The sequence below is a fragment of the Chamaea fasciata genome, unplaced genomic scaffold (assembly GCF_029207755.1).
Source record: "Chamaea fasciata isolate MVZ Bird 193981 ecotype frontalis unplaced genomic scaffold, bChaFas1.0.hap1 SCAF_3, whole genome shotgun sequence".
In the NCBI taxonomy this organism is placed as follows: Eukaryota; Metazoa; Chordata; class Aves; order Passeriformes; family Sylviidae; genus Chamaea; species Chamaea fasciata.
This window is the reverse complement of record NW_027094088.1, coordinates 98,772,747-99,061,104: the sequence shown is the minus strand read 5'-3', so window position 1 is coordinate 99,061,104 and position 288,358 is coordinate 98,772,747. Positions and strand designations below refer to the sequence as shown.

At 40.5% G+C, this 288,358-nt stretch overlaps 6 protein-coding genes and 1 long non-coding RNA gene across 14 annotated transcripts; 3 read left to right on the top strand and 4 right to left on the bottom strand.

Annotated features, from left to right (window-relative positions):
* Window positions 1-54,815: 54,815 nt before the first annotated feature.
* On the top strand, window positions 54,816-76,465 carry YWHAQ (tyrosine 3-monooxygenase/tryptophan 5-monooxygenase activation protein theta). The gene is made up of 6 exons (XM_066179908.1): window positions 54,816-54,929; window positions 55,934-56,318; window positions 71,263-71,386; window positions 73,757-73,920; window positions 74,291-74,386; window positions 75,394-76,465. Exons 2-6 carry the CDS (start codon window positions 56,025-56,027, stop codon window positions 75,451-75,453), a joined length of 738 nt encoding a protein of 245 aa, XP_066036005.1. The 5' UTR covers window positions 54,816-54,929; window positions 55,934-56,024; the 3' UTR covers window positions 75,454-76,465.
* A 23,070-nt stretch (window positions 76,466-99,535) lies between these two features.
* Window positions 99,536-132,887, top strand: ADAM17 (ADAM metallopeptidase domain 17). The gene is made up of 19 exons (XM_066179902.1): window positions 99,536-99,731; window positions 111,913-112,045; window positions 113,516-113,649; window positions 114,547-114,635; window positions 116,588-116,756; window positions 117,305-117,435; window positions 119,134-119,223; window positions 120,344-120,457; window positions 120,991-121,135; window positions 121,672-121,760; window positions 123,648-123,800; window positions 124,557-124,756; window positions 125,817-125,920; window positions 126,596-126,730; window positions 127,663-127,793; window positions 128,783-128,861; window positions 130,021-130,109; window positions 130,738-130,794; window positions 132,403-132,887. The coding sequence occupies exons 1-19, from the start codon at window positions 99,635-99,637 to the stop codon at window positions 132,751-132,753; spliced, it is 2,490 nt and encodes an 829-aa protein (XP_066035999.1). The 5' UTR covers window positions 99,536-99,634; the 3' UTR covers window positions 132,754-132,887.
* LOC136287302 (uncharacterized) lies at window positions 121,746-132,380 on the bottom strand. Its single transcript, XR_010720138.1, has 3 exons — window positions 131,664-132,380; window positions 123,538-123,634; window positions 121,746-123,167 (listed from the first exon to the last, which is right to left on the bottom strand). It is a non-coding gene; the product is annotated as an uncharacterized lncRNA (long non-coding RNA).
* Window positions 132,888-136,022: 3,135 nt separating the features above from the next.
* IAH1 (isoamyl acetate hydrolyzing esterase 1 (putative)) lies at window positions 136,023-141,863 on the bottom strand. Its single transcript, XM_066179904.1, has 6 exons — window positions 141,649-141,863; window positions 140,507-140,559; window positions 139,908-140,056; window positions 138,888-139,049; window positions 137,047-137,165; window positions 136,023-136,356 (listed from the first exon to the last, which is right to left on the bottom strand). The coding sequence occupies exons 1-6, from the start codon at window positions 141,727-141,729 to the stop codon at window positions 136,189-136,191; spliced, it is 732 nt and encodes a 243-aa protein (XP_066036001.1). The 5' UTR covers window positions 141,730-141,863; the 3' UTR covers window positions 136,023-136,188.
* Window positions 141,864-142,625: 762 nt separating this feature from the next.
* CPSF3 (cleavage and polyadenylation specific factor 3) lies at window positions 142,626-160,919 on the bottom strand. Its single transcript, XM_066179903.1, has 18 exons — window positions 160,834-160,919; window positions 160,309-160,372; window positions 159,806-159,903; window positions 158,722-158,850; window positions 157,788-157,965; window positions 156,101-156,190; window positions 154,961-155,111; window positions 152,552-152,727; window positions 151,869-152,027; window positions 151,000-151,146; window positions 149,871-150,023; window positions 149,358-149,466; window positions 148,539-148,637; window positions 147,354-147,448; window positions 146,728-146,815; window positions 145,729-145,798; window positions 145,050-145,146; window positions 142,626-143,056 (listed from the first exon to the last, which is right to left on the bottom strand). The coding sequence occupies exons 1-18, from the start codon at window positions 160,902-160,904 to the stop codon at window positions 142,955-142,957; spliced, it is 2,076 nt and encodes a 691-aa protein (XP_066036000.1). The 5' UTR covers window positions 160,905-160,919; the 3' UTR covers window positions 142,626-142,954.
* Window positions 160,920-160,961: 42 nt separating this feature from the next.
* ITGB1BP1 (integrin subunit beta 1 binding protein 1) lies at window positions 160,962-169,818 on the top strand. 3 transcript variants are annotated; one of them, XM_066179906.1, is made up of 7 exons: window positions 160,962-161,003; window positions 162,348-162,445; window positions 163,360-163,438; window positions 164,061-164,197; window positions 165,345-165,437; window positions 168,281-168,430; window positions 169,160-169,818. In XM_066179906.1, exons 2-7 carry the CDS (start codon window positions 162,374-162,376, stop codon window positions 169,229-169,231), a joined length of 603 nt encoding a protein of 200 aa, XP_066036003.1. In that variant the 5' UTR covers window positions 160,962-161,003; window positions 162,348-162,373; the 3' UTR covers window positions 169,232-169,818. The 3 variants fall into 3 exon arrangements, with proteins under 3 accessions (XP_066036003.1, XP_066036002.1, XP_066036004.1); XM_066179905.1 differs by having other exon boundaries at window positions 162,345-162,445; XM_066179907.1 differs by lacking the exons at window positions 160,962-161,003; window positions 162,348-162,445; window positions 163,360-163,438 and having other exon boundaries at window positions 164,110-164,197; window positions 165,373-165,437.
* An 18-nt stretch (window positions 169,819-169,836) lies between these two features.
* Window positions 169,837-254,767, bottom strand: ASAP2 (ArfGAP with SH3 domain, ankyrin repeat and PH domain 2). Of its 6 annotated transcripts, XM_066179897.1 has the most exons (28): window positions 254,476-254,766; window positions 235,673-235,745; window positions 231,614-231,759; window positions 222,888-222,962; window positions 221,260-221,309; window positions 212,220-212,349; window positions 210,037-210,122; window positions 208,597-208,672; window positions 208,015-208,101; window positions 202,595-202,698; window positions 202,415-202,484; window positions 197,316-197,403; window positions 195,502-195,550; window positions 195,227-195,393; window positions 193,750-193,883; window positions 192,924-193,018; window positions 191,105-191,294; window positions 190,622-190,707; window positions 190,312-190,427; window positions 189,784-189,851; window positions 188,082-188,195; window positions 184,784-185,039; window positions 182,188-182,349; window positions 181,151-181,319; window positions 179,759-179,826; window positions 177,982-178,091; window positions 174,101-174,223; window positions 169,837-172,445 (listed from the first exon to the last, which is right to left on the bottom strand). In XM_066179897.1, the coding sequence occupies exons 1-28, from the start codon at window positions 254,599-254,601 to the stop codon at window positions 172,371-172,373; spliced, it is 3,093 nt and encodes a 1,030-aa protein (XP_066035994.1). In that variant the 5' UTR covers window positions 254,602-254,766; the 3' UTR covers window positions 169,837-172,370. The 6 variants fall into 6 exon arrangements, with proteins under 6 accessions (XP_066035994.1, XP_066035998.1, XP_066035992.1 ...); XM_066179901.1 differs by lacking the exon at window positions 182,188-182,349 and having other exon boundaries at window positions 169,838-172,445; window positions 254,476-254,765; XM_066179895.1 differs by lacking the exon at window positions 169,837-172,445 and having other exon boundaries at window positions 173,582-174,223; window positions 254,476-254,767.
* Between the last annotated feature and the right edge of the window lie 33,591 nt (window positions 254,768-288,358).

The window sequence follows — 288,358 nt, the reverse complement described above, 5'->3', positions numbered from 1 at the left end:
CATTTGCAAGTCCTGGTGTTTCCCTGATTTTAGCAGAATAACATTTTCTGCTTATTAAGAGTTCATCTTCTTGCTCCAGCTGTAAAAATACTGGGGAAAAACGCTAAATTGCAGGTAAATATGCTGCTGTGCTGGGGAATGGCTTTGTATCAGATGTAATTGAGACAAACACTCTGAAAAGCCAGGAGGCTGAAAATTTGTCTTTTATTCAGTCTGGTAAACGAGGGTTGCTGAATAAAATTAGGGAAAATTAGAGCTGATTCATGGGCTATATGCTGGCTAGAAGGGAAGTGAATGCACACTGAATACATTTTATAATAAGTAGTTCAACGAAGTCTAATATCAGAATTGTTCATGCCATGGTGGTGTGCCTTTATTCTTTCTCTGCTTTTCAGATATCACTTGAAGTACTAAGTTCTTCTCCTAATCTCTCCAGATAATACACCTGGCTCATATTAACACATCTGCTAAATTTCCACTGTGACCAATCCCACATATGCAGAACCCTGTGTGTCTTATGGTTACACAACATTGGGATTACACGCTTCCAAAAACCATTTTTCAAACCTGCAATTTGAAGTGATGGTTTTAGCCATTATTCTCTGTCTGAGATAGTTGGTGGCCTGTGCTCTCCTGATGAGTGGAGAGAAAACCTACTCAAAACTAGAACTTCTGTAGGGAAAGAAAATTAAATCCTCTTTAAGAAACTTCAGAGAGAGCTTAATGGATGAGGGAAACACTGTGGATGTGGTTTACCTGGACATTATTAAAACGTTGGATGCCGTTTCCTACTGCATTCTCCTGGAGAAACTGGCTGCTCACGGCTTGGACTGCTATGCTCTCCCCTAGGTAAAACACTGGCTGGATGACCAGGCCCAGAGGGTGGTGATGGATGCAGTTACTCCAACTGCTGGCTGGTTGCAAGTACTGTTCCAGGCTTGTGTTGAAGCCAGTCTTGCTTTATATCTTTATCAATAATCTGGACAAGGGGATTGAGGGCACCTTCAGTCACTTAGCAGGTGACACCAATTTGGGTGGGAGTGTGGATCTGCTGGAGGATAGGAAGGCTCTCTGATGCTCACCAGAAATCTGTGAGAGTTGTCTGGGTTAAATGCAGCAATAAACCACTTGGCAATAATGGCAAAGTTTAGATAAAAATGGCAAAAATTATCAAAATGGCAACTTAAGATAAATTTGTCCAATAGCCTTCGAGACAAAGTTTCATAGCACCTTCTTTCGTTTTCAATATGAAAGGCCTATTCTGTCTTCTGCTAGCAACACTGCATGCAACTGGACTATGAAAGTCAAAGGAAGATGTTTACCAGGACTGAGATGAACAATGGGCCACATCAGAGCAGAGCTCAGCCTGCTCCCCATCAGCTCCATCATAGGTGTGCACACACTCCCATGCCCCAGGCAAGGGCTGGCGTCATGAGACACGAGTGCAAAGTAAGCAGTGCAGCCACCTCCTGGAGGACATTAAGTCCCCAAGGGTTGTCTTGTGCTCCCCACCAAAATAACCTTGCTGTGATTCTTGGCTGTCTCATATGACAGAAGTTTGCATCATGGCCTTTTTGTCATTGTGGCTGTCCTCCTCTTTCAGCTGCATTTATTTTTCAGGGTATCAAAGCTCAGAAGAGCGTATGGAACTGAAAGTCCCCAGGAATATCACAACAGATCACAGCTGTCAGTGCATGAGTGAGGTTTTAAGGCAGGCATACCCGAATGGAGATGTCCACTCTGTAAACCATCCTTACCCAGAATTTTTGTCTCAGAATGTGGCCTCACCCCTTTCAGACTTATTTGCCAGGTATTCCTGGGAAAGGGTTGTGCTGTTGTGACATGCCTGGAAAATCCCACATTTGCTCACATAAGGAAATCAATCACTAAAGTATGTAAACTGACCCCATGCTATAAGTGATTTTACAGAATGTGTAACTGGTTTCTTTGGAGAAGCAGCACAGCAGATTCTTTACTTGATCTTCCCACTCTGTACCTTAAAATTTTTTGATTATGTTTTTGTTGTTTTTTAGTTGTGGGGCTTTTGGTTTTTTTTTTTTTTAATTTGGTTTGTTGTTTTTAATTTGTCTGTTTGTTTGTTTGTTTGGGTTTTTTTCAAGTTGTTGGTTGGTTTTTTGTGGTTTGTTTTGTTTTGTTTTGTTTTGTTTGGTTGGTGGCTAGGTGGGTTGGTGGGTTTTTTATCTTTTTCTTTTATTTTACAGGGATTTTAAACTGTAAAGCTCTTTCACAGTATAACAGGTTCAGAATATCCTGAGTTGGAAGAGACCCATAGGGATCACTGAGTCCAGCTCCTGGCCCTGCACAGGATAACCCTAAGAATTAAGCCACGTGCATGCGAGCATTGTCCAAATGCTTCTTGAACTCTGCCAGGCTGTTGATGTGACCACTGCCCTGGGGAGCCTGTTCCAGTGCCCAAACACCCTCTGGGGGAAGGACCTTTTCCTAATATCCAACCTAAACCTGCCTTGACACAGTTTCAGACTGTTCCCTCAGGTTCTGTCCCTGGTCACCACAGAGAAGAGATCAGTGGCTGTCTTTCCTCTTCCCCTCTTGAAGAAGTAGTAACTGCAGTGAGGCCTCCAATCAGTCTCCTCCTCTCCAGGTTGAACAGACCAAATGACCTCAGACACTCATCATACAGCCTCCCCTCAAGGCCCTTTACCATCTTTCTTACTCACCTTTGGACACATTTAATAGTTTAATGTCCTTCTTACACTGTGGCGCCCAAAACAGCCCCCAGCACTCGAGGTGAGGCTGCCCCAGAGCAGAGCAGAGCAGAGCAGGACAATCCCCTCCCCTGCCCGGCTGGCCACGCTGTGCCTGATGCCCCCAGGACAGGGCTGGCCCTCCTGGCTGCCAGGGCACTGCTGGCTCATGTTCAGCTTGCCATCAGCCAGGAGCCCCAGGTCCCTTTCCATGGCACTGCTTTCCAGCCTCTCATTCCCCAGTCTGTCTGTACATCCAGGGTTGCCCCATCCCAGGTATAGAATCCAGCACTTGTATCTGTTACTCTTCATATAGTTGGTCATTGTCTAGCCCCCTAAATTTTCAAGGTCTCTCTGCAGGGCCTGCCTGCCTTTGAGGGAGTCAACAGCTCTTCCTAATTTAGTATCACCAGCATAACAGCCCAGACAAACTTCCCAATAAGGGCTTTCAAACTTCTCGGGCAATATCCTTTATAGACAGGTTCTTTTTATTTTTCCTCATTTGACTTCAGCAGTTTGAGAACAGTTGGCTTTAACCTCCCAGTAAAAGCCAAGAGCTTTGTGTCCTCAGCCCGAGCAGACTACCTTTTTGCCACAGAAAGATCTATGACTGATCTGTTGCATTCCCTGTTTGCTGCCTGAGAATAATTTGACCCTACCTGTGCACTCTGGCCTACAACATCCACGTCCTGAGAGCTTATGGGTGGAGGCTACCTTAATATCCACAGACATCTAGGTAATTTTTGCATGAAGATCCCAATTTAGGTTGTCCTCAAAAATGCAAAGTGTAAATTTGATGAAATGTCACAGGCTTAAATCAGTATAAAGCTACTGAAATCAATGAGGTTATTTGGATTCACAGCATGAGGGCTGGCTCCATCCCTGCTCTGACTACAAAACTTCCCAGTTCAAGCAATGGTGTTTCTTTGATTTTACTGTTTAAGAGCCAATTTTATTTAATATATAAAGGATTTACCTTGGCATGAAAAGAAGAAGGGACACAATGACATTTGTGAAGAGGCAGTGCTGCACAGTGTAAGGACAGACTGTCCTATGGCAATCCAAAGTAGACCAGGCTCTGGGGATGACTGGGAGGGAAAGCTTGGCCAATGTGAAGAAAATAAGTTTAATTTAGCCTAGTAAATTGGGGAAAAGTGGAGATGCTAGTGATCTCCATTAGTGAAGCAAACATTAGGGATAAGGATGATGATTATGCTTAGGGATGACACAGCTGGTGTCACCAGTTGCTCTGCCAGAGCAAATGGGTTGCTGTGCTCAGGAATGGCTTCAGTCTGAAAATGAAATAGTGACTCTGGCCTGTTAGAGGAGGCAGGGTCTGAACAGGCTCCCTGAGGAAGCAGGGTGACAAAAAACACCTATGAGCTTGAAGATGGAATTGAATTTGACTGTGAGAGGCTGGGAGGGAGATGGTGAGTGACGGTGAGGACCCTGCCCATTCTCAGCATCTCACATGCTCCCTTGCACCCACTGTCAGGGTCTGCTCTGCCCATGGGGTGCTCACAGCCCTTTCCATGCAGTGTTCATCTCTGCTATCAAATGTGAGTCTCTTCTGGGATTGGTTTGGCATTGAAACGTTCACCAAACAGCCACTGGGCTGCCCCGAGGAACCACATCTTGAGGCATGCCGCACACACTGGGTTCAGAGTAGCAGCACTGGAGTGAGTGGCTGGGTTGCGATGCCAGTGCCCTGCATCTTCCAGTTCCTACAAATTCACTTCTTTGCTCATTTATCTAGACCCACATTGACATAGCTTTTTTCATGAACCATCTTTTTTTTTTTTTTTTTTTTTTTTTGTCTAGGTGTACTGTCTTTTCATCTACTAATATTATTAGCTTAAAAAAGCCTGAAGATATGTATTAATGACCTGTGCATCTAGCTAAGTTAGTAACAATACATTAGGTTTTGGGGTTTTTTTTTTTTCTGTCTTTAAATGAGAAAAGCTTCCTGTCAGGCCCTCTTAAAGCACAGAGAAGATAAGCATAACAAAATTTCAATCAATGTCAAGAAAACAAGCCAATAGATAATGCAGTCCACAAAGAGGTCCTGGGGAGAGAGGCACACCTATCTTTTTGGTCAGGTAGAGCTTGTGTTTCAACATTAAACTCTTACTTACATCAAAACTGACACTTGTTTCCACTGAAGTCATTAGTAGCTGTACTCAGTTGATAAATATGTTATTAAAATGGAGTGCTAATAGAATAATCTGCAGCAAAGCTCAAAACACACAGATTTCACTCAACAAATGCTTGGAAATATTTAGTGTGTGTTTTTCTCAACTGCTTCTAAAATTTGGATGTGTTATGAAGCATATTTACACTTACTATGATGGCAGCGTCATTTGATAGATTCTTTCTCTGCATGGGCATTTGCTATAGCCTGGGCAATGCCTGTGATGAGGGATCATTAGATGATCAATAACTGCCCATAAGCAACTACACAATGTAAAAGCAGCAGGTTGGGCTGAACAGACTAGTGTTGGTCTGATAAATGAGGTGTCTCTGCCGTGTTCCTACTAACAGTACTAATGAACACTACATGGTAAAGGAGAAAAAGAACTTATTTCAGCCAGTGTTTTAAGTATAAAAGCAGGTGGGATTGCTTTGAATTTGGTCCTGATGTAGAAAATCTGGCTTGTTACTGAAAACAAATGACCAGAGAGATGCTGAATGGTACAGTGATGCTCCTGGTGTATCACTCTGATATGAGCCAGGATCAGGAGGAATATTGAGAAAGCCTGGAGTAGACTCTGTTTTCTTCTGAGTCTAATTATTTATAGTCAGCTGAAACAGAAGCTCTTCCTGCCCCTTATGCCTTCCTTCACCATAGTACATGTCCCATGTACCATAGTACATGGGACAAATCAGGTTCAAGTCTGGCCAAAAATGTCATGGCCTTGGCTCATGTATCCTGCCATTTGTATGAGCTGTACCGCACTGCTCATCTGCACATGAAGCTGTTTTTTTCCTGGGACTTCCTCCTGGGTCCTGGGAAGATGCTGGAAGGAGGCTGGCATGTACCTTGGTCCCTGGGAGGAGGCTGGCCAGCCAGCTCCCTGCAGGCCAGCAGATGCGTGAGGGGTTTAGGCATCTTGCAGGCAAGACAGGCACTACTTTTTCTTGTCTGAAGATTTTCTTCCTTTCTCTCTCTCTTCCTGAGACAGACAAAAGTATGTAAAATGCCAGGACCTGTTCTCTGCAGGGGGGATCATTTCTGTCTCACTTCTGTTCCAGACTCCCATGTAAGTGGCAGTCATGGGTATTACTAGACTTCACTTCACAGAAGGCAATTTAACTGCCTACTTTTGAATGTGAAGATCTTGTCATCCTGTTCTACAAAGAGCCTATATTTAAAAGCAATCTTTTTTCTCCAGTTAACAAGCACACCAAATAGTTTAGATTTTGCTTTAAACATGCTAGGCATTAAGTATTCAGGATAGTGTTTCTGTTATGGCCAGCACTACTTACACAGTCACAGAGGATGAGGAAGCTCTTCAGTAGCAGTCTGTATGCCACTGCAGGAACACTGAAGAACAGAAGCTTGTTATCAGCATTATCTAAACAGTAACACAGTGCAGAATATCCTGAGCTTGGTATAATCAGCCTGAAGACAAGAGAGTGATTAGTGAGAGCAACAAGAGCATGAACACTAATGTGTATAAATCAACCTCAGCCCTTGAAATATATAAGGAAACAGTACATAAATTGGACATAAATTCCGCCTTGGTGTCTCTTTGAAGTGGCTCTGGAACAAGAGAAGAATGTGGCCAGGGTATTTTCCAAAGGCCAGGCTAGTATGGACTCTTAGCAAGAATACAGACACAGACCTGGTAGCATTCAGTGCAGATGAGAAACCCGCTACTTTAACAAAGAGAAAGAAGTTGCAGATGAAACCAAACATCTTCCTCAAGTGGACGATGACAGGGCAGTGGTGTGTGCCTGTTTTCTGCACTGTTATTTTTGGACACAGCAGCCCTTCTCCCCTGGAACTGACTCACCTCTACAGGAAAGCCTCTTCCCGCCCCAGGCGGTTGTCTGTGTTTTCCTTCCATGGCTTCTGATTTCCTTCTAAGGGTTTGCACCAAACCTCACAGACAAACAGTTTTAGAGCATGACCACTATGACTGTTTACAAGGAGAGGACCTGGGCCAAAGAAAACAATAAATGCTTAAACTCTATCCCGTTAATCAGATCTCAAAGCATGATTACACTGAATCTTGTAAACCCCAGCAAGTAATTCCTCTTATCCTCACTTTGTGTACTTGGACAGTCAGGCACAGACAATTCAAGTTACTTTCCCCAAATTCATGCTGTGTAGCAGGACCAGGAATAGATTTTAGATCTAGACATTTGTAGGTAGCCCAGACTGGTAGGGATGAGTTTTCAGTCAATATCAGCTCAGAAGCTGCTGTGAGATGTCCCCTCTCAGGGTCTTCACTTAGATTGTACCCAGAGATGAAGCAGGGCAGGAACACTCTGAGCACAAATGAGTGTAGTGGTTTGAGAGCAAACCAAATGAGAGGCTCCAAGTCAGAGATACAATTTAATAGGAAAAAAAGGAAAGAAAGTAAAATAAAATAGATGCAATAATACAAAAGACCACTGACAGAGTCAGAATACAACCTGAGCGGAGTGATGGAAGCAGTCCAGATGAGGTGGTCTTCCTGAAGCAGTGATCCTGTAGAAAGGTCTGGTAGCTCGGGTCCTCTGGGAATCCAGTGGGTAAGCGCCCCTCTAGTGTTCAGAGTCTCAGCTTACATCCAGGCTGGAATGCTTGGTTCCTCCCTCTGGGCAGAGCATCTCACAATGGGATTGTGAGTCATGTGATAAGGCCTGATGGGCCCATTAACAGGAGGTAGTCCAGGAGGGGGTTATCTGTGAGCTGTATAGCAAAGGTGCTGATGGGCCCATTAACAGAAGATAAGCCAGAGTGGAGGAGGCAGGGAGCACTGCCTCACCTGGTTTCAACAGTTCATGAAGATGGTGATAGAATATACTTCAACCCAGGACAATGAGACACAAAACTTTCTCTCAGTAACACTGCAGTTACTCTCTCTACAATAAGAAATTGTCCTTTCATGTAGAAAATGAATCCCAGTGATTTAGGAAGCACGCACACACCAGGTTTCATAGCCTGACAGGAATGGTCACCCTACAACATTCAGAAGCTCCAAGGACCTTTAGCAGAAGATTCTTGTGGTGAATCTTTCCTTCAAATTCCCAAATAAATCAGTCTTAAAAAAATGGGCTGCAGAAAACAAAAAAGCTAGAATCTTAATAATCACTTTAAGTCTTTTAAAAATAAAGGGAGGGTGAAAGTGCCTCATTAGAGCTGAGTAGTCAGGTGGACCAGCACATGCCCAGGGGTGGGCAAAACCTGCTGGGAACGGGAGATGAGGTGATGCTCTTTCCTGGATTTTTGGGTTGTTTTGTGGGAGGAGTTTTTTTGTCTCTTTGCCTTCCCCTTATGCATCCTCTCAGATGACATGTGAACATTCATATCTTGCAAAAGTTTACAAAACCACCTTTTGATAAAATTTTCATTTTAGCAGATCCATCTGCCTCAGCCCTGAAAACACTGCAGCATCCAAGAGGAAAGCCAAATGCTCAGCATCCTTCCTCCCTGAGCTGCACCATCAGGTCTCAGCTGACTGTGACCAGAAAAGCCTTCCCTATTTGATCAGAAACCATGACATCAATGAAAACAACAATTTCCTGACTAAAATTCAGATACAAAATCTGCATGGAGATGAAGTCTTGAAGGGTCATATTATTCTCTGGGGTGATCACGTTTCCCTGCCCACTCTTTCTCATCTGAAGATTTTAATGGCTTTAATATGTAAGTGTTTGGAGCAGTCACAGTTTGTATCTGTGTTTTAGAATAAATAGGAAGTGAGAAGACTTGAGCAGCAGTAAGGTTGCCATAGCAATTGTTTGTTGAAGAAGAGAAATTGCGACAACAAAACCCTGGAAAACATGTCAGTGTGACTCTGCCCTTTGCATCAGGCCCGTCTAGACTTCGGAAAGGACAGATTGCAGGGGAGAAGGGAGCTCTTGTGGCCCCTCTGCTGCTGTTCAACAGGAGTTTGGGGAACCTGCCTGAGGGCACAGCTGAGGCAGTGAACCCATGGGCTGAGTAGGAAGCTTTGTTGAGTGACACACGCCCGAACTTTGCAGACGCGGTAAATCACGCATGACTTGTCAAGTGATCCCATCATTGTATCAGCGCAAGTGCTCACTTATAAATCATAGATGAATCATAAGGCATTAGTTTGACTCTTTAAACCATGGAGTATCAATCATGTGATTTGTCTCAGATTTCAGTCTGCAATCACTTTGAAAACAAGCTGATCTCTGGTGTAGGAAGGTTATCTGCAGGGTGCTCTTCTGCTACTCAGCTGAACATTGATGGGCCACTAATCAGACAAGTAGATAAATGGAAAATAAATCCATGTGCAATTTGGGGAATTTGCTTTAACTTACATGAGAATATATCTGAGAACCAAACACCACTTGTACCACTGTTATCTGAGCAATGCAGTGATAAATTGCCAGCATTTGTAGGGAGTTTTTCCTTGTGGCTTTACATTTGATGTTTTATATATTTCATTTGCTTACCCCTGGCACCAGCCTTTAATGGCTGGCTTGCACTATTACTCTCATCTTACAAAGGAAGGGACAAGGACAGAATGTAAATGGGAGCCAAGGTGAGATAGACACAGCAGAGCTGGAAATTGTTCTTGTTTCCAGGCTCCATTTGACGCAGACCCTGCCTAATAGTGTAAACTCATGGTTCTGCTGCCATTACAGCAGATGCTGCTGCCACCTCCTAGATGCAAGGGTCACACCATGTCTGAGCATCAGCATTTCAGTGACAATATTCAGAGACACCCATGGGACATTTATATTCGCATGTCAACATCACTGGCCCAGGAAATAATGTTTGCATAAATAGTTTTAAAATGCTGTCTGGAATATCTTAGCCACTATAGGACACCCTTCTCTAAATACAACAGCAAAGTGACCCCTGTGCCTTAGGAAGAGGGAGGGGGAGGCAGAGCAGTATTTCAGCAGTCACCAAAAAACCAGCAGCCAGCCACACTGGGCATCAAACAGCACTTGCAGAGTGCCTGCACCCTTCTCACCCACAGGACAACAGCTCAGTCTAGAACAGTGCTTCTCAAGTAAGGATTTAAAAGTTAACTTCATGACCATGTCTGTATTATACTACAGTGACACACAGATGCTTCACAAATACTCACAAAATACACATGGATGATGGCATATCCGGACCAGGCCTGGTTACCTTACTGGGTACAGCTGGCCCAAAATGATCTTTTGTCTTGAAATAATTACCATTGTTTTGTCAGACAGAGACAGTTCTGTTTTGGAGGAGGAAGGTGGACCAGAAAGCATCCCAAGGTTTCTTCCAGCTCTGTTTTCTTGTGGACCTTATTCTGGTTAAAATCAAATCCATAGCATCATATTTGAACTATTAGAGCTTATGAAGCAGAACAAACTGCTCAGATACTTCTTCAGTGCAGGGAATAGCCAGAGATCCAGTGGTGTGACATATTCATCAAAAGCTGTGGAAGAACACCAGAACTGCTCTCCTACATAAATCAATGAGCCATGTAAAATAGAAGCCCATGTCCAGCAGTCAGTTAGGCCAAAGTCAGAGGGAGGTGCAAAGTAGCACTTGGTGTAAAATTGTTGTCAGCATATCATACAGTGTTGACCATGGGTTAATACCATTTGCTTTCAGAAAAACAAGGCAGCTGTAGGATGATTCATGCCCACCTGCCCTGTGGCTTTACACAGAACATAACGTCCTCAGAACTGGCTGGTGTAGGTAATTTACTGAGCAAATTTTTCATTCACATAGACCTCCTTGCTCTTTAAAATAAAAAACACCTTGTCATAAAGAAATGAAAATCTGGGACCTTTTACATATTCCCAAGGTAGTTTCCAAGGCAGGATATGAAAAACTAGGGCTGCACTTAAACACCTGCATTATCAGAATGCTTGTGTTAGAGAGGGAGTAGTCACCTTGCCCGAAGAAAAGACAGGTGAAACTTTTGAGGTGGCAATTCACTTCATCTGCGTGGACCAGCTCATGAGGGAACCACTTCATGCCAGTGAGGGCTTATCCCCAGCTCCTTCCCCCAGGCTGCTGCATGGCACAGTGTCTGTTGTGTTCCTGGCACAGAAAAACCATCCAGCCACTCAACAGTTCAGCCACACAAATCTTCATGGTTTCCAGGTGTGCCAAGATGTGAAGGTGAACCCTGCATGTTTGCCACCATTTGGAACCAAACACCTCTTAACCTGCAGAGCACATTTCTGCACAGCCCTGCTTCTGCAGCTTCAAAACATTACGTATGCTTGGCATCTTGCTACCTTGACACTGAAATACTGTCGTCAGGGAAAGCTACCTCCCTTGAATAATGTACTGAATGCCAAGGAACATGAACAGTCCTACAGGACTACAGGAAATTTAGTTTGCTTTAAGCAAACTCAGCTACCAAATCCAATTTTGTTTGCTGTAAGACATTTTTGATAAAAAATATTTATATAAAGTTATCCTTTGGAGGGTTTGAACTGCAGGTTTGGCTTTCTTACTGATTCTGCTTCAACACTCAAATGAAAGCTCTTTATTTCCCTACATTCCTTTTTTTTAGCTTGGTCAAAGATCACTGCACTTGCCTGACAGCAGAGCACATCTTCTAAAGGCCGAGTAAGAGCCCATGGGTGCTGTCTGTCTGTCAGCACTTGCACTGAGGTCCCTGGTTTCAGAGATGTAAATACTGACTTGATATCAGCCGAGCACCATTTCTAAAGCAGTTTCCAAATCCTCCATGCTAAGGAGCTATTACTGTCTTAGGAAAGGCTTCAGCAAGCAGAGACAGGTCTGCCCATAGATCAGTTCCTTCCTCTTGTATTACTGCAGATATTTACCTGAAAATAAGATGCTTTGTTCATTAAATAGCATCTATTGCTTGATGCATTCCCCCCTCTAAAATCCAGGTTTATTTTAGTCTTGGTATCATAGGCTTCCTGCTGCAGAATTAACAGGATCAGAAAAAATACCTAATATTTTGGGCCTCTTATGTAGAGCAAGCCAAGAGTGGGGAGAAGCATAAGTTTATACTGTCTCAGCAGGGCTATTTTCTACTGTAAAGCTTTTGGATTTGTCAGCATTAGATTATGAAATTACTTTAATTTCTTATCATCCCTCCTTCAAGGTAACACATCCACAGGAATTCTTGAAAATTGATTTTTTCCCTACCCCTGACAGAAGGACTATCAGTATCCAATACAAACTCCTGGCCATGCCCAGCCCTCTCCCGGGTAGTGACCATGCAGCACCAGGGAGAGAAAGTAGGACAAAATCTGTGCAACATATGGTCTGTGAGGCGACTCCCCTGTTCCCGCAGCTGCTGAGGGGGCAGGGGAGCTGCGTGGCTGCTCCAGAGGCCATGAGGAGCAGCCAAGTAGCCCCTGAGGCTGTGGGGAGCCCAGATCAGCTCTTGGCCAGGGACAATGTGCACAGCACTGGGCTGGCAGAGTGGCACATAGGTACTGCTGGGAGCGGCCAAGCTGCCTCCCTTTGGTTCTGCACAGCCCGAGGGCAGCTCAGTGGGAAGCTGGATGTGGTCTTGGCTGAAGGGTGATGGAGAGTGGCTTTGGCAACGGTGGGGGCCAGGGGCATGAAGACCTCCACGGCTGCAAATTCAGTGTCAAGTTAGAGATGTGGGAGGTGTTGCATTGTAGGAGTCTTAAGGCATTATAGATGGCAGAGGTAAGGAATGAGGAGAGCCCCTGGATCTTATGGAGAAGAGGAAAGCGAAATTGAGGGTTAAATATTGTGGGTACAGGGAGTTGTGGCCACCAGTGATGTTTGATGGCCTCTAAAATCCAATGTGCCCGTGAGAGCTGGTCTGCCCAGGGCTGTCTTTCCAGGCTTCAGGAACCCAGCTTCACCTCAGGAAGCACCTTCACCGTTTGCATTTGTAAACACCAGACCCACTGAACAGTGGGGTGTGGATCTGAAATGTCTGCACAGGTCTCTTGAGTCCTGGTCAGGTAGAGCAGCATTTATGCTTTACATTTTTTCTGTTTCTTTAATGAGTGAGTTTTGTATTCCTTAAAATTGCTGGCAGAATCTTCCAAATGGGGCTGGGTATCACCCAGCCACATCACCTCAAGTTCCCACTTCACCACAGAGTATAATTAAAAGTCAAACCCTTCTCTTTCTGATGAGCTTCTTGTGAGACATTCTGGTTAAGAGTTTGTAATCTTAAACTCCTTTGACCGGGTCTACAGAAGGAAAGTGGTGGTGACTGATTTCTGTAGCATCTCCTGGAGCTTTGGCTGTGTTTGGCTTCAGGCACAGATGAGCTCTAGAGCAGACAGACCTTGAATCCAGCAAGGCACACACAGTGGCACAGGCCACCAGATCACCCAGAGCAGAGGAATTATGTTACCTGTTGCACAACAGCCTCAGAGTACCTAAGAAATAACCCAATACTCACTACAGGAGCAAAAATTCTACAGATTATCACTGAATGCAACACTTGTTATTTATTGCATTATTATATTATATAAAATAATATTATTATCTTTACAGGAAAAAAACACCACAACCACTTTTTCTTAGCAATGATTGCTTTTTTCTGTGCTCATTATAAAATTTCTTATATCAGAGTGGGATGCTGGGTGGAGCTTAAAGTGTTGAACAGACAAATAGGATTTCATAAGAAAGTATGATTCATTATCACCACTAGATAACAGAATTACCTATTCAAAGACTTCTGAACTATTCAGTATTCTCTGAAGGTGAGGTTTTACATTCATTAACAAGAAGTATTTGCATGAGACAGCTTCTCCACATTCTCAAGAGGGCATAAAGGCACTACAGTGTGTGTCAGCCTGTGTAAAGAAAATTAGGCACATTAAGAAAAAATTAAAGGACTTAACCTCTTCAGTTTTGGCTTCAAAGGAAAGCATAGTGTAAACTTGCTCTTCTTTCTGCTGCCACTAGAATGTCCCCAGGGGGCTTGTACCCACACTCGGGCTTTGGGGATGAGGGTGGTCCTGGGTGGATGCATGCTCTTCACTCAGCCCCAGGCAGCCATGAAGAACTAAAAAACAGGAGCCTTGGTGGTTTAAGAGCTGCTGGTACTGTGAGTTGGTGTTGCTTCACATCATCACTGGCTCATGGCAGCAAGGCACAGGCCCAGGTGGCACTGCCACTTTCCTCTGCACTTCTGGAAGCTCTTCCAAATTATCCACAGCAGACCCATAAACCAACAACGCCTCCAACCTATCCTGATGAAATTTTCTCCTTCTCATTACAAAAGATATGTGCTATGCAGCACTGCCAGCACTGGGAACAGCAGTGTCCCAGCAATTTGCAGGCATCTGGCCCTTTGTTGGTCAAAAACATATTCAGGAACCAGCCTGCAGGAGTGTAATGTATGTTCAAATCTTATGTCAGGTACCATTAGATTAGGATAAGTTTTCAAGAAGAGCCCAAACAAGCACATGCAAACACCTCATGGTCAACTCTTTTTGTTGAGATGATTCCAAATCTTTCATACACTTTTCTCTCTCATTCCACAGAGGTCTTTTGCTGTAGGGAGCATAGGCAGTGTAAGGCATGAGTAACACCCCACACTGCTGACACAGCTGAGTTCTTCTGTGCAGAGCAGACAAGGTGCATTTGGTCTCACGCTCACTAACTCTGAATAAGTCTGCAAGCTTGTCTCCTCCTAAGCCTCCTGAGAAGGAAGGGCCTTGCTTGAGTAAATCACCATCAAAAGACAGAAAAAAAAAAAAAAAAAAAAAAAAAAAAAAAAAAAAAAAAAAAAAAAAAAGGTAAGAATAGGCAGGCAGTGTTTTTGGACAAGGGAGATTACCAGAGAATCCCACAGGAATCTCTTCCAGAGTTTAGATCGTATGAACCATATGGATCATATGATAACACCTTCATAAATGATTTGAAAGAGTGAGGAACAAAGATTGATGATGATATGAACTGATTCCAAGCAGCAAAACTGAAAGCTGACTGTATACAATTGTAGCACAACTTTGCAATAAACGGCTGGATGATAAAAAGCCAGATGAAATGCGATATTGATAAATGTGGAATAATGCATATTGGAAAGACAACTTTATCTCCATGCACGCAGTGATGGGCTCTGACTGACTTGCTACCACTCAGGAAAGAGATCTTAGAGAATTTTGTTAAACTAACAACTCAAAGCTCAGGATCAGTTTGGAAAAGCTAAGATTAATACTACTATTAGGAAATTACAAAAAGAATTTGAGAGAAAAACAAAAAAATATTGCAAGGATTGTATTGCCTGCATCTTAGCACATATCTCTACAGTGAGCATTAGCATCTCTTCCCAAAGCAATGTAGTAGCAGCAGGAAAAGCACAAAGATGTGAAGCAAGGGTGATACAAGATGTGAAAAAGCACAAAGATGTGAAGCAAGAGAAGAACTTGACAGAGATAAGAAATCTTCGACCTAAGGATAGAGAACCATGAGGAATACATGTTAGGGTTTATAAAACCTCGAGGCACATAGGGTAGATTAAGAGGGAATAATGATTCAACTTCTCACACTACTACTATATTACTACTACTACTACTACTACTTCTACTACAACTACTACTACTACTACTACTACTACTACTAAGCTAGGAAACCTCTGCTAAAATGTTCTAGTGGCAGATTCAAAACCAAGAGGTGCATACAGTGTGTTGTTACACTGGAGAGCTCACTGAGACATGACATTGGTGGATGTCACAACTGTACGTATTCAAACAGTGAATGGAAATAGTTGATGGAAGACAGAATATATCAAGTATTATTAATCACAAAGGTATGACACTCTCCTTAGGAGTTCCTTGGCAGAGCCTACTGGTGAAGTTCTCCTACAGCTTTGTCACTTTTGTGCACGTTTCTAAACATCCACTATCAGTCACCTTATGTTTCATGGGCACTAGCTTCCTCACAGTTTTAAATATCATTCTGCAGTCCCATCAGAGGTGTGAGGATGCAGCAATGAAACCTAGTAGAAGTGTTAGTCAAGCTCACAGGGGACTAAGTGACACCAGGGTGTGCTAACACAGGTCACAGAAAGAACAGGTGCTTCTTGAAAAAGAGAATTTCTATGGCAACGGTGAAAAATTATTATATTCTTGTTTTTCTTCAGATCTTTAGATCTGCAATAGCCTATGACTTGCACAATGTTTATCTCTCTTTCTGAACATGGGCAGACAACCTGCTGGCCATCCAACCATCCACTTTCAGCAGTGTGGCTTTGGTCCTAATGCTTTCTGGCTGGCAGGGATCTTAACAAAAAAGTTGGGAGCACATGATGTTTGTAGTGTGCTTAATGAAGGAGAGAATTAAACTAACAAAATAATACAAGAAAGAATAGTATAGGTTATTAATTGTGAAGATAATAACAAGACAAGATTTGTTTCTTATCCACTGGGGAAAAATAGGTCTTTTTTGGTATTTGAGCTTGTACTTGAACATGTAAAGAATTTTGCAGCTTTCTCCTCTGTATTCCTTCTCACATCTGGCCAAATTGCCCCATGCCATCCTCTGTGCACTTAGGGGTAACCAGTAAAATCTTTACTGAGGGCTCCTGTGCAAGACCTTTTTATAGGCTTCCTAAATATCACGACAGCCAGATTGGTGCAAAAGTGAGCTACAAGACCCAGCTCCTAGGCTGAGTCTCAGCCAACCCTTCCACTTGCCAGGGCTTCTCAGCAGAGTGTACAACACAAATCTCTACATGGCAAAGGCAGTGAACCTCTGGACCTCTCAGGGTCTGGGAAAAAAAATAGGCAGCCTCTACTTTCTGCAGGTACATTTCATCCTCACCACGGGTGTGCTGAGCATCTGCTAGAAGATTAAGGTAGTTGTCAGTACAGACACTTCACACAGAAATGAGAGACATTCCTTATTCCAAAATTCTGCTGCCTCATCTGAGAATGGGTGAGCAGGTGTTTGACATGATTTTGGAGCATCTGCAGTGTGTGAATGCAAGCTATGTATTAAGTAAGGTTATTAATTTTAAATTGATCAGCTTAGTGCAGCTCTGAACAGAAACATGTCGAATTTGGCTGCTGATCTGGGGGGGAGGCTGAGCTCAGAGGAATGCTGGCTAGATGAAGGAGACAAAATAAGAGGTACTTGCAACAAGTTTGAGAAATATTGATTTGGATGGACTGTACTGACAGTAAAACCAGTGCGAGCAGGGTCTGATCTGATGTGCTGGTGAGGGGCTGTGCAGTGTCCCCAAGGATACTCCCCTGTCCAATGGGTGCTCGAGCCAGCACTGTACCTCTACACGGGCACAGCTGAAATGCCCTTTAAATGTCAGTGAACAAAGTAAAGAAGACATCAAACAGGTATTTACCCTGCCCTATTTTATGCCTTCTGTGGCAACAAAATACAATATTATAAAATGCAGGAAATTTATATAGAAAATTAAGTATCTAGAAGAAAAGGCCATAGGTAGCAGGACAGTTGACAAGGAAAGACAGGATGTCCACTTTGCTGGTACTATCTGTTGGATAAACCTTGTCTTCCTGAGCAGGTTGTGAAGCCTAGGAGAGGGCTGTTGTGGCAGTAAATTCAAAACTAGAAGGATAGCACCTGTCAGCAGCTGAAGGATGGTGATTTGGGGTATTAGACAAAAAAGTAAAAAGCTGCTGAGGGACAAGAGTAGAAATGAAATTATGGAAGATAAGACCTGCCAGAGAGAATACTTAATTCTTTGAGGAGATTATGTGTTTGATTTATAACTGCAAAGACATAATAGAATTTCAGCGTTTCTTTCTGAGCACCATATTGGCATTCTGATTAGAAATTGTCAATATACAATATTAATAAAGCATTATGTGGATAAAGAAATGATGAAGAAACAGCTCAAAAACCTGTTTTCTTCATCAAACAGATTTGCTATCTATTGGATATTATAAAGACCAGTAGGATCTTGGTACCTCTCTAAAATTTTTATCCATTAATGCAACTCTAGAGAACACCAGTCAGCAAACAAATGTTCTCCTGACAGCTGGTAAGAGCAGACAGGGAGTGGGCCCAGCAATGGTCATGGCACCACTAAGGAATTGGTGGCAGCCAAGGGTGCTGCTGCTGGGGTGTGCACTGCTTTGTCAGAGCACTTCATTTCTCTGTTTTTTGAACTGCCAATGCTGTATATATGTCACTTTCTAATTTTTTTTTAACCTAATGAAGTTTCTGAGAAGCAAATCAGATTGTTATTGACACTGAGTCTACTGCAGGCCCTTCTTTGTCACAGTCAGTTTCTGAAATGAAGTTATAACAGTGCGGTAAAAAATACTTGATGTGACAGGCCTGGAAGATGAAATGGTTTGTTGATGTCAGTCTGTGCTAATGGAAGCTAAGCTGAATAGCTCAAGAGCAACAAATTATATAGATTTAGGGCACAGAACAATTTCAGCTACACCACCTTAATATCCTTTGTAATGAAAACAAATTGCTTTGTGCTATATAGAGTGATGCCAGTGGGAGACAGAAAGTTCAAAATAACACAAGGACATTGTTAGGTTCTCAACCTGCACAGTAGAAGCCTGACAGTGAAAAATGAGGAAGAAACTTCACTGGTTCCTTCCAGAAGAATTTAGTCCCCAAGACATAACCCTGAACCTTTGTTTAGATACTACACTAAGCCAAATATGAAGAAATATTCTTGTTTTATTCATAGCAGTAACTGCTGATCATTTAACTTCATCAAACTATCTATCAAACATCACTTAAATTTGCAACACCTCTGAAGCCTGGCCTGTGTCTCAAAGTTTTTAGCCGTTTAAACTACATATAATTGCAACAGAAGAAAAAACGACTCTAACATAAGTGGCTCTACCAAGGAGCTGTTAATTCAATTCAGTTTATTTAAACGGTGCAAAGCAACACTAGCACTCTGATAAGCAATCATTATTTCTATGCTGTGGCACCTCGGGCTCCCAAAAACACACCTGCATCACTCTGTACTGGGTGCTAGATGAATACACAAATCTGAAGCCAATATTTTTGTACTAGGCTTTTAATATCCAAAACATATTTGGAAAAGATCAAGTTTTTAATTGGCATGGAGTAACCATATCGTTGTTTCAAAGAAGAGGAAAACTCAGATCAGTTCAATACTTCTTTCTATTGCAAAAGTGGAAAAGGAGAAATTTATGTATTTCCACAGAAGAGACACCTTTACCCATAAAGACACTGGATTACTGAATCATGTAATCATATAATAAGGTCATATAATTAAGTCCTTTTCTACTTCCCAACATTGACAATGGAGAAACACTATCTTTTTTCTTTTGGAGATGATTACATTATCGTGCCATTCTTTTGTATTGTAACAGTGATTTTTCAGGAATAAATCTTCTCCTTTTCACATGTATGTTCATAAATGCCTCAAGGCTAGTCTTTAAATCTTAATAGTCTTACTAGATACAGACATATCTTTTGTACTGGGAAAAAATATTGGAATAAATTTGGACACCACTCTATCTGTGTAGTTACAATTGGCCACCGCCAAGACTGACTTTTGACCAGGCTGGTGAGCCAGGTGCAAGAGCTGTGGTGCTGTTCAATAGACAACAGAGATGTGAAAGAGTTCTGGGACTGCTCTGGTAAGTCTCAGCTGAGAATCAGGACAGTCACTGAGGCTTTGTTTTGCAATAAAAGAGAGCTATTATAGCCTTGGCAGGTATATATTGCTTGGATCATATCCCATTTCCATCTTTTGATGCTTAGATGACACACTAAGGACTTTGTTCACTTTCAACTAATGTTTCTACTAACTTTTTGCTAATGCATCCATCAGAAAAGCATCATAAATACTTCTAGAGACAGATATTAAATGTATGGCTTTCAGGAAATGTGTGCTTGGCCAAACTGAAATGCATGAAAGAACTGTCAGTCAGATGCACAGAAAGCAACAATCACATTGTATGAGCTGGGTGACTTTTTCTGCAGCATGAACAATGGATTATCTTGGGAGAATAAGCAAATTCTAGGAGGAAATGTGTTTAGTTAACCACTGGCAAAATAATTTGAACATCAAGTACATTTGTAGAAGATCAAAGTCTATTCAAGGATGACTAAAATGGACTAGTCTGATGAAGCACATGACCAGAGAAAAAATACTCTCTATTTTATGCTCCATCAAAATTATACAAGTTTCCAAATGGCCTCCATTCCTTTGCACACATTATTAGTGTTTTGGTTATTTGTGTACAGATGTACAGTCAACAAACCCATGAAGTATCTGTGTGAAGCTGTGTATCCCAGTGCAGCTAGTACCCAGATACCTTTCAACTCACTCCCATGCCAAAGTTAAATTTAAGCCTGAAACAGCCTTGGCAATGAACTATTTCCTTTCAAAAATTACTCTGCTGAGCAATGACTATTTTATTATTTGACAGCACATAGAGGAACTGTAGGCAAAACCTATGCTGCTGTTACAGAACCTGGAAGCTGAGAATCTCCCCAGTACAAGGAGGATGTTGACACTGCAGCAAATCCAGTGAGGGCCACAATGGTGATGAAGGGGCTGGAACATTCACCACGTGAGCAGAAGCTGAGAGGTGGGACTGTTCAGCCTGGGGAAGAGAGGGCTCAGCAGGATCCTTTCAATGTGTTTAACTACCTGATGGGAAGGGAGCAAAGAGCACACAGCCAGGCTCTTCTCCATGGCACCCAGGGACAGGACCAGAGGCATTAGGCACAGACCAAACCACAGGAAAATATGTTTAAACATAACCAAAAGACTCCTCTCATTGTAAGGCTGGTTGAACACCCAGGAACAGATTGTGAAGTCTCCAGCCTGGAGGATACTCAGAACCCAACTGGACACAGTCCTATGTGACCTGCTGTGGGTGACCCTAACCAAGCAGAGCTTGGACACATGGCTCTCAAGAGGTCCCTCCTGCTGGTACCACAGCATCCTTACCACACCTGAAGGCCAGGTAAAAAGTAGAAAATATTCTTGTACTTAGCAAAATTTTATTACTTAGTTTCATTCTCCTCCTCTACCTTGCTCTTCTCGTATCTTAAATTTATTTCTTGTGAGTCTTTCTGACCTCTGAACTGCAATTTTATGAGGCAGCTGGCTGAGTTTTGTTATGGTTGGACTGGATTATGGCTGGACAAGATTAGGGCTGGACTGTGTCTCTTGTGGTAAAGGCTATCCTGGTGCCAAGGACATCTCCTTTATTAAAGCAACTGTTGGTCTTCTGTCTTAAAAACCAAAAGAAGGTGAATAATAATAACGCAAACCTGGCATGCTAAAATCAACCAACACAATACTACAAATTTTGAACTTCACCTCTTAAATTCGTGAGGAAGAAACACTTTCATGTAGGACTGGAGAAGAGGAAAACCAGAAAAACCAGAAAAATAAAATAATAAGAATAATTTTTTTAAAACAATGGAGGGTTATGGTGTTTCTAATGGTACATTTATGCATATATATATGTATGTGTGTGTGTGTGTGCCATTTACAGTTCAGTTGTGTTATTAATAGCTTGTCTCATTTTGTGTGACAAGGATAGTATACTGAGGTAGGAAATACAAATGAAGGGGACATTCATAAAGATGACAGCAAGCACAGTAAATCCTCAGGATCCAAGCAGGGCAGGATACTCATAAACACACCACTGTCCCTGACAGCCCTTTGCAAGGGGTCTGTCACTGATGAGACAGCTCTTGGCCTGAGACACTATCCCACCTTTCCCGCACACACAGAGGATGGTAACTGGTTTGCTTGAATGGGAAAAACCAAAATTTTCATTAAATTTGGTACCTGGGCAGGCGGCCTGCTGCCTGCTGAAACCTGACATATGTGACTGGTGCAGCCTCCCAGGAGGCAGAGAGAGAGGAAATCCAGGGTAAGGAATAACTCATACTACAAGCAGAACAAGAGTAAAAAAAAAAAAAAGAAAAAAGATCACTTAGGTGCAAACCCGTGCTGGGTATAAGACAGATGGTTTTCCATGGCAAAGAACTATGATTTTTTTTTTTTTTTAACTATTGGCCAGAAATTGCACAAAATCATGTTATTTCTTTATTTACTTAGTCTTCAATTAAAAATACCAGTGAACCAAATCTGACAGAGTTTAAATTCAGTTTACCCCTGCCCTACCATTTCATCCATTGATGGGTTTAATTCCTTTTTGATCTTTGTTGTATAGAATTTTTATAAGGGCTGCTGACAGTTTCACTCTGCATCAGCTCCCAAGATTTTCCAGCAGCAAACCCACTTGGGCAGGAGTGCCAAGAGCAAGACTTGCTCCTCTTTCCCTTCCTGGCAGATGATGTCATGGTGATCACAATGACATCATCTGTGCACTGGGAGGGAAAAGCAATCCCGCACATCTCCAGCCAGGGGGAGCAGAAGGGGAAATAAAAGTTTCTGTGTGAGATGTGCTGCAGAGGCTGTGCCCCTCCTCAGCACAGCCACACTGTTCACCCTGGTGGGACACCAAGCCCTCTGCCAGGACACACTACCGGGAGGTGGTGATTGCATCCCTGCTCCCAATGGCACCAGATTCTTAACACAGGTTCACAGAAGGGTGAAGGCTGGAAGGGACCTCTGGGAGTCATCTGGTCCAAGACTGGATATCTGCCCGAGTGGAAATCCTATTTGTGTTATTTCATTCTTTCCAAACTGTGCAAAGTATGCTGAGACCCCCATGTCTAGCTTTGTTTATTAGATTCCTGGAAAAAATGGGCTATGAAATGAATTAATCTCTTTCTCTTACATTTTTTCAAAGTGCTGCCATGCACATTTTGAAGTAATGGCCTGGCATCATACTGAGCCAAGTTTCACTGAAGGTGAAGATCATCTGGGGACAAGGTGGTGACACAAGCCAGCTGGCAGCAGAGCTGTGCTTGGGGTGGATGCATGGAGTGTGAGAGGGGCTGGCCTGCTCTGTGTGATGGGATCTTCCACCCACCACAGCAGCGGTGCTGAGGGCTGTCACAGCCAGCCCAACCTCGCCTGAGATACTGAGGTAAAAACACGTAACATCAACCAAACAGAAGGCAGAAGGGAATAACCTACAGGAACTCAAACTCCAGGATGAGAAGACCAAGGCAGAAGATGTCATGGCCACGGGGCAAGGGACCAGCAGTGAGCAAGGCATGGCACTGCCAGGCTTGGAGGCTCCCACCTCCTCTCCTCTCAGCCACCAACCACAGCTGAACCAAGTAGGGAAGGGGCCAGGAAGCATCTCAGGGAGTTGATGGGATGTGACAGACGTGGTCTGGGAAAAAACCCAATGCATTAGGTAAGCCTTTATCTCAGGGCTGACTCTGAGATATTGGCAAATGTGAAGAGTTTGTATCACATAATTACTTCTAAAAACAGAAGTGGAGGAGGTTTTTTTCATGTAAGAAAGGTCTGGTTATGTGATCCAGCTGAATTTTTATTTAAAACCCTCTCCTCCAGATTTTGTCATAACATTTTCTCAAAGCAAACTGCCCAAGGACTGAATTAGAATAATCCAGAGTGTTAAATCTGTTAATTCACGAGGTTTTAATTTTCTCTTTGTTAAATTCAGTGAAAGTTCTTTTACAACACCCTAGAAGTGTTATTTAAGAGAAAAAGGGATTTTAGCAGTCAGAAACAGGACACAAGGTGTTGAGGTTTATGTATCAGTTTGTAAAGGATAAAGCAAAGAAAATCCACTGACTTCCACTAAACTAAAGCCATTTTACACCACCTGAGCATCTGCTCTTTCAGCTTCAGCTCACCTCCACTGCCAAATCTCTGTTGTGATAACGTCCTTCAACAGAGGACATCCATTAATGGAAACAATATGATTTTTCTTCCCTTTCCGATGTTCCAAAGATAATTACAACTTGAGAGTTTCAAGAAAGGTTGTCTTTGCTTTTGGTTTTGTACAAGGACATTATTTTGCAGTGTTGAACACAAGGTTTAATCACAGCTTGCATTACCTTAGTTGTCCTGAAACACAAGCACCAAGGGAATGCAGCCCTCTGAGCATCACTGTGCAGGCTCACACGTGTCCTGGCTTCCTTGGCCATCGTGGGGCAGAGCCACCTCCTCCAGGGTAGGTTTTGGAGGGCTCCCTGCTAACAGACCGGCTGTCCAGCCTCTCAGTCCAGCTCTCCATCCTCACACACATTTCATGGGCTCAGATAAGAAAGGAGAGGCAGACATCACATGCTCGTTGAGCAGATAAAATGACTGCAATGCTATAAGAGAGCCATGAGCCCACTGCCCCAGCTGGAGCATGGGAACCAATGGGGGAAGATGCAGAAGGAAGGGCTTTGCACTGCTGTAGATGAAACCATGGCCCTTCAGAAAGGCAGCACAGAGAATTTATTATTGTTTTATGAGTTCTGCCTGGAAGTCAGACCACATGTAAGGGTCCCTCTGGGGATTTACTCCATCATTCACACTCAACAGACTCCCAGAGCTGCAGCCTGCAGGTGACCCACCTTTGCTCATGGATGCATTTCACCAGAAGTCCCAGTGTCTGAGTAGAGGCAGGACTCAGTCATACTCACACCTGGCCTTCCTGTGCTAGTTCACAACTATTCATATGTCTTTTTTAAGTTATTGCCTTCAGAGTTGGGTGAAAGCTGGGCATCTAATGCTTGCTTTTAAGTGTGCAGCCTGTGGGAGACAACCCATCAGGGACTGAGAGTACCATAGAAGAAGTCTTCACATCTGGGGAGTGGAAGCATTGATCAGCTTTAGGTTTAATAAATTCCTTTTCAAGATAACAAGCTTTACCTTAGAAAGGGCAGCAGAGTGCATAGCAAGGACCTCAACATCCCAGCATGGTGCAGACAAGCCTCAGAGCCTGCAGAGCAACCACAGCAATCCCAGCACCTTCAGTCAATGTTAATCTTTCCAGACCACCATCTGTGCAATAAAGCTGGGGAGAGATGAAACTCTGAGGAGTCCCACACTCCTTCCAAGTAACTCAGTCTTACACTTGAGAGACAGTGATCCTGCTGGCCAGAGAGGAGGCAGGCTGCCAGCATTGCACGGAAAAGGAGTTTGCTGATCATTCCCTGAAGCAGAAGCAATAACTTCAGTCATCAGGGCTGTCTTTCAGCAGCACAGAACTCATGTTTGTGGCTGTTAGCAAGTCAGTTACAAGTAAACAAATTATGTTATTAAAAAATCTGTGTGAAAGAACATGCCTTGAAACCATGTGAAATGGCATGACTGTCCCTTTTTTCATTCTCAGACCTGCTGTGTGATGATTTCTGCCAAGGATGTCCATGTCCTTACCGTGGCATCCCTGGAGGACCAGCAGGCTCCCCTGCCTGCCTCAGCCCTCTGCACCATCACACTGCAGGCACCTGTCCCACCAGGGAAAGATGCCCACTCTTACCAGAGGTCTCCCAGTACAACCTAGCAGTTCCCAGATACAGGTGGGAAAGGGAAACAGGACCATGGTCCCCACCCAGAAAGAGACTGTTGGCAGCACAGTTTGAGTTGCTGATCTGGGCAGCAGCTCCAGCCCCGAATCAGGCGGTGGGGTTGAGACTGCCATCACAAAATGCTGCATTTTGCAAGCCTGGAATTTGGTCCACAACTCACCAAATGCAGAGGAAAAAGCTCTGCATTTCCTGACATTTGGGTTAGACTCTCCACCTTTAATATAATGTTCCCTTGGCTTACTTTTCTTTCCATTATTAAAAAAAACCAAAAAAACAAAAAACAAAAAACAAAAAACAACCCCAAAAAACCCCAAACAAACAAAAAAACAAACAAAACCCCCAAAAAACCCCAACACAAACACACAGTAAAAGAGCTGTTACTTGAACATAGATATATCCCTCTGAATCATTACTCTCTTGTATTGCAGGACACCTGGTCATATTAAGCAAAAGAATCTATTATCCACTACAAGTCAGATGTCCTAGATGTATTGGGAGTTACAAATGAGAGTCTGGCTAAAAACTAATTCAACTCAATGAGAAGTCCTTCAATTTAACACACAAATTGATTTGTTTTGGCTGATCAGTAGTGATAAAAATAGAAAAATATGCTTTGAAATAATTAAAGAAACATTTAACCGGAATAAAATGTTGACTGCATAGGCCTTCTGAATGAGAAGGATTTTCACTTCAGTTTTCTGAGAAGAGATTTGGAGCTGACAATGATGTGAACCAGTTTTCTAATGTAGGGGTTCTTGGCTGCTTACAGACAACAGAAGTCATGCTCCATTTGAGAGTAACTATGTGGCTTTAGAATGTGGCATTTAAAGTGATGCCATCGTTTTTTAAATGCCTTTACTTGCACATTGTGTTCAAATCCTTTTTCAGTATGCAATTCAATGCTCTAAAAACCTGAAAAATATATAGGAGAAAAAAATTGGAGGTCTTCGTTTCTGAAGTTCCTCTTCACTTATTCCCTTCCTGAATTGCTCAGAAACTGTAAGGATCTTGATAAATCCAGAAATATCCTCCTCTAAAGAGGGTTACAGTGTTTTGCACTACAATAAAGAACCTGAGACATTTTTGAGTGGTTCTTCATCCTTGTAAAAAGGGATGACTTCTTTGATCAGTACTTCTTGCTCTAAACTGAGGGGTAATTCAGAGTGATTAGTATGAGATGGAAATCAGTGGATTTTCTAAGAAAAAGGTGTTTAAACAAAATCCAGAAAGCTGAAATCAGGCCTTTTCAGGGTGGAAAGTCTGCATTGGGAACCAAAGCAACAAAGCTTTTGTTTTTTAAGTTCATGAACCAGAACAACTGGAGCACTCCTTGACAGGCATTTGCATCATTTCCATTGGAGAAGTTATCAGAAAATATTAATAAAAATAATTCAATAACATTTTGCAAGAGTAAGCATCAGTAATCTTTTTCAGTTTTTAGTAACTTTCTTTGTTTTTACACCCACAATGACAGCCATGTAACATATTCTTATGTTCAAGCAGAGTGTTGTGGGCTTTGCTGATGTATATGAACATCATTCATGTAGGGTCCATGGTATTATTATATTATAGTGGTCTGTGTGGTTTTGTGTACATTGAGGTTACATCAAGAACTCTTGTGTTTTTCAAATAGATTGAAAATGTTGCACATAACAAATCACTCAGACAATTCAAAACCCCAATGTTTTTATTGTGTTACAATTTCCAAGGGATGTTGCTATATGGAGTAAATGTTTAAGCCATCAATATTGCAGCAGGAGAATGAGCAACAGAGTTGGCACATGGGCTGATCATGGAACTGGGAAGAAGGGCAGAACTCCAGGGCAGTTCTCCTTGTGCCACCAACCTGAAGGGCCATACTCTGACCAGCTTCCAGCAGGGATTTCCTTCTATTAACTGTCACAGGGTGGGTACAATGCTGCCTTATCACAGTAACATTTTACACACAGGTGTAAAATGGACAGGTTGAGTTCACTATACCAAGTAAGAACATTTTCTATTTTTATTACCCAGTAAAGACAGTCTGAAGGTCAGCAGCATTTAACATTAACAAGTGCCTTGGGAAACCCTGGGATTCCTGTGCAGCGCAAGAGGAAAACATCATAGCCACTGAGAGCAAAGGGTACCATTCTTTGTCACCCCACCTATATTTTTCTAATTGTGCTCTGTAGGAACTTCCATGGACGGCAGGGAGAGGGAACACCGCAAACCTGAGATACTAATAGAAACACGTGTTTTTTTGCAAGGGTCATGGGGTAAAAGGGTCTTGCCTTCAGCCACCAGCCTCGGCTGAAGGGAAGTCCCAAGGAGATCGAGAGAGAGAGAGAGAGAGAGAGAGAGAGAGAGAGAGAGAGAGAGAGAGAGAGATAAGAGGTAAGAGCAAGGGGTGAGAGCAAGAGAGAGGGATATGAAGTAAAAGCAAAAAGGGAAGGGGCAAGAGAGCAAGAGAGACAGAGAGCAAAAAAGAGCTGGGGAGCTCGTTACAATACATTATATCTCCTTTTCTATTGAATATTCTACTTTACAGTGACCAACCGGCGCGAGATACAAAACCTACAAACTCTGCATACAGCCTATGAGATCTATTATATTACCATATCACTGTGTATTCTAAACTCTAAAGACTACTTTTTCTTATCTACCTTTTCCCTGATACTTTGCCGGGGCTACTCCCTCGAGCCCCTTTGTTTGCAAACTATCACCAACTAATCGCTGTCTTCCTGCCTGCCTTGACTACATCTCAAAGCTAACTTTGATTCTATTTCGCTCACAGGTTTAATATTTTCAATATTTCTTGTCAGGCAATCATATTTGTGGGCTTTCCTGTCTCACCTTTCCCAACGGTGCTCTCTATACATCTGTATAAATAGAACCACTGTGCAGTTAACATAGTCTCTGAATGAAATGTAAGCTCATTCTAGACACCTATACTAACAAGGAATAGGGATAACATTGGTGAATCTTCTAATGAAAGAAGAAAAGCTACAGAAAGATCCTAGACTGTGCCAAGAAAGTCTCTGTCAGTGTGAATGCAAGTGCTTTAATCTGCATGACAAAGGCCCCTCTCCCCTTCCGAGCTGCCACAGCATGGCACTGGCTATGCATTCCACGCAGTCTCCGTGCTAGAGTGTGGAAGGAGAGGCTGGACCCGTATGAGTACTGCCGCGAGTACGCCTTGCAAAACACAGAACATTAAATTCTCCCCAGAATACGTGCATCCACTACCTTCCCCCAGGCAGGGCAGGACTGCTCAGTGTTTCCTTTGCGCGGCAGTCAGACCCTTCGCTACACCAGAGATTTTGCAAGCCTGGCTCTAAAACACATTGCAGAGGTTCGATTACTCATTCACTATAAGATTCCGCATGGTAATAAGATGCCCGTGACTCGCAACTGCTGGGCTGCCGTTGACACAACAGAAATAAGAAATAAGGCAGAAAGAAAGGAAGGACTATGAATCACCAAAATCCACAGTAAAGCAGACTCCAGTCTGAAACACGGGTCGCCTGTTGATACTGCTTTGCGTGGGGAGAACCAGCGAGACCCCACTGGGACCTGCAGGGTAGGTGATTGACCCCACGGAGATCACCAGCCGGTGCCAGCCTCCAAACACGAGGCACTGCCCGGGAATGGTGCTGGGGCCAGGCCAGGGCAGCTCCCCAGATGGACAAGCACTCGAACCCATCAGCTCCACTACCTCCCCAGTGGGTGCTGGAGCTGTGGCAGGGCTCTCTGAACCAAGTGGATTTCTTGAATCGAGGATGTGTCACTTTTGACTCACACTCACACTTCTACTCCCCAGACACACTGATTCAGCTACCCTGGCTACTCGAGCCAGACTGCAAAAGCTCAGGCACTCCAGCGCCAAGCTCTGCTCTGAGCTGCACAGGGAAAGATAAAGTAACTCCAGTGAAGACAAAGTCTGACACAGAGTAAATAAGCAGACATTGGACTTTTTTCCTTTTACCACTGACTTCTCACATTTAGTTCTAGCCAAATCTCTCCCATGTTTTTGGCAGGATCCTCTCTCTCATCAGACAGCTTCTGATAAAGACAAGATGTATCTTGTTTAAAGCAGGATCCTACTAAAGACAGAACAGTTTGTTGCTGTTGTTGTTGTTTTTATTTTGATCAAGTAGCAACTTGGGTAAGGAAAGAAAACAACAGATTCAATTTTTTAAAATTTTTTGAAAACTTGCCTCTCAAATCTGTGCCCAAAATTTATGTGAGATATTGAACTACAGCAATTACCCATCTACTTGCTTGCTGTTACTTATAGTTCAGTAGGTCAGGACTGCAGAAATTTCTTATCACGGGGCACAGAGACTCTGTGCCAGATTCTGATCTCAACTGCACGTGCTGTAATTTACCTTATGTTCATATTGCACTAGAATAACTGAGATGGAAATGCGCTTCACTCTTCCCATCCTTTTGCCTTTGGAGTTGAAGCAAAGGGAAGCTTTACTTTGAAACGTAGGAGCAGTGAAATGATTAACAGAAGCTAAATAGGGCAGTTTCAGGCTGAAAAATGTATGATTCATAGCAACTTGTTCAGACATATTTCTAAGTCATATACATTATGGCAATTTAATTATGTAATGGAAGGGATCATGTACTGTTGCGTGCCCACAGTTCCCACTCGTTCGACTAAATGCAGATGGGCTTACACTACACAGAAAGTAACACACAAAAGAGAGGGAGAGAGAGAAAAGTGGTGCTGGAATTTAAGAAAAAAATATGTAGCAAAAATAATAACCAAATAGCAAGTTCTGAACACCACCAAGTATTCATTTGCTCAACTGTAGCAAAAGGCTGAGCAGGAGAGCATCCCAGCAATAAGCCAAGGCAATCTCAGCATAGGATTAATGCCATTAAATGGAGGGGAAATGTCACAGCATGCATAAGAAATCTGAAGACTTCAGACACACAAGTACCACTGGATGTGGGTGTTTTCGTTATACAGCTAGATGTAGAATTTCAAAGCCTTTCTAGCACACTTCTCCACCTAAATCAGAGGTTTAAAGGCTACTGAGTGTTGCCTCAGCTTCTTCAGACATTTGATAAAATCTAGCAGTGATTTCTGAATAGTGTGAGAAGGGTACAGGTATTTTGTAGACCACTCATGACCTCATCACTGCGTCTTCCATGAGCCCAGGACACCTCCTACTTCACTCAAAGATGTACTGTCTTCAAAAAACTCCTGGGTTGTTTATGTGCTGGAAGACTTAGGTCTCTGGGAACATGACTCCTCACAGATTGGTGTCATATTGATCTCTTTTGAAAGCAGTGGTGGCAAACAGCAGCTGAACATGAGGGATGCAATGTTGGCAGTGTTCACAAAGATAATTACTGTTCACAGTCATGGGAAATTTTTAAAGGTGAAATGGTCTTAAGTGTTCCAGAGGAGGTTTAGATTGGATATTAGTAAAAATTTCTTCATTGAAAGGATGGTCAAGCATTGGAACAGGCTGTTCAGGGAAGTGGGTGAGTCACCATCCTGGAAGGGATTTAAAAGATGTGACACTTGGGGACATGGTTTAGTGGAGGACTTGGCAGTGCTGTGTTAACATCTGATTTAAAGGTCTTTTCCAACCTAAACCATTCTATTACAGTGAAAAACTCATTCAGTCCCCCAAGGTGCCAAAAGTGACATCCCTCTTTTGGTTTACCTTCATATCACACAACAGCATGGGCAACATCTGTAACCACCAGTGCTAGGGGAAATGTATGAGAACTCGTGGCTGCAGATCTGTCACCACCAGCACCAGATTTGTGCAATAAGAGACAAAGCCCTGGTATGTATGAAATCTCAATGTGACACCAACATGTAATTGCTTTTATAGAGAATTAATAGGATCTGGTAATGCCAAGTTTGTGCTCCTGTTATAGCTTTATGCCTGCTTTTGTCAGCTTTGGGAGAGCACATAAGACTGATTAGCGATAAGGTTCCCAGTGTGCATTGTGGTCCCTGGACAGTGATGCCCCTGGTCCCACATTCCTGTTGCTGGGGCTCCATCCTGGCAGGGAGGATTGCTCCCAGCAAGAGGGGAAGAGGACTGGGAGTAACATAAAATACAAAGATATCTTTTAAAAGATACAATATATGATATGATATATGTACATTGAAAAAACAAATGGAAGTCAATGCTTTGGTGGACTGTCAGGCCAGCTGGGTATGCCCTCAGATGCATTCTCTCTGTGCCAGCACTAGCAGGGCTGTAAATACCCTGCTGCACTGGAGGAAAACCTGCCTGTTCCAAGTAAATGGCATTTGAGCCAGGAGCAACGTAATTAAAAAAATACATATTCAGGCACACAGTGTGAATGGCCTCTGAGCAAACAAAGCAGACACAGCCTCCAGCAAGCCTTGTTCCCGGAGATTTGACTGCTTCCCAACAGGAGGTGCAGGTGGAGAAGTAACCGACTCACTGGCCTGACACTTTGCTCTGACCACCCAGATGTGCAGGGGGACACAAAGGGACACAGAGGGAAGCCAAACGATGCAGAGCAATCCAGAGTGATGCAGAGGGATGCAGCCATAAGCAGAAGAAGGTAAGTGCTCACAGGAAAGAGACACAGCATGGGCTGGCCCCCAAGAGGATAGGGACATTCTGCAGTGTGACACCTGCAGCTGCCACTGGTCAAACTTGCACCTAGTGCGTGGTGGAAGCTTAAACCCCGGCAGTGGGCAGGAAGGAACTGTTGCACAGGGAAGAAAACCTTTACTTACTAATCCATGCCCCCATTAACCAGCAGAGCTGGGCTGTGGCATTTGCCTGCAGGATGTACAGTGAAGAAAGCATAAGGAAAGCCTGAAGAAAGGGGGTTAATCAATTTAGGGAATAGGAGCATGCAGTAGCCCCCTGCAGGAGTGAGGTCTGGGAGAAGGCACAACCCCCACGCTCTGCTGCACTGTCTCTGGATCACCACTCCTATGGGGGAGAGCAGCCACCGCCCAACACGTGGGGAAGCCAGCAGGAGCATTACCTCATCCCACGGGAGTGACTCAGAGCAGCAGTATCACCTCTGCATGCCAAGCACAACAGGTCAGTAAAATTAATTCAAAATATTGAGAAAACAGGTCTGGCACGAAAGAGAAAAGGAATGGCCACAAACTCTAGAGAAAGGCACATTATTGTACCTGCCTGTGCATCATCCATCCACGTAGCAAAACACAGAGGTGATCAACTTCCATCAGCTGTGATGCTCCTCCTTCTCTCCACGAAGCATATCCATGCTTCAGGTGTGCATTTTCCCTCTCCCTGCTGTGTGCTGTTACCAGTGAACACAGGGGCAAAGCAGCTCACCTGAGTTTGGAGCACAAAGGGATTTGGAGCACATACTCTTAGGGATTGGTAGAGCTGGTTGCACAGCGTTGAGCTAGTCCCTGAAAAATGGCAGCCAAAGAAAGAGCCCATATTGCACAAAAAATATTCATTGAGTTAACAGATCAGCTCACACAGCAAGACCTTTGGGCTCTGTTTGCAGAGTTATGGAGTATTAAGCTTGCTGGAGGCTGAGAAAGAGGGGTAAGTCTGATCACTGTAACCATTCTGGTCTGGATGTCAGCTGGAATAGCGTCTTCTTGTATGGGAAATGACTCTGTAGCCATCACATAGAAACGTGGAGCTGTTCTTCAAGAGTGATGCAAGAAAGACTCTTCAGCTTGCCTCACCATCTACAGCTTCAGGTGAAAGCAGCTGTTTCAGGAGAGAGACAAAATCCAAACCTGGTCCCACCCTGACTTTGTGTGTCAGCACCTCACTAAGCTGAGATTCACTGTTTCAAACCTGGGATCATCCCTGCACAGGCATCATATGTTGTCCTTCATCAAAGTAAGCAGAGGAGGATTTTGGTGCACTTGGAGGAAGCAGAATTTGGGTTTTAACACTTTGTTAACACATAGTAAGGCACTGGTCAAAATGGACTTAGTGACAGGATAATTTAACATACTTTTTGTTAAGAAATAATTACAGGTAAAAATACAGTTCTTCTGACCAGTGATGAGCAACACCTTATCAATGTTTTAAACATACCAGAACCCTAGGATGCAGGAGGCAGATTTCTGACCTCAGATTTTAGCTGTGGAATCTTCGTATAATGAAGTTGTGAGGCAGAAACTATTTGTTGGTCCATCTTTATTCACAATATTTTCAGTGGCTCTAAGAGACATTTTGCATTTCTTTGTAACCAAGGTTTTCAAAGGTTTGCATACACTAAAGCAAAACCACAGGATTTAATTTTCTTGATGGAATAAAACCAGGAACATGTATATTTAATAATCACATAAGGAGGACCATTTTATTTCAATTTGCCGTTAGACAGAATAAAAAGGCATCAACTTACCTGATATCCAGGCACTGCCAACAGTGGACTCTGTCCCCAGGGCAGGTCACCACCAATGGCAGCATAGTGCACAGCACGCTGCCAGCCAACAAGAATTTGCTTAAGAGCAGCCCTTCTGGCACCGAAACTGCTGATTATAATATTTGACAATATTGCATCTTTTTTCCAGTCTGATTGAGAAATGGAAGGGGGATCATTCTGGTTTTTGAGGTGTAGCAGGTCGTGACAAACAACCAGGAGAAATGTCCCTGGGGCTAAAAGCCAGTCCTTATTACCAGCCCAAGCTCAACCTTCATGCAGAGACTTGAGCAAGTTTCTGTGCATATGGTTGCATCCTGTTGGAGATGATAGAACTAACTAGTCTGATGGGGGAAGAGTTACAGAATTCACTCATTCTTTTAGACAAAAACCATTGCTTGATGCAGTGAACACAGGGCAGGGAACCAGACAAAGATAACTCCTAGAGAAATGCTCTGTGCTCTCTAGGCAAAAAACCCGTCTCACTCCAACCCTCTCCGATTTCTGCCATTAGCATCAGTAGGGCCAAGATATGATTTTTTTAACCAAGCACAAACAAACAAGGATGTAAAAGTGGGAACAATAATGTCTATGGGGCACTCTCCACTACTTTGAGGTCTCAGGGACAGGATTACACCACTGACTTCTGGCTTTGCCCAGCCCTGGTTGAAGCAGCAGAAAGCGCCTTCCTGTTAAAATGTCAGAAATCAGGTTTTCTGCTTGGGCGGCTCATTAGCAGCAGGCTCAAAACAGAAGTTTAAAAAGGCTGCAGGAAGTATTTACACTGCTTTGAATCTGACATTAACCACAGAAAAGGGGAATTACACCACTATAAAGAAAGGTGTGAATTTAATTAATCATGTTGGCAACTTCATTCCTCATGTGAGTATTTCTCTTCCAATATGAACCATGGGCATTTTCAACACAGCTGTTGTTTCTTAACATCAGAAGAGGTAGTTTAAACTAAGCTGAAAAGAAGTCACACTTTATCCTGTAATAAGAGGATACACAAGAGATTATATTTCATAACTGCAGCAATACAGCTATAATTACAGCAGTCTGACTTCCCATGCAGATGAGTCCTGACCCTGGTAGAATTATTGATTTGTGCTGCTTCCTTTAGGAGGCAAACAAGCCCACTGTGTCTGAATTATCCTCTCTGTACAGCCAAGAAAGAGGAGAACAATTTTTGGTAAAGAAGAAGAACAGAAATTTCTTTTGTGCACTTCTCACTTCACAACTTGCAGCAAAATAATTTTTTGCCAAACCACTTAATCTATAGGACTGTAATCCTCCCAAAATACCATTTGATTTATGAAAGAAAAGGAATACCAGAAACAGACTGCTTTTTATTTCTCATTTTTGCAGGTACTAATGCAGTCATTTTAGATACTAAACCATGGGAGAAGAGAGAACGTGTTCCTCCCTTTTCCCCCTGCAGCCAAAGGTTAGATGAGCTGGCACTGTAGGCTGAGTCTGCTTTCATGACATCTTCCCTGACAGCTCATTTTCAATCCCTGATTCAGCTGTCCCTGATCACAGGTACATTGCATCACACCTACAAGCTCACTGGCATTTCATCAGACTCCAAAGAGCAGACTCTATTCCTATGTACTATGCTCTGTATGTAAATAGCATAACATTAAGTCATATGCAAATATCTAAACACAGCCCACCATTAACTGCCATAGAAATCTATCAAATACAGGCATAATGAGGTGAAGGTATGAAACAGATTACTCCAAACGAGGATCTAACCCCAGATGCTTGTGAAGTTCAGCATTGCCTTTGTTTTGACCAGGAGTCATTCCACATGAAGGAGAGAGACCATATAACAACATTTAATTAGTTGCAAAAAAACCCAACCAAACAAACAAAAAAACAATGACCATGATATTAATAACACAACTTCTGAAAAATAGGGTCATGCTCAATATTTAAAGCCTGTGGGCTCTAGTCTTTTATCAGGCTGCTGATATAAACATCAACTTATGAACTAGTGTCACTACTCTTCTGATCAGGGTCATGGACAAGTAAATGTAATGACTAGGGCTGAGAAACATTTTGTCTTGGCAAAAGAAGATCATATTTTCCCACAACAGTTTTCACGTAAGCTATCAAAAGTAAGCACATGAAACCCAAAGTGCCTATTAAAACATTTCCCTCGATGAAATATTTAATACATTTGTTACTTAACAACATACATACTCCTTGTCTTCTTAAAAATTAAATGTTCTTTTCTGCACAATGAACAAAAATGTGAAAAGGCAAATGGTGAAGAATCTCAAAAAGTTTTATGAATTTTAGACACTCATTCAAGGTATTTAAGAACTCAGCTCCCACTTTCTGTGTAAGGTGGAAACGCCTGGCCAAAAACTGCAGCCTGGCATTTCAAGATGCTGTCTTTGGAGATCTTTTCTCCCTGCCCAGCCTTATACATTATTTGGAGCACACAGAACATCCTTGGCAGGCAAGGGGCAGCAGGACAAAACCTGGGCCAGCTGGGATGCCAATGAATCCTACTTCCACAGGCATTGTACAGGTTGCCCTCAACACAGATGGAGACCTGAGTACCAAATGACCATTACAAAGCCCTGCCCTAAAGCAGAAGCCACTGTTAAGGAGAGGTAAGATAATAGGTCAAAAGCTGAGAGGTTCCTTTCTCCTAAGTTGATCCTCTTAGGCATCTCCTGGAGAGGTTATTCCTCCTTTTCTTGTTTGAGGAGGTTGCACTCCTGAAAGGAAAGGGCTAGCTGCACCTGGGATGGTGCTGGGAAGGAGCACCAGCCCTGCAAACAGCTCTCTGTTGCTCAGGAGAACACACATTGTGAACAGAGGAGCTTTGGGGTCAGGCTGGGGCACAGAGCCCTGGATGTACTTGTTTTGCACACACAGTTGTGCCAGTGACACAAAGCAGGTCTGCAGCCTGAGCTGCCCTCCAGGAACCTCCCTCCGAGGCCTTCTCCAAGCAGAGCATCCACAGCAGAGGCAGGGATGACTCTGATGTGATTGCATTATTTCTGAACTGAAGATTAACAACGGTAAACAACAAATGAGAGTTTTGTCCCGTCATGACTACTGTGCCACAGACACTGTCCTCCTTCCTGGGCTCTCAGGAGGGATGCTCAGTGAGCAAAGGGACTTGTGTCCCTCTCCTGGGAGGGTTGCCAAGGCTCACACTAAGCTGTGACCAACTACACCTACTGTGGCTCTCTCAGAAAAAGGTTTGCTTTCCACCAGCCAAATGCTATGAATCTGCAGCTTCCCCCCTAGAAACCCCTTTATTCATCCCCAACAAAATTGAAGTGACAGGTGGCCAAGGTGTAATGCCTCAGCACACAGGTCTCCCAGCATATTCCCTTACCTACATGAATCCTCTCTGTTCCCAGGCCAAGCAAGTTGCATTTGCTCATCCTGGGGGTGTAGGAGCTTGCAGCCAGCTCCCTCAGTCTCCAGCTTCCCACTGACACACCCCTGCAGCCTCCAGCTCCCTCCCTTCCTACAGGGCTCCTATGCTCAGAGTTCAGCTTGCCCCCTCTCCCCAGCCTTCCCAAAGCAGCCTCCCAAAGACAGGGGCTGGAGTTTGGGGATCCCTCTTCATCCCTCTCAGTCTGGTTATCCATTTCTGTCCAGGGGAATGATTTTTATCCAAGCCATTGTCTTCCCTTTCCTGCCTGGTTTCTTTAGTTCCAGTACTGCCTCCTTTAAGTCTGCATTTCCAGTTAGCAACACAGAACCGAGCTGGGAAAGCAAACTGTAAGGGATAATCATTAAAAAAAACAAACAATAAACCTTATCAAACAAACCCAAACATATTTGGTGCTTTTCCCCCACGTTAAAAACTGCAGAAATTGATGTGCATAAAAACAGGAATCTCCTGCCGGGGTGCTGGAGCACAGCGGGGAGAGCAGCAGAGGCTCCAGTGGCAAACAGACAGGCAGACAGGCAGGCAGGGTGCTGGGGAAGTGCCTCCCCCGAGGTCTGGGCTTTCCTATGTTTTCCAAATAATCGGACATGTTGAAGGTTGAATCCCATAAACGGGTTAAGTCCAAACCTTAAGTCAGTTGGCTGCAGTGAGAATGAGTCGCAGGGTGTTTCACCTTCCCTCTGCTCCTCCCTCCCAGCAAACTGGCACACTGCTCAGGTTTTTCTCCGCAAACTGCCAAACCACTATTAAATCTTCGATTCCTGCCACTGGAGAGAGGAAACTATTTATAGAAAAAAAAAAATTGAATGAGTTTGCTGCCCCAGGTTCATGTTTGGTGACTTCAACAAGTTATATAAGGGCAGATTTCTCCACCTCTGGAGAATCTTTCTCAGGCTTTTACTGGTTTTTTCTTGTTGTTTTGCTCTTCTCTGCTAATCAGAGCTGGGCATCATACTGCTGGAGTATTTGGTACATTTTTAATGTTTTCTTTAGGTAAGAGTTCTGTGGCCTGGCCTGAGGATCTTGCTCAGAGCCTTGCTGCAACCAGTGGGATCCTGCAGCCTCCTGAAGTCAAGGTAGAATTCCCCAGTAGTATACTCACAAGCCTGATAGTGTGGTGATGATCATGGAAGGGATAGAAGATATTCCCTTCCTTCCCACTATTTAGCATTTATCAAAAGTTCTTAACAAAACAGATGTTGTAAAAAGCACTGCAACTTAACTTGAGCTATTGTTAACAAAAGACCCATCTTAAAAAATATTTCATGGCTTGCATAACAAATGCAGGGTATTATAGTTAAATATATACATTGAAACTGAAAAGTGAGCTGCCAGAAGCCTATGAATCATGAGTGCTCAGTACTTCTGAGGACATTAGCTGTCCTCAAAATTGAGATGCAGACAGTTACCTGATAAAATATTGACTTTTTCAGTAACACAACTCTGAATGTGAAGATCAACCTAAAGACACAATTTATAATCCAGAGGAACCTGCTGTCCCATTGAAAATAGCTCCTGCAGACTTCTGAGAACCCCTCACAAGATGATATCAGCCCCAGCTGCCAGCAAGAGCCAAAGTATTTTAAGTGCTCATGCAGCATTTCCATGAAGCACAGCTCTAGTTTGCAAGTGATGGGAAACAATCCACAATATAAACAGGGAAGTGTATCCCTATATCAGCACGCAGTGCTGCTCTCAGCTCATTAAGAAGAAGGATTACTTTTCTTATTTCAGGACACATCACAGCAATACATGACCTTTCGATTAGACAAGGGTTCTAGTGGAATCTTCAAAAGCAATGCAATGCATTTTACATCTCCATCTCCCAGAGCTGACATGCATTAACTGCTGCAGAGTTTTATAAAACAGCAGCCTAGGGATGGTTTTGACATCCCTGCCTACCTCAGGTCCATTTGGCACGATAGAAAGCAGTTTCTCAGGTCACATGGAAGGTGTGTCTTGTTTCCTCCGGTTAACGGAGACAGGGAAGTGCCCCCTGGGGACCATGTTTTAGTTGTAATATTTCCTTTGTTGTAAACAACAAGCTGTGCCCTAGAAAAGGACCTGCTAAAATGATCTGGAGAGTGAAATGTTCTTTTCTTGTAGCTTGGCTAGGCTCATCTTGGCTTGGCTTTACCACCAGGCATCAGCCAGTGCACCTGCGTAAGTGTCCAGCTCCCACAGCTTTTAATGATGCTTTTGAGTTAATTGACAGATAATTAATACGCTAAGCTGCAAGAAATCTGTTAATACCATCTCCTTTTTTTTTCATAACTGAGTTGGTTTTAACATTCAGGAACCTTAGATCTGTGGGTAAAAGCTGAACTTTTAAAGTGAGCTGAGCAGTGTTTCAGTCCTAAGGCACAATGAGTGCTTCAGGTTTCTTAATGATTTCAGGTAAAATGGTATGTTATAGAATTAAATATTGTGTAGGCATACACAAAAACCCCCAAAATGGACGAGGAACTGGCATTAAAGAAAAGCAAGATGTTGCATTAAGTGCAAAAGGAATGAAATTATTTGGAGTGTTGGAATATTACTTAGATGTTAATGTTCAGTTTTAACAAGCTCTTAAGTAGTGCTTGATTAGATTAGGTGAGATTAGGGATTAGCAGGGATTAGATCTATTTCACGAATCAGACAAAGCCTGAAAAACTTTATGAGAGAAATGTGGGCAGGAGGTTTTAGCAGCAAATAAGTGACATCCAGGCAGTGGAAGACGATGGGAGCAGGGGCTCTGTCCAACAGCCTCCCTCCAGTATCTACAGCTACTACGTGAGCAAAGCTTTCCTGGCTGCACAAGGGAAATGCTGCATTATGCTCCAAATGCTTCTTCCTTAGAAAGATCCTGATGTCCTCCCCAGCCTCTGTACCTCTGGAAAGGGCTGAGATGGAAGCACGGGCAGGACTCAATACAGCAGTAACCTCACACCTACAGGGGTACAGCCCCTGATACACCAAGTACAGGCATGATGACAAAGTGATAGGAGCTTCACAAAGGTACTGTGGGCAGGGCATCACTGTCTGTTGCCCAGGCATTGCTTGAAAACACACAGGACTCCAGGTAGGTTATGGCCTTGAAATTTTTTACATCCTCTCAGCAACTCACTGACACACCTGGGTCAGGCAGACACACTTCCACCATCGGACTTCAAGCTTTAATGGGGGCCCAGCATCTCTCAGGATGGAGAATGACAACAGAAGGAGAATTGTCAGGGTACTTTGTGGCAAGGGCAGCACAAATTAAAGTGCAAGTTCTGTTGCCATAATTATAATGTCCTTTACAGGCATGATGCACATCCTTGAAATGCTTTGACAGAGATCAGATTTCAGCTATAAAGTCCAGATTACTTTATGGCCCTAATTTTTCCATTCAATTAGGTTGATACCAAAAGCTGTGAAGCGCCTGTTTCACTTCACTTTCTTTGAGCAGGAAAAAAGCAACACTTCCATCTTTATTTTGTCTAACAACGGGATGCACTGTTGTGGCCATATTCCTCCTTTCAGCTCAGAAGCTGGCTTGAAGCAGGTCGGGGTGGTCTCTCAAGCCATCTTTCGCCAAGCATTACAAAGGAAGTGTCTGCTTTGGACAATGCTTCAAAGGACAAATGCTTGAAGAAAGCAAACATCATTCAGAGCAGATCCATCCTGGCAGATGTATACCTGCAATATCATAGGAACTAAGCTTCTCCCAAGTATTTGGCAGTGAAAGCTTGCAATCAAAATGGGGATGAGCTAATTACTGTACAAACAAGGCACACTGTCTTTAGTGTATCTTAACATGTCACATACTTCTGGAAGCGCGCTAGGAAGTGTTTGTCCAGATTTGGAGAAACATGAATGGTAAAATTCACACGGGAAGGTAGACAATATGCTGTCCTGAGTTCAGGGACCAATTCTACTGCTGTTCCTGACTTCTTCACCAAGGGAAGGGAACCGTTCCTCTCCCCAACCCTGAAAGGGAATAGAGTGGAACAGAGGGTATTTGTTCCCTTTCCTTGTGGAAAGAGATTCCTAATCCTTCAGTGGAAAGAGCAAGATGCTCCACAAGCCACACTCCCTATTCTCCTGCAGGTAAACATTCATACCTTGCCTCAAGCTGGTGGCTTTGCAGTAGGCTCGTGATCTGGTTGGTTATCCTTCAGACCCAACCCTGACTGTGAAAAAATGTGAAGAAAGTGGTGAAATGGAAAAGAAGTGATATCCTGCTGTAAGGGATGGACCCAGGAGAGTGATTTTTGTCTTTTCCTTTCCATGCCTGACTCCAGCTAGATGGGTGTCAGAATGACAGGAGTTATGTACAGTGCATATCACAAACTTGCTTTAACAGCATTGAGATGAACACTTAGTACACAATAAACAATGATAGCCATGTCCAGCTGGGAATGGCAATTCCTACTCCAGTGCACTCAGAGATGTGCTTCAGCCTAAGGACTGGTACAACCATGGAACTACAGCTAAAACACTACTACAGGAATGGAAAGGGCAACACTGCACAGTCAGGAGTCACAAGTTTTTCTACCTCCCTTTTGGCCTTCTGAAACAAGAGAGAGATCAATGCCACAGAAGGAAGAATGTCATCCTTGCCTTCTCCATAGATCCTCGTAGGAGAGCTTGTAGAATAAAGTTAACTAGGCTTGCTCCTGCAGTTCATGTTTTTTACTGCAAACTGTCAAAGATTTAAACACATTTTGCAGGCAGATTCAGTAACCTGTTGGAGGAGCCTAACCCTTTCAGGACAAGAGGAAGTGGATCCTTCTGAAAATATCCCATATTCTTCTACTGACATCCCAACATATTTTGCCAGATACCTGGGTTTTGCTGCAGCCATTACCTGCTTTCTTGCATTTTGGCAAAGAGCAAAGTGCTGGTCTTCAGTATTCTAGCTGGTGGCAAGCTGATTTACCACCACAATCCCATACTGAAGTCTGGAACTGATGACCTCTTGAGAAGCCTGCCTCTTGGCCAAATCCCTAGCAACTGCTTTGTGCAGGAAAAAAAGCAGATGAGTGATAGAGAGGGATAGTTAGGACCCTGGCTGTGACAAAAATAAATAAATAGAGCAAGACTTCAAGAATGGTACCAGGGTAACAGCTATTACAGTACATTGTTACCAAGACCTGACTGTGCCCTGGTTCTGAGTCCCAGCTGGAGCATCTCTCTACATTGTAGACTGGGGAAGGGACAATTCCAAAGGATGGAGCACTGGAAAAGGTTTTTCAGAAAAGCTGTGGATGCCTCATCCCTGAAAGTGTTCAAGGCCAGGATGGAAAGGGCTTTGATTAATCTGGTCTGGGGTAAGGTGTCCCATGGCACTATTCCTGATAAAGGCCACCATGTCATTGGTGTTCTTGGCCACCTGGGAACACTCTGGCCCATGTTCAGCTGCTTCCAACCAACACTCCCAGGTTCTATTCACTAGAGCAGCTTTCCAGCCGCTCTGCCTACAGCCTGTAGCACTGCATAGAGTTGTTGGGACCCAAGTGCAGGAACCAGCAGTTGATCTTGTTGACCCTCATACCACTGGCCTCAGCCCTTTGATCCAGCCTGTCTAGATCTGTCTGACGAGCCTTCCTGCCCTCCAGCAGATCCACGCTCCCACCCAATTGGGTGTCATCTTTGAACTGTCTGAGGGTGCACTCAATCCCCTTGTCTAGATTGTTGATGAAACTTGTTGCCTCCTCCTCCACTGAGCTGACCGCCCAGGTGATAGGGCATTATTACGTCAGTCAAAAAAATTTCACAGCTAAAGAAAAAACACAACAGTTGGAAGGTGAAGTTCTTTTATTCTAAAAGTGCTTACTGTAAACAGAGGAAGAAAACTTCTAGAGATGTCTTGCTGGCTTACAGCTTAACTGGTGCCCTCAGTTTTGAGCCAGCACAAATCATTATTATGAGGGAAATCGCTGAGGTCAGGCTACTCAGACAATTGCTACCCAGGGAAGCAATTCTGAGAGTTGCTGTAGGGAATTCTCTGCAGCTTTCCTGTAGTTTTGCAGTGTACTTCACACTGAACTGCTGGAATTAAATGAACTTATACCACAAGTAGTGCTGTCCCTTAGCATAAGGACTTTTCATTGACACATGGTGGTGCTCAGACTGGGAGGGAGTGTGCTTATGTCTAGTCTGAGCCCAGTGTTCTGGAGGAATAGGATGTATTTTCCTTCTCTGACCTTATCCTCATTTTTAAAATTCCAGTTTTGCCTGCTTGCAACAAGTTTGACAGGGAGATCCCTGAGGGCAGCTCTAAACATGCCCACTTACTAATTTGCCTCTCATGCACTTTGCTACCCCATACCAAAAGCAGCCATCAACCCTCCTAATGGAGACATACACAACCCTTGAAGCCCCTCTCAGCTAATAGCCTTCTACCCTCTGCTCTTTCTCTGGATACCTAGGAATCCATGCCATAATTAATAATAATTAATAATTAATAATAATTAATAAATTTCTCCTTGAGTTACCAGAAAAGCACTGCCTTTAGACAACTGCCTTTAGGCTCAAGGGACAAGGAAAAATTTGGAAAGATGAAATTTTTTGAAAGATGAAATCCTTGTAACTTCAGATTTGTTTAGGTCTGGACAGAGTCAGTGAGAAAGAGGATCTAAACCTGAGGAAAATGCTAAAGGATAACTGCACTGGGTTAATGTCTGTAAATTGGAAAGTAATTTCTTGGTTTTCTCCTTTGCATGTCCCCAGATCATAAGTGTAATAAAGAGAAGAGAGACAGAAGAATGTGGGGAAAGGGCTGATACCCTATAGCAAAACAGCTTTGGGGGATCCTGGAGGAGCAGATAACTTTTCTGAAGCCCATGGTTTTAATACTCCTAACCGCTTCTCAGATGCTTAGTAATGTGGTTTTGCTTAGTGTTCACTCCATGTGCTCCTGCTACTTGATTTAAAAATAAACCCACTGAAATTTTTTCTTTTCCACAGAAAGTGAAATTAATTCTGCACATAAAATAAGGTAAAAGGTACACATGGATCATGACAATAGTAGTCCATACACAAGAAGATATGCTTGACTGGTGGTATATATAAAGATGTATCTGTAGTTCACAAGTGGCTGTTTGAGCCATGCCAGGAGCACAATGCACTTCCGACCTGATGGCCCCAAGAACATACAGCATTTCTGTGAAGTTCCTCATCTGTCTATTCAGGGCTTTTGGCTTGTGTATCCTCTACCTTTTCCCACATCTGCACAATACTCTCCTACTCGTTTTCCCCTTACAGTCGCTGCAAGAGTATTTCTGTGCTACTTCCACCTCAACACCAGTGCTGTCCATTCAATCATGACTCATCCAAATCATATATTCATAGTCCTTATAAGGCTACCCAGGCCATAGGATAAAGAACTGTTTTGCTATCTGTGTGCAGGACAAAAAACTGAAATGAAGCAGCATCCTCTGAATAAGCAGAATAACTACAGAAGACATCAGGATTAGGCTGATTTGCTCCCATGAGGATCTGTGCTGTGTCCTTTGTTTATCTACAAAATGTACCCTGCACATCCAATTAAAACGTCTTCAAGCTTGGGACCTTGGAACTGATCTGATTTAATACTTTCATTAACAACCTTGGCACAAGAAAATTAAAACATGCTAATGAAACAAGAGCATATCACAAGATTCAAAGGCTGTGTCAGTGCAGAGGAAGATCAGAGTATTGCACAGGTAGGCTAAAAGTAAAACAGACAGACAAAAATTGAAGATTATGGAGTATAAAGTGATTTTTTAGGAATTAACACCAGAATTTCTGCTAAAAACTTAGAAGCCCATAACTTAGCAGCCAACTAGGAGCACCTTATATTTCTAGCTAAGCACAATCATCCCTTGCTAATGTGATGCAGGGCTGAAAACCCGAAGTTTGATGCCAAGAGGTATGAGTTATTTTCACCAGTAAAAAAGTTAATGTGCTAGTACCAAAAGTCTTATTGGGATCTTGCTGGGATATTCTAAGGAACTGGAAGTTGTTTTTGTTGAACAAAGACAAGTTCAGGTTTAAGAGGTACTGCTCAAGAGGCTGTTTTGATGGAGGGAATGAGGTAGATACAAAGGGACAAGCATTTAGGTTTAGGCTGCACCTGCACCAGCAGCATGAGTGAATTGTAAGGTAGGATTGCAGGATTTGAGGCAGATGTCGCCAACCAGACATGCTCCTGCCTTGAAATATGCACAGAATTTGTTCTCATGCTTCATGAACAGGCACAGAACCTTCCAACATACCCTGTACTGCCTTCCCCCAGCATACTTCTGCTGTTCATAATTAAAGGTAAACCTGAGAGGGGAGACAGGCCTGCAGGAACAACTCCCTCAGAAGCTGCCTTAGCAAAATGTGGAAAACTAATGTGGATCATCCTTGCCAAATTGGATTAGACATAGACATCTCCTTCCAACTAATGAAACACGTCTTTTTGTTCTGATTTCTCAGCTGGGGCTCCTACCCTGGTGTTTTGGTATTTGATCCCATTTTTCCCCATCTGCTTATATATTCTCTCCTCCCTCACCCCAACCCATTCCCTCTGCAAGTTGCCTATGTTTGTCTGAGGGATGAGAAGGAAATGTCTCACATCAGGCTCTTGTACTGCAACATGGGCATTAAGGAGCTCTCTTGCAATGAAGCAGCATCAATAATTCAGCAACATGAGAAGAGTGCAAAGCCCACAGCTGAGTTGGAGCCAGGCAATCATTTGGGAATGTAAAAGATGCCAGGACTAAGTATTCCTATGTTGAAGCTTTGGGAATATAACACAGCAAAGAAAGCAGAGTTTCCAGGAATTGTGGACTTCTACACCACCTCCTGCATGTTGACTGACCAGCTATGTACAGAAATACATCTCTCCAGTAATGACTAGAAAGACCTGTGGAAGGAAGAGGGGGAAAAAATGGAGCGTGCCTACATCGATCCCAGCACAATGGAGTCTGCAGGGCACAGGCTTAGCCACTCAGCAGAGGGCCCAACACACACCTAATTCCTCTGCCCACCCTTCACTGCCACACATAGTGTCAGCTGCCAGCCAGGGCAGTCTAGGGTGGTTTGACCCCAGATAACAATTGCTTGGCTCTGAGGCTGTAGGAAACAATCATCTGTGGGCTCCACTCCTTCAACACCTACAGGTTTCTTGGAACCACTCTGAGACTGATGCCATCACAGCTGCTCACAGCATATTTTTTATCCAAAGTGGTTCGAACTTCAAACTTCAAACACAGCTAAAGTCTACAGGAACAAGATTTGTTTGGCCACCTTCTCAGATGCATCAAGTTCTGCCATTGTCACTGATGCAAGCAAAAAGGTGGGAATACAGGTTTTACTTTTCACTCAGGCTAAATATAAACTGCAAGGTGCCTAAAGATGTAGGCTACTGCTCAACGTCTTGACTAATGGTCTGGAAAAGAGTGTGAACAGGGCAAATTTACAAGTGACACAATGTTATCTGACAGTCAAAACAAAACTCTGAAACAAGGTTGTGAAAAACCTTCATACAGACCTAACAAATGCTGGTTGAATGGACAACAGGAAACAGAGGAAATGCCACGTTAACCAGGTATAGTCTAGGCAAAATGATTTAAGTATTGATGTGGTCGGCAAAATAAGAACATTTGCACAATGTTCAGAGTCATTTCATAAAGCTGACAGAATAACAGGAAGAATCATACTGAGAAAAGTCCTGAAAGCATTAAACCACTGTCTAAATCAACTGTCTCACCTTGCAAGCAGTGTCCAGTACCAAGTCTCCCATCGCAGAGATATATGAGAAACATAAAGGGTCCACAGAGGTATAACTAACTCATTTACTCTGAACTTATTTTGAAATTCCACAGAAGAATTTCAAAAGTAAGGACAGAATAAATGAGAATGTACAAATCCTATGATGGGGTTACAATAAAAATCTTCAAGGAATTAGTTAAATACAAAAGATACACATTGGAAACAGACAGCATTTTTCTCTGATTTACACCAGACAAAAATCAGGCCTTATCCTTTTAAAGTGATTCAAAAGGAGCTTGTGCTTCGTAAAAGCAAACACTAAATGACTCTTGATGACAATCACCCTACTTATCACGCCCTGCAACGTTCCTTCAAACAAATTAAATGGCTGTGTGCCAAGAGTAACAATAAAACAATTGCATCAGAAATATGGAATATTCCTCTCCACCTGAAAAAAATCCAGGACCATGCCTGAATCTCCCTACTTCAAAGTGTATCTCTTGCTGCAGAAATGGCTTTATCTGCCAACACAGCCAACATCAGCATGTTACTGTGCTCTTTTTGGAGCTATATGTTGTAACCATAGCTCTTCACCTCAACAGAAAGCTCTGCTCTCTCATTCACAGTAGAACATGAAAATAGGGAAAGGGAGGTTGCATCTCTCATTTGATTTTTCCAGAAGGCAAAACCTTCCACTGGTAAGCTCAACCCACCAATGCACAAGGCAACACAACACTTAGACACTTCTTTCCCTAGTCTCAAGATTTTTTCCTTGCTTGTAGCTCCATGGATGCTCACCCTGTGTACCTGAAACTTCCTACAACATTAATGCAGGTAATTAAGTGATACAATTTGCATTACCACAGGCCATCATTAAGCAGCTTGCCTATAATGATGGCAGACAAGTATAAGTGATAAAATATTTCAGTAAAGCAGAGATACAGTATGTTAACAGCCAAAATTAATTCACTTACTAAAGATGTATGAATAGCCTGTTCTTGGCTTGTCAAAGGGCATTTCAGCCTAAAACATGTATGTATATATTCATATGCTATGCCCTTCTTCCACTAAAGAATTATTTTATTCTACATACAAATCACTATTAATAGTGCGCTTGATATATAATCACGAGTAGCGAGAAATTTAACATGTGTTTTTCATAGTCCTCGGACTTCTGATCTTTGTACACGAAAGACAGTGCTGAGTCCTCATTAAACTCATAACCAAGAACCTTGTCATTACAAACTGTATGGAAAAAATCAATACACGCACATCCTATTGCCACGTTGAGCTGATGGAAGAGCATGAACCCTTCAAAACCAAAATATCTCACCTTTGAACAAATTTCTGAGGGCCACTACACACTTATTTTCAGTCTGTAAAAATCAGATGAGGAAGGATAGTTATATTACATCTTCCCACAGGTATCTCAACCACTTGACTGCCTTCTTTGCATCTCTATCTTTTTTGTCCTCTCCCTCTCCTCACTTTATTCTTATGGCTGTTCTACACTGGGAATAGTCTGATAATCATAGTTTGTTGTTATTGCTCCCCTAGCATGCATATTTCCTGAATAAAAGTGGCTTTCTTTATAGAATGGAATTTCCATGTAAGGAAAACTTATAGTTTACAGGTATAACTTTTCACAATCCCTTTACCAGTCAGTTTATCTGTATAGATGAACACTTGACCTTCAGATTATCATCAGCCTTAATATTATATGACACAGAACAAAAAAGTACATTTAGATTATACAGAGAAATGACATTAGTACTTTCAGATCAAATGCTTGTCTATTTTTCAAACTGTTAATTGATACAGGAAGAGGTATTACTTCTCTGGACCAGCTTTGCCTGCTGGCATCCCTAGCCCATCACAAAACTAACAAGAGTGGCCTGCAGTGACTTTCTCAAATTATGCTCCCAACTACACCTCCAATGCCCCCTCTCCTGTCCCTGCTGTGTCACTTGGTTGACTGATGTCCCTTTTCCCATTTGAATAATATGCTCATATGGCAACTGAGGGGAAAGAGAAAGAGAGCAAAACCAAGAAGTGCAGAGGTCAAACACACACAGAGCCCTCCCTGAATTTGCTAAATCTTTATTAAACCTGAAGCCTTTCCAAGCACCAGTGCACCTTTATGCATTTTGGTCTTATTCCCTAGCACCCCTTTCTCTTTCAATACTTCTCACTCCCTAAGAGGCACACTAAATGTGTGCAGTGTTTGTGCTCTCTGACATCTCCATCTGGTTTTTGCCTTGCACATCCACCCTCACTACCTGCTTTCTCATTTGTCATGACCATTTGCCAAACAGCAGAAGAACCAAAAATCTATACAAATCTATTGCAAGACAGACATTTTCTGAAACCAGCAATCTCATAGCACTACAATAAACTGTAAATGGATGAGCAATTTCAATGGTCCACTCCCATAAACTGGGTAATTTTTCTTAGATAAAAGCAAGACATATAATTAGAAAAGGGAACTAGTTACTTGTAATGAAAGAATAATCAAATCACCATTAAAAGGACATCAGCTACATTTGTCTTAATTCTAGGAGCCCTCCTGTTCCCTCCAGATAGGAGGATAAAATTTACTTGACAATCTGAGTGACTTTTTCCAGTCATCTGTGTTCATGCAAGAGGGGACCTTTTATCAATCTTCATCAGAGCAAGTTGCATGTAACGGAACAAAAGCCATTAAAAGGCTATTTGCTTCATTTCCATAAAAAAAGCACACACCTCAACTTTGAGGGATACCATGAACTCCAGCTGGCTCCTGTCCTCCCACTCATAAGTCACACTCGTAAGACAGAGACACTGAAAATAAAAGCCCAAGGGAAATCTGCAAAAGCTTTATGTCCAGCTAGACCAGTGCAGGGTACTCCTGGAGAGGAATCCCCTATGGGACCCCACCACACCATGTGTCTCTTAGCAGTTGCAGCACGGTGAGGTCCCAGGGCTTAGGATCTACATCACAAGCGATTCACTGGACCTGCTTAGGACCAAAACAAAAAAACCCTGCATTTTAATGCCACCAGCACAAGAAAGGGAATGGTTCTGTGTAGCCAGCATCCTCCCTTAATGCCACCAGCACAAGAAAGGGAATGGTTCTGTGTAGCCAGCATCCTCCCTCCCTCCCAGGCCATCAGGAGAAAAGGAAAGTTCTCTGAGGAAGGGAGATGGCTCACCCAGGGGAGGTGACAGGCTTGACTCTGTTCCCCAGAGCCTATTGCACTCTCCAGTACCACATGCCACAGAAGGAAAGGATGCAGAGAAACCCCATCATGTTCAATAAGGTTATATATACTGCACCTCTCAAAAAGAGGCATGGAATCTAATATCAAATACTGAAACGGTAGGAGGGAAGAAAGAGTGCCAGACAAAGGCTGAAGCACTCCTATCAACCACGATCAGTAGCTGCCTCAGCATATCAGACTACAGCAGCATTTACCTTGCAGCAGATAGCAATATTAATCAATACCATCCTTTACAAGCAACAACCAAACTACTCCCAGCATGGAGGTACACTTATCCTGAAGTCACTTAAACCAGACAAATGGCACTCAGCAGCAAAACTGAGGTTCAGTACCACCCTCCCACGCTGACAGCTGCCTTCATAACCCAAGTATTCCTTGATCCCTCTTCTCCCAGCAGAAGAAAACTATTTGCATAAAACAGCACCCACCATTAGCTATACATTCATCAGCATCTTCAGAGGCTTGTCCTCTGTAGTAATTAGTTTATACCAGTAATGAGCAAGCCATGCAAGTATTTTCAAAAATTTAAGAAGTCCTGTGGCCTCCTCACAGCACAGTACCGGCACAATATGGAATCAGGCTAATGTTTAAAGAGTTTGATCCCACTGACTCACATTTACTTGTCACTTAACTGGACTCTGATGATACTTTAGCCTCTTACACAGGTGACTTTCTATTTTTAATGTAAGAGCACTCGTGCCACCCTCTAGCACCTTAAGACATGAGCAAAAAATACAAGGATAACAAGAGATCTTATCCTTTCCTTCCTAAGTCCCCCAACCAAGTGCAAGATAAATTTAAGTAAATTTAAGTTTTATCTAGACGAATCATAACCACTGGTTTAGTTCCTCTCCAAAGGCTTAAATACACATCAGTCTGTATGAACACAGAATGTTTTTCTTGTTTTAGCTAGAATGGTTTAGCTGTTTCTCACAGAGAAAATCAGAGGGAATTCCAGTTTTGTCCAGGATGACACACTTTATTACAATTTGATTATCAAAGAATTCCAACACCTGCAACCATCAGAGTGATGCCTTTAATCTCTTCAAGAAGTTGGCCAGATGGAAGTTTAGCCTTATGCTGGTTTCATGGAAAACTAACCAAACATGGAAAACAAGAAGAGAAAACTCGATTTTAATATGCTCAGCTGACATCTTAAAATTTGCCTGCAGAATTTTCTTGACTCCAGCTCTCATATAAGATTGCTAAATGTCTAGGCCTCCTATGCAAGTCTTCTTCTCTGCCCAGAAGTGTCAGTAAAAGCTGGAACAACAAAAGAAGGGCAGAGGGTAGAGATACAGAAAGAATGACAGCAGGAGAACAAGTGTACAGGCAGGAGCTGAGGAGAAGGCAGGAATCAGAAGGGGATGAGATGGAATAGTAGTGTAAATTAGGGAGCTGACAATAAGAAATAGATTAGAGGAGGAGTATGGGAGCAAAACAGAACAGTCCTTAACCACCAGAACACATAAAATAGGTTCTCTTGCCATTAAGTGAACAAACACAAGGCTAGTTGTAAAGAATTTCCATCCCACTCAAGGCAGAACACAAAATGAGGAAGTTTTTCTGCTGCTACCCATGACAGGACTATTTGGATAGTTCAGGAGCATGCTGCATATCCAAAGAGCTCACTCATACTGTTGTTCAGTGGTAGTCTGGGTAAACCCCACGACAGAAGTCTGCTTTTGGAGGTTCTTTGTGCATTCACCTTCATTCACAGTGCTATATGTTTGCTTTGTGAGATGCCACTTTGACCTGCCGTTCACCTGTTGCACAGACAGTAGGGAGGAAGCTGCTGCCTGTACCATCTCAATCTCCTTTGCTGTAGAAATAGAAAGTATGTGATGAAGGGGGCTGGTTCTGCTGGGAAAAAAAAAAAAAAAAACAAGAAGAGTCTCATAGAAAATAAGAGAGGCTCTAGAAAACTATCTTCTAACTCTGTTGTAAAGTTCACATGTAAGTCTGAGGAATTTGCATTATATATATTCCTTATTTTTCTCCCACATCCCAATTGAGTAATTTGTGGTGTGAGCTGCTAAGATGCTGAATATGAGTAGGTGCATCTGAAGTCAGTGGGAGGTGGACTTTCTGTACATGCAAAGTAGCATAAAGCACTTACCACCCTGGAAATGAAGGTCTAAAGGTATTTACCACTTGGGAAATTAGGGTCTTAAATTTCTTCATGTAGGTAACCAGAAGTGTTGATATGTTTAATTTCCTGCACAGAATACAAAATAATGCCAACCATTTCATAGTGTTGACAAGGGAAAAGTCATTGTCAGCAAGATTATAGCACTCCTGAAATTCTCTACAGGAAATCAGTTTTTTTAATTCAATAAAGGATAATGTTATGCAGTAAAGTGTACATTAAAGTATACATGGACTAAGCATGTATAAGAATATGGAATAAGCAATAAAAGAAACACAGAGTTGGAAAGCTTCAGGAGCTTACTCTCCTGCTATCCCAGGTAACTACATCACATAAGCACTTTTATAAACTCATCAGGTTCTGCTTTCTAAGTGGATGGGCTTCCTGTGCTCAGCACAGGGAAACTGTCTCATTACCTCATTGCTCTGAAAATTCCAATTCTTCTAATTCACAGTCTAAATTCATTAATGTCCATTTCACACACATTTGTCTTCCATTTAAACAATTCTACATCCATGCCATTTATTCTTCTTTAGAGAAAATCAAATCTCCTCTTAATATTCATTTTTCTAATCTAAACACAACAAATTCTTCAAGCCCTCTCTCAGAAAAGCTCCCCAAAGGACAACATTCCTACTCAGCAATAGGGTTCTTCTGGGAAAATAAGCTTATGGCTATGTGATTAAAATCAATACTGCTGGGCAGTCTCATGGCGTGTAAGCCCACAAGACCCAAGCCTGAAAAGCAAGGAGCACAGAGGGGATTTGAAGCCAGACACACACAGGCCACACAGCTGCTCTGCACACATACATCAGACTCTGCATCACGCGTGGAGTTCAGTCTGCATCCATCACACTGCTCTGTGCACACAAACTGCTCTGACCAGCACTTCCCAACTCTTAACTTGGTTCTGTATTTCTAATGCAGCCTCTCAATAGGTGGGAGAGAGACAGGAACTAAATGGTATGAAGGTAATTCTTAAGATCTTCCCCTTTTCTGAGGTGAATCAGTGAAGAAAGTAGTCTCAATTAGGTCAGCTGTCCTTCCTCAAATAAAACATACTCACCCGTGCCTTGTAGGTGAAATGGTTAGTTGATGGAGACATGGTGTTAAAAGGTTTTGTTACACAATTGGTCAATTTTGGTCTTTACTTCATGTAAATGAAGATAATTATTAGGAACTAATAAAAATGAGAACATATCCTACTTACAAGGAAGAATGAATGGGCATCATAAAACTGTAGTAAGTTACCAAGAAGTAACTTCTGGAGGAGATCCAGAGCTGTTTCTGAGTTTCAATAAATTTGAAAAGGTTGTTATCGATAGGTCTACTTTTTTTTTTTTTTTTTTAAATAAAGGAATGTTTTCCAAACTCAGTTGACAAAGAAAAGTGTCTTGTTCACAGCATAGCTCAAATTTCCACATACATAGTCCAAGTCCTAGTCCAAAACACACACCAGAGCTTTATGAGTCGAGACAGTAACATCCTGAGGCTGATTCAGAGAATTCATCATCCCATCTGGATGCTGAAGTTCCTCGGTGTGACTATTTGGTGACGCTGAAAGCAAAGGTGAGAAATCTCATCACTTCACGCACAGACCTGGTACTGCACAGACACTGGAGAACCTGACCTCGCCTGAGCCCTGATACACCAGATGCATTTGACCTGATTTTGTACGGCAAGACCAGCAACACAAACCGACCGTGTCCTTACCACATCCTCTGAGGCTCAGGCAGTGTGAGTGCACCCAAGTCATGCCTCCACTCAGCCAACGTTTTGGACCTACATATGGCCATAGGTGCCCCACCTTTATCCAGCCACGGGTGGGTAACACGCTACTGTTGTATGCCATAGCACGGTCTGACCTCCAGAGAATTAACGTGAAATCAAGAGCATGAAAACAAGCAAACATATTGATAGTTGCTTATGGGAAATGCTGCCTTTCTCCGCGTGGGGCTCCGGGAACACGAAACCCCGCAGTGCCCGTACTAGACCCCGCCGCCCCCCGGCAGCCGGCGGCGGCAGCACCCGGACTTCGTCCGGCCCGCTCGGGAAGGGCCGCACGGCCGCTCCCGGCCCTGCCCCGCCCGAACCGCCGCAGGGCCAACCGGGCAGGGCCGGGCTCGCCGCCCGCTCCCGCGGGAGCTCCCGCCCGCCGGCGCTGCGGGGAGCAGCGGCCCGAGGGCGCGGCCGCCCGCGGGCGGAACAGCAGCCGCCGTGGTGCGGGCGCGGGCACCGCCTCGCCCCCGTCGCTCCCGCCCCGCCGCCGGCACGGGCACCGCCTCGGTTGGACCCTCCCACAGGGAGCCCCGGGCCCCCTCCCGCCGCCTCCCCCCTCCCCGGTCCCCTTCCCGTTCCCGGTCCCGGGTGTCGGGCGGGGGGCAGCGGCGAGGGAGGGGGCGGATGGTGGTGGTGGGGGGGTGGGGGGGTTGTAGCGGCGTCACCATGGCGACAGTGACGTCACCCCACCCTGGATCTCATTGGAGGAAACCCCGTGGCCCCAGCCGCAGCCCACGGGCCCAGCCGAGCTCGCGCCCTGCCCGCGCTCGCCCCCGCGGCGGCGCGCTCCTCTCCGATTGGCCGGCGGTGCGCGGGGGGGCGGGGCCGGGCGCGCAGGCCGGGCCGCGATTGGCCGCGTGGGCGCGGGCCGCGCAGCGGGTCGGTGCGCGCGCCAACGCCCTTCAGCGCTGGCTCGGCCGAGACGGGAGCGGCTCTTTCTCTTCGCCACAGCCCCGAGCGCGGCACCGACCGGGTGCGGCCCGGCCCCACAGCCCGGCGGACCCAGGTGAGCGCGGGGCCGCGGCCGGCGGCGGGATGGTCCCCGCTCCGCTGCCTCCTCCCGCCGCGTCCTCCATTTTGTGATCGCGGCGTGGAGAGCTCGGCGGCCCCGGGGAGCGGGAGGTGCAGCCAGCGCCGCCATTTCGCACCCGCCGCCGCTTCCTCTTCCCGCCCCGTCGCCACGGGGACTCCGCCGGCCGCCCCCGCGGCCCCCGCCGTCCCAGGAGACGCGGCCGCCGAGCCCCAGACCGCACCCGCTGCCGAGTACCGGGAGCCGCGGGGCCCCTGCCGCGCCGAGGGGCGGATCGGCGTCGGCCGGGGCAGACGGGAGGCCCGGGTCCGCCGCGCCCCGCCGCGGGGAGGAGAAGCGCCCAGGGCCCCCGCCCCGGCCTCGCGGCCCCGGCCTCGCTTGCCCCCAGGGAGGCGGGTCCTGGAGGGGTTTAACCCCTGCCGTGTTCTCTGGGACCGAGCTCGTCTTGCTGCTTTTATTATGTGTTTTTTCCCGCCAGTCCCGGCATTCATGCCCGCCTGTCTCCGGCGTTCGCCCGCGGGGCTGGTAGCACACGGAGGCAGGGATTTGGGCGAGAGCCCCAGGCTGGGTGGTAACCAGGAATCCTTCCACGAGTCCCTGTTAGAGGGCATATTAATATGCTCACGTAGGGCACGAAAGAAAAGCGGCGTGATGACTTTTTTCTGATGGAAAACCAGCTATTTCCACTGCTTGGGTGGCAGGCTGCCGTCCCTTGGATAGCACCGACCCAGTGTGACTTCTTCGGCTGGGTTTCTAGGTCGTGGTTTCCCGAGGGCTGTACCCCTGGGACGAGTCCCTGTAGCCTTGCATAGAAGGGCAGGATGTTGCAGTCCGTCTCTCCAGGAGAAGCACCTGGAGATGGGGAAGGGAAGGCAAGGCTCACAGTAATTCTCCTTTTTTGCTGGGTTGCAATGGATGCCGTAGGATCGCGTTCAGTGGTGTTTATCCCGGCATCATGGTTACTGTCTTCTTTCTGTCAGGTTTTGAGGTGCATTCTCCTGTTGATAGTGTGACATCTCCAGCTCCTTCTGCTTCTGCTACTACACTGCTCTTGTCCCACTGCCAGCCACCATGGATAAGACCGAGTTGATCCAGAAAGCCAAGCTGGCTGAGCAAGCCGAGCGCTACGATGACATGGCCACCTGCATGAAGGCAGTAACGGAGCAGGGGGCCGAGCTGTCCAACGAGGAGCGCAACCTGCTCTCCGTGGCCTACAAGAACGTGGTGGGGGGGCGACGCTCGGCCTGGAGGGTCATCTCCAGCATCGAGCAGAAGACAGACACCAGTGACAAGAAGATGCAGCTTATCAAGGACTATCGGGAGAAGGTGGAGTCTGAGCTCAGGTCCATCTGCACCACGGTGCTGGTAAGTGGGGGCTTTTTTCCTGTATTTTGTTTAAGGTAAAAAAAAAAATGCAGTATTTAAGTGTGCTGCTATGCTGGGGGAAGGCATTGGGAACTTGGCTGGGACATATCATGTAGTGTGCTGGGGTAGGTGGAGTCAGTACAGTAACTTCTACAACCCTTATGTGGGTCACCACGATGAGGAGGATCAACTGCACTGTGCTATTGGCCCTGTATGTGTAGAGGTATTTGAGATATTCAGTTCTGAATGTGAGGTAGGTACGTTTTTGGGTGATGTAGATGCAGTATTTCACCAGGTAGTTGCAGAGATACAGAGAATTTAGCCTCTGTGCTGTGGTTAGTAAACTTATCTGTTCGTAAGATGAGCTGAAAATGTGAAAACCCCTTTATTCAGATCAGCTAATAACTTGCTAAAAACATTGAAACCACGTGTGCATTTTGTTTACTTCCTCATGAAGAAAAATATTCTCAAGGGGTCTTCAGGAGACATTTTGAGGAATGTTTTAACATTAGACTTTACAAACTTAGACATCTCTATTGAAGGTGGGAAAGAGGCGTGTAGAAATTGGCTTTGTTAGATGCAAGCTGACCTCTCAGGGTATCTTTGAGATGAATTTGCAGTAATTCTGGAGCAGTGTAAAAGCTAAGGTGTGAAAACCAGAATGACGCCCCAAGCATGCATCAAAGCCCAGAAGTACATTTCTGTGGAACCAGCAGAATTCCAGATGCTGTTGATTAGAAAACTGTAGTGGGAGCTCAAGAGATGTGTGCCAGCAGTGTGGAGGCTTCTGAACCCTGTTCTACACGATCAGGGAATTGTATCTGCAAGAAACTGCATGTGCATAATGCAGTAGTAATCCTGTAGCAGATAATCTTCAGTGGTTGATTTGCTTCTCTTAGTTATCTCTTTTTTTGGTGTCTAGTATTGCTAATGTGAGAACAGGAGGAAGCAAGTCTATAAGGAAATAGAGAACAATTTTGAGGTAAATTTATCCTACAGTGGTTTAGGAGATGTGGATTTAAAGGTGTCTGGTTTGGAAGTAACTGATTTTTCTTCTTGATTAAGTGTCTGGCTCACGTACAGGGAATGCTGCTTTGGATTGTGCTGAAAATACCTATATGCTTCCTTGTATACTGCCACCTAGGTTTGTTCTTTCTTTCTAAATCAAAGTGACTTATCTTTTCTTGAAAATAATTTTCATATTTATTACCTTTACGAATCAGTTGAGTTAATTCCCTAATGCATTTTAAAGCCCATGCCTTCCTCAAGAGCAAAATTGTTTCTCCAATTACATTGTGTTGAAATTGTGAAGCTTTCAGCATTGTGACAATGATGGGACTCCTGTAGAGTTCCTACTTCCTGTGACAAGAGTTTCACTAGAGCCCTGTGTGATGAGGTGCCAGCATTTGTCACCCTTCTTCTCTACTCAGTACCCTATCAGAACTGACATCTTGGGACCTCCATATAAAGCTCACTCTTCAGACTTCTTAATCTCCCTCTGTCCTTTTACCAAATCTAATGCCTTGGAGCAGGTGATGCATAAAATCTCATACTGGTTGTACCATTCTGACAAGGAGTTCGTGGTTCCATGGGGGGAGGCAGTGAACCACTTCACACAATGTCTCTGCTGAAGTTGTTCCATTGATCTGATGGTGGCCAGCAGGAATTCTGGTGGCTGTGCTAGCACAGACTTCTTCTGTAGGGAAAGCAAGCTCTTCCTGTGCTAGATGAGTTTTTCAATGCACTCCAGTCTTTCTCTGTTTTCAGCAATGGGCTGTTGGCAGCTCTCCCCTTCTGGCCGGGAGGGCTGCAGGAAGTAGTGAAGACCAAAACCTGCAGCTGAGCTTTTCCTGTCCTGTCCTGACCTGCAGAGATGTGCCTCCCGTTGGTTGGAGGAGATCTTGGCTGTCTACTGCAAGCCTGCTTTTTTTTTATTCTTGCTTTGAGGGCCATGTGCAGTTCTTTTCTGATTCCCTCCCTTTCCTTCTCCATCTACCACTCCTGTGATCCATGAGTCAGCATGTGAGAGGTTGGAATTCATTACAGAGGATGGGTTTCCTAAAGCTGAGCCACACAATGGTCTTGGCTCCTCCTTTGAATGATAATTTCTTCTGCACTAGTACTATGGTAATGCCTTGTAACTTTTTTCAGATGTCTTCAGCTGCACCTCAGAGATGCTTTTTTAATTCTAGGGAGGCAGCTAAACTGTAACAACTGCTGGCAAGTAGTATGGAAAGGTTGCTTGTCAGCTGGAGTATTTGGATTTAGCAAGGGTGGGTGTATTGGGTGGAGTGTGACTGCTGTTAGTCATACTACTAACAGTTTTTTCAAAAGTTTTTTTTTTTAACTACTGATATGGCATATTTCTAAGTCTTCATTTAGAAATACTTGTGCTTGCGTTAAAAATACTGCTATTTTTTTCTTTAAATGTCAGAAACTTGGAATCTGTAATTACTTTTTTCCTGCAAAGAATGCCCCAAGCCAGATAAGTCAGGCCACGTTTCAGGTCATGGTTTGAGAAAGAACTTTTAATTTAATCACCACTACAAAACAAACATTCAAAATTAGGTTGAAATATCTGTATATAGATACATACATAAAAATAAAGCTTTTACTGATTCTTTAACTGTCATTCTTTAACTGCTTATCTTGCAAGTAGTCATGATGTCAATGCTTTTTAACTGTTAATTTTGTGACTGGTCTTTCAGATGACAGTAGCGCTTTAAGGGAGAAATAGTTTGGCTGTCAAACAACTTCCCCAACTGTTTTATTTGAAAGATTGACTAGGAGGTTTTGCTGAACTCCCTGTATTGATTGACTAATTCTTTGGTAATGTAGAGAATTAATGTTGAATCATCCCTTATGACTCATGGTTAAAAACTTTTCTTGAAACTCTTTTCTCCTTGAATAAACAGGTTGGCAACTTAATTTTTCTCAAGATAAAGTTGAACTACGTTGTTTCATCTACTCTTGAGTACAAAGTTCATGTTGCTTTCTCTTGAACTGAGTGATTTCAAAACCAGTACCAGATAGTATAGAAGGGATGGATGCAGCAGCAACTTTCATGTAGTTAGTGAAATGCTGTGGGATACTTTGGAGATGGGATGTGCTGTATAAGATCTGCTTAATTCTGTGCACACTCCACTGTACAGTGACTTTAGGTTTTTTGAAGAGTTAACTTTTGAATTGGAACCTCTCTGGGGAAGCAGATGAAACTGGTGGGTGTTCTGAGAGCCTTGGTCCTTCTGCATGGCTGTAACTTGTGTTGCATTCAGCTCCTTTGTTCTTTAGAGAGCAGGAATGTGAAGGCTCAGAGGACAGCAGCCCTTCCTTGGGAGCGCTCTCCACTTGCAGCTTGAGGGCTTTTGTGTGTGTTTGCCTGTGCTCAGTGTCTGGGTCCTGATGTGTTGGAGCTCTTCTTGGAGTAATAGAGATGAGATTTGATAACGATTTTTCCACAGTTTAAATCTTGATGGAGATGCAAAATCATTAGGGCTTGAAAACAACTGTCTTGATGGTTACTTCCTGTGTGTCTAGCTGAAACGTTCACGTGTTTAAATTTTGTGTAGAAAAGTTACATACCTGAGGCTTTTCAGCTGTTTCCCAACATCTGTTTTCACAGTGTCCTCTGCAAATGTTTTTACATTGTTTTGTGTCAGGCCCATGTTGGCTTGTTTCTCTAGAAATGAGCACGAGGGCATTGTGGGCTTTGAGAAATGAAGGAGCAGTCACATTACTTGTGCTGTTGATTCTTTTTGCCACCCTGTTGGCAGTGCCTGCACTGAAATGGTTTTGAGCCATAAAGGTGTGTATTGTGTGTATTTTTACTGTCTTAAGGCTGATAGGATGCTTTCATCTTCTGAGAGATTGCTCTGTTAATTGTTGAAAGCATGTATTGGTGTGTTGCTCTTGCCAGCTCCCCTTTCCTTCCTTCCTTCCTCTCTCCCTCCCCCTCAAGGTTGCAATGTTGTTCCTACTGCTGCTTCACATAATTAAGAAACAATAAAAGCTAATAAAAATGAATAAAAAAAAATCTGTTCACTTCTGATTATTATCCATTTTGTAGATCTAGTTCTAAAGGTAGTCACTTAAAATGAGTAGAACAAAAATCCCCATGCTAGAAGGTAAATGTTTGGAGCAGTTTGTTTCAACTGCCCAAGTTCAGAGGTCCATTGAAAGTGAAGTTAGCATTTTCTTGCAGTAGTGAATAGATTCCTCATGTCAGCTGTAATATCTTATGTCTGATGATGGATGACTTTGACCATAGCCCTGTTTCTTCCCTAGTGTTACCTTTGGCCTGCTGAAAAGTGAAATCTTTGGGGTTTTTATTGCACATGCAGAAATTTGTCAGATTCAGCAGGTATCAGCCACATGCTGCTATATAAACAATTACCAAAGTTTCGTGTAGTGTGAATTCTTGTTCTCTGCGTTCTGTTGTCAGGGAGCAGACAGAGTTTGTACAGAAATACATGTGGTGTAGAGGTGAAACCCAGTAAAAGGGTATTACATACAGTCTTTTGGTACAGGGCACTGTGGAGGATGCAGTTTTATTTTGAAGGTCAGGCATGCTAATCACATAATATTGCATTTGGACTTCAGTTAGTTGTCCCAGTCCTGGTTGGGATAGTGCTCCAAGTATTATTTTTTAACCTTTTTTAAGTTAAAGCAACTGCTCTTCTTAAGTGACTGACTAAAAGAAAAGGCTGCTTCATGAAAGTCAGGTTGGAAATGTTACTTCTTTGCAAGTCCAGAATTGTGGAGTAAATGTGAATTGAACAGATAGTTTGGAATAAACATCTTTTTTTATGAGAAGTAATTTGTGGAGAAAGAGGTTTTTCCTTTGTATTCTTAGCACAACTTCTAGCAACCATCAGCACATTTGTGGTAAGAATTGTGGAACTTAATGCTGTAATTTTTTTAGTTTAGTATGCTTAAAACTTAGATGTGAACTTGGGTTAGTCATAGTTTTACACTCTCTTACCTTCTGTGTCATCTCTCAGTAGAATCTGCTGCTGGAATCCTCCCTCACTCTTGTGCAAAGAAAACTTAATCATTTCTGAGAAGGGACTGATCCTTGCAGAAACAAAGAATGTGCACCAAGGTTCTTGGACAGACTGTGAACTGTTAAAGAGTCTACCCAAAAACAGTTGAAGGAATTCTAATGGCAGCTGAAGCCTCCATCCCATGCAGTCATTGCTTGCTGCCCCCTCCCTCTACAGCTGAATGCTCTCTAGAATTATTAGAATTATTAAATTTCTTGGAGGATGCTTACTGCTTTGGTAGTCTTGAGAAAGTAGGATGTGCTCACTAGGTCAAACTGGACAACAAAAGCACAAATTCTGTTTTTCTGCTAATGCGGTGAAGCTTTTAACAGATTTTCTAAATCACTGTCACACTTATCTGCTAGGCAGTTGCCTCACAGGCATTTCTACTACCTTGGATACCAATGTGATAAGTGCCTTTTTGAAGTAAAACACAGAAGACCGTATGTAGGAGAAAGAGAGAACTTGATGAGGAAAGAACACACTTGAGTTGGAGGTTATTACACTTGATTTCTTTATCATAGCACAAATTGGGATTGTTTAGCACAGTATTAAAGGAGCAGATTGTGCCAGTTTCTGTACAGGCACTGCAGCTTGGTATTCTGGTTTCAGTAATGGGGAGTGCCTGATTTTCAGGGGGAGGTAGTGAGGAAAGCAGCAGAGGAAGGGCTGGTAAAAGTGCCTGGATATACTTTGTAAATTGGGTAGGTGAAGGTGCACACTTGACTAGTTAGTGTTTTCATATGGAGCTTTGTGCTCTTGGCCTTTGGGAATGAGGGTCCAGGTGCCCTCGATGTTACTTGTCCTTTCTTACTGCCAATAAAGTTAAAGCCAATTTTGTCACAAACGGGTAAGGTAAATAATGACTGTTTCTGCGCACTGCATTTGTGGCACTTAGTGTAGCTCCACCAAGGTTATTGGAGGCGTGCTTACAAGTTCCTCCTCACCCTTTCTGCACCCCAGGAAGCTGGAACCAACATCAGAACACTTCAGCTGTGCATACTGCTGATTTATGAGCTTGTCATTTGCTAATCCGTCCTGTGTATCTGAACATATAGTAGTGCCTGGTTTGTGTGAGCTGGGCACTTAGGCAGCAAAACAGTTTCAGTGCTGAGTTTCATTCACATCTTGTGGTCTGTGCACTCTGCCGAAGATCAGGTGTCAAGATCTAAGGACTGATTTTGCTTTTGCATTTCTCTAAATTTGTTAAAGTAATCAAGGGTTTGATTTACCAGTTTGTAATATTGATAAAGGTTTATTACTTGCTCTATTGCTCTTTATTCTCTCCTTTAATTTGTATCATCCATTCACTGAAGTAGTGAGGAGTAGTGTTCTGCTCTGAAAACAGAAGAATTTGCATTTGCTTTACTAATAACTTTTCTAAATACACCATATACACTCTTATCTGATTGGCAGCCACATCATTCCCAGATAAAATTTCTTCAGGAAGTTTTGTTCTGAAGTTGAATACATTTTGCAAAATTCTTGTAAGCAGAAATTTTCATAAAAGTAGGTAGCAGGGCCTTAGCAAAGTCATGGCTCACTTTCTGTGAGATGTTGTAACCAGGTTGTCTGAAATGTTGACTTCAGTTTTTCTGACCTAAGGTTAGATTTCATCGTTATAGGTTATCTCATTTGGGGAATAACAGATTACTGGCACACTCCTCATAGACTGAGTGAAATAATCTATTGCTGGATTTCCTTCAAGATAAAGTTGGATGATGCAAAAGGCTCTTCCAAGCTACACTGTGCAGTGAGAAAAAAGTGCATCTGTTTTCTTACCATTTTGAGTTTCAGTCATCCCAAGCCTCTGATCTCCCAAAGAGAGAGGAGAACTAAAGCAAGACAAAATGAGTCCTTTGCATAAGGGCAATGTACGTTAACACCACATAACTGTGTGCTGTTGTTCCTCTTGAGCACTGTTAGTCTGGATATACCTCAGTCAGGCATTTAATCTTACCTTTGGGCTGTTGTAGCTGCAGAGCACGGAAGTGTTTTTAAATGAAAATTCAGACTTCTTAGTCTGATTCTGTCATATTATGCAATGTGATGAATGGATGCTGAAAGAAACTTTTAGATGGCCAGGATTCTGAAGAGAAGGATTGGGTGTCTGAAATGTGTGCTTGCTAAGAGAAGAGCACTTGGAAGTATTTTGAGGAATCAGAAATATGTAAAACGCAGTCATGGAAGAATGTTAGAATCAATTTGAGATAAATATGTCAGATACCAAGGAATTTTTCCTGAAAGCTTTTGGCTGTGTTGTACAGCCACCGATTCATCAAAAATTTATAATTTTTGAAAAGAGGAATGACTTTTTTTTTTTTTTTAAATACTCATTTCTACATTTGATGGGGGGAAAATGGAAAACTTTAGGCTCTTCCATAAAAACATAAATAATTCTGTCTTTCACTGGATTGTTCATTTTGTCTGAAAATCTGTAGAAAGGAGAACTTGCATCTCCATACACTTCTAGTTCCTGGCTTACATAGTTCTCTGGGGACCACAGAACTTCCTAACTTGAGCAGAAGTATAAGCAGTGAGTGTAAATTCTAGACTAAATTAATCTCAAGCCCAGGTGGGAATAGTGTGGGCAGACGTGCTGCAGCTCAGGCTTCCAGTGCATTCGTTAAGTGGGATTCCAGATATTTCATTCAGGGCCAATCCTAAGGATTGGCTGCCAGTTTTTAAACTATAGAGACAAAGACATGGAAGCAAATGGAACAGATGAATTAGGTCACCCTCTCCGTTTTCATGTCAGGTACACTTGTCTCTGCTTTCAGCAGTGCTTTGTCAGGTCATCTTCAGGCCATGCCATTACTGGAGAGGTGCACACATATTTTCCTCAATACATAAACTGAAACACTGTTAGTCTGGAAAGGTCTGTATGAAAATCACTTCATGTTCTCCCAAAAGGAATTGATGCATATAACTTGAATCCTGAAGGATGAAGAGCTCAGTTGAGCTGAAATACACCGTTGCAAGTAAAGTGATCTTACTGTTGCAGCAGGGGACTCTCCCTTTCCTGTCAAGAAAACAACTAGTGAACGTTAAAAAAACCCTAGGTTTCAGTGACTCATACTGTGGACTTTGAAATGACTGATTATCCTTGAAATAGTCAAGAAGTCTTAAATACCAGTCTGCTAAATGATTAAAACAGGCAGTCATTTGTGAGTAGAAGCCTTATTGAAAGGTCTGAGCCCACACCAATCAACTCTGCTGTCAGAGTCTTTGGAATATTTGATGTGTTTAAATTCACATCTAAGTTACGTTAGGTGATTATGTTGATCTGAGCTGCCTCACCAACTTTAACTTTGCTTTTTGACTGCAGTTAGGGTGGAAACCATTTCTCTCTATGCTGCTTCTGGGTCTTTTTTTCTCAAATTGAGTCTGGATGGACCATCAGAAATACTTGAGACTGAATAATTTTCCCAAATATTTTGCATGCTGCAGCCCTGGCTGAATGTATGTCTCCTCACACACTTCATGGTGTTTCTGTGAGATGCAAGCTGCTCATCTAGATGGGACTCTGATGTTGAATGTGTGTTTCAGGGTGGTGAGTTAACTTGCTGGAAGAAGTATTGACATGCACTATGTGCTTGTGCATAATTTTTAAGGAACCTTGTCTCAAAATAGATTTATTTTGAAACCGTTTTTTCACTTGCAGGTGATTTTTTAGTTCAGTGGGGTTTGGCCAATGAGTGTGTGGTACAACATTGACATCAGTCACTTGCTGTTAGCCAGGTGACGTCTGTTCTCCTGGTGAGCTCCTTAATAAACAAACCAAAAAACCCAAAAGCACCTAAACCTCAAAACAGAGAACATTCAGTGTCAGTTCAGAAAACGAAGAAACATCTAGGAAACAACAATAAAACTCAGTCTAATTCCTGTAAAACCTGTGAAAAGTTGGTTCTCTGTAGAATGACAGCACCTCCTCTGCTGGCAGGTCTGAGAACACTTGAACAGCTAAGAACTGCTGAGCAGAAGTTCAACCTGGTTTCTTTTTTCTTTTTCTTCTTTCTTTTTTTCCATACAATTGAACATTTTCCATTATGTGGTGAGGAGGAATATAATTTTTTGATGTTATAAGCATTGATATTTATGAGTTTGTTCTTCTGTCAAAAAAATTACTACCATAGGGTATTTTTTTTTTCTCTAGATGCTTTTTGTGTCATGGGAGTTCAAGCCAGGTGAAGGACATTGTTTTAAATTAATAAAGTCTGCAAATACCATTTATTTGTCACAAACTGGTAGGATGCTCACTTTTAAAAATAGCCTTTTAAATTACATTCCCAGAAGATAGAGATAGTGCTGAAATAAGGTATTTTAAACAACTTGAAGTAAGATAAATGGGCTTAAGGTGCCAAGGGTATTGCTGAAACAGCCTGACTTGAAAAATCAAACTTTATCTAACATGAACTTCATTCAGGAAATTCTGTGCCAGCCATTTAGAACATTGACCCTCCTCCTTGCTAAATACCATGCAGCAGCTTAACTGATGGGACAGACTTCTGGAGAGCATTGCTGTTTGTGATGGTTGCTCTTACATTGACTTTTTTCCTTCTAGTGGAGCAAAATCATGATAAAAATTATAAACTGTACTCAGTGAGAAATGCTAATGACAATGTAGATCAGTCTTTTCATAGCATAACATTAAATAACTTGGTGCTGGTGATGTGACCCAAACATGTCATAGGTGTTGACTTCTGAGTGATGGTGACATGGTAAATGTTTTGGGTTACTTGAGTTTACCACATGGAGAACTTCTGTAGGTACCTCCTGTCACATGGCGCATGCTGTCTTTTCAAAGTGTGCTTTGAGAATTGGCCTCAAACTATTTGTGATGAGTAGATAATCTCTGGAGCTGACCTGGTTCATATTCATCCTCTGCTCTTGAATGGTTAGTGGTGAAGAATATATCCCCTAGCTAGTGGTACTGCAATATATGAGGAGACTAACATTCATGTATTTGTTACTCTTACTGAAGTCCAGTTCTAAATGGCACAACAAAGGTCAGTTTGGTATTTAAGATGGGGTTTTTTTCCAAATTCATCTTTGCTGTTGAGATTTTTATGGCTGGATATGTGGGAAGAGAGAACAGCACAGATCAGACTGCAGTGGTATTTTTCTGTCACTTGAACCTACCCTGTAGTTAAACAGCATAGCAAGTATTCAGTGTACACTGTGGTTGAACTTAATGTCTTAATCAGTCTTGCCTTTTAAAACAGGCCTAGATGGGGAAAGAGTGGTGGGACTTTCTGCTTTGATGTCAGCTTTTTCAGTGAGCTGTTGCCCCGAAAAGTGGTAACAAAAAGCATATGCGGAGTGGGACTGGAACGTGAATTGCAGGGGAGGTGTGCCAGTGAGGTGAGGTTGGCAGGATACACATGCCACAAATAATTATTAAGGAGCTCTGTCTTCAGGGAGCTGCTTTGTGTCAGACCTACCTTCAAGTAAAGAATGGCTGACATTCCTTCAGGGCTTGCTTTTCATAGAGCTGAAAAGATGGGAAGTGATGAGAGCAGATATCCTGACTTAGTATTTCTGGCTCAGGTTAATTGCAGTGGTCAGTGGGCACCACGTGTTCGACCCTTGAACCTACTTAAACAGAGGGGAAAAGAGTCTGGGAGGATACTTACATAGCTGGGAAAGAACAAGAGTAGAATGGAGAAGGATCCAAAAAGGCAATTGAAATGTAACTTTCATTTGGCGTGTAGAGGAATATGTTTGCCAATGGAGAGAGAAAGGAAAAAAAAAAAAATAGCTTTCAGGGAGATACATCTAGCTGTCAGGCTCCCAGCCTGCTCCCAATGGCTTCTTCAGGCAGCTGCAGACCTCTTCCAGGGAGCGTTAGCCTTTGGTTGTTGGCATCTCTGCAATAAATAAGCCTCTCTGTAGGAGGGGAAAAGAATATCATATATGAGAATACGATGCTGTTAGGATGACAGGAGTGTTAGCACACTGCAAAGGTAGAAAGAAATTGAAATGGATGAGCAGCATTTAGGCAAAATGGAGTGGGAAATCTTGTCACGCTCTAGGAGTAGCAGCACTGCTTGAGTGCAATATGTCAGGGTGGGGGAGGCAGCAGCTACCAACCACACTGTTACACTGCAAAGCTATTGTAATGCAGCTGCAGTGGGACACAAAGGGTCTGGGCTGAGGTTTGAGCTTTGATTCCTGCATCTCCATACTGCTCCTGCTTCTGAGAGTCACCCCCCATCAGGGCAGATCAGCAGCTGAAATGTTGTGTGGCTTTCATGGAGCTTCTGAGGCATGTTTCATGTTGCAGAGCACATAATTGCTGGTTTTTCAAGGCTTGGTTCAGGTGGTGATGGCAAGAGCTGCAGTTCTTAAGTGATGGTGGGAGCTGTATTTTAATGCACAAAAGGGATGGGCACATTCACTGTATGTGAGCATGGATGGCAGTCTACTGTATTGCCTTACTTCATCCCAGAATCATACCTCTGGCCATACTTGTCTCTCCCTAGGTAAAATCACAAAAACTTGTGGCTCCCTGTGACTGCTTCATTGCTTTGCCTGCCAGTAGTCATTTTACTAAATATCAGCTGATGTTTAAAATAAGGATTCCTGACTAATTTCTGTCTGCTGGAAAGGTAAAAAAGTTCAGGTGGGGAAAGATGAGAAAACAGATGCAGGAAATCGTGAGATTTGACTCACAACAGTGTAAATAATTTGGCTTACTGTGCTGTCTCCTCTCACTACCCCACCAATATTTTGTCTGTGAGAGGGAGGGTAAAATGCCTTCCAAGAAATGATGATATCCTAAGATGAATGGCTCATGAAGTACACCAAATACATTTTTGATTTGAAAGATTAACATGTGGCCTGATAAATAATCAGCTCCACTCAGAGTCTGTGTGGATTCTGTTCTAACCTATGTGATTGATAAATGAGATCTTGTTCCATTTAAGGCTGTAAAAACCCAAAAGTGAATATGTAAACTCTGGAGTGAGGATGTTCCACCCTAGCTGAAGGCAAAGGCACAGGTCTCTTCCCTTCCTTACTTGTGTTATGTAAGCATTAGGAGGCCCTCAAGGTGGAGTGGGAGCTGCTGGGCTACTCAGCTTCTCCACCTGAGAAGTGCCTAGGAAATAACCCACTCTTTGCTGTCTGAACAACTGCAGCTCATTTTCAGCGTCACTTTTGCTTTCAGCTTCTCAGAAGTTTGGGCAGACCCACTGATTATCTGATCTGTGTAATGAAAGCAGCGTTTTAAGGATGCACTGACACACAGGCCACAGTGCAGCTTACTTGTGGTAGGGCTGGCATGGAGAAATCCTTTCATGTTCCTGGAAGAAGTGTGTGGACTACCCCATCTGGGGGGAAGGAAAAGTGGGCACTGATGCTCTAGGGAATGTGGCTTTCAGATTTGACTTAAATCAGCCTTGCTAAAGCTTTCCTGTTCTCTAGTGTGCATTGGATTCCAGGGGTTAAGTATTCTTCAGCCAGAATCAAGCCATATCAGCTCTAGTGCTAAAGCTGCCTCCAAAGACAGAATTTTGTAATAAAATGAGTAATACTTTTGGTGTACTAAATATACAGTAAAATTCTATGTTTTGGAAAGCATAAAAGAAAAATGCCTGATTATTCCCTTGTTGATACAGTCATAACATCTTGAAAGTTTTATTTTAGCATTTAAAAGATGAATCAAAAATATGGTTTTGTGAAATACCTGGTTTAAAATGTCATACAGTATCTTCACTGCTTGTCTGGTTAGTGCTCCTTAGACTATGGCACAGTTAGCCCAAGCATGTGGATAAGTCACATTTCTGCCACTTAATGCAGTCCCAGCTGTAGGATGGCTGTTAGAGGCTGGTGGTAACACTTCAAACGTTATAGATTTATGGAACCTTTCTAAACCACAGGTGTGTTATGTGTCATGTTTCGTCGTTCTGGGCAGTTTCTTGTAAAATAAAGCTCAGATGTTAGACTTGAGGTTACTACGTTGTTGTCTCTGAGGCTCTGAAGCTGGTTTGTGTAGTGTTGCAGTTTTATGGCTGATGTGGACTTTGTCACATGAGAAAAGCAGCAGGAAAACATCGAGCCAAAATGTGAAGTTTTTTTGTTTGCAGAAATCTGTAGTGTGGGAATAACTCACTCTAATATGGAATGATTCATGCACAATAACACTATTAATATGGTGTTGTATTACCCATCTGCCTCCTACCTTTTAACTCTTGTTTTGAAACAGACCTAAGGTTTTGCTGCTTTTTCCGTAAGACCAGTGAGCTGTACTGTTCTATATGTTTGCTCAAGCCCCTGCATACCTGACTGTGTTAAACTGTTACGCAGATTCCTCACTTAGGCCTTTGCCAAATAGCCAGTGTCTAGGCTTTGTCAGTGTTTTGTTGCCCTACAGAAACTCCTAAAAATGTCTGTCTCTGATTGGGTAGGTGCAAGGGTATGTCAGGAAGGTATATCTTACCTTCCTGCTGTTTTCTCTAAGGTGGTATCGAGGGCAGGTGTGACTGTACTTCCCTTACTGCCTCGGTGGGGATCTCTGAGGGAGCTTGTCTGGGCAATGCATGTTACATCCATGGGACACATACAGTTTAGATGCAAAAATGCTTTTTTAACCCAATTGGATGAGCCCTACTACAAGTGTCAGTTTAAAATAGTTGCCAGAACCTCAGATGGGCTTGGAATGAGCGAACTGGACTGCTCTGCTTCCATTGATCATTAAAGGAAGTAATAATGGTATGGTGGTGTGCATGGGGAGTAGGTTTGTGTCTAAAATTAGCTTGTTTTGATTATAGTGCTCTGGTACCCAATTAAAGTGCTAAGGATTTTTGTGCAGAAAGCTAACAGTTCCTTGAATATTTCCTTTGTAGCTGCTTCATGAATTTGGATACATGCTCCTGTAACAAAAATCTTAACCAGCCAGCTGCAAGCTTTGTGGAAACTTTCTGCTCCTTTTACGACCTGTTTACTTTCCAAATAAGTAAATGCAGATCTTTATCACTTACATTCCTACTGCGAAGTTTCTCTGAGTTTTGCAGGGTTTCTTTGAGTGTATGGGAGCTCATTTGCACCTTTTGTCAACTCTGGAGATCATGAGTGGTTGTAGTAATGAATTGGGTAAAACCTCTGGAGTTCAGAGACAAGGTCAGCCAGCAGCTGCTCTGTTGCTTGTCAGTTCTCTGAACTACCCTGTTCAACAAGGAAAAGTCCTGTACCTCTTTCTTCACTACTGTCTTAGGATGACTTGCAGTCTTGGAGAGAGACTAAGCCTCTTGCTGGAGGCTTGCAAACCTTTCCTGGTCCTTCTGGTTATCAGGTAGGGGAGCTGTGAACAAGGGGAGTGATTTTTGCAGCAGCTCAGGGCGTGCTGGAGAGCCTGAATAGCTCTTTCCATTTTGGGAATGGCAAGGCAGATATGAGGGATGCCTCCCTGCTGTGCAGGAGCCTTGTGAAGAGCTGGTGCAGTTTGGTGAGGTTGGCTGCTGACTGGATGGGTTTGAATCCTTGACTCCCTGTGGTAGGTGGGCTGGAGATTCCTGATCATGAGTCTCATAAACACAATTGATGCAAAAAAAAAAGTAGCTTTGAAACTTTCTGCATCTTGTTTTGCTTTTCCAGTAAAAGCTTATTCATTTGCAATGTGTTTGAAATAAGTGCACATCCTGAAACTGTACACCAGTATGTCTTTCCTTGTTACTTGCAGTCTGATTGGCCAGTTGTCTATTCATCTTAATATATTCTCGGATTTTGTGCCTATACTCAGTTTGTTGAAGTAAGTGTGCATCTATCTAAAATGCCTTAAAACTCTGTTTTAGCCTTGTAGCAAATGTTTGAGTCCATCCAAACTTCTGAGATAGAAGTAGATTGAACTTAGTTGCAGTGTTGTTTGCAGTATGTCAGCTTGTGTTTTGTTGTTGTTTCAGGAGCTCTTGGACAAATATTTAATAGCTAATGCAACTAATCCAGAGAGCAAGGTATTCTACCTGAAGATGAAGGGAGACTACTTCCGATACCTCGCTGAGGTTGCCTGTGGTGATGACAGAAAACGTAAGTACCTCGGGTCTGTCACAGCTCTGCTTCACGGGCGAGGGGCCAGGAAATGAAATACAGACTCCAAATTGACATGAGTTAGCTGTGTTTCAGTCACATATCTCCAGTTTTCATACAGACAGAGAGTCAAACTCTGACTAAACCTTAAGTATGCCAGGGAATTTTAGCTGGTGTTCCTGTCATCTGCCCGAAATTCCTGAATAGTTGCTCCGTAATGCTTATTCAAATCTTCTGGAAAACAATGTAAGTGAAGGTCTTGTAATATATTTAATGTTGCTTGTTTGTAATTCTTTACTAAAATAAAGTTGGTTACAAAACTCTGTAACATTTTGTACTCCATGGTAGAGTCCTGTTGATGTGTAAATTTTAACCATTTCACTGTGAAGCAGGCTTCATTGTAGTCACCTGTGTTTATGAAGAAGCCACAAAATGGCTAGGTCGATACTCTAGCCAAAAAGCATGAGCTGTACTCTAAAATGATTGATTTTAATGGGAATAATGCTGTTCCTGAAATTTTAGTTTGACCTTTTGCATGCATCAGGAAAGGCCTGGAAACTGCCACTTGGTCCTGGGCATCCTGGGTCTGTAGACCTTTCCTAGAAGTTAGAACAGGTGCACAGGTAGTTGTAAGTACCTCAGGAACTTCTTCTGGGGAAGATGTTGACTCTGTATTGAGTAGATGTATTGAATTAATGATTAAAACTGTCTTTGCAAGGTGCCTAGATAGTGTTGTGATGTTAAAAACTCTTGGTATGGCATAAGCTAGTGATATATTTCTACATAAGAAACTAAAATGAGTTGTGCAGTAATGCTGTGACACAGAGGGGAGGACTGCTGGAGCATGTGGATGCTGCAGTGACCATCCCCTGGGGTTGGGCATGGCAGTGTTGGCCACCTGACACTGACTGCAGTGCACAGTGGGAGGACAGGGCTGGTTGTCACTTCAGTAAAGGCTTTGTTAGTCTCCCTCTATTGTAGGAGCATTCAAGTTGAAAGATGGAGACATACAGAATGGAGTAAAAGTCTTTGTATTAATGTGTTGCATTCAGAACTTCTTAACCCTTAATCTGATTCAAGTAGCAACAGCAAGTCCAAGGGTAGTAGAGAAAAACTTGCCTTTGGCTTTCACAAAGATCATCTGATTTATACATTGTCTCAAGCAACGGCTACAAATCTGGACTTGTCCAAGCATAGAAATACCAGCTCCTCTTAGCTAAAAATGACTGCAGTCAAGTGCCACACGTGCTGATAGGGGATACGGTGCAAGAGAGATTGATTGATTGATAGAGCCTTGTTAGCAGATCCTGCTGGGGTTTAGCTCTGAAGTTACAGTTTTTGTATATCACCATGCAAACTTCAAGACTTTAAGCTTTTCTGATGTTCCACCATGAAGCATCTGTTTATTTTCTCAGTTTCAAATATATTTTATATACTTATAAGCTAATTTATCTCCTTGCTAGCTTTTTACCTTCTTTCACCTGCTCTCAAAAATGGAGTCCTTTAGCACTCATTGCTATATAAATACTGGAGAATCCAAGTCTTGACTCTTTTCAATACTTAAGTTTTACTTACCAGGCTCTTTTACCAGCATTTGCTAGAGCAGTGCCAATACTAACTAGCTCTCTCACAGAGTTGTATCTTGAGCTCTGACAAGGACCTTTCTTTTCCTGCAGTCTCCCAGCATTCTGCAGAATGTTTAGGGCAGCTGTTGGCCCTTTGGTTGTCTATCAGAAGTGAATCTGGAATAGACTATAGGTAGCACTCCTGAAGTACTCTCTGACCTGGTAACCTCTTTTCTCTGTGGTGTTTGTGGTGTTGGGCGCAACATTGGGGCTTTTTATCTTGACCTGTTTACACGCAGTTTTTGGAGGCAAACCTTCAGTTTTTCTGGAAAATGCCGTACGTGCCTTCCAGACTGCCTCAAGAAATTGGGCCTTCTCTACTCTGCACCCATAACTTGCATGAACATGTTCATCCTGTGCAAGGAGTGAAGTAGGAGTTCTGTAGAAAAAGTAATGCACAAATGATTTTTTCCCCCTTCCCACCTAATTCACCCACTGCTTCACCCACTGAAGCAATACAGTAGTCTTGGATGCTTGTGTTTGCCAGGTTCTGTGTGTTTATCTTCTCTTGAATACCTTTGCTCTGTAGTAGCTTAGTTTGCTCCCTGTGTTTTGTCAGTGAGGCAGCTGTACTTAAGATGGTTGTACAATCATTACTTTGGTTAAAGTAAGTGCAGTGTTTTCCTAAGAACAGGCTTACATACAGCACTGTTCAGTCTCCTGCTAAGGGAGTGGTTTAGGTAGAAATATCTTCCAAAAAATTTAAACGAACCCAAACCCACTTTTGTTTGTCGTTCTTTTACAGAAACAATAGAAAACTCACAGGGAGCTTATCAGGAGGCATTTGATATCAGCAAGAAGGAGATGCAGCCAACACATCCAATTCGCTTGGGTCTAGCTCTTAACTTCTCTGTATTTTATTATGAGATTCTCAACAATCCTGAGCTCGCCTGCACACTGGCAAAGACAGTAAGTCACTTTTCCCCCCCCCCCCCAGTATGCCTGCAGGGAAACTAGTAAAGAGTTTATGCTTAAAACTGTATGAATTATTACTTCCTAGAGACTGTGAAGGAAATAATCCTATTTAAAGTTTCTGCGTTCCTAGTGCATATTGTTAGTGGAATTGAAAGGGTACAAGCAGGCTGTATTTACAATGTGACTTAAATTTTCTACAGCATGGCAAGCTTTTATTATGTCTTTAGTATGGTTTTGTTTCAAATAGAGCAAGTCATTAACTTCTGATGTTGCTTTTTTTTAAGCTACCTTTTCTGATAGGTTTAGCTTCTGCTTGCTTAATGATCAGTTAATAGAAAGGCTAAAGATGGTTTAATTATTCCAGGCATTTGATGAGGCAATTGCAGAACTTGATACACTGAACGAAGACTCATACAAAGACAGTACTCTCATCATGCAGTTGCTTAGAGACAACTTAACAGTAAGTTGCTTTTTTATGTATTATCTGGTTCTGTTCTCCAGGTGTTTGCTTAGACTGAATTCGTGATGGGGAAAAAAAACCCCTTATTTTGCTCTAGCACAACGCACATCACTGACTTGGGCTGTTTACTTCTGATACCTTTTCATAACTTAGTTTGAATGTTGTGTAAGTTGATGTCCAGCTTTTTATGCTGTGTGATCTGGAATAACAGCTTGGTTAGCTCACATTCTTCCTGGTATGATAGCCTTGTGGTAGAGGGGAGAAGGGGCATTCAGCCCAACCTAATGTATAAGATAGGACAAGGAATTAAAACAGTCATCTGTGATCTGTCAAGGAATCTTACTCAAACTTTTTTGATGACTACCTCAAAACAAAGTTTCTCCTGGTGTACATCCAGTGTAGCTTGCTTTATTTGTTGTCCTGATTTTCCTTCAAAAGCTCTGAAATTTCAATGTACTAAGAATAAAATCAGTTTGTTTGAGTATGTTCTTATGATAAACCATTTAAGAAAAGTGCCTTATGGAACAATTAAGTTGCATTAAAACTACAAGAACATTTATTATTTTGCAATAGTCCTTCAGTAGAACTGGCTGTTAGTATGCTTAGCTTTGATAATCAAAGTGGCAGTCTACACTTGCAGGATTCAGACGGCTGCATTTGAAGTGGAAGTTGCCTGTGGAGCTGCTGTTGAGGCTGTTGAATGGCCTGGGATGGATGGCACAGCTCACTGTTAAGCACAAGAGCTGGAGCCACTGAGAATATGTCTGCTCTGCCTTTCTGCCTGAGGGGAAAAGCTCACTGTGCCCTGTGCATGGGGAGCTGTGTCCAGTTCCCTCTCTCCCAGCAAGTATTGGAAGCCAGGGTTGTGCAGTGCCATGCACTGGTACTTTGTGGGCATCCTTAAGTCTAATTCATTATCATTTCCTTACAGTTAGTAAGGAAATGTCCCTTTTTTGGAATTCAACCCGCATTTCTGAAAGCTGACGCTGTTTTTCTTTTCTTTCTAGTTATGGACATCAGACAGTGCAGGAGAAGAATGTGATGCTGCAGAAGGTGCAGAAAACTAAACTGCACGTGGGGCGTCATTCTCCCTTTCCTTCTCAAGAAACCTTTTTACACGTCTCCATTCCTTATAGCTCCACTTGGATTTCCTATAGCAAAGAAAACCCATCCATGTGTATGGAAATCAATTTATAGTCTTTTCACACTGCAGCTTTGGGAAAACTCCATTCCTTGATTTGTGTTTGTCCTGGCCTTCCTGGTGTGCGGTTACTGCTGTAGAAAAGTATTAATAGCTTCATTTCATATAAACATAAGTAACTTCCAAACACTTATGTAGCGGACTAAAGTGTACCTGGTATTTAAAAACAAATCTGAACCAGTTCCTGCCAGTTGACTGTGTTTTGTATTACAGTAAGATATGAAAATGTAGTTAATTGCAACTAAAGAGTGTTCCACATAGCATTTAATTCTCCACATTCCCTTCTTATTCTGCAGGGTTTCCTTTCCATAATTGACTTTCACATGCTACTGTTTATTCGTTTCAGTAGGAATATGGAAGTTCTGGGCCAGATCAAGTTGAGCATTTTAAAGTTTGGAAAAACCACAAATTGAGTTGCTTCCCGTATCATGTAATACAGAAGCTTGTGTGTTCAAAAACAGGGGCTTCTCTTAATCTTCAGTTGCTGCTGTTTAAGTTGATATCCCTTCCCAATAAAAGTTCACTTACACTCCTGCCTTTGTAGTTCTGGTATTCACTTTACTATGTATTAGAAGCAGCATGTTACTGCTGGAGTACAGGCAGTGCTTTTTGGCAGACTAAAGTGCATGTCATTTCTTAATACACTGGAATGGGAAAACCAATTGAAGTTCACATGTCCAAGTATAAAATTTAGTACTTTTCCATGCAGGTTTGTGCACATGTGAGAAGGTGTCAAGTTTGTCCAGTGATTGTTAGAGAGTTTGGACCACTATTGTGTGTTGCTAATCATTGATTGTAGTCCCAAAAAAGCCTTGTGAAAATGTTATGCCCTCTGTAACAGCAAAGTAACATTAAATAAAATTACATTTTATAAACCACCTACTGTTGACTTGTAACAATTCCATATAATAACTTAAAGGCTGAACTTAAAAAAGTAAGTATCTTATGCTGGAAAGGTCTTTCTCAAATTTACTGCATACTTCTTAAAAGTCTGCTTTTAAACGAACTTGTTTTAAAAAAGACATTCCAGATAACTTGTCATAGTTAATCTGACATGTGGACTTCTTAATAACTTAATCTACTAGAGGAAATGGATTCACCTTAGTAATGAACTAAGAAAAGATAGCCAATTTCTTGATACTCTTTCATGGCTTGCAAATATTCTCATCTAAATGATGCAAATTTTTTTATAACCTATTGGAATTCTCTGCTGTGTTCTCTTGTGTTTTCCTGATGGATCTCATTACAGTGTTCCAGCTACATGTTTAGTAAGGCAGAGGAATTTGTCCTGCTCTAGAATGTTAGTTTGTGTGCTGCTACATCATGATCTGCTTTCTCTTGTTCTTAGACTACATTTAGTGTTACTGTTTTCCCTCATTTTTGGAGCTTTTTGTAACAATATGTTGCTCTGCTTTTTTCTTTTCCCTCTGGGTCCCTTAAGAGTTTTTTTCCTAAATTTCTACCTCTTACTTTCCCATGTTGGTGGGTTTTTGAAAATATTTAACTCTTGTTAGTGTTGTGGCTGGACAAGAAATCACATTATGAAGAAGGATATATATTACTAGTCCTTGAAAGCTTCTGGTGGTATGTCTTCCACCTTCCATGTTTTTATTCATTCTTTGAGTGTGCACAAAGAGTGTTCCTACAATAAAACTGTTCAGATTTTGTGCTTCAATTGACATGCATTACTCTAAAAAAAATTGTATCAATTCCATTTTCTTCATGCTGTCACTTTGAATTGCTGTCAAAGTATTGTGTGGCAGGACTCTACATAAACTCATATGCTTCTTAATCGGTGTTTTGGTTTCATAATTTCCCCTCACCCACACATTTCTTACTGATCCTTTATTTGTTTCATAAAGGTTTTAGCTCCTAAGTGCTGCCATTCTCTAGTAAAGCTGTTTGGGTACTGACATGTAGCAGTCAGCTTTTTCTGCTCATTTAAGGGTTTGCTTGCTTTGCTGTCTTCTGGCTGCTGTCTTAGCTTGCACTGCATTGTCAGCTAACACTGTTCTCTTGTTTCCTTTCTTTTGCACCTTGTTGCGAGAGTTGTCAGTTTTCCTTACAGGAACAGCAGCTGGGCCTTGTATCTAGATTATAACTTAATTTATGAAATGTGCTTTCTGATGTTTATCAAGCTGGGCAAATTTTAGCTGTCTCGTGTTGGTTGCATCTACGTTTTACATAAAAAAGGTATTGAAACTGCACCACCAGCTTTTAAATTTCAATAATAATACAACAGCATCTCCCCTCATTGTTACTTCCAAAATTTAGCCAAGTATTCACATGGTTTGGGAGGAGAGAGAGAATGAAATGTGTAGGGGAATGGGATGATACCACAAATAAAAAGGATAGAGTGTAATTCCCTAAATGACTTTGCTGAGAGTTTCCCTCCCAGGTAAAGTTGGGCAGTAAATCATCATATGTAGGAAAAGGGCAGACTTTGTAATTTATTCCACACATCACTGGAAGAGTACAGACTTGAGATTCCCATTGTACAGCTGAAATCCCAGACTTGTGTAACAAGAACTAACTGCCCTCTTTTGTTTGAGTGTGGCTAGATGACACGGCTGCTGAAAGCTCCAGCAATTACAGCTTGGCCAGCTTTCAGCTGTATGAAATGCCAGAGTGGGAGGGTGAAATGTTAGTACCAGCTTTGGATTACTGCCATGATATTTTCTGCTGCACTGCAAAGACTCCAGCTTCCTAGAGGAATGCTTTGTTGTCTTCTGCCACATGCTCATGAGCACACCTGATAATAAAGTGTAGCCTGAAACTGTGACATCAAGTAATTTAAAACTTGTATTTCTGTATATGCAAACTAGTTTAAAGGCAGTTTGTCTGTAGTGTAGGATCCGTGCATTGACATCACTGTAAGAATTCCTGAGCAGAGATTCTGTAAATGCCATTAGAACTGGCTCATAAGCTTTTTTATTGCAAATTTTATTCTTTGTTGTCCAACCTCTATGCTTATTTAAATCCTCATTCCTGTTGTTGTGGTCATTGTCACTGTAAAATTCCTCTACTTTGGAAGCAAAAGGACAGTTTGTAAAACCTGTTTGGAGGGAGAACAATAGGGCTTTTTTTAGGCCTTGCCTTCAAATCACTTATGGCTGCTGATGTTGTTACTGCTGAGCAGATGCTGGGTATTTCCAGTCTGTTGGAAATCTGTTGGAAACAGTAAAAGAGGGTCATTACAGTCCTGTAAAAAGGAGGAAAATGAGGAGATGTTTGTTTCTATGCTATGAGTTACTTAAATTGCATTCCCCAGGGAAGTCTGATGTGTGACAGCCCGGGAGTGATAGAGTTTGGTTTCAGCAGTAACAGCAATAGCAACACTCTGCATTATAGCATTGTTCACATAACTCAAGGCTTCTGAAGAGATTTTGTGCATGTGTTAAGAGATACTGAAGCCTCTGTAGTACAGAATGCATGAATCAGCTCAGTGAAGTTTAAAAAATACTTGTGTTTCTATTCATAGGACAAATTATGCTAACATGAATCAGGAGGCAACAGAGTATTTGGGCTATTATAAAACGGCAGAGCCAAGGTTTTGCCACTCATTCCTTCTGAAAAATCCAGGCTGACACAAAAAGCTACCTTTGTTCTTTTACCGTAATTTCATTGGTTTCTATGTATAGGTGACTTAAACTTCATTTAAAGAGCTAATTTGATCAGACTGGATGATCTGAACAAGTTCTTGCTATATGATTTAAAAGGTTTCAGTAGTTGGTGAACTTTATTCATGACTTAATTTGCCTTTAATGTTAGAATTAATCATTTTAAATACAGGACCTTGTGAGCATAATTTTCAATTTTCATATACCAGATCTTCAGTAGTGTCTTATCCAAACATAGAATAAGCACCCACATTAAATATATTTTTATTTGGACACTTCAAAATATAGATACTTGTTAATATGTGGGTATGCCAAAATGCTTTTAAAAATATGAGTGCTCAGTAAGCATTGTGTCAAGTGGAAACCCATGCCAGCTTATTGCTGTTAAGGTTTGTGGTTTGAGAGATGGTTGACAGTTTCATCAGTGGGAGAAACAAGAGGAACTTCTCAAGGAGTACCAGAGCATCACCAAAGAAGTTTGTGTACAGTGGAATTGCAGCTAGAGTCAATTTAACTGACTCAATTTTTGATATTCTATTTTGTCCCTCCCCTCAAGTTTTATACCATCTGGGAGAGTTTCAATAATGCTCAGTGGGAAACAAAATTAGGGCTTTTGCTAGGCCTGCTTGAATTATTTAGCAGCCAAGTTCAAAGCTACTTGTGAAACTTCTGTCCCTACAAATGTGTTTTTAATGTTCTGGTTACTCTCCTGCTCTGCTTTATTCCAGCTGTCCTTGCATGGCTCTTCCTTCCTACCCTGTCTTCTTCTAAGGCTCTGGAGTGAGGGCTGGGCACACTGGGTGTCAAAGGCACAAATTGCTCTCATCTCTTGCACATTGAAAATACATGACTGCACCCAGGTGCCAGGTGTGTAGGATCCCAGAGGGGAGAAGATACAGCAAGGTGCTCACTACTGAAAGTGTAAGGCAAGAGAGTAAGAAAACCAGATATTTTTCTTATATAAGAAAACAAAAAATACATTCTGTCAGTATTGAATGTAGACACTGCTGTCTCTTGTTATTGCCTCCAGAGTGGAAGGACTTAAGATATTGTCACTTAAAAGTGAGGGATGTCAGGCGTGAAGGTCTGGTGTGTGGTCACGGCTGAAAAGATGTTTAGATCTCTGCATGTGCCGCTCCATTCTACCAGCAATGAGATGGTTACATGCTGTTCTGTACCAAGAGCACATGGTCACCTCTAGTGAACCAGTGGAATATGGTTCAAAACCAGTAGCTTTAATAAATAATAAATAGAAATTTTGAGAAATAATAATACAAATGGTTCCTATGGAGGATACAGCCTTAAGTATGCCAGCCTAATCAATTGAAGACTTTACTTCGAAGTGGGACAACTTATGCTGTGGTTTATGTACTTAAAATAAGTCTGGAGGAGACCCCCTAGATACCACATCTCACTCCTTGCCATCACAGGCATTACACAGTATGTTTATCAGGCTGGTATTAGATTCTTTTCCTCCTTTGGTACTGGAAGCCTGTTCCAGGTCCTCATCCTGCTGATAGCTAGAAATCCAAATAAAAGCTTTTAGCTAATTTCTACCCACTTTGTTTTTGTGCCAGTGCTGCCTGTTAGCTAAATCCTGTACGCATTCTGCTGTCAGCAGCTCTGCACAGAGGAGTCTTAGATTAACAGAGTGCTCCAGGAACATTTTGTGGTATGCAGGGATAGTACATTGTGCAGAACTTCAATACATCTGTAACAGTAATTGGTTTTCAGAGGTGGATCCTAATGCTGCACATCCTTTTGCTCAGTTTTACTGATTTTAGTGAGGATTCAGTTCGTCGATGGTCTGCAATAGTTAGATTTGTATTTTGTCAGTGATAATTTGGCTGGTAATAAAGGCAATTTGCTTTGGAAGCATCTGCAAAAAATCTATTGCAGAGGGAAAAAACAGCTGAGGAAGAAGAAATTGTTTTGGTTGCCAAAGAGAATGATTTTTAACAGCATGGACATTGACATTTGAAAGAAATATTTTCATTTTCCAAATGGCTGCTCTTTATAAAACGGGCTCACTTGTTGGTTCACTGTCTTAAAAGATAAAAAGGAAATGTTGCTTATCTGTCTGACTTGGTTGATGGGTCAATTGCAAATATTTTTGTCCAATTAGAACTGGAGGAGAAAGGGCAAATCATTCTCGTCAAAGGCACTTTAATTTTTAAAAGGTGCTCAAGCTTTCCAAATGTAACCTTTTTTTTCCCCATCCAGGTACAAATATGAGATCGATATCAGCATCCTGGGACTTCATATTGTATTCCTTGACTTTCTAAACTTCATTTGCTGAGAAAACCAGGCAGGCTTTCCTACTAATTAATAAATCACTAGGATTAAATGGTGCAGTAAGAAAAGTAACAGGAAAGAAAACAAGTTGACTGTTCAGTGGATTTGTAATACTGCAATGTTTTGGTTTTCTCTAACAGTAGGAAATTGCTACACCCACAAAAGGTCTATAATTTAGTGTGTTCTTCTGTTAGTAACCACATCTTTCCTCATCAAGAGGAATCTAGAAACCTGTTACTGCAGCAAAGCCAAGGAAAATTGTCATATCACCATGGATCTAATCATTCTTGTTATTACAGTCAAGCTTCACAACCCTGCTGTAGAGAGCACGATATACACAAGCATCCAAACCCTGGGAAGTCCCACCTGGCATGCTGACCCTTTCATGACTGACGAATTTTGGACAACCTTCAGTAACTGCAGTGACTACCCAAAATCATGGGATAAAGCCCATATAAATTAAGACAAGCTCAGGCATTAAAGGAATGTAAATACAGTGTAATTACAGGAATGCAAAGGAATGAAATACAGAGTTCTCATGTACTTTAAAAGACAAGTAGGATAATAAGAATTTCAGGGTTTATAGCAGAGATGGAATAATCCTGCAGTGTCTTTGTAGTCCTGCTGGGGACAAAAGGAAAAGCTGTGTGGATTAATTTGAAGATTTAATAAGGCAACTGGAGAGAGTAACCTGTTTTATTCCTGAACTCTGGAGCATCTGAGAGCACTCTTCCTCTGTTGGAGAAGGAAAAAAGGCATCTTTTATCAAGAAAATCTTACCATTTCTCTGGTGAGACATAAAAAGCAACCACATGCACTTGTACTTGAGGTTGCAGTGGTCGTGATCTTTTTAGAGAAGATCTAGAGAAGACATTATTCACTTTGTCATGATGAGCTTGTTTCTGAACTACTGGGTTTCTGCTGAAGTTCCTCAAATGCTTTTGAATCCTCTCTGGTGAGAATGTTGCTGCAGGGTAAAGCTCAAACAAAATTCTCTAGTGAAGGATGAGGGTCTAAGAACATCAAGAAATGATGTAGATAAGTGTGAGACAGCAAAGAAGGATGAGAATTTGGTAGCCAAAGGAAGTGATCCAGCTGAGTAGCGATGCTGAGTAGAGTTTGGAGAATCCCTGCCTAACTTCAGAAAGTGAATCAAGCCTTAAACCAAACTACGTGGTCTTATCTCCAGGTAAAATGAAGCAAATAGGTCCTTTGGAAAGGAGATCAAACCTTAGGGAAATATTTGGAGTGCCATTTACTAATTCAAATCCTGGATTTACTCAATGAGCACGGTGAAATAGTGGTAAAAGATGAGGGTTGTTTGCATTTGCAGGCATCATCAAAGTCATGCTAAAGCTGCCGTAAGGGAAGTGCTGTGCCATTTCCCTATGTGTAAGTTCTATCACTGCTTTTTCCATTTGTGTTCATTAATTTTTTTCCTTAATAACCAGTCCTGCTCTCTACAGTCTGAGTATTTGCCCAGTGAGATGTTCTGCTGAAGGATGGGGATCCAAGAAGCTGGAGTAATTTCTCAAGTCAACCTGGAATCAGCTAGCACTGGTGCTGGGTCTCCTGATGACAGTCTGCTCAGAGTAGCAGTATCATCATAAGTACTGGATGCTTCCTAAAGAACTTACTGGATGAGTTGCTTGATCTTTTTAGCAGGAAACCTATTGTTTAATTGGTAGAATTGAGTCACAGAAACTATTTCCTGTCTAATGAAAACAGTGTCCCCAATTATCCCAAATATTGCGCAGTATTTCTATTAAAAAGTTTTTATTGAGAATGAAATTCTGAGATTTGGTTTTTTTTTTTCCTTTGAAATGAATTTAAAATTGTTAGATCTGATTCTCTCATTAAGCATTCTTGGCCAAATAAAAAGCCCTCAAAAGCTCTGGAAGCCATAGCCAAATGGGACTCTGAATTGTATTTCCATCTTCTAAAGGATGGTTGGAAAGATAACTGTGTGGGAAGTGATCCACTGCAGGGAACAGTAATGTCCTGGCAGCAAGGACAGACCAGATGACCTAATTTCTCTTTTCCATAGGAGTTGTCTCTGATTCCCCAACTAGTCATGCAATCACATGACCGACAAGGATAAAAAAATATGGAAAATGTCTCTCCCAGTGTAACAAATCCTGTTATTCTTGACTCCCTCACCTTGCAAGCACTGATGAATTGAATGCCGTAGAGTCCTATATGTTTTTGCTGGTCTTTTAGAAGAAACCCTTAAAACTGACTTGCAATCTGCTTTGCTTGGAATTCAGCACTGCATGAGCCTCAGCTGCATAAGACATCTGCTTGGTGCAGTTGATGTGTGAATAGAAGCAAGAATTGAGAAGAAGAGCTCAAAGAAGCAGTTGCATGAATAATACACTCTATTGTCCAGTTTTAATGCTACCCCACACAACTCCTCTACAAGATATTGAAAGTGCAGCACTGTGCTGACTGCTTCTCCATTATCATACCTTGTATACATACAACATGAGCTTGCTGTGCTAAAGTCTGCAGTTGGTTAGACTGGCCTTAAGATGGCTTTTTTTGCAGCTGTTTATAAATCAGCCATGACCTGGCTTTCATGATCCAAAGGAGACTTTTTTTTTCCTTTCCCATCACTTGGTGCTTCTTGCTGGCTGAACAGGCTACCTGTTCTCCCTGAGAGAGGTAGCCAGAGGTCTTGTAGTGTCAGATCTTACCTGCAATATGAAGAATTTTGGAATGAGCATTTAGATTATTATCAAGGGATAAGTCTTTGAAATACTTTTTATTAACATAACCTCATGCTGCAGAGTTTGTACATGGAATTTTATTCCCACTTGGGAATCCCATCTGTAATCATTCTCCATTAACATTATTCACATCATACCTACAGACAAAACCAAACAAGAAGGCCAGAAGAGTCCTGACTGTAGCATTAAGATGATAATGGATTATAAGAATGCACTTAGAAATACCTGCATCTGGATGGAGAAGTGAGGATGTACAAGATAAAGAACTTTAAAAACCAGAATACACAGACCAATAAAACACTTTGCTGTTTTGATGGGAGCTACACAAAACCACTGTATTGTCTGAAAGAGGATGTTTACCCTTGAGATCCTTCACAACTCTGATTTGCAATAACTAGATGGATGCTCATCTAGCCAACTGAGATCCAGGAGGAGTTTGCCTCTCAGATCCACTTTGGAAGAACGGTGGTAAGCTTGATTTCCTCCTCAGTAAGAAGAGTGCTTCTTGCTAGAACTGGGTGTCCTATGCTTTCTATTACTGCAGAAACCAAGGGCCTCTGCAATGCCCAGTCTTTCCTGACCTCTTCTTGTAGCTTCTTTTTTTTTAATAGTTGTAGCTTTCAGTCTTTTTCTTTAGGTATTTCAGGTTAGAGGATGTTAAAAACCTGTCTTTCAGCTTAAATTTATTGACTGCACATTTTATGGGGCCTTCTGAAGTAGATGTCTATTACAGACTTACTTGGATGTACAAGATTGGACAAGTCCTGTGTTCCTTTGGCCCTGGTAATCAGTTCTTTCCTACTCATGTAGCCAAAAGAAGCACTCTCTCCACCCTGCCACCTGTGGAGCCAAATACAAAGACAAGATACAGGGATGTCAATAGTTTTCCATGCCCTACATTCTCCTAAATTATTTTCCTGTGCAAAGCAATCCCAGTTTCTAAAACAATGAGAAAAAAAAATCTTCAAGCTCTTAAGAAATATAAATAAACACATGTGTATTATAAAAATGTCAATGGTTAATAAAAAAAATACTGTGATAATGAAGAAAGTTTAACATTTAGAAATGGAGTATCTGACTACGGAAGGGCCTTTGTGGAAGAAATGACCAAAAATTTAAAATCTTAAAAACATCTAACAGCGTATTTCCTGTCTGTTCCTGCTTGTTTTTTTCCCATGACTTGTAAAGCTTTCCCATGTTTTCCTTTTCCAATTGGAATAGTGAAATTGCTGCTATAATTTCAGGGAAACTGCTTTAGAGACCTACTCCACTGAGACAAAAGTAACTGGTAGGTGCAGTTTGATGTATTTTTGTTTGGTTTTCTTCCCTGTCACTCAGCTTTCATATCCATTTGAACCCACCCACTCCAAAACCTCCTGTTTGCTATTAGTAATTTGTTTACTTACTTTCTTAATTCAAGGATCCTTAGCTTAAAAACTCTACATACTGTTTCTAAACAGTGTTGTGGGATAAAATGTATCAGTCTGAGCATTACAAATTACATCAGTTCAAAGGCTGTGCTGATTCATACTCCCTGCCAGTGATGTCTGGAGATTTTCATTAAATGGGAATTGCTGGGGTACAAAGATCCAGTGGCAGCCTGTCCTCCTGCTGACAACCAGTTCCTGCACTGGATACATGCTCTGGAGGATCCCTCTGAGGTCACAGTTATGCAGTCAGTTTAGTCCAGCACAAATCCATACTGCCTTTGAAATCTTCTGCTGTCTCATCTCTGCTTATCCCTAGTGCTTCTCTTAGGCTGGGATCAGACAGCCTGAATGCAAAACCACATGCAAGGATGGACACTTTTCCCTTCTCCCTCCCCTGCCCACATGCTGACCCCCACACTGCATGGTTCCTCAGGAAGAGAAATGCATTGGAGGAGAGGCCAGGAGCACTCCTCCTCCCCATGGCAATGCAAATTAGGATGGACGATGTGGCAACGTAAGAAAAACCCAGGTACAGGGAGTTTAACATCCCTACTTGTCAGACTCAAGGAAGGTGTGTTTGTCTACTTTTCACTGTATTCTCAGTCTGGTCTTGTAATGTTTATTGTTGGCTCAAAGTGAGTGACACTGGATTCTCACTCATTAGGCTGCATGATCATTGTCTCTTTAGGAGTAATACCTTCGAGCTGTGAAAGCTCCTGAGTCTCAAACTGCACAAAAAGAAGAATTGTAAATAAAAGACAAAAATTAAGGTCTTCACCAAGGAAAGAAGCTTGGTATCCTTAGCAGAAGTGTCAATCCAAATGACACCCTAGCAGAACACAGGCATGGTCAGCAAACCTGTTTTACTACAATTTCAGATATTCTGCATGATCCAATTTCTTTCTACCTTCACAAGTTGGGCTTAAGGGTAAAAACAAATTTCAGCATCAAAAGGCAAACCTTGTTTACAGTCCTCCTGTGCTTTATTGTGTGGGCGGCTGTTTCTGTACTGTTCCAGAAAGAAATGTCCTGGTAGTGGTGCCTGTAATCAAGCAAACAGGAGAATATGGGATTAATGCAAGAAACAAGACGAGCTGATAATTAACCACAGAAAATTAGTTCACTAAAGAAGTTTAAAATGAAACAATCTAGAGCAAGACTCCTATTACTTTCAATTGAGAAGTGGATCTGGAATCCTCTCTTTAAAATTATAACCTAAAAGATGCACCGTATTCATGAGAAGTAAAAGGTGGGAAAATAATAAGTAATACACCAAGTAGTTTCAGTTGGGCTAGTGTGTGTATACTGAAATATCTATTTTATTTATATGAATTTTGTTATATATATTTACATGTGTTTGTATATATATGTATTTATTTATGAGATTTGACTGTGTCTGCTTGCAGAGGACTGTCTCATTTGATGCTAGAAATTAGTTACAATCAGATGCTAACAACTTTTGGTTACTAGGGACCTAGGCTGACCCCGTGCCAGTACCCACCAAACATCATTAGCTGTAAGTTTGCAGTCCTGTGAGCCACTCCTACCTTTGCATAACTTGCATTTCTGGACTCAGATGGGAACGGAAAAGTGTTGTTAAAATTTTGTGCTAAATACATTACATTAATTATGTTGTCTTGGTTGAAGACTATTTAGAAACCACATTTAACAGTAATTACTGGTCATGTTGTCTGAAAAAAACATAAATAAAAGTCTAAATCCTTAGAGGTAAACTCTTCTTTTCTGGGTGTTTTTGTAAACAGGTAAGAACAGCCAGTTTAGTCATTCGTTAAACTTTTCAAATAGCTCATTTGAACATGGTATAAATGGGAAATACTCTAGGAAATACTAGAAGCTTGCACAGTAAAACAGCAATATAAAAGCAATAAACTCATACAAAACAAACTGCTCAGGTTTACTTACTACCATATATGTAGTATCTTGCATTAATAGGAGCAAGACAAGTAATATACATTTAAGGATCTTAAAAAACATCCCTTCATACTTAAACTGTTTTTCTACATTGCATAAATTGCACACACAGACATTTATAAAGTACAGCTGTTTGTTTATGGCTCCATACTTTACTGATTATGACTTTTTATAGCTTAATATCATGCCTTAATATCATTGCTCTTATCATTACACAGTGCTGTCAGCAACTAACAAGGCAAATATTTTAATAAAAGCAGCTTAGTTTCAATTATGCTTGAGAGTCATAAAACCATTAAGGCTGGAAGGGACTTATGGAAATTACGTGGTTCATATCTCCTCTCAGAGCAAGTCCAACTTCAAAGTTACAGGTTCCTCAGGGCCGTGTCTTTCAAACACACATAATGCTAAATCATCCCAATACTCTACATAGCATTAAAAACATTAATGCAGTCAGTTGTTCTCACTACTCCACTAACAAATACATTAAAGTTATCCTGTGTAAAACTAGCCACTATACCTATTTCATCTTACATAAACAGCATGGGGTTGCTGGGGTTTTTTTTCTCTCAAGGTCTTAATTTCTTTTATTTTTATACTATATCTTTTTATTTTAGACCCCTTGCTGCATAGTTATTAAGTACAAATATATTTGTACAGTAAGTGGGGGTGTTTTTATTCTTGAGGAACGATCATTGCATTCTGGAGACTGGGACTTGGTGAATTATGCTTTAGACTATTTCTTAGATACTCAGAAAGCAAATAATCTGTATTCTCAAGGGAAAAAGACCTGGAATTGTATCAGCTGAGGTAAATGAGAAAACCTGCCCAACAGCAGCACACTAACATTCAACTGGTTTAATTTTGTTCTAATCACTTTAGTGTTGCAAAAGGCCCTGAAAAGTAATGTTTTCTTTAATCTCAGTATAATTGCCTCAGAAACAACAGCAATGCATCCTTGCTTACACTGGCTCCAACAATGTTTTCATCAAAACACACAGAAAATTGACTTTTGACAAAAAGGATGGTTTAATTTGTGGTGGACAGTCTGCTGGTCTTACTGATTCCTACTGGGAAACTACTCCTACAGCAAGGCCTCGCCAGTAGAGCTGGAAGATGCTGGTACAGACATCTCATCAGTCTGTAATCCTGACAAAGGCACCTAAACAGGATGAGCACTGCTCCAAGAGTCCAGAGCTCTTGTGCATACACTGCTGCCCTTACATTGAAAATGTAAGGGGAGGCCCAGGGGATCCCACCACAAGTGTTCACCTGTGTCTCAATCTTCCCAGCCAGCTGTCTTGGAGGAGTCTTCCAGACAATCCAGAAATCCAACAACTGTAGACCTCAATTCTGCGTAACTATTTACACCTTTCACTCCTTTTTTCACCTGTATTTGTGAACACAAATTTTAAAAACCCAACCAGCCAACAAAATAAACTATGAGTGTACCTAAGAATTCAGTGTGATTTAATTACAAACACAAACAACAATAAACCATATTCAGCATCATTTAACTGGCCAAACCGGAACAGTTTTTGTGAAGCTCAAAGGAAAAGAGAAGGGGGGATCAAGGAGACAAGAGAAAGAGCAAAAGCTCTGATGGCACTACAGAGTTTGGGCGTCTTTTTTTCTTAAACTTTCTCTTGGTCACCTCATTGACCTCCTCATCTTTCATGGCCCTTTTTATGACCTGTTTCAGGCTCCTTTCTGCACTAATCCCACGGGTCATCTTTTCTCAGCATCCCAGATAAAGCAAGAAAAGCTACACAGTGCAGACATCTGAGAGTAAGTTTGATTCAGCTAAAGCCAGGTACCCAACTAGCATAGCATCAGAATTAGACTTTCCCTGTGTGTCTTAGAGATATGAACTGTATCCTTTGAACCACATTCTTGATTATATTTGTCACACATTTCCTCAGCAACTTCAAAAGTGTTTGAGTCCTTTAATTACAGTGCTGTTTACCTACCATCTTAACTAACAAGCATTTGCTCCGAACGGACATTTTCTCAAACACTCCCTTTATTATCTTCTCCCCCAAGTGTAAAAATAATTTACAAAGAGCCATATTAATATCCCTGGTTATATATAAATCACTATTCTTTTGAGAGCAAAAATATTAAAAGAGTAATAAGCAAGTATGAGTTTCTGTCCTAGATTTGCAGTAAACTCTGTACTTGTGCTTTCTGCTTTAGGGACCTTAGAAACTTCTGCCTACCAGTTCTTCACCAATAACTCTTTGCAGTCATGCGTGAGAAACACAAGCCTGGTGTCACTTTTCATAAAGAAAATTACCTAAGATAATCACTTTAAAATAGGTCTACGACTGTGCTTGTTTTCAGGTTATTTCTCAGTCCTTTTAAATTGGTACTTTAAGCCAGCAGGTGTATAATAACTATGAACACTTGGCTCTTGCATTGCATATCTAATATATATCACTGTCCATACGCTACTGCTGGCAAACTGATTCACACACAGAAAGGTGAGGAGACTTAGACAGAATCTCCTTAATGGCACCTTAAGTTAGTCACAGTTAAAGTATTTTGGCCAGTGGTTTCCTTACTATGCCCCATGAGCCACTGGTATGGACCCTACAGAGTCATATGAAAACATGGTTTTAGGCAGAATTTTAATTACAGGATACAATAAGTTTTCAGAGTTTTCAGAGCTGACTACACTCCAGTGGTCCTAACTTTCTGGAGACTCCTGGCCTAGTCTGACATTTGTGATTACAGAATTACCAAAGTGCTCCCAGCTGCCTTATGATGTCAGAGCTGTGTTTACCAGGGCAGTCTAAGCTATAGCTCAATGAATAACAAAGCCAGCGTATTTGCTGAGGGCAGGTCTCTTGAGGCTCTTTACTACCACTACACAGAATATACTTCCAACCAAATCACTGCAGGTAGGCCAGTGGAAGGATGAAGCCTGCACAGGTGTAGAGGTAAACATGCCTTCTAGCAGCATTGTCCTGCAGCAGAAGTGTCCCTTGGAAGTGGCCTTGTCTCTGTGTGTCCTATATCAGATCTGGCTGGTGAGCACATCTCAGAGCAGTGTAATCAGGTGGGGCTGGGGAGTGGTGATTCTGTGAGTCACCTTTCAAGCACACGGAACTGAAAGCCCTGCAGTGGAGAGAAATGAGGCACCATGAAAATGAGACATCAAAGGCATAAAAATAAGAAGACATATTAAAAAAAATGTTGACATCTCAACTGATGGGCAGGTGACTTGAATCACACACAGGTCTTAAGCAGTTCAAATGCAGCTCCTTCACCAAAGCTCCATCATGAGGATGGCCAGTCTGGGTCACCTGAACCCTGACTGTTGGATGAAGTGAGCCAGTGGTGCTCCCGAACCTGACATCAGTAGGCTGTCTACAAGTCCATCACATGTGCAGGCCCATTTTGCAGTGGTGAACTGCTGTTCCAGATGTAGGCTGCCTTTTCTTTTTGGAAACAGGCTACCACCTGTGTGAATTCTGGTCACATGAAGATTTTGACAGTGTTCATAGACCCAAGACATTTTCTTGGTGAAATTTTCTTTGTAAAGAAATGATTTAAAAATAAATCCTCTTGGACTCACTCACATACTCAGGAGAACTATTTTGTCTGAGAAAGAACTGTGAGGACTTGGATCCAGATTTACTGCCCAGTGCAGGCACTTGTACCTCTTCAGAGTGTGAAGTACTTGCTAGCCTGGGGCAGCAATGCTTCACAGGTATGTTGCTCAGATATCAATGAGTTGACAGGGTCAAAAATAAGTAAGGAGAATGAAACCTCTGAACAGGTTGATAGCTTGTAGACACTAAGGACTGCAGCAGCTCAGCAAAAAACTGCCTGCATTCCTCCAGTTTTGGGGTGAATGGGTTCATTCAGTCAATGGTGCAATTTAGGGTAACTCTGCCCTGTCCTCCTGCTGCTAAGTCACCAGGTCACTACATGAGATCCTCTTGTCCTGGTCTTTCCCCTCTGCTGAGGCTTTAAGATAGTGCCCAGAGGAGCATTAAGACAGTCACATAACTTCTCATTTTACAGAAGGAGAATTGCCGCAACATCCCATCACAGCAATTTTTTCAAGAGCATCTGATTCTGCAGGAGGACTCCAGTTCTCACTGTGGAACCCAAGGAAAATGCAAGGACTTATTTGGTTGGCTCAGGCATTTATCTCTTTTCAAGCAACTCTCAATGATGCCTCATTCACAAATGTGGTTTACTACTGCTCTAATTAGGAATAGCAAGCAAAATCTAACGCTACATTCCATATATTCTATGACTTGCTCTGTTTTTGAGGTATTGCCAAAAAATCCCTAGAAGACACAAATCCATTCCAGCACAGCCTTTTTCTAGCCCACTCTTTTTCTGTTTCTTTGTAATGCAGATGGTACAGAATTCAGTACATGAATTTTCCATAGCATGCTGAAGTCTCCACTTAAATACCATATTCTCAACCAAGCTTGCAAGGGGAAAAAATGCAGGAGTATCACCACCTTTCAATTCCCATGCATGAGAATAAATCTCACTTGTGAAGCCACTGAATACTGATTTCAGTTTGCCCAAAAGAGTTTCATTTGTCTCTTTCATACAATTCTAAGCCTAAACAGGAACTCTTCATTTGTATATAAAGACATAGTACATATACACACACGAATGTAGAAGCAAAGCAGTCTGCATAAGGTAGAATGTCAGCAGATCTTTCCAAATCCAAACATATGCAAATTCAATCAGTTAAATGTTTTGGGGTGTTTTGTTTTATTTTGTTTTTTACTATGGTTGGTGTCCAGTTGTCCAGCTGCCAGGTTTTGCTCAGGCTGCTGGCGTATATTGGCATCAGCCCCCTCTGTGTCTCATACACCAAAATAGTACAGCTGGGGACTGGCCCACATTTCATTACTTTCCACAAGGCCCACATTTGCTGCCTTTGTATTAACAATACTCCTGGAATGATGTCTGGTCCTAATGTCTGATCAAAAATACAGCCCAGAAGAAACACATTTTACCTTGTACTTAGATTCCTCTATTAAATTTCACATCAAAGAAGCTTTTTCCTAGGAGAGAAAAGAAAATCAATAAAAATATCTGATGTCCTCTGAAGAGCAGGAATTGATACCAGAGATGTTAACTACCCCCAGTGTCTGTGACAGCTGTTGGGTGGGTAACAGAAATTAACAGGATATATGTTAAATCATAAGGATGTATTTTAGAACCAGAACAAAACAACCTGGGAATTTGACATTAGGTCCAGATCTTTTTTTTTCTTTTTTCTTTTTTTTTTTTTTCTTTTTTCTTTTTTTTTGTTTGTTTTGTTTGGTTTGGTTTGGTTTGGTTTTTTTACTGTAGCCATGAGTGTTTATCAAACAATTGCACTGATGAAAAGAAAATCTGATACCAAATAAACAGAGCCAAAAAATGGATCCTTTAAGCTTAAAAGGAAGTAAATTGCTCTGTGGCATTCTCACATATTTATAAATGTGATCATGCAGAAGAGAACGCGTCTCTCCATTATACATTGCAAGGTCTTTTCAGGCCAAATTTTGTGAAGTCTGCTCAGTGGAACCTGAAGACACATGACCTGTTAACACTGATGCTAACAAAACTGTCTGAATTACAAAAAGTGATTTAGGATGAGTTTTAAAACAGCATCTTGCTTCCATTTAAAGCAGTGTCACAGCTCTTGTTCTCTGAACAGGGCTGGTATGCCTGTGAAAGTACAAACCATCCTGCCAGACTGTATCCACAGATGTCTGTAAAGGTGACAAAGGCATGTGTGAAACTCCTCAGGAAATCATAAAGTTAAGTGGTTTATATTCATCATCATGCCGTGGAACACTAAAAAACTCTGCAAAGTTCTGAATGGCTTTGCCATTGACATCTGGTGAATCTTAAATATGTATGTCCAGTTGTAAGACAGTAGTAAGCTTTAAATATGGAAAGGTGTTTTCTGTTTCTCTTAAAATCCCTATTAGGACAAAAGTGCACCAGTCAGATGGCAGAAGTATCTTCATTATTTATACATAAACATGTGCCACCTTTCCTAAAAACTGGAAAGGAGGAGATGGAAGACTGGCAGCACCATCTCCTGGCAGATAAAAGAAATAGGGACCACTTTGTGTCAGAATGTAAGGCCAAGTAACTTCTTTGCGGATTTTAAGAAGGCTGTAGCAGGAAGTAACTTCACAAGAGTATATTCCCTCCCTGTGAAGATTAACTTTGATATGCTTCAGAGAACAAAATCATTATGTGTTATTATAGAGAACATATCCTCACAATAATGAAGAACAAATTCAGGTTACTTCTGCCTTTAAAGAGCTCTCTCATGTTGGTCTCTGCTTTCCTTTGTGATGCAGTAATAGCAGATTTCAAAACTAGCACAGCAGGTAAGTCAGTCCAGTTGCAGCATATTTGTGTAGTCCTGGAAGACCGCAGGAGACCATAGAAGTTCCTCGAAGTCAGAAAATATTGGAATATGTATATTTCAAGAGTTGTAGCCAAATTTCTGTCTTGCTGAGTAGGTAGGGGAAATGTTGGGAAATGTACTATAAACTCCTGGATCACTACAGTGGAGTGCTATTTTTCATATTTTGAAAGTGACAATAGGCCAAACATCACTAAGTAAGGGTGAGGCCTTCAAAGTAATGAAGGGCTGTATGGGAAAGAAGAACATTTATGGAGATAAAAGAGGAGACTAAGTCAGATGACTTGGTGAAAGACAGACATGGAAGAGAACAGAGGAGAAAAAAGAAATACGGAACAGAGGAATTTACAGAAACTGCAGAACTGGTATGCCACAGGAGCCCAGATTCATTTATCAGCAAGAGGGAGAAGACAACCTCAGCGATCAGGCCAAAAGTATACCAGTCTTCTGCCTGTTAACTCTTGCAGACCTGTTCTTGCTGTTAGGTCCCCTGTTCCATGGTATGAAACAAACACAAACCCCTCCTTGTACAACATAAACACGGATGATGTTTTGCTGTTGGGTTTTTTCCTGTGTTTTGGAGGTTATTTCACTTTGAGAAACTCCTAGGCGCTTTTAAAGAATTTTTTTTCTTTCTGTAGATGATCATGAAAGTAGAAGTATGAACACTTCTTGTAAGTCACTGCACTTCCCAGGACTTTGCGTAACATAGATTCAAAAGCCACACATAATACAGGTTTCAGTAATTCCCATGGGAAACTATGCAGCTTTATGAAGCCTACATCTCCCACATGGGTGGGGAAGAGCTCTGCTTATCTCTTTAGTTCAGAACCAAGATCAGGACTTTTCCCTCGGGGGATCATTTACTCTTCAAACATTCACAAAACAAAGGTAATCCACCATCTTCCTCCAGGGCATGCCACAGAATCCATCTTCCTTTCCAATCAAACTACTAAACTGTATATTTTATGAAACATTCTGGGTAATGGGTTTACCTCTTTTACCAAACACTCTTCTTGTGAACAGGGTCAGTTACTCAGCTAGCTGTCACTCCACATCTCCAGCTTTTATTGTTAACACAAGGAAACACATCCACTGCTTTTATATATTAAATTCTTTTGTTTCTTTTTTTTTTTTATTCAATATACTGTACTTGTGCTATTCGTCACCAACACACTACATGACGTTTTGCATTAATTTCTAATCATATCCTATGTATTTAGCATATCCTTGTTTAGTCCCTACTCATGTTAATAAAATGGTTCAAATTCCTTACCGTGAGAAGGAAAGAATGCATTTCTATTAATACTGAGTATCAACACACTCGGAAAGATCTTGTACTGGATGCAAGATTATATATTTGTATAAACAAATTAATTATTTTTTTAACACTCAGACATGCTATTAAACTAACCTGCTGATACCACATCAATTACTGTTATTAATGTGGAATAAACAATATTGCTAAATCAGTGACAATTTTCATAACAACTACATACTGTTAGCTATTATTAAATTGCAATAGTCTAAACACTTTAACAACTCCATTGTGATGGGCTCTGTCAAAACCAAAATCACACCTCCATAACCCTGAAAATATTTACAGGCGATCAACTTTTATTATTAAAGTGTCCTTGTGAGATAAGAAGTAAATGGAAAAAAAAAAAAACCTAGTCAGTGGGAAAATTCAAGTGGTAAGAGAAAAAGGAAATTTCTACCTGGCTTTCTGTATTTTCACATCTCACAAAATAGTGAGAGATAGGGTAGTCCATCCATTGATAAAAAAACGGATCTGTACTGGGACCTCTGAAGTCCAACATCTGATCTAGAAATTGGGATAAATAGTTCACAGATAAAACAATGCCATTCCAAAAAGTTCCATCTAAACTTGATTCTAAGACTTGCAGAAAGATCCTGCAGTATTAAATCACATCTGATAAAATGGCAAATGAAAATTGATGTTTATAAATGCTACATGTAACCTTCATCAAATACTTACAATGATGAACACTTGTTGTTCTTAATCTGAAAAGACATCTTTTCAGCTGGTGAAGTATCATCTACCTGAAACTTCAACTCTGTACTCAGTGGAGGTCAAAAATTACAGAAAGTCACTAGAATCAAAACATGGGTAGAGGAAAATAATTTATTATATACTTCAGAATGGCTGTACTATATTAAAAACCCCAAAAAACTCACAAACCCAAAAACCAAAACCCAAAAGCCAGAGAGAGGTTTAGATTAAGCACAAACATGGATTAATCACACACAAGGGAAGGCTACCCAAAATAAGACATTTCATTTGGAAAAAAAACCCAATCAAACCTGTAACTCAGAGGGTTATGGTAGATTTCATGAATGACATCAAAGGAAAGAGTCATAAAATGTATAACACCCAATAATACATTGATAATAATTTTCAAGAGGGTCTGAAATAATCTAAGATTATTTCAATAATCTCAGTGTACCCGGTGCCAGAAGCTGAAATCCACCAACCAAACTGGTGGCAAATCCAGCACTGAGAGATGATAAAGCCATGGTGGAAAACCCAAAAGAACCTCCTGAGTCTGTGTTCCTCTACTGGAACACTTCATCATTGGCCTTATCTCTGATCTGTTTCAAATGGAGACATTGACTTCAAAAGAAGTGCACGACACAAAACAAACAGTGACAAATTCTCAACAGACACTGTTCACGCAGAAAACTCAAGAATGCAATAATTCTTACAGTGCAGTGAGATTCTAACTGTGGTATAAATTCTTGCTTAAAACTTTCTTGGCACCTAAGAAGCGGATTGTATGAAATGTTACTTTTTTTAAAAAAAATTGTTTCTAAGTGAAAGCTGGAGAACTGGTGACCATTAAAAGTGACAGGTATTCTGCACAGACCAGTACAACTATAATTAGTGCATATGTGGGAAGATGTGATTTATCAGGGAAAGGTCAACAAGGGTTTAGTCAGCACTGTTCTTGCCAAGAGAAGTCATGCCTCATAAACTCAGACTGAAGTCTTTTGAATGTGTCAACAAGCATTTGGATAAGAGGGATTGCAGAGATAGAGTTTGTTGAGATTTCTGAAAGACTTTCAAGACTTTCTTGCTGAAGTTTCTTAAGGAGACCAAACAACCACAGGATAAGAGAGGAGATCCCAGCATGGATTGAAATGCAGTTAAAAGACTAAGTATATGGTCAGTGTTCACGATGAAAGGAAGTCACTAATGCACCTTCACATCTCTGTGCTTATTCATAAATAATCTGAGTAAGGTAAGGAGTGACAAGATTGCTGAAGATACAGTGTTATTCATGCGAGGAGAGAAAAGGTGTGGCTGAGAATTGCAGAAAGACCTTCCTCTATTCAGGGGTCATAGCCCCCCACTGATGCTCCACCATATGGGGGACACATTTGCTCTGGCACAGGACTCAACAGGGATGCCCAGACTCTTCCAAAGCCTCACTAAGACCCTCTGTGTCATCTGGAACAGCACTGGACACCCACATATGGGCCTGGTAGGACAACATGATCATGAAGACAGACAGATGTACAGCCATGCACATGGGGATAAAACAGTCCAACAACACATGTGGAATAATGCTGTCTGAACTGAGCACCACATGTCAGGAGTGAGAACTGGGAAGTTTAATGTTATTTGTAGGACAATGCCAGCTCAGTGGAGATCAACAGCACACTGAATATTAAAAATACCCAGAAGCAATATTGAAAACAAAGCAGGGAATATTGTTATGCCACTTTATAAATCTACTATATGCCTCTGTCATGAACACCCATATGCAGTTCCAGTCCCACCATCACAAAGAGGAATAACAGAAATGGTGAAGTTCATAGAATAGCGACAACCACTTCCTTGGAAAGAAGGAGATTTCACTTGGATTTGTCAGTCTGCAAGAGGAGCCTTACCAGACTGCAAGGGGATTTCATGGAGGCTCTGAAGTGGTGACTGGCACAGAGAAGGCACAATTGATGTACTCTCCTTTGCCAAGCAAGAAGTAGGGCTGGGTCATCACGTGGTGTCACAAAATGTCAAGTTGAAAGCAAGGAAAGTGGCTGTTCATACATACAGTGACATTGTGCAACTCCCTGCCACAAGATGATATGGATGCTGCAAGTTTACAAGCAGTAGGTCACAGAAATCAGAGAAATCAGAGAAATCACAGAATGGATAATGTTGGAAGGGACCACAGTGGAGCATCTGGTCCAACCTCCCTGCTTAAGCAGGGCCATTCCAGAGCACACGGCACAGGATTGTATCCTGGTTCTTCTGGAATATGTCTGGAGCCTTGACAGCTTCTCTGGACAACCTCTTCCAGTGCTCAGTCACTCACACAGGAAAAAATTCTTCCTCATGTTCAGGTGGCACTTCCTGAGCATCAAATCAACTGAACAAATGGATGGAGGAGATATGGTGAGGGCTGCTAAGGAAGACACAACCTCTGATTTCAGGAGTCACTAGATGCAAATTGTTGGAAGTGCAAACAGACCCACCGGAAGCTTCCAAAGAAGTTTCACCTCCTACAATCTTCTCATCACTGGGGACAAGAACTGGGAAACACACTCTTGGTTTAAATGATGTATCTGCTTTTATGATGTAATGAAAAATTGAAAAATTAGTACTTTTACTGATGCTTTTTAAAGATTTCAGGTTAGCTAATGAGCAGTACAGCTTAAGCAGGATGGGGACACTTTTTCTCCATTTTTGCTGAGTACATCGCTAGCTGGAGGCATCTGCAAAAAGGTAAGAGATCCATCTAATTCTGGAAAACATTAACCAGAGCACTACAGCACACCTGTGACACAAGTTCATTTTCTGTGCTTTTATCTCAATAAGGCATGCTCTTTGGGAACAGTTGAGAGTCGTGGACCTGTTATTATGTGTACTAAGTGCCACAATCCTCTGTTGTGCTAAGGAAACTACACAAAACCTTGTAAAGTCACCGGGTATGGAGCTCCTGGAGAGGGGTCAGCAGAGGTTACAAAGATGATCAAGGGACTGAAGCATCTCTCTTACAAGGAAAAGCTGAGAGTTTGGCCTGTTCAGCCACAAGAGATGACTGAGAGGGGAGCTCATCAATGCATTTCAGTATCTGGAGGGAGCGTGTCAAGAGCACGGAGCCAGACTCCTCTTGGTGGTGCCAAGCAATAGGGCAAGATGCAACCGGCAGAAATGATTGCTCAGGATGTTCCACCTGAACATGAGGAAGAACTTCATTGTGCGTGCGACCAAGCACTGGAACAGATTGTCCAGAGGCTGTGTTGTCTCCCTCCCTGAGCATATTCAAGAACCGTCTGGATGCAATCACGTGCCACGTGGTCTAGGATGACCCTGCAGGAGCAGCGAGGCTGCACTAGGCGCCCACAGCAGTTCCCCCCACGGATCCCCCATGAAGGCAGCACCGGCCGCCGCCCGCCCTCACAGCGGAGCGCCACCTCCCCTCGCACCGCCCCCCGCTCAAGATGGCGGCCCCGCCCGCCCCACAATGCCCCGCGGGAAGCTGCCGCGCTTCCGGGTGCGGGCCCAGGAGGGCGGCGGGCCCGGCGCGGCGGGCGGAGGGCGAGGCTGCCCCGGGCGGATGCGGACGGGCGGGCGCGCAGTGCCGGAGGAGGCTGCGCCCGGACCATGAGGCTTCGACTGTGGCTGGTCCCGGCCCTGGTGCTGCTCTGGGGGCCGGGCGGGCTGGAGGCGCTGGGGCACCCGCAGAGCCCGGAGCGCTACGGTGAGGGCAGGGCGCGACCACGGCAGCCGCGGAGGGGAGGGGAGAGAAGGGAGGAGGAGGAGGAGGGAGAGACCACTGCGGCGGGACCGGGCGGGGGGTGATGTGTGGGGTGGGGCAGGGCTCTCCTTTTGCCGAAGGCGTCGATGATGGGCATTGTTCGGGGTTACTGCTCTCTGCGGGGAGACACCATTGTCCTCACGCTCGAGGTCTGCTGAAGAGTTTACCTCACAGGAGTTTGCGTTCTCTTGAGGCGGGATAATCCCAGAATGGGTCGGGTAGGAAGGGGCCGCAGTGGGTCATCTGGTCCAGTCTCCATGCTCCTGCAGGGTCATCCTGGATTACATTCCACAGGATTGCATCCAGGCGGTTCTGGAATATCTCCAGTGAGGGAGGCTGCACAGCCTCACTGGGCAAAATCATATAAATGGCTTCCCTTCATAGTTCTGTTTGGAGAGTCACCAGAGAGCCCGAAGCCATTGGAGCTGAAAGTGACCTCTAGAAAAGCCTGACAGGGAGGAGAACCGCTGCTTTATTTAACTTCTGTAAACAGTTTTGCATCTAAGCTTCTGCTTTGCAATGAACAAGTTGCAGACTGCCGTTTGATAAGCAAAAACTTATCACTGAAATGGCAGATGGACTCTTGCAAGAGGCAGTGGCTGTGTCTTGCCCTTAAGTGTCTAACGTAGTTCTTGGATCTTTGTCTTTGCTCCATTTTTCCTCTTCTCTGTACCATGGTTCCACATCACTGGAGCAACAAAATATTTGTTTCTTTTAAAAGCTTTGTCTGGCCCCCACATGTAAACCTCTGTTTCAAAAATTCAAGGTGCAGAAATGTTTTTTTCATAAGTTCTGTTGCTTTCCTGGAGCCCATTGCTGTGCAGGGCAGGAATTCACATGTGATGATGCTGACATTCAAATCAACAACTGAACAGTCTCCAAACACTGTTCCAGTGATGAAGCAGCTGTACATTCACACAGACATATTTGTCCTGTCTCCAGTCAGTGAGGCCAGCAGGGACTGCTCCAAGTCTCCTTTCTTGGCCTGGGTCTCTCAGCATATTTCCTGACAGGTGTCCAGGCTGCCCCTCTGCCCTCCTCTCCTGCGCCTGAGGTGCATTTGTGGTCCTGTGCACACCTCAGTAGTTGGTGGCTGCAGGAACCTGGGAAGGATGGCGTTCAGTGGTGGATGCTCCAGGAAGTGTAATAGAAATAAAACAAACACAGTGTGTCCTTTCAACATCAGGCATGTCAGGGAGGTCCTGATCAGTGGTTGCCTCTTGGGCTGTCAGATCTTTGTGCCTTCTGAAGGACCTGTCTGCTATGAGTTTGTGCAGTCTTTATCTGGAGGCTTTTATCTTCTTGGCCCACATACCACTATGCCTGGCATATGAGCTCTTCAAATTTATGAAATACTGCATGGAGGAAAACCTCATTTCTTTTTTCTAAACGTTGGAAGAATTATTTATTTCCTTCACACTTTTAGTGACTGACATACCTATGCAATTTGTCTCATTTGTATTCTCTTTTGTTTTTTAAGTGAGAAAATGTTAGTCTATATAATAATTCTTAAGGTGAGGAAAGAATCATGACTTTATTGGTTACTTTTGTCTGTATATTTTGCGTTGGATTTTTATTTATTTGAGATGTTATGGTCAGGACACATGTAGGACACCATTTGTAATACTAAGGCACCATAAATTTATAATGATGAATGCTTTTGATTTTGTTTCCTTTCTGAGTAGTTTTTGGTCTTTAATAGTCACTCTGAGTTCTCTTTTCTTCGTGGTTTTTTTGTTTGTTTGTTTGGGTTTTTGGGAGTGGTTTTGGGTTTGTTTGTGTTTTGTTTTATTTTGGTTTTTTGTTTGTTTTGGGTTTTTTGTTTTGTTTTGAGCAGTGGTAATTATACTGACATACTTTGCTATGTAAATACAGTGAGGAATTGTTTTCCTCACGTGTTATTTCACACATTCACATCTTGAATTTCATCACTTGTTTTGTAATCCAGTAAACTAAATTTACAAAAGTATTTTGTGGGAGAGCTTGATAAATCTGTGTGTGCTTCATTAGCTGTTACTTTTATCTACTACTCCCATGTGTATATATATATATATATATATATATATATATATATATATATATATATATATATATATATATATATATATAAATATGCTAATATATAGGAGGCACTACTTTCCTAGTATCTTATTTAGTCCCAGGTATAGTAACTTGCACCTCGTTATTGTTACCTGTTTGCCAGGTCAGGACATTGAATGTGTTTATTGATTAGGCCCTTAGATGGTACCTGGAGTGGAAATTGGTCTTTTCAGACCCCCTGCACTACACCAGTGGCACTTTAGTCCCATACCACAGTTAGGAGTTGACCAGTTCAATTTTTGCAGTGCTTGGGTTAATACATTCATATCCTGTTGATTTATTGGTCATTTTCTTGACTTGTTGTAAAACGTCTTTTCCTGAGTCTCAAACACAGGTCTTTACATATATCCTGTCATGACAAAAAGTTTACTTTGGGGATCTTTTTAATCTCCTCTGCAGTGAATACTAAGGTCAATTATTAGTACTGGCCTTTAGCATCTATTCTTGGGGCTATATTTGCAGCTTACTTGTTTTACAAGCCCTTTTGGTTATTTAGCTGTGTGGTTTCTTCTCATAAAATAAAAATATGTCAAGTATTATGCCTTTTACAAGCAGCTTTTAAAAATACCTTTGCCTATTTTATTGTGGTTTTATGTTCATCTTTTGTTGGAGTTCTGTTGTTCTCATCTTACAGCTTGGTTTTCTAAGTATCATCTTTTCCTTCTGATAATCTCAGTGTTATTATTTTAAAAGCTCTGTTTATCCACATCTAATTTTTTGGGAACTGAAATCAGATTTCTAATGAGAACTGTCCTTAAGGAAGTTTCATGAATTAACATTTTGTGATTTCTGTTGAGAACTTGCTAATTACTCTCAGTTCAGTTTTTCAAGGAGAAAAAAAAATACACAGTGAAGAAAAGAATTTGACAAAGACTAGAATAAGTGATAAAAAGATGTGGGTCATTTTCCAGCTTTTTTCAGCTGAAGTAATCTTAGGGTGTGGTGCTCCAGGAGTCTAAACTGATCTAAAATGGGACTGCCATAACCTGACCTCAGCTTTCTGATCCCTTCCCCATTCCTGTGAGCACATTCATGGAATGTGAGCTGTCTGGAAGCTAATCTCTTTTTTCCTTTTTTTTTTTTCCTGAGGTTTTTGTTTGCTTAGTTTTGGTTTATTTTCAGTGAAGGGTGTATTTTCTCTCTGTGAGTTCCATTTTTGTGGAGCAGCTCACAGTGTGACTGTTTAAGCACCTGCCCCATTGTTTTTGAGGGGTGGAAGTGGTTGTATTCCAGGTGAGGGATGAAGGAAGGATGGTATCCACCTCACTTTGTCTGTCTCTTTTTAATAATGTTGACATCAGGGATCAATTTCTAGAAAAGTGGGACTCTACTACTCAATGCAGCAACTGATACTGTAGTTTGGCCCCAGAAAAAATAATGGCAACTCTTCCGAAATTTTTCTCTTTGTTGTCATTTATCTCTGAAGATATCCTTTATAGCTATAAAATATTTACACTGTTTGTTTTGGAGTTCAGACATATCTGAATGGTAACAGAGCTTAATGTACTTGAAAAGAGTAACAGTGCAAATATCCAGCTTGGGTGCTGACTAGGTGAATAGGTCACTGAATATACCTAAAGAACTGCCTGAATCTGTTACAATACAGTGGTACAAGCTGTGTGCTGCCACTGAGCAGCATATAACTAGGATTGTCCCCAACAGAGTCTGAATGTAAAATGTGTCTTACTCCACTGTTACCTCTTTTGAATGAGAACTGTTTGTCACAAGCTAGGCAGGGAACTAAAATAAGATAGTTGTTCCTTTGCTGGGCAGATGATATTCTTTAAATCACTCACTGGGGGTCTTTTCCTGCCTTCCAAGTTGCACTAATAAAATCTGAGGCAGGTACCCTGATTTCCACCAGTTTTCTCTCCACACTGCAGAAATACCACGCAGAGCTCAGAACTCTGTGCGACCTGTTACAAATGATTCAGTGCAAACCCACCTAATGCACATCAGAAGGCTCAGATTTAGAAATTGTTAAGTGATAAAAAACAAGTGGTAGTGGTGTTGGTGAATAAACCAGGAGAGCTAAGTGAAACAGAGGGCAGCAGAAATTGATTTGCAGTCAGTTTTGAATTCTTCACACTTGGTGTGACAAAATGCAGGAAGTCCAAAGGCCAGGAACGTAACTTGCTGCCAAAGAGTTTAGGGATTGGAAGTTTAGCTCAGTGTCAAGAATGTGCAGTGAGGTAATTAGTGACAAAAATGTTAATGCAAGATTAAATTTTATCCTGCTGGACTGAAGCTTCTGTTGGAGACTAAGGTAAGACTTAGGTACGGGTCAAATGATTCATTTCCCTATCATGATCTACCTTTTTTGTTACTGTTTCTTACCCCATTTGGACATCCTTTGAAGCAAGATTACTGTTTTAGATGGACCGGGTTTTGCAGTTTGTCCCCAAAAGCTGAAGGTTGAGTGTGTTTTTCACTGTACATCATGTGGTGAAGAATTCAAGGACACACAGTCTCACAGCATGTGGTCCCTGCCCAGGATGTGGTGGGATTATTTCAAAATCATTGCAGGAATTTATTGATGCAGTGTCTTTGTCTCCTTATAAACAGCAGATGCTTGGTGTAGACATGGCCCTATTGAATGCAATTTATCAGTATTATTTTTGTCTTGTGGATTAGCAGTCTTTTCCATACAGTTACTTAGTATCTAGTTTTTCCAGTACTTTTCTCAGGTTTGTTTTCATTTGTTCACATGAATAGGTGAGTGTTTGCATTTCTAACTGAAAAAAGTGACTGCAGTGTAATTTCTTCAAAAAGTACTCAAGGTCAACAAAAAGAAGAATGTCAATGCTACATTAAATTCTAATTAATAAGAATTACCTTTAACTACTGCTAGATTTTTGTAATGGGAACATAATCCAGTGCTCAGCATGAGTTTGGTTTTCAGCAGTGCCAATTTGTTCTGACTTTAAAGCAGACAAAAAGTAAAATTCCTGTTTTCATTTAAGATTTGGGGTGGTTTAATTTTCTCCCCAGTAAAAACTGACAACTTCACTGCTGCTGTACATTGCTGATAGCAGCAGTGACTCATCTCAGTTTCATGCTTGTGCCACTCTGGAATTTTTGTATGCATGTGCATCCCCAGCGTGGTTTTCTGCTCTGTGCCTGGAAGGGCCATGTGAGGAAGCACAGCCAGCCATACTCTAACACTCTGGCACTCTGACTTTACATTAGGATTTAACTGAGTTTAGTGTTCAGCAGAGATTTGTCTTTGAGATTAAAGTTTATATTTAATTTCTGTTACGAACAGGTTGATTTTCCTCCCCACCCAGCTTTTTTTGTGAACTGTAGGTGTCTGAGTTTCCCTTTGCCAGGCTGATGATGGGACGTGCTTTGCTGTGAAACCAAGAGCCAGGTTTCTTCAACAAAGAGCAGTTCATCCTGCTGTCCTTTTCTGTGATCTGCATGTGCAGCACATGACCTTGCCTGTCTTGTGGATGTCCTGCAAACCCTCTCAATGGTTCTAAGGGTCTTCCTGTTGTCTTTCATTCTTGCAGATACATGTGATAGTAGTGCCCATCTATGTCACTTGTGCCCCGCATCTCTTCACAATATCCATCCCTGTCTTCCTGTGCTGCCCCTAATGTGCATTATTTGTACTTTTTCCCCCTCCTTGATATTTGCATTTTTAACCTATGTAGGTGCATGGACTGGGAAGGGGAAGGCAAGGGGGCTCTGTTAGGAAGGGAGGCACTTACAGCTGCCACCCATTAGATGTTGAACCATAATTACTGAGGTGTTGATCAAGAACATGATATCCCTTGGTTTCCTTGCTCACCTTTTCCAATTGTCACTGAAATATTAAAATTCTGCCCCTCAGTACCTGTGATATGCCTCGAATTCTGGAAGTTCGTGTGTGAATGAATCCACAAGGAGAAGAAAAGCAGTCAGAAGTGAAAGGGTTGGTCTCACAAGTGTAGTCTAATGTAATTAGACTACACAGTAATTAGTAGTTAAACTCAAACTTATTTTGTGACACAGCAGGATTTTGTGATGTGGTATCTTTGTACTGTAGTGAGGCTTGTAGTTTTTTGAGAGCCAGACAAATGATCTGTTTCCACAGAACGCTGCATCTTGTGACTGGGCAGTTCCTCTCTGCAGGTTGTATGAAAGCATGTGATTTGGGGGTGGCTTGTGTTGGGTTTTTTGAGCATCAAGTCATGTGATGCTGTTCTGGTGTAAGATGGGATGGCTGCATTGCTCTTGTTTCAGTTACTTATGAGGATGTTAATTCTGCGGACTTCCTTATTTTTTATAATGTCAATACTTGGCAGGATATTGCTTTCTTTTTTTTCCTTGGCAAAGTGGTCTGTTGTCATTAATAGGACAGACTGTTACTAAATCAAGTAGATCCAATGGTATCAGTTTTGTTCCTCACTGGTCCTTTTTTAAGATGTGATTAACGAAGGAGATAATTTGCAAGGTTGAAATCGTGTGAAGTAATGTGTAGGAGCCGTTGTGGGTGTTCAGCTGTATTCAAAACCACCAGAAACAGCAGCTTAATTATCCACACAGCTTCTGCTAAACAGAATTTACACCCTTAAGGAGATATTCCCACTGCCCAGAAGCAGATGTTTATTTTACTGTGGGGAGAAAACTTTGGAGTAGTATAAAGGTGCAGCTACATGAACAAGTTTTTCCTGAGATGAGCTAAAGCGTATTTAGTAAGCTGTTAGCTTTCCCATGATACCCATCACTGGCATGTCTGAATGTGTGATAAGGAGGGAGTAGTTGCCCAGTGTAACTGCAGGAGAAGTGCAATGAGGAGTCGCTGGTGGACAATAAAGCAGCAGCATTCCTACCCTCCTGCACGAGGGCTGGGTAACTGTACCCCGAGGCTTTGTCTGCTGCTGACTGAATGTGAGCACCTTCTTTTCTCCTGTGGTTTAACTAGTTTGGTGCAGCTGGGATCGAGTCAAAAACATGCCTTCTGAAACACTCAGCAGTGCTGATGTGGCTGGCCATTCTTACTAACAGGTTTGTCCAGAAATGTGCTCAAACAGAGTGTAAACTTTTATCTTGTTATGGTTTATTAGAACACTGACATGTTTTTGATTCTTGCTTTGAACTTGTTTCTCAAACAAGTTCTTCTGTTTGTATGTTCTAGATGAGGAAAACAGCAGCCACTCTTCAGTGGAAAGAAGTAAACATGATTTATCTAAACTGTTAAAAGCATGGGCTGTTTTGTGTGGGATAAGTGTTTCAATTCACTTTGTATTGTGTCTCTGGCAATGTCTCTGTGCCAGATGTACTGGAGAAAGATGTAACAGCACATGCAAGGAGTTGTCACAGAGCAGCTTTCCCACGATAATCCTTCTCAATGTGTCCTCTTCATCAACAGTCTCCTAAAAGCAGCATAAGCTGTTCAGAGAAAGTATCCACAAACATTTAGGCATGGCTGCATCGCCTCCTGCCTGGCACAGACCGTTTGTGTGCCCAGCTGAAATAGGGATGTATTTGCCTTCTCCGTTAGCCCTCCCTGGGATGGTGCTGCAGCCAAACGATCCTGTTGTACTGCAGCCAGTGAGCGGCTGCTACTGCAAACACAGGGGCAGCTGTTTTATGTAGGGTGATGGAGACTTGCTTTAGCTCACGTGGTTCAAGCTGGAAAGACTCCAGTCTGTGTTTCCTGGTCTAAATTCTGAAACTCCAAATTATATTTCAAATTACTGTACTTGGTTGCTTTAATTAAAATATTTTAATGTACAAGAAGAGCATATGAAAATAAATAGTAACAATAAAGAATATGGAGCCCTTCATCTATTCAGTCACTCCTCAGCTTTATCAGAAAAATTGTTATTAGGCAGCTGCTCATGAGCTTTTGATAGGTGTTTGATACCCATTGGAAATCTGCTTGAGATCAGAACCCAGAGGCCGTCGATAAGTACCTCATGAAATACAGCCTGGTGCCCCTTTTCCACTCTTGGAGATGACACTGATTTAACAGTCCCACTGCAAAATCCTTCCTGAGTGTGTTTACAGAGCTTGTTCTCGGACTGCGGCTCCCTGTAGTCTCGTCATCCCATTCCTGTGCCTGTGACAGAAAAATTATTTCTGCTTTTATTCCCTTGGGATGATTGGAAAAATAACTGCAATCATTCCTGCAAACCCCACTGATTACCTAGTGGTCTTTTTTAAATCCCAAAAGTAATTTTTTTTTGTTTTAATTTTGGATCTTGAGTTTTAGGTAGGAACATTTTCTATGATAATTTTGAAGACAGTTCTAAACAAACATTAATTATTTCTTCTAGGTTAAAACTTCATGCTTCTAGATAAGTTTAACCTTTCCATAAATAATGCAGTGCAAAAGAGTGCTTATGAAATGGCTGACTTGCCACATTTGTGTGTTGGTTTCCGGACAATAGATGGGGCATGAGATCATGGGAATTTACTGTTGTACTTATGAAAGCCAAGCTGGTTGGGGAAGGGTGACATTGGTATTTGAATTGCTAGCTAAGCACTGAAACAGAAACAACTTCTTTTGAAATACATGCAGTGGCCTCTAACTCAGGGAGTTAAGCTCTTCCCCTGTGCATTCTTGAGCTCTTTAGCAGTGGAGCAGAGTTTATTAAAAGATACTTTCCTGTGTTAAGTCTGAAAGTCTCATACTAGGAGGCTTTTAGCCCAGAAACTAGGTGAAAAAAAAGAGAGAAGAGTTGGCCAGTTCAAAGCTGGGGGTAGAGGAGGATCACTGCTGTGGATTTCTTCTTGGGAGCCTTGGGGTATCATCTTTGTCACCGATGTTCCTTCCCTGTTTCTCTTACAAACCCCATTTCTGTGTTTTCTTGGGAGGTTTCCCTCTGGGAAAGAAGGTACCATGAGGTGAAGGCTGGTGACAATAAATAAATACTTGCCGTATCAGGGTGCAATTAAGGTGTTCCCTAAAAAGACAGGAATGCAGAAATCTAGGTGGGTGTGGAAGGGAATGAAGCACAAAAAAGTGGTTTGGGAAATCTGAGCTCAGGTCTGTTGAAGCCCATGGGAAATGACTCTTGGACTGTAATGAAGATGATGGGGAAGGAATACCAGAAAGATTTTTAAACTTGGATAAAAAGTCAAGTATATGCTTTCTATGGCTTCCATCCAGAGACTGCTGTACAGTTGGACTCTGTACAGTTCTGTGTTTTCTTTAAAATAATGACACTTCATCTTTTATTTTCAATTAGCCAGGCATATGGATTCATTTTTGCAATATGAACATTTTACAAAAAAATTTTGATTTGAGTGTATTACCAATATATTTGTTCCACATCTGTCTGATAACATAATTAGTTAACAGATTATGTCTGGGAGCAACCTGTTTAAGCCTCTTCTTACGTTGTAAGTAAAATTAAATCAAACAAATTTAGGAAGGGTAAGAGGAAATATGAACAAGTGCACTCTTGTTTCTGGGTTACAGGAGCTGGGAGTGCCATATGTTTCACTTGTTATTTCAATAGAATCATCTTACTCATCTTCATGAACTTCTTGTGTCTTGTTCTTACTACCCTTCCTGTGTCTCTGTGAGGCATTTCCAGAAGGGTGTTTGTGTATATTAAGGTGGAGTAGGACTTGCCTACCAAATAAAAAAGCCTGATTTTATTTTTTTTTTTTTTTTTTAACAGACTTCTCAGTTCTCTTTCCATGAAACTCAGACATTTTGTCTGGCCATAGTGGCAACTGCATGATGCTCTTTGGCATGGCTTTGTCTTGGTTCTGATCTGTACTTCAAAGCAGAGGTGGAAAAGGACAGTAATGTTTGTAGCCGGGGTTGTGCCTCTCGGGCAGACCTTGTTCTTGGCAAGTCCCCGAACAGCACAGCACTGGTACCACACCTCATTACATGCCCTGCATGCCACACGCTTGGTCTGTATCATAAACCAATGTTGGATATCCTGTATATCAACATTCACTTCAATTGAGGGGTCAGCTCTAGCTGAGTGTGGTGAGAGAATCTCAAGTTTGATTAAAAAGAATTCAGAACTAGGCGATTTAATGAGTTGTTTTTTTCCAGAATTGATTTCCTTGCCTGTTCTTACCCCCTTCCTAGGTGGTTCTGGATAAGGGCATATGCCGGACAAAAAGCAATTAATTAGAACAGACTTTTTTAACCAAAAAAAAAAAAAAAAAAAGCTGTTTGTAGAGAGGGACGTTAGGCATTTACTCACTGTGTGGCTGTAGTGAGCCAGCTCTGCAGCATATGGTGACCTAAAGACAAAGGCCCTGCTTGACATGCAGCAGTGGGGCATGTATGGGGAAATCCCCACAACAGAAAATATGGTGATAGAAACTTGTCTTTGCATATAACCCGAAACACATGGTAATCAGTTGTAGGTGCTCTCAACCTGTGGGTTGTAAACAGACATCAGGAAGTTGCAAGTGCTCTGCCCTTCCTGTGTTGCTCAAGGAGGAGCAGCCGAGAGGGAGAAGCTTGGGAACTGCTGCTTGGTGGCTTCTGCTGCCCCAGAAAGCAGCCGTGTCACCCGTGCCTCTTCTCTCTGTGAGTGGGTCTGGGGCAGGGCCAGGAGGGCTGGGAGGGCCATCTTTGCTTCTGTGCCTCCCTCACTTCAGTGTGCACAGGCACACGTGTGGCTGTAAACTGCTGGTTAATTCTGCCATCCACCCCCATGCAAAAGGAAAAGTGAGGTGCTTCCCTTGCCCTGATCAGTGCGTGCATTCTTAAAGCTTTTCTGGGCCTTGGAGGCGTGGATTTGGGGATAAATTATGGGACTGAGTGTCAGGTTTAAAAAACCCATATTATTTCAAGTTGTTTCTACGAGCTGGATTTCCAGTTGGCAATCTTGGTTTGTTGCACAATGGCCAGTAAAACAGCTTGTTAGTGGTGCTGCTTACTTAAAAGTCCAATAAAACACATGAGGTTGCTTTGCTGAGTGGGGTAAGCTTGTGACCAGGGGCTCTGAAGGAATGCCATCTTCCTCAACAAAAAAGTTCTTTGGTAGCTATGAGGTCTGGTTTAGAAGCATAGCTGGAAATGGGGGGAGAAGAAACAAGGAATTTAAATAAAGAATGTCTGGGTGAGCACTTCTGTCTCTTGTAAAACGCATCTGAATCCTCATTGAGTGCAGTGAAGAGTGAACACCTCTGGCTGAGAAGGAAAATAGTGATGTGGGAATAAGAGCCTCTGAATCAGGTTGTAAATATCATGTGAATCTGACAGTGATAGTGGAAGCCAGGGTGGTTGTTGGGTGTCTCACTGGGTGGTGGGTGCTCCAGAGAAGGAAGAATGTGGATGGGTGCTTTGCTGAAGGAATGCCTTTACAAAGTAGCAGGAGGCTTTATCAGCAAGAGCCAAACAGCATTTGCAGCTGTAATGGACTTGTTAATAGTGGAAACATCTGCAGAATATTGACCTGAATTTGTAATTTGTCTACTGCTCCCATAGGAATTCAGGCACTTAGTCTCCTTTCTCTGAACAAGTTTTCTGAGTAGAAAAAGGAGTTTTGCATGACGGTAAGGTATTGGGAAACCAGGCTATCTCACATGAGTTGTCTTGTTAGTTAATTCTGATTGATTGTGCTATGCAGGTACCTGTTTTCTGGCTACTGTTGGGCAGAAAGGCCCAATGAAGTCCAATCTGCAGTTAATTTGGTTGAAGTCTCCTAGGTTAAATGTTTTTCTTTCTCAGTCTCACGGGGGGACCAGCAGGTGAGGAGAGTAATTCACCCCAGAGAAATAGGGATGTTCTCCCCATTTAGTTTCTGGAGGGCAGCCAGGGAGGGCATTAGTTCTGCACTGCTGTGGCAGTAAAAATGATGAGGTTGTTGCTCAGAAATTGTAGAAAAAGTGAAGCAAACTCTGTTTCTCTCTCTCAGATTGTGTCTTGTCTTACCCTGATTTCTACCTGCCTACACAAAATAGACCATTGCAGAAATGTATGATACTTATCCTAAAATTAGAGCAAACTGTGGTCTTGCTGTTGAAATGGGAGTCTCTGGTTTGCTCTTTTTTTTATGTGTGCATTTGAAAGTAAAGTCTTTTGAAAGTAAAACTTTCCTTGTTGGTCTTTCAGGCACAGTTGAATCCATGCTTTCAGACTACGACATCCTCTCTCTGTCTAGCATCCAGCAACACTCACTGAAGAAGAGGGACCTCCAGCCTGAGACACACATAGAGAGGCTCTTAAGTTTTTCAGCCCTGCAAAGGTAATTAAATCATCAGTGATGAAATAGCATAATATTTTCCTTCCATTTCTGATGTGCGGGTTCAAACCCAGAAATTGTCTTGTTTTCTGTCATGACTGGCCAGCTCTTCTAGGTTAGTGATCTGCATGGTTATATGACTTCAGAGAGGCTCAGAGGAAAGGGGAAAGTAAGTTCCATTTTATTTCTCTGATGGCTGAAGTGGCAGTAATTTAGGATTTCTTTTGCTTTATTCTTAGGTTTAGTTTCATGTAGATTACTCCGACTGATCAGGTTGGATCTCACTTACACCTCATCTGGCAATGTTGTCAGTACTTCTTGTCTGTCCTCTGGTTCCTGAAAGTCAGTCTCAGCCTTCAATTTGGGAAGTGTGTGTGATGTGTTGCCCAAGAGATTTACTGTATTTTCATGGAGGTTTAATCCTTTTCCTACTGAGTATAAATGTCCCATTAAATAAAATACTTATTTTAATCTTTTGTTTGTTTGGTTGGTTTTGTTTTTTGGTTTTTGTTATAAGATTGGAAATAAAAGCTCAGGTGAAAGGAGGAGGAGAACTAGAAGGGAAAAGGCATGAAGATTGCAGGGGTTTTATTCTGAGAGTCAGAAAAGTACCTTGCAGGAATTTGAGTGCTGAAATTGTGAATCTGACATGGGCAGCAGGGTGAGAATAACACTTTATATTAACAAATGTAGATTGATTTTTGTTTGTCTGACATCTTTTGTCCTCTGTGTATTCATGTGCCTTCCCCTGTGTCATCTTCAACTGTCATGCAAGTTATGCATAATTTTTGAATCTCTGAATGTTTGAAAGGGCACATTTTTTCAGTTTGGAGGGGCAATTACGCGAGGTTAATGGGATCAGATGTCTGACTGTCCTCGTTTTGCACTGCCTCGTGCACCCTGACTTGAGGGTGAGGTTGCCAATGATGATTACAGAATAATTGCAGAGGAGTATGCCAAAAATCTTTGACCCAAAGCCCACATAAACCAAGAGCCCATGAGGCTTCTCCCAGAAAAGGTTATCAGCTTACTTCTTGGGATAGTATTTAGTTTTTGTGGCAATATATCGTAAAAAATGTAGGGAGTTCAGATTTCTGTTTATGGTCTTATGCCTGTATTATGTCCGAAAGTAAGAACTTTGAGATAATTTATTTCAACTAGATGAAGAAATTTCTTGGTCTGATTTTTTTTTTAATAGTTACCAGTAACTGGTTTTGCTTAACTGCAAATGGAGAAAGCACATCATGAGCAAACTCTGACTGTTTTGGATTTGGGGGGTTATTTTTTTTTTTATTAAACATCTGTGACTCCAAAATATTTGCAGTTATGAATTACACAGTATATGTTTTTGTAGCCTGCTTATCAGAATTAATGCTTTTTAACTTCTTTTGGACCCTCAGTAAAGTGGAGATTGTATGTATCTGTTATGTGTATAGTTTGCTTAAAAATAAATGTAAGTAAATTCTTTTACAGGCACTTTAAATTATACTTAACTGCAACTGCTGAACACTTTTCAGAAAAATTCCAAGCATTAATTGTGGATGGTGAAGGCAAGGAGAAGGAGTATCATGTTCAATGGCAGGACTTTTTCACCGGACATGTCGTTGGTTAGTATGAAGTAGACTGTGGGTCAATGCCGAGAAACCACAGCTTTGCTCGAGGCTCTTGGGCAGAGTAAATGGTGTATTTCCCTCATTTTCATCAGATCTGGTTAGGATGAAGAAATAAACGTAATTCTTATCCCCTTGGGTTTTCTGGTTTTGTTTTTGTGGCGTGTTTGGGGATTTTTTTAAGTTCGATGGGTGGTAGGGTTTATTGCATCAAGCTCCTAAGATAGGACTCTTGTGTTTAGTTTGGCAGGACACAAAGGTATAATTTGCTTAAGCAGCAGCTTGCAAATTACAATTTTTTTTAAATGCTGATGGTAGCTTTAATTCCAGCTGGAATGTAGGACTTGAATGTTCCTTGCCCCGGAACACAAAGCCGAGGTAGAGGTGATGCAGTGATGCCCAGACTGTTCAATTAAAAGACTTAAAGATAGTTCTTTGTAGATTACTTTTCTGTAAAGAGAGATACCACGCTCCACTTTCATGCTGTACTAATGCTTCTGCTAAGTTGTTTTGATTTCTTTGTTGCCTTTGTGATGTGGTGAGACTTCTCTGCTGGAATGCAGGCTGACGCCGTGAAATTGCTGTCTGATAGTAGTTAGACACACGCTGCTTTTGTTGGCAGAAATATCGTGTCCCCATTACTAATCCCCAGAGCCATCTCAACGCTTTCTGTAAAATTTTCTGGTAAATCTGAGTTTCATTGACTATGACTATTGGGAGGTTAAGACTATTGGGGGAAAGTGCTGGTTAATTTCTTTTTTTTTTACTTTAAATTGAGGAAGGTAATTTGTCATGAAGTTTAGAAACAATTAAAAACTCCCAGTGAACGGTGTCTTGTGCAGGAGCACATGCAAACAGCTGAATTAATTTAATTCTTCCATGCTTATGTTAAAGGAGAGCATAATTCCAAGGTCGTGGCACATATTGGGGATGAAGATTTTACAGTGCGAATCAATACTGATGGAGAAGAATACAACATTGAGGTATGCTATGGAAAACTGTATCCAGACAATCACCTTCTTTTCCTCTGAGTGTTCCTCTTCCTAGTTAGTTGTGTTGATGCTTCTGTAGCTCCCACTAGGTTTGGTGGTAGGGTTTGTTTTGGGGTGAGGAGGGAGTGAAATAAGAAACCAATTTGGCTTGCAGGTGCTGGCTTGTATTAATGAGTGACATTCTCTGACAGCTGCAGTTTTTAGATACATCAGGGAAAAGGTGTATTTTAAACAGGATGGATAATGTTAGAAATTAGTGGTGATCATGGCCTCTAACTGGCAGTGTGAACAGAGTCAACATCTGTGAAGCTTTTTAAAACTGGCTGTGTTACATCTTGGAAGTTTTCCCATTCTTAGAGCTTTGTTGAAAATATGTTCTTTTATCTGAAAAATCTGATTATTTTTCCCTACTCCCTTGTTTTTCACCATTTTCATTGCTTGTGTTATTTTCAACTCTTGGTTAAAAAAAACCATATTCAACAAATATATAATTAGAGACTGTCATAATGAGATGTTCAGTGCAATATCCCAGACACAAGCAGTATAAGAATGGGTGAATAACAGTAATTATGGCTGAGTGTTATAAGGATATTGTAATTGTCTCCAAACCCAAAGATATGCAGAATTATGGGTAAACCTGAGAAATCTAGTCATGTTAGAGTATAAAAATGTGATCAAAGTGCCCAAATCACTGTACTTATGTTTTACATTAAGAACATACAATAATGCATACAGTAGCTGTTTGCTTGTGATATGAAGGATTTTTGTGTTTGTGGTGCCGAGCAGCTGTGGGTGTGCCTTGTCTCTTGGTGCAGCCAAGCCCCTGTTCCTGGCTGGCTGTGTCTGTGCAGCTCAGGGCAGGCAATGGTGTGCAGCCTCTGGCTGGCCCATGCTGCCTCGCTGGTGGTGTCCCTAGGTCAGATCTGGCCACTAACAGCCCTGGATGAGATGGTTCCTGTGTGCAGTCATAGAGGGAGCGTGCCTGAGTCTGTTCCCCAAAGGCAGCATGGACAAAGCTGCTCTGTCATTTCCTGCTTTTGTTTTCAAGGTAGTTGAGTATGGTTTGGAAAGGCTGTGGGCCTCTGTGCAAACCACTGTTGCCCTTACACCTTGTCTTAGTGTGTGAAACCCTCAGTTTTGTGCTGCAGACATGTGGCTGCTGACCTGGCCCAGCCTTCACATTTGGGTACCTTTTTGCTGTGAGACTAAAGCACAGTGTGCTAAATAATGGCTGGCTGAAGTTGCAAGAGCCCTCCCCAAGGGCCAGAGGAGACCCAGAGCCTGGAGCACTATGCTGTTGATGCAAGCAGTCTGTGCTACTTTGCTTTGGCCAAAGAACTGACCCTGTCCGTCTCATATTTGGTGGTGCTGCTTTAGCTTTAACATTCAGAATAATAATAAGATTTGTCAGGAAAGTAAAAGGATGGTTTGTATCATCTGCTGTGGGAATTGGTGTCTTTCCTCGAGATTTCATGATCTTCTTTGGTTTTGGAGAAATTTTCATGCTTGTGGTGACTTGGGTAGCTATTGAACATCGAAGAGCCCACATTCTCCTGTGTGCCTAAAGGCTCTCTGTAACCTGCCTCCTCCTGTGCTTCTGGTCAGTGCATTTGTTAGCAGTTAAAGATACCCTCCTGGCACCATGCTGTTACAGAGGGGAGCAGAGGAACCCGAGAAGCCTCCTTCAACTTGCTCACATTCTGAGGAGAAGAAAAATTCTCTCCTATGGCCTTATCAGGTAGCTGCCTGATAACTACTTTGTTAAGATGCTCTCAGACTTCTGGATTCTTGGGGTTGTCATTTTATCAGATTTGTTGCTGAAGGTGATGTGTATTTGTGTGTGTAGGCAGAAAGCTGTGGAGATAAAATGGTACATACATAAAGTTTTTTACTTGTCTAGATTTTGGGTTCACTCTGTTCCTAACTTCTCCTTGTTCTGTCAGCCACTGTGGAGATTTGTAGATGATGTGGAAGATGAAAGACTGCTAGTCTACAGATCTGAAGATATCAAAGATTTCTCAAGGTTGCAGTCCCCCAAAGTGTGTGGTTATTTAAAGCTGAGTGAAGATGAACTGTTGCCAAAAGGACTGGAAGACAGGGAACTAAATGAAGGTGAGTGTCCATACCTTGGGATAGCAGCATCTTTGAAACAAGTTAGCTCTTTCTATTCACTGTGGGGATGGAGGGGGGAGGCAGCACTCCTAATGCCTCTTAAAACAAATTTGTACTTCTGTGCACTGTGCAGCAGGACCTGTTTGGCCTCTGTGGTCACTCAAGGAATCCATCTTGAACCATGATGGGGTTTTGAGAGCTTTTGGTCCCTCTTTCCTCTGTCCTTTGCTGTGTCAGCAAAAGCTGGGGTAATGACTAGGAACAGGAGGAGGAGAGGTGTTAAGGCTGTGGTGATGACCATAAAAGCTCTATAGGTAAATCTGATTAATAACTCGGTTTCACTGCTATACATTCTTTTCCTTACAGTAAGTTTGAGGACTGTTAGGAAGACGAAATTTAAGAATAGCTATTTAAAAAAAAAGCCCCAAACTAAAACTAAACATCCCCATTCTCCTCCCAGGAGCCCACCCACACTCACATTCAGGTCTTAAATAAGGACAGTAGACTCAGCAGTGGAATTGAGTGTTTATTTGAAATACTTACTTTAGAAAGCAGCCATCGGAAGAAAAGAACCACTCCAGAGAACTCCAAAAACACCTGTAAGATGTTGGTAGTGGCAGATCATCGCTTCTTCAAGTACATGGGCCGTGGGGAAGAGAGCACCACCATAAATTACTTGGTAAGTAAATGTACCCTGTTAAAATTTGCTGGAATAGATGCAGGAAAACACACTTGTGCAGTAGTTAAAACAACATACAGCTTATGCTACTTTTGTACACACAGCTTTTGCCTGAGAAAGTGCTAAATCGTGCTTTAAAAATATTCTACTATGAAGCTAATGTAGTTCAATAGTCTTCAAATTTCACGTAAAAGCAGATTTCTTCCTTTCATATACTTCTGTTGGCTATGCCATTTTCTGCCCAGGAACTTCTCTTTTCTCAGTCAGAGCTCTAGAGTCTCCTGGATTTTGAAATCCACTGCAAATGATCTGAGCCTCTTTAAAGTTCTAGCATGTTTAATGAGAGGTTAAAACAACTCAAATAGATCTTCTTTTCCACATTCTTTCAGGATTCTCTGTCCAGAACAATAAATTAGAAGCAGGCCCAGTAAACAACTTGTTTGGTTGTACATGGGTGTTGCAGATTAACCCTGGCAGGCAGCTCAGCCTCAGGCAGCTACTTGCTCTCTCCTCCCAGAAGGAATGGGGAGAGAGTCAGATAGGTAAAGGTGAGATAACTTGTAGGTTGAGATAGAAACAGTTAATAGCAAAAGCTGTTCACAGCACCAAAGCAAAACAAGGGAATTAATTCGCTACTTCCATCAGCAGGCAGGTGTTCAGCCATCATCAGGGAAGCAGGGCTCCATTGTGTGTACCAGTTACTGAGTGAGCCAGCCTAAACACGGGGGTTGTCTGTCTGACAAGTTTTTTGTGAACTAGAACCAGGCCTGCCCACTCCTTTCAGCAGAAGGGGAGAGTATGGGGATTTGGGGACTGGAGACAAAACAAAACAGGTTTGGAGGCCTGTTATTTGTCAAAAGTCTCTTTCTGAGCTTTACTCTTTGAAATGTTAATCATTCTGTTCCACTTCTGCTGGCTTTTTGACCTTTCTGTCCCCAGAAATGCTTTTACGTTCTCCAGGTGTGGGGGCCTCATTTGGTGTGTTTGTAGAGCTGCTCTAATCTCAGCATCTGACCTGCTGAGGCTGACCCATGTTGTGTTTCCTGGGTAGATGGGTACTGTTACCACCACAGTGATTAGAAAACTAAAACATAAACTATTATTGAGTGGTTCTGAATGTCACTTCTCCTTCTCAGCAAGTTTGGTGGTTTATATTTAATAGAAGGTGTTTTTTTAAGAGAACAGCTTGAGAAGGGAGGTATTGATTGTGAGCACTGACAAGAGACTTTCTGGAACCTTGTGCTTGAACCATAATGAGGAAAATAATAGGTTTTTGGCTGGGTGAGGAAAGCAAGCCTGGGGGGTCAGTTAAAATAGTTAAGCACCGTGCTAAAACAAAGCAGTGAAAACAGCTCCCTCCTCTGCCCTTCCCCTCAAAGAAATCTGGAAAATTAGTGTTTGAACAAAGTGTTTCCCAAAATGTCTTGTTCTTAATGTTATTGCTTTTCTACTACACAAACAAAAGTGATAAATGGAGAAGTTTGTGCTACTTTTTTATGATGGAAAATTTTCAAGTCTATTGGATAATACTCATCCAAAACCAACAGTACTTGGATCCAGGGAGTTTGTCTTGTTACTTTACACAAGGTTCGGTTTTCATTCAAGTGACTGTTCCTAGGTAAGTGTGTTGCAGTTTCTCTGAATGTCTTTTGCTCCATGAAAGCTCACCTGGGTAACCTGTTTTTCTCTTTCCCACAGATTGAGTTGATAGACAGAGTAGATGACATCTACCGAAACACGTCCTGGGACGATGGAACCTTCAATGGGTACGGCATACAGATAGAGCAGGTATTCACTGGACTCTGCTGAGGGCTTCCAAGTTAAAGGAACGTGGTTTAAACAGCAGTGTTTCTCGTTCTTTTGTCTGGGTTAGAGCTAAAATAATAAAACCCTACATTATTAACTCCAGCCAGCAGCACTCTGGAATAGCATCTTGCTGGTGTTAATGATCTGACACGATGCCCATTTTCAGTTCCTTGCAGTGTTTGAGATGTGAATTTTCTGGAAGAATCTTTCCATATTTACTCCTAATTCAGAAGTGCTTTTTTTGCTTGAATATGAGCAAATTTTGTTTCATTCAGACATACTCATGTATTTATTTCATATTTCTGTCACTAATGCTTTGGCTTACAAAGCCTGAGTGGGCCTCAAACACATGTGAAAACACAGAATCTTGTCTGCAGAGCTTTAATGACTCCCTTGGACATCATGCAAGTGTAGAGGCTTGTATATGGACACAGGGAATGTAGTGACTTCAATTTCTATTATGGTGTCTCAAAGTTAGTGCACAGAAATCTGGAAAACAGCATTAAAAACAGGAGGACTCCATCAGCTCAGTGTACTGCAAGAGCTGTGATGTGGGACAGGGAAGACTCATGGTACAAGCCAGCTGCCCCTTTGCCGGGATTGATCTTCAGGCGTAAAGAAGGAGCATTACTTGGGCAGGGAGTGGGTAGAGAACATGGTGAACTAATTCTGGATTACTTGGCAAGTAGCAATCCTTTAACATACATTTTGTTAGCTAGAACGCAAATGATACAGGGATTACTTGGAAAGTAGCAATCCTTTAACATACATTTTGTTAGCTAGAACTCAAATGATACAGGGTTATTTATACTGGTTGTATTTATTTGGGGTTTTTCTAAAAGTAAAATGCATCTCAAAGCAGAATTTTACAGTGAAAACTTCTGATGTTGTCCTGTAAAAGGGTTACTTACAATGTAGTTACTTAGGATTTAGCTGGTGTATTTAACTAGCAGAGGCTGGAAAGTTAATATTCGAATTACTGAGTCTGAATTTTTCTTCTTACAGATCTATTGAGACATTTAAAATTACATTGAAACCTTTTCTGTAGCTATAAAATTGACTAAAATTCCTCTTCATTGTCGTTGCCCTTTTTGACATGTAGATTATCATCCACAATGAGCCAAATCCTGTAAAACCTGGAGAAAAGCATTATAATATGGCAAGAAGTTACCCAGATGAGAAGAAAGATGCCTGGGATGTGAAAATGCTGCTAGAGGTAGGTTGTAACTCTTGAAAAATGGTGTCCCTTAACAGAGAATTGCTCATTCACAGGGCTGCTCTGTAGTAACCAGTGAAAGCCCTCAGCTCCCTCTGCATGACATGCAGATGTCACACAAAGTCAAACCAGCTGCTATGCCCTGTAGCCTGTGGTAAAGGGCTCCCGTGCATAATTATAGAGCAGACATCAATTAGTCTTATTAATGTGGTCTGAGTCAGAAAGGCAGTCCTGATATGTCTGGCCCTAAGACTGGCTGCCTTGTGACCTTCATCAAGTTATTGTACTTGGCTTTGTCCTCCCTGTCACAAGGGAAAATGAATAGACAAGTTATGGAAATGAATGTGAGGTCTACTTGGGCATTAGTTTAATTTCCTGCAGCTCTGTAGGACGGCTAAACAGCTGCTGTTTTCTGACTTAACCAGATCTAGGAGGTACTTGTCTGGCACATGAAATAAATGTTTTTATTTGTAGACTTTTAACAAGCACTGTAAGCTAACAGAGATTTGACTTTTTTTTTTTTTTTCCCCAAGCAATTTAGCTTTGATATTGCAGAGAAAGCAGCTCATGTGTGCCTTGCTCATCTCTTCACATACCAAGATTTTGACATGGGAACGCTTGGACTGGCTTATGTTGGCTCTCCCAGACCTAACAGCCATGGTGGCATTTGTCCTAAAGGCAAGGCTTCTTTTTCTTCTGTCCCAGTTGTGGGTTAGAAGCTGGTTTTTGTTATTCATGTTTAATTCTTTTCTCCAACTTTCATGGAGTATGTTGTGTTATTTGCATAGAGTCTCGTAGTTGTTTTTTTTACAGAGAAGTGATGGCCATATTTTTTGGCTGGAGCTGGAAAAAGCGGGAAGGATCAAAGTCACAAAGCTATGTGGTGTGAACAGGCTGTGTAGAAAAAACCCTGCTCTAAGGACTGCTTTGTGTGGGGGCATCCTGCAGCAGTTTTGGAATGGCAGATTCTGTTGTCTTGGAAATATCTGCTGTTTTTGCCTTTACTGTAATACATGAGCTACTGAAGCTGTGCTTGAAAGATTCCCAGCTCCAAAAACTGGCAAGAGGCAGGGTCTCACTAGTGAGCCTGTGAGAACAATAAAGCTGTAAAGCTGTTCATTTCCCCAGACAAGTTTCCCTCTCTTCCCAAAAGTACCTTGAAACACAAGAAAAATATTTCTCAATTTTAATTTGTTTATTTCTTACTCTTTTAGCTTATTACAGTCAAATTGCAAAGAAGGATATCTATCTGAACAGTGGCTTGACCAGCACCAAGAACTATGGGAAGACCATCCTCACAAAGGTAGAAGAGTATTCTCCTCATACGTGTGTGCTGTTGATGTGTGCCATGGAATTGTGACAAGCTCTGTCAGAAATGAGCTGCTGGATTTCCATTTGAGTCAGATCTCTGGGGACAAGGATATAGCTCATAAAACAAAAATCATCTTTTTTGTTGTAGCTGGCAAGGGGAGTCAGGACTGAATGAAACTGAAAATTGAGTTCACTGTGAAACAGGAATGAGGAAACAGCTAGTGTCTCATAGGACCTGTAGTTTCCTAGATACAAACAGGTTTTTGATGTCTAAAGATGAATTTAAATGTATTTTGTTTTAACAAAAAATTCCCAAAGAACAAAACTCTAATGAAACAAACCCTCAAACAGAACAAGCATGCAAAATAGGAGGTGTAGTTTGAGCCTTTTAATGAAATTCCTCCATCTGATTTTTCTGTGTCCTAAGTAACTAGAGCAGAGATTAGTAATATAGGGCTGATTAGTGCTAATACTAAGCTTAATGTAAGCTGAAGCTTTCTGGATTTTTTTTCCATACTTTATGAGATAGTAAATACACAAAGGCCTGAATAAGAGCTTTGTCTCACTTGTGAAGACACCACAGCAGTGCCTATGTCTGCCTCTGTTAAATCTTTGAAGTTGGGCATATTTTGCTTTTGCTGGCTTCTGCCAGTTTCTCAGCTGTGCTTTTCTGCAGCGTGGTTATAATAGGAATTTATAATTGATGTGTGGGCTAAAACTTGGCACAGAAACTGTCAAGAAGATAGGGAAAAAAGACACTGAAGCTTTGTGTTAGAGGGATGTTGACAGAGAGCTCTAGCAATAGCTGTTGCCATGCTATTTGCATTTGTTCAATCTCCAGACTGGAGCTCTGCCTTTGGTTACAAAGGAAGTTGAGTTGTCTGTCTTCCCAGTGGCAGGCTTAGGGCTTGGGACGGTGGTTCACATTGGTTTCACAGGAGAAGTGCTGCATGGTATCCACTTTGGTTAAAAAAAAAAAACCAAAAAAACCCCAAAAAACCAAAACAACCTTCTTAAAACTCTTCTCCAAATGAAACACAATGAGGCACAGGAGGGATGCCCAGGCAGCTCTCCTGTCTCTGGCTCCCACATTAGCCGTGTTTAGACACGGACCGGGGCAGCTCATGGCAGCGCTTGGTCCTTCCCGTGCCCGCACAGCAGCTGCAGCAGCAGCAGTTCCTCTCCAGAACAGCCCAGTCCCCTTGTGGTTCTCTTTATTTCTGTGTGAGTTTAATTTGTGGTTGTCACCTTGTGAGCTTGACACCATCTGCTGGGGAAGGCGCCGTGGGCGGTGCGCAGCGAGCAGAGCTGGTTTGGGATCCTTAGCACAGGCAGGTGTGTCTTGCATAAATGATGTTGGAAATCCATCCCTCTTGGGCCACAATTGAAGGTGTCTTTCCTAGAAATCATGAAGTAAGGGAGTTTATTCAGCACTCCTAATATCACTGTCCATTTAGAAGAAATAATTCCAATGGCAAGATATGTTAAACGAGAGATTGACTAATCATAGTAGCTGGTGTTTGTTTGGATTGGGTTTTGTTTAAACTTTTTATGCCTTCCAGCTACATAGAAGCAAATTTTCTTATTTAAGCATCTGCACTGCCGTGAAAACAAGTTTGAATTGGTATTCTAGGACAGCATTTTGCCTTTAACAGTGATTTAATGTTCAGATCTAGTTTCTGAACTTGACTTTGGAAAGCACCACAATTTTATTTACCTTCATTTCTCCACTTCTAAAAACAGAAAAATGTTCATAGGAAATTCCTCACCATCTTGGTGTATCTCAGTATTGCTGGTGTCCTAGAAATAGCCGGGGTCTTCTGTCCTTTACTGCTCCGACTAATTTTTTCCAGCATTGTTTTCTTCCTGTTCAAAAAAGGAGGCTGACCTGGTTACAACACATGAACTTGGACATAACTTTGGAGCAGAGCATGATCCTGACAGTCTGCCAGAGTGTGCCCCCACTGAAGACCAGGGTGGGAAATATGTCATGTATCCTATTGCTGTCAGTGGGGATCATGAAAACAACAAGGTATGGTTGTTTAGTTTTGCATCAACACAAAAGTTTCTGCTATGGTCAGTGACCCTTTGCATGGCAAATCTATTTAGTTAATGATTCCTGTAGTTTGAAACCACCAGAATGTAATGGATTAGCCACAAGAAAACATTTGCCGGCAGTTGGGGGTTCTCTGCAAGATAAACTCATCTTTGGAATCTGGGTTTCACTAGAGTTCATAGCATGTCAAGGTGCATTTTAATTAGTTGTTTGTAATTAGCTGTGGCCATATGCTGCTACAAGTCCCAGCAAGAGTCAGATGCAGGACCTTCAGTACCACACAGCATTGGGGTGATCCATAGCTGCTGTTGGAGAGGGGCTGCCAGGCACCACAGCCATGGTGGAAGCTTGCCCTGGCAGTGTGGAATTGGCACTGTGCCTGTTCTACAGGTGAGAAACACAGCTTAGCAGGCCCTGCAGTCTGTTCTGACCTGTGGCTGTGCCCAGCCCCTCTTGCTGCAGCTTCACATGCTGTCCTGGGGCTGCTGAAGCCTTGGGAGAGCTGGAGTTGTCTCTGAGCCAGACTGTGTGGGGGAGTCCCTGCAGGGTGCAGCAGTGTCTAGTACTGACCTAACTGTTACTTTCCCATGTTAAGGTTTTTCCAAGGTATCAAACTGACAGTATAGAAGGATGCCAGAGCTCAAAGGCATAGGGAGCCTGTGGCTGGCTCAGATGCCACTTGTTGAGAGAAAGGTACACTTAGTGCTGCTTTTTTTCCCTGTGACTCTCTAGATGTTCTCAAGCTGCAGCAAAAAATCCATCCATAGGACCATAGAGATCAAGGCCCAGGAGTGCTTCAAAGAGCGCAACAACAAAGTGTGTGGGAACTCCAGAGTGGATGAAGGAGAGGAATGTGATCCTGGCCTCTTATACCAACTGGCTGATCCCTGCTGCTCTGCAGACTGTAAACTGAAAGATGGTGCCAAGTGCAGGTAAGGGGAAATGAGCTGCAGCTTCTCTTTACACAGGAGAGAACGTTGGGCTGGGCTGAAAACTCCTAAAGCCACCTGCAGTGTCACAGGCCTCTTTCCTGGCTTTAAGGCTGAATGTGTGAGCTCACAACAGTGAAGGATTTCATGAAAGGCTTCTGTGTGCATACATTAATTTTTATAGCATTCTGTTTTCTTGAGAGGTGTCAAGAGCCACAGGCTTGAAAATTATTATTGTGTTGTCATTGCTATTAAGCATATTTAGGCAATCAAAAAGCATTAAGAATTTCCTGTGCACACTTTCTGTGCAAATACTAGTTTTGTTTGTGTTGGAAGGTGGTTTTTTACACTGGTACATACTGGTAATTCCAGACTGCTGCAGAATGTGTTTCAGCAGACAACAGAGTGGCTGCACCAAATGACTTCTCTTCCTGTTGTTGCCTTTTGGGGTGTTCATGGCCTTGTTGCAATGCAGTGTCCAGTGTGGGTTTTTTTGTTTTGTTTTGGTTTGGTTTTGGTTTTTTTTTGTTTTTTTGTAGTTCAGCTCTACACCATGTAACATTAGAGAACTTGTGCAATTCCGGTTGTTTAGCAAGAAAATCCATCAATTTTAATGAGTGTTTTTGTACTAAGGACCTTCTTGTGTTAGGTGAGAACAATGAAATTAAAGACAATGCAGAATAGAAAGTAGAAAACCTTCAGAGTAGGAAACCTTCTGTACAAACAGAAGGGGGAGAAATGTTTGGGGAAGGAAAGGGTGAAAGATCTTATCCTGATTTTCACAGCAGGTTACAAGAGGGTGACCCAAGTGCTGTGGATCCCTCTGTTGTCTCTCAATATATTGTACTTTCTATCTGATTCGACCTTCATGAAGAGTTGAGTGTGTATGTAGAAAGGTGGCTGTGGGAAGGGCAGAGAGGACAAGGGTTGAATCAATGAGTCAGTCTTCAAGAAGCAGCTTTTTATTTCCTAAATGTCTTTTTTTCTCTGGCTTTGTCACACTTGTACTTATTTTTTTAAAAATCGGTTAATATTTATTTCTTTCATTTTGATCGTTCCACAGTGACCGGAACAGTCCTTGCTGTAAAGGCTGCCAGTTTGAAAGTGCACAAAAGAAATGCCAGGAAGCCATAAATGCCACTTGTAAAGGAGAGTCTTACTGCACTGGTAGGATGTGCTTCTGTCCCCTGTATGTCAGCTAGCCAAGTGCTCCAGGCTCAGTGTCCTGTTGAACCCACTTTCAGTCTAATGCCCTTTAGTCATCCGGTACATGTAATTTCAGAGACCAGTTAGGCATCACAATATGCTCCTATAATGAGTTTCATTGTTGTTCAAGAGTCACTTTGTGATTTATTGCCCAGAAGAACATTAAAAAAGTTGTTTTTTTTAAAAAAAAGTTTAAATTTTTTGTTTCTTTCCCTTAAAAGAAGAAAAAAGCAAAACAGAGTGTGTCACTGGAAGGGGACAAGAATGAATTTTGTTGTGGAAAGGGTGGAATTACTGCAACTCTGCTTCACTTTCCCACTTGATTACTTCCTCCTCATAGTCTTTCTTGGAGGCAGGGAGTCAAGTCAGAGTGTGCTTTGCTGAGGGGGCTCCAGGGTCTGCACCTCCTGCTTGGTTGCCAGTGCCACAATGCTTGAGCTATTGAAAGCCTCCAGAGCTTCTGCTGCCTCTCAGAGCAGCTGGCAGGCAACCTGCAGTCGAAAGCCAAGAACAAGCTCTTGGGGTTTTCCTGGGATAAGTCTGTATTTCCATTATTTTCCTTCTTTCTTCTGCACACTTAGGTGCTCTGCCCTTTGCTCTAACACAGTCCTCCACTCTGCTGACTTCCATCTGCAGGGAACAGCAGCGAGTGTCCCCCTCCAGGGAACGCTCCGGATGACACCGTGTGTGTGGACATGGGCAAGTGCAAGGACGGGGAGTGCGTCCCTTTCTGCGAGAGGGAGAAGAACCTGCGGTCGTGTGCGTGCAATGGTGGGTGACACGGACTGAACAGAAACGGGGCTGGGACTAACATTTGGATTTCATCTCTGCTCCTTGGACAGTGCTGGCTTCATTCTGGGGTGGCCTGTTGGAGGGCTGAGTTTGTGGTTCTTGGAAAAGTTAGAACTGTTGGGTTTCCTCAGCTGTTCCCTGTTTAAAAAGGGAATGTGAATGTCCTCCTGTCTTCTGGTGGTTTGGGTTGAAGACCTTAATATGAGACTTAGGGTCTGACACTCCAGCTAAAGGAGAGGACACTCTCCTACCTTCCAGCTCTACCACAGATGGACAGGAAGGTATTGTAAGAAGATACCAACTGACCTCTGGATCCAGCATGTGGCAGAGGAGTAGTGGCCTCCAGAAAGGGGTTAAAGATTTCAAAGAGATTAAAATGCCTTGAGAATACAGAATCCCCAGCTTCATTCCCGTGCTAACCTACCTGCCATATACTTCTGCCAGTGACTTCTCCTGCTCCTTTGCTGTTCATATTATCCCCTAAATGTGGGAAAGCAGCTGGGAGTAGGATGAAAACTTCACAGGGGCAATGCAAGGAACTGCTGTGAGCCCCACTGTTTGAGATGGGAGGGCGTAGCCAAGGAGACAGGTGCCTAGAGGCCTCAGAGCCCAAGAAATATTCAAATTTGTCTTTTTGGATGTGTTTGGAACCTCTTCATTGGCCTGTTGATTTGTGCAGTGTTGGAGTATCAGCTTAGAGAACTCGGTTCCTCTGTACCCCTTCATATGTTGCACGGGGCATGTGATTGAGTTTTAGGCTTGATTGTCAGAGTGACTGAAATTGGGCGTCCTGGTCCTGCTTTCCCTGTGGGGAAGCTGGTCAGGACTATGCTCAGCCAGGAGACGCGTGGGGTTGTGGGTTGCAGGTGACTCTTGTGCTTCCAAGGAATGAGTTTGCTGCTTTATTTCAGAAACAGATAATTCCTGCAAGGTGTGCTGCCGGGACGAGCAGGACAGGTGCACACCATACGTGGATGCCAACGACCAGTTCCTGTTCCTGCGCAAGGGGAAGCCTTGCACTGTGGGGTTCTGTGACACAAATGTAAGTGTGCCCAGCTCTGCTCTGCTGGGGTCTGAGTCCTCAGTTCTCTTCCCTGTGCTGGCGAAGAGAAGCCAAAGCTTGAGCAGGGGAATGGGTTTTAAGTACCTCTTCACAGGGTAAATATTAAAGGGCGTTAGAGGCTGTGGGTGTTGGAGTTCTGCAGAGACCCATGCAAGGGGAAGCTGTTACCTTCTGGAGCTGCTCATTACCCCCTCTGCTCCTCCCCACAGCTCAGCCAGCTGGCACCCTGCACAAAGGAGGGGACTGAGCACTGCCATAAGCTCAGCTGGGTTTGCAGTGCTTGCCTTTCCAGTTGTTCCCATTAGCCCAGTTAATTTTTATTCCAATAATTCAGGTCAGGGAGCAATGAAAAGCCAGCCAGCAGTATGTGAAAGGGGCAGTGAGCTGTGACATGGAGACTGGTGGGTTGCTGGCACTCAGTGGCCTTTTCCATGGTACAGCTGCATGGGCACCTGCAGACCCCAGTGGTTGGAGCTAAACTGGGTGTCAGCAGAGGTGAATTTGGGAGGGCATGCCCCAGTCCTTCTGCTGGCGCAACTGGAAGACCAAGGTTTTCCTGTGTTAAACCAGCACAGCCAAATCTGGGCGTGAGTTTGTCTGTAACCTTGGGCTCCTGAGAGCTGAAGCCTTCTTTGTGGATAATGGGAACTGAGGCTTCCAATGTTTGAATCTCTCCAGAAACAATCAGTTTTATGTCCCCTAACATGGGCCAAAGGTGGAGTGGATTTTGCACATTTCAAACAATACAACTTGATCTGATTCAGACCGCAATTGAATTGAAACTTGATAAAAATAAAGGCAGTAAAAAGGGACTGCTGCTATTGGGCATGAGTGTAATTCTGTATTCAGAATGTAAGTGAAGTCATGCTGTCCGTAGTTCTCATTTTATTACTATCATTGTACCTCGCTCTCCAAGAAAGCAGTACTTAATACTTGGGTAGCATAACATTATTTTGTTACTTCTGCAGGGCAAATGTGAGAAGCAAGTACAGGATGTGATTGAACGATTTTGGGATTTCATAGACCAACTCAGCATCAATACTTTTGGTAAGATACATAACCATATCCTTTGGGGATTTTTGAGTTCATGACATGAACCTCTAAAGCCTTGGGGAGAGTTAGCTGCCTGGATTTACTCACCCATGTGCAAGGGTAGGCTAGTAGCTGTGCTTGTGATATATCAAACTATATTTTTGCCTGAAGTTTGACACTACTGCTCTCACCTCTTAAAGCTGAAAAGATGGGGGATTGTTTTGCATTTTTTTATGCCATTTTTTTCTAGGCATCTTCCAAGCTTGTGAAAGGCATGATAGCTTCTTGTCTGATTACCAAGATTTAGGTCAAGTAGAGAAAAGGAAATAACAGTCAGTTTCTTTAGAGGTCAGCTAGATTCAGCAGGGTATAAAGTGGGCCTCTCAGTGGGATTTAAATGTCAACAGACCAGGAAGGGAACACTTCCTTTATCTGTCATTTTAGAGAACCAGAGGTCACACCTCAAGCTGTGCCTGTGCTGAGTCACTCCCTGTGACTGAGTGGGCCTCCTTGGTCCTGATCCTAACTGTGCAACCCAAGCAGGTGTCACCTCACCCCAGGTGTCACCCCCAGTGTCTCGCTCTGTGTTACTGGCACCAGACAAAACCCATGGTTAAGCTGGTGCTGTGTCATGAGCCCTAACTGTGTGTGCTCATGGCACCACTGTGCCTGCACAGTGCAATTACTGGAGCTGCAGCTTTCAATCTCAAGTTTCAGGGACAAAAAATCGTTTCTTAGGTAACTGATAAAGCTATTTAGCCTGCTTGGACAGGGGCAGGTGTTAAATTTTTGACGTTCAAATATTTTGTTTGTGGAGGCAGGTGGAGATCACATGACTGTTACATCAGAATTTGGTAATGGACTCGCAGTGTGTCTTGTACAAGTGAGAGGGGCAGCTTGGCTGGCTCAATACAGGCTGTTCCAAAACAACCCATATTCAGTATTACAGCCTCACATCATTTCAGATAACAACAGAGAAAATCCTCTTACTGGATACAGTTTCCTAAATTGTGTGATTTTATCTTTGCCTACTGCAAAGTAGGCAGCCTGTGCTTCTCTGAGCAATTCTGAGGCTTCACTTGCCCGAGCAGTGGCCTGCAGAAGGGGGGGATAGATGTGTGTGTTCATGAAACAGTATTTGGTAGGTAACTGACATCTCTGAACTGTTTCACAGGGAAGTTCCTGGCAGATAATATTGTGGGCTCTGTGCTTGTCTTCTCCTTACTGTTTTGGATTCCTCTCAGCATCCTTGTGCACTGTGTGGTGAGTAAGCTGTCTTTGAGATGACTGCTCTGTTGGATTTTGCTGTGAGAACACCCTTCATATGTGAAATGGCAGATGGCTGTGGGAGAAAATGATGGGAAGCTTTTAGCAAACCCTGGGGGGAAATCCAGCATATGTAAGGCTTACTGCTCCTTCAGTAGACAAAACTCTTGCTAAACTCTGCCAGGCCCTGGCAGACCCAGTGCTCCCATGACTATTCCCTGGAGCCTTTCCCATTCTTTCCCAGGCAGATTTTCTTCCTCTGCCTTCTGAATTCTACCCAAGTATAATTTTGGTATTTTTATCATTAAAAACAAAGTCTTCTAAAGCCCTGTGAAGAAATGACACCCACATTTTGAGAGGAGACCCAGAGTGGATAGTGATCTTAGGTGATCTTGGGTGGGTGGGTGGGTGAAGAGGGTAAGTGAGCTCATGGCCAATGGGAGTGTGGACATGTGAGCTTAGAGCAAAGGGGTGCTGTGCCCACAAGCACTCCTGGGATGAATGGGAAGGCATGGGAAGTAGGGGAAGGGAAAAGAGCCCCACAAAGTGCTATGTCCCTGCAGGGAAAAGGAGACTTTGCCATAGGGAAATTAACTTTCTTATTTTGTTGTGTGTTTTTCAATAGGACAAGAAATTGGACAAGCAGTACGAGGAGAACACAAAGTCCCTGTTTTGCCCCAGTGTAAGTTGCTGTCTAAGTCTGAATTGGCAGAATGTTGTCCCATGTGTATTGGAAAACCTCAGATGTCTGCAGAATATTTACCAAAATAGTAGGAGAGGGAGAGCTCCAGAGCCCCATGCTGCAGAGGTGTGAATCCATGTGAGGGGAAGCTGGTTCCTGAACAAGCCTTCAGTTCACTCTTACACTGCAGCGTGGCAGGGTCTGATTCTTCCTGTGAGAGCTGAGCCTTGTTGGCTGAGCCCCTCTGGTGCAGCAGAGAGGGGCAGGAAGCCCTCTGGAGCAGGAAGCCACTCTGCTCTGCAGAGCACAGCTTCACCCGTGTCCAGCATCCCCTCAGCACAGCACGCTCAGCAGCACCAGCCACAGGCTGCTTGTTCACAGCCAAGTGGAGTCACTGAAGCACGAGGCTCAAAAATCTCTGCAAACAGCAGTGTCTTTGCTCAGAATGGCTGTCTGCAAGACTTAAGATTCTAGCAGCCAGATGTGCTACAGCCTTCCAGTTGCTCAAGGGGCCCATCAGCGGCACTTCTCACCTTGCAGATGGAAGAGGGGAAGAGCGAAAAAGTGCCAAGATAAATTTTAATTACAGTCCAGCACAGGGCACCTCGTGACATAGTTTTGGGTATCCTTTCCTGTGCTTTGACAATCCAGTCCTGAAATACTCAGTTAAGGAAATGCTGTTCTGTAAGGGGAGAGGGAAAAAAGCCTTGCAGAGCTCTTCCTTGTACAACCACTGGAGGAAGCATACTGAAGTCAGAGACCACTGGGGCAGAGTTGTCTCTGTCATCGACTGTGACAGAACTGAGGGTGATCTTAGTTTGAGTGCCCCATAGCTGTGCCATGAGAAAAGTTATCTTAGTGCTTCTTACCTGCATTTAATTGAGAAAATCTCAGAGGCAGGAGAGAGAGCACAGGTATAGCCAATGGCCTCCTTGCATCAGCAACAGTTTAACGAACAGATTTTCTGTCTTTTGAATCTGCTGAGGATGGAGCAGTTGGTAGCAGGTAAACATCCTTCCCAGTATTATCATTTGCTGAGGTCCTTGGGGATTTTTTTATGCCTAGAGATCTCTGAATATTTTCCAAACCATGCTGAAATAGAAGCAGACATTAATGGACTTGAACTTAATCTGGGTTGCAGTATTTGGTTGTGATGACACTGGTCCCTGCAGTCTTTGACCCTGTGTTCAGTGCAGCTTCTTGCACATGAAACCATGAACTCTCCATGTTGGAGGATTGGAATAAGCTCTGTCTTGGACTCTTTCCCTGCACTGAGCTCTGTGTCTTATGGCTTGACCACCCTGCATTTCCAGTCCTAGGCTTTGCCAAAGCAGTTTGGGCCCCAGGAAGGGCGGGCTGAGTCATCAGCTCTTCCCAGTGAGGCTGTCACCTGTGGTGCTGTATACAGAGGAGGAAGAAGCAGAGACAGAACAGCCTTTCTGTCTTTAAGGAGTGGCATGGAGGACCCAGTAGCCTTTAAACTGCTCTAACAGCAGGGCAGCTGCTCCTCAGAAGGTGCCTCCTCCCTTTGAAAAATTCTGCAAAAACCAAACCTTGGACTAGATGCTGGTTGCTTTTTCCAGTGACGTGGCCACTTGTGTCTTGCAGAACGTGGAGATGCTCAGCAGCCTGGACTCGGCCTCGGTCCGCATCATCAAGCCATTCCCCGCGGCGCAGGCCGCCAGCCGGCACCAGCCGCTGCAGCCCCTGGCGCCTGCGCCTGCCGCACCCGCGCCGCCCAAGCAGGACCACCAGAGGATGGACACCATCCAGGAGGACCCCAGCACCGACTCCCACATGGATGAGGACGCCTTTGAGAAGGACCCTTTCCCAAACAGCAGCTCGGCCGCCAAATCTTTCGAGGACTTGACAGACCACCCTGTGATTAGGAGTGAGAAAGCTTCATCCTTCAAACTACAGCGCCAGAACCGGGTGGACAGCAAGGAAACAGAGTGTTAGTGCCCTGCTGCCTTGGAAATGTATGACTCGTGTCTGCAAAATAAGGATCTGAAACCATTTCATTTCTATAAATATAAATGTATGTATATATATTTTTGTGAGGGAGTGGGAGAATAAGGAAGTGACCTACTGCAGATGCTGGTCATGTGTATGACCTTCCTTAAACTACATTTATTAGAGCATTATATCTTTTAAAAAGGAAAATCCAAACTAGAACTGGCTTGTTTTTGAAGCTTTTTAGATTTGTTTTTCTATTTCCTCGACCTTTAACATTTCCTTCAACCTGTGGTGCAAAACCAAGTATCCTGATGGATATTGGATTGTGTATATCAGCCTTTTTTTATAATTTAATATTTTGTAGTCTGACAGCACTGATAGACAAAATTAAGGGGCTTTTAAAACCAAAATGAACACTGCAGTATGTCCCATAATAGAGTAGATAATTTAGCAGTTTAAGGTACATGTAACCAAAAGCCTAAGCAAATGCCTTGGGAACAGAAAGAGAGTAATGAAACAGATAAAAATACAGTCTTGCAGCATTCAGTGAAATGCATAATCAGAATAAAGAAACTTAAGATGCCCAACTTCTGTATAAATAGAAGGATGACAGAGGCTGTTAAACCATATATGGTGCAGGAGAAATGCTCCTCTAGCATGAAACTCTTCTGCCTCAGTGGTGAGGCTATCTGGTCTTGGTGGCTTTTGTTGGGAGCTTCCCACTCTGCACTAAGGTTTGCATGTCACAGGTCTGGTTGGAGAAAGAACTGTAAAGGAAGAAGTAATTTATGCAGATGGTATTTTAAACTGCTGTTTACAGCAGTTTTGGCACAGAAACGTTTCTCCAAATGTTATTTTAAAATAGGCAACACTACTGTTGAAATTTTCACATTACTGAGCTCAGTTTTTTGTGGTCTGTGAGGCCTTTGGAAGCTCCTACTGCATGAATGATGGGAAAAGAATCACTCCATTGCAGGGGAGGCATTTGTTTAAAAACAATTGTGAATTCAGTGAAGAAATAAACTTTTGTCAAAACTTGCAGGGTAAGTATAAGGAGGAGATTTTGTGAATACAGATTCTCACACAGGTGGTGTTAAAAGCTGATAATTGGATGGTGTCTCCTGTATACCTGGAGATCTGTCAGGTGAGCTGGGACTGGCACACAAGCATTGTTTCAGCTTGGTAGCAAATGGACTGACAGAGTGGAGTCACAGAGCAACTGTGTCTGTCCTGGCAGTAGAGCAGCACCTTCATTCTGCAGCTGTTTTCTCCCACAATAATCTGTTGATAAAACTGACAGAACATGGCCAAGGGCAAAACCATTTAACCGTTACAAGCCTGGACTCGCCACAGGGAAGTGGGGCTGCTGTGAGCCCATGCTTTTAAACGTGAGGGAAAGGAACTGAACCTGTGCTGCAAAGTTGTGTGTGTTCCCTCTCCTCCACACCCAAGGATACTTGTTACACTAGTACTTGAATGTGTGCCTTATGGTATTCCTATCTGACTAGCTATTAGGTTTTATATGCTGGTTTTGAACTTTGTTTGGGGTTGTTTGTTTTTTGTTCGGGTTTTCTTTTTTTGATTCAGTGCAAAGTACGTGTGTGAGGAGTTAATTTAATTCCCAACAAAATAAAAACTTTTTATATTAAAAAAAAAAAAAACAACAGTTAAACAAGAGCTGTTTCTATGCAGTCCTTTTCTAATGGTTGTCAAAGCTTGGGTTGAAAGTCTGGCATGCAGCCAGGCAGGAGCCAGGATTTCTGCAGCTCAGACCTGGCCTATGGATGGTGCAGACCTGCACTGTTGGGGGCTGCCTGCTTCCTGCCTGGGCTGGAGGTGGTCTTGCCCTGTGTCCTGCAGATTATCAGTTCAGATGGTGACATTAATGCCAAAGGGATGGGGGTGTGCTCAAATGCCTGTTCAGGTACCAAATCTGTGAGTACATGGTCTCAGCACAAAGGTCTTTACATACCAGGTGAAAACCACGCAGTGGCAGGTGCTTGGGAGCATGAAAATGGAGATTTGGTGCAGGCCTTGGAAATCACTGAATCCATCCCCCAGCCTGAGCTGTGTTCCAGAAAATGAAAGCAGTACTTGCAAGGTTGGTTTGTAACACCTAAGGCAGGAAGAGCCACAGCTTCCCACTGGGAACCCCTTTTGCTGTTCAGCCAGTCTTTACTGTAAGTATTTATTACAGAAAGGATACTCTAGTTAAATACGCATAAATATTTATACATCGAACTCGCTTCTGCTCTGGCTCCAGGCACATGAAAAATAACTACTTAGGCTCCAGTTTATAACACTCACAGTAGATGACAGGTCTTGACCAGCTTGTCTTAATTATTTAATGAAGCAAAGGCAGTCTAATGGCACTAACAGTGCAGGACAGCATGAGAGCCTCTCATTAGTCTCTCACCCCCTACATAATAAGGACACCTGTTCCATGTCAACAGAGCTCTTAATACAGCCCAGAATTATGGAGGGTTTGTATTTGCACTGCTATGCTATTTGATTTTTATGCACAGTTAGTTGTATCCTCATTTTTGCTGCCATCTGGCTTGCTAGACAATCACTTCCCAAACCATTTTTTTCAATACTTGTTGAATTTCATCTAGGTTGCAGGCAATGGTTTTCTAGGTTTGTAAAGGCAATTTTGTAGTTTGTGTTCTCAGCCAAAACCTGCATAGTCTGCAGCACTTATATGAGTTGTAAAATTATTTTAATAATTCACTGGAAAGGTCGTCTTAACTTGATGGCAAATGACATACGGTGCAGCTTTGTCAGCAGAGATGCAGACCTTCTCTAGTAGTTGCTCCAAGCTTGTGTATCACTAGTTTTATACTGCCCAAAAACATGCACTGGTCTGAAACCTGTGCCTATACAGAAGAGATGGGTATAAAGAAGCTGCTGCTGGTGCCAGACTAAGTTAAATTTTAAAAGCCCTGCTCTAAACTACTCTCCATCACTACCAAAGTGGAAGTAAAACTTAGGGAACTGCTGTTCCTGCTGTATTACATACAAATAAATTAATTTGGACTGACACTAATGGCTCTTGACAAACTCCACACTACTGCCTCTTACGAGCTCTTCTGCGTTTAAGGCAAGTGGATGGTATTAATCATAGTGCAGCTCCCAGAGCTCAGCAAAGCCAGGAACTGCTCAGGGCAACCTCTATCTCTTGGCCACAGAGCACTCCTCCAAGGAAAGCAACTCATCCCCACAGCTCTCCTGGCGACAGCAGCATGAAGAAAAACCACCCCAGGACACACCCCAAGTGGTCTCACCTTTATTCTCCCACAGACCAAGAGAAGGGGACAGAGGGGAGCATTGCTGGGCTCCCCAGTGCCGCATTCCCTGAGGACACAGTTTGCAGCCCGTTGCTGGATAATGGGCTGGCTCTGCCTGGTGTGGCTGCCCCCGCTCCTCCCTGCAGGGATGTCACAGAAGACTGGCCTCAGGGTTTGTGTGGTCCACATCACGCCAGTAAGGAAGCAGGGAAGGCAGAGCAGACAGTTTGTTTTCCAGGCGTGACCAAAGCTGAGCTGCTAGAAAGCTGTTGCCTTTTGCTGACAAATGAAGACCATCTGACAAATAGGAAGAGAAATCCTACAAGGGAGGTTTAAACCATGTATTAGTGCATTTGCTAGCTTCAAAGAGACCATCTTTACTGATTCTTCAAAGCCAGCTGGTAAACTGGTTTTGTTTTTCACTGTTTATGTTAAAATATTAAGAAAATGTTCTGACGGCCAAAATCACTGCTATTCATCAGTAAAAGACCATGGGATTAGGTGACACAATCAAAAATCAAGAGTGTACTGCAGTGGGGAGGGCAGGGGAGAGAGAAGGTTCAGGGTCCAAACTACAGTTACCCGCTCACGGGAAAAGTCTGCAGTCTCCCATGGATGAGTTTGGGTATTTGATCAGAAGCATCAACACCCTTGTGCAGCCAGATCTGACCTTGAAATTAGCCCAACACTGCACAGTGGATTGGACAAGAAACCTCCAGAGGCCCCTGCCAACCTAAACTATTCCCTGACTCAAGTCCAAGGAAAAGGCTATTTAGATAAAATGTACTCAAGGGATATTTGCTAACCAAGTACCATGGCCAGGCTGTATAAAGCTTTATTTCTCATTGCCAACTATGAAGCACTCTGGATTGTTTTTTTCCTTCCCCAAAGTGTAATTTGGATGTATTTTGTATCATTTCAGTGATAATGCAGCACCACCAGTTCCTTTGTGCTAAATGATGCATTTCACAACTCGTGACCATTTCAAATATTTCTGATTCCATCCTACCTGATTCTTCTGCATCAGGGTCCAGAGGTCGAGCACGTCGGTGCCGCACTCCCCGGCCACGCGCACGCAGGCCTGGGCGTACTGCCCGGTGGTGGCATTGCAGCGGTTCAGTTTGTCACCTGCCAGCAGCAACAGGGACAGCATCAGCACCGAGCGCCACTTCAGCCCTCGGGGCACACACCAGGTGTGTGACACAAGCACACATCACCAACCACTAACTAAACCCAAAGCACAGCAGTGGAAGTGGCTGGAAGCTACAGCCTGTGTGGTCTTTTTCAGGGCACCCTTCGGATCCGTCACTTGAAAATATCTCTTCTGAAGGAAGGCATCAGGTTGAGAGAGAAGCAACAGCAACAAGCAGGCCTCAGGCAAGCTTCAAGTGAAAGCAGTGCTTAGATTTAGAACTCTTCTTACACCTGCTAAGGCAGGTAAAACAGAGTTAAGCAAATGAAAATCTATTTACAAGTTGCCTTCTGCTTTTTGTCCAATTCCACATGCAACTGCTCCTTGCAGTAGCCCTCCTGCTGCTTTTCACACCTGGATGAATGCTCCTTCAAACATCACCATCCTCCTGCTTCCCATCTCTCCTTTGCTCTGATATCTATCTGACAAAACTAGAAACAAGCAGAAAATTTCTCCTTGATACTGGAGGGCGGATGGTCCGATATTGGTGCTTACTCTACCCACAATAGTTCATTTGTGGTCCATGGTCTGAGATCACGCTGTCTTTTGTTCCATCCTAGACAGTACTCTCTTTTAGACAGATACTGGCAGATTCAATGCTGTAAATTCAGGTTTCCTCCACCCCTACCCCACAAAAAGGACAGTTTTAAGAGGAAAGTGGATTAACATTACAAGTGCTCCTTGACAGCTGGGAGCCAGATAAGCAGCATTTGAGGTGTGCTCACATGACATCACATCAAAGTCTCCTAATGCAAAATCATACAATAATGTTGTCTAATTTAATCCAGTTTAAACTTAAGGTCATCTTTAAAGTTTTACTACTCTGATTGAAAACATGACTCAGGATAAGCAACACCATCTAAATCATAGAAAACTGTGCGACGGAGGTACCAGCTCTGTATTTACCTAATTTATCTATTTACCTAATTTACCTATTTGATCTGACTCAAAATTTTTTTATAAATGTGCAAGAACTGGACAAGGTGTCCCAACAGAAAAGAGAACATGCTCTCAGGAGATATAAACTGTCACTGCTGGAGTCAGTGGGATTATGGCAATTTCCACCAGCTCAGTAACACAAAGTAAGTGGTGCTATTATGTCTCTAATTTTAGAGCCAGCTTAAACAACATAATGGGAAATGATTTAACTACCTTTTTCTTCTCTTTCAGGCACTTTTATTAGCATCTTCAGAATATGATATTCTCTGGTATTGTTTTTTTTAACTTTAAAATAAACCTGGCTGGGATATTACTGCTTATCCAAACAGATGTGAAATCTGCTGTACCTAGTAGAAAATTTTCTAAGGCCCGCAATGCCAGCATTTCTTCCATTATTTTTATTATTCTGAAAGCTGCTGGGACACGATGGAATCTGCCTGTTGACAAACCCCATGTTCTTAGAGGGCAGCCATTCTGTCAGTTCTGTGCATTAACAGATCAATCAACACTTTGGAAAGGATGTCTGTAATTACTCAGTAGTTACTCCATGAGCTTATCCAGAAGTTGTTCAGTAAAACAGCAGCCCTTTTCCAACAAGTCAGAGAACATGACTGCAACACGGCACACACGCAAAGGAAATCATCTGACAACCTGGGATCTGTCACCTACACTCCACTGGTAAAATGCAGAAATTCCACCCATCCTCATCATTCCTTTACCTTTGGCAAGACATTCTTTTTCCCAAGCTGATTCCTGAAGAGGTGGTGGTGTTATCAAAATAATCCTGTCTGCAGTAATGTCTACTGACTTCAGGTACTGCACCATGCCCTTCAGGTTGGCGGCGTACTCCTCCAGAGGAACGTGCTGCTTAGGGTTCAGCTCTGCCAGGGGTGGAGCACAGGCGTCAGTGGGGCTGAGCTCCCTGCAGGTTTCTTACACAGCATAAGGGGACCTGTACACACCATGGCCATGGACATGAATTTTCAGTGTGCAGTTCCCCTCAACCAAGGATTCAGGAGGTGTGGTAGAAAAATTCTGTCCCTCAATACCCAAAGCAGACAAATCAAGAGTTTCAAGACAGCATTTCCAACAGGCAAATAAGGCACAAGGAAAAAAAAAACAAAAACAAACAAAAAACCAAACAAGAGCTGGGCTTTTTTAAGATGCTTTCTTTACAACTTTATATCTTTGTATCAGAACATACAAACACCTCAAACCTTGCCTGAATCACAACCTGAGATTTCCAATATTCTTGGATGCAGAGAAAATTTTGGAAAGTCCCACAGACATGCAGTCAGTCCTTCATGCACTGATGTTACCATTTTGATTAGACTCTGCATCCTACTCTGCTCATCTGAAAGAGAATCCAAATGTTACCTTCCCTCCTTTCCTCGGCCCATCTGGTGAGAACTCATCAGTCTTCTTCAAAGACAGAAAAAACAAGCTGGATGCCCAACTCCAGTTTTAGTCAACTGCTACACAACTAACTCTTGACCATCCTGAAATTTATTTCTCTAGTATTAAAACTTGGTGATTGGGAGAGAAATGGAAGGCATTGCATAGCTCTAATACAAATGATGTGAGTGAAAACAAACCTCTGCGTAAATGAAAAGAGAGTAATCAGCTCCTGGAGAAGTAGCAGGAAAAAACCTGTGAAGTGTTCTGCCTATTCTACTAAACTGTAAAATCATTTTAAGAGAACAGGGCACAGGAAAAAAAGAGACAGCAAGCTACCCTACCTTTCAAAGCACTGTCATTAGCTCCAAAAAAAATGGTAACTGCAACAATACTGTCAGCACCAGTATTTTCAGTGATCAGTCTTGGAAGAATCAGTTTAGCCCATCTGGTGTTGTACCCCGATATCCCGCGGTTCACAACATCACATTTTCTGAAACAGAGACACATATCAAAAAGAACATCTCACCTATGTCCACCAAAACAAAACTTGGGAAGCTTTGAACCATTCGGTCAGGCCATCTGCCTCTATCCCTCTCAGGAAAAATGAAATGTCACATGAGTTTTCAATGGGATCACGTTTCAAAAGTGCACACACAGGCTGCATATGTAGAGTTTACCTGCTACTTTCACCATGGAACCAGAACAATCCTGACAATCACTAACACATATTTTTAATTTCCACTTAAGCTTTGAGTGGAAACACCCAAAGAGTATTTCCACCAGCTCTGGGCATGCTGCCCAGAAGGCAGTTCCACTTCACTAAATAAATAAATGTCAATAAATAAACATGTATTAAATATTAACCACTGCTGGTTTTCATTTAGAAAAGCTGCATGAGTTTCTGCAAGCTAGAAATTACTCGTGAAATGTAAGCTCTTACCTGACCAGTCTCTCAGCAAGGTACGCCCCCCAGCCGTTCTCCTGGAAGGAGTACTGAAAACAAGGAAAACAGTCAGATCCTCACTGGAAGAACTTGTTTCCCAGAGCTCAGCCCCACCACTGGCACCTTCCCACCTCAAAAGCTTTTGTGCGTGGCCTCTGGCACTGCTGCTGCAGCGTTTCCTCCCTCCTGCCCTGTCTCTGAGGTCCAAGAGTCCTTGTTTTACCCAGGCACACGACTGGCATCTGAGACAACACAGGGCTGGTACCTCTGGAGGGATGGACCCTGTGGTCCCTGCAAAATCCAAACTGATGGCCGTCAGACTGTAGTTTCATTTTGGCCAGTGAAGGCTTGCTATGTCTGTTCGTAGTATTTTTCTACTTTATTTCTAAGATCCTCTCATTCTGGTGAGCACCTCTCAAAAATCCTCTCTCTTCATGCTGCTTCGGAGTGTGATTTGATACCTACCTTTTCCAGATGTGGAAACCCTAATTCCTTCTCCTTATTCCCACTGCTGCACCATCCTCTCTGCTACACTTCTGCACAGTGAGTCGGCTTAGACACCCGTCTCGCAGTAAATATAAACTTGGTCTCTGGTTAGCTACTTTTTCATCAGAGCAGCTCCATGACCCACTACACAACTGATGCAATGGAGGGCAGGGGCCCAAAATCAACGCTAAAAAGCTGGTGCTGCCTCAGAGATGTTCACCAGGCCGCGGACCAGCCACGCCAATGGAGAGCCAGTCCCCGGGCTGGGCGAGCTGGGCACAGGGAGCCGGGATGCACCAGGAGCCGTGAGGGCAGAGTGCGGAGCGCCTGCGGACCGCACGGGCGGCACCCCGGGCCCCCGGAGGGAAAATGCCCCTGACACGGGAGCATCCCAAGCTCCACCTTCACCTCCGCGCCTCTAACACAGCCAGCCACCCCAAGAATTTGTGAAACGCTCCAAATCCCACAGAGCCCATCAGGCACAGCCCCACGGCGGCGCCGGCCGCCGGCCCGTCCCTTTCCCGCCGCTCGGCACCGCAGCCCAGACCAACGCCGGGGTGCTGCTGGGCCGCCGGCCCCGGTGCGAGGAGCCGGGCTGGCCGGGGAGCTCCACCCGGGAATTGCGGGGGCAGGCGCGGGCGGGCGGGCACTACCTCAGTGATGGAGTCTCCGAAGAGAACGACGCGAGGCCAGCGCAGGAGCCGCCCGCGGGCTCCCGCCTCCGCCAGCGCCATGGCCGCGGCCGGACATCCGCCGGGAGCGGCGGCGGGAGGAGGCGGCGGCCTCGGCGCTTCCTCTGCAGCGGGAGCGGGGCGGAGCGGTGGAGGCGCCGGTTACGCACCGGGTTCGGTTCTGCTCCAGCCCCACTCCATCTTTCAGCCCCTCTGGAAAAGGATCAGTGGCGCAGGTGCGCGGGGAGGAGCCACCCCCTCACACACCCCTCGTGCTGGCTGGAAGCACTTTGAAAAGAACGCGCGTAATTTTATGGTTTTTATCTCTTTCAAAGAGAGACTTCCTTCTTAGGAAAATGCAATTACCTCAGTTAAAAGACTTTTTACTGTTCACCTTGCTACCGACATAATTTGGGGAGGAAAGTGTCGCTAATTTTGCCAATACTGCTCATACACTAATTCTGCTAATACTGCTACTCCTGTGAGGATCATCAGGTGCCATTTTTATCAGCTGACGAAAGGAGGAAAGAAGCGTGTAGAAGACAGTTCTTTTGTAGAAAACTCAGGTTCTGTGGACATTTTTCAGCATGACACTGTTTGGCAGCAACTGCAGCTACCTCAGAGCGTCAGTCACATGTATTTGGAATTCTGCTCTGGGTCATGCAGGTTCTGATACTCGTGTCCCTTTTCCCAGGCCCGAGTGGTCGCCGACTTGGGGCAGACGAGGCTGTCAGGGTTCCTAAGCACCCGTTTCCCCTGCACTTGGTGATGTACCCCTAGTCCAGTTAATGGCAATACCAACATGCAGAGTTTTAAAGCTCCAACTAACCCCACCATGCAAACGTAGATTCCATTCTTAATTGTGTTCAAGCCCCTTTGACTTCGAGTAGAGACAAGTGTGCAGCCATTCGCTTCCTCAACATGAACAAAATTATATATGCAAACTCAATACATCCACATTATCCTCCAAATGGTTTTAATATTCAAAAATACAAAACTCCATTTAATCTTTGTAATTCTGTATCAGGTTAAGAATTATTTCTTGTATGTGCACATAAGAGAACATATGCACACTTTGCCTGATTTAATTGCATCTATATGCACAAATACAGTTGTTATGAGGTTGCTGATCCATTATGTGAAATAGCTAAGCACTTTCACATTCACAGAATTGAAACCTCTGACCTACTGAGAAAAACAACCAAACCTATTTACTCATAAAAAATAGCTCAAATAAATTGAAAATTAAAAAGAATTTTTTTTAGACATCCTAGGTTATCTACAGAGGTCAGTATACAGGGCTGAGGGCATCATAAAGCCTCTGTGCTGCCAGTTCCACCATTTCACGAAGGGATTCATCATCTTCGCTTCCTGGCTCACAGTCAACTGTCTGGGAACAGAAAGAGAAGGATGTTAACAACAACTGGCACTTCGTGCTCCCTTTCAGCACACAAAGAATGCTCGTAAGGGGAAAGGAAAAGGTAGCCATGGAAATTATCAAGAGCAGCACTGTGTATTTTTCAGTGGTCTGCTAGCATGTAGAGGAGTTCAGAGAAGACTTAAAGCAAGTCCTGCTGAGGAACAAGAAGCTTAATTTCAAGTTTTATGCTCAAAACTGCTATGTAAAATGCATTAAGTTTTGTGCAATTACGTTTAATTCAAAATCAAAATCGCACAAGATTCACTTCCCGGAGATTTCATTTTATCTGTTAATTCACACTGTATTAGGTTAACATGGCAAAACACATGCAGTCACTAGAGGTACAGGCACCACACTGACATTCCCACACACATAATGACATTTGCACAAAAATAATCCAAATAAATTTATTTTTTACTAAAACGAATTTTCCTAGAGAAAGATGCCCACCCCAAACATGAAACTTGATTTCCATTCCTGACTGCTCTACCTCAGAAACAAAGGGCAGCATTTGAGTAGTAATACTGTTCTTAGTCTTGTGGCCTTTCTAGACTCTAAGACTATACCTCCTTTAGTTCAGTATTAACTTCTTACTCTTCTGATCAAGTAACTCTTTCCAACCATAAAGGTTTGAGGGAGAAAAAATGGCACTTGAAACAGCAAACATGCATTTCATGTTATTTAGCAATGTTGTTCAAATTGTGTTAACTGTGAGAGCACTGAGTTAACATGGAAAACAGGATTCCACATGTCCTGCCAATCAGATCTACACTCAACAGCTTTTTATTTTAAAGTCAATAAAGTTTTATAAGACACATATGCATGTAAAGAAGGACAGAAGATCTGCCTTGCAGAATCTGATTCACAATGGCACAAGCTTGCCATTGCCAACACATGCTGCACAGTAAGTACTGCACAGATACACCTGCTGTAACTGAACTGCCATTGGGGTTTCTGTCAGTACACATATCTTTTAACAATAATGACATATTACAAAAAACGAAATCAAACTTCTTGATTAAGCACTATGCATTCTTTTCCAGTCTAGTCACTTTTTTCTTTTTTCAAGAGTCCTTTCACCAGTCCTGTATTTTTCTGTACTATGCATAAACTCAAATGTAGCAATGTTTATTAAAGAACTGAAAAGAGATGGCACAAGTTGTGTGTTTACCACTGGAACTCGCTATTCTCTTAAGGTAATTAACATTCACTAGTTTTATTTCAATAGGCAACAAATTTTTGGCAGGGGCCAACCTTTTTTTCTGGCTTTGTAGAACACTTAAAACATTTGCTGTGACCCCTTAAGTAGAGCACGTGAGAGCTACTCCGTACAATAATTTACATTATATTATTACCATAAATAGAGGCAATACACAAGCTATGTTTAATATGTTATTAGTAATGACAGAAAATCAACATGTTAAAATGCTTAAGAACATGAAGGACATGAGTTTAATCATTCTTTACAGTTTAACATTATTCAAATAACTAGGTGTGATGGCTTCTTAAAGCACCCTTCTGCATGGCATCCAATTCTGGACCAAGCTAGTAAATTAATGAAGTATTTCTTCTTGTGAGTATTTCAGGCTTTCAATTTAGCTCCAAAAGGATCAAGATGACAAAAAAATTATTAGCAACATTCCTACCCTCTAACTGTTCAATTATTCAGACCAGAGCCATGCTTAAAAGCATTTTAAAAAACCTGTGAGTTAACTCACTTTCTCTTCTACAATCTTTCTTTATTCATTTTTTCATACAACCGAGCTGCTGAAAAATACTGAGGTTTTTCCCAAATGTACTGCATTTGTTGCATAAAAATTGCTAGCTTTTCTAAATTAAGAATGCTCTCTGCTTTGACACCAAGTACGTTTCCTTAGCGAGTCCATGCCAGTGTGGGCAGCCCTGTGTGCTGGACAGGACGCTGCTGAACACAGCCCACAGAAAAGTGCTTTGCTTTACATACCCGAGTGTCCAGGGAAATGTTGGCAGTCTTTCCATCCACTGTGATGCACAGCACAGAGTCATCTTTGGAACTCACACAGTCCTCTCCAAACATATCCCTAAAGCAAAGAGCTGTGAGTGTAAGGTGTGGCCAAACAGCAAACTTAGGTTTTTCTATTAACCCTGGCTGGGTTCACTTCTTCAGGTGAGTATCACCTTTCAGCAACAATTATTTAACTCACTCCAATGTAATTAAAATTATGGAATTAAATTATGACGGTGGGTATCAAATAACAGTGAGTATTCTACCAAAATAATATCATCATAAATAAAGGGAAGGATTCCTTTGCTTTCAAAAGAGGCAAGATTTCTACACAATTAACAGGATACACATCAAATTAAGTTTTAAAAGAGATGTGATACAAAGTTATTTTTATTAACCATTTGTAGCACAATTTTTCAAAGTAACTTAAAAATCTGCTTCTGGAAGATGTAACTGAATTCAAAATTTTAGTGAGGCTGAGAACTTTTAACTGTACCTCTTTCTTTACTTAATTCCTGGCCTTCACAGAAATTAGACTGAAGTAAATTTGCCTCAAGTATTTTTACATAACTATATTTAAACCCTCTTATACTAAGACTGTTCTATTTACATGATTAACATTGCTCATTTTCCTTTAGAAAAATATATACCAACTTACTGAAGCATGATCTCCATTCTCTTCCTATATACATCCATATCTATTTTTTTGGAAATCTTACTTACTGCAGCTGAAAAGAAAAAAAAAATACTTTCACAGACATTTAGTGGGAGGGAAAAATGGCTAATTGATGAATGCTAATCACAAACTGGCTTTACTGAAAAACAATCCAAAAACTAAATAAAAGATGTATGTTAAAACAATTTATTAAAAAATGTATTAAAAAAAAAAGTCAAGGAAATGCATACATTCCCATTATATATTCCTGTATTTTTATTTTAAAATAAAAAATTTCGCAATTCACATTCTGACTTTTTACTTCTCCTGTTTATTGTTAACACTCATTACATCTCATATGTCCTTTACTTAATAGAGGAAATAATTACTTTCATCAGTTGTTTATAATCCCTCCATTTTCTCTTATTACACAAAAATACCACATCATGTAGGCTGGGAGCATGAATAAAATAAAATATAATATAATATAATATAAAATAAAATAAAATAAAATAAAATAAAATAAAATAAAATAAAATAAAATAAAATAAAATAAAATAAAATAAAATAAAATAAAATAAAATAAAATAAAATAAAATAAAATAAAATAAAATAAAATAAAATAAAATATAGACAGTTTTATTTTACACTGAATATGAGCAGTAGTAATAAGCACAGACATTCATTGAATATATTTCAGCACAGAAAATTTGAAATAAAAAACAGTAGATTTTTTTAGACCTGGTTTCAAAAGAGAGGTAGTGTAAAACAAGTTATTGGTTGCCATGTAAGAGAAAGTTCCAACAAATGAACATCACAAACAATGAAGACCAATCTGTAAATCTGTTTTTAAGTAGCAAATTTTACTCCCTAGTAAGTTCCATAAGGCAAGGAAATACAGTAAGGGGATTGGAATCTATTGGAAGGCATTATTTCCCTCCAAGCTTGATATAAAAATAGGAAGAAATGCTTAAGTTAAATAAGCATACACTAAACTTATACCTTTCTGTATCTTGGGATTTGACTGAACTTCTAGTATCACTGTTGTCACAGTGTCTGCATACATATCATTAGCAGGATTTGCCACCCACTAGAAGACAAAAAAAAAAAATTCGTGATTTGGACTGAGTGAATAATGCAGCATAAAAACAATATAACATTAATTGCATTCTCCTTTTTGCTCTTCTCTGAATTCCAGCTTCAAATGACTGTCATACGTTTCACATCAAATTATTAACTACTTTTAACTGGGTGTACTCCAGTAACTTCCCATGAAAAAGTCAAGCTTTTCAATGTTTGTGAGCACATTTACAAAATAATTAATTACCACAACTCTTTGTGGGAGGAATGAACACCATTTGATGTTATTTCCAATTATCTGCCAAATGAAAGAAGAGCACCAAATCTGCCATTACACTCATAAGACAGAGCAAAAAAAAACCCCAGCTGGCACTGGATAAATAAAGTAACACACATCCACACAGGACCACAGCTCAAGGGGAACTTTGTTCTAGCCTTTGCTCTACTTGTCATACGATAGAAAACTCCTTAAAACATTGAATTCTGCATGGCATCTCTATGGTATTATTGGAGAACAAAGTACTCCTTTCTCCCTCACCAATGCCCACCTCAAGGACTACCATGCCTGGTTCCTGGATCACAGTAATATTTTTGAAAACCTTCAGGGCTGGTTTTTGTTGGATTTCTATTTCTTCTACATCACCTAAGAAGTGACAAAAAATGGTTAGCAAAAATGAAATTATACTGAAAGCAAAAATTAATTTCATTTGCATAAGAAAGTAGGTCAGTTTAAGAATAAGAAGGGTTGTCTGTTATCACAACTGCTCCAAGAAGCTCACAAAATGGAACTCCATACTCTCTTCCCTTACCTGACAATATTATTTTCTTTGTTCTGGATTGTTTGAGGGGTTTTTATTAGTTAACATTGGCCATTTTACTTGGTTTGAATTCTCATATTTGACTAGCTTAGTACACTGAGTGAGTACACCAACAAAAAAGAAAACACATGAGAAATTTAGTAAATTCTGCTCCATTTGCAGAAGTAACCAGCTCTTCCCCCTTAAAGGATAACCCATTGCTCACATAAAAGCATAGAGCTTAAACAAAAAGCACTTATGTGCCTGGTAGCACTCGGGTTATGAGACCTGAACCTCAACTGAATATAGGTGCTGTCTTCATTAGTGACATGAATTAGATTCTGATACTAGAGAATTAAAAAAATTCTAGGCTTTTAATCTGGGAAAGGAATCTGCAAGGTGTATGTACCTAAGATAGGAGCTGCCCCTAACACTTGAGAAAGCCATAGAGGCACAGGGGATCATCCCTGTGTCAGGTTTAAAGGGCTTCTCACCCAGGAAAAGCCAATTCGTGCTTCTTGGAGAGTCACAGAAGAGGCTGTTTGTCACAAAGGAGGGCAGAGCTCTTGTTCTGATTAATTGGATGGCATTAGCCATTCCATCTGGGGCTAGAGATACAAGACCAATTAATAAAGTTTCCATCAGAGTGGTCAGAGCACTCACTTTGGGGGCTGACAGAGACAGAAATCAGCCCATGCTCAGTATTGCTATATGCTCATCACTTTGCAATGTGAATACGGCAGAATCCCCCCCAAAGCTGTGTCACACTCATGGACTGGATCTGGCAGAAGCTGCATAGCCTGATGTAAAATACGAAAAATACAAAGAAATTCTGTAAAATACGAAGAAATCTCCACTCAGAAGACCACTGAAGACTGGAAGTTGTTCTAAAAGCTGGCCAGTATAAACCATGACCATGTCCTCCCAAGTACACACCTGTGAGTTTCTGCAGCTGGTAACAAAGCAGATTGAAAGGGCCCGTGTAGGGGATGGCTTGTGTCTGTGTCACTGTGCTCATGGCCAAGTCTGTGTAATCTGAAACCATGGTAAAAAGTACATGTTAAAAATTAGTCCTCTAAATTTATTTCCTAATAAACAGAATTGCCATTAGAGATAAATAATGGCATTGATACATTTAAGACAAGAAGGCTGAAAAGGGCAATTTATAAAAAGGAAGTGGAGCACCTACAATAAGAGAAATAATGTATTTTTGGTTAGGAAGCCAGCTTGTTTTATTATCCTGCCTACTGGAGACAAACTGTGAGCTAGGGCAGCAGAACTGCTTTCCCCCAAGCTCTTCTGACCTTAGATTTAATTCCTCTTCTATTCCGAAAATAGATCAATTCCCTGAGTAATAAAAAGCATAGGAGGACTACACATATATTTTCTGTGTTCTGTAGCTTTTTACACTAAAAACTAATGACATTTTAGAAAATGGTTGGACTACTGATTGAGGTGGTTTTTGGCTCCCACTGGAATGTTTTATGCATATCCTTGCAGAGGAAAAGGTTTTAAATAACCAGAAGGGAAATGGAATTTTGCTTGTTTTCTGTTAGAGAAAGAAAAGATTTTAAATTTGAGTGAACAATGAGTTAAATGCCTTTTGAGTCACTACAATAGTTCAGAACTTATGGCAAACATGTTCACTAATTACTTATGAAACACAAAACTGCAGGGAAAAACCCCCAGAATCCTAAGTGTTTTAATGACACAGTAATTAAATTACCCACTGATCACATCACTGTCTGTACTTACTGGAGAGGTCACATGGAGAAAGGATGTGATAGTTAAAATTTCTTTTAACTAAGATTCCAGAAATTCTCTGTCCTTGCTCTGGTTTCTTATCTGCTAAAGATCCCATCACCTGCAGAGAAAAAACACATTACTGCAACAAGGCAATCTGAAGCATTCACAGCTTCAAGTAATTATGGAGATGAAATATGGTTCTCTCAGAAAAATCAGTGTGTAAAATTAAATCTGAAAAAAAAAGAAGGTCAGAGTAACCTAGAAAATTTCTGAGACATAACACAAGAAAAGTTTGTAAGAGTGAACCAAAGAAAAACCCAAAACAACAACAACAAAAATCCCTTAAAATAAAAACCCCTGAACCTAACCCCAAATACAACTAAACAAAAAATGTTAATACACTGAGATCCTGGAAAACATGTAATTTGAAATCAATTAAAAACAGAGGCTAGGAAGATAACGTGTAATTTTAACACCAGAAGAAAATACTGTTCAACATATAAGAAAACACTGATTTCATACCTTGGCAAGTTTTTCTCCTCTGAAGTTTAAAGTCACAGCTTCAGTATTCCTCGGATTATGAACTTCTATATGAACTTCATCATTATCCTCATACTCCCGTATCAATGCTGCTTTCAATCTGGCCATTTCATTCTGCTCACCATGAACTAAAATCTGTAAAAAAAGACAGTTTTCTTTTTAGCAGAAATTATTTGTCCAACCAGACATGTTTAGTAAGCAAATTATCCAAGAAAACCGCCATATTCTATTTCATCTTGATAAAAATGCAACTCCATGAGGTCACAGTGTAGGAAACATGAGCTCAATTACAGTTCTGTGTCTGTGAATTCTCTGCATTATTCAAAGGGTGGGATTTCACAATCCTGAGTATTAGTTGAAAAATCCATGCTACCAAGTAGAGTGCATTACAGAGATCTTATTTTTCACACACAAATATATATTGTCGTATTATGAAAGGGAAGTATTAATTTAAGTTCAACAGAAGTCAGTTAGCTTTATATTTTTGTGTCTGTGTGTAGATATAAACATAATAAAAAAGCAATTCAGAGAGAATGCTTCACTGTTCACAATTTTCTTTGCCACGTTAATTCTCTTCTCTTCTGTGATGATTTTTTTCTTTCTAATCTGTGCTTGCACACTGTTTCACCACCAGTTTCAGATCCTAGTCCCCATTTTCACATTCTGGTCCTTCATACCTTCTTCTTCCCATTATTTGCTCATGCTTTTCCCTCCAAAGCTGCTTTTGTCTTTTGCTGTCTGCACATGCCTTCAACATACGTTTTCTTATTTATTTCAGGGCAAATTCCAGTGAATTATTCCAATACCAGCATCACCAACTTCACATTATCCCATACTCATCTTACTTGCACAGAACACTGCTGAAGCAGGTCCTGGTCAACACCATTGTCTGGAAAGGCATCCCCAGGGATTCCACATGCAGACACTCAAGAACAAGTTCATTTTCACTTTGCTAAGATAACTTGACAAAAAATGGTTAAAATTTCCACCTTCAATTATTCAAAGCACAGGAATGCTGGCTACTGCTAGACACCAATCCCTGCCTTGACTCAAGGCTGTGAGCTGGTTTGATGAATCCCACTCTGGAGAAATGGGCAGCAGGGATACTGACCACATGTGGAGGTTTCAGGGCCCGGATAAATTCACTAGTTTGTTGATAATCTGTGTGAGCAGAGAAAGAAATGTAATCCACAGACATCTTCAGTGGGAGTTTTTGCCCTGACATAGTTGTGATCTCTTCAGGTTCAGACATGATGTGCTAGAAAATAAAAAGCACCTTAATTAAAAAAAGTAAAGTCTCCTACAGGCACCATATAACTAATGCTTGACATTTCAAACATCAATGAAATAATAGTGGCAGCCACTATTAAATGTGAAGCAGTGAAAAAATCTCTCAAATTTCCCAGACCACAGACTCACACATGGAAAATGCAGGCACAACACACACCATTTCATCTTGTGCATCCTCAGCACATCTGAGGGCTCATCCTTCTTCCAGATAAATCTCTAACTTGTATCAAAACAGTAACATGTGTGTGATTTCTATCTCTAAAGGCAAAATTAGCTGCTGGAATTTGGAAGGATTTCATTCCCTACAGACGGTTGGTGGCACAAGGCAGTCTGGTCTCTGACATGTAAGTAGTGTTAGACTTAATACCAGCTTCTCTAGAATTAGGATTAGGGCTACCTTCTTGAAAATTTAAGTAGAGAGGTCTAAAGTACCATGCATTCTTTCTCATGACAAGATAACTGCCCCTAGAAAAGATTATTCTACATAATATCACTGGAAAGGACCATATGCAAATTTTCTGTACTTTTCATTAATAATAACCAAAAGCAATCAGTTTTCACTACATACTCATACATGCCCAACAACAATCTCAGTAAATCAAAAAAAGACACTTGCTATTGACCAATTCTTTTAAAACCTACCACGAACACTACCTGTTATTAAGAGGTTGTCATGCATTAGCAACTCACCTTAGCAAGAGTTCCTTCAACGCAGTACCCTGCAATAATGACTCCATTTCTCTTATCTGTGCACCAGCTCTCAAACAACTCCCTGGATAAGCCACTCTGCATCATACCTGGAGAAGCCATCACAACACTGGGGCCAATGTCATCAAAGTGATCCATACTCTAGAAAGACACAGTGAGAATATCAGTTACCACAACTCACTTAAACGAAGGTCAGCCCAGCTGCACCCTTGAACAACGTACAAGAAGGGCCCTGTGTTCACAGATTATACCCCATCCTCACCAAAAGTGCCCTTGGCAGGAAAATTCCTTTTACTGATATCCACAAGGAGTAAGCTGCAAGCACAGGGATCTATAGCAGAGAAAGTGTTGGGGGATAAGCTTCCCTCAAACAGCCCCCTAAGCACTGGGACAGCAGATAACTCAGATACAAACCTGGACCTAAACAATCTATTAGGATATTAAGGATATTGATTGGCTCAGCTGATTAGTGTGGTGCCAGAAACACACCAAGGTTGTGGGCTCAATCCCTGGAGGGGCCATTCATTTGAGTTGGACTACATGATCCTTAAGGGTCCCTTCCAACTCAGAATATTCTGTGGTGTCAGGATATTAAACATGCAAACTATTCAGCAAATATGAACTCTTCTGTCACGTTCACCTTTCTGTAAGCAACTCAAGCTTACCTTCAGATTACTAATATGCTTGAAAACAAAAGGATTGTTGATGTTAATTTGCTTGCGGATTTTGTCATTCATGGCATTGACGTATGTCTGATAAACTGCCATACATTTCTTTGCCAAGGAGGAGGCATAGTATATGGGAATGTCATGGAGTTCAGGATGATTCTGCCAGTATTCATCTAAAAACCCAAATCAAACAAAATAATAAAGAACAACAACCAACCAAACAAAACAAACAAAAAATAGCCATCAAACAACAAAACAAAATTCCATCTGCAGGATTATTTATAAAGTGTGTGCTTCTCAGAAACATTAGTAATTCTTGTAAATCAGATTTATCTGCGCTTTTTAGCACAGAAAATCACCATCACAGCTTCTTTGCTTTCATCTGCTTTTCTAAAACGGTCACCAGCTAGAACTGTATACAACCAGTACAAACAAACAAATAAGCAAACAAACATGACAAAGATGAACTTCAGATCCTTTTGGCAGAACAAATTTCAAGCAATCACCACCTTCAGCTACAAGGTATAAAAGTATATGTGATACTACACTGCAGTGAGTCTACATTTATGACAACAGAAGTTTTGTTACACTGCCAAATAAAGCTAAAATGTCCCGGACCAACATTAATTATACAGCTAAGAGCCAGGGACGTCTACACAGATTTGTTTGTGAGAATTTACTATATGAACATTCTGGGAAACAAATCCATGGAGTTCAAGGCGAGAAGGAATCACTCAATTATCAAGCCTGGCTTTCTGTATAGCACCAACAGTTATATTTTGCAAGCCAAACTGGAACAAAAACAAGGAAAGAGCCTCCATTAACCACAACTTATTTTAAATAGCATTGATGACAGTAGCCATGACACAAAGAAGAGATCTGAATGCAGCTGTTCAAATGTAACTTATCCATTTTCCCATTTGGATACAGTTCTGCTAGTCTGAAAGACATTTATGTTGCACAATTGAGGCACCACAGTCCAAAAATACAAGTACACTCTTTTGGCTGTATTTGTGCATTTACAATGACATTACAATTTTTACAATTTCATTTTTGATTTGCAGGCAAAGCTTCTCACGACATTTCACAGAGGCTCACTGCCATGGCTACCTTAATAAACTCAGGTGTAAGGTGGAAACAGCTAGGAAAAGATAAGCAGCCACAAACTGAATTCATAATTTTCTACACCATAACACAGTCTTTTATTTTTGTCATACAGTTAGAGAAAGAAGAGAAATAAACACAAAAGCCTGAAGGCTCAACTGTGTAAGCATGTGAGATGCAATTGTATTTTCTACCTAATTAGGCATCCAATTGCATGTCGAGCTTTCCTAGATATATTTTCAAGCTTATCTTTAGAAACTCACTTTAATATCTACACACAGCAAAAAGAGGCAAACAAATTACAACCTAATGGCTACACAAGGTTGAAAATGTTCAGTTTTTAGGTTCTCTATAAATTAAAAAACCCTCTCAATCAATGAGCAGTAGTAAATAATTCTACAACATCAAATACTACCCCATGCCTAGACCTGAATTTCTTGTTAACATTTGAATAGACTAGTAAGACATTTTGAAAACAAACTAGTTTCTAATACTGAGCTAAACTGAAATGAAAAGTGAGAAACATTTCAAGTAGTTTAGGGAACACTTAATATTCAACACCCTAAATATTTGCATTTTAAGCTTGAGATAGTTATCTTTTGACCTTGCCAGCCCGTGAATGAGCAGAAAGACTAGTGAAAAAATCACTTGACAGTATAAATCAACTTGCTAAAAGGAAGCGAAGAGACCTGGGAATAACTTACTTAAAAACTGTTTTTTCTGAAGTACCTGGTGACAACTATCTGTATATTTTATGTGAAGTAGCTTGTTATGTTCATGGGTAATTTTCACTCCTTTTTGTTCAAAAGCCTAATTTATTTTTTGTTATTATTAGGACTTCAGAAGTGTTAGAAGTGTCTTCTATGGTCTTCAAACTTTTCCTATAAAGAGTTTTGCATACAGGTTTGTCAATTAAAGCGCAAAAACAGTAGAATTTTGGAAGAAAACATACCCTCTTTTTTAGCCCTACAGTTCAAGTAAAATAGCTGTTGTTCTAACTGGTTATTTTTCTATTTGTAATAATTGTCCCTAACTGCTGAAATCCTGATTCAAAAGCCAAGCACATATTACCACACCATCATCTCTTTCTTTTCTAGGTCTCCCATCCTATCTCACAAGGCAGAACTGCTGGTTGGTTTACTGGACTTTCTGCATTTGAACAAACATGCATCATTTATTAAATTATCAGGTGAATAACACACTGTGAAACGGTTGAAGGGTTGTTCAAGGAATTACAATATCTGAGAGCATTCTCAGTCCCTTGATGTGCCTTTCCATTGAGAGGAGCTGGGAAGGTCATACCTAAGATCAGGAGCAGCTCTTGAGCTCGACCCAGGGCAAAGACAGGGATGAGCCCTCGGCCCCCCCTGTTGACGATGTCGTGAACGGTGTTGCAGAATCTCGCCTCCCGCTCCTCCCTCTTCTCATGAATGTGAGTGCCATAGGTGGATTCCTACAAATGGAGAGACAGAAAGGGCTGACACAGAATTCCTGATCTTCCCTCAACCCAACAAAAAGGCAGATAACCACTCTGGTGTTAACATGCTGGGGAGAGGAGGGAGAGAGGTCAGAGAGGGAAAAGTCAGAACCACCCCCAAGTTCCCAAAACCACCCCGCCAAGGCAAATAACAAAAACTTCCCCTCTCCCAAATACCTCCAAGCAATTTAGACAGACAGATCCTGTTAGCACTAAGAAGTTAGAGCAATTAATTTCAATGCTTCTTTTAAGAGGTTTCAAATTTGACACACTTATTTTCCTAACTGGAAATGCTGCCAGTGTTTTGATGATCACACTGACAGGGCCCATAGTGGTACATGTGCCATGGTTTAACCCCAGACTTAAAATACGGGAATTAAACAAAATACAAGATTTTGATGTGACTTAAAATTAGATTATCAGTTACAGAGAACACCTAGAAGGGCAACAGTAAATGAAATAATTTTGAAAGTTCCCAGTGTTTGTTTCCAGCTAAAACTGTTACTTATAAAGTTTCTCGAGCTGCTGTTTTCCAAACATGGATTCAGAATAAAGTAATTTCACTCAGAAAACAAAACAAAAATATGGAATAGCACTCAGGGCACCTCCAGCAAGGACAAATTCTTAACATATCTGGAAGCAGGTTAGGATCCACTAAAATAGATGTCTGGTTAAATTTGGTTTGGTATAACACATGATGAAATCTTAATAAACCTCTCATCTCAGAAAGGTTTGTTTAGAACCTTAAGGAGCTTCATCAGAAGAATTATAAAATTATAATTAGACTTTTCTATACAATGGGAAGCAATGTCAGAGTCCTGAACACCCAAGTCTTTTGGATATTTAACACAAATCACTAGCACTAAATCTCTACTGTATTTGTCATTCTGTTTTTGCTTTAATTAAGTCATACCCCTAATCCATAATTAATCACTAACAGAAAAAAATAATTTTGCAAAACTTACAATTATAAGAATATCGGGTTTAATATTGGGAATCTCAGCTGCCATCAGGTGTCTGTCTTCCTGCCTTGAGAAATCACCTGTATATAAGAGCTGTTGGAGACAAAGAGAAGCAGGTGCTCTGGTTACAGGTTCTACCAGTCAGCAGCCTTTAAAAAGCTGTGCAGAGATGGTTTTAATGAATTTTTGATAAAAAGGTCAGCTGTACTTTAAACAAGACTCTTCTTGTGTCAGCAGCACTTATAATATTAGGTCAACAATACCACACTGCAAGTATTTAAAACTCAATACTAAAGGTTGTTCAAGCAGTACCATTAATTCCAACAAAGCCAAGTAAACAATTATTAAGCTCTTATTTTTCATTTCAGGTATCAAGGTGCCATTTTCAGCCTTCTGCATATTTGCACTGACCACAGAGAAGTAAAAATATACAAAACATTAAATTCAGCAACTCCTAACTGGAAGTAAATCAAAGATCAAACTGCATTTACATACCAGAATGCAAATATAATGAATAATCCAATAAAATTATTTATTAAAAATTCTTTTAATATTTTCTGATACTAAAGACAGCCTGTCATCTAATTGATTTTCCAAATGAAATAATCATGTTCCCCATTACACCAAGAAGTAATTTTTAATTGCTATTTATTTTTAATGGATTCTTAACTGCAGGCTGGAATGCTACTCTCTGTGCCCAAATTGACTGTTTCAAAACTGACATTATTTAATAGTATTTCCACTGATGAAAATGTGAAGAATAAATAACATACAGTCAGAGACAGCAGACACCTGTTCTGCCAGGTAACCTACTATCACAGGGAATTAATGAAAATAATGATATTAAAACCCAATCTATCTGAGTCATGCATAGTAAGAGGGAAATCTTTGTTATGCCTCAATCAGAAAAAAAAAAAAAACCCACAAAAAAAACCCCAAACCAACCAAAAAACCCACTAAGAGATCTAAATTTTATTGTGATCATTGTAAACTCAGTTCTACTTCTAGGATTTTTTTAAAGTTAAAACTCTTATGATTCTCAATCATTATAAATCATGACCAAAGGGCAGCAAGCCTCAGAACCACCTTCTCGCTTCCCTCTTCAAGGCTGTGTGAAACTTTCCTTGGAGAGTGATTATCCTGCTGAACTCCAATTCATGAGATGTGTTTCAAGTATCTGGTTTTGGCACAGTGCTGCCTGTGATTATATGATTTACTTAATCCCTCCATGCCTAAAATTAATAATAATCTTATTTCTTTAGGTGCTTTAGCACAGGAGTGTTGTGAAAAAAATGTAACTCACATACATTGACAAAGCACTTGAGACAGGCAGAGATGTAAATGAGAATCACAGAAACAAACATCTGATCACAGATTTTACTAAAATGCAGCTCCCACACAACTGCCTCAGCTACCACCTGCCTCTGATCAGACCAGCAAGGGAAACTACATGTTCAGTGGTTCCAAGTCTCAGTCATGTCTGAGACTCCCACACAATCCAAACATCTTACCTGATCTGTGTCACTTGCCAGTTTTAATCAATGAGAAAATACAAGTCCTAAGCCAAGGCCTCTCCCCTTCCTGAGTCCAAGTTTATTGGACAGCTGCAACCACAGTGGTGGGGCATAAGAGACAACAGCACTACATTAGTACTCAGGCTTGATTTCAACTTTTAATAAAGAGAAAATACCTTCACACCAGCAATTTCAATCATAAACATGGCTGCTCCCAGAACGTGGCCTGCATGGTAGCACCAGAATTTGATTCCTGCCACCTCCTTCACTTCATGGAAGTTGATGGTCTCAATCTTGTCCATGCTTTCTTCCAGGTCTGTTTCTGTGTACAGCATGTCATCTGCTGAGATGTTACTGGATAGAAAGGAAATGGCTGAGCTTCAGCTCACCTGAACAGCTGGAAAAAACACTCCCCGGGTTTTCCCCGCTGACAGTCAGATCTCCATTCAGTAACACCACATCTCCTGTGTTAGAAATCAAGTCAAGCTACTCTAATGTAGTTCATCTAAGGAGAGTTAAAGTATCTTTCTTTTGAAAGGCCATGCCAGAATAGTCTTTTCAGTTAAGAATCTGCTCTGCATTTCTCAAAAAGTACCAATAAGATCCCCAGTGCTGGACAGAGATCTGCAACTAAGCTTGTAATAGTCCTCAAAAACCAAATGGATCCATGGTTTTTATACCAGCCCAGAAGAAACAAGTTAAAAGAGGACTGTTCATCAGGTTTTAGATCCAAGCTCAAAACATCTGAGTTGAGATATGCTCAGGACCATTGCAGTCACATGGAAATAATGTGTCAAGGCATGAAATACAAGAAAACAAAAATACAGGAGAGAAAAAACCCCAGTATGTAAGTAACAGAGCACTCTTTGTACATTTAATATTTAATCTGTTCTTGTCCTGAAGGGTGAATTGTACCTTTAGGAGCTTAAAATTCACTACAAACTACCCACGAGGTAGTAAGGTGATTCACTGCTTATATATTGTATGCAATGTTGCTACTTACGACAACATCCCGGTTCATCCAGCCACTTTTGGTAGCTTTACCTTAAGTTTCCCATTGGATATTTAGGTGAAATAGTTCAGGAAGAGACACTCCACAGGTTAGCTTACCTGACTTTAACATAGTCTGAAAGAAGCCATCTGTAAATAGCTTTTGTGGCGTGAGTCATAAATGTCCTTCCCTTGAAACTTGTTTTCTGTAAAAACCATGGCAAAGCCCCACAGTGATCTAAATGGAAGCTTAAAATAGACACACAAATCCAATTAATACATTCACATTACACAACACTAATATATAATATCTATAATTCATTACTTCACTGGATTGACAGGGTGTCATGAAAAACCAGAAAGAAGAATTTTCAACCTTGTTGTTAACTGTGCCAGTCTGTGTTCTGCAGACTAGTGACTAGAAACACAACCAAGAAAAGGTAAAACTAATATAGGAAATTCTCCATTCATTGGCAAGGTTTTCATGTATAGTATTAGAATTATCTTCTTTTTGTAATTTCCACATAAATTTAGAGGAAGGAAAAGAACAGGAACTAGGGACACTAAACATCAAAGATACACGAAAGCTAAAAACATGATCCTAGTTTTGCATGTTGCACACTGCAGAATGAAACATGATCTCTGAAGATTAAATTCTTTGTTCACAGTTCCAGTTCGACCTATTTTAAGAAACTACACTTCTGAAGTAAGGTAGAACAAACACATACCACAAAACCTCAGGATTTTATGGAGAGCTGTTTATTACTGATTACATAATTTAGAAACGGCTCTCCTCATCTCTTAGCCACTAAGCAATACTTAAACCACATTCAAAGCTTGTGTAAGTCTCTGAGAACCTTTTCAATTCAAAGCCAATTGAGCAAAAAACATAACCAACACTATCCTGCAGTCTTTGTGTAGAAAACTCACTCCAGGAGCTACCACAATGATGTCAAACAGGTTATAAAAATCAGAAGTCAGAATGAGCTCAGAAAAGAGTTGTAATGTCAAAAGTGAATGAATATCCTCAATATTCAGTCCTTAATTGTAAATGGAGATCTTTCAAACTTTTTGAAAAAAAATCTGGAAACTAGAGTTTTTCCATACCATCTAAATAGCTATTTTCAGCCTCTCTTAATAACCGACAAGCGAACATAGCTCAGACCATGACCTCAAGTTATTTGTGCTTTTAGATGCCACTTACTGACTAATGAGGAGGAGATCAATCTCAGCTGGATCTATCAAATCAATGTAAGGAAGAGCATCCATTCCTTCCAGCCCAGGATGGATTCCACAATCAAGCTGAAAAACGAAAGGAAGTTAAAGCTTCTAACAGAATGTATTAAAAACTCCCTTCCATCTTGGTCTATGGTATCGTTATCAGTGACTGGTAACTTTTAGCATCATGCAAAAAAAAGCTTTCTCTTCATGAAACATTACTTTCAGCACTGGACTTCAAGCAAAATGATTTGGGCTGGAAGCACATACATTATATATGGGGATATGGTTTTATTTTACAGCACAGCCTCTGTGATGCCTAACATCATACATGCTATACTGCTCCAGAATGCTACAAAATGTGCTTTTTCTAGCACTGTGTCTGACGTCAGTGCAGAGGCTGAATTTAACCTGCAACATTTCAAATCACTTCAGTGATCTGAAGCACCACACTAGGGAGGCATACAAATATATCCATACAATAATTACCATTATTTTTCTTCCTTTAAACTCCAGAATGATGCATGACCTTCCTACTTCTTGGCCAGCACCTCTGCAAAAGGATATCAAAGTCATGAGGACTGAAACAACCCACACCGCACAGATGGAACCACACTGGATGCCTTTACTGGGATTATTTTTCCGTGTAGAAATAACAATTGCACGGCCCTTTTAAGCTCAGCTAGCCAAAGAACCTGAACAGCTCTACTTATCTCAAAGGAAATGAGGCCCTACGGAACGCAGCAGAAATAAAAACAACCCGTTTGAGGAAATTATTTTGGCCTCGTTTGTTTTTTACTGAGCGCTCGAGTCTCAAACTATTGACACGTATAGTTAAAGTGCACCTAAGTAACAAATCGGGCCGAATAAGCCTGCGGTAGCATCTTCGCGCTGTCCCCAAAACACGGCTTGTGGCGCTACCAGGAACACGCTGGGCCCGCAGCGGCACCTTCCCCGGGGAAAGGAGCGGTTCCCGGCGGCCCCGCCCGGCCCCGCGGCCCCCCGGGCGCTCACAGGGGCCGGATGAGCAGCTGGTCGCTCTCCTCGGCCGGGATCAGCGCCTCAGCCTTGCGCTTGGCCGCCATCGCTGCCGCCGCCTTCCGCCTTCCGCCGCGCCTGCGCCGGCGCCGGGCGACCCGGAACGGGATCGGCGGCGGGAGCGGCGGCGGGAGCGGGCGCTCCCGGTGAGCAGCGGCCGCATCGCTCTGTCCCTTGGCGGGTTATCGGCTGGGGACGGGGGGAGGAACGGGGAGAGGAGCGAAGGCGGGATGCGGTGCTGCCCCGCACGGCCTCCCGGGCCGCTCCCTGTATCGCGGGGGCGGAGATGCTCCGCGGAGAGCCCGGGAGCTACCGAGGGCCCGTCTAAGGCGCCCGGATCGCTCGGGAGGTGCGGAGCCTCCTCGGAGGCCGCTGCAGGGCCGGCAGAGGCGCTCCTGGTGCGGCCGCAGGCGCCGTGCGGGAGGCGCTGGAAGCTGGGGCGGCCGGGACTCGGGATCGTGCTGGGAACCGCCCTGCCCTGTGCACCGCTGGTTGCCGAGAGTGGCTTTTAGTCCGCCAGGGACCCAGTGTTCGCTTAGTGACGGGCACTGCGACGGCCTAGGGGCTGTGACCCATCACTGCGTCGCACATCTAGGCTCCGCCTTGTGCTTCTTCCATTGTTTTCTGCACTTTCTTCCACTATTGTCTTCCGTAGGTTGTCATCCTCCACTGTCCTCTTTCTTCAACTGCTCAAAGTTTCTGAGCTTATGAGTGAAAATAATTCGTCTCTGAAGCTGAGAAATAGGGTTCCAGAGAAACAGGGAGCCAGCATCCTGTTGCTTGGCACTGGCCAGCCAAAGGTTAAGTGAAGCAAGGTGGTAGTAGGGCAGGAACAGGAGAAATGCTTCAGGAATGCTCTCAGAATCCCCGGGAACTCAGTTCTAATGCAGCAAATATACCACGCGTTTTGCTTTAATTTTCGGGAATATGTTAAATGATAGTGGCTGCTCCTATGAGTATTCTAATCAATAGTTCTTCAAAAGTAGGTTGGGGTTTTTCTGTGGTGTTTTTGTTTGTTTGGGGGGGGGGGGCGTTTAGTCAGGGAGGGATAGATTTTACTTTTTTTGTTAATTTGTTTTACTGGAAACACAGTGATTGGAGCAGGGAATGTGTTGTATGCACTTTATAGGGCAGTTAGATCATAGTCACAAATAAAAATCACCAAATACATTTATGTGGGAATATAAATTTTAAATTTTGCCTTGTTTCTAAATCTATATACGCATTAGAACTGACCTTTGCAACAGTCTGTAAACTAGGTAGTAGCCTTTTTTGATGGTTCAGAAGGACGGGGAAGTTTTAGCGGAGAGCTTGAGGAACTTTCCCCAGTCACACGTGAAGAGCACCAGAGTGAAATTCCTATCTCTGTTCACAGAGTCCTGTGAACAGAGTCCTGTGAGCATCCACTTTGGACAGTCACTGGCATTTGCCTGGACCTCGTTCCCTTGGTGATATGACAGGCTTTAATTTTTATTTTTTCTACTTAGAAGATCTTCCTTGATCCAATTATGAAAAAATGTTTAGAAAAGGAAAAAAGCGACACAGCAGCAGCAGCTCACAAAGCAGTGAGATCAGCACTAAAAGCAAGGTAAGCTGAATGTGGTGTTTATGCTCTTGGTGAAGCACTTTGGTTTGTTACAAGTTGACAGTTCAGTGGTTCACTTGCACTGATGGTAGGATGTGATTTCCATAAAATGCCGTGTTCCACAAGGAGAACTTTCTATTTCCGTCTCTCAGATTGCGCTATGAGAGTTAAAAATACCTCTCCATCATAAAGCCCCTGTATTCTGAGAGGAATACTCAGTCACTTCCACAGCGTATTGCACAAATGTAAGATTTTCTGGCAGCACATAGTAAGGTTTGAAGGAAAAATTAGTACATTTGTTCTTAAATTTTTTCTTTAAAGACAGTGCCTGGTGCTAGATACCAAGAATGAGTTTATCCTTCAGTACTTTTTGGTTTCTCGGTATCTCTAAAAATATTCTTAATTTTGAACAATCTGTTTTGTCTGATCAGTTTTAGAATGATCAGTTGAATATTCTGGATTTTCCAAGGTCCCATTTCTTTTCCCCTGCACTCATATGTTATTTCAGGTATTGTTGACAAGCATGTAGTTGTCAATTTCTTGATGTAAAAATGCTGTACCAGAAAAGTTTGGACAGAACCCTAAGGTTTATTTTTCCTTTTTCTCTGGACATAACCTTCAGGTTCATTTTCTCTTTTTCTGTCATTTCCTACTTCTTCCAAAGTATCTGTGGACTTCTCAAGGGTTCCTGATGAACTTTAATCAGTCCAATCTGCATTGAGGCAGAAAGGTAACTTGAGGAAAGAAACAGGTGGTACTGTTTTTTCCTACCTGTTTTCCAGTGCTGCTAAAGTAACTAGAACATAAAGTGTAGGGTTTGTTTTGGTTTTTTTTTAAAGGGTTGAGGCAGCACATCTAGAAGTGCATTGGTAACACATTCTCGGTAACTTTCTTCTGATGATGCTTTTTTTTCTTAGTCTGTAGATTCCAGTCTTGGGGGACTTTCCAGGTCTAGTACTGTGGCCAGCCTAGATACAGACTCCACAAAAAGTTCAGGTATGTAATCAGAGCTTGAGCAGGCATGGATGGAGCAGGATTGACTTTGTGTCTTTGTAGACACAGCCCTAGGCCTCTAAGTGTTAATGATTCATCTAGGATTAAGTCACTGTTTTCAAAGTAAAGTGTCTGAGGAAGAAAATCTTAACTGTGTTACCAGTCTGTTACCAGCACAAATCTTGCACAGCTTTTTGGATGGCTGTTCTTGCTTTCCTAAGCTTACATTTGCACCAAAATAATGGAAATAAGATTTGATTTTACTTCTTTTTAGTCAGCAGATTACAGTGTATCACTGCTGGACCAAACAGTTAATTTGAAACAAACAGACATCAAAAAGTAGAACCAGCTTTTCTGTGTTTTCTGATTCAAGGTTGTTAAGTCTAAATTTGAATTGGTATAAACAGTGCTGTATCATGGATGCATGCAAAACTGTTGCCTTTACCAAGGTCTTTCCTAAATCGACCCAGTACAGTTCATTCAAGGGGAGTTAATATACTGTGATAAGTGTTTGATGAAAGTCTTCAAAATTAGGGTGTTCAGTATGTCAGCCCTGTTAACAGCAATTAGACTGGCATTGCAGTTCTGGAAGTTTTCAGAATGGCTTTGTTTTACTTTGTTGCAGGACAAAGCAATAGTAATTCTGATACATGTGCAGAATTCAGAGTTAAATATGTTGGTGCCATTGAAAAATTGAAATACAATGAGAGCAAAAGTCTTGAAGGGCCACTGGACTTGATAAACTACATAGATGTTGCACAGGTAAGTACGTTACAAAAGGCAATACCAACAAAGTCAAAACATCTTAAACTTAGGTGTGGTTTTTAAAATTTATCCTGTGGTTTCACATCTGTAAATTTTAGACTTGCTTGAAGAAAGTGGCGTACTTAACTATTAACCTATGAATCTCAAAAGCCATCACAGTTCTATAATTTTAGGTGACTGGAGAAGATGCACCCAGAGGATCAGTTTGCAGAAGCAGGCTCAGAACCAAGGCCCTTTTCATGAGTCCTTATTGAACATGTCCCAGCTGAAAGCTGTTACATTGCCTCCAGGACGATTAGGATTAGTATCCAGGAAGGAATATCTCCCCAGATTCTTCACTACTGTAAACGTTTTCCCATAGAGGAAGATGCCAAGTTTCTGCTTGCAATCACTCATGAGCCTGTGGCCAAAGAACCTGAATAATATTTGGGTCATCCTTGCCAATCTCTGGTTGCTTGTACTTAATTTTGTACTAAAAGCTGTAACTGGTTGTTCTCATTAGGTAGCTGATTATATATTTTTAAAAGCACAGAATGTCTATCGTCAACTTGACATTTCTGAATATGTGCTAAAACTATTTTTGCAGCCAGACAGCAAAAGTGCTGCCAGTGGAACACAGATCACGCTGGGTCAGTGCAGCTCATAGGCCACAGGGCCAAACTCTCTGCTGAGATGATAAATTCATTTCCGGAACCATGGAATGGAGTGGAATAGAGCAGAATGGAATAGAGTGTTTCTGCTGGAAGGGACCCACAGTGACCACCGGTTCAAAGTGCCCAACCACTTCAGGGCTGACAAACAGTTAAATGTGTTGTAAAGGGCATTGTCTAAATGCCTTTTAAACACTTAGCAGGTTTGGGGCATCAACCACCTTTCTAGAAAGCCTGCTCAAGTGTCTGGTCACCCTCTCAGTGTAGAAATGCCTCCTAATGTCCAGTCTCCCCTGAATGTATTTCACATAACATTAAGAGACTGGGTGAGTGCATGAGCCCTGGGCAGACCCCACACAGCATAATCTGAGCAGGGTTTGTGGTGGTGCTGACCCAGTGGACCCAAGTACACATAAATATGTTTTCTGTTATGTATCTTCATTGTTCATGTTCTTCTGTCTGCACTAAAGGCTTTTGTTTGTTTCCCTCCAAAGCAAGATGGAAAGTTACCTTTTGTTCCAGGTGAAGAGGAGTTTATTATGGGAGTTTCCAAATACGGCATTAAAGTTTCTACATCTGATCAGTATGTAAGTGCTTCAGCTTGTCTTTCTGATGAGAGTTGAAAAGTGCTTTCATTTATTTCTCTGTAGATGATCTGTGTGACCAAAATGTCATTTCTGGCTTTAAGCAAAAGTCAAACAAACAAGCTTTCCCAGCAGCACTGCTTCATGTCATATCTCAGCATGCTGTGTTTTCCTTGTTGGATTTATGACAAAAAGCTGTTCCTTTTGAGATAGAGCACCAGACGAAAAGCAAGCAAGCCTTTGGAAATGTCCTTTGGGCACAGCTTCCTTCCTCTGTGGCTGTCCTGCCATTATTTCATGGGGGAAAAGTAGTGTGACTGTGGGGTCCAAGACCATGTTCCTCAGCCCGAGATAGTAAGGCAGTTCCTCTTGGTATTTTTGTGAAGAGGGAATAACAAAGGATATGATTTTTCTAAGAATATCTGAGCTGCCCAGCTCTTTTGAGTTCCATCCTTGCACTCCTAATCCAAGAGTTAGAGTTCACTCCAGCATTAAAGCCTTATGATTCCACTTTATTGATCGAGCCTACTTTTTGTTTGCATTATTTCCTACTTGTGGCTTATTTTCCTTTAGTGCACTTCAAGTAGCTTTGCTAAAAATAAAAATCCGGTCTCTTCCCCAGGGCCCTCCAGTTGCCGTCGTGTAGCTTTGTGTTGCAGCCATGTGGTTTCCTTCTGGTTGCCCTCAGAGCCCCAGATACCATAAATACTTGGCCTTACGAAGCCTTGACCCATCAACAACCCAGCAATGCCTGTTCATAAAAGCCTCAAGTATGAGCACGGGGAACAGCATTGCTTAATAGTTGAATGCTCTGAAGAGAGCCAAAAAGTTTCCTTTGGTCCCTTCAGAAAGTAAAACACTTGTTTCTAATGCCTGGGAGAAAGGGCAGTAGTTGTTACTCAGACTTAAAATTCTTTTGAATTCTGTTTTTGCTCTCGTAAATTCTTAATTCTCATTAAAAACATGAGTTACACTATTATTTAAATTCCTTTGTGCTTTGATAAAGATCAAATAGTAAATTTAAGACTTTCATCCATCACCTCTCTGTCTTCAAGCTGAAAGCATGCACAAGCAGATAAAGCCTTTTGTGGTTAAGCTAGCTTGCACTGATGATTTATTGCATTGCAATTTTGTTCCCCAAATTCCGGCTTTTTGCATCTGTGTCACTGTTAATTTGTCCTTCAGTGTGTTAGTTCACCAAATTCTTTTCACAGAGTTCCAAGATACTGAAAGGATGGGAGGAAATTAATTTACAGGGAGACTGTACTCAAAAGAATTCTATCATCCCTCTTTTAGTAATAATCCACATACACATTAGCACTGTAGCAAGTTCCAAACAAGCAACCCCTGAGAGTTACTAGTAATTTGGTGAACAGTCTTGGCATCTTTCTCACAGAGATGGGAGGGTGGATCCCTAAGTTCCAGGCAGGCTCCAGCTGCCCTGAGCATGGTGTGATAGTTGCTGATGGTGGGAGCAATGTGAGCAATGAGTGAGCATCAGGCTGGAGACATTTCTCAGTAAGGTGACCTTAAGGCTCTGGTGGAGGGCTCTCCCTCCAGGGCTTCAAGGCAGGCAGCAAGCTCACTGCCCATTTTTACAGCTTCTGTATCAAAGTGGGCATTTCTCTAGATCCTTCAGCTGACAGATACATGTGTTTGATGCCATGAACATGGAAACAGAGCTGTCTAGAATTCCTGAGACCCTGGAGATCCAGAGATGGTATGACTGGAATAGACCACATGAGTATGATCAGAGGGCAGGATGGCTGCAGAAGAAAGGCTTTGTGTAGGGTAGGGCTGCAGAGACCTTGTACTGGTTGTCTTCTACCAATCCCTTTCGGGGATTGGTAGAAGCCAAAATCAGAAGTGTTGGGACTATGGTGGAAATCCTGCAGCTCTGATGGAGAGCAGAATTCTCCAAGATGAGATCTGTGGAAGAGTCAGGACACATCCTGTGGCTTAGGTCACAAACAGCCTGGCTACAGCCACATGGCTACTGCCCCCCAAAGCAATGGACCTTGTCTGTACCCTCTTCTGGGAACAGTTTTGGGTGTGTATCCTTCCCAAGACTGAGACAGGGGATTGTCTGGAAAAATACTGGGAAGGTAAGAAGTTGTTTTGTTACCTCTGTGTGTGAAGGCCAGTGTTGCACCTGTCACAGAGAGTGAGTGAGGGTTGTGGGAAACGAATGTGTGTGTTCAGACTATGGCCAGGAATATCAATATAGAATCATGGGAGGGGCTGAGTTGGAAGGAAAAGGGAACTGGAAAGATCCTCCAGTTCCAATCCCCCTGCCATGGGCAGGGACAACCCCCCTTAGACCAGGTTGCTCCAAGCCCCCTCCAACTTGACCTTGAACACTTCCAGGGATGGGGCATCCACACCTTCTCTGAGCAACCTGTTCCAGTGCCTCACAACTCCCACAGTAAAGAATTTCTTACCCTGAATTCAATAACCTACTATAAACCTACTCTTTTTCAGTTCAAAGCCATTCAAATCCCATTTTTGTCACTACATGCCCCTGTGAAAAGTCCCTTTCCTGCTCTATTGCAGGCCCCCTTCATGTACTGGAAGGTGTCCCAAAGTCTCTCTGAGATCTTTCTCAGCTTGTCTTCATAGTCCACATAGGAATGCACTTCTAAAACAGAAGCAAAAATTAAAGCTAAACTGGTGCTTAACCACCACTTTTTAAAATCTTGACTAAACTCCCAAGTTAAAAAAAAAAAAAAAAAATTACCAAGGAAACAAACCTGAAGTACTCTTTTGTAAGTGAGAATAAAAATGTGGAAAACTGAAATAGCTGTTGCACTGTTCCAGAGTAACTTTTATTTGCCATGTGCTTTCAGGATGTGTTACACAGGCACGCTCTCTATCTGATTGTACGGATGGTGTGCTATGACGATGGTCTGGGAGCAGGGAAAAGTTTACTGGCTTTGAAGACAACAGATGCAGCCTCTGAAGAATGCAGCCTCTGGGTATATCAGTGCAATAGCTTGGTAAGAGTTTATGCTTTCAGTATTTAAATTAGGTATTGCAATTCTGATTGATTGCAATAATTGAGGGAGATTCTGAAACCCAAGGCCCTTGTGAAGGCTTTTTGGCAGAAGGAGGATTGCTTAATTAAAAAAAAAACAAAACAAAACAAAGGTATAAATGTGTGCTGGCTGAGGAGGGGAAAACAGCCCTGCTTGCCTACATTGGATCAGCTTTGAGGAAAACACCTACATTCCTTAAAACTGCCAGTGACTGTACTCACCTGAGAAAGCTCTCTCCAGTCTAAAGAGTGCTATGGCAGCTCCTATGGACAATCTCCACTTGTATTTCCGAAGACAAAAACCTCTTAAGCTATGGAGCAGGAAGGGATGGAGTAACAATTCTGGTAGTAGAGCATGCAGCCTTATATGTGTAAGCAAGGGAGGTGATCCTTTGTTATGAGTAGGAGAATTCATTGTCAGGATGCTCTGATGACACAGACCCTTGGCTGGCAGCGCTGGGGCAACACAAGAAATGACGTTCTGAATGCTGGTGCCTGCTATGCTGACAGCCAGCAACTCTGACTTCGTTCAAAAGAGCTCCTGTAAGACAGCTCCTACATGTCATTGCAGGCCCGACAGGTGAAATCTGGTCTCACAAAGCAAAATGAAGGACACATTCTGCTTTAAATGAGTTTTGAGAAGTTTAGAAGTTTTTCAGAAAGTGTTAAAGTGTGTGTTTGGGTTTTTTAGGAACAAGCACAAGCCATTTGCAAAGTGTTGTCTACAGCCTTTGATTCAGTTTTAATGTCGGAGAAGTCCTGATTTCCTTCGGCAACAGCGTTGGTGTTAGTGTTTGTGTTTGTGTGGGGGCTCCTCTGACACCACGGACAGTCTGGAGCCACACACAGTCCTAGGAAAGACTTACTGTGCAAACAGGAGCCACACAACCTTGCACATGGTACTCTGGCATTCCCCAAACACGACTTGAAGATTCCATCTTCCCTGTCCAGGACATTACAGAATTTTATATTTAACACAATTTCTCTTTTTCCTAAACCATGTTTTGTATGTTAATGTCAATATTGCAGAAATGTAAAATAAAACTGACACTCGCTTCTACCTCATTGTCTGAGAAACAATTTGTTAATACAGACTTTGATTCTGCTTAACCCTGGTATTAGAAGAAAACAAAAGCAAAATGGTAAGAGGGAGTTATTTGGTGTTTTATCCCTCTAATTTTATCTCAGGTGTGCCATCTACAGTTTTTCTGTTCAACTAAAGTTCAAAAGAAATACATTTTTTTCCCCTCAGGTGCTACTTGTTAGTATTTGTCATTTTCATACATTAAAAAGAACAATACTGTGTAAGCAATGCAAGGGAACAGAAGCAGAAAAAGTGCTTTTAAAAGTAGTTTTATTTTTCCAGACATTTGACTGGTTAACAAGAGTAAAATTTATTAATCATGCTCTAATTATAAATCACTGCATCCAGGACATTGAAAATAAGAGTTGATTTTAGGTTATACAATATATACAGTTGCTCTGCAACTAAACAAAATAAAAACAACTGAATTGAATATTATACATCTCATAGCATTCTAAGCTGCATTTTAAGTGTCACTTGCTCCTTTTTAAACAGTTAACACAGCAACCTAATAGTCTGTCTATTAACAGATTTTTTGATTCAGATTTGAAAAGTTGTATGAAATATGCCAAAATTTTGAACTTAAAATTCTTAATTTTATATTATAAATAGATATCTACAGGCTCTAGAATTTCATTTTTCTCTGCCAGAGGAGAAAACCTTTTGAGAAACGCAGAAAATCAAGGGTTGAATTTTGCTTAGCTGCTCCTTATTGGTCCTTGGGATTTTATCTGTCTGCACTGTTAGTGCTATTAAGTTGTAGTCTACAAGTTTCCTGGTTTTTAAGTGACTGGTGAACAAACTTGTGACATTTTACTCTATTCCTCTTCTAGCAGAACTCAAGGGAAATTTATCATTTTTTAATGTTACGAATTGTTACATACACTATAAGATTCTGTGTTAAAAATACTGTACATTAGGAGATCTGTGCAAAATAATATGCCCATTTACTCTCTAGACTCTATCAGGGATAGAAACATACAAAATAGTGTTGCAAACTGAATGTATCAGTAAGTGAATAAAACTGTAGTGCTAAACTATTACTCTATCATTTTACTGGGAACTTTGAAAATACAGACTAATTTGCTTCAACTTGCAATAAAAATATCTTGAAACATTCCAGTTTGTTCCCCATTTATACTGCAGCAACAGCATCTAGGAAGTGAAAGTCACACATCTACGTGGCTGTACCCACATGCCCGAGAGGCATCAACCAACGGTACCATTTAGGAAGGGTGATACAGGGTGAGATCAGTGTTGCTCTTCCAGCACTTTTGCAGCGTGGTTTTTCTCCAAATAAGCACAGATGGTGGTGGCGGCCTGTTTTCCATTCCTTCCAATATGAAATGGCCAATTTAAGCACCATTTGCCAGAAATTCAAATCAATTCTCTTGATAAATCTAGAGATACAATGTTCACATAATGTGATCAAAGCCAATGTGACCTAGACATTGATTTTCTGTATCCTATGCCTCAGTTGTTTCCTGTAGCATAAGCAAAACCTGGTACAATTTCACAATGTACAAACATCAAAATGATGTCAGATCTCTATTGGTGTTTTATATTCCATCAACCAACTGGGAACTATCCATGGCCTAGCTTTTTTTCACAAATCAGTAAAACAAGTTTAACAACAGTGTAGCTACCATATATGTGGGTATTCTATATAAATACAGAGTGAGTTGGCAAACTATCATTGTTTGCAAGGTAGTGGCACACAAATTTCATAAACCAGAACATAATGTAGCAAACTTGTGAGGTGTCAGGTATCTTACTGACCAAGGATAATTACCTAAGTGTCCCACCAAATATGTTCTCTCTGTGAACATATTGCTGGATGATTTAAAGAAAATTCAACAATTTAAAAACAAAGGCTAAATGCTATAATGAGACAAGTGTAAGAGATGTTCTGCAATCCATCATCATAGTTAAGTACATTTCAGGAAGTGCAGTTTTCAAATCTTTGAGTTAATGTAGTAACTCATTAATATTGCCATAGTTTAATTAACCAGCAGTAGTCACATTAAATGACCAAAACGGATGTAACATACATAAAGAACATTCAAAAAACAGGTTCTACACACATGCAGCATAGAAAAACAAAACAGTCTCAAGCTCACAAAATTAGAACTAGAAAGTTCAACGATTAACACAGATTTCAGATAACTTTAAGCAAATATCTACATCCATTTTGAAAGAAAGAAGTTTCTCCTGTGGTAAACTGAAATACTTTTTCACTTTCACCTGGCCAAAGACACATAATTAAAACAATTTCTTCTGCAACTGATGGCATCCTTGATGACAGCCAGTATGACAAGCTACTGAATGAGTCCATTTCAGAACTACACAGCAGCTTGCATGTTTTGGTTCCAACACTTCAAATGGTGTAAAGAACTGGATAAATTCACTGCCCTGCACACACAATTTCTTTGACTGGGGAAGCAACACTGAACTGTTGTACTGTCATGTTACAAAAAGAAGAATAAAATTACAGTGAATTGATCAATAAGAACATTCATAATGTGATATTCAGACACATGGATTTTGATTGTTAAAGCTTTTCAGTTCACCTTGAAAAATACAGGAAGAGTTGTTTTTTTTTTTAAAAGTGTAAACTGCTTATGAGAAGTTTTCACGTAGAAAAAAGTTTGTAAGTCCCAAAATCAGAACGATGGCAATAAAAAAGTAAGCTACAGTACCTAGGACTTGGGCAGTGCTCTGGCAAGGTGGCTGCAGATAGGTAGGTGAAATGAAATAGAACAAAACTTATTTCTGTGACTGCTGGAAATGAGAAATGTCTCCACTTATCAGTAGCAATCTAGTCAACAATAAAGTGCACAAATGATACAGGGAAAGCTCCTTTCCGACTGGGATCTCCATCAATATGACCAATCTGAAAGAGTCAAGATATTTTTCAAGTTAAATCTTGAAATGACATTTTAGTATCATCAAAATGAATACCAGTGACCTTCCTGCCTGAAATACAAGCCTCCCACCAAATCTTTTCTGCAGTAGTGCTACTTTTCTTCTGCCAGTAGGAAAACCCAGTCGTACAGGGTGCATGTTTTTCAGCTGTAGGTTGGATTTTTGTTAAATGCAAAAGTTTTATCCAGTTCTTTGAATATAAAACATCGTACTACAGTACCACTGCTGCATAATTCCAGTGCAACCTGTAATGCCTGGCAGCCCACATTTGGCCTCTGTTGAGTTGCCTCTTCAACCATCATTGTGAGGCAAAAAGATAGATCAAGCTTCAAAAGTTTCAGGTTTTACATTAAAAAATGTTTAAAAAAATGCTGTTTGTGTTTATACAGCATTATTGTCAATTTACAAGCAATCTGAAGCTCTGTTCTTCACTAGCTAACAAATTAAGGCAAGTGTTTTCATGCACAATAATTTTCCAAGATTTTGCTTTAGCCAGTGAGACTCTGGAATGTAAATACTTCTGATGGTTTCCCAGCTCAAATAGACTCAGTCCTAGTCACCTGAAGACTGAGGACAATACAAAGCCTCTCCTCTGACACTGTTCTGGGGTGACTTTATGATGCTGTATTGTATTTGTATCCCCAGTTGTCTGTTTAGCCCAGAAACCGGTTCTGCACCTTTAAAACTAGATCTGAGAACACAGGGGGAGAGAAGGAGAAGCAGTGGAATCTCTGAGGCAAATGTATTCAAAACATAGAGACAAGAGCTTCAGCTCTCTCTCTCAGTGCGTGTTGTCTGCAGCACAGACAGCAGGAGAGAACTCTCCTGCGCTTTTAGATAGGTTTTTAAGTTAGTTTTTTTAGCTAGCTGAGGCAGAGAAGTTCCCCAGACAGTGGCTTTTCTTTTTCTTGGAACTGATAAGCCTGCTCTGGACTGAAAACCCAGAAAAACACTGGGAGCTCACGCCTGTGGCCCACCAGGACCCAGAACACGGCATTTTCCAGCACAGGAGGGACAGATAAGAGACTACAAGCAACACCCCATGACAAGAACTTCCTGAATCTGCTATCTCTCTTCAGAACAGCAAGAGGTTTTATTGTTTAATATTATTCTTTTTTTTTTTTTTTTTTTTTTTTGCTTGTGAATACTTTGCTTGTGAAATAAACAGTTTTTTTCCACTTTTCTTGAAGGAGGTTTATCTCCTGAACAGATGGGGGGAAGGGCTGCTTAATTCTGCCCTTTAGGGAACATCCCTCTGGAAGTTCCCTTCCAAATTTGTCCCAAACCAGGACAGATGCCCACTACACAGCACCTGTAATAGCATATTCTTAAATGGCTGACACTCCAAAAATTTTCTGGATTATGTAGACCATGTCCCCAGTGTATTGTGAACCCTCCTAATCAGGTTTGCTTTTTTTTTTTTTTTTTTTTTTTCCTGAATAAGAAAAGCTAAAAGCTTGTCTGAAGTTCAACTTTTGAAATTTCATCTCAGGTTTCCATGAGATGAAACTTTTCTTTTATTTGGAAACCCAGCAGGGGATCTTCTGAAATCAATGTCAACCTCCAAGATTTAATTTCTTTCTTTCTTTCAAAGCATGTCGACAGAAAATGCAAAATACTCACCCACCACTCCTGATCTTCTTCACCATCAACTACAATAATATCTCCCTCTGAAAATGTCAACTCATCTGGGTTATCTGCTACACAGTTGTAAATTGCTTTTACTCTCTTGGGTTTAGTTTTTGACTGAAATGAAAAAAAACCAACCTGAATGTAAATAATACAGCACAGAAGAGACAGAGGAGACTTGGAGTTATCTAAAGAAAGTTTCAGAACTGCTTCCAACTGCTCTTTTTCACAGGTTAGAGTTCAGCTATATCTTTTATGCTGGGTGCTCATGCTTCAGGCTGAATCTGGCACCACCCATACCTTTTTGGAACCACAGTGCCAATAACATAGGCTATGTTTACCTTAGAAATTCTCCATGTTGGCTCACACAAACATGTCTTCAGAGCTCTACATCACTGCAGTGAGCATGATTTTATTCAGAAGATGGGGTGATCGAGTTCTGGCAAATGTAACAGCAGCACCATTATCAGAGGGAGGCCTGAGCCACCTGCCAATATGCTCCTTCTTAATTTGCTAAACACATTTCAGAAGTGTACGAACACACCAAAACATCCTCTGCCTCCCAGCAGTATTCTGAGGACTGCCAGTCACATGAGTCTTGTGGCAGCTCTTTCAAAGGTAAAGTTTAGTAAGGAGTTGCAATATTCCAGAATGGCAGTGGGACTCAGTCCTAGCCATCTTCTGTGCAAAGTGATATCAAAATTGTTTCACTCTGGTTTTCCTCATCTCACACATTTTCCAGTGCAAACGAGTCTTCTGTTGCATTTCTTTTCAGCCCCGATTCTCTGTTGCAGACCAACAATAATGCTGCCTACGCAGTGTTTCCATGCAAAACAACCCAACAAGTGGAGAGGCTCAAGAGCTGGAGGCAGAGTGTAAAGTTTTCCACCATGAGTCCACTCTTTTCCCAGCCATAGGGAACAAAAACCTCTCCTTTCCACCCTAAGGTGTCAGAGCAGAGCTGTAAGTGCCATTTAGGTCTGAGATGGCAGTTAATGCAGTGGCTCTTTGGGATAGAAGTTCCACATTGCATAAGGAAAAGATGGTCTCATCACCATCTGGAGTTCCCCCAGTGCCTGGTCCCAGTCTCTAGTTAGATCAGCCATGGGGCAGGAAGCTTGAAAAGGGACAAGAGACTCCATTTACAACTCACCTTTTCTCCATCAGCAAAATGGCTCTGCTGAGGACAGTACTGCCTCTTACTGTGCCATTTTGTTAGAGCTGAGCACCATGCAGAGAAAAAAAGGGAATGTGGATGGGGAAGGATGGAGGCAGCATGACTGTTCCTCTAGAAGTATCCATTTGCATTCTAGTATACATTTTATACAAATTCTAATATAAATAAAGCTCTGGCCTGCCCATGGCAGGCACATCCTGAGGCTCTCTAACCCCTGTGAGCTGCCAGCCTGGTACTGCAGCACAGCAATTTTTCCAGACAAGTGACAGTCTGAATCACAACGACCTTTTAGGTCAAAAGGAAAAAGCTTTACATTAGTACAACAGTTATATAATTACTAACTTCAAAGTGCAGTAATTACAGGTATTTCTTGTTCTTTAGAAGGCAAGGAAATTAAAATAGATCTCATTCCCAGAGGAATAAAATCTTCTAGGGAAGTTTCCCATGTATCTACAATCTGGTTTCAAAAATCTAAATATCATATTGAGAAAAAAAAGACAGCAAAAGGTGAATCAGGAATTTCCAGCTGATAAACAGGCTTTTGGGTAAATTCACTGTGTGTGCAGGAGATAATCCACTGGCTAAATGTGCATGTACAACTAGACCTGTCTTTTCTTTATGCAAGGAGCATTTCTGCAATCATTTTCTAAACCTGGGCTGGCCTCTGGATTCCCTGGCACGGTAAAGACTTAGCAAAAAAAAGCCAGGAGTATAAGGCTAAATGGAGCAATTTAGCCAAAGAACTTCAGCTAGACTGATCTAGCTAAAGCTCTTTAGCTGAGGGGCCCTTGACTAAATCTCAGCTAAGATGCTTTAGCTAGATTGATTTAGCTAAAGCACCTTAACTAGCACACTCCTGAGCCAGGTTTTCCCTTACTGCTGTGTCCTGTGACAGAAGAAAATCACCCAGGTGATTTGCTCAGTCACAGAATTCACCTTTCTGAAGACCTAGAAACAGTTGGAGAGTCAGATATGTTCTTTATATTATGTGTAATTAATATTAAACATTGAAGACACTGACCCCAAAACTAGCCAGCACAGCCCACTCCTTCACAGCTAAATCATTTTGTCCTATAAAACAAAATTTTAAAAAAAGAAAAAAAAAGGAAAAAAAAAAAGAGAGAGGGAGAGAATAACATAGAGAACTACAACTTCAGTTTATACAAAAAGTCAGGTTAGGAGCTGTTTCAGATGTGCTGAAAGGATGTAACCAGTGCTTACACTTGAATCCCAGCATACGCAATAGAAATTAAGATCAGAGTCCAACAGCTTCAGAAAGTAAGTGTGACAATTACTTAGACCATTTAATTTTTTCTGGCCTAAAAATTGAAGGCTATTTTAATGCAAGATGGACAGCAACTTGGCTGAACAAGAGTGGGGGAGGCAAGAAACCAGAAAATTTTATAGTCCTAATTAATGCAAGATGATATCTCTGAGGCTTCTCATCATTATCAGATGAGAAACAGCTAACAGGGGCTATGTGCACTCCAGACCAATGTGCACACAAACACACCGAACTCTATCCCGGAGAATTGCTATCTCAATGGACATGGTTAAGGAAAAATGGATGAAGGGAGAGAGACAGAGGACTGAAGGAAGCAGGTCTTTTCATTACAAACCATTAACAAGACTATTGCAGAGCCCAGAAGAGCACCTCTGTTTATTGTTTACCATTGAACCACACTCCTACATGGAATGAATGGAACAGCCCAGACCTAGTCACACACAGCATCTCAGAAATGTACAGGCTCTCCACATTATGATTTGCTTCCTGCAGAGATACACTCTCATCATCAAGGATATGGATCTTTTACATCTATCACACAAGAAAGCAACATAAAATTGAAGCAAGGACCAAAGACCAAGTCAACTACACATGATGTACAGCTCCACTGACATCTGGAAATATATCCCTTCACCTACACCAGTATAAGATTACAGGTATTGACAATAATATGTGTTACCATTCGTAGTCCTAGATTAAAAATAATAAGTAAAGAGTATAAAAGGCCACACAATCTGATCAAGAGTCCATCTAAATCCAGTATCTTTTTCCGAACAGTCACTGTAAGACTGGGGAAGGGTGGAGAAGAAAAATATGGAATTAACCACCTTCTGTTGGGGATATGCTTCCCAAGAGATTTCTCTCCTGTCACCAGGTGAATGCTGAGAACCAACAGCACAAACAATCAGTTTCTTTTGTTTTGAGCTTGACTCCTACTAGTCTTGTCTGAAGTCATTTCACCTACCTACGTGAACAACTGTCAGTATATCTGTGTCCATTATAAAAGCACAAGAGCTCCCTTATAACTTACTTCACTGAAGACTGAGAATGAAGCCAAGTGCTACAAGTGACTCACCAAGCTCACCATCAAGTCACTAACTCATAAATCTTATCTATCTCCAATAAGTCAAACCATAATTCTGTGGATTGTGTTGGTCACATCTGAACGCGAGCAAAGAATCCAACTGGTTTGCTTTTTTAAACTTAAAATCACATACTATCCTATAGGAAATTCAAGAAAAAAGTTTTTTAACTATTTAGTATAAGCCACACAGACATTTAAAGACAGGACACAGGATTTGTATGTTTCATGGCTCTCACACTTTCACTATAGCAGGACACACTATCATGTCTACAGCGTGTTTGATAGAATGCAGAAGATTAACAAAATCAAACACCACATTTTGTACTTACTATTTGTGATTTCCTTGGCATTGGTGCTGGTGGCTGAATTTGTGCCAAAGTACTTGCTGTAGAACCAGTTTGTGTTCCTGAAATGTCACATGCAGAAGATGACTCTCCTGCTAAGGGAAATAAACCAAGTAAATATTAGGCATGCCTTCAAAAAAAGTAAGAGTGATGATATCAATTGAAATCAAACTAATTATTTTTAAGAGCATATAAATAATTTTATATCCCATGAATATTTCATTTTTACTGGTTCTTTCTAAATAACTGAACAGAATTCTATCTTTTTCCTTGCCAAAAAGGCCACTTTTCCCAAAGATAACTACCTAAGACAATTAACAGTGCAGATATGCTATGAGAGAAAAAACAGGTGAGAGCAGAACCAAATATCCTACTCCCTCTTTCCTTCACTACAGACTGTATGCTGTTAAAACCTTTCTTTCCTAGTAAAGACCATCATTATCAAGGTGCTGTATCCTTCACAGGAGACTCCTGACACAGAAGGAAGATAGCCATTAGCAAATCCCCTGGCATGTGTCAAGAGGAAATGAAAAAGAATCACAGTAATAACAAATGAATACAAAATATGCAGTAGAAAGGGAAACAAGGTAGGAGAAATTCCACTACAACCACCACAGAATCTGCACAAACTTTACTGGAGAGATTTTATGGAGATTACATTATTGTCATGTCCCACAAAGGTAGTTACTTTGAACAACAGAAAAACACAAAATGAAAAACAAACTCTGAATAATGAACTCTGTTTATTAACATGAAAAGAGTAATATCAATTTGCAATTTAATTAAAAGTGACACTATATAAGCTCTGGATTTTCAAGCCAGAAACACAATTTTCTGTCTTAAAATGTGTATCTCACACCTTGTTTATGACATATGCAAACAACAGTGAAAATAAAAATTTTCAAAATGCATCTTTTGTTTGAGTGGGTTTTAAGGTGAGGTTACAAAAGCTCTAGCCTAGCTGGAATTGAATCTGGCAAGGGATGTCAAAGACAACAAGGTCAAATCCATGGAAACAAAAGGAAAATTAGAGAATATGTGGTGGACCCATTGTTGAACAAGATTAGATTCTGGTTACACAGTACATGGAAAAGGCTGAGCTACTGAATGCCTTCTTTGCCTTAATCTTTACTAGCAAGAGAGGTCTTCAGGAATCCTGGTCCAGACAGCAGGGGAAAATCTGCAGCAAAGAAGCGCAAAATCCTGCACCTGGGGATGGACAGGCCACGCACCAATACATGTTGGTGGCTACCTGGCCAAAATGCAGTACCAGAGGCAGCGGACACAAACTGAAACACAGGAGCCTCTGTCTGAACATCAGGAAACACTTTGTCACTGTGAGGAAATACTTTGTTACTCTGAGGGTGACTCAGCACTGGCACAGGTTGCCCAGAAAGGCTGTGGATTCTCCATCCTCGGGGCACAGTCCTGGGTGATCCACTCTTGTAGTCCCTACTTGAGGAAAGGGGTTAAACCCAATGACCTGAGGAGGTCCCCCCCAACATCAACCATTCTGTGATTCTGTTTATTACATGGTCCCATTATTGACTTTAATTGGCCCATAGTTCTGCTCATGCTAAAGAACTTGAGGCATCAGGGCCTACATGATCACAAAGAGAAACAAGAAGAATGTTGGTACTGATTATATTTAAATGTGTAGGGTAAATAAACAAATTAAAGAAAATCTCAACAAACCCACACTTTCCCTTTGATTGTTATGACAGCTTAATTACAACAAAATAAGTATCTAAACCACAATTACCAGGTTGTTGTAGAGACCCAAGTCCTCTAGTCTGCCCTTTGTTAGTTAAGCCAGATGACTTCTCAGTCCTGTGCAGAAAGTGAGAAATTGGTCCATTTCAGAAGCAAGAACTCAAAAAGCAACAATATAGAGTACTTTCCAAATTACATGTTTCAGGATGTCTCCAGTAAAATCTGAATCATATTTTGCTTTTAAAAATACTACTTTTCTTCTGTATTTTTGATTAACTGAATTGAAAGTTACACTTAATTTTAAAAAAGTAAGGCAGAAAAACAATACAGGTTTGATTACTGCAATTTGTGTCTTTTCCTGGGATTTGAAGTTCCTTTCACTGTTATGTTATTTTTTTCTTAAAATTATGCATCCACAATAGTCTGTACATTATAACAAGCTTCAACAATTTGTGTCTACCTTTTAGATAGTATGGTACATGTTAAAGAAGGGCTAGAAAGGAGCTCAAGGGTCAAGGTTGCTTTCATCTTTCAGTCCCAATTTGCAAATGAAACCTTATTTCTTCCAAAATTTTCCCAAAGGCCCTATTTTCTAGACTTCTCATTACCTTATTGATCTTCCCTGGTTCCCACCTCAGTATTTCATCTTACTGCAATGCCTCAAACTGAACACAGCAGTCTTGTTGAGGCACCACTGATGTTGAGTCAGTTGAGAGAATTAATTCCTATCGTTTGCAGACTATGGTAAAACTACTCTAACTCTTCCACAACAGCACTAGGTCATCTGCCTTACCCACTGTGTCCTCACAGATCCTTTTTATAAGGACTTTTGTTTACCCATACTCTACTGTTCCCCATGCTTCATTCCTGTAGTTGATCTTAATTACTAAGGGTTGCTTACTGAATGACACCCTTCTTTTCCCTTGACTACTACTTCAGTTTCTCAAGGATGCTTTGGATATGATCCTGTTTTCCAGTGCATTTGTCCCTCCTAACTTATTTTTCTGCAAATTTAAAAGTTGGGGTTTTTTTCTTTTCCAGGTCTCTCTACTTCTGCCATGAATGAAAAGATTCAATGGAACAGAACTTATGCAAAGCATGAACAATAAATGGCACAATCAGACATTAGATCCCATTATCTCCTATTTGTTACTAGATGAGAATAAGGAATTGAATATTTTTTGTGGTTTTTTATCTTCATCACAGCTAGGTGTTCTGGAGATATTCTGCAAGTCATATAACCTTAAATCACTAGGCTGTCTTTTTTCACTGTAGGAATCCTTGTGATCCACATCCTTAACATCTGCCTTCTGTTCATTCCCACATTCTAGAACACATCACTGGCAAAAGCATGCACGCTTTATTGATGATTGCCTGTTAAAGATACATTAAGTAACTAAAAATGAGGAATTATATTAATCACTAAAATGACATCAGTTACCCAGGAATAGGCTTTCTCTGAGAGATTCTGCTAGGAGGTTGTGGGGGCAGTGGTGGTGGAGTTGGCTTGGTTTGTGGAGGAGCTGGCTGCTGTTTGGATTGCTGGTTCAAAGCTTCTATAATGCTGGCTGTCTTTGCCACTGGAGGTGGTGGCGCTGGAGAAAGTACATCTATATAGGAAAGTTAGACAGAAACATGGAATTAAATTTCTATTTACCGTTCCATTTCTTTGCTTCTCATTACAGGTTCCCCTGTTACAGGACTTATCCTCATCTAAGAAAAATGCTTTACTACATGTAATGGAAGGAGGACCTCTTTGGAAAGCAGTTTACCTTTTGCTTCACCTAGTCAAAGTTGGAGAACTCACAAGCACTTAAATTTATTCAAGCATTAAAGTGCAAGCAAAGAAAATTCTTACCGAAGTCAGTCATATTCTTGAAAACAATAGATCAGAATACGTTTTTTAAAGTGCTAATATTTGCTCAGTCAAGGCCTTCAGTCTGTTTTTTATGGAAAAGTAACCAAGTGACTAATATCTGGCAAATTTTACTTAGAGGAACATCTTTTCTTAAAATCTTGTTCTAATTCACAACTAACAGCAGACTGGGTTTAGCAATTAACTAAAATCGCTACTGAATTCTTAATACCACCATAACAGGAGCTGGAAATGAATTAAAACATCCTTTTGCATTCCAGTGGTCGGCTAGAATCAAGCATAATGTGGAGACCCAGGCCCAGGCTTACATGTAACACTCACCTTTACAACTAGTGAGAAACACAGCACTAAAACTATATATATAGATATATAAAATGAGGAGCCCTTTAGCTCTAGTAATAGATGGCGTTTCCTGCTGACCCTGCACGACATCATGCAGTCCTCACTGTATCAGCATCAGAGAAGACAGTTTGTTACTGGATGGGAACGATAGGCCAAAGCTACAGTCACCAAAAGAGGAAGTATGAGTTGTGGAAATGGAAAAATAAGCCAACTGTGATTAGATACAGTAGAAGGGAAAACAGGGGAAAGTGGAAACATACTTGTAGATGTTACACGCAATGGCGGCACAGGGGGATGAATAGCTGGTGGATCTGATGAAGACCTCTGCCTGCTTACACTTTCCACTCCTAAAGAATTTGTCTTCCACATTGCATTAGATGAAGAAATTGTCTGAATACCACTGCCAAGAACTGAAGGCTGAACTAAAAAGAGAGGAAAATACTGCATTATTATTATTGCTTACCCTCAGCACAAAGTGTTAATATTCACACCTGTGCTTTCAGAAATTGTGTGGCTAGACCACTATAATCAGCAAGACTATATTCAACAACTATAGTCACTGCATCCTGATGGAATGCCAGAGCAGAAATCAGTCTGGTGTTAAAAATTACACAGCAAGACTTCATCCAGAAACTTCTAACACTTTACCTAAACAAAATTTGTCTCCAGTCATTACTTTAAAATACGTCAATACTTGAAAAAGCAGATTTCTCAGTAAGAAGGCAGAAGGCAAGTCTTGCTACCTTCTTTAATCCCTGACTGATAACTGTAATTTTCTCAGGTACTGCAAGAAAAGGACCTCACTCTTCCACAAGCATGAGCACACATTGCTGACTCAAAATGAAACATCCATTTTGACTTAGAAACAAAATAAAACTGTAAACCTGAATTTCACTCAAGCAAGAAGCTATAATAACTAGTTGTGAAACAGTCACAAAGTACTTCTTCAGAGCCTCTTAAATGACTTCATTCTGAAGAGCTGCTTCCTCATTTCATACAAACATTCCATAGGTTTTCTTTATAAAGCCAGTATTTTGCACACATTATGCCATTTCTCCCTATTCAGCACATGAGTATCATATTAAGAAAAGATGAAACAGAGTAAGGTATGAACAAATATTAGGTTGCAGGGAAAAGCATAAAAGGCCCAGAAGACTTGGAAAACAGCCCAAGGCTATGAGGATAAAGGAGCAGTAATACACCATAAGCATAACATTAACAACATCAGCAATTGACAAGAAGCTACGGTCAATGATACTGTTATAGCTTTTAACTAAGTGTATAAATGAATAGGCTAATACACTGCTGGAGTAAAGAATATCAGCTAATAATCTAAGGCAGACAGCATGTCTTCATGGCATGGGTTGTATTACAGTGATGCCAAGAAGTTTGGGGTTGGGAATGAAATTAAAATGACACTTTTTGAAATGTGTAATTTAATCAAGGGCAAACTGTGGGTATGATTTGCCATGATTAAAATAATTTCAAAGGGTAAAACAATCTTTTTAACTATTCAATTGTATTACTAATTCAGAGATATAATCTAACAGTTAAATCAGGCAAGCTCCTTGTGTCAATTTTCCTGTTTGGTGGGGAAAACATTCCTTTCCATCAAGTAAAAAAATGTTGTCTAGATGTTAAGCTTCAAGTTCATGTGAAATGTTAAAGTAATCCCCCCTTGGTTAAGTTCAACACACAACTAAACTTTCCCCAGTCCCACGCTACCCTTTCCAAGTAACTCAAAACCATGCTTTTCTGCCCTCAGTTTTTCTGCCCCTTTTATGCAGCCATTCCATCACTGACTTTCTTATTACACAGAAGATCAGTTTGCCATCTCAGGCACAATTGCTGGTGTGTGGAGTCCTGCATTCTGACCTCTGCACAGGGCTCCCAAAGGCAGAAGTCACCCATGCATGCCTAGAACATTTCCTGATCATAACTGCTCGTATGGAATCTGAATTACAGCACCATAGAAAACCAAGTGTTTAATAGTAACTCATCTTGAATTGAATACATAAATTTAGCCTCCATGAAAGATGGTGGATTAATAAAGGCATTAAAACAATGAAACACACCAAATATGACCTGTACAAAGAAGACCTATACAGATTTCTCTATGTTTCTTTACCATGATGCAAACAGATTACACATGAAGATAAGAATGAAGTTCACAGCACCAGCTTTAATGGTAGATTTTGCAATCACACAGCTCTCTGAATCAGGATGAGACACGTACTTTTACACTGTTCTAATGATCTGGGGACAATCAGAAATAGGCAGATGTATTTTCAGTCAGCTACCAGGTCTCTAACATCATCTAGTTCTCCATATCATGACACTTACGCTTTTATTTCAACAACTCTGAAGCATGTATTTATTAAGAGATGAATTTGTAAGGTTAAAATCTCATGTTCTGCATACACTCTCCATTCTCTGAGGTCTTAAGAAAAGTTTCATAGCACACAAATGCTATTGAAATTTTATCTTTACACTGAACTCTGACAATGAGAACTTCAAGAAACAGAAGTATGAAAAGACTGAATATAACAAAAAACCAAAAATTTGATGAGCTACATTGACTGCAGCCATCCTTTATTAATAAACAGTTTAACTCTGGTGAGGTTATCTGGGTATTGTTCTCCCAAACACTTGTTGTGTACTGTCTGGCAGGTATACCAAAAATCAATCTCAGAGCACATTATGTAGATTCACTTCAAGGATATAAAATGAGGCCACCAATAACTGTTCCAATACTTACCTGTGCAAAATAACTATAAGAGAAAACCTAAAAATCAAATTATTTTTACAAAAAGTTATGATCCTATTCTTCTAATATACAATGATATTTTCTAGTACCTTTGCCAATATTCCTTGGAGGTAGAGGAGGTGCACTACTTGTAACAGGTACTGCAGGCTGAATGGGAGGCGGACTGCCACTTAGTATTGCTCCATATGTCTCATTCTGTAATATACTTGGCATAAATCCTCTTTGCTTGTCTTTAGCAATGTTTGCTGCATCTCTTGCCAAGGATGCTACATTAGGCTGAAGTTGGTTTGATCCAAGTTGGTAGAAGCTGACAGGCCTGTCCTCTCTCCGGTTGGGACTGGGTTGCTTTAACACAATAAAAAAGTACTCATTGATACCACATCAGTTTTACTCATTTTATTACGTGATAGCAAGTTATTCATTTCTAGAAAGAAAAAATGGCTTCTAAAAAGCATTTTTGTTGCTTTTAATACATAACTTAAAACATACATTCTGCCCTCTTCAAGACAAAGTAACTATGTACCCTACCAATAATAACAACAGATAAAACGTGAATTGCACTTCAAAACTGTTAATATATTCCCCTTTCTTTTGCAGTACACTGCTACAGGATAATACTGTATCCCTATATAGACAAGACTACTACAGATAACCAATACAGATTTTCAGACTAGATCAAGTAAAGTTTCCCTGCACCAAAATATCCAGCAGTATTTTCAAAACTAAATAAACAACTGAAGGTCCTAAGCCTCATTTGAAGTTCAGTAGAGTTAAATCCCAAATGATCACGACCTCAAAACCCAGACCAGATGCCATCAAAATATTCTACCTCTAGCTCAGCCTACAACACACGAGTAGCCAAAACTTCTCATTAACTTTTTAGCTCACTAGTACCACTGGATAAGTTTGAGAGATTACTTCAATTGGCAGCTGGGATGGAACATTGCTCACCCCACACATACTATCGAATTGTATCTGATTTTCTGTTTTTGAGATTTACAGCAACCATCTGCACTTAGCATTATTCTTCCTGTTTCAACAGCAAACATAGTCATTACTGTTATCAAATGATAATTAAAAAAGCTGGAGTTACAAATTCATGTATCCTGTACAGCAATGGGCTTTAACAATCCACAATCCAGACAGCATAAATATACCTTCAGAAACAGTGCTACATAAACATGTCATACTGGCATATTGTCTGTATGAAATTAAAATAACCATTTACAGTAATAGCATTTAGGCAGAATGAAGATTTACATCAACAGTATCACTAACAAGCAATTGATTTTGTCTGAATACATTCAATGCTTATTTACTTCTGGATTGGACTCATAGGGCCTTTAGATATGTTACAGCATAGCATTATAGCTCCAAGATTTAGCAAAATGATGTACTTGATAGTCTCTACCCTTGCTTTGAGTCAGCAGCCTCACTCCTCACTGGTTGACACTCCATTTCCTGACCTCTCCACTGTCCTAGTTCTGGGCCTTGTTTCAGCCCACACCTTCTTCTGCTTTCTAAACCGGCAGAAAATGCTTTTTTGTGTTTATGATTCAGCTTTTCACTGGCTCACCAAGCTGAAGCAGTTCAATACATGGACAAACGTGTGCCAGAGTGGACACAAAAGCTGAGGCAGGACCAGGCATCCACAGTGTACAACAACAACAGAAACCAGTTGAATTATCTTAACCTTCTTTTAGGTTACATTCTCTTTTATATGAAATATTCTGGACTAGAAGAATTTAAATTTCAGACATGACCTTTTCTGACATAGATTACAAAATCTATTCAATTGTCTTACCAGCAAGACTCACCCAATAGCTTGACATTTAAAAACAAAACTCTGATGTGATCCTAAGCAACAGCAGCATTCACCCATGCAAACAATGTAGTCAGAGACACTGTGACTCTGTGATTAATAGCCTTTAATCTCCTTTCAAAAGTCCCTGCAGTACAAACCTATTAATAGTGGGCAATGAAGTAGGAGCTTCATTATTTTAGCCACACTGCTGAGTAGCAGATACCTTCCTATAAGAGATGGAGCTCAGGGACTAGTCAAAAAAACCCCATTCAACTGCAGAAGACAACTGGCAACAATGAAGAAAGTAAAGGACAAGAATAGATCAATAAAAAAATTTAGATCATGCCAGAAAGGATTTGTATTTGCAAATTACCAAAAACTTTTACAGCTGAAAAAACTGAGACCTCTAAATGTTTCAATCTGTTTTATCAAAACAATCATCATTACTATTGTTATTATCTGGAGACTGATAAAATACATAGGAATTCATAAATATGGGAATAGAGTATGCCTATGCAGAAGAAGTGGATCTAGCAGCTTACAGATTCCAGATTCTTCCACAGATACCAAAATTTTAAGGAAAAATCTTAAGAAGAGTCTCAGAAGGTAGAAACTGTGCTTTGAAAGGAATGGTCTGTGACACCTTCTACTGCTAATTTGTTCAAGTCAAGCACCAGAGGTAATAGCTATTTTGGATTAGAGAGACAGGACATGGGGAAATGAATCCTATGCACACAGAGCATTGTAAAAGTGGTATTTTGCAACAGAGGAACTATTTATGTCAAAAATAGTCTCCAAAACATTTAAGCCAATTTAATGGTCTGATGACCTAACAATTTTAAAGGGATTCTGTGAAGGTAATGGAAATGAACCTGTGACTGTAAGGTTTTAATATTTCTGAAAATAAAGAAAAACTCAACACATGAGACTTGGTTTTATGTTACTTATTTAGTGTTAGCAATTCATGCCCTAGTGGAGATGGATAATTTTGCAAGAGAAGTATTAAAATGCTAAAGCTTGTAGAAAGAAAAAAGCACCTAAAAGCACCACAACTCCACTAGACATTTCAGGTATGAAAAGCATGAAAATGAAAAGTTATTTTATATGTGAAGATTCAGAATTAAGACCCTACTCTGTTAATGGATGTAGCTTATTTAATGCACAGGTTCAGCTGAAGACAAAACAATGCATAAACTGTTCTAAAATTAGAGCCATTGACTGGAGGTGTTCCACAAACATTAGGAGATAGTCTGAGGTGCCTTTCTTTGTAAAGGCAATTGGCCCAGTTCATCTGCTTCACAATCAGCAGAACTAAATATTACTGATATATTGAAATCAACTATTGACTTGATTGAAAAGAAGATATAACATATGGCTAATTATAATTTCGTACCACATGGTCATGTTTTAAGAGGAAAAAGAAGACCAAGTATAATTCTAGGAAAAAAATTTAAACTACTGCATTTTACTACAGATATTTATTTCACAGTGTCTTCATACTTATGGTAGAAAAGCAAAGTTATTGAAATAATTATGAACATCACACACATACACATGTACATAAAAATAATGTTGATACGAACCTGCAGCTTTTCATCCACATCATCATCACTTTCATCCAGATCTTCATGAAGTAACCGCCATTCATATTCTACATGAACATGAGAATTAAATCTTCCAGACAGTGCTTGAGTAAGCTAAGGAAAAAAAAAAGATGGTTGACTCTTCCGTTATGTGCAGTACTTATTTTAAAATGGTATATCTGAAAGCAAACAAAGTCCACATATAGGAAGAATCTGGAAAGTTACTGCACTGAAGTAAATTTAAATTAAGCTGTGTTGCCAAATACAACACAAATAAATCAAAAGTAACTAGACATTTCATTAACCACTGTAGATTCATTCGCCATTTTCTGACAAGAAGCATCACATTGTATTTGCTTTGATTTAGAAATTGCTATTCAAAGAAATTAACTGCAATGGCAGTTTTCTTGAATCAGAGTCACTTATTAAGAATCCTTGACTCCCCTAATATGATGGGGCACCCACACCTTCTCTGGACAATGAGATAATGGCCTTCATCCATGGCCTTCACTCATAAAAAGTACTTAAGTAACTAGATTTCAAGGATATGTCAGACACTTAGATTCATAGAATCATTTGGGTTGGAAAAGACCTTTAAGATCATTAAGTCCAACCATGAACCCAAAACTGCTATATCCACCACTAAACCATAGCCCTAAGTGCCACATCTACACCATTTCAAAATACCTCTAGGGAAGGTGAAACAACCACTCCCTTGGGTAGTGTGTTCCAATGCTTGACAACTCTTTCCACAGAAATTTTTCCTACTATCCAATCAAAACCTCCTCTGCTGCAACCAGAGGCCATATTCACTTATCCTGTTGCTTGTTACTTGGGAGAAGGGACAGATGCCCACCTGCCTACAGCCTCCTTTCAAGTAGTTGTAGAGAGTGATAAGGTCACCACCAATATCCTAAAGAATCCCAGGTCTCTCAGCCACTCCTTGTAAGTCTTGTGCTCCAGACCCTTCACTAATTCTGCTGCCCTTCAATGCACTCATTCCAGCCCCTCCAAGTCTTTTTTTTAGTGAGGAGCCCAGAACTGGACACAGGACTCAAGATGTGGCCTCATCAATGCCAAGGTGAGGCATGATCACTGCCTTGCCACTGCTGGCCACACTATTGCTGATACAGGCCAGGATGTCACTGGCCTTCTTGGCCACCTGGGCACATGCTGGCTTGTGTTCAGCTGCCTTCTGATGAGCACCACAAGGTTCTTTTCCACCAGGCAACTTCCCAGCCGCTCTGCCCCTCAGCCTGTAGCACTGCAGAGGGTTGTCATGACCTTGTGTTGTGACCTTGGATACATGACTTGGCCTTATTGAACCTCCTACCACTGGCCTCAGCCCACTGATCCAGCCCATCCAGATCCCTCAGCAGAGCTCTCCTACTGTCCAGCAGATCAACACTCCCACACAACTTAGTGTCATCCAAAAATCTATTGAGGCAATATTACTTGTGCATCTGTGACTAACAGCTCAATAGAATCACCCCTGGCCTCAAAGATTTTAGCATTTCTGATACACCTGAATAAAAAGACAGTTTTTTTTTCTTAAAAGCATATAACTTCATGTAAGCATATAACTATTTCTGAGGATATGACTATTTCTAGTACACCACTATTTAATCTGGAATATATTCACTGAATATTCAGCTTAAATGATGAGACATGAAATGCACACAGAGAATATCACAATACTCACCAACTCTTCACAGTGAGTATGTTTTAAACGTTTAGCTATATCAAGTGGAGTCTCTCCTGCTTCATTTGCTATATTACAGCAAAAAAATAAATGTATGATGAGAGGTGGCACTATTAACATGTCCATTACTGAAGACAAACCTGCATACTGAAGTACTAGACCAACACACTCGAAAACCCATCTCTTTCTTTCATAGGTAGGTTCATCTCATATCAATCCTCTGAACATGACAAGCAATAGCAATTCAATTCAACATGCCATATACATACGAATGACAGCCATGAAGTGGCAGTATTTTACTTGACAACAAAACAGCAATTAAAAATCTAAATCTGTTTAAACACTAAGTGTAATATACAAGTCAATTTTAGACTTGAAATAAACAGTGAATACTGACTCTCTTATAATGAAGATTGTATTTACAGAATTATGAAAAACAATGGGAGGAAAATGCACTCATTCCAACTTCACTGTTTCGTATCTGAAGCAATGACAAATAGGAAATCGAAGAACACATTACCCTTTTACCTATTTCAATAGAAGCCTTCCCTCTCAGCAGCAGTTTGAGGCACTCAACGTTGTCTGTTAGACAGCAATAATGCAGGGCTGTGCTACCTTTACAGGTTTGCTTATCTAGATTGCCACTTTTGGAGTACAAGAAAGAAGAAAGGTAATTAGACTTAAGTTTCTTACCCTATATTATTAAGCCATTCTCATTAGAAGATTTTCAAAGAATAAAATTACATTTGCAAGTACAGCTTTAGTACTTTAGTATTTGTACTTATTTAGAATTTGTATTACTGTACATAAAAGCAATGTCAATATTCATTATACTTACCTATTCTGCACTAAAAAGTCAACTATATGAAGGGATGTTCGATCAACTGATCTAACAGCAAGGTGCAGTGCTGTTTCATCTTGCTCCTAAGAATAAAATGAAAAAAGACATTTATTTCTTCTTCTGAAGAAGAAATTTTAGTAAAACATTAATTAAATTAATTAGAACACGTAATTTCAAAATATTCAAACATGCTACCATTAAAACATCTGTCCCTTTTGTTCCTTTAAAGTAAATAAATGGGTTGAAAACTAACAGATTACTGAATGATTTAATGTTTAATGTTTAAATAAATTTAAAATAAGGTAGTACTTGGAAATAATTTTGGAATAAACTATTCAGTATCTTCCTTTTTACTGTTAAATTATATCATTAAAAGGACATGCATTCAGAACAGTGTTTCAGATATTATATCAAAAAAAAATTTAATGAATGAATGCATATTGCACTTACAACAATCTGTCTAATAGAATTTACACTTACATGGCCATTGGCCAGTGGAATTTTTTCTGTGAGATCCACGCCGTCAGCATACACTTGAACTAATCCAAGAATGTCTCTTGATTTCACTGCTTCACAAAGAGCATGCAATTTAGCTGCATTGTCTGTATGCTTCTTCCTTGCATATTTTCTCTCAATATACTTGGCAGTAATATAATCTTTTCTTGCATTCCTGAAATTGAATATGATTTACTTCTATAACTTTCACCTGAAGATACATATTAGCATTTCCATAAATACATGTAAGTCATTTGAAATCACTCATTATGATACTTTTTCTTTTAAAATATGCATGTAACCATGCAGTCTCATATTTCAAATATGAAATGTAGTTACAGAAAATGGATCAAATATCCAATATGAAGACAGACCATGAATTTTCTTCCTCCAAACTCCGTGATGATGTTGAGATCAAGACTACCCAGTTCTATGTACAGAAGATACAGAAGATACATCAAGGCTTCATAATGCTGGTTTATGTTGCCTTGCAGGTTTATGTTTACCTGACTTGGTACTCCTACACATGCTGGAAAGGAATGGAAGGCATGGGATTTAAAAAAAAAAAAATTCTATCCTATACCTCTGCACAGGCCTTGAATTTGAATTCACAGCAGTGAGTATGTTCTTTAAACTCTTCACCACAACTGTAACAGGGAGGATGTGTTGGAGCTTATAGTGACATTTCTAAACCAAGATGAAAACTTAGTCCACCTGACTCAGCATGAGTTATCACTTCTGCTGTTGATGCCCAGCAACACATTTACTCCTCTTCCACCACTGCAAGACAGGAGCTTTCTTGCCTCCCAAAGGCATAATTCCTTATTCAGTTCTTGGGACGTACACAGCATTGCACAGAAGGCATTTAACAAAGTCATACCTCATCATCTAGATACTATGTAAGGGGCAAGAAGTAAAAAACCTCAATAAGTAATAACAACGGATAACTCTTGTTCATAAAGCATTTGATAGCATTCAGGTTATTATTTCAACAAAATAGCCCCAAATTTGATAAGCAGAGGTATCAAACGAAATGATCTTCTTAAATACAAATTTTTAGAAGTGTTCTTTTTATACTGACTCAGTATATGGTAAAATTATTAGTAATTTAAATTGTTAATATTCTGAATTATTATTGATAGTAGTAGTCAAAATTTATCTAAACTGCCTTGTTGAACACTGGTTTTGTCAGAATGCTAAAAATACACCTCATGTAAAATCAGCTACATCTAGAGCCAATTCTTCTGGGTTTGTTTCTGGATTGTTTACTAGGTCTTTTATGATGAGTAATATCCAGCCAAGTAGGCAGCTGTCCTTGCTGTAAGTCTGCCATCACTGTTCAGTGCTTTCGAGGAATTCAGTTAAATGTTCTGTCTTCATTCCACATGGACTTTGGTCCTAGGCATAGTTTCTAAATGCTGTTCTGTGTCTTTCAAGTAAATGTGCACTTTATTACAATTACTATTTTGTTTTCAAACAGAACAAAATAAATTGCTTTGGTTTTAATCCCTATCCTTGTATGTCTTTAAGGCTGCCAACAACTCACAGTTAATTTGCTTCTGTCCCACAAATCATGAATCGATTGGTAAGATAATGCTTACTATTAGGGAAGGTACAGTTAGATAAAGCTCAATGAAACAGCCATGCAAAGCATCTGAAGAAAGGTTTACTCCTCAGCTATAAGACCATAAATAAGATATTACATATCTTCCATGGCCTGCCAGTGCAAACCATAATGGCACAACCCCTTGACAATATTAAATTAAATGCCTGCTTTTCTCAGAAGTAGTGGCTCTTTACTTACATATCACTGCTTGGATTAGGTTTGACCATCTCATCAGCTGGAAGACAGAATTCCATAATCTCATTAAATCCAGCATTCCCAATATTCTTTGCAAGCTGTTAAAAAACAAAATCCCACAACTCAATTAATAAACATGTTTAGTTATTAGCCACACACATAACAAGGGGAGAACAAGGGAAAATGAGAGTTGGGACCTCTTATTTCTGATTCCTTGGTCTGTTGCTATGTCAGCAATAACAAACAGATTAGGGACTTTTTTTGGATATGAATTTTCAACTGGGATTTAGTACATGAACAAATAACTGCAGAATAATCCATCAAGACACCAGTTCATACAATAAATGCAAATACTTTGTGCTGGGTAAGAAAACACATACGAACTGTCACAGAGCAGCTGATAAGTGGTAACTTCTTTGTGCAGCAAAGCTGAATACATTTTCTTCCTTTGGAGATTGAAGTTGTCTTCTAAAATAATTCTAAATAATTAATGGGTTAAGTATTTGTGAAGTCCTCCAATTTTTAATCTGGGGCACATTTATACGTCAAACAGCTGCATTCTTTTAAAAAGCAACTCAGGATAAAAAGATTTGAAAACACAAAAAATATGAAGCCTCTACTAATTTGAGTTCTAAGATAAGAAAAAGTTTACAGTAGGACACTATGTCCCAGAAAGTTCCAATAAACTTCAAAAATTAAGCTTTTCTAAATTGTGTTTATCCAGAGACAACTTCAGGATGGGAACATCTTGCTAAAGTGACAAAAAATATACTCGTGTTAGAAGCATTTTATAGTACTATTTTTAAGTTAATAAAAGCAATTTGATTACCAAAAGTTCAGATGTTCCCAGCACATCTAATGTAAGTGATTGCATTCTGGAATAGTGAACACCAAGTTCTCTATGGATTCCTGAGCATTCAATGCAAGTTAAAATACCCAAATTTGTTGAAAGCCAGGTAGGATCTGAAACAGAAGGCACCCACAGAATTAAAATTTATTCAGGCAATTATTTCATCTAAAAACACAAAATACAGAAATGAAATTCTGTGAAATAAGGTTCTTGTACATACTATTAAAAAAATGTCTCTACATTTACTCTACCTGGGGGAAAAAAACAGGATCTTTTTTTAATGCTGAAAGAAGTAAAGAGGAGAATTTTTATTTTATTTTTGTGAAAGTCACTGCTTCCAAGAGAGCCCCTTAACCACTCCAGTTTGTCATTCTTCATACAACTTTCGGGAACTGCATTTTCCCACCACCAATATAATGGTGTCACACTCTCAACTGAGAATACAGGTGCAGTTTAAACTGAAATAATAATGTTTACAGGGTTGGGCTTCTTTTGTACTTCAAATACAGACTTTAGACTAAGTGAAGCAGAAGTGATTCAAAAGTGCACACACAGCACACACTACAAGATTCTCTCTCAACTGCTTCAGAGATACCAAGGTTCTTTCCTCTTTCATAGCCCTGGACCATCTTTTCTCCTAGTATTTTGCATTTACTACATCATTCCCTCATCTTCCAGCCAAATAATTATTTTCTGAAGATTTAGACATGTTAGCAATTAATTTGTTTGATAAAGGTTTGTTAGTTGCCATTTACACTCTCCTATTTCTAACACAGCAGGCTTGAGTCTTTCCATAGTCTTATACAAGACCTATTGCTGGAAGTAACTATTGATTTGTAAAGTGCACACGGCATCAGAGCTGATGTTTGCAGCTACAGTTTTACATCAAAAAACCCTAAGTCCTGCAGTGCCCCTGCAACATAAAAGAACACAGGAAACAGCAGGATTTTTAAAATAACTTGAAGAGGGTTAAAGTAGAAATGCATTGATCAACAAAACAAACACTGCAAACTAGAGTCAGCAGGAGCATTCTTCTCAAGATGAGTACAGCCTTAGACATATTCCCTGTCTGACTTAGTCAGACATGGTGGAAAAAAAAAAGAAAAAAGGTGTATTAAGAAAATGCTTCAAATAACTTATGGCTGCCCAGTTTTACCTAAATCTTACATTATTGACCCATATTTTATGCAAGTTCATTTGATTTATGTAAGCAAAAGCTACAATTAGCAAAAAACATGGGAGAAAAATAAGCTTCTTAGTAACTTTTCTCCCCTGTGAAAATAAGCATATAGCAAATCAATCTTACTAAAGTACTTCCATTAAATTGTTAGCATATTCTACTATGTGCATAATTTTTGTGAAATAATGAGTAAAAGTGAAAGCATGAAACATTAGCTTAAATATTCTCATGAGACAAAGAATTTTTACCCATTAGAAATATGCTTAATTGAGTCACCTTGTGCTCCACAGTCACAACAAACATCATTTCCAGTCATCCTCTGGACTTCAGATATAATTTCTTTTGTCAGTTCTTGGACAATATTATTTTCTCCTGTGTTATCATCTCCTTTGAATGCATTATTTAAAGCTTCCTCTTTGCTGTTTTGTAGCACAGATGTCCATCTAAAATGGCAGTAATATTTTGCTATTAAGTGTTATGGCACTTCTGAAGTTCAAAGTAAGTCTCAGTAGGTCACCAGTGTCAAAAATAAAATTAGCAAAGTAACTCACATTTGACATTCCTGTTCATCCTCTGCTTGAAAGTGATATGTTCTGTCGTCTGCACAATAAATAATTCACATACTGATTAAAAAAAAGTTACCGAAAAACTCATCTTGCAGAAATCTCTCAATAAAATCTAAATTTATTGATTCCTGAGGTCCTTATTCTCATCACTGGAGTGTGTTGACAGACAAAAAGTCTATTTAAAAAGTTTCACCTTACTACCTACAGTTTATCTATGATTACATCCATGTTTACACAAGGTGGCTTGTTGCATTTTAAACAGAAGCTGCTTTCTTCAGCGCTGTGCTCCTATCACACAAACAGCAGGAAAGCAAAGGAAATGTTCACGTTCTGGATATAACCTCAGTAATCACATGTATGAAGTTCTGCTGGGAGGGAGGGGAGTAAAATATTGAGTCCCTATATGAGTTTATCTGTGTATGTAAGAAAGACTTAATCAGCTCTTAAAAACCCAGTAACCACAAACTTCAGAAAAAATCTGCCAGACACAAAGCCCAAACTACAACCAGTATGAGCCCCAAGCTGTTTCAATTAAACCAAGCTCACAATTTTTAATTTACTACTACTTTTCTAATTCTAAGTATTGTTATCATAATGTACTACTAAAGAAAAAAGCATTATACATTTTAAGTCTATGGAGAATGAGATACAATTCAGTTTAATGACTAAGCTGGAGTGAGAATAGTTGGTGAGAACAACAGAGGTAAAGCTACTGGCAAAAATATTCTAAGATGAAAATTTCTGAAGTTTGAAAACTATTCAGGCTAAAAGGTATTAAAAGATAGCTTCAAGCATGGAAAATATTAAGACTGTGAACATGTATGCAAGAACAGAAAGGAAATTGCTACATTAAGAGATTTCATCTTGCCACAATACAGCCATTTGCATTTTGTAAAGAACAAGGAAATTTTTTTTAACTCTACAGTAAAACAAAGTTAAAAATTCATCTGGAGAAGGTTAAGAGGCCAGTTATGCTTTTTCAGGTGTGTGGTAACATTGCAATAAGCTGATACTGGGCAAAACATGACATGGTCATCAACAAAGAAACAAAGTGCAAAAGTAAACAGGGAAGCCCAGCTGCTTGAGCAGAAATGAATTAGGTGTATGCTGCACACAAGCATTCGAGTCTATTCACATAAGCAGCACAGCTTACATTTACAAATACAGAAGAACTTTATGCTTCAGTTAAGGAACAAATTAGGAATATATTTATATTCTTCTCCCCAGGTAATTTAAGATATATATTTCAGTAAAATATCCTAGTGATATTTCATATCATCCCATTCTGATCCAAAAACTATTCAGTTTTGGTGGGTTTAACACATAGGTTCTTTATCTCAGCTTTCTATCGATTATGAGATAAAACCAAAAAAATGTTTTTAGTATTTTCTTCATAGTTGCATAGCAACCACCAGACTTAAATTTTAAAAAGTTTTACAAGCATCTTTTGATCTTGTGCAAAAGTTGTAACTTTTCAAGATGATCAGCTAGGACATTTTCAGAAGAGTGATGTCATAGCAAAAAAAAAATAGTTACTCTGCTGTAAGACAGCAAAACATTAAATAGAAAAAAGAAGTGAAGAGAACTTTTATAAAGAAGTGGTTTTCCAAAGAAACAGGCACAGTTAGTTGCATTATGCTAAAATAACGGAAAGGTCAAATTGTCATAGGAAGGGTGTTTTATAAAGAGAAGCACTCTACAATGGCAAAAATGTTCTTGTGGATTACTGACACATCTACAGAAATGATGCAAAATTCTGCAATGAGCTGCAAGTAAAAAGACCTGAACAACAAACCTACGTGATATGAGGTCAAAACACTTTTTCTCCTCTGGGTTTGTTTTCACTTGGCAGGTTAACAGATTGAGCTTTGCTGGAGGTCGGTTAGCCTATTTGAAGACAAAACATACACATTTTAATATATCCATACTGACTGAACCCTGCAGATTGAAAGCACTGGATAAAGTCCCACTGGCCAAAAAGACCTGACAAATGTTAATTTTTTAAGGTCCTCAGGTTTTCATTCATGTTTTCTTCTGCATCATGATTCATAAGCTACTTTTATTTGACTATGTTGTTTACTGGTAACTGGATACACACTAGAATTTTAAAAGGAAGAAGGGAAGAATCTCTTCAACTAGCACTAACCAGGAACACTTACCTGAAGGAACTGGATACAAAAAAGAGATAGGTTCATCCTTATATTTAATCCCTTAACATTCAGACATTTAGTTTTTAAAAAGTACTTGTTTAGTTTTCAATAATTAATTATTTTGACTCCCGCTAATGTCTTTAAGGGGACCCCAGATAACCACTTAAGAACAAATGCTGAATTTTTAAATGAGTAAAGGGAACCAAGTGAAGGAAAATAAGTTTTCACAGAGAAGTCTTACAGCAAACATATGTAAAAGTAAACTGAGCTAGCTGATTACTAAAACATCTAGTGAAATAATGTATATTTTATAATGATACATATTTTCTAGTCAAGTTCCTTTCAGCTATTTCAGAGCCTTTTTGAATACAAAGTGACAGTGTTGTACTAAGAGCAAGATTCACAAGGAATCTGCATTTTCAAAGACACATAAAGGCTACAAAGACTTTTCAAATAGCACCTCTGCTCTCTTCTTTCCCTTAAGCTATCTGTGCTATAGACCTGGGGTAGGACCTAGAAAGACTTGTTTGCAACCTTGACTTGAGGAACGGCTTTCACTTCCTACTATTGATAACTGGTTTCACTCTTCTTTTAGAATAATTAAATCAGAAAGCAGATTTAACTAGTCAACCTTTGCTCTAGACAATAATATCTAAAAAAACAGTAATTTAAACCATTAGGAAAGGGCTATTATAAGGACAGCAATGCTCACAAACACATTACCACACTTACTGTTGCATTCTAACAATATTAATAGACTAAGTTACTAAAATAGGATTTAAACATCTAAACAAAACTATTACCAAAAGAAGCTGTACTATCACATAATGTCATTAACTTACAATGAACAATAAGAAATGTAGACATTCTCGCAATGTCATCTAAATTTACTGATTAAAACATTTAATTCAAGAACAAGGGACAACAAGTCAAAAGATTACAGATTCCCTTGAAACAATCTGATAAAACAATGTAGCTGGCCTAAAAGAACAGTATCATCATATATAAAGACCAGTTTAAAAAAATCAAAACCATGTACAAACATAAACAAGGAAACAATTATGTATTTTTTTCCTGTTAGGGAAAAAAAAGAAGGACAGACGGTGTCCTTGAAAAATAGCAAGCTCATGCTTTGCCCAGCATAAGCAGCAGACAAAACAAAGTCATGCAAGATTTGAAACAATAAATGTGCAGGTCACTTGCTGGGCAATGTAAAACAAATTATACCCAAGAGAGGTTTTGGAGGCAGCAAGATGACAATTTATTGACAATCACATTGTATTTTCTGTGTACTAAATAGCTTTTCAAATTCCAGGCTTCCTTTTAGTAGAAAAAGTCCATACCGTTTTAATTATTTAGTTATAAATTATATATAAATATATATAAATACTTATAAATTATTAATTATATAGACACTGGGCATCTCATATATACCTTTCTCACAGGCTCTATCAGAATGTAAAAATGCAATTCATTTTAAGAGAAAATCCTCTTGCCCCAGGACTTTGGATCTGAAATGCATTTGGGACCTACTTAGTTTTCTCCAACTTAAGAAGCTGTAAATGAATGCAGTAAAATACTTCAGAGAGGTCTGAAGGACCAATGCACACAGGACTTGTCCCTCAGGACAGGAGAATGGCAGCTGAAGAGCTCAGTACCACAATCTGAGAACCCCAAAAAATGGCTGCAACAACAATAACATATCCTGGGCCAATATGCTGATCTTGGAATCCATACATATTCTTGAGCTTTTATCTGAAGAACTCCTAACCTGAAGTCAGCATTAACAAGGGTATTAAAAACCCTGTGCATGTGGCTGATAGCACCTCATTCATGCTTCCATCCTGCAGCCAAATAACTGCTTTTCTTCAGCAGCCTCCCTGGCCTGTGCCTGTTGCTTGTGGACAACACACTTTCATCACAAGGGAGGTGCTGCCTGGGAAGAAGCTGAAGCTTAAAGACAAAGGGAGGTAAGGCTGTGTGAGCTCCTTTGCCACACTGACTCAGACACTTGGCAGGATTAGGAGACACTAGATGTGGAAAAAACTAACAAATGTAACTACTATGACACTACTTGTTTGAAACCTCTGAGATTCACTTCCCCGATCAAGTCTCTGATTAGACAATTAAATTTCAGACTACTGCTGAGTTTTTGGACACCCATGTTAACATGCCAACACCCTGAAAAGTGCTGCCACCTTTCATGTCATGCACAGACCTGAGCATCAACTCATGTACCTTCCTGCAGAAATGGCAACACTATATCCAGCAAAACTGACTTATAAACTGTTCTAGCAACAAACAGAAGTGTAGGAATCAAAAAGTTAGGTCTCTGAGACAATACTGGAGATACAGAGCTGATTTTATGAAAGCCATGAGCAAATATGTCCACTTAACAGACTGGTTGGCTGATCCCATCATGCATTTTTTCTGGATAACAGTGATCAACTTCAGAATAAAAATATGAAATCTGATTGTTTTGCCTTCAGTTTGTCCTTTTTAATCATCATGGTGAAATTTTCAGCAGTAAAGAAAAATCAACAAAAAAGATTTGATAAGGAGTCTCTGTTACATTCTTTTCTTTGCAAACTACCAGTGAACCTTCTCTTAACAAAATCCAGCTTAGAGGAATCTGATATTTCTGAAATATTTTTGCCTTGTGACTTCTTGATCTGGAAAGGACTTAGGAATTCCTAATTACATGTTTCAATCATCTTCTCTCATGGCGTTTTCATCCATGTACATTAAATGTATGAATGCTGATTTCTTTGAAGCTTTTAGCTGCCTAAAAGTATAACTTCTGCACATACGCCAATGCAGGCAGGCACATACAGGGTCATAGCTGGGTGACTGACAGAGAACCAAATATATTCTATCCATCTATCAGGAGCACTTGGCTAGCAAGTTTAAGCACCTGCAATTGCTTGAAGGTAGCTGTTCTAGGGACTGACAAAGTCAGTCATAAAGAAGTTACACGACCAAAGAAGAGAAATACACGAAGAATGCTTAGCCCTTAAAGGAGAAGTATTTACAAATTTGTATTTGATGAAGAAGGCAAAACTGACAACTGAATTTCTGAGATTTTGATGAACTGCTGGGATGAGAGAACAACACATCATATTTCAGAGTCCAGGAGATATCAACCCTAAGAAGCTTGGAAATCAATGTTGTTCCTTCCAAATTCTCAGGAGACATTCAGAGCAGCCTAGAAAACTTTTAACGAACAAAAATCACTTCTACCTGTTTCAGTGTCTGTGAAACATTCATTAATTTTTTACATAAAGGTGTCATCAATACATAAGAGGGAAGTGAGCAAATAAGTGAAAATACCTTTTAGGAGTATATTTTAAACAAGAAGTGTTGTAATATAAAAACATCGAGACCAAACCTGTGAAACACACCTATCTAAATTCGCATTTGAATATCTGCCTTAGGAACTGATTTTCAGCTACAGGTCCACTCATTTCAGTGGGAACTTACTGCTTCTAAAAATGTCAGACCATCTGGTAGACAGCTTATAAAAAGAGAAGAAAACAGTATCTTGATAGACTCAGTAACTGTACTTCCAAGTGAAAGTTTTCAAATTCTGCTCCACAAGTGGATTTTGTAGCCTCTGCCAGCTCTGAGCTGCCCCAACGACATTCCTATTGGTACCAGTACAGCATGTCCAACATCAAACAATGACAGCACATGGAGACACCAGCACAGAATACACCAACAGACTTCTCTCCGACAAAGACACACTCCTACACACCCAAATAAGAAGAGGCATAAACAAGTGGACAATTCCAAAGCCATAGTAATGACTCTGCTTTCCAGGCCTGACTTTACACTCCTCCTAACTCCTGATTATCAATTCTGAAGGCAGCTGCTTGTGGTTAGATGCACAAATGAGAGATTGATTCATTTTTGCCACCAGGGTCAACTTGTAGTCATAGCAACAGGCATAACAGGATGAAGAACAGAACAGTTCATAACAGAACCAAGAAACAGGACTGTTTATTAGACCAAGAATGGGAAATACTGTCACTGAGTTATTTTTTGCCTCAAGAAACTTTCTTAAAAGTTTTGAGAAAACAATATAAAAAATGTTACAGGAAAGCAAAACCAAGTTGAAGGCAAAGTGCAAAAGGTCCAAATCATGAAAGCATAAAGTTTTAAAATTTCAACCGCTGTTTAATAGTTACAGTTAATGTGCTCAATTATTGGTAGCAGTAATAAAAAGGAATAACTAACTCTCTATTTCCTATCATTCTGGTAGAAGTTGTTTTTAGACTTGATTTTCCCAAACAGCTAGTCCTAAGGAGCTAAAAGACTACCATACAGCAGCAGATCTGGGGGAAAAAAGCAATTCAGCACACCCTCAGTTTATTTTGCAAATATAGTAAGTTGTTTAACTCATATCTGAAAAATGGCTTAATGCCCAACCGTATCTTTAAAAAAAAAAAAAAGAAAAATTAGAATTTGCATTTTTAGATAGCCTGGTATAATATGAACATTTACACGAACTGAGACAGTAAAAAAGCCTTTTTTTCCCATTAACAGTAATGAACATTAAAATAGCTTTATTTTTAGACACTGTGTATGTCTTGATATATTTCTAAAAGGCAGCCTTAAAAAATACATCCCTCATATTCAAAACACTCCATCAGGAATCTAGCTAATTCCAAATCATAAATATAGACCAGCATAGCTTGCCTTTCTGTATTAGCAACTACACACATAAAATACTGTAAACAAATACTTACTGTACCATGGGAAATTGTAAGAAAACCATTTTTAACTGAGCACTTCCTTTTCTGCCACACTTTTCGGATTCTAGTTTAAAGGGGAAAGAAAAAAGTTGACAGTTTAAAATATATTTTGTATTACATTGCTTGAGCTTCTAGGACCCAATATTTCTCCCAGCAAACTCCAGCAGTACTTACCCATCACTTTTCTTGTAGAGACTGCCGCTCCGCTCAGTGCCGTGTTCCTTGTTTCCCTGAGGCTGATGTAAACTGTAAGCTGTACTCTGACGAATCTGAGAATCCTGAAATAATCAACAGCAACTTGTGATGCATTCCACACTTTCAACCAAACTACCCCTCCCCATGAATGAGTTTCAAGGGCTTTTCCCTCCTGCTCTAATCCAACAGGCCAAATGAAGAGTACTTTTCTTCCTCAATGACAGAGAAGAAGATCCATTTCTTTTATCAGAGGGCACAAAAAATATTTGAGAAGTATCCATTATCAGCACCTGCCAAAGTCTTTTTAGTTGCTTTTATTTAGATTTACTTTTGGCCTTAATATATAGGGGTTTTAACCCAAAGTCTAATTGAGCAGTGGCCTTTCCAACTCATATAAACACTGCACTGTACAAATGTTAAATACTATTATTACCTGCAATTGCTAGTGCACTCTTCCATTGAAAAAATAATTACACATTTCAATTTGAATTAGTGATTTTCTTTGTAGAAACTGAGTCAAGTCATTGTCTGAAAAGCTGAAGAGTCCTCCTGGAAACATAGTTCAGGAGTCATACAGGAAAATTAAAAAGTCATTTCCAAAAAAATAATAATTTAAAGCAAAATATCTGGAAGAAAGTAGAATTCTGAGACAGGAAGAGACAAAGATTAATTGAACCCTTCTCACTACTCTCAGAACTACCCAGAGGCAGGACCCACTGCTGCAAGAGTCCAATTTCTTAAAAAATAAGAACCTGGAAATGAGGAATCTGATGTGTCACACCATATTAACAGCAGTAGCATGACAGAGTAGACTTTTAAATGCATACAGTAACAATGACTATTACTTAAAATTTTCATTTTTTTCTTTTCTACTGTCATTGCTCTATGGACATAATTACTCTTGTGCTATATATGGCATATAATACAAGTATAGTAAGGAAAAAAGACACAAAGCAGCTCACTTATATGACTATGGGCTATTCTAAACATGATGGTAGGGGCAGAGCTCCCACCTACACCCCTGTTCAGAACTTAGGACTCCACACCTCCAAGCTGCAGATTTCAGGCTCATCCTGAATACACTGCTGGAGCTCAGTGGTCCTGAGAGCCATGAGCTGAGCTCAGCACAGGCTGCAGCACTCCTAGGTGCTCCTTTTCAAGAGAAGCCACCGGTGTCCTCTCCCTGCCTCTCAGCAAGTGATCCAGAAAGCCATACCAGGTAGCTACAACATCATCTGAGCCTTTTAAAGGCCCTAAAGAACTACCACTTAGCTGTCTGTACCTGCCAAAGCATCTTTTCAGATTTAAACCAGTCTATCGTTCCTTTCTTGTTTGTTTACATAGAATCATTTGGTTTTGCACTCTGCACAACACAAAGCCAGAACAACATTTTTTAAATATTCCTGTCACTCATTAAAAACCATTGCACGCATACATTTACTGACTTTTGAAGAAAATCTGATCTGACACTGCCTATTGTGCCCTGCCAATGCCTTGATCTCTGCCTCCCATTAGACAGCAAACGAACTCCACTCCCAAGATTAGAGGCCTGACAGGAAATTAATTTCAGTTCTCCCTATCCTCAATTATGTAAAGATTACTGATGACCTCCAACACCTGCTCATAGCACCATTTCCATTACTTTAGTCTGTGCTGCTACTTTTTGTGCATTGTTTTCTGCCTCATTTCAGCTACCTCCCTTCATCTGTTTATGCTCAGCTGCTGTGTTTGGCCAAACTGGCAAACCAATAATACAAGCTTCCTGCCTTATTTCAGCAGGAGAGGAAGCTGCAGCAGCTGACGTGTATTTCCACACATTCATGCCTATGAACAGTATCTAAAAAATTTAATACTATTTCATTAAAAGATCTTAAGAACAAACATATTGTCCATTTTAAATTCTCAGTTCAGGTCATGTCCAGATCAATACTGTCCAATGTGATTGCCAAATTATGGTTTCCCACAGCTGTCTGACGAAGTTCATGATTTAGTTGCAGGTCCTAAGAGACAGTAACCACCGCACAAATACCACTACAATTAACATCCTTCCTTTCAGCATGCCTTTTCCATAAGCAGGCTCTCCAAGGATCTTCCCTTATTTCTGGTTTGCATACTGCACAAAACAAAGATACAAATCACAGATAACAGGGTCAGACCCAATAGCCTCATTGGAGGAGCAGAAACAATGTACATTACCTATGGGAGGAAATGGATCACCACAGGATAGAGGACACACACTTAGTGTAGAGTATTGTCATTTTCAGTATATCTTGATCATAACAGTATCAGAACAGGCTGAAGTACACAAGCCTAAGGAACTGAACTTTGACCACTTTATCAACTTTGAAATACAAACAGGCATAGAAAAAGAGGTGAGTCATTTAAAATTTGCAGCATGTTCTTAGTGAATCACTTCACTGACCATAGAAAGGTTTGAAATTCTCTCTTCCAAAATCTATAACATATACTGACATCTAAGAAAAGCTGAACAGCAGAGTTAAAAAATGAAAGAAATGTGAAAACAGTATTCTCCAAAGATAGTCTGTTACTACTGATAAATATTGTAAGATCCTATTTATCAGCCCCACCACTAGAACACAACAGAACTTTTCATACAAGGTGCTTCAACCTATACACAACAAATTTTGGCTAGACATTCTACAACTCCCATGGAGCAGGATTTTTAGACTGTTTAGATCACTCCTGTGTGTAAAGCTGCCAAAAAAAGCTCTTATAGCTCTCCCAGAGCCTAAGCTTCAGTGACATTTGCAGGATCATTGCCAAGAAGATGTTACAGAGATCCACCCCTTATCTATCCCATCCCTATCCCTATTACAGCACCACAAATCTTCAAAAGATATATCTATCTTTTCTCTTCTGATATATCTACCAGAATCCCCTGCAGGCAGCCTCTCCTACAGCAAAACTACCATAATCTTTGTCAAGAAACACAACATTTATCCTTTTTTGCAGTGGCCTAAAGAGATTATAGGTTCTACCAAAGAAGCAGGAACAAATCTAAACACTACAGTCACAGGAGGTGACCTCACCCAAGGTCATGGGAACAAGAACAGTTAAGGCAATACAACTCTAAGGTTGACTCTGAAACTTGCAGAACTTCTACAATTGAAAAATAAAAGCTTAAAAATTAAAAATTATGAATGTGTTCACAAAATGACATTTCAAAAAGAGGTTTCATTACAAACCGGGTTTGGTGAAGTTATGTGCAGGAAGAAACTATGCATGTAGGCACAACAAAAAAAAACGTTCACTAAGAGTGCTCGCGTGTGTTCAATCTTTTAAACACAACAGGAACAATATTTGTCAACGTTCTGTCATTTCATACATGAAGTCCATTTTAATTAAAAATACATATATCTTCAAAATCTTGCAAGAACATCAAATCAAGCAACTGGATTTAATTTCCAAAACAAAGTACAAAGGAAATCACCAATTTGTCTTACAATGATTTTCTTTCCCAAGAAAAATCTGATAATTTTTTTTTGTAATGGTCTGTTTGTTTGTTTTTCTGGGTTTTTGTTTGTTTGTTTGTTTGGGGGGTTTTCTTTGGATAATAAAATACACCAAAGAGGAGCAACAAGCAGTCTTTTCATGCCAACAGACAAAAGCTCAGAGGAAAAATCCAGTTTCTTGAAATCTGAATGGAAATCATGCCACTATTTTCATTAAAACATAGTAACACTTACTCTCCTAGACTTCGGTCACAAAATGTAAATGCATTTCAGGAAGGAAAAAGAAATCAGTTATAGTAAAGAAAATTACAGTGCAACAAGAATAATATTAGTGGGTTGTACAGTAAATTATATAAGAACTCTTTGGCATCCCACTGGTTAATTGATGTTTTCAAAAAGCTTTAAAAATAATTATAATAATTCTCATGCTCTGCAGGTAAGCATCTGTATCTAAATTTGAAGAATTAACAAATAATGACTATAGCATAAAGCACTTTTTATACTTGAATTTTAAATGTCACAAACCTAGTAGAATAAATAAATTTACGTGTATTAGTAATTTTTGAGTCTGTGAAAAAATGTGTACTTGTCACATCTTCCATATTTATTTAATATCTGTACCTCTGATAAGACATTCCCAGCAACCATGAAAGCCAACTACTTCTGCTATCTCTCTTGAGCATAGACCCAGTTAAAGAGGACACCTATTAACACACCCTGAACAGCAATGACTCCTTGGGAGTGGGCAGTCAGTGACTAACCCAAAGCAGTCACCATTTCCACAAGGTTCCCCAGTCTCTCCCTCTACCACGTTGAAATTTGGAAGTTTTTGACAAACCAGTGAGCCCTGAATGGCCAGCAGAATCTAAGGAAGTGCCTGCTGATCTTATGGGACTTTATACACAACAGTTGTAATTGCAAACTTCCCAAGGTAACAAAGTGAAGAGTGTTTGAGACCATTCCAAATGCCTGTCAGTATATCACAGAATCATATGGGCTTGTGTTGGGAGGGGTCTTTAAAGATCAAGTCCAACCCCTGGTTGTGTGTAAGGACATCTTTCACTAGATTACATTGCTCAACAACCATCATCTGTCACCAGTAAAAGCCAGGAGTCAGCATAACCTTTATGGGAAGATCAAAGCAAGACCGGAAAAGATCAAGGAAGTCTGAGCTCTGTAGACTAAACTATTCCATTGTGATCCCTCTCAGAGAGAATCTGAAAAGGGGGTGAGGGTTCATTCATCACTTACTCATGGCCCAGCAGCTCCACAAAGGAAGCTGGCTGGCATTTATTTATATGAAGAGGAGGCACTAGGAATCTGAAACAAAAGTAGACCCAATATTTAGGATTACATTATACAAAAGATGCTTACTTCCAGATCAGAGTTTGAAACTACTCCAGAATTCATTAAATCTAACGGCAATCATGATTGGAACTCAAAAAATACTTATTAGATTGCCAAACTGACCCAGCTCTTGCACATCTGAACACTGGCATTTTACAGCTGAATAGCAGATTTGATTGTTATTTGTGTAGATGATGACAGAGGTGTTTTGGGATTTGAAGTTTAGTTTTACAAAATCATTGTAGAGTTTGGAATAATATTGTGAGATAAGGTTCTATGAATAGGTTCTTCTTGATTCTTTCATTCTCAGTTTGAACAACAGTGTACCATCTGAAGTAATATACAATACTGGTAACAAAAAGAAATTTTTTTCAGTAGGTCTCGTATTTTTAGTGGGCATTCTTTTTTTTTTTTAATGCCTTTGTCAGAAACATTCAACGTCAGCATAAAAACAAAGATGAATTAACAAAAGGAATTAAATGTCTGATAAAAGCTAAAATAACTTTATTTTAAATATTAACATTACATTACAAGTAATTAAAATAGGCATTCCAAACTTAAACCACCTTATATGCTCACCTCTTTCTGATCAACTTGGAGTGCTGATTTTAAAATATCTCTGAGCTGTGTTAATTGTCTTCGTTCTTCATCTTGTGCTTGCTTAATCTTGAATGAAGAAAAACACAGGTTAAAAATCACTTTTTCTTTTTTTTAATGCAGGTCTTTCAAATTTGCTGCTTAATTGGATCATTTTTTGAGAAATATTCAGCGAGAATGAAAGCAAACAGAAAAGATAATGTGATCCATTCATTTTCCCTTCTATCTTCAGAAAACTTGGTAATGGTTAGGATAATGCTGAGTTAAGACTTTGATATTGCCTCACAATGCTCTTGCCTCCTTGTGCTCCATTTGAAACCACATGCTATTTTCCACTTAATGAACACTTTAGAGCAAAGGCTGTTTTCACAACATTTTACACAGTGGGGTCCTGAACTGAAACTAAGGCTTCTGAATGCCATATTAAAACAAGATTTTACCAACAATCTACTCTAAACCTTAAATGCTGACTATTAGAGCAGTTAGGCAACCTGAACCAAAACAATCATGCTTCTATTGTAGAAAACTAAATTTACCACACAAACACAAAATGTTGCTACTCACTGTATAAAGATCTGTCGAGAGTGTCTCAATTGAAGGTTTGAGACTTTCAACTGCTTTTAACCCATCCTGAAAGAAACTTAAAAAGCAAAAGCAAAAAGCAAGCTGTTATGAAACTTTGCTTCATATTTTCTGCTTAAAAAGTTGCCAAAGTAGTACATGCATATTATTATGCCATCCTGAAAACTTCAAAACAGTAAACTTTTTTTTAATCCATCTTTGACTGATCCACCTCTTTATTTCCATCACAGCTTATTCTAACATGCAAAATCCCCAATTAGATTCAGAACTGCCACAATCCACTGCCACATAAATTTTCCTCATTCTCACCTCAAATACCAGTTCTCATGACACTTTGTGAAGGCCCAGAACAAGTAAGATTCATTTGCAGAACAGCAAAAGCTCTGGTAGATATAAAATAATTGTGATTTCTTGAAGCCATATAATTTTATGTCTGATGCAATCTTTTTACAAAAGGAAAATCCCTTTGTTTCCCAAGCATTAATTATGGTCTACATGCAAGCTGAATATGCCACATCTTTCTGCCAATACATTTTATATTGGCAGAGTAATGCTATCTATGCCAAGTATTCCAGTCCTTTAAAAAATAATTTGAGATTTAAAAAATAAATTTTAAGAAATCACAGTTATATGCATATTTGATTAAATATTGCTGCACTGTTTGCAACATAATATATTCTCACTCTGGGAAGTAGTCGTGAAAGTGACAACATAACACATATTTACGTTGCTAAAATTTTATTAAATGGACAGAGTGGACAAATGACACTGCAAGTGAAGCTGATTTTAAAAGCAACACGGCTATTTAAGGAAAAAATACATAGAGGCAGACTGGTGTTTTAAGATGAAAACTTAAATGATTTCAACAGGTTAGCAGTGGCTCTTTCAGGTTTACAGCTGTGACTTCATTGCTGCATGACAGACTTGTAACACTATCATAACAAATGCACACAATTCTAATGAGAACTATTTGTTTTACTTTTGGGTCGTCCTCCAATAAACTAGAAAAAGAGTGACTCTTTCAATATAGTTTTATCCCACTGCTTATGCAACTTATTTTTCTTGAGTACAAAATTAATTTAGATACACTCAAAGAAGTCCATCAAAACTAATGGACCACTAAGTAATAGATGAAACGAAAAGCCCTGTTTCAAGAGTAGTTTATAAACAAGGTGAATTAATGTTCAGTATTCCTTTGGAACATACAAATATATTCAACGTAACAAGATCAACCTCATTACATTTTTCAGACTATAGCCACAAAAGTTATGACTAATCTGAGAAACGCAATCTGTCAAAAGGCATCAGCAAGAACAGCTGAATCTTTAAGATTTGTTTTGAAAATTCTAGAAAAGTAATGTCAAAAGTCAAAAACAAAACATTGTTCCAGTTAGTGCAGAGATAAAAAAAAGCAAAACATACTTGCACTGAGCATGAAAATACTTGATCAAGTTCTGAAGCAAGTCCACTCCTTTTTTAATCTTGATTTCATTGACTTTCAGCAGGTACTGTTAAAACAGTAATTCACAAAACAAATTACTTATTACTGCAACAGGGGTTTTTTTAACATTTTGTTTTCGGTTATATTTCAACAAGTTTTAACAGTCACAGATTCACAAAACCTAAGAGAAAACACAGCAAAAAGTGGCTTCAAGAGTTAAATCACACAAAAAGAATTCTTGTCACTTTTGATATCCTGTGAGGATATTTCACTATGATTTGTTCAAATTGTTAGAATATGCTTTGGGGTGCCTAAGGAAAGCCTCTGTTAAAGAAAGTATGAAAGGGTTTGCGGAGTACATTTAGGAACCCATTCTTACACCCAGCAGCACATCTAAAAATGTATCTCACTTGTTGCTAAATTCATTTCTAAACAGATGTCATTAAGGAGGAAAGCAGTTTGCTTGAAAAAAAAAGGTGAGGGATTATTTTAACAAGTTTCAAAATTTGCCTGCTGATTTATAGCTTTATCAAATCCTTACAGGTGGTAATTACAACAAATTACAGTTTAGCAAGAGATTTTTCAAAGAATCTACTGTCAAGCACAAAAAAAAAAGTGTAATTACTGTCCTTTTGCATAAGGCACAATCAAAGTCCACATTAAGTGGCATCTCCTCCCTGAATACCACGGCATAAAATATGTCAGCCATGCAAGCAGAAGTATGATTGATCAAATATCAAAGTCCTTAACTGTCCATTAAATGACAACAAATCTTAACCCCAACTTAGACAGTGACCTCCAAGTGGAGTGAATGTCTTCTTAAAGATGCTCTAATGCATCTGGGTTTCCCCTTCTCACAGTACACCCTAAATGTTTTATACCAGCTAAAGTAAAGCAGCATCCAAGTGCCAGCTTGCAATGTTGCAGCTTCTTATGCTGGTTCAGGTGAACAAATGATGAGCCTTAAATGCAGACATGTGCACTGGATAGTATTTAGCTACAGCAATCACCTCTCCAGCTCCTGTTAATTTAAAATGGAGTTCTAGGCATTTGGTATTCAGTTCCCTTTCATAATTTATAGAGAACTAGTCTGTAGTTATGATAAAACTTCAATATGTCACCCCTCTGACGTACTATCAAAACAAAACTAAAATCCTTTTTCACAACTATTCAGAGGTAACCAAGTATAAACTTCTTATCTTCAAAATCAGAAGAAATACAGGATACACTTCAGCTACTCCAAATTTAAGGTAATCTGATCCAATTTCACAGACTTCACCCTTCATTATCACGACAACTGACTAAAGTGAACTCTTCCTTTATTGTGACACAGCAAGAGAGAAGCATCTGTTCCTTAGGAAGGATGCAGATGGGCAATTAGCTGACAACATCCATATGTTTATTTGTTACTCAAATCCCTTTATCAGTTTTGAACATTTTAGTCTGATTCTGTATAGGAATGTGAAGCTTTTCTCTTATGTATGAGTGCGTGTAGTTACTAAAAGTAATATTCAGGACAACTGCAGTTATGCTATGCTGGCATCTGAGTCAAATTAGCTTTCACCATCACAAGAAAGGCAGTAGAAACACCCGTGGTATATTTTTGGGCTAATGTGTACTAAAAAAGAACACAGCAACTTGAATTCCCAACCACAGAACCAGACATACCCTTAAATGAATCGAACCAAAAATATTCACATCAGATTTAACATACTGCAAAATCACAGAGATTTTGAAGTAGAAACATTCTGAAACAACTTGAAAGACAACAGGATTCCATCCCTAGCACTTTTTTCCTGCACCAACCAAGCAGTGTGCTAGACCAGAGCCTCTTCTCCTAATAACACAACAGCTGTCAGCACAGGGAACAATTCAGAGAATGATCAAGGGCTTAAAATAACTTACAGTGAAGTAGTAGTATGAAGACTTATTTATTAAAATCTCTTAGTGCTTTATTAGCATTAATTTACCTGTTAAGTGAAATAGAAAATATCTAAATTCCCTGTGAAGTTGCCCATCAGGATAATTTAAAAATTTGTTCACAAATGGAGCCAACAAAAAACTTGGCATTTACCTTTAATATCACAGCTACTCTTAAATAATTGCATTTTTCAAACTTCTACTAAAAGCAGCAGCAGAACAATAATTTCACACCAAATCTTACCTCACACATCTGTAACTGGAAGAACCTTCTTTCTTTCTCCATCTCTTCTGCAATTTCAGCTCCACTTATTTCCGTACGAATCATCCCATGCAGCTTAGCATGCTCTTTTTTCTCCTTCTCTATTTTTGTACTATAAGGCAAAAAGAATCAGTCAATGAAGTGAGAAAAACACAGCCTCTCAGGAAATCAGATTATTCACAAAGTCTACTGATAGATGCAGAGCCAAACTCCTGTAGCTTTGCATACAACTTACTTCCAGATGACATTTCATTTGAAATTTGACAATGACTAAAGCTCAGCAATGACATACAGTAGCTGAAATATAATTAATCATCTGTTAAAGTAATGTTCTGACAGATATTCTAAAAGAAAATCAATGAGAAGAACATACTAAGTTTTTGCTCCAAAGAAAGAAAATACAGGAAAAATAATGAGTTTTAATTGAAAACATAGGGAGATGTTTAATCCCAACAGAGCAAACACTGGTTAACAAAGTTCAATTATGTCACCAGATTTATTGAGTCTTGCCTGTCATCAAGTCATCTTCTATATATACAGGGTTTCCTAAGCCAAAATCACAGTTGCTGTCTGTACTTGCTGCTGAGCCAGTTGGCACTGGGAATGCCGACCAGCCGGCTGTGTTGCAGACTTCAAAGTCTGCTAGACCAGCTGTCCTAATTCCCTAAAAGTTTCCATGAACGTTTTCCAAGAGCTCTGAATAAAACAGGTTCTCCTGCGGAATATAAATGAATAACCAGTGCCTGGCATATTCCCATAAACTCACTTCTGCATGTTAAAGCTATTCTTCACATTATTCCTAAATGCAGTAGCATAATTTGACAACCAAGTTAGAAAAGTCTAATATAGGAAAAAAATAAATATACTAAGGAAAGAAAATACACAGGGTGTTTACTTTTTGAAGACTTTTGGTTTGCTACTCATACTGTTTAGAACCTCAAAATTCTGAAAAGAGCTTCCTGAGGAAATGCTATACTGTTTTTGAACACAAGGAAGCATTACACAGGAATACAGGAAGGAGATCAGAGGAACAAATAACACACACAACTGTCCTACCTCCTCTTGGGTAGTCAAGTGTCTCTTAGCTCTCTCTCTGAAAAGATGACATGTCTCAAGTACTCTCTTAACCTGATGTTAACATTACCCTAACAGCTTATGGGAAAATGTCTAGAAGGTCTGAGGACTTAAAGTCAACAAAATATTCTGTACTTACACTTCTCAAAAATGAGGAACTGCCTCCTATTACACCTCAAGCAGCAAGGGGAAACAAGAATTAATTCCATTAATTCTTCCCCTCAACATTCCCACTGGGAAGCATTTTGAGCAGCAATTGAAAAAGCCCCACTGTGCTCCCAGCACGGGCAGGCACAGCAGAGCCAGCTCTGTGCAGTATTCCAACAGCCAGCACACCCAGCCAGCACTGTGCTCCTCCTCAGCCCATCACATCCCGCCAGAAGCAGACGTTTGGAAGGAAGCTCCTCTCCTTTGAAATAAATATTCTGCAAACCTCCAGACACCTGAATTAAAAGTCAATTCCAAAATGTTCTGTTTTCAGGAAGAATAAGTCAGCACTCTTAGCCAATTACGCTATTTTGAAGGCACAGAAAACAAGAGTCCAGACACAAGAATTAACCAGACAATCCTGAACAAGAAAGATAAACCATTTCAAAAAAGATTCACAGAAAATAATGAATATGCAGCTCCTTTCTACCACACACTCCAGAAGAGTTTACATTATATCATACTTGACTGTTCTAAACCAGTCAAACCTCAGAGGAAAGATCCAGGATGTTTCAGTTCTCTCAATTTCCAAATTAACCTAACAGTTCTTGAGACCAGAGAACTCACTAACATGTGACCAGGTGTGAGAAGGCTAATAACTACCAATTACTATTGTATAGTATTTTTATTTTTTACAGGGAACAACACTCAAGCATAAGAAAATGAAACTACCTCCAAAATCTTAAGAGTTTTTTAGCATTTCATAAGGTATCTCTCAACGCTAAGAAGATTCTAAACTAAAAGACAGCTAACACTGCCAGAGTCAAAAGTTATGCACAATATCACAGCATACATTGTATTCCTCCTAAAGAAAGCTAGATTTTGGTAAAAGAGTTCTTTCTGCTCTCTAAAGGATAAATCATACTCCACAGACACAAAAATAGTTAAACCAAGATGAAAATATACTGACCTCTATCAAGCAATTCAGAGAAAGATATCCTTGAAGCCATTTGGTGGAGCTTCGGGCTACCTGTCTTCAAAAACTCAAGAAGATACTTTACCAAAAACCACAAATCGTCTGTCAGTGACAAGTATCAGAGATACATCTGGTGCATTTTCCATTTGCAGTTCCTCATTATTTATGCTTTTAATATCTAATTACATCTTCATCTTTGTAATTCAGAATTTACCCTGTTGTTTTGCCACAATAATGTGCTGCCTCCTATCTGACTGACACTACAGGACACTTTGTTTCTAGGGGAACAAAGAAACCCCTCACAGCCGTTTTGCATGCAAATCTTCTGAATACTAAAGGCTGGCTGAGTGTCCTATCCAAATGCAAGGATCAACTCAGCTTCAAGTGTCAGTCTGTTGTGACATTAACCAAATCCTTTTGGCAAAGACAGTCCTGTAACACTACACTGTGGGATTTCCAAATGTTGCAGGGTATTTAGGTTTTCCAGGCAGATCAATTAACCCAAATTAATAGGAAAATTGTGAAAACTAAAAAAACCCTAGAAGCAATAAGAAAGCAGCAAATTTTTTGTAATGCTGCTCTTCTTGGAGCTCATGCAGCACATATCACATATACAGACTTTGCTGACTAAGATTAAGATATGAGCACACATCAGTCCATTTACAACACAGCTGCACATAACTAATATACAGTGAGCTCAGATGTGTGTAACAGACAAACAAAGCTGAAATACAGGATGAAGAATTACAACAGTAAAGTCAAAGAGATACAAAGTGAATGGTCTCACCCATTCAGTTTCCAATACAAGGCTATTTTTACCACTTCAATTTGAAAAGCAACCTTATTTCAATATAATTTACAACTTTCATTTCAAATAAAACAATTTTGTCATACAGATCGTGGTATAAATAAGCACCAAAGACTTGTATTTCTTTTCTGCCAGTCAATAAGAGTAAACAATCAGAGCACCCTGTGTACATGCAGCAGTAGTGAACTGGCTGGCTGGGAAGCAACTCTGTCATTGTTCCTGTCCTTCTCCATAGAGCAATAAGCCAGGCTGAGTCTGGGTGAAAGAGACTCCATTTTATTTCACCCTACTGCCTGTCAATGCTCACAGTAAAGTATGTCTCTCCTATCACTCAAGTCCTCAATGAAGAATTCATCTTTTCCTTTTGAAAATGCTGGAAAGGTTTTCCCTTCCATACATCCTGCTCTGAATGATAAAGGGGAAGAGGGCAGAAGGAGCAAAACGTGTTCAGATATTTTCATCATTTCATCCATAATATCTGCATATTCATTCAAACACTTTTCCATTTAAATTGTAGGTAATCTCTTTCAAAATAAAAATACTTAATATTAATTCTTAGACTTGAAACAGTATATTGTGGCTAACTGGACTTCAGTAAAGCCTTTGACACTGTTTCCCATAGGATTCTCCTGGAGAAACTGGCTGCTCATGGCTTGAACAGGTACACTGTTCACTGGGCAAAAAAACTGCCTGAAGAACCTGTGGAGGAGAGTGGTGAATGGAATTACTCCAGCTGGTGACTGGTCACTAGTGGTATTCCCCCGGCTCAGTGCTGGGGCAGTCCTGATTAGTATCTCTATGAATCACCTGGAAACACTGCTGAGGGATCTGGATGTGCTGGATCAGTAGGGGAAGGCCAATGGTATGAAGCTGAATAAGGCCAAGTGCCAGGTCCCTCCCTTGGATTGCAACAACCCCAGGCAGCGCTACAGGCTACAGGCTGCAGACAGAGTGGCTGGAAAGCTGCCTGTCAGAAAAGAACCTGGAGGTCCTGGTCAGAAGCCAGCTGATCACGAGCCAGCATGTGCCCAGGTGGCCAAGAAGGCCAATGGCATTCTGGCCTGCATCAGTAATAGTGTGGTTAACAGGAGCAGCGACCGTCCCCCTGTACTCTGCACCAGTGAGGCCACACCTCAAGTGCTGTGTACAGTTCTGGGCCCCTCAAAGACATTGAGGTACTGGAGCAAGTCCACAGAAAAGCAACAGAACTGGTGAAGGGTCTGGAGCACAAGTCTGAAGTGGCTGAGGGAGCTGAGATTCTCTAGGTTTGAGAAAATGAGGCTCAGGGGGACCTTATCACTGTTCACAACTAGCAGAAAGGAGGTTTTAGCAATGGAATTTCAGTTTCCTCTCACAAGTAAGAAGCAACAGAACAAAAAGAAACTGCCTCAAGTTACACCAGGGGAAGTTTTCATTGGATATTAGAAAAAAGATTCTTCTGGAAAGGGTTGTCAAGCATTGGAACAGGCTGCCAAGGGGAGTGCTCGCTATCTCTGCAGGCACTTAGATGTGTAGATGTAACACTTTAGGGACATGTTTTAGATGTGGACTTGGCAGCATTAGATTTGTGGTTGAACTTGATCACCTTAAAGGTATTTTCAAACTTAAATGACTGTATTATTCTATTCTATGACTCTAAGCAACCTTGTTTAGCACTTTCATTCCGTATCACTATTCACAAGCTGTGACCTCCACCTTGTCTTACGTACTTGCATTAAAAGAAAACAAGTCAGAATATATAGGAGCTCAGTGGTCTACTTAGTCAACTTACAGCTCTGAAGAAGTAAATTGAGAAATGCTTGAAGAATTTTCAGATAAAATTGGTTCACATTGTGTAAAACATGAGTTTATCAAACTGGAAATAGCATCACTTAAACAAATAGTTGTGCAGACATCTTAACAGATGACTGTATTTGACTTTGTTCATTTTTCCACTGCCTTCAAATAGTTCAGAAAGAAATCAATGATAATTTTATTTCTAGATATGAGCGCTTGCACTTCTTCCCATTAATGTATTGTTAATGTCTGGATCTTAAAATGCCATAAGCACATCCAAACAACTTGTTCTCTTCACTCAGTTGTGCAAAAGAGACCTCATGCCCAGTTTTTAAAAGGAGAATGGCAAAGGAGTAGAGGTAATAAGCCTTCCCAGAAATAGCTCATTAGATTCCATTAAACCTTTACATTTTATAGCATTAGCACAACACTTGTTAAAGAAGACTTCCAAAGATAACAGGCATTTACAGGCCCCAAAATAAGACAACTCTGTTTTAAAAAATTAATATGTTTTTCTTTTCAGGAAAATCAGGTTTATTTCCAGAATACAGACATATGCAGCTAAAAAAAATTTGTGAATAATATGCTTCAGTAAGTTTATACTTCTATTTCCTGTGAAAAATTGATACCAAGTCTTTACCTCGGAATCTACCACAACAGGAAGGATCAAAGTGAAGCATGTGGGTGATATCTGGCTCAGTGCCTTGCTGAATGCGATCTGTCTGCTGGGAGAATGAGCAGTTTTTATGACATGTGTACTCCTTCCCCATATGGTCCCGTGGCACGCCTGCCATTAGTGTTTAAGTACACGGGGGAAAGCAACAGCCCTGGAACAAAAAGAGCCCTGTGTGAAGCAGCTCTCCCGAAGGACACAGAGCAATCCTGCCGTGCCACTGTGGTGGCCGGCAGCATCTCCCAGCTCTGATGTGGGAAACAACAACTGAACTGAGGTCCCCTGAGAAATGCACTGCTTTAAGGCTTTAAAAACATTTAAAAATCTTAATGGCTCCAACTGAGTCATGTTAATGATTGATGGTGAGAAAAGATAAATTATTCATGAATGTCACCTCAGGATAGTCCCAATTTTTGGATGAGGTAGGTTTGCATGAAGCTATAGCTTACTTGCTCTTCGTACTACCTCGTTCAAGAGCAGCCCGAGGGTACAAAGAAATAGGGATCCAGCTTCCCTCAGTTACTTCAGTTAAGATGATCCTGAGGAAAATAGTCTGAGAAGACAGGCGGCTACAGGGCAAAGGAGGTGCATAGTAATCAACAATGATGGATGGTGATCCAAGAGCATCAGAATGGATCTTAACACCTCTCCCCCAAACAAGAACTAGATAGACAGTATTTTGTAAACACATTTAATTACGTACAGAGGTTGAAGCAGCAGCTCAAAAATTGTTATGGGAATAAAGCAAAGCGGATACCATTTTTAAATTAACTTTATTTCTTTTCAAATAGGTCACACTTGGGTATATTTACACCCAAGAGGTCATCTCAAAGGTGCAAGTAAGAGAGATGAGGCAGTGTGACAAATAAGCTTAAATTTTTTCCTTATAGAGACAGCGATCTACATGAAAATTGTCACTTCCCAACAGACTACAAAAATACCACTTCATTATCTGGCATGTAGCTTCACAGGTCTGTACTTGTGACAAGGAAATGCAGATGAACAATACGATGTTAAGCATATGATACAGAGGTATGTGCAGAAAAAGAGCAGTCTAGCAGCCTTGAATAGTTTGTTAACCCAAAGGGAAAAGTAAAAGGAAAAAAAAAAAAAATAACCAGGAAGAATTTTATTAAGAATTATTCACATACGTGAAGAAATACCACTGGAAAAGACAGCTCACTAAGCACACGCTTGGAATTGGTTTTAGGCACAATCCAAACAAGGAGTTATCAAAAATAACAGACTGAAGATGGCTGAGCAAACCTCTGGCTATCACCACCTATGTCCACCATTCTACTCTGACAATACAAGATGTAGGTGAGACTGAGGTTACCCCTCCCAGTTCCTTTGTCCTTTTTATTAAAACAGAAAACATGAAGATACCACAACAAAACCCCCAAAACTTGCAATTAAGAATTCCTGAGGTGACTCTGCATCCACCCACTGCTACAGACCAAAACACACAGCTATAAGGAAGTTTAGATGCATTCAGGCAGCCACAGAATGAAATGTTATTTTCTTAAGAAACCTCAGCAGCATGTATAATAGCAACCCAGAAAAATCTCACTGTTTTCCTATGTCCAAAAATTAGTATGAGAAAATAGCTGACCTGAACAGATTCAAGCTCAAATTAATATTCTTACCCTAAATTGAAAATCACATAATTAAATTTCCCATCTCTGGATTTTAAAGACTAATGCTCCATAATGACAGCTCATAACATCTCAATTTATCTGCGAACTGATCTTAAGCACAAGAGGTCTGACAAATCCCACAGTCCTGCTGCAGGGGCAGGGGGTCTCATGGAAGTTCCAAGACTGAGTTTAACTGAATAAAACCATGGAAAACTGGTCTGCTCCTCGGTGTAAGCAACACAGCTTGCACTGAAAAACAACACTCCCTGACGGCCAACCTTATTCCATGAAAAGTAATTTCTGCCGTTGTAGAGCAACCTACAAAAAAGGCAAAAGAAGAGCAGCCCATTGTTTTAAAGAACTTTCTTATACACAATTCCCAAGCTCCCTATCCTGAGCCTCAGGCTCAGGTGATCCTTTGGTCTTGATCAAAGTCAAGGAGTCCAACAGGCTGGACTAAGAGCTTAAAACTTTGAAATCCTGATGCGGAGCTTTCATCTAACCACTTAAAATAAAATAGAGCACTCAGTAATTGTACCAGCCTACCACTTAGAAATACCAAAAAAATGGTTTATTCTGAAAGAATTTCCTAATGAATATGGGCTACCTTCGACTTTTGCATATTGAATAACCTGACACGCAAATGGCTTAGAAATGAGAATTGTCAAGGAAGTCTGCTCCATTTGTTACAAAATCTTGCAGAAAGTAGAGATAACTGCAAGTGGAAAAAGGAAACCCATTTCAGATCAAAACCCAAGCTTCTTACTTCAACACAGTCATGAAACAGGTTTTCTAAAGGATTGCCAGTTGAAAGAAAAAGAAAAAATCTCCTATCATATAAGTAGCAATCAATCCAATCCCACAGACAGAAAACACATTGTCAGCATCTCGTTTTCAGGTCCTGAATGACACAGCACACAGAAAAACATTTCCAACATGTCCATAACCTCAAATGAAAATCCCCAAATATACAAATACGTTTGCTTAAGGGGATTTCTTACTTCTCAAGTAATTAATTAAATTAAGTAACAACTGAAAATATTTCTGGTATATCTGACTCTGAAACACCAGCTCTGAGCAAACTGATGATCAAGTACAAATCTTTACATCACTTCAACACACTCATCCTAGTGAATATTAGATCAGAAATCCTAAAAGCACTTGAGGTCTTGGTCCAGTAGTAACATTGCTCTTGGTGTATGTCCCAGCAGTGCCCAAATTTATTTTAAATTCTCCACATTAACTTTGTGGGATGTCAGTATGAATAGTCACACACAAGGAAAAAAGCTTTCAGATCCAGCAATCAAGCAGTGCTAGACCACAGCAGACTAAATTATAGGACTACTCTTTAAGGCCTGTCCTCAGAGACCAACTACTGCCATTGGCAATGATTAGAAATCTTAATTACTTCAGTAGTCAATAATTGGTATGGCACCAAATGAGACTGCTCACTGGTGTCAGGAACATAAAACACTGGAGCCATCACAATCTTCCATGGATTTAGAGTGACAGACAAGAGGTTTATCTCAGTATTTCAGAATGTCTTTTTATGAAAATCCAGCTATAGCTAGGCAGTTTCAAAAGCCACACAGGTCTTCCTTACAACTTCATGCTAGAAAGCAATAACTAGACCATTCTCACTGTTATTCACAAAAGGAATAATGAAATTTAGCTAACTGGTTGTTTTTGTGGGTGAACCAGCTACAGGAATAATTTCTGAAGACTTCAGACAGACTAACTAAGAGGGCACCAGAGAACCATTATAACTTTGTGCAATTTAAAAAAATACGCAATGAAGCCTCAGATAGGTGTACATCCACTTTCTAGTACATGCTGCACCTGCTGAAAGCATCCAACCTTAGCATTAAGTAACAACCTCTACAGATTTCAGTTACATTTCCCTCTTAAATAAAAGTTTAAAAGATACATACACTTTTGTTTCATAGTCCTTCCAAGCTTTATCAAAGGGTTTTTTCAGGTCCTGTCAAGAAAACAGAAAAAATAACAGCCAGCTATTTACATGAAAAATACTGTGGCTCTAACAGTGAAGACACACCTTGGCCACTTGCAGTGCCTACTAGAATAAGGGACCGTACTCTTTCTTGAGCCTCAGGGTTGTGCAAAAGCAATCCTGCCCTTAGGAAAACCGATCTTGTAAAGAGAATGAATACACTCATGTTTTTAAAAGCATCTCTAGGATGCTTTTTACTATGTTTTTTACAGCTCCATTTTACTCCTTAAAAGGTACAACAACATGTCATCCCAAGACCATACTATGCAATTAATCAAAGTAACTACTTTCTCATTATTCTATCTCTGGCTGTACTAGAAAGAAGTCCCTGTCCCCAGGCAGCAGTATAGCTTTGGCTAAGAACTTGATTTATCACACTAAAGTTAAAAAAAATCAATTTTCCACTGACTTAATGGGAACAGTATAGACCTTATGGTTCAGCATAACTAATTCCCTGAGAATTCTGAATTACTTATATTCCAAATTCCTTTATCTTCTTTTCTCTAAATAAGGGAGTTTGGATAAAATTATATTAACTAGTTGTAAAGTTATTTCACTGATGCCTAAAAATGCAAGAGGTGAAATTTTGATGAAGTTCAAAAGAACAGACAACTACAAAAAATGTTAACTGTCAGACACTGGAAAAACTTTGCAACTATAAATTAGGAACTAATTTTTACATGTTAGTTAGTTACTGAGACAACTATTAAATTAACTGAAGCAGCATTTGATCATATTCTCAAGGCAGTGGGGAAACACTGTATTGTAATAAATGTATTTTTTCCGACAGAGAGAAGAACACAAGTGAAATGAGGTAATCAAACAACACAAAGATAGTAAGTCTAGCTTACTAAATAATCTATTTATGCTCCAGTAATTTACAGAAACCATATTTAGTCTATGTACATATTTTTCTCCTTCCTTCCATGTCCTGGAGCAATAGCTGCCAGTCACTTCCTGTTTGCTCACTGGTAAACAAAGCATAAGCCAAGTAAGTTTGCTCACCATAGGCTCTGAAATTTATCACAAACATATCATCATTTGAGCCCTAAGTTGCCATTATTTCAAAAAGGAAATGTCCTTGGGGCATAAACAAACAAATTTCAGCTTCTTTAAGAAAAATCCTACGCTCATACAGACTAATGTGTGTTTCTTAATAGTTCCAGGTAAGCTTAGAATGTTAAATGATACAATGCTAATAATCCTTTAAAATGTAGTACTACCCTTTATTCAACTAAGTAAAAATCTGTATCTTACACCTCTTTCCCTGCTTATCTTCTACATCTCAGGCCTGCTTTTAAAGCTTCTCAAATGTTTTGTATACACAGCCAAGAATATGTGGTAGGTGAATCCAAACAGCAGGGATGACTCGATTCACAAAAAAACCAACCAAACAAAACAAACCAGAAAACAAACAAAACCTCCAAAGTCCTGTTTTTTGAGCTAATACATTACCTGAGTATCCTATGCCTTCCGACACATAAGATACACTTGCTAAATGTATCTATTGTACCAACAACAATCCTTTCTATAAATAGGAGGACATACCCCTTTTACTCCTTTCAGGTCTCCCTTCAGCAAACTGTCCAATGGAAAAGTGATTATGTTGTTCATATTCTGAATCTGTAACAAGAAAATGACACCAAATCACTTAATATATTTAGATACAGAACATAAACTGCCTTAATACACACATTTCAGAAAGTTTCACCAGGAAGTCTTACATATTATTTTCCTATCCCTGCCTTATGGAGATGCTTATCAGCACAGCCAGTAATCAAAGCTGAATGCAACAAGAGTTAATTAAACTCACTCTGGAAACACTATAACCCAAGCCAGCAGGAAACCTCCAGAATTAGTGCTGATTATAAATATCTTATCCAACAGTGTCTGCAAAATAAGACCACTTTTTACACTGCCTTATTTCCCCATTTAAATTATACAAAAACAATTATACAATTTTTAACACTGATAATTTTTAGTTCATGAGCATATTTTATATTAACCTTGTTTACTTGCCAGCCTCTTCAGACCTATTCCATAAAACATACCTGCTACTCCCCCAATATATAGTTATCTGATTCTGACAGAAGTTATAAAGACAAAGAATGGTGGCCTGTAAAATAGCCACCATTTCAGTATTTTCCATTTGTTTTTAAAAAGTAATACATCTGCCTCATTTATCTCAAGCAAACTTTGAAATAAGAATTTTATGAGGTCTTCAGTATGTAAGTAATTAAAGAGAAAATAACTACTTCAAGACAATAAAAATTACTTCAAATGAAGACAGTGGTAAAATAGTCATGGGTTTTGGTAAGTACCTGTATGGTAATACTTTAATAAGGAAAAAGAACAAAGAAAGACTATAGGAATAAAACAGCTAGGAAAAGACTGTATGTCCACTCCTTTATGATTCAGGGAAAACATTCAAGGTATGGACCATAATGCCTAGGCAGAGAGATTAAACTGTAACTATTCAGAAGGATTGGTTGCTCTGAGGAGTAAAACCTGGAAAAAATTATAGTAATATAATGAGAAAAAAATCAGAGTAACTTTTTCAGCAGTTCACTAAAAGTTGCTCTTGGATGAGTTACTTCTTTTTTTGGTATTTATGCTGTTCTGTTAAAATGTGATTTATTTCAAGAAGCTCTGAAATCCCTATATGAAGATGGATTTCAAATATTCAAATTACAGAAAGAACTTTGCATCGTGTAGGAACAAATGCTTTTTTTTCTTCGGGAATAATGTCAGACACATCTAAGTAACCCATCCAGAGATGAAAGACTACTGAAATTCCAAGACAAAATTATTTCCAATTATGGATGCTTCAGTCTCCCCAGAATTGAAAAATACAAAATATTATCACCTTCTAGCTACTTGGTGGCCTCACTAGAACAGACTCTCTGATTTGTAACAGCTGTTGTTAAAACAAACCAGCAAAGCCCCGCTATCCCCACCTTTCCTCCTCAAAGAAACTACCCTAACTGCATTTGCTTGAGATTTCAGTCACCAGTAAAGTGAACCTTCATCAATTTTAAAGGTTACACAGATTGTCTCTGCATGGGAAAGCTAAAAAATTTGGAAAATCTGGTCTTTCAAACTCTTAACACAAATCGCATTTCCTCTCCTCTACCCTACTCTTTCTCCTCCCCAATAAGCTGCAGGACCCAACTACAGCCCTTCAGAATCAACCAGTAAAATTTCAGCTCTGCGTTGGGGTTGGTTTTTTCAAGTACTTCCTGTAAAAACTGAATGAGCAACCTGCACACATGCTTAGCTGGCAGTGCTGGAAACCATCCAGCTCTTAAGTCCTCAGCAGTACCACCACATGCACATATCAACACAACCATTCCCAAAGGTAATAAACTTATATGCTGCAGATCCAGGAGATAAGTGCAAAGGTTTAAACTGCACATCACCTAAATAAAAGAATTCTAAAACTTCCAGAAGTTACAAGTGCACATCCAAAATGGTTATTCAGCTGGAAGAGAGAAGAGGTCCCTTTCAAGATATCATCCCATGCGAAGTTTTCTACTCTGTTATTCCATTTTATAAGTATGATGTAGTAAAATGTCTAACTTTAGGAACAAATCTTTCATAGCCTCCATTTAATTATGCTTCAAATTAAGTAGACAGGAATAAAGAACAAAGCTTTTCTCAACAGCAGACTTAAGACAACTGATTTTCTCAAAGTCATAAAAAAAACCCATCCAAAGTATTATCCCAAACATAATCATGTGTAAACATCAATCAGACTCAAAAATAGTTATGGATATTTGCTAGAATTGCACGCCATGTGTCCTGGAGTCAAAAGCAATTTAAAAAAAAATTTTAAAAAAACAAAAAAACCCAAAAAAAACCACCAAAAACCCACACCAGGATAAAAACTCTACATTCTTTTCAAAAGTTTAGAATGTTTGCTAATTCAAATTAATTCCTTCTGTGTGCTATCACCTGTACATTACTATCAGTCTATTGTATTCCCTGTGCTCCTATTCTATTTGTAACAAAAGTAATCATACATAATGCATGAACTTGTCATTATTAACCTAGTTAGATGAATCATACTTCCTCATATTTATAAGTCAGCAAAGCAATATAGAGATGAAAGATCTTACATGTTTTTCCCCTCTTTTTTGAGAAGCGTAAGCTGAACTATCTAAAAATATAGACCCACTTTTGGCATGCAGAGAAGCACTAATATGCTGCAGCTCCTACTCTGTGTGCACAGTACAAGGAGCTAGAGCACATGCAATGGCCTCTACATTGTGATTACTTTATGTTTTAAAATACGCTTTAAAAAAATACACAAAGGTGCAAGAAGCTTCACAGAAATTCAAGTCATCCCATCTCAGAGAAAACTGGCAAATTCCATGTTTAAAAAAAAAAAAGGAAAAAAATAGTTGACCTCGTTTCCACTTCCAACATTGCTCCTTTGGCACTTGCAGTTTTCCTCTAACAGTTTCCAACAAGATGACAGGGTAAAAAATTAAAACTTCCTAAGCTGGAGAAGGCTCAGAGAAGAAGAAATGGCAGGGGAGAGAACATATAAACAAAACACATAGCTGCCAGAAGTGCTGGTAGAGGCAACAAGCAAGCCAGCATTTGTAAAGGGGAAAGATGTTCAAGTGCTTTAAGGGCCAATGGTTAAACATTTAAATTTGCTGTTTGCTCGCCCGCCTGATTACTTTAAAGTGAAGCTCTTTCCCATGAGAGCTTTGGATACTGGTGCCCATAGTACTTCTATAGGTTTTGTTTGCTAAATCCAAGCAAAAACGAAAAAAAAAAAAAAAAGCCTTTTCAGTATACTTCAGAAGTGAAATACTTTTCTTAACATGCAGAACTTTAAACTTTTCCAGTTAAAACTGAAATTCAGGCAGTTGAGCAGTATATGTCTCCTACTGCCATTACTAAACTTTAGATGCAGTCCCTGTACTTGGCTGTGGGCTTCTCAACCATCATTGAGCTTGGGTGTGGGCAGGTGATGGCAGTAGTGCCTGCTGACAAATCATTAAGTTATTTTCTTTTTTTTTTAATGGCAAGTGCTACTGGATTCAATAGTTTCCAGTATTTTTTCTAGTCACATGAGCATTAGTAGGACAAGGCCAATCAACACAGCAGGTAGAAAGTGGAAATCAGAACATCCACTACAGATGAGACACTATCTGAACTTTAAGGTTTAGCATCTACCCCCAAGACCTCAGAGAAAGGTGTAACAACGACTGGGGGAACAAACTTTCGTCTTGGCACTGTGCCTTCCCCTCACACACAAGGACACCATGCTGCCCTTCCTCTGTCCTCACCCCCTTTCCCCTGCAGCTGGGACATCACCCACCACCCACTATGCCACAGGGAGGAGCTGGGCACCAAGTGTCCACATGGAGCCGCTGGCACAGCTGCCTAGAAAAATGTCTGCACACAAGACACCAAGTGTTTCCACCATGGACTACTTAAAATCAGCCCCATTGTCACCACCAATGCACAAACTACAAACTGGGAACTTCTCAATTAGGATGTATTTAACGGGAAATCTGAAAAGCATAAAATGAAGAGTTACAAAAACAAAGGAAGGAAGAGACTTGCTGTTATGCTAGTCCTTCTTCCTTGCCAGTGGAGAATTCCAGAGTGCACATTTTCTAACCTAGGTTGAAAGACCTAAGTGGCAGTCTTCTATCACTTTCTCTGGGAAATCTTCACCTAATATTTTCAGAGTGAGATCCCATTTATATGCAATTTATTATTTCCTCCACAGTCAGAGTTATCTGTGAAACAAACCATACATTTAAAATTCTTCTAAACTTTCCTCATAAACCTACCTATTAAAGCCCTAATCATGCTTTATTACTGTCCTCTGAATTTCCTCCAGTTGGATCAATACCTTTAGGCAAAAAAATAAAGATTTGATTCCAGGAGCTGAAGGAAGCTGCTAAGGAGGAATTATTACATCTTGGTTTATATCTCTACAAGCATAAATCAAACAGTACTATTAATTTTTTAATTCTCACTGTTAGTCAAGTTTTCCCCAACTCTACTGGTGAAAAACAGAAAGTTCACAAGTTAAATAATTAAGCTCCATATATAATACTCCAATCTCAAATACGCAAATCTGTAGAGTTTTTTCATGGACTTAAGTGAGTTCTTTGAAACAAAAATATGTTCATGAAGGTTTAGGCATCAAACATTGTTTTTTAAAACCTTGGTCTAAACAAAGAAAATTCTGGGCATAAATTTTTCAAGTTCATTATATAATAAAGAAAAGATAATTCCTTTGGTTTCGCTGTTACATTTTACAGTTAAGCAAAATTTCTTTCTTCTTACATTTAAAAAAGTAAGTAAAGCAAGGGCATATGGTCAGAAAAATATCATTGCTGTTCTTCCTTTTTTTCCCACTAAAATTCCAAGGATTATTAATAGAAAATAGAATCTTTTACTTCCAGCTACCTTCCACAGAGTGGAAATATCAGATCTACTCCTCTCAATCCAGCCTGTTCCATTAGCTTTAAATTTATATAAATGAAAAAGAAAGGACAAGAGCATGTATAACAACAAATACAGAAAATGGTATTTGTTAAATAGCTACTTTATCTTCACTGATCAAAGCCCTTTTAAAGGAGTGTTGACAAAGATGCACAACTAGAGTTTATTTCTTCTCAGTGCAGCAATTTAATAGGATTTAAAGGAGAAAATATTTAAAGTGGAAACATACTGCAATGAGCGTTTCCTTGTCCTAACATTTTTCATATTAAGGCTCACACCTTTATCCCTACTTAAGAAGATAGAGTAATTAACACTACAAGCAAGTGCCATACTGACCTAACCTACCTGGGAGTTCCTCCTACTCTAGTGGGTGGTCCAATTCAATTAGGAATTAGGAACAAGGTTGCCATCACCAAGCAATATTGTGTTTGCCAGAAAATGTAGTATGTTACCTCTGAAAATGGCCTCTAGTATTTTCAAATCTTTCACTACCAAAAAGACAAACTGATTGCGCAACCATCTTAAAAAATGGAAGTTGAAGAAAAATTTGTAAGTTGATATGAGAGCTTTGGCAAGAGAAAATAATTGCATAGTATATATCACAGAGTGATCCAAATAATGCAGACTGGGTAGAATGGCTAAAATGAGTGGTTACAGGGATCTCGTACACAGAAAATATCAATTCATATCCTGAAGATGCACTTATAAATCACTTCAAAAGTGAAGAAAAACTACAAAGGTTGGGGTGGGGCATTTTTGAATTTTAAGCACTATTTGAAAGTGCACACATAAAAGCAGCAAACTTATAAAAAGTTATAAGCAAACTTACAAAAAACTCAAGACGTAAACTTTAACTTGGATAGTATACAGGTTTTAGGATTAAAACCAAAAACATTTCAGCTGTTATTCAACTACTTTAAAACACTGATGCCTTGGTAAGGCCATAAAAACTTCAAAGTCTTCTGGGAAACTTTTAAAATTATTAGGTAAAACAAGCACCTGAAACTCCAGTTAAAGCAGACCAACTTTATAATGGCTTTCCTCTACCTTACTAAGGACAAATTTAAGGAAAATCTTTGTGCAGAAGCACTTTGGAGCTACAGCTCTAAGTGCCATCCAGGCCAAGAGCTGACAGAACATATCAGCTTCCAGAAACAAAAGTAAAATATATGACAAAGAAAAACTTGACAGTAGCCCTACAGCTTTGCCAGTGTTAATAGCTTTGGCATCTGTTCCAGTCTGAACATGTCCTCTCACTTCCTTGCACATTCCCCATCCACTTCAGTTAAAATCTTCTGTGGAAATTCAGCACCCTGTGAAACTCCAGAGATAGGTCTATTTAAAGAGTACCTTTCAGAATGTTTTTTCCACAGCAGCAGGTTGCATGGCCCTGGCTACATTTTTGATGAAAATATTTACAACCAAAACATGTGGAGTGCTACAAGGAAACACCAGAGGAGAGGCATGTTTTTAATGTCAATATATTGAAAGAATTCAGAGTTGAATACGTCACCTCATTGTGAGAATTCACATATGGCTATGACAAACAAAATACACCCCAAATTATTTCCAATTACTGTACAGAACTTTTATACTGGTCAATACCCTTTTAACCTTTTAGAAAGCTAAGCCTCAAACACTGAATTTATGAAGATATTTTCAAAGTAACCAGTTACTAAAAATTTATTCTAGTGGCATTAACTTCTAATAGACAAAGCTATATAAAGCCATAATTTTTCATAATTCTAGATTTCTTCTTCATAAATACGGCATTTACAAGCAACAATGAAGTTCCCATCTTTTTTTTAATATGTATTTCTTTCTGGAGGAAACTATTTTCCTATCAAGACACCAAATTCAAGGACCATTAGGTTTCCTTTCATAGTCAGGAAAAAACAAAAAGCTTCAAACCTCAATAATATGAGGCATATAAGGAAGGAGCAGAACTTTACAGAGACCTGCTCTTCATCAGACCGTATTAAAGAGAGAAGGTGCCTATGCTATTGCAATATTAAAAAAAAAAAAATTACATTCATGCCTATGCAAAATTACTCTTCCCTTCAAAACTAGAGAAAATAAGAACCACAAACTGAGAAAAACTACAGACTTAGCTACTCTCTTATGACATATCTTCTTCTTATACATACAAACTGAAGCAAAAGGTCATAGCTGCTACTTTTCTTATCACACCAAAAAGAACTACAAATATTTCTTGGAGAAGACACACAAAACACTCAGGTAGATAACAAAAGATAACGAGAACATGCATTCCAACTTCCTATGGATACTTATTTTGTTGTTTTTCCTTTCCAAAGTGTGGAAGAAAAGTTCTTCTTGTCAGAAACATTTTCCAAATATACTAGTTTTGAGTTTTAAGAGAACCAATAGCTAAGATTTTTGGTAAAAAAGCAACACCTTCTAGCTTTCCGAAGTATTCTTGAAATGTAATACATTAAAAGATTTTTCTGGGGAGGGGGTGTAGCTTTTAGTGGATTGCTTTTTAAAACCACCTAAACATCACATTTCCCAGATCCATTTGCCTAATGAATTCATCATAGTGGAATTAATACATGATTGAGAGGGAGTTTTAGTCCACAGAAGGTATCAATTAGAAGACCCATTCCATTTTCCTTTCCATAGGATCTGCCTGCCTCTGTATGAGAGACTTGGGATAACTGACTCACACTGAATCAGGATGCCTCTTCTGATACAGAATCTCAGATAATATTTGTACATCCAAAGAAGTTCAAATCTATATAATCAATATAAAATACATTTCACTGTTGATAAATACATTTGTGGCTGTATTCATCAATATCATGATTGGGTAAAAAGGCAGGACAGCATCAGAGTGAATGGAACTGTCCTAAATCCCATCAGCTGGAAACATTCCCCAAAGAAGTGATTATGACCAGCTGGCTGCAAACTACAGACATTTGGTCTAGACTCACAAAAGCATTTGATGTGTCTCCATGCCATTGATTTCAGCAGACACAGACTTTTAAATGCTCCTGGGAATCTGGGTCATTTCCCCTTCCTAGCTCCTGGTATAAGAGTTCTGTGAACTCAAGTAAATTCCGTACTTAAGATACAGGAAAGCTCTGGCCCGTAGAATATAATCAGAATTTGCCCTTTTTGTACCCTCTGATTAATGTGAAATTGAGGCTGAAAATTCTCCTTTTATAATTAAAAATTCCGTTCTTCCATTTGGCTCCATCCCATTTGGCTCACCAAAGAGGCTTTTAAGACTTACTGGCTTCAGCTGTAGGACTGGTCCCCAAAGGAGGCTACTGTTGTTTTAGCATTTTGTTTAATTTTGTTTCTTCAACTTACTTCCCTGAGAAGCAAAACCACTCTCTCCCAGAGCAACTAAAATCTCCCTCTACAAATACAAATGGCAAGTGGGAAAAAGTAAAGTAAAACATCATGATCACACAGTAAATCAAGTTGGGTTTTGTTGGTTTCACAATTTTAAAGCAAATTGAGATGTGTGTTTTATAATGCATGTTTTAATGACTTTATTGTGGGAGGCTTTTAGGTGTAAGAAGTGTTGGAAGAGGGGGGGTTGTCCTGTTTTAGTTTTGTGGTGGTTTCTTTTTTGGTTTCTGTGGTTTGGGTGGAGTTTTGACTTCTGCAAGGGGAAAGCCTAGGACATGAGATATTTTCATAAGCTGACAATTTTTTAAGAACAGTGGTTGCTAAAACACAAATTATTTTCAATATGAAGAGCCGTTATTATAATTCCAAAATACAGTCTTCGGCTTTTAAATTCCATGGTTTTTTAAAGTAATTCTTACCAAATTTTTGAAGAGTGCAGTTAATTCCTTTGTAAACACAGAAAATTTTAGAAACGCTGTTCCCAAATCTGGGTCATCCCTGCAAACACAGTTGCCACCAAACTTCTCCAGTGCTTGTGTATACTGTTCTTCATTTTCCACGTGAGCTTCAAAAAGAGCAAAACATGAAGATATCATCAGCAGATAAAAGGTTATGGAAATCACAACTGAGCGGTTTTTTTAAAGAAAACACCTTTCCAGAGTTATTGCTAAAAATGTTTACTTGATACAAAAACCAGTCATTATTTACACATAACACTAATATGCCAGAAGTATAACACATCTCACTAATTCTGGTTTGCATCTACCTATCCACGTGTTGTACAAATGACAATGTGCCAAGACAAGACAAACATCTGACACTCTAGAAAGACTCATAATATTTCTGCACTATAGCAGAGACCACATAACAACTCCCAACTCCTATAATGAACTTTCAGATTTTAGAGTCTTTTATTAAGACTTTCTTATTTTTTAGCTGCGTGCTATTATGTTTTACTGTGTGCTGAAAAAGAAACAGAGGAACTAAAGTGTGCTGGCAAAGTCTTGGATCTCTAAAATAGAAGGCAATAGACCAAACACTCTTGGGTCATCCTAGAGAAAAGGACTATAAACCACATTACAGAGGAGGGCAAAACCATATCCATGTTAGTTCTCTGGTTCAGGGCAGCAGTGGGGATCTGAAGCAAACCCAAGCAATCTGCATTTACCACAGGCCAGTTCAGTTCTGAAAGGTGTTCTGCATGACAACCAGATTCCTTTCTGAGACAACAAAACCAGAAGCTCTGCCCTTAAAGTCCAGTGGTCCTGGGCTATACCAGGACAATTCATCCAGCACACACCTAAAATCAACATTCAGAAAGCTTTGAGTTGCACATGTTGGGAGGTCATTCAGCCCAGGACATGAGAGGAAATCTAGGCATAAAATAAATTCCCCTGATTCAAATATAAAGGAAATTTGAGAGGCTTCAGTCTTAACTACTTTGCCCAAGTGATTTACTCCTAGGTCACCAGGTTAATTGCCTGTATAGACAGGCATAAAAAGTCCCTTTGGCAAAAGCCAATTTGATCTGTGGAATAAAACAGAAAGTTTTTCTGAACCCAAGTTTAGGGACCATGTCAAGCTTGAGCATGTAGACAAAGCACACCAAGTTGCCACCTGAAAAAGTTAACACTGCCTATTTCTTACTCTAGCTGTAGAGACAATTTCTAAAGCTACAAAGGAAGTCAGGGGGAAACAAACAAACAAAAACAAACTCCACAATCTAGAAAACAAATTATGCATTAATAAGGACAAAGACTATCTTGGTCATTACATGAGACTAGCATAAACCCTGAAGATTATTTAGAGAGGATTAATCTGTTCAAACAAGCAATGATTCAGTTTCATTTCAAGCCCATTTGCACACATCAACACATTAATAGTCAAAGGATTTTTGATACTATGTCCTTTCCCAAATTTCAGTGAATTAGTTATACAACCCATTCAATAAACTTATCATGCTCCAGACTAAAAACAAGCCTGTCTGTTCATGCGTCCTCTCTGGACAGCCATTCAAGAACTTTGTTTCTCAAATAGCAACAAATTTTCTCTGATTTCCACTATATGAAACAAAACCCCTCTGCCGAAGTGGTATAACACCATTCAAATAAAGACTAACATAATGTACACAAAGAATGAAAATTACACAAACAGCATGAATTCTACAAGTCTGTAACTCGAGCACTTGAACTTGCAGCCTATAGTCTGCAGATAGCTATCACATTTAAAAAGTGAGTACTATCACTGAAAGTTATTTATTTTCCTCAGCATCAACAGCAAGGGCTGAGTACTTAGCAAAATTTTTGCTGTAGGATGAGGTAAGGATGGTCAACTAATTCTATTGTGTGACATATATACACCTGAACAAGCTTTCAGGGAACTGGCACAGGCAGCAAAAACGAGGATGTGGCAGGTCACAGCTCCTTTAGATCTCACATCTACCAAATGTAAGGTGAATTATTTCCACACCGCTTTCTGCATTCTTGCTGCTTCCTGTATGCAGCTTAGCTTACATGAACACAGTGAGAGAAGAGGTCAGGCCACAACTCCTCCAGCAAAAAGAGAAAGCTGCCCCTGCAAGGTGAAAAGGCTGCTTCCTTTAAGTGTTATGGTTAGATGTGCAACCAGTAGCTGAGCCATGTTGAGTTTTTACCTTAGGAAACAAGTACAGCACCCATTCCACCTGGCATCCCCAGGAGTCTTCTATTCCCCAGCATCCCAGGGACTGTTCTTCTGGATTCTGAGACATTCCACAGAATGCTGATGGTAGTTTATTGCAGAAGTACTATTAACTGAGCTGGTACTCCCCACATGATTCTGAAGAAAACAAAAAACTACCTTTCTCATGGAACCCTCCAAAATACTCTTCCTGTTCTATGGTGTATCCCTGACAAATTTTAAAAGTTTCTCCACAAACAAAAACTATGAAATCCATCAAAATAAGAAACTTGATCCAGTTTTGAGGGTTTAGAAGCTTTCTTTAAGTAAAAACCCAAGCTAGGTACAAATTGGGAGTCACTATGTAATCCTTAATAATGGTTTGTTAACTCACACATTAAAAAAGAAAGACAAAACATGTATATTAACTATTTAGGGAATCTATACTAAAAATTCAGTCACTGTACTCTTCTTAGTGTAGGACCATGGGGTTTGTTTAGCCAAAAGAAACTCCAGGGGCTGACAAGTGGCTTGGTTAGTGATATTTCTGTTGGTGGAACATAAATGCCTCCAAACCTTTCTTGTCAAGATTGGGTGGGCAGCACAAATTTAAAATGTGGGCAAGGTACTGACTTTACCCAAAGACTCTTGCTACCATGTTCTAACAGGAACCCCGATTATGAGGCATAGTCTAGCACTCTAGAATACAATTTAAAAAAACTCAACAGCCAAAAACACCCAGCCAATCAAGAAAAAGAAGAGAAGAAAGGATGCCAAATCAATGAAACAGCTCCTGATGAATCTTAAACTGGACCCTCCACAATGCAAAGATAACAGCTTTATTACATTCGACAAGGAACTTCCCTTCAATCAGCCAGGATGAATTATACCACAACAGCAGTTCTTGCTCTAACCTTGTCTGAACACCACCATGGCCACAAGTTCTGTCAGATATTGGTGGCTCTCCAAGATTGACAGGCCTATCTATTTTGTATTTAATATAGGTTTTGTTAGCTCTAATTGCTATGAACTGCACAGTGAGAACAAAAGCCAACCAAATGCCATTTCTTATCCACAAAAACAAATGCTGTTTCTTATTCACAAAATGCTGCTGATCCACAAAAACAAAAGCTTCAGTTATTTTTTTCAAAGAAGATCAACATACACAACTCTAAGAGATTGGCACACATTTAAAAATGCATACAGCAATAGTTCTTTGTATTTTATACAGCATTGTAAGAAAAGTATCTGGTTTTTTACATCATGACAGTAAAAAGCTGCAGCTCATCAGCTCCCTCTTGTCATGAAGTCCTCAACATACGTAAGTGGAAGCCACCAGGGAGATTGAGGTTTCACAGAGAAGTAGAGCCAATGCAGCTTCTCACTGCTGCCAAAGGGGGATAATTTCAGCCCCCCACACCCTCATCTTTTGAAGATACACATGGCCCTACCATTTCAGGTGCTCACCTAATCCCAATTAAATTGATCTCACTGCATATGCAGCTTTTACAAGCTTAAAAACTCATCTAGGGATCTGCCAAGCAGCAGGCATGACAGAAGGAGCAGGCAGCCTACACCCAGTGGAAAGAAGAGAGCTTCACCACTTGGTACCAGTATGGCAGCAAGAGAGGTTTAGCTACCACACAACATCTCATCGTTACTGAAGTCATGATCAAACAGCTAGGTCAAGATTGCCATTTAAAATGTACATATTTCTCTTCTCAGAGTTACCAGTAGGACTCTTTCTGATTCAGTATGACATCTGACTGCTTAAATCTTCCAATTTCGCCAATATGAACTAACAGGAATTATGTACTTACCCAGACCAGATAAGTTTATGGCTTTGACAGATTTCTTCATTTTATAGAGAACAGTTCGGTCAACATCCAAAGCCTAAAAAAAAGAGAAAAACATAATAGTGGATTGTTCTTTGGCAAATTTCTGCCCTGGAAGCCTGCTGTAGTTACAACTATTACATAGTTAACGTTATTTCCATAATTAATAAATTACTTGCCATTTGCTTCCACCCCCATCCATACAACCTATTCTGACCCCTTGCCCAAAAATACACCTCCTCCATCTTTGGCTGGTGACCAGCGTCAGGTAAACTCAGCAGGAAACAATTCACACAGTATCGTCTTTCCATGCTAAATTATTAAAGGAGCTTAAAACAGTTTTCACCCATCATATGTTCTGAGATTGCTGGAGAAACGAGCAATATCACTTCCTTAGGCAGAATATTGAAAATGGAATTTAATTTCAGTTTTCCTGGATAATTTAGTTAATTGCATTCTCAACTACGTGAACTTTCTAACTGCTGTGCTGAGCAAAATAAATTGCATATCTCTCAAATATCTTTCACACAGTTTAACACTAGGCTAAGCTTTCCCCAACACTATATAAAATTCAAGTTTAAATCTGGCCCAGAACACTCAAGCACTTAAAATCAATTAGTTTCAAAGAAAGAAGTAAAAGCAGGCAACCATTTTGCTTACTGAAGTGAAATATGAGTAGACTAAAAATGTAAAATTGTTCCAGAAGGGAGAAGCAGAATTATGGTTATACTAATTAATTACAAAATTGTGAAACTTGAAGAAAATACAGTTTCCAGAGATGGTGGTGTCTTTAGACCCCACTGAAGAACAATACTGAACACTACAAATTGTATTATACCAAGAGCTGTTCAGCATGATATATGATAAAGCAAAGAAAACCCACAAAATTACTTCCAGTTTTCATTCATAACATTTCAATGAATTGCAACAGTTATGCATCTGACCTACCATTGTTTTATTGTTAATCTTTTGTGTAAGAGACACAATGTGGAAAAGCCAGCCCCTAGGAATCTATCCAATTATTTTAACATAGTGAATGCAAAAAGAAATATTAAGCCCCCTGATTCTGGGAGTATTCTTAAACTGAATCTATTTAGACCCCAATAGCTGAACAAAATCTTCACATCATTCTAAGGAAACCAACCAATTTAGACAACGCCTTAACATTAATGGTTACAGCATCATGGTACTGCTATATCCATTGGAGGTTTTACCTCCAGGATCATTATAGCTCACATCTGAAACATATTAGCAGGAGAAGTGCAGAGACCTTTTCACCTGGAATTCTGAAGTACAGAGGAAGGGGAAAGTAAAACAATCTAAGCAAGCCCATAAAAGCCATGCCAGATCTGTTCACCCTCTTCAGCAACTTGAATTCCATCTACGAAAACAAGTCTGTATCGGTGTGATCTCCAAGGTTAGATTAGTCACCTGTTTGGAAGTACATGAACTGAATTCCCTTATTGTATATTTGGTGATTTCTAAAAATAACCCCAGAAAAGCAACCTCAGATCAACTGACTACCGAGGAATAATTTCATTGATGACTGCATCAAAGGGCAATCACCCTCTTGGAGCCCAAGTGAAAGGAATGTCTCCAAATACAAGCAACACAGACAACAGTCCAAAGAGAAGGCTGACAGCCAGAGACTTCAAACTCACAGATTCAATTCTCAGCTAAGTCTTAGATTTGTGTGTGCAGCTGAGAAAATACTAAATCTCTGCACCTTAGTTTGGGGGAGAGAATTATTAAGGAAGAGGAATGTTGGAAGATTAAATGCATGGGATTAATTGTATTGCCATGGTCAGGGATCCAGACAGGTCTGTGAATTCATAAAATCCTCTCACCCAAGACTGCCTCAGTCAGAAAGCACAAACTCCCAGTAAGGAAAAAACCTCAAACCCTCTTCTTCAACTAAAGTCATCATTTTGGTTTGAAACTACTCTCAACCAACTTCCACTTTCAGCAGGATCAGGCAGCAGAGGAACAAATCCACAAGGCACAGCATAACCAGAACCCAACAGAAATGGCAGCTACTGCCCCTAATACACCAGTGCCAACTCAAGCACTGCCCCATTTCACACAGATGGTCCACGGAAAAATTCCAAAGGACCATGGGGAAAATACCCCACTGACAGTATCAAGGACAACACAACAAGCAAAACCTAAAACCTTAATTGTACAGGTCAGGCTTTTTGGGGTCCTGTCTTCATCCCCTGCCCATCTTTTCAGTTGTGTCAGTGCAAAGCTGTACCTGAACCTTAACAAACTGTGACTAGAAATTGGGGGGAAAAATCAGTTCTGGAAAGCTTTCAAAACAGGAAACAAAGGAAAACAAATATCTAGCCATTTGAAGAGGGACCTGGATATATTTATGAAATACAATTACTATGTTTCCAACAGTAGTAAGAAAACTACACTTGCTCTTGTAGGAAGTTTTGTCTATTCCTCCCTCCCTCGGTGCAATCTTCTCACAGTGTGTGACATTTAAGACTACCTGTGTGTGCCTACAACCAATGGGCAAAATACTGAAAAGCTTTGCATCTTTAATACTGCATTTCAGTCTTGCTTACAGACCAAAAAATAGAGAGGAGGACTTTGCCCTTGTTTAATTGAACAGCATTGGTGTTTATTCACATCTAGTGTTTCAAAGGAGTCATTTCAGTACAAAACTTGAAAATGTCAGCTCCTTGTCTTTAGTGTTGTTCTTCATATTTCCTTGTCCTTTTCTTTGTCCACATCTTAGCACTGGGAAATCAGTTTTAAATCCAGCTGTAGCTTCATTATAGTTCAAATTTCTAAGCTTGTGTTTGTTTCCTGAATATACTCATACTATACCAATGCACACAAATGCATCAAAATGCACCCTAATTCAACTTCTTGGTGCATTCTCAGTAGTTTCAGAAGCAAGGAATTTTAAAATGGCTTCAGATGTTGCATATAATAGCATTTCTTTCTATTCACTTAAAATATCCAGTAAAATCCTGAACAAGAAGAAAACTCACCATGTATTTCACATGGTGGGATCATTTTGTACTCTCATGTAAAGTTTCTAGTTTTGTCTCAAAAAACTCTATTGTAAGACTGCTTATTTTAGCATTTGTTTCAACACAACTGAGTCTACAAGGCCATATAAATAATTTTCATGGTCCCACTCAGGTTCTACTGATGAGCATTCAAACTTCTCTATTGCTAAAACCAGTAAATATAGCTTTGACTTAAGGGGGAAAAAAAACTTCACTACAGTACATAAAAAGTCACATTATTGTGGAAGTGGTGTTATGCACATGAATTGAAACAGAAACTTAGAAGTCCCCTTCTTGAGTGTGTCCTTGTCTGTGCAATCTTTTTTCCAAATACAGTATTTATGTCTTCTGTTCATTTGCAGCCATGAGATTTCTGATGACAATCTGATGAAAACATTTTTAAGGTAAATTACTTTATAGTCAGAAGTATACTAAGGAAGGGAACAAGCATATCAAAAAAAAAAGTGGATTTTTAAAGGAACACAAGACAGAGGACTCAAGCTACCAGTGATAAGTAGCAAAGCTTTTTTCCACATGTAGGAACAAGGTCCAGTTTCACTTGCCAAAGGCCAATTTCCATTTTTGCTGCTTCAAAGGTTTCTACTTTGAACAGTAAAATGTGTCAACTAATTAGAACCAAACCCATCTTACCGGGAAGAAATCAGTCTGAGACTACTGAAACATCCTGAAATGTTATTCTACATCCTACTCTGTATACCTCAATCTAAATAATAATAATAGTAATAGTAATAATAATAATAATAATAATAATAATAATAATAATAATAATAGTTCTGTTTAAGTCTGTTTCACATTGCCTAGAAAGATTTAAGCCCAGTAAGGTCTACAATTTTTTAACATTTATTGTGCTGCTTCCCCCCCAAAAAAAAAACAGAAAAGAAAAAGATTAGCATCAATCCCCAACTCTATACTGTCTAAACAGATCTGTGCACTATAGATGATTGGCAGAAAAGATGAATGTTTTATTTGCTCTTTCCAGTGGAGAGAGGAGAAACAAACTGTCCTATTATTAGCACATTTAACTGAGGGAGGAAAAAAAGCAGGAAGACAGAAACTCAGAAATTGAACATCCCAGAGATGATTTTGGCACCTTTTCCAGAGCCAAAGGGTACAGGGAAAAGCAGGGCAGTAGCAGCATGAGTGGAGAGTCCTCAGGCTCTAGCCGTTCATTAAGCACCTTTTGTGCCAAATGTACAGCAGAAGTCTGGCTCTTTATCTCCACACAAGTGTCCTCACACTAGTGTCTGTTTTCTTTGTGGCCCACAAAATAATTAATTCTCTGTGAAGGAATAGAAAAACAGCCACACTGGCTCAGATCAACACTGCATTTAACCTGATATCCTCTATCAGGAGCAGCCAAGAGCAGATGTTGGGGGCAGTAAGCAAGGAAAAGCACGCACACATCCTTCCCCAGGATAATCTCTCCTTTTCCAGCAATGAGTTTAAAAACAAAAGACTGAGATACTCTCAACCATAAACACTCCAGAGCCCAACAGGCTATTCTCGAGAGAAACAAGAAGCTCAAATTTTCTCATTCCAGACAAGGGAAAGAAAAAGACTAACCCTGCCAGCATACCATGAGAAGTAGTGACAGAGGAAGAGGAAGGAGTCAGCCATCACCTTTATTTCTTATTTAAAACAGTTCAATATCTCTAACACATTCCTTCCTTCTTACCCACAGCAGCTTCCTTTTGGAAAGTGTAAAAGTAACTATTTCACATTATCAGCTATTTTGATGGGATTTTGCTGAAAGTATTCATACAACTGGATCTGAATTTGAGGAAAGTCTCAAGGTTACCATTTTGTAAAATAAAGAGTCCATTGGAACAACAACAACAAATGCTTGGAAGTATTGTTAAAGCAGTAACAAAATTTTGGGAAATAAATTGTCATGTCATTAGAAAAATTATCCTGGAGCCAGGAACTTACATGTTCTTCCCTATCCTGAACATCTAACTGACAAATATACAAAAAAATATTAACACACTGATATTTGATCTACTATGCACAGTTCTCTTAACATTATCTCTAACAAAACAGATCTCATGCTTAATTTTAGCAATTTGCTTTAAAACATCAGGCTACTCAACAGCCATGAATCCTGCACTTCATCCATTCCAGTACTTCAGATAATGCCAGAGGCTGCTGCAGATGCTGAACACACACAGGAATATCCTTCCCAAAACCAAAAGGGCACAAGAAAAAACTTGGTCAGTTAAGGAAAAGAGAGGCAATCAAGTAGTTACTGTAGCAACAGCAGAACAAGACAAGGCTCTTGTGCTTCACTGGACTGGTCTTGTTTAAAAATCAACAACAGCAAGTTTTTTATACTTGTATCCAGGAAGGACAATAGTTTGACTTTTCTGGTGTATCTTTACAGGCAATCTGATATTTACTGTAATTAATCCTTGCTGACTCAAAAGATCAGAGATATCCACAGACATTCTGTCTCAGTTTGTTATTTTTCTACTAGAAATGAACTGTCAACACTGCTGGCTTCAATCCACTTTTCCGTTACAGAGGGTGGTAAAAAAACTTCCTAAATTATGTTATCCCTCTCCAGAATCATCTTTCCATTCTCCACTGTTATGTCATTTCCTCCTTCAATGTATTAGTTTCTTTTCTCAATCCTCTCCAGTTTCTTTCCACTGATCACCTTGCACATTCACAGAGGGACTGATACAAAGGGTGGAAAAAACCCTTACAGGTATGGTCTGGGGCAAGGCTTTGTAGCTTCTGAATGTATTGTAGAACAACAGTAATTAAAAAAAACCTCCCAATTTTAATGTGGGGCAAATACTTGATTTGGAGTGTGCATGTGAAAAACTGCAGTAGCTATGACAGTTAATTTATATAAATGAGCTCTTTGGTGTGAGACTTGTCAGCTAAAGACACTGAAGGTTCAGAGACAAACCTGCAAAAAAATGACAGTTTATGCAGAATCATCTCTGAAAGGTCCCTCCCCACAAAAATATTCTTTCTCCAGCATCTGGGTTCGTGGTTCTTGTGGGCCCAATGCCAAGGCAATCTGTTTAAACAAGCACGGTTGTATTTGGCAGAAGAATGTAGTAAACTGTTGAGCTAAGGAAATGCATGGTGGCAAAAAGCAGTATCACTGTGCTCTGGGAAATTAATACTTGCAAGTGCAAGGTAATTCTGCTGCAAAGGTAAATGATGGGAGAATTTGGCACTGCTCTATGGTGTGTATAAAACCAGACCTGAGCATGATGACTTTGTACAATGCGTTTATTAAAACAACGAAGGGATGCCTAAAAACCAGAATTCTCTATCAGACTGTCCGCAGACGGACACGAAGACACCACACTCACACCAGTTGTGAGAATGAGAAAGAAGGAAGTTTATTTGGGATTAGGGTTTAAATAGGTTTTGGAGTTTGATCAGGGATTGGAGGATGAGGTTGACACCTCTTTGACCCCACTGGTCAACCAAGAAGTCCATCAATTTGTCCTTCCCCCAGGAAGGAATGCAGTTTACAAAACATCACTCTTTATGTTAGAATGGTGAGAAACTCCAGTACAGAAATGTAAAGCATCAGAAGGCTGAAAAAATCAAGGCGACAAACAGTCTCCCTCTATCAGAAGAGAAATACCAAATCAGAGGTTCAGAGATACAAGAGGTTACATTATCAATACAAGTCACTAAATGAGACTGTTTCACACTAAACAAAACAGGTGTAGTACCTGTGTATTAATTGATTGCCACAGGCTTCCCTCACAACAAAGAGTTAGAAATGCAACACATACTTAACTGGGAAACAGACATCAATCATATTTGTGAAATGAAATCTCATCCTTAGAGAAAGAGTGGAAGCTGCTTATGCCAACTATTTCTCCAGAACACATCCACCTCCGGCATTAACCAATTTTTACACTAAGATATTTTCCTTCTCCAACACTGCAGCTATCTACTCTCAAAGACAAGATGACAGGACTTTAAAAACAGATCTCATAAGTAATGTAATAGATGATGCACTTACTCTTTACAGTTGCTCATTTATAAACAGAGGGTATGTAAATAAAACACCCTTATTTAATATTTAATTGCTATTTATTCTTTCAGCTGTAGTAGCCAATTCCTGATATCCATCTCCATTTATTTAATATTACATTCTTCAACATCCTAAGATATATCACCATGTAAAATAAGTAACATAGGCAACAGGATTAAAGTTCCAGTGATGATTGTCTTAAATGGACGAGTAACATTTACCAACCCTTAACCCGTGTCAGAATTCTCTGCTCCTCTCTAAAAAAAGAGACTTTTTTTAGCTTCATGTTTTTGCATTTCTGTCTGCTGCCATCATCCATCAAAGCCAGTCATGGTTCAGAGTCCAGCTGTTGGAAGAGGCTGATCCTCACCCTCTATCACTCTACAGCATATGATGAGCTGGCTGATGGGATTTTCCTTTTGCAGATTTTTTAATTCAATAACTCTTTTCCCCGGTATTAAATCTTTTTAGACACCATCAGAGGCAACAAGAATTAATCTTTGCAGAACATAATGCTCTTTTATTCTGCATGTGATAAACTTTCTGACAAGAGAATTTTTAGTTATTTATGGGAGCAATTAACAAATCAAAACACTTTCAGATATTCAAAAGTTCCCATGTTAGTGGTCTAATTTGGAATTTGTAGACTTCAAAACCTCTACTTGAACCAGGCAGACACTCCTGTCACAATCCCTATAAAACAATGAAAACCTGAACAGTTTTGTTTCTCCCTATGTATGTTGCATTTACTCTATGCTGAAAATGAGAACCTCTGCAGTGGGTGCACAGATCAGGTGGATACCATAAACTGATGCAGCCCACCCCATCCAACACTCCTTTGACTTTTTCTTCTTTAGGTATCCAATAATTCTAGAGAGAAGAAATTAGCCTAGAAAAGAAAAGAGTCTACAACAACATAGCAAAACCAAACTTCAGTCTGGACAGGAATCTGAGATCTTCTTAACAGAAATAAATAATGAATTGGTGTCACAAACACCTCTGGCAGACACACACAAGGTATCTCTTCTGAAAGGGAATAGAAGGCACACAAACTTTATCTAGTTTATAATACACCAGAAGCTCTTAGGACACCATATTCTCACAACAAAGAATGGCAGAGGTATCTAGAGGGGACTTCAGGACAGTAAGACAAATCACCTCAAATGAACCAACAATTCCTGGGGACACACAGAACCAGCTGTCAAAACAAGGTTCATCAGAGGTAAAGCAGCATATTGGACACCATCTCTCTATCATCAGGGTAGAAATTTATTAACAGCATCTACCTATAATACTAATGGTGTGTTATTATACATAAAAGCCAGTGTCAAATGAGAAAACTTATTTTCTCTTGAAACATGATAAAAATATTTCTGTTCTATAGTTGCTTCCAAACTTCAGCCTGTGATTTTCACTCCAGCTTCTCTGTAATTCACTGTACCTTTGAAAATCTCTGCATGGTCTCAGTATCAATACACTTAAATGAAAGAATGCATCTGAACTACCATTCATTTTAGGTGCTCAACACAGAAATCACAGGACACTACTACAATCTTGAAAGTAATGACCTTAAATTCCACTGGAATTTCAGCAGCTGTAAGTATAACTAAAATTAACAGTTCAGACATTCCTGTCACTAGAGACAGCTGCCTCAAAGTGTAAATGACTCTTAAGTGATGCAATTATTAGTGCACCAAACAGTAGATATATAAATACTTATTTACATAATATTGCTGCAAAAATAAAAGCTTTATCCCCAGAGTGGACTTGGCCAAAATAACGACAGAGTTCATGTCATGGAAGTTTTCTATAAAATTGAGCAAATGGTAGTTCCCTGTATCATCAATGAAGCATTAGGAAGGTAAACTCACACACAGCTGTTACCTAAGAGAAAACATCAGCTAAGACAAAGAACTCCTGCATTTAAAATTGAAGCAATTTAGAGCAGAGAAGCAAGTCCAGGCCTATCAGAACTTCTGTTGTTCTTAAATGAAATAGGAAAGAGCTACTGAATCAACTGATTGAAGCAGAAGAGACAAATGCCTGAATCTATATGGAACTAAACACCGTGTGTGTGTCCCCACATCACATCAGTGCCACATCCCTATGCCCTGGGGAAGGGAAGGCACTGGCAAACGTGGCCACTCCATCCCTACCACACACTGGGCTGGAAATACTTGTATAAAAACTTGTCATCTACATCCAGACCATTTAAGCAACAGAAGAGAGCAAACTAAGGAGAAGAATGAATGAAACCAAACAAAAAGCAGCTTACAAAAGATTTACTACTTCAATGCTGTTCTCATCAGCACAATTAGCATCTAGTCTACACAGAGCTCAGAGTGTAGGAGGACTCTGCTGGCATTTTTTCTATTCTTGTGTAACACACACCTACAATGCTGGAAAACACACAAATTATTAAAACCACGCACTTTGCAAAACTCCATACTGCATGTTTTGCATGTGACTATGGAGCAGGGGTTCTGTGTTTGCAAATGCTGAGGAAATTTCTACTCCTATTGCAATAGGCAAACAGTAATCCTGTTTGATTGGAGGGGCTTAAAATGATTACTAAATGCATTTGCTTCTGAGTTTACTTCCATAGAATAAAGCCTAAGTTTCCTTGAAATTGCATGTTCTAGGAAAGAAATCTTTCACTAACAATGAACAGAAATCATAAAACATGAGGAAATAATCCGTAAGAACATCCGCATCCCTTCAGTACCATTTTCCCTTCCTCTATGCTTTTTACATCTAGTACAAAGCTTTAGGGATGTGAAAGTAATTTGTTCAGCTCTAATCACTTCAGCTGTTTTGATTTATCTATACTCATACTTAGCATAATGCCTAGACAGAATTATACATTTCAGGCTACAACTACATTGATAATCTGATCTTTAATCAGGGTTGGCTGAGGGGTCCACAAACAGCAGATGGTTCTGAACACCACACTGCTCTAAGACAACTAGGAGCAGACTTGCAGCCTTCTCTCTCAGTTCTCTATTTCTTCTTACTTTAACAAGTCAGATGCTAGATTTTCTACTATAGCTTCTTTCATGTTAACTTTTACAGCCACCTCTTAAAGAATATACTCCACAGAAAGTCACTTCACTGCACAGCATGTCACTTACACAGTAAATATTTTTGTGACGCCGAGTTCACACACACAAAGGAGCAAATTTTTCAAATTCTGTCCAACACCTACTCACTTGAAAACAAATTGAAACGTACTGAATTACACCACCCAAGCTAATTTCCTGCAAAGCATCATTGCTCATAAGAAAAGCCTGTTCAGTAACAATACTGTACCTCAGTTCCTCCATCAATAAATTCTCCTCTGTAAGGATTAAAATTATTTTCTCTTTCCAAATAAAATTTAGATACGTATAATATCTCATAAAGTCTGCATAATTCTTAGTATTACATCCCATTTTCCGGGGAACATACAGAACTCTCCTTCCACTCCTAAACTACACAATAGGACATAGCCAGGAGATCACCATTATTCCCTGTGCTCCACCACCACCCCTTCCCTATATTCCTGCCCGTCTCCTTTCTACACCGAACCCTTTCATATCAGCCCTGCCCCCACGTGCTCAGGCCTGTTTTCATCCTACTTCCTGTGTGAACACTGCCACACTCCCTCTTCCTCTGCAGTTCCTGTCAATTTCAGCTCCTCAGAACTTCCTCAGACACTTTTTATGCATTTCCTTATCCCCTCCTTAATGCTTCTTCCCAAGTGGCAATTCCTGACCTTTCAATTCCTCATATGCCTTCACAGTTCTTCTGCTTCTGGATAACTCTCTCAATTTGTTTTCAATTCCAATTTTCTTTTCTTGTTCTTCCCATTTGACTCATCTCCATTAAACATTTCAGGTGCCCATTACTTTTTGAGTCTTCCCTTTCTTGTGTTACCATTTTTTGTTGCTTCTCAGCCAAATGTACTTGACCACTTAATCCCTGGATTGATGGAAATTTCAGAAAAGAAGTCCAGATTTACTCTAAACAAAAGAAGCTTGTGGTCACCTTAATCACAGAAAAATCTCACCTCTAATACTAAAACTCTTCGAGCTGATGTCTCTGTCCCCACCAACAGCAGCTATACAGGAAGCATTTTGCATACAGAGCAGCTTAAACTTCATACTAACAAACGTGAGACTGTGTGGGGAAAAGGCTACCAAAAAACAGAGAAAAGGTCCTGCCCTCAGTTTGCAGTAAAGTTAATATAAACAAACTTCAAACTTCTGCTTGTTCCATAACTAGAACTACATTTTCCAGTTGGGTTAAGGAAAAAAAAAAATCTGTCTCAGTTAAAATGGACCAAAGGAAAGATTTTAATGCAATATGAAACCCTGGCATAACCACCTTGTACAGCTTTACAAGAATGATTCTCAGTAATTCTGTTTTCCCAGAAGCAGCTTCCAGCACTGCTGAAAGAGTAAACAAGGAGACACACAATTTCTCCTAATGTGAACCTCTTGCACATTTGACTGTGCTACAACTGTGAAAGCACTGGTTTCTTGAATAGCAGTCGTAATTGCCGTAAATGCAAGTTTAGAGTGTTTTTCAAGCATTTCTGGAAGCAGGAGGGGACCAGTACTTGCTTGCCCCTCATCCACGAATACTTGGAATCTTTGAGTAAGAACACCTCTCCTCAACTTAACAGTCATGGTCTGCACTTCTGCATTCATTGCAGTATTTTTTTAAGATGTAAATATTTCTCCTCTTCTTTCCATCCCGGCCTTTTTAACCCTCTGTGCTACATCAGATATGCTGGTCTTCAGAGGGTTTGTCAGAAGTATTTGCTAGTTACCATCTTAGTTCTTTAGGATCCTGGGAAATAACTCCCAACAAACGGAGTGCTTTAAGCTCACAATTTTGTTTATTGCCTTGCTTACTTGCATCTCTATTCCTGCCACCCATTCGACCTTCTCCCACACTCTGAGCTCAAAAACTGCAGCAGCACTTGTTCAGATTTGGCAATAACTACATTATCCTTAATACTACTATGTTCTGACAGCATATTATGTCTTCTTTTTCTCCTTGCAATTCTTTGTGGTTAAGAGTGTTTTTATTTTCTTTACTGCCTCCTGTCACTCCTAAAGAAACTTGATTTTTGCAAATTTGTATTGTATCTTTACACCTATTCTTTAATACAAAACTTTCCTCTGAATACCTGGCTTTTTCTTCACATGTCTAACAGGCTCAGATAATTTGTGACATTCTTCCTGGGGTGTTTCAAGTCTGTAGATTTTCTCCTAATTTTCCCCTTTCCTGGGATATTTAATGAACATTTTTCAGGCTTTATTACATGAACTCTTTGGTTCTATTGAACTCACCAGCTCTCAGTTTAATGACTTTTTCCCCAGATAGACAGACAGACAGACAGATAGATATAAACATTTCACTTTTTTCCACAACTTGATTTTTTCCTTTAAACCAGTGATTGCCACATTAGCCGCTCCAGCTTCTGCATAACAGTCAGCATCTTGGCTTGCCATGACAGATGCCTGACTATACCATTACTAGAGACAGCAAGGGCTGAGAACAAGTGAAGGCTCTTGCCACTGGCCCACCCATGAGAGGAATTTCATTTCAGCATGAAGCCCACCTGAGCTCCAGCCATTGCTCCAGTACCTTGGACAGGGCTGGGCCAAGGCAGGGACCTCCACAGAATTAGGACAAAGCAGCAGCAAGAGCAGTAGCAAAGGAGCTTCAAGAAATTAAGAAAGATAAGGAGACTGTAAACATTTTGAAAGCAGAGAGAAGCTTGATACTCAAGACAAGAGAGGGAAGAGTCAGCCTAAACAAGGCTAGGCCAGACTTTTGTGGAGCTTTAAGTGGAAATACAGATCATATGGGCTGTCAAGAGTGAGGTTCAGCAGGTGCAGTGCTGGAGTTCACACAGGGAATGGCTCTATGTAATACATACACATACTCACACATAGGGAAGGTGGAAATTATAAAAAAATAGTGTATTTAAGAGCTGAACTAAGTGTTTAATAACCACTACTCCAGTGCAAATGAATAAAAAGAAAGCACTTCACAGTGATTCAGCTACTAACACACTACACTAGTCAGGTGCACCAAGTTTTCTTGCATTTCTTCACCTGTACTCATCAGCCAGATCCACTTGACATGTGGACTGTCATGTAAGAACTCTGGAGCAGGGATCAGGTTTTTGTCCTGTGACTTTGCAATGCCTTTCAGAATAAAGGCTTCATCTTTACCTAACATTGCTGCATGTTATGGTACACAGAGAACAACATGAAGGTAAGAAGAGGAAGTGAAGGTGGGTTAAACCTAAGCAGAAGTAGTCACTTTCTACATTACCCTCTTCTAGCATCAGCATGAAGTACACTAGATTCAGATAAGATGGTTCTGAAAAACGCAGCAACGTTATGAAAAACTCAAAACACAAACCCCCCAATTAGTAAAATACTTCAGAAAGATATACATTTTTCTTTATAAATCTGTATTTTTCATTCATCTTCCTAGGAGGAACGGGAGCATTTGTTAATGTGAAGCAGATTCATCACCAAATGCATTCAGGTAAGGTGTACAGAAATCTTTTTTTGTGGTTTGACATTGTTTTAACTGACTGCATGTTGACATTAAAGGTTTAAGGTTTAAACTGTCTATTTGAAAATATGCACAAAGCTCCAGCTGAAGACACACTGTTTAGCTCCTGTATTTCTGCAATTTTCATCCTCTATATTCCTTTCAAAAAGAAAACAATTCCCACGCTCCTTTTGAAATCATCATGCCTTTTGTGTTATAATGACTTTTCCAGAAACCTCTTTGGATTCTGATGACAGAGAATCATGGTTCCAGAAAGGAAGCAGAAGTGGAACACAAAAAAAGTTTTAAACAACACGTATTTATGGAAGTGTATTTAGTAATGAGGTAAGAAAAGTGTGCAAAAATGATCTACTAAAGAGCACACTATAGTGGGTATAAAGATAAGTTTTATTAAAAAGAAATATACAAGAAACCGTAGTAAATTTCTCAAAATGCACTAAAGTACATGACACTTCCTACTGCTTCTCAAACTATACAGGAACAGCCTGTTCATGTAACTTTGAAATGCGAGGCACATTCATCAACTATAGGAAAACAGAATCCAGTCCTGTAAATGTAGCCAGCAAAAAGTAAATATACAGGTGTATCCATGTATCCATCACCACATTCCCCCACCCTGCCAAGCTGTTACATCTCCCCCTTGTCAGCTTCGCAGAACCAAAATGCAGAAGAGAACATTACAGAATTGTACCACGCAAGAGGGAATCAAATTCAATAAATATTGATCCCTTACACCACTCCAAGCCAGCTGAAAACTGTGGATTGCCTTGGGTGGCAAGAAGATGTTGCCACTTCTGATAGAAAATTGCATTATAAATGACAGTGAGGAAGAAAAGGCTTTGATACAGAAATGACATGCTGCATTTGTACGATTGATAATTTTAAAAAAATCTCTTGAAGTGTAAAATAACAGAATTATTGAGGTATAAGCATCATGGAATGGGACCTATTAAAAAAAAAGGCAAGTAGAGACCTGAAATTACAAATTATGCCTTTAACATTAATTCCTCAGCTTTTACAAAAACTCCTTGAGTGTTTTTTAAACAGACTGTAAGCAACTGAAACCTATTTCTATCCACAGTACTAAAACCATCTTTGGTACCACTGCACTGTTTCTTTTGGTTGTACACTTGAAATATTTCCACCACATGTTGGTCCTCTCTACTTTTTAGAACACATTTATTCCAGTGGCAGCTGCCACTGTGCTGTGGAGGTGTTCCAGTAACCTACTAAACTTCTCTCAGTGTTTCCATTCTCCTCCCTTCACAGGGAAATCTGGGCATGCAGGGAAGTTTAGGTAGGTGGGTAAATTTTGTACCTCAGTCCTGACTTAGATGGAAATGTCCTCAGCACAGGGACTATCTGCTACTCTCTGTTTACACATTAGCCTGCAAAATTGCTCCCTATCCTACTTACCTGTCCAGCACTTGCCCTCAATAAACAGTCCAAACAGAAAACTTCCACTCTTTATTGTAAAACTTAACTCATGCTTCAAAAAAACAGTGGCACGATTAGATTCTAGTCATTCAATTACTCTTTAAACTAATTTCTAAAAATCTTTAAAATGATCACAGTTACTAGAAACCCTTTGCAAATTTCATTACAATTTAGGGACTATTTTATTTTGCTTCCAGCATATAAAAGACAGAAGTGTGTGTTCTAAGCAACAGTAGTACTGAAACCAGATTTTAAAGCATTCATAATTTAAGAACGGTCACCACAAACTTTTAGATCCTGTGACCTTTAATAGAAACAGACAATTAAAAAGGCTGCAGTTGTCAGAGTAGATTACTGATTTCAAGCAACTCCTCCCCCAATCATGTGACCATGCTCTGCACTCTGTCAATTAAAACTTATTTAATCTTAGTCACCATCACACATGTAAAGATTAAACAGTAACCTGTAAGGACCTGGGACATATTTTGTTTCAGAAGAAGCGAAATATTCCCAACATTTTGCTAAGCAACATCCTAATCCAAGAACAATGCAGAAATTATATGATTCCTTTTCCTTTGAAATCACTTTGTGTTCCACAAGCACGCCTTTCCTAATCCCTTTTCCACTACTGAGAGCAAAGAAACAGATTCAGTAAAGAATCAGATGCTCTTTCTGCAAGTGTTTGAACAGGCACCAGCTCCCAAACTGCAATGCAGGTGTTTCTGGTGATCTCAAAAGCCCTGATCCATGGTCTATAATCAGTGTATATAATCACATAAAGCACTAAAACTGAAAGGATTTTCAACTGACACTAAGAATCAACCATATTGTGAAACTGACAGAGGTCAATCAATCCAAGTTCAGTTTTAAGGCAATAACTCTGCCCACAAAGATGCACAGATAAATGATACATTTTTAATTGCCCAACATCTTACTGATTTCCTCACTTAACAAGCCTCTTCCACTCCACCACAGAAAGCTTCATTAACTAAACTTTCAAGCCACTATTAGATACATGTTAATTAACAAAGACAGAGTTACAAAACTGGTAGCCAGCAATGTTAAGTGCAAAAGACATCCCAGTGGGATGTGAAGACATATCTGTGTTTGTGGACAGCTGAGCTCAGTCACAGCAGCTTCCCCCTCCTGGGCTCCTGCACGGCTCCCAAGGGAGCACCAGGCTTGCGAGGCCAGAGCTACCTTCATGCAGGCAGGGGAATACCCCATTCCAGAACCAGATTTTCTGGGAGTAGCAGTAAAGAGACATCCTCTAAGTATCAGTATTAACCACTTAATTTGTTGATTTAATAAATGTATACAATATCCTGGGAAGCAAAAATGTGTCTTCAGTTAATAAACTCGGTCTTACAGTCATCTGTTCAAACTAATGCATACACAAAGTCAGCAGTCAGCCAGTTTCAACTCACCCATTAAGTGCTTTAAAGTGACACATTCCCTCAGTCACAGGTAGCCAGACTTGCCATTCCTCAGAACTACAGTGCCTGCTGCAAGAGAGCAGAGTGCTCTGGAATCCAAGGCTGCACACTACCAGTGCCACTGGAAACACACAGGTTCTTTGAACTCTCTGAACATTTTTAGATACATTCTTTGATAGGCTTTAGTTCACAACAAGTTGATGAACTACTTGTCCAGCCTCCCAGAAAAAAAGGTGCTGAGCCCTGACTTCTCTATTACACAATTTATAGGAAGCTTTTTATCCAAGAATCACATTTAACCTGAAAAACCAGACACGTCATGCTAAAGGACTTGAGTATTTCCAAACCAAAGAAGTCTAAGCCTGAAAAAAAAATTCACCATTTTGAAACTATGAAAATATATTTGTTGTTCTTGACAAATTATAGAGAAAAAGATTCAGCAGTCAGTTCCACGCATGCTTTCAGACAGCAGCACAAACAGACAGGAACTGCTGATATTTTTCCAGAAGTGCCAGAGAGATCAATACTATTAACAACTACTGCCAGTCTCTGCAATCTCTCACCTCCTGCCTAGCAAACGTTACAAGGCTCATTCTTTATCATCATTATTACTAAAGATAATTTTGTACTAAGCTAGCAGACAGCATCTAATATCAGAAATATGCAGATACAAAGAAAGATTCAATGTTCTGATTGAGTTTCATTAAAAAATCAAACACCAATCTACTAAATTAGACTTACAGAAAAAAACTATTTTTTTTGAACTCTAATAAAAATCTCTAAATCTCACAAAACTTCCTTTGACCCAAATACTTATATCAACTTCGATCCTGTATTATTCAATTATTAAGCATTTCTACCTCACAATTAAAATTATTCATTACTATAAATATTCAGGAAGAGGTTGTCTTTGTTACAGAATTGTTGATCTTAAGACTATCGGGTTAATAAAGCATAATTAAATCCAGGCATTTAAGTGCAAGCTTGCAGGGCAGAAAATTATCTCAGGAGCAAGATTATTTTGAATTCAGCTCCTTGCTTTAGTGGTTTTGGGAACTGGCAAAACAGGAAAATCCTGAAAAGGGTGTTTAAACACCTAACCTGGGTTTTGTTCACTTAAGACACGTTAATAATCCATTGCTAGTGGCAGTTCTTTTGTAAGAAAGGACATCAACAACTGACAAGATTCTTTTTGCTGAAGAGGCTGTTTTAAAAATATACGCTTACTGCAACACAAATCAACTAAACACACACTGTAAGAACTGATGTAACAGGTAGATGGAGCAAATTAATCTGCAGCACAAGTAAGGCTCCCCCCTCCTAGAAGTTACCTCAGAGAAGCTGCTAGAGGAGTCAGGATACACAGACGCTTCTCATTTCATTGAGCGTGTATGACTGCGATATGGAATGTGCTCTCACTGTGTTCAGACCTGTCCCAGATTTCCCTCTGATTTGAAACAGGAGGGAAAAGAGCCTCCCTCTCCCGAGTGCTGGCAGACATCCGCCGTGGGAGGGACGGTGGGCTCTCACCATCAGGTTCAACGGCGCGTTCCGAGTATCTTTAAAGACAGAGAAACACCCGGCTCTTGGCGAGACAAAAGCGGCTCCCGCCAGGCACCGCAGCCCGCCTGTCCCGGAGGAGGCAAGGCTCGGGACCCCGCACGCCGAAGGGCGGGCACGGCCCTGAGGGAGCGGATCCTCGGGAAAGGCTGCCTTAAACCGTGTGGCCCGGGGAAGTGCGCTTAAATTTCTGTGTGCGGGAACTGGAAAGCGGATTAAATCCCACCTGTGCCCGGAGGCAGGCAGACACACACTCAAGGAAAGGACAAACAGGGAAAGCCGAAGCCGCACACGGCAGCTGGAGAGGCCAAGGCGGTTCAGGTGTCGCTGGGAAGGAAGGGGCTGACGGAGGAGACTGCAGAGTTCAAGTTCCACCCCCCAGTTACTAGGAAAGCGGGCGGAACCGCCCGGATCGGGGCTCCTCGGGCGTCAGGAGGAGCGAGAAGCGACGGCTCGGGCGACCCTGCCCCGCCGTGCGCTGAGGGGCGGGCGGAGCGTGAGCCCCGCGGGCCGGGGGAGCGGCGCCCCGGCCCTTCCCCCGCTCCTTTTCTTTCCCCTCTCCACTCAGGCGCGCCCCATTTCCTCCGAGCGGCAGCCGAGGGCGCTGCTCGGGGCCGGGCGGGAGAGGGAGCGGCAGGAGCCAGCGCCGGTAGCGCCTTGTTCTCTGCAGCCAGGCCAGAGAGGGCTGCGCGCCCCGCGCCCCCCGCCCGGGCTCACCTCCTCGATGGCCGCCACCGTGTTCCTGCACTGGGCCATCCGGGTGGTGAAGTTGGAGGCGGTGGGTGACTTGTAATCCTCATTGGTCTCGGACACGAATTCCGACACGGAGATCTGGTCCGGCATGGCGGGGCGGGGATGAGCGAGGGGAGGGAGGGGGAAAGCAGGCGGCTCCAGGGGCAGGGAGGGGAGGGCGCAGGGGGGGGCTCCCCCTCACATCGCTCGGCAACCGGCGGCGGCGGCAGCGCCCTCCTCGCACCCCGCCGTCTGGAGCGGTGTTGTTCCTCCGCCGCCACACAAGGAAATTCCCCGCACCCACACTCCTCCTCCTGCTCCTCCCGCGCGGTCACGCAGCACCGGGGGCCGGGCACACGCCCAGCCGCGGGAGCTGCCTCCACACCCCGCCCTCCCGTTCGCTGTCTCCCTCTCGCTTTCCTCCCTCGCTCCTCACACGCTGGCGGGGCGGGGGCGCGGCCGCGCGACCCCCCTGCCGCCCCCGGAGCGGACCTGCTGCCGCGCGCTCGCCACCGGCGCCCGCCCTGAGAAGATGGCGGCCCCCTCCCTCTTTCCCTCCCTCAGTCCGTCCTCCCCGAGCCCCGAGGGGAGAGGAGGTGGCAGGCGCCGGCCGGGTAATCCCAGCGACAGGCAGGACGAATCCAGCCGTGTGGTTCGGGTAGTGTTTAACAACAAAAACCCAAGGGCAGGGGAAGGTGAGGCGCAGCGCCTGCCTGGTGCGAGGGGGAACAGGTTGAAGCCCGCAGGACAGGTCTCCGCACTGTCCTCTCCGGGACTGCCCGCAGGTGCGGGGACAGTCTCTTCTCTCACAGCTCGTAATTTAGGTTTCAACAGTTTAATCTGTTTTACGACTTCGCTGTCTCGTTTCGAGAGAGCTAAAGAGAAATGCTGTCGTTCCCAAGAGGTCCGTGCAAAAATACTTTTAGGCTAAGTAACGTTTAAATCTAAATTCTTAGAAAGCTTTTTCTGTACTCGAGGAATAAAAGCTATCGGAGGAGGTGCTTTTTTTCTTCAATATAAAACCGCAGGGATTACTCAAGGCAAAAAGGGTGAATCTCAGCCCGAGCTGTGGCGTTTGTGTCTGATGCAGGAGAAGGGACGCTGGCGAGGTGTCGCTGAACGAGGATGGTGCTGCTTGCCTTGGCAATCCGGGGATGTGACCCATGGCAGTGGTTTCTTTTGCCCTCAAAGCCCTTAGGACTTCTAGTTGATTCCTGCAGAAAGCTTATCAGAAGTCTGTATTTTGGCCCGGAAACTCTCCTGTGGCTCTTTCACTTCCCTCTGGTGATACAGTTATTAGCTTTCTATAAGTGATTCTTTATTACTCTGTTTTAAAACTCTTCAGGGAATTCAGATGAGTAAGCAGGTACTCTTTTGCTGCCGTTTGTAAAATCTCCTAATAAATAACTGTAGGCCTTTCCAGATGTTACTGCCCTTTGCAATTCTAGCTAGACCCTTTAGCATAAATAATAAAGCTTGTAAACCATATTTATTTTACTGGTTGTAGTAAATCAGATGAGTGAACAGAGACTATTCTTTCCATGCATGTTCTTTTCATTTTTAACTCTTAGTAGTTTTTCTATCCTAATCATTTCTTATTTTCTCCAATGAAAGTCACCGCTGTTGTTTTGCTTTTAACTTCTTTGCCACTCACCTTGTTAATACCCATGCATGATCAGTTACTACAACATGTGAAGCTATACATTGTTCTGCTACTAATGCATGAAAATTCCTGTCTTTATTTGTACATCACATAATAAATAAATAAATATAGCTGGATATAATTATTCATTCTTGCTAGAAGTCTGTGATCTTACATCTTCATTTTTGCATCAGCTGATGGTGGTACCTTTAAGGCAACACTTACCACGCTGTTACCCAAACTTAGCAAACACTAGCATTCTTAAACTGCCTACCCTATCTTCCAATGTGGCATATTTATTTTGGTATTTTGAAGGGGATGAAAAACTTGGGGTCTGAAAGGCAAATTCTACTAGACTTTGACTTTCTGCAGCAACTCTTCTATCGGATATAGTGCAAATCTGCAACATAATAATGCAACCTCTAGTGGTTGCATCCACAGTTTGATATTGGAGTGTATACAACTGAGATGGCGTCATGGTTTAACTCCAGCCCAGTACAAAGCAATGAAGTACCACACAGACACTCATCACTGCTGCTCTGCCCAGTGGGGAGGAAAATCAAACAATAACGAAAAACTTGTGGGTTGAGCTAAGAACAGTTAAATAATGGAAACAAAATAAAATAAAAAAAAATAATACTGATTATAATAGTAATTTTGTTGAGAAGGAGAGAGAGAAAGGACTAAAACTGAAGATAAACAAGTGGTACACAAGACAATGCTCACCAGCCATTGACCAGTAGCTGTCCTATCCCAGCTTGGTTGATGCCCCCAGCCAACCCCAGTTTATATGCTGAACATAACATTCACTGGTTCAGAATATCCATTTGGCCTGGTCACATCAGCCGTCCCAGTTATGCATCCTCCTGGCTTCTTGTGCACCTCCTTACAGGCGGAGCATGGGAAAATGGAAAGTCCTTGATTTAAACACTATTTGGCAACAACTAAATTGGTGTGGTATCAACATTATTCTCATACTAAATTCCAAACACAGGACTGCCATCTGAAAAGAAGAAGATAAACTCTATCCCAGTTGAAAACAAGACAGACAGTACCATCACTCAATGAGTCTTTGAATTCTACAGATTCTATTTTGTACAGCAGTTTACATTGGATGTTTGCAGTGCTATCTGATCTATCTTTAACTGAGATAGATTCAAAAAATTGCCATCCCAATCAAACAGCAAGGCCTTTTTGCTTGACAGTGTGCATTTGCCTCAGCTCGTCTCTTTATGAAACTAAAGACCTGTGCTTGGGTAAACTTTCTGGAAGTTGTTTAGACTTGTTATCAAGACTCAACAGTTCAGAGAATTCCCTGCTTCTGTTGTGTTTTAGGACACCAGCTAATTGCATCTACAGCTATTATTATTCCAATTTTTCAGTAGTTAAGGAACTATTTGGTACTCGGGCTTTCCTCCTTTTAAGCATTCTTGTACAAAGACATGAATTTCCCAGCTTATTTCTTGATAAACCAAACTGAACAACTCCAACTCCCCTCTTCTAAAGAGGGCAGAGTTAATTTGAACTGCTTTGCATTGGCCACAAACCCAGACTGAGTATCCAGGGGGTGACTTGTGAGTCAGCTGACACATGGCGCCTCATTACTTTGCAGTAACACTTTTATTAGTGTGTGTGAGTTTTGTGTCTCTCACTGAAAGGCTGTTTCCTCAGCCCTTCCATTATTTTTATAGTTCTAACACCTCAAAGAATTATTCTCCTGGTTCTCTACTCCTTCATTGTTACATTCAAGGGTATTATTAGACTTTCTGGTCCCAATATCATACTCAGGCTCATCTACCCCTACACTCTGCCCTTTAGGTATTTATGAGTGATACTTAATTTCAACACCCCATTCTTTGAACCTGTGAATAAGTATTGAAGTGGAATGGCTTGATAATGAGACAGTTGTGAACAAAGATTGTTTGTGCAGAATGGAGTACTACAATTTTGTCTCAATGTTTTTCCTGCTTGCTTTCTCACCATGGCTCCTCCTCTTCTGGTTTTGGACCCTTCCTTCCTTCCTTCCTTCCTTCCTTCCTTCCTTCCTTCCTTCCTTCCTTCCTTCCTTCCTTCCTTCCTTCCTTCCTTCCTTCCTTCCTTCCTTCCTTCCTTCCTTCCTTCCTTCCTTCCTTCCTTCCTTCCTTCCTTCCTTCCTTCCTTCCTTCCTTCCTTCCTTCCCTCCCCCCCTCCCTTCCTTCCTTCCCTCCCCCCCCCCCTTCCTCCCTCCCCTCCCCCCCTCCCCACTGCCTTCTTTGACCCAGTCACTCAGTTAGAGGTCTTCTACTAAAGAGAAAAAAATAACAAAAATATTTTCCAAAGATTCATGCTCAGCACATTGCTGAAAAGGTTCTCATCTCCTGGATATACACAGATTACAGCTCCATTAATCAGAATACTTGATTTGTACAAACATTTCTTCCAACACCGACAATAAATCAGTATTAATGGTTACATCAGTCAGTGTTGTTAAAAACATGTCAGATCTTCAAAATAGCAAGACAGATTTAAAAATAACTGATTTTCTTATCTTTTTGTTTATTTGTATGGTTGGCTTTGAGCCTTTAGAAATCTTATCTATATGTCAAAATCTTTATTTGCATCACTGCTACCAAGTGAGAACTCAAACCAAGAACCAGGTGCTATAGAAAAAGAACAATAAGGGAGCTTCTGGAGATCCTGATATCTAAAATTAGCTAATGAACAGCAATTGAGTGAATATAAGAACATACTGGACCATTACTGGTCTGTATTGCAGTTTATGATCTTCACATACTGCTGCCCAAATATTTCTTCAGACATTTTAAGTAGGATTTTAAAGAAGGATTATGTGATAGATTGGTGTGTATAAGGGGGAATTATTGCAAGAATAAGGGTCAGCATGAGAGAAAGCATGAAAGGCTTTGTGTCCTTGAAATTTACCATGTCAGAGTTGGAGGTAAAAGTCATGGATCAGAGGCAAAATTAATGTATGTTCAATGAGGGGACATGCTAAAGGACTTGTGAGAATAGCAGGGAAAGAGCACAATGATCTGGTTAGAATATGATGATCCCTCAAGCAGCTGCCTAGGATAGGACCCAAAATGTGTAAGGTGATTTTTTTTAACTCACAGCAGGCGTGTCATTATTGCCCTCCACTGACCCACTCCATGACAGATTGTTTCTATTTGCTCTGTCTTTATTTGATGTCAATGGTTTCTCACGGAATTTCTTTCTTTGGTAGCTTTAGATAGTTTGAGGAAATAGGTTTTCTTGGCCTTCTTTGTGTGTACTCAGTACTTACAGTGATTCTGAGGTGCATTTGTTAATTCTATTGAGGGTGTTTTGAGGGAACACAACAAGAAGATGGTTCATAAAAAATCTCATTAGCGTCATCACTTTTCTTTGAACTTTAAAAATAAGCATGCAAATACATGTAGTCTGGCAGCTGCTAATTACTGGATGACAATTTTCAGGCAAGTGGATGTTAAACTCAGGAAATTTCTATAGTACATATAATTCGTAGCAGACAAGTAAAACACACTGCGGTGAGCCTTATTAGTGGATTCTGTCATTTCATCCCAATTCTTACATTCTTTCCATGAAGTATCAATCTCTGGTGTTGTTCAGAGAAACACTTTCAAAACAGCTTCCGTTTTTGAAAATTTGTTACCACAGTTTTGGAGAAAGGCTTCTCATGACTTCTAAATGTATTAATCCCCAAAAGAGCCGATATCTGGTTATTTTTAATTCTTTCCTATGATTTTGGAGGTTTAACTCATGTTTTAATGATACCAATTACAACATGTAGCAGCTTTAGAATAGCAAGTGTGTCTGCACTTTTAAAATTAAATTGAAAATAATTCCTATTTGAGAAATTATTTGGCCTCATAGGTCTTTTTCCAGAGATTATTTCTACAAATAAGTGCAAATTCTGCAAATTTAAAAAAAAAAAATAGCTCAGAAAAGTATATTTTTTCAGGTCCTTTTGCATTTGGAAGTGCCTACTTTAAAATCTCGGTTTCAAGCACATGTGATTGTATGCTTTTCTCCCCCTTACTACATTAGATCATGTACCTTTGCATTGCTCTCAGACTTTTGTGGAGGATTTGAGAAGATTTATTTTGCCTAATATTAATAGTAACATCACCTGTAACTGAAATAGTGTGTTGACAAAAGCAAAAAGGAAATCATGGAGAAGAGTGTTGGCATTTTTTCTGTTTCCCTCAAAACTCCTCAATGAGATTATTTAAACCAGCAGTGGGGAGCATGCTACTCTAAGGGTGAATCTGGACAGGACTGAGTCTGTAACATCTTTCAGTGTAATCGGAATTTTACTTACTGAGATTTGGCAGAACTACACCTTATGTTTTAATTTAAATTCAGTGTTAATATCCTAGTAGTTGTAAGGTCTGCCCTGGATGAATGTGTGCACTGCTATGTGTTATCCTTTAGGATGCCCTCGAGCGCCGCCCCTCTCACGGAGCCTCGGGCTGTGTTGTGTTGTGTGGATCAAGCCTCAGGCCCCTGGGCCATCTCAGGAACGCAGTTCAGATGGGAAGCCCTCAGGGATACTGACTGCCACAGTCCCAGAGAGATTCTTCTAACATTCATCTGCAGGGCTTGTGTTTCTCCTGGCTGGGCTGCTCCCTCACCCTGTGTCACCATCCCTAACCACCACAGCCATAAACCAGCCTGCTGACACGAGGGGAGGAGAGTAACCTCTGCAGAGGGAAACTCAGTCTTTCTAGTACCCAGGCAGTTGTAGGTATCTCTGCAGTCGCAATGTTCATGAGAACAAGCACATCCTGAAGGGTCACTTCTCAAGCCTCAGGTCATGCTGGACCACATCCTTCCAGGCAGCAGCTCAGCTGTATCTTAAGGCTACACAATGGAGGTACCCTTACATAGACATGGCTTTTTGATCTTATTCTGATCCTACAGCTCCAAATCACCAATGAAAATAGGCATGGTCAGCAGTCTGTGGGCCACTTTTGCACTCGCCAGACCATCGTATTCAATACACTGCTCTGTTGTGTCAGGTCCCTGACATATAGCTTGTGATAAGGTGGTTTCTCCTCTGAGAAATGAAAGAATTACAATTCAGTGCCAGAATCAGCAAAGTTTCAGGTGACAGCACTTACATGGAAGAAAACTGGATGGTGTTTAGGAGTGAAGAGACATTAGTTCCCATGGGCACAAAATGAAAAGATGAGGAATGTTCTCAGATTCAAGAATTTTTAGAAAGAAAAAAAGAACCTGTATTTTTGTCAAACACAAAACACCTTTATTCATCTCACAAATCTGCTGTAAAGGACCGATTCCTGAAACTCAGTTCAGAAGACAGGAGTGCTCTGTTGCCCCACTGAAATTTAGAAACTACAAATTGGTCTGTCTTCATAAAGCTACTTAGAATACTACAAAACCTGAAGAAATGAAATTCAGTAGACAAAGACTGCCTAAAAAAGAGAACTAAGACTGAGGTTCACCTGGCTTTAACATGGAAAACCAGCAGAAAAATTCAAAGTTTCCCCATTGTAATAAGGCATGGCTCTAAACAAAGTATAATTTAAACAAAAGAACATAACTCTATTTTGTTTCCCAGAGTCAGGCTTGCAATCAAGAGTGTAGCATAAAAGATCAAGCACTTCATGAATGTCTGCTAAATAAAGTATGATGACCTTTAAAGTGGAGAATACATTTAGAAACAAAAAAATAAATCTATTAGCCTAGTATCTTCTATCCTTGTATGGTAAAGTTCTCACTTATTCAAACATATGCAAGATCAACTGCCTTGAACGGGAATATGTGATGTACTTTAAGCAACATGCTCTGGTGGAAGGTGTCCCTGCCCTTGTCAGGGGCACTGGAACTGGGTGATCTTCAAGGTCTTCTCCAGCCCAAACCTTTTCTATGATTATATGAACTAGTTCTCTTGGATGCCTCTCAGGGGCTATCCTTTGCTATATATTTTGCTTGCCTGCATCTGATGATCTGGAATCCATGGAAGATGGTAGGAAATTAGTTTACTTGGTGGGACAACTTCTTGCTGGTAGGGGACAGGTAGGGGACAGGTCAAAGGCAGTACAGAAAGGAACTCTCTTCAGAGCGTTCCAGGGTGGTTCTGCTCTTGAATTTTGCCTGAACAAGATCATAGTCCAGAGGTGTTCTTAGCTACTGACACTTATATTTAGCTATTTGGCATTCCAGGCTTACAAAATGTCTGCATCCTCCTGTGGGAACTTCTCATAGCTACTCTGAGTGGTAGGGAAAAACCATAGGGAGTCTGTACAGCTTGGGCCAACCACTGCCAAAGGAGGGTCAGGCAGAAGGATTCAGTGGAGAAGTTATACTGAAAAGATGTAGATTGTACAGCATGGCACTGTGACTATATGGATAGACTGGAATAGAGTGTTTCAGCTGGAAAGGACCTAGGATGACCATCTCTCCAACTGTCTGACTGCCAGGGCTGACATTAAATATCATTAAACAACATAAAATGTTGTTAAGGATGGTGTCCAAATGCCTCTTAAACACTGACAGGCTCAAGGCATTGGTTGTCTCTCAAGGAAGCCTGTTTCAGTGTTTGACCACCCTCAGAGTAAAGAAATGCTTCATGATGTCTTGTCTGAACCTCCCCTGGTGCAGCTTGGAACCATTCCTGTATGTCCTGTCACTGCATCCCAGGGAGAAGAGCTCATCACCTCCCTCTCTCCCCATGTCCATTCCTCAGGAAGCTTTAAAGAGCAATGGATTCACGCCTTCAGCTGCCTTTGCTTCAAACTAGACAAAGCCAGTGTCCTCAGCCGCTTTGTGCAGGACATGCCTTCCATCCTTTCCACCAGCCTTGGTGCCTCACTTTGCTAATTATGGATGCTTCAGTCACAAAGACTCTGCACTTTGTAGGTTTGAATTCAACATTTTGTGGGTTTTGAGCACATCATTTTATTTCCTGCATTGTCATCTAAATGTAACTGTGCAGTCTGCTCTCATTGCACTTGCCATAGTACCACAGTCTTAACTTTGCTCACATCTTACCTGTATATGCATAACCTGAGTCATTACCCTCCAACACTAGTAGTCATCCATTTTAAAATGCAGTCCTGAGTATGGAATTGCTGCCAGGCACTTTCAGAACTCAAGGGGAGATGTAGCAGTATTCCTGCAGATGCAGGACAATGGATGTAGGGACTATCCTTGGACCTTGTGGTTCAGTGTTAAGTTAGACCTAATAGACAATGGAGTTTCTAAGAGTACAATTATAATGTTTTGAAGTACATAACAGAAGTATGTGGGAAATGGCAAACAGGTGAAAAAGCAAAGCATGTGGATTTAAATAATCTCTGAGGCTGTTTCAAGAACAGCAAAGGCACTTAAGCAGTAGAAAGATGTGCATGTCAGAAATGAATAGATTAGCTAGCACCTAAAGGCTTGTAGATTTCAGAGAGAAAACAGAATGAACTAAACCTAAATCAGTACGGCAAGATGTGTATTAATTTTCCAGTCTTCCTTATTACTTATTAAATGCAGTTCAAGGAAACAAAGTAATTTCATTAAACAGGGAGAATTGGGATAACTAACTAACCAACTTTAACTCTTTCAACGCAACTTTTATAATGGTAATAATAAATCCACCATAGGCAAAACATTCTAGCTTTGAACTTTATCTGTGCAATCATTATTTTGCCACTAAAGAGAAGACCAAAAAAAATCAAATTTTTTACTGAGGCATTTATTGTTGGTAGTAAATTAAATCATAAGCATGAATTTTATATAAAACATTTCTCATAAATGGAAATAACACAAAAATAGTGACAAAATACAGATTTGTCTGAAGCACTGCATTATACACACTATTAATGTTTGCTAAGTAACAGACAAATCTGAATGAGGCTCACAAGGTCTTCAATATGTACAAAAACCCAGAGTGTTGTAACAAAGACCCCCTTTCATTGGTGTTATCAGCAGCTGATCCCTACTGAGCTTTGTGGGATTAGTGGCAGACAGTGACGAACTTCAGTAGAAATGTACAGACTTTTGGATGCCACAAAGCTCTGTCCTTTTTCATCAGCTTTATTTGTGTTTGAACTGAGTTACACTCACTCTCTTAAGGTATCTGGCAGTCTTTCTGTTGGTGTTGCTGTATAATATCTAAAAGATAGTGAAAAGTGGTAATTAGTACACAGCTCTCAGTGGCTAAAAGAATGTGTCATCAGTACCCAAAGGAAAAAGAGAAAACAATCCATTGTTAAAGTCCAGATAGGATGAAAAATATACATGATCGTGGTGCACATTAAAATAACAACAACAAAAAATACTACTGCCTCAAAATTCATTTAAATAGTCCATCCAGAAAATACTAACACTCAGAACCCAAGGACATGTAACAAATACCCTGTGCTGCAAGTAATTAACTTTTCATGCCTCAGCACAAAAGGCTCTGAGCATATTATCAACGAAGTGAAACAAATCACATGCCAGTGTGTTGCTTGGTGTGTAGGAGATGATTAAAAATAATTTTTTAATCTTTCCTTCATGCTAACATAAACATTTACAATACTGTTTGAAGGAAACAAAAAAAAATAAACACCAGTAACTGACTTGCCAGTAAGAATTCAAATGCAGTAGTGCTTGGATGCAGCACAGTTGCTTACTGTGATGCATGTAAGGAGCCTTAAGGCAGCCCCGTAATTCCTCTGCATTAGCACCCCAAGCAGCAGCTCATGAAGGCAATCTGGCTCCACAGAACTCGACTGTCCATATGGGTCAAAGTAAGCTGAGATGAGGATTTGCTTCACAATTGCTGCATGCATGCATGGCGAGTTATGGAAAGTGTCTTCACCAGGCTGAGAGCTGATGCAATCCACTCCCTCCTGTGGTTTCTAAGCACCTCTGAAATGAGGCTACTCTGGTGTAAACTGCAAGCAACCTAATTTGATATTTATGGTTTTACAATCTAATTTTGTCCTGCAGGAGAAGAATAGATTCTGCAAAACTTATAAAAAATTCCAGTACATGCTTCAAAGCACATATGCTATTTTGGAGGCGGCTCAGACTTTTTCTGATGCATTTTTAAGTGTTAGAAAACTTGTTGAGTATATACTACATTGTTTCATCTCCAACCAGGGAAAAGAATTAGTGCAGTAATTGCAAAGCAATTTATGAGAGTCAATCAAGAGGTTTAATAAAGCATTCCAAGGAAATCACATGATTTCCATTCACATATTTTCATTATCTTTACACTTACTGAAAACACAGCACTCTGTTTCCAAAGCTATTGTCTTGTGATAATCCTCATAAGAGAGCCATTGCCGTGCACAGTTGGTTTTGGCTGAAGGTAGAGATTTGGTTTACAATACTTATCTTTCTGAAAAAAAAAAAAAAAACAAAAAAAACCCCCCTAAAAACAAAAACCTGAGGAAGTTCTCTAATGCAGGATGTCTGATTATTTCCCCAGATTAATCTGTGATCCTTATGGCTTGAGTTGCTCTGTTTTCACTTTTCCACTTATGCAACTGCAAAATCAGAACAGTGTAAGTACACTCTACCAATGAAAATTCTTAGTTTCCTGCACTTAAACAAAAAACAGTCTAGATATTGGCAGCTCCTTGTTAAAAAACTTAAGATTTAGGAAAAGGATAAAAATAGCTGCAAACAGTTTTTCAGCTTCTATAAATGTACTAAAAAAAAGGGAAACAAAACCAAAAAAAATGGAAAGTAAAGCTAAAAAAATGGAAAATAAAAATATGTAGCCCATATTTTCAAACCAGTTATACAGGAAAATTCATGGAAACCTAGAAAGTGGAGTTAATTTTCACATACATATATAATGAAATATAAAGTGCTTGTATGTTAAATATGTATCATACTGATGGAGTCTTTATAAATGTGTAAGAGAGAGATTTATTATTTATATTGCTCCAGGATGGTACTTGTTTCTTTTCAGTAAAAAGCAGAAGGATGTGTCTCCTTCCTCCAAGAATATAAAATGTCTCCTAAGCAAATATATTGGATTCTGTACCTTTAAATTTGAAATAAGCTATTTTATGGGGATGGGATGGTGTACAAAATGAAATGCAGCCATAATTGTTAAGGTTTGTGACATACTGTGTATGGCTCAAGCTGTTATATCTATTCCTATATGCATTCAATTAAAGAACCCATCTTCAATAATGTAGTCTAGCACACTCCTGGGAACTAATCCAATGTCTTTAGCTATCTGTTTTACATGAAACCAATTATTGTAATATCTCTAATGTCTAAGTGGTATTGTCCTGAGTGCTATTTTCAGCATGGTCCAAAGTATTTATTTCAATGAGATTATCTATCTACTCTACAAATTTATTATGCTCTCAAGAATATCCATGGAGTCACATTAGCATTTTTGTCTTCCACAGCCAAATGTTCAAGCAAAATGTAATATGAGATAAATAATCAGCTGACTAAATTTAGGGCTCTCCATTTCTGTTTACATAAAACGACCTCTTGCTGGTGCTTGACCTCTCTATCCTCATTTGGAGCTCCCTGCGACAGCCTGTGTCCATTATGTGTTTCAATGCTCTGTTTTTCCCTGGTGCTGTGTGATGCTAGCTCAGCTCTGCGATAGGCTGCAAGCACTGTCTGGAAAACTCTGGAAAAGTTAATTAAAACAGTGTTATAGGAGTTTGCCGAAGAAAAGTTCTGTCTCTAGCTACCACAAATTATCATTGTTTTACAGCAATAATAAAACCTACCCACAGGCACTGAGGTCTCAGTTGGGCCATTATTTGACCACATGTCTGAGCTAGTGCAGTTCTCCTTTGTGCAATTCTGCCTTTCCAGAAGTACAAGGGGGATAATTATCTAGTCCAAAAGAGTGTTTAGGCTTTGTGCATTAACATAATGCCTGTTTGTTGCAAAACAGTGTGTTGTTTTCATACACTATTGTTAGCAGGTTCTGACATCCTGCATGCATGACAAGTGCTGGGGTTTGTGGAGAACTTGGAACAACTGTGAGGCAGCCACACATCATTACAACTTCTGTTGCCATTGTCATGTTTTGTTACTGGTAGCTCACTTTGACTCGCTGGTATTGTGTTACACGTGCTCTATGAGCTCTTCAGTGACCTTGTAGAGCAGTCCTGCATTGACCTCATTTTATTACAAAGTTTTCATTTGTGCCAAGATTTTATAAAACTCAACAACAGAACAAGTGGAAAACTTAGATTCAGTGATGCTTTGGACTCCCTTTATTGAAGGAAAATAGCTAAAATGTAGTGGAGCGACAAAACCCAGTGCTTGCATCTGAAGCACAGGAAAGGGAGGCATGCAATGATTCAGTGGCAAGGTGCGGTGGGGTGACCTGTTTTTCGTTTGAGTGAATTTACTGTATGTCTCACAAGGAACTTGCCAACAAAGCTTTAAATAAAGATGATGCTTTAGGATCTGTCCTCTGTTAAGAAGGTCCCAGGATGATTTAAAGCTTTTCAGATTAGATAAGTATATACAGCAAAGTGTGTTGTTTCAAAGGAAGAACATGAACTTGCTGGTATGCCTGTGGCGAGGCAGCAGTAAAACTGCAGTGATGGAGGGATGTCTGCATGAGTAGCACAGTATAAATGTAAGACTAAATATCTGTCTGGAAACTCATCTTGTAAGCTGCTCTTGTCACAGCTAGCCAAGACATTGCACGCCACAGTCATTCTAGGATAAAATCTCTCAATGCACTTTTATTTTTAGTCTGAGAAAAGAAAAGAAGCAATCTGCTCAGTGAATACTAAAAAAAAAAAATAAAAATCTGTGTTTTGAATGGACAGGACATATGAATTTTTTTTTGATGTCAAAAAACCTGAGATGTCTCTCCTTTCTAAGGAGTTTTCTGTTGGAAAAGCATGCAGTTATCCTTTCTTCCACTAGTACTGGATGTCTATTGAGTCTGCAAACTGGAAATCAGCCTGAAGCTGAATCAGGCTTACAGACTCAGTATCAATGGGAAATGCACTTGTTGGCTCCTTCCGTCATGCGCTTATCAAAACTGCTAACACATCAAGTGTATTTTGATATGCAACCTGTAACAGAAACAATAAATCCTTTGATTTTCACTTCATGCAGAATTGTATAGAAACATAGCCAAACTGTATATGTGTTTGCTTTCTTTTTCCTAATTTCTGTGAGGTAGATTCTTAAGCAGTAGCCTGAACTAACTACTTACTGAATTAAGCTTCCCCAGGCTGGTGGTGATGGTGATTTTCAGCTAAAGCTATAGGAAACATGCATTGGAACAAAAATTATACAATGGCAGTTTTTAACAGAAAGGAAATGAATATTTATTGAATATTGCTGGAGGGGCTAAAATAGCATAAACAAACAGAAGCGAAGACAAAGGCCAAGGGAAGTACAGTCTACAAAGCTAATTTAAGCATATTTGAAACCTCTGCAAAATTCACATGAAAAATAAAAGGATTGCTTTATGATATTCTTTTCCACTTGGCCCAGATTCCTATATTGCAGTAAAAAATCAGGATTTATCAGGACATTCATCAAGGATGAGTATATTGTTATATATAGCATTCCTCATTTAAGTTTAAGAAGTTAATAAACACTTCCAAGGAAAAAAAAACAGCTGGCTTCATCCAAAAGAAAACATATCTATAGAGAGAGGAATTTGTTGGGTATTGTTTTGTTCTTTTTGGTTTTTCTTTACAAAAGGAGGCAGAAATATCACTTAGGTAAATAAATAAATATGGAATAGGGCACACTCACAGAAGTCTGGAACTGGTGATCTTAGAAAATGCTGAGAAAGGAGAAAGGATTTTTGATCAGGTTTTGAATGGGAAAGATTTGAAGATGGGAGCTATGGAATTATACACTATTATTTTGATTTTTCTTGTGTTTAGAAAAAGATAATCTGTTTGGAAATAAAGAGAAGAATCACAGCAATTGCTCTGAAATCAGCTTCCCCCTCTCCCTGGCACAAACCTCCTAGAACCCAGTAAACTGGTCAACCATTTGAATCACAAAGCAAGAAGAGTGTGTGTTTGGAAACAGGGGATAGGAAATAGTAATAGGATCCAGAATAAACCTGCAGTGTACCAGGATGTCTGTTCTTGCAGGATTCATTTTACCACCAGAGAATGTGGAATCTGATGATCACATCTTGTATTCTACATTATCATTCTGCACTGGAGTGTAAGCAATAGCAAAGCACTAAATGACATTTCAGCCTGTCCTTTGGGATGCAAAAAAACCAGGCACTGCTTCCAGGCTTCCTCTCCTTGTAGCACTGCATGAGCACACCCAGGCAGCTGAAATGACACAAACAATGAGTTTCAGGTAGACAAATGCATCAGTAAAAGGACAAGCTAGCTGCTAAAGGACAGTGAAAAGTGGAAAAGCTCAGCAAAATTACTATTTTCGTATAGGAATTTTGCTGAGGAGTAAAAATTGTTGAAAGAGTTCCTGTGCTGATTGTCTGTTTCATTGTTATCATTAGTTTCAAATCAGATCATGCAGGTAGTTCAACAAAATGGGTTTGTTTGACAAAATAATTACTATAACCATTTTGATGCTATCTTAAAAGAGAGGAGGTGATTCCAGAAGTATTTTCCCAGAGTGTACTTGTTAGTGCAACACACTGAAGGACTCAAGAAGAGCTGGATAAAGAACTTAATGTTATTTAGCCGTCCTAAATCCACAAAGCAGTGCTCAGATAGGTGGCAACATATAATATATACAAAAGTACAATTTATGAAATCCTTCTGATTTTGGTAAATATGAGTAATTATTTTTTAATTTGGGTTAAATGAATTCAAACAAATTATAATAACGCTAGTTAAAAGAAAAATTGAATAATACCTTGAAAACTGAAGAGGAATGGTGTTGGGAGCATGGATTGCAGAGTTATCTGGGCCTCTGATTTCTGAGCAGAATCCTTTCAGTGTGCTAAGAGGGGACTCTGATTACAGCAATATTCTTAACCAAATCCCTGTAATCCTCTTCCATATCTAATGAATCTCTTTATTGCTTTGGCTGCTCTAGGATCCAAATGCAATGATGTGTGTTAATTGTAAGATCATAAAAATTTAGTCAGAGGTGGCACAGGTCATCAATTCATCCCAAGATTGTATCACCAGCTTCCTCACAGGCCTTGTTGGACCAGATCCTAAAATCTTAGTGAGTGTAATTGCTGCAAACAGTGTAATTCCACTGCTCTGCTCCTCTCCACTAAAAAGTTCTGAGGACTATTGTGAGGCTTCCATTTGTTTTTCCTCCACAGGATAAATACCCTTTATTCTTCAAATCCTTCCTTGTGTTTCTAGACCTTCAGTTGCTTTTATTGCTCCCTCATGGTTTCTGTCCAGGTGATCATGTCTTCTGTGCTTTTGTTGGAGAGAGAGCAGGTGATGGAGTGGTAGTGGCAGTGGCCAAGGGATGTCTGCACTTCGTTCCACCTTCTGCTCTCCTGCATCTTCCTCCACCACCACACCATGGTATTTATGCCCTGTATGTGGCAGTGGTTATATTTCCCCAGGACAACAAGATTCCTTCTAGCACTGAAAAAATCCTTCTGACTGAGGAACAGTGGATTCTAAGAGTCACTAGATGGGATGGACACAGAAGAATACATGGTTCCAATCTTTCCAGTTCTCCACAGTCCCTCTGCCTTTCAGAACTGCCATTGTCTTTGTGTAGCTCAGCCTATGTTACATTTTAACAAATTCTGTTACACTTTAACAGCTCTGGGTTGTCTGCACTTTTGCCAAGAAGAAGAATTGCAAGAGTAATTTGGAGGATTATTAACACGGTGTTGGGAATAATCAATGAATCGGCAGTCTGGGGGATCTAGATCTTGCCAGCCCTATGCCAGGTCTGGCAGAGGCAGAGGGTGGGTGCAGGAATAACACCTTAAAACAGACTAGGAGCAAGATTTGCAGAACACAGTCGTTCACTGCTTTCACTCCAGCACATGCATAATTTCCCAGCACAGCCAGCAGCGGTCAGGGATTGTGCGCAGCACAGTTGGTCAGGGCATTCTCCACAACTTGCCCCTCCCATTTGTCCCGGGTGAGTGAACAAACTGTGTCAGGCACAGGTGGTGACCGGGGCTCCATTTGGGCTTCTTGTTCTCTGTCTGGTGCCATCTGCTCCTCTTTGCGCCTGCAAATGCCATGCAGAGACAGCAGAGAAGCAGAATCCTTTTCAAGTTAGTCTGAGATTTTTCTTCCCTTTGAGGAATATTCCTCTGGCCTTCAGGTGATTGAGCACATTTTCTACAGCCACCTATGGATGCTCATCCCACATCTGAGACACCCCTATTCTCATGGGATGATTTCAAAGGGGGGAGACCCTTTATACACATGGCTACAGTGACTTCCTAAAGTCTTAGTTGAGGCCTCTCTCTGTTTACAGTGCTACGGCACCTGGAGCTGATCACATCCGAACTGCTGAGTTCCTGCTGCCCCACTCAGCCCCAGACACATTCCCACCCCTCACATTGCACAAGCTCATAGAATTATGTGGTGAGCTGACTCTGAGAGCTGCTCTGATTAAAAAATAATCGTTTTCTTGGCAGAGCCAGCTGTCAGCCCCCTGAACTGTCTCAGCATGTGGTTGAATTAGAAGCAGTGGTAGCAAAAATAACAGGATGGGAATGTAGTTGGGAAGTCCTGCAGATGGCAGAACTACAGCAGCCCAGATTTAGTACCATGGATGGCTATACAATTGCACTGTCCCTTTGTGATGTGTGTGATGAGCTTTGAATGGTTCCATTCCTCTTCACACAGCTCTCTGACCACTTCCACGAAGATATCCAGCCTACTGCAGCTGTTTAAGGTAGAGGTGAGCACGGCATGTTGTTCCTGCAGTATTAGGTTGCAAATTGTGATGATAAATATTGTACCTGCTACTAAGTGAGGTGGTAAAGGTGGATCTCACATGATTGTGGAAACATGGCCTAAATATATAGGTTTCCATCACTTGCTCTGAATTCCCTCTAATGTCTTCTTCTGAATATTTTTGCTACGAGTCCAAACCATTTTGAAATCTGATCCTGTCAGCCAATATCCATTCAGTCTTCTGCAGTTTCGTATTGTCTGTAAATTTATTAGAAATGTTGCCTGGTCCATCATCCATGTTACAAATGAAACTTTGAATGAAACTGGACCTGGGCCAGATTTCTATAGCTCCAAACTTGATAGAAATAGGCTTCTTGATCAATCCCTCAATTTAAACAGTGGGCCCATTAATAACTACTCTTAGCATATTGGTGTCCAATTAGATTTTGTACCTACTTTCCATTACTTTCAACTAAATGCCTTCTGAAATTCATCCCTCCCAGCTGCATCCCACCTTCACTGTATTAATGGATTCTCATGTACCAAGATGAGAAGCATTTCCAGGACAGTTTATTTGACATCTAAAGGCAGCTAATTTCTACACTTAAGGCCACCTGAATACATAGTAGCTAATCTTCCCACAATGGTGGGAAATTAATATGGTGATTTCACAACAGAGTGACAATAGATAAATTACCTGTCACTGGTCTGCAATTTCTGTGAGCATTTGCAGAGTCTGAAAGTCAGCATCTTCCTCATCCCTTTATTTCATGCCTGTGAATGAAAACTGTTGACTTTTTTTCCCAGAAAAGCAAAAGAAGCAGAGCCTCATTAGTGGTGACTCTTCTCCATAGTTTTGCAGCCAGGAATGCTGTTTATGCTTTTCTTTGGAAAGTGGGGCATGTATGTGGCATCCCCATGGCAGGAGAGGACACACCTCGTTTGAAACAGCAGCTCCTTGTCCATTTTATATACATAACTAGTTGAGGTTGCAAATCCAGCTGCTCCCACAATAAGCCTTTATATCTTCACGCTATGATAGAGCATCTTCAGTGTTGTTCTTTGAAATACTCTGTTGTTCTTTTATCTCACAGTTTTATAGTTCCCTACTTTCTGCAGTTAAATGACACTAAAGGGAAGGAGCTGGCAGGTAATCCCTGCCTCCTGTGTACTCTGTGTTTAGACATTACTTTCACCAGTAAACTGAAAGCCAAGGAAAAAGGTGCATGGCAGTGGAACTATAGAAATAATGTCAATTAATAATAGCTAAAGAAAGAGAAAAGGCCACTCAGTCTTTCCTTCCACAGTATTCTGAGGAAAGTTTGAGTGCAGGCTCAAGACCAATTCAATTCCATATGCAAACCAGTTTCCATCTCTGCTTTTGCCCAGTGGCCAGTGCTTGCAGTAGGCTTTGTTTAGAGGCAGTGCTGGCTTTGCTTAGTGAGAAGGTATTTGAAGTGTGCGCATGTATGCCACCAACCTTGAAGGCACAAAATCTCCTGTACACATAAACAGACAAACATCTAACTGCGTATAAAATACTTAATTTAGGTTTGCAGTCACTGGATAGCATTTATACGATGATACAAGTTCACTGTGATGATGGTATTAAGCTCAGAGAACTTGTTTTCTCTCTTCTTACACAAGAAAAATTGTAGAAATCACCAGATTTTTCCCTTTTCTAACCCAATTATTTTGTTGGTGGTGATAAAGAAGTCTCTGTAGTAAGATGGACAGAATTATGTCACACAACATGCTGTCAGTCTCTGAGTCTGCCAGATATTTCAGTTTTGACCTTTACTGTCTTTAGTACTGGAGTCAATTCTGACTGGACAGTACTTACCACTTTTAGTCTTCACAGAAATCTCTCAGCCAAACTGCTTGCTAATGATAACATAGTGTCTGTTCATAACTTCTGTGTTTATTGAAGACTGTGAGGCACCATTGCAACTGATCATGATAATGACCTTCAAATTGTGCTACACTTAGATGTTACATCTGGTAATCACTTAGCACACTAATACTGTGTCAGTATGGTACAGGGGATATGAATCCCCTTTGCCCTGCACCTTGCTAGGTAATACGTGTTGCTATAAAATCAAGGTAAATATGTTACAACTCTGATATTTAATATTTTATAGTCAATTTTGGGGATATGAATTAGTATCTCACCAGGAAGAGGTGCAAAAAGCATCTTCAGGCGGAAAGGCTTTAAGGCTTGATCTTCCCTTGTGGCAGAAAGTCCATGGGGTGTGGTACTGCATGTCTAATTATGATTTAGGTTTTTGGAAACTGCCAGAGAACTTCCAGAAAGATACCTCACTATTTGGAAGTAGTAGGAAAAAATAACAGAAAAGACCCAGTCACTAACAGAAGGCCACTGTCTTGAAACAGAGAAATTTAATCTGACAGCTTCAAATAGGAACAGATTTCTCAGAAAAATGTTCAAGGTCTCTTCAAGGGTTTGTCCCCTGGAGAAGCATTAGGTTGTTGTTCCCTGCAAGCTATCAGAGTCACAGTAAGGGCTGTGTGGGAGATCCTTTACAACATGCCTTGATTATAGAAAGATGAATATATGTTTAATTCTGATTTTACTGCCTGAAAGAAGAAATAAAATGCTTGTGAGAAATTTATTCCTAAATTAAGTGAATTCCACCGCAGTCTAATAATTTTAATGTCAAGATATCTGCCCACAGTCTAATCAGAGAGACATTTTATTAAGCAAACAACATCTGACATTACTATGGCAGTGTCAGCCTACTCTTGCTTGAATGAAGCAGCCAATAAAGCTACATAGGATGTAATTTAAGAGTTTTCTACGCTGCTTATTTCACAGATGTAGAGATATTTCTCCTTAAAGCAGAGGAAGTTGAAATATCAGTAACTGCCGTTGTAGGTTACCACCCGTCAGACTTTCTATAAATAAAATCTGAGATTTCAAGCTTTAAGCACTCATTATTTTTTTTAGCTCCCAGTAACTACAGTATCCATTTTTAAAAAAACTCTTTGAAGTTTCTCAGCAAGTTTCTTCATGAAACCCAGCTAGTTGATTCTGATAAAATTGACTGATATTGGGGGGTTCATCTTAAGGATTCACAATTCTTTGTCAGTTTAGTTAAAAATCCGTTGGACCCAAAGCAACATAATACAGCAATGATGCATTCCAGATGACAGCATAAAGTGTAGAGGAGAAATCCTGTAAGGTGTGGTTAATTTTCAGAGTCATAGTTCCTCTCCACCACCAACACTTATTCTCTTTGCTTAAACATTGAAGACCTTGGTTTGTTATTTGCTTTTGGTTTCTTTAAATACTTAGTTTTCCCTAAATTTCAGGCTTTAAGATAAATCTACAAATTACGTTAAGGTAGCAAACATGCTTCAACCACAAGTTTCCAAGTCTTTATTTTGAACAGCGATCTGCAGAAATGTTGTTTTAATACCACTTTCTCACAGACATTCTGGATACTCATGTCACATATTTATTGTCAACAAATATTTGCAACATCTTGCAAAAAGATTTGGTCATTTGCCCACAGCCTAAATTTACTGAGGCTCAGGATGTAAAAATCACTGGTTTAAGCCATTGCAGTGTATTAGAGACAGCAAATACATTTTTAGCATTTGTATTCATATGGTTTCTTACAGAGATGGAGGAGACTGATTTCTCTCCCCAAGCATGGGAATAACAGATGGTGTCAGTCAATGAGAGCTACCAGGGTGTGTATGAACAGACAGTCAAGAGACGAGAAGATTTACTTTGGAAACACAGAGGAGAACAACAACCAAATTGTCCCTTTTCATAACTGCTTGGGCAAGAATTTTCTCATTCCTTCTTCATCTTCTCCTGAGCCCAGGACAGTGGTTGGGAGCTATTTCAAATGCATTCATATCCATCTTTAAATTTGAAAAGGGAGTTTGGAACAAGGACCAGGCTAAATGTCTCGCAGGAGGGGCTTGAGTTCCCAAAACTTGAGCTAAATGGGCTCTCACAAAATATGTAAACTTTGCTTTTCCATTTAAAGGCTTGTGATGGTTGAGTAGCCAGAAACGCAGACATAAAGTCTTTCAGTCTCTAAAATCTAAGAGTATGTTCAAGTGCTGCCTTCCATCAACACTTTTCTGTGCTGCAGCAGAATCTTACTCTGATTGTAGTGTCTCGGTAGTTTTGTGTGGTATTTGCAGTCTACCAGAGATGTTCCTGTATGGTGTTTGGGTCAGTGAGAAGATGCTCATGAAAACAGTCACCATTTCCCATGACACTTGGACTAGTTTAAGAAGTAGTGGCTCAGGGTCCCATGCTGAGGAAGAACAATTCTGGAAAACTTAAAAAAGGTGGAATAAGTGACTGGACTTGAGGCAGAATCCTACAGCACTTGACTGTTTCTCACATTTAGATTTCCTTCTTCAGAGAATTCTTGACTGAAGAGAGTTCTTGACTGTGAAAACCAGTATGTTTTCCAAGGCATTGGTTCACAGAAAAGCATAAAAAATTGGAATGCGCAAATCATTTGCACAGTTTTTCCAATGACAAAAGATTTGGTGAATCTCCACTCAGAGAGCACTTTGTGTGAGAGCATGAGTCTGCTGAACCAAGTCTGACAAGGCCCTTTCAGCTTCTGGTCATAGCTCTGCCCATTTCATACCTCCATTATCCATTCTTGATTGGATAAAAGGGTGTGATTTCCCATCATGGAAACTGAACCTGGGACATGTCTATTTGTGCAGGTGTAGAACACAAGGCACCTGATCAGACTCCAGCCTGATGGCTGCATGACGATGGTGTTTGAAACAGACTGCTTTGTTTCAATATCCTCTCTCCAAAATGGCAAAATGTCAGGTTAAAAAGAATATTTATAAGTGGAAAAATAAAATAAAAAAACAAATTCAAGTAAATAGTGTTTTTTTCTGCCTCTTTGAAAGGTTAATGTGTTCAGAAAGGAAGCATTTCATGTCTATGTAAAATGCCTGTTTATAATTCTTACATTTATAACTATAAATAAAATATTTGAGAATTTCTCATTTTTACAAGCACTTGTAGTGACAGGACAAGGGGAAATGGACTCAAAGTAAAAGAAAGTAAGTTTAGATTAGATATTAGAAGGAAGCTCTTCATTGTGATGGTGGTGAGGTACTGGAACAGGGTGCCCAGGGAGATTGTAGATGTCCCATTCCAGGAAGTGTTCAAGGCCAGGCTGGAGGGAGCTCTGAGCAACCTGATCTAGTGGGAGGTGTCCCTGCCCCTGGCAAGGGGGTTGGAGCTACATGGTCTTTAGAGTCACTTCCAACCCATGCCATTCTATGATTCTATAATCCTGTGATTTTAGAAATGTCCTGATTTAGAGCAAAATATTAAAAGATCTCAGTGACTTTGTTTCTGACCGGCTCTAATTATTTATGACATTTTCTGCAACTACATATGGGCAAAGCTTCTTTATTTTTAAGCAATTTTGTGAGATCTTTGAGGAAATTGCAAAATGAGTGAGGTGTGCACAAATTCCAAGTGGTCTGGAGCCTGTGACAGCAGTGCATTGGACAGCCTGGCCCTGAACTGCAGGACAGCTGGGTTGCAGTCCATCTGCACCACCCTGTTCTGTCAATCAAGGTTCATGGAACATCAAAAGTTTGCTGGTTATGGTTTCCCATGAGCTTCCCCACAGCAGTGGTCCCCTTCACACAACTACTGGGCTTGAATTTCCTGCCTCCTCCGAAAGTCCCTCTTCCCCTGAAAAAGAAAGTGATCTTAGTCCCCATTGCACAGCCTGAGTAACTGCCAGGATGATGGGAAGAGATGGAACTTCGGGCAGAAATTCAGGTAATAAGTGGCCTTTGTGGCAAGTTCATCAGAGCAGTTTGTCAAACACTGTTTGCTGCCGGGATTCTGGGGGGATTTAGATTGAGATGAACCAAGAGTGCTGACTGTAGTGTGGCTCTGTGCTGGGCTGGCTGCTGTTCTTGCTGGCTGTTGCAGGAAGGATGTTGCTCTTTCCACACCACTGCTCCAAAGCCCCTTGCAGCTGTTCCCGGAGACCAAAGTATCCTGTTTGTTATTAAAATAAATTATATCCTTAAGTACAAGGGCACATGTGTAGAAGTAGAACAACTTTTCAAGTAAATGGGAGAAAGACAAGCCTTTGTGAGCAGCAACTTTTCTTCCATTGACAGCTGTCTCTCACCTTGGAGGTTTAATCTGTTCCAGTTTACCCAGAAAATTTATTCAAACTCTTGATCCAATAAAAAATCAAACCACAAAACCCAACCAAAATAAAACCTCACTCGTACAAAACTCCTGAGGGACGCAAACTTCCAAAATGCCACTTCCAAAAATCCCCTAGTGCTTTGACACTAAGCAGTGATGTGTGGGAAGCAGGAGTTGAGGACTTTTTGGGTAGTTGCACACATATCTTGTCTCTGCTTCCGTTGCTTCCTGAGGACTCTGGCACTCATGGAGCCACAACAAACCCTGAAAAACCCCGATACTTTAGGGTTTATATTAAAATCTTGGTGTCTTGGGGATACAAAGGGGGTTTTTTAGACCTTACCCTTTATTGGCATGGGGATTTATAGCTCTGTCAGTAGTATTAGTCACAATGCCTTGGATTTTTTTTCTGTAATTGATAAGAGTTCTGTTTTCAGATTTGAAGTGCAGCTGAAAACCACAATAATGCAAAGAGTGGTTTTAGTGATGGGTGGGAAAAACGGGGATTACCCAAGCTACTGGAAAAACAAACTCCATCCTGCAGTCATATTCATCATGAAGTCAAAGGGGAAAGCAGAGGCTTTCAGTGATTATAAATTAGCCTAGCAACAATAGCTTAATTATGGTACAGCCACAAGAAAGTTCTCAGTCCACTTCATTCTTCCTTTCCAAAAGTCAGTTTAGATTTCTTCTGACAGATACATATCAAAGATCTTAAGAACAATTGAGTGTCCCATTTCCTGCGTGGGGCCTTAGTTTTGAAAAAATTTTCATTGCACTCAAAGGTTATTTCTGTCTTGTTTTGATGCTACAGATTTAAAGAATGAGATCATTTCTGTTGAATGTCCAACTGTTTAGAATCTGCATCTCTATTTTAGAAGCACAAGAGGAAAACACAGTGTCTTTGCCAGAAAAACAACCAGATAATAAGCCTGCATTCTGTTTCATTGGGAAAAAAGAATTTGACATAATGTGTTGTGTGGATGAATCCATACTGACAAGAATTCCCAGGACCCAAAAATTGTTTAGTCTTGAAATGACTGTGAAGTGTGTTGATTTACTTTTACCTCTTGTACTATATTTTTCCATCTTCATGCATAAGATATTCCTAATATGCTACATTTGCATGCTGACCTAATTTTACTTATTTTATCACAAGACTTAGGACCATTGTTTATCTTCATTGTACCCAGTTCTGGGCATGATAGAGGAGGAATCTTAGATATCATTTTAATTAAAGGTTAGTTTCTGATCACAATTGCTACAGGAAAAATTTATAAGCATAATGAACATCAGCCTAGAGTTTCCACAATATTTCTGTGGTACTCATCAACGAATCAGTTTTTTTTTTAAGCTGGGAACAAGCAGAAGAGTTTATGTGTTTTAAATCCTTACAGAATTAAAAAAAAACCAGTGGAAGTTAAGTAGAAGTTGCAGCATGCAGCAAGACAATTATTCCAAGTTTCACACCATGGGAAGGTGAAGGAGAAAAGCTGTGGGGTTTGCTTTATTTGTTGAAATACAGTCATTGCCTTGCTGTCGTGGGACTTTTGCATGGAATACAACATGGTCACTATATTATCAGAGAAATGTTATTTTTTTGTCCCTTTACTATTCCTTTAGATTATTTCTTATTCAACCTTGTTGATAGGCTTCGAAATTAAAGAACTATTATAAGAGTTTGAGATACAAGAATTTTCGTAATTTGAAAAATTTCAGCATGTAGATTGATTTATTATGATGCTTACAACACAGAGGGAGTGTTTAATTATGGCAGAAGGCACTTTTCCTTTACGTGGAATTGTTCAAATATGAATTCTGTGATGGCTCTGGAGATGGAAAGAATGGTTGAGCTTGAACTATAAAGCAAAAGACAGACACTGATAATGCTGTACTGGGATGTGGTAAAGACAGACCTCATGGGAAAGCAAAGTATTCACACAATCACCACATAATCCATTAATTTTTATTTAGAATATTTTCCACCAAAATCTTAATGCTGATAAATGAAAACAAATTCTGATGCCATCCCTGCTGTTATGCCCTTACCATTTTAAAGGGATATGTAGCTTTATTATAATGCTGAAGACAGAAATAGAAGTCTTATATTGTCTGCTGAGATGATGTCTTGATGATTTGCTACAGTGAGAAACATTTACACTAAGATATACTGGAAATTAGGCAGAATTTCCTTCACAGACCCTTAGTATTTTTATAACTAAAGTGCAGTTGAAATTTTAAAAAGGTTAAGCTCCACTGAATATTTTTACTATGTTCCCACTCAATATATTGACATTTATAAATCCCCCTCTACTTGCAGAGGCTGACCCATTTTCCTGTTTTGCTGTCGTCTGCATGAACTGAATTTTGCATCTTGAGTCTGCCACTGTCTCCTACTTACAAATTGTCACAGTGGAACAATTGCTCTTAAATCCACAAAATAATTTTTTTTTTTTTTGCACAACACTGAATAATGTTAGTAACTTTTAGGAATCTGATGCCAAAAGAATAGCATAATTTAAAAAAGGAAAATTATCTCTGTTCTCACAGGGATAATTGGAGGCATGGGATGTGAATGCTTAAGAGGATACAAGCCACCCTTCATGTTACCTTCCTGTCCTGACACCTACAGTGAATGCAATATGCTGACGGGCTTTTCAGCTCCTTGTTATCACACACTGCTGTATCACTGCCATGTTAGAGTCATATCTTATATCTTCTTGACCTCTGGTATAATACCCTTTGCCTCCTTCATAACTTGTCCTGTTGGAAAGCAGAGATTGCCAGAGGACAGTGAGCCTTTGGTGAGGACCTGGACATGGCCTGCTGGGTCAGGCCTCTCTCCATGCAACACCATCACCAGCAGTGGCAGTGGGAGAAGGAGCAAGCATCTTGACAACAGATCTTTGTAATCTGCTTTACAGGTCTGAAGAGCAGCTGGAGAGAGTAACTTGCAAGTCCAAAATGTCCCTTGACTATTTCTGGTATGCTGATGCAGCAAAAGAAATAGGAAGAATATATATAAATTCTCTGAGTTCTTGATTGGAACTGATCTTTTTTCTTAAAGTTAACTAGCAGAAATTGCATTGGAAACAACACTGATCTTCCAATTGAAGAGAAAAAGGTATCATAATTGTTAATGTCTGAAGAGGATCTTGGGTTGTTTAGCCTGGAGAAGAGGAGGCTCAGGGTGACCTTATCACTCCCTACAACTGCCTGAAAGGTGGCCACCAGGTGGGGGTTAGTCTATTCTCCCAGGCAAGAGGACAAGAGGACACAGCCTGAAGCTGTGCCAGGATATTGTGTTCATGTTGGACATCAGGAAGAATTCACTGAAAGGCTGGTTAAGCATTGGAGCAGGCAGCCCTGGGAGGTGGTTGAGTCACCATCCCTGGAGGTGAGCAAGAAATGCCTGGACATGGCGCTCAGTGCTATGGTTTAATTAATACGGTGGTGTTCAGTCAAAGGTTGGACTCAGGGTTTTTTTCCAGCCTTAATGATTTCACGATTCTATGATTCTACTCTATGATAAATCATAGAGACAAAACTTAGAAGACACTTCAGCCACAAGAGGAAGGCTATCCAAAAGTCACATGGGATTTCACACATGGGAAAGAGAAGGCTGAAAGTGATAAGTTTCAATTTGATGATCCACGTAAGCTGAGGCAGCAACTGCTGCCCAAATTGACGCTTGATCCCATCCCCATGGCACCTCTTCCCATGCTGTCCCTCGCACAGGAGCTTGTCTGACCGCCTGGTATCTGAGCTAAGGGAGCTGAACTGGCAAAAATGCATTGACTTCTATTTTTTCAGTGAGTAGTGTGCTTTCTGTCAGTTTAGACTTTTTAACTGGCCTTTGATTTGATCAGGCAGATAAGCCTGATCAAGGGCTAAAGCCAAGGGTGGGTAAGGGGAGGCAGGCTGTGTTTTTACAGCTTTGCTGTGTTTGAAACTACACCCTTACACTCATTTCTTTGAAAAGTATTCTGGTTTATAGTTCCACTGTCACCAATCACAACAGAAAAACAATCCTCCTCTAATTTATTTGTTAAATAATCTTCAAGGAGTGGAAAGCAGTAAACATTGCTGTGGTTGCAACTACTACTTTCTTCTATGTTAATTTGTTATTTTTTCCTAATGCGAAAAATGTAAGAGCCTATAGCTGCAAGAGCCTTCGAAAATGTATTTTATCTCCCTTTTCTTTTTAATAGTTCGTGTCTTCTTTTGAATAAAAACTCCTAAGAGGAGTTTTTATTAATAAAAAGCTTAATAAAAGCTTTTAAGAGGAGAATGGTCCACAGAGCAATTTTAACAAATGTAAATCAATTAAATTCAAATTGTCGTATTGTTATATGTCAAACACTCTTTTGAGAGGTGATAGTTTCTTTCTTAATCAGTACTGACACTCTTCTCTGCATTTCTTCAAGGAGTGTTTGTGTTTCTCTTCCTTTTCCTAAAAACCTTCTTGGAAGAGTGATATGGACCACTAATCATCCTGCTGTCTTTTATTTTTATCACTAGGATTTCCAGTGTCCACAGCAAGGATATAAAGAACAAACCCAAGACAAGTCTACTAAGCCCAACCTGTACTTTCTAGGCTTGCTGCATGCTGGAGTGGTGATCATTGTAGTCTTGTACAGCTATTGCTTTATACGTTTATTCACCCTTATCAACTGCAAATCCTTTCTGAGATTCCTACCCTGTTCCATCCCAGTCCAAATCCAGCCTGCCGTGAACTCCGATGAAAAAACTCCCTTCCAAATTAGAACAAGTTCTACCAGTTCGCAGCAGCCACCTTAGCTGCACGAAAAATTTTAACAATATCTGTGTGTATTTCTGGCTTAGCTATGCCCTCTCCTGAAACTCCATCTTTGCAAATGAAGGAGTCAAACATTGCTTAACATGCTCTATGTATAACAGTAAGAAGCACTTTAAGCCTGTTCTTAGATTCTCTGATGAAAGGGGAGTTGCCTCTATAGATCTAAAATTCCTTTTAATGTACATTATCAGCTTGAGGACTTACACAGCCTCCAGGCACCAAGAATCTGCTGTCTGCATCATCGTAAATTGCAGAACAGTTTCCAATATCACAAGTGCAGCACAAAATCTTTCACAGCTTAATGAAAATACAGGATATTTCTGATGGAAGATAGAGCAGCCACTCAGTAAAGTGTATTTTTTTAAGCTGAAAGATTTTTTTTAATTGAAAGAAGAATATTAATTCAGAGATCAATAAAAATAAGTAGATAGATAGATAGATAGATAGATAGATAGATAGATAGATAGATAGATAGATAGATAGATAATACATGCACGTTCCAGCATTAAAAAACCCCCTCCAAATCTGGGCGTGCAGGTATTTATTTACTCGTGGCTCCGCCTCGCCGTGTGACGAGCAAGTGTCGCCCATGGGCCTGATGCAGGAGCGCCTCTTAGTGATGGAAGTCAATTCTGCATTTAGCCACTGCGGGAGCAGGAATATTTTTGCTTACCTTTCCGTTTTCCTGATTCCCAAGTCACTAACAAAGCAGACAAACATTGTAACTTCCAACAACTTATACCTGAGAGTTATTGTTATTATTCAAAATACAGTTCTTGTCTTGTTTATGGGTAGGCATGGATTTGCACCACAATCTTCCTTTCAGATCATGGGTTGATTTTTTCTTTCTTTTTTTTAAGCTTAGATATACTTTTAAAATCTGAAACACAAATTTTAACTGTTACTGAAACAAATTCCTATCTTAAATCTACTAAGGATGCTTTTTGATTACAAGGTATTTTATTTGCTAACCAGTAGAATTTCTGAATCAATTGCGGTCTGAGTTCTTTAGTCAGGAATTTTTTACCAGCCTAGCTGGCTTAAATTCAATGGAAGCCTTTTTTTTTTATATACAAAAGTATTGATATTGAATACAACTTTTCAAACAACCTTTGCCTTTTGCTGGGTTTCAGTCTGATAGCATCCTTTACAAGCACAATGGAGAGCAAGTCATTACTGGGAGACATGATCAACATGAGTTCAAAAGACTCATGAAAGTGAAGAGAAATGTACAAGTAGGGTAGAAGGTACTGAGTGAAACTCACCTAATTCAACATGGTCTCTACAATAAATGTTGATTCTGAGTTCTTGATACAAATTACTCCAGTTAATGAAACAAAAGGTGTGTCTATTATTTTTAGAGTCACAATTGTGAACCTTTTACAGAATCCAGAATATTTCATTGGGAAAAGCTGGTAGCCTGCATATCTTCCTCCCTATGCCCAGAAATACTTCATTATATGCCAAGTATGTTTCAGAAAAAGTGATTCAACTGGCCGGATGTGGGACTATGACACTGAAGTCCCACACATGTGGGACTAACCCCTGAACATGCCTAAAGCCATAAGCAGTCTATTCTGTCCTTGTATACTTTTCAAACTTTAGCATTAGAAGCTTCATTAAATGCCGGTTGAGTGTTTCCTCTGATTCCTTATCATCTGGTTTCTTATCATTGTCTCATTTCTGATAGAAACGAGACTCATTTCTATCAGACTGCTGTAGTCGGTGCTCCTGTCAGATGAGCCGGCCCGGGTCGTTCCGAGCAGCACCGAGGGAGCCCCGGCGCTGCGGGCGCTGCTGTCCGGCCAGCGAAGGGAAACGCCTCGGCCCTTCTCCCCCCTTTCCCCTCTGCCATGGAGAGGGGAGAGGCGCCATTCCAAGAGCTTTTGAAGCTGCTGGCAAATTTGAGCCACATTTTTCAGAAGGATTGGTGGTGTAAGGCAAATCAGAAAGCAAGTGCATCCTGTCCGAGGTGAGAGATCTGATATTCAGCAGCATTTTGGTTCTGCCAAAGCGCTTTTCCACTGGGTCTCTGACACCAAAGGAGAGAAGCAGTTGCTGTTGGAGGCCTCCAGAGGGAGATCCTGCCCATCTGAACCCGAATGCCCATCTGCTATCTTAATTCCACACGAAATTCCTGAATGTTTATTGAAAGAAGATGATCAGGGCGTGGAGGGGGAAGCTAGAAACACTGTGGCTGAAGATTCAGCTGCAGCACGAGTTTGCCTTAAATCGAGACTCTTACCTGGAAAAAGCAACCAATCCCTCAGGGGAAAAGCTGAAACCAGACTTCACAGAGGCCATAACCCATTATCTGGAGAACCCATCATTAGGTCTGTAACCATTCATCATGAGAGAAAGCGGTATTGAATTAACAGTCTGGATATGTGGACCATACTGAGTGTTAGCAATTCTTTACATAGCTCAAAGAAGCTTACAGAGACATGGAGGAACAGCTGTGGTCACTAAAAGATGGTTCAAACCAGAAGCAAATCCCTGGAAAAGCCAGAAATGGATGTATTTTGAATTCAGGGAGTTAAAATCACTGGAGTGTAGTTATTTCTATTTAAATGAAAATGTGTTATAAATATGTTAGTGCTTTTGAGATGCCATTCTCCTGGGATGAGCGCTGGTAAACAACCACATCTTTTCCAGAATGTCACTTGTACTGAACTGGCCTAGCAAGTGCATAAATGGCAGCAGTTTGAAGATCACAAGCGGGAGGGGATGCTAAGGAGTGTTGTCTGTCCATGGCAGATGTGATGAAGCCCCTGACTGGGCAGAACCACAGCCCTGCATAACAACTTAGCCATGATGGCAGTGAAAAAAACATCAGAAAAGATGGTTCTTACTAAACATCCTCAAGGGGGGGAAATAAACGTGACCAAAACTACTGTTCTGTACCAAAGAGCAGTACCAGAGCCAGTTAATATGGACACAGAGAAAATGGAGGGGAGGATGCCAGGATTGTAAAGGACCTACACCTAAAAGGAAAGGTAAAAGGAGCTGTACTTGTTTCACCTGGTGAGAGGAGGATGAGGAGAGTGATGAAAGGGTAAATTCAGTAGGAAAGAGACAATAAATATCAGGTGAAGTCCCGTGCATATCCATAGACCATAAGCACAAGGCTTTATTGATAACATATTGCTTATTGCTCATAAGGAGACTGTGACATCATATGGCTACACTGATTGAATTAAAAATATTTTCTAGTTGTCTAGTACATCATCACATAAGGCAGCCTATGACACTTCAGAGAGAAAAAAATGAAGTTATCAAGTAAACATAATGTAGAAAACCTGCTACATTCACAAAAAAAAACCCCCAAAAAACCCCAGAATGCAAAGTTTGGTAAATAATTCTGAAGTTGAGATTGAAAGCAGAAAAATATAAGTAAAAACTATAAACTTTCAAATGGTTTAAGAAAGTCCTGCTTTGTGAAAATAATTATTTGTCAGTAGTTTTTACCATGAAAAATACTTGATACTGATAACACCCCACAAATCACAGCTGTGCTCTTGGGGTAGAAACACCAAACCTCAAAATCAGGCTGGCGAAAGCCTAAGACAAGTTACGTAAGCTCCTTAACTAGCCCTCAGTCTAACATTCTTCATCATCTTCATTTTTCCTTCTAATTGGCAATCACTACGTTTAGGTCAGCCAGCTGGCAACTGGGTTTTGCCCTACAGTACCTAAGAATAGTTATGCTGCTTTGGCTTCTTGCTTTGAAACTTCATTTTTCTGGGCTTTTGATCCCTTACATGTGCTGACAGTTGAGGCCGGTTTGAGTCACAGTCCTGTGAGAATATTTCTTGAAGATTTGAGTACTACTGCGAGATCTGTCACAGTGTGAAATGTAGCGTGTCATGTTCCTGTTTAGAAATGACTTCCCTGAAAGCTGTGACCCTGATCCTGCACACACAAACACACACCAGGATGTTGATACTGGAATAGCCCCCAAAACCACTGGAAGTATTTCAGGCATAAAGCTAGCCATATAACCATATGCTTGTGAGCTGCTGACTAATGCAGACACGTGTACTAAGATTATTTTAATGCAATTGAATACATAATACAATCTAGCTTTGGTTTAATAAGGTGAAAACAGATGAACAAGGTTCTTTTTTACTCATGAGCTCTTGAAACCTGTCCTCAGCAGGTTTAAATAAATTCAGAGCAGAGTACCTGGCCCAAATATTTTATAACTTGGAAAGGGAAGTGAATTACAGAAAAAAATGAGTGAAATGCGTCAGAGCACTGAAACTGATAGGAACAGAGCACTGAACTGATAGAGACAATCTTTTTCTCCCTTCCACAAATAAGAAAACTATGATGAACTGAATGGAAGGACACAGATGTTTGTCACCATCTTAGCCCAGGTTAGACAATCACAGAATACATGAAATGATCAAGAAAACAGTAATTGGCCATTGAATCCTTCTTTCTTTATGTTGATAGACAGCTAGATAAGTACAATAATAACTATAATTAAGATAAAAATTAACTCAAATAATGAAACCTGTAAACCCCAAAAATTCAATAATTATTTGGGCTATGATTATTGGGTCTGTTTAAGGACAAATACAGTCAGAGACTACAGCTGACTGGCAGGACTGGAGGCTGCAATGCTTTGCTTGTGGCAGAGGTCTGTTTTGCTGGGTAGTAATGAATCAAGCTGAAGGTTGACTGGTTCGGACAATGCTTCTCCCAGTAGCAAGTGTTATATACCAAATGTTTGGGCTTAGTATTTCTAAATAAATCACTGCTCATTTAAACTTATAGGAACAGTGAAGTGTTGTTTGTTTTTGAAACTTCAGCAGTCTGATTTCTTGAATTACTGAGAAAAAATTTAAAAATATTAATGCCAGTATTACATTTAATTTCCTTGGACTAAATGAATGTAGTTTTCTTTAAAGTGATTAGGAAACAGAGATCTGAAACCCATTCTGGTTTGTGTCCATGAGTCTCCATCAGCTGTTTCACCTCCTTCTGATTCAAGTACCATCACTAAGCTCTGGGCACTTGCCCTCAATTACATTGGGCTGAACATGTTAGAAGCCAACCATCCGTCTTGATTGAGCCAGAAAGTGAAGTGAGGGAATCTGTGCATAAGAAAGTACAATCCTGAGGTTGTAATGGCCTGGAAGTGCAAGTTTTAGTTAATGAAACTTCAGCCAATGTCCTGGAGCCCCTCTTGATGAGCTTCACACCGGGCGAACATGACTGTTCTGCAGCTTAAAGCGCTGTTGCACCGCAGGGTGCTGATGTTTTGCTGGTAAGGAGCACTGCCCTGGGCTCCGGTGCGCGGGGCGCCCTGCCAGCACAGACACTGCTGGAGCTGAGCTCAGCCCCGGCCCTGGCGCCGCTGGAGCTCGCTCGGCCCCATCAGTGCAGTGCAGCTTCATCTCCTCACTCTGCTGCTT

Bases quoted from the DNA above. Each gene is read 5' to 3' on its own strand.
- CPSF3 (XM_066179903.1), bottom strand. From the start codon at position 160,904: ATGGCGGCCAAGCGCAAGGCTGAGGCGCTGATCCCGGCCGAGGAGAGC. The intron at 158,851-159,805 runs GTAAGTGGCATC...GTCTATTTTAAG, and splicing joins GATCTCCTCCTCATTAGTCA to CTTCCATTTAGATCACTGTG. The intron at 143,057-145,049 runs GTATGTAAAGCA...TTCTGTTCCCAG, and splicing joins ACATTTCCCTGGACACTCGG to ACAGTTGACTGTGAGCCAGG.
- ASAP2 (XM_066179895.1), bottom strand. From the start codon at position 254,601: ATGCCGGACCAGATCTCCGTGTCGGAATTCGTGTCCGAGACCAATGAG. The intron at 208,673-210,036 runs GTATGTTTTGCT...TTGCTTTTTAAG, and splicing joins TATTTTCATGCTCAGTGCAA to TTTCTTTCAGGATGGGTTAA. The intron at 193,884-195,226 runs GTGACTCAATTA...CTTCTGTTTCAG, and splicing joins TTGTGACTGTGGAGCACAAG to ATCCTACCTGGCTTTCAACA.
- YWHAQ (XM_066179908.1), top strand. From the start codon at position 56,025: ATGGATAAGACCGAGTTGATCCAGAAAGCCAAGCTGGCTGAGCAAGCC. The intron at 56,319-71,262 runs GTAAGTGGGGGC...TTGTTGTTTCAG, and splicing joins CCATCTGCACCACGGTGCTG to GAGCTCTTGGACAAATATTT. The intron at 74,387-75,393 runs GTAAGTTGCTTT...TTTTCTTTCTAG, and splicing joins TGCTTAGAGACAACTTAACA to TTATGGACATCAGACAGTGC.
- IAH1 (XM_066179904.1), bottom strand. From the start codon at position 141,729: ATGGCGCTGGCGGAGGCGGGAGCCCGCGGGCGGCTCCTGCGCTGGCCT. The intron at 140,560-141,648 runs GTAGTGCCCGCC...CCTTGTTTTCAG, and splicing joins TCGGAGACTCCATCACTGAG to TACTCCTTCCAGGAGAACGG. The intron at 137,166-138,887 runs GTAAAGGAATGA...TGCTGCTGGCAG, and splicing joins AAAAGAATGTCTTGCCAAAG to GTGACAAACTGAACCGCTGC.
- ITGB1BP1 (XM_066179906.1), top strand. From the start codon at position 162,374: ATGTTTAGAAAAGGAAAAAAGCGACACAGCAGCAGCAGCTCACAAAGC. The intron at 162,446-163,359 runs GTAAGCTGAATG...TTTTTTTCTTAG, and splicing joins AGATCAGCACTAAAAGCAAG to TCTGTAGATTCCAGTCTTGG. The intron at 168,431-169,159 runs GTAAGAGTTTAT...TGGGTTTTTTAG, and splicing joins TATATCAGTGCAATAGCTTG to GAACAAGCACAAGCCATTTG.
- ADAM17 (XM_066179902.1), top strand. From the start codon at position 99,635: ATGAGGCTTCGACTGTGGCTGGTCCCGGCCCTGGTGCTGCTCTGGGGG. The intron at 120,458-120,990 runs GTAGGTTGTAAC...TTTTTCCCCAAG, and splicing joins ATGTGAAAATGCTGCTAGAG to CAATTTAGCTTTGATATTGC. The intron at 124,757-125,816 runs GTAAGGGGAAAT...ATCGTTCCACAG, and splicing joins AAAGATGGTGCCAAGTGCAG to TGACCGGAACAGTCCTTGCT.